At 40.8% G+C, this 288,358-nt stretch overlaps 4 protein-coding genes, 1 long non-coding RNA gene and 1 pseudogene across 39 annotated transcripts; 5 read left to right on the top strand and 1 right to left on the bottom strand.

The window, feature by feature from the left end:
- The first annotated feature begins 21,376 nt into the window (after window positions 1-21,376).
- On the top strand, window positions 21,377-34,876 carry Gm39612. The gene is made up of 3 exons (XR_872315.1): window positions 21,377-21,581; window positions 32,463-32,624; window positions 34,439-34,876. It is a non-coding gene; the product is annotated as a predicted gene, 39612 (long non-coding RNA).
- Window positions 34,877-69,343: 34,467 nt separating this feature from the next.
- On the top strand, window positions 69,344-103,466 carry Rel (reticuloendotheliosis oncogene). The gene is made up of 10 exons (NM_009044.3): window positions 69,344-69,633; window positions 79,158-79,300; window positions 83,266-83,414; window positions 87,005-87,096; window positions 91,422-91,562; window positions 94,463-94,567; window positions 94,672-94,884; window positions 95,808-95,876; window positions 96,006-96,074; window positions 97,273-103,466. The coding sequence occupies exons 1-10, from the start codon at window positions 69,624-69,626 to the stop codon at window positions 98,046-98,048; spliced, it is 1,767 nt and encodes a 588-aa protein (NP_033070.2). The 5' UTR covers window positions 69,344-69,623; the 3' UTR covers window positions 98,049-103,466.
- A 3,970-nt stretch (window positions 103,467-107,436) lies between these two features.
- Pus10 (pseudouridylate synthase 10) lies at window positions 107,437-181,722 on the bottom strand. Of its 21 annotated transcripts, none has more exons than XR_003949523.1 (18): window positions 174,565-181,721; window positions 172,899-173,025; window positions 167,557-167,805; window positions 166,989-167,075; window positions 140,349-140,383; window positions 137,312-137,423; window positions 133,367-133,428; window positions 132,745-132,952; window positions 131,491-131,555; window positions 129,032-129,117; window positions 127,988-128,113; window positions 122,695-122,751; window positions 121,661-121,737; window positions 121,509-121,564; window positions 120,092-120,209; window positions 114,739-114,881; window positions 111,239-111,377; window positions 107,437-108,992 (listed from the first exon to the last, which is right to left on the bottom strand). XR_003949523.1 is itself a non-coding variant. In XM_006514865.4 (18 exons), exons 1-18 carry the CDS (start codon window positions 175,014-175,016, stop codon window positions 108,954-108,956), a joined length of 2,076 nt encoding a protein of 691 aa, XP_006514928.2. In that variant the 5' UTR covers window positions 175,017-181,718; the 3' UTR covers window positions 107,437-108,953. The 21 variants fall into 21 exon arrangements, 16 of the variants coding, with proteins under 16 accessions (XP_006514928.2, XP_030102254.1, XP_006514925.1 ...); XR_003949522.1 differs by having other exon boundaries at window positions 111,239-111,338; XR_003949521.1 differs by having other exon boundaries at window positions 127,988-128,109; window positions 132,745-132,790; window positions 174,565-181,720.
- Window positions 174,430-193,470, top strand: Pex13 (peroxisomal biogenesis factor 13). 3 transcript variants are annotated; one of them, NM_023651.5, is made up of 4 exons: window positions 174,430-174,566; window positions 184,183-184,877; window positions 189,258-189,383; window positions 190,723-193,030. In NM_023651.5, the coding sequence occupies exons 1-4, from the start codon at window positions 174,469-174,471 to the stop codon at window positions 191,019-191,021; spliced, it is 1,218 nt and encodes a 405-aa protein (NP_076140.2). In that variant the 5' UTR covers window positions 174,430-174,468; the 3' UTR covers window positions 191,022-193,030. The 3 variants fall into 3 exon arrangements, 2 of the variants coding, with proteins under 2 accessions (NP_076140.2, XP_030102219.1); XM_030246359.1 differs by having other exon boundaries at window positions 174,446-174,959; window positions 190,723-193,470; NR_157299.1 differs by lacking the exon at window positions 184,183-184,877.
- A 13,161-nt stretch (window positions 193,471-206,631) lies between these two features.
- 0610010F05Rik (RIKEN cDNA 0610010F05 gene) lies at window positions 206,632-275,364 on the top strand. Of its 12 annotated transcripts, none has more exons than NR_156450.1 (23): window positions 206,682-206,820; window positions 208,979-209,108; window positions 211,282-211,440; window positions 215,191-215,377; window positions 217,784-217,877; window positions 219,846-220,084; window positions 223,117-223,175; window positions 225,057-225,217; window positions 228,265-228,351; window positions 228,456-228,566; window positions 231,189-231,312; window positions 233,547-233,699; window positions 244,787-244,932; window positions 246,788-246,887; window positions 250,330-250,362; window positions 251,579-251,678; window positions 255,702-255,793; window positions 257,187-257,215; window positions 257,373-257,446; window positions 258,629-258,717; window positions 263,491-263,582; window positions 274,118-274,194; window positions 275,177-275,364. NR_156450.1 is itself a non-coding variant. In XM_006514808.4 (23 exons), the coding sequence occupies exons 4-23, from the start codon at window positions 211,291-211,293 to the stop codon at window positions 264,830-264,832; spliced, it is 2,157 nt and encodes a 718-aa protein (XP_006514871.1). In that variant the 5' UTR covers window positions 206,731-206,820; window positions 208,758-208,795; window positions 208,979-209,108; window positions 211,282-211,290; the 3' UTR covers window positions 264,833-267,062. The 12 variants fall into 12 exon arrangements, 11 of the variants coding, with proteins under 11 accessions (XP_006514874.1, XP_006514873.1, XP_017170258.1 ...); XM_006514808.4 differs by lacking the exons at window positions 274,118-274,194; window positions 275,177-275,364 and adding exons at window positions 208,758-208,795; window positions 264,796-267,062 and having other exon boundaries at window positions 206,731-206,820; XM_017314768.2 differs by lacking the exons at window positions 206,682-206,820; window positions 274,118-274,194; window positions 275,177-275,364 and adding exons at window positions 207,233-208,537; window positions 208,758-208,795; window positions 264,796-267,062.
- A 6,106-nt stretch (window positions 275,365-281,470) lies between these two features.
- On the top strand, window positions 281,471-282,255 carry Selenok-ps1 (selenoprotein K, pseudogene 1; annotated as a pseudogene). The gene has a single exon (NR_004857.1). The product of NR_004857.1 is annotated as a selenoprotein K, pseudogene 1 (transcript).
- Window positions 282,256-288,358: the final 6,103 nt, after the last annotated feature.

Raw genomic sequence — 288,358 nt, 5'->3', positions numbered from 1 at the left:
CTCATGATGATGGTAGAGGACATCAAGAAGGACTTTAATAAATCACTTAAAGAAATACAGGAGAACACTGCTAAAGAGTTACAAGTCCTTAAAGAAAAACAGGAAAACACAATCAAACAGGTAGAAGTCCTTACAGAAAAAGAGGAAAAAACATACAAACAGGTGATGGAAATGAACAAAACCATACTAGACCTAAAAAGGGAAGTAGACACAATAAAGAAAACTCAAAGCGAGGCAACACTAGAGATAGAAACCCTAGGAAAGAAATCTGGAACCATAGATTTGAGCATCAGCAACAGAATACAAGAGATGGAAGAGAGAATCTCAGGTGCAGAAGATTCCATAGAGAACATCGGCACAACAATCAAAGAAAATGGAAAATGCAAAAAGATCCTAACTCAAAATATCCAGGAAATCCAGGACACAATAAGAAGACCAAACGTACGGATAATAGGAGTGGATGAGAATGAAGATTTTCAACTCAAAGGTCCAGCAAACATCTTCAACAAAATTATTGAAGAAAACTTCCCAAATCTAAAGAATGAGATGCATATGAACATACAAGAAGCCTACAGAACTCCAAATAGACTGGACCAGAAAAGAAATTCCTCCCGACACATAATAATCAGAACATCAAATGCACTAAATAAAGATAGAATACTAAAAGCAGTAAGGGAAAAAGGTCAAGTAACATATAAAGGCAAGCCTATCAGAATTACACCAGATTTTTCACCAGAGACTATGAAAGCCAGAAGAGCCTGGACAGATGTTATACAGACACTAAGAGAACACAAACTGCAGCCCAGGCTACTATACCCAGCCAAACTCTCAATTATCATAGAGGGAGAAACCAAAGTATTCCACGACAAAACCAAATTCACGCATTATCTCTCCACGAATCCAGCCCTTCAAAGGATAATAACAGAAAAAAACCAATACAAGAACGGGAACAACGCCCTAGAAAAAACAAGAAGGTAATCCCTCAACAAACCTAAAAGAAGACAGCCACAAGAACAGAATGCCACCTTTAACAACTAAAATAACAGGAAGCAACAATTACTTTTCCTTAATATCTCTTAACATCAATGGTCTCAACTCGCCAATAAAAAGACATAGACTAACAAACTGGCTACACAAACAAGACCCAACATTTTGCTGCTTACAGGAAACTCATCTCAGAGAAAAAGATAGACACTACCTCAGAATGAAAGGCTGGAAAACAATTTTCCAAGCAAATGGTATGAAGAAACAAGCAGGAGTAGCCATCCTAATATCTGATAAGATTGACTTCCAACCCAAAGTCATCAAAAAAGACAAGGAGGGACACTTCATTCTCATCAAAGGTAAAATCCTCCAAGAGGAACTCTCAATTCTGAATATCTATGCTCCAAATACAAGAGCAGCCACATTCACTAAAGAAACTTTAGTAAAGCTCAAAGCACACATTGCTCCTCACACAATAATAGTGGGAGACTTCAACACACCACTTTCACCAATGGACAGATCATGGAAACAGAAACTAAACAGGGACACACTGAAACTAACAGAAGTGATGAAACAAATGGATCTGACAGATATCTACAGAACATTTTATCCTAAAACAAAAGGATATACCTTCTTCTCAGCACCTCATGGTACCTTCTCCAAAATTGACCACATAATAGGTCACAAATCAGGCCTCAACAGATTCAAAAATATTGAAATTGTCCCATGTATCCTATCAGATCACCATGCACTAAGGCTGATCTTCAATAACAAAATAAATAACAGAAAGCCAACATTCACATGGAAACTGAACAACACTCTTCTCAATGATACCTTGGTCAAGGAAGGAATAAAGAAAGAAATTAAAGACTTTTTAGAGTTTAATGAAAATGAAGCCACAACGTACCCAAACCTTTGGGACACAATGAAAGCATTTCTAAGAGGGAAACTCATAGCTATGAGTGCCTTCAAGAAAAAACGGGAGAGAGCACATACTAGCAGCTTGACAACACATCTAAAAGCTCTAGAAAAAAAGGAAGCAAATTCACCCAAGAGGAGTAGACGGCAGGAAATAATCAAACTCAGGGGTGAAATCAACCAAGTGGAAACAAGAAGAACTATTCAAAGAATTAACCAAACGAGGAGTTGGTTCTTTGAGAAAATCAACAAGATAGATAAACCCTTAGCTAGACTCACTAAAGGGCACAGGGACAAAATCCTAATTAACAAAATCAGAAATGAAAAGGGAGACATAACAACAGATCCTGAAGAAATCCAAAACACCATCAGATCCTTCTACAAAAGGCTATACTCAACAAAACTGGAAAACCTGGACGAAATGGACAAATTTCTGGACAGATACCAGGTACCAAAGTTGAATCAGGATCAAGTTGACCTTCTAAACAGTCCCATATCCCCTAAAGAAATAGAAGCAGTTATTAATAGTCTCCCAGCCAAAAAAAGCCCAGGACCAGACGGGTTTAGTGCAGAGTTCTATCAGACCTTCAATGAAGATCTAACTCCAGTTCTGCACAAACTTTTTCACAAGATAGAAGTAGAAGGTATTCTACCCAACTCATTTTATGAAGCCACTATTACTCTGATACCTAAACCACAGAAAGATCCAACAAAGATAGAGAACTTCAGACCAATTTCTCTTATGAACATCGATGCAAAAATTCTTAATAAAATTCTCGCTAACCGAATCCAAGAACACATTAAAGCAATCATCCATCCTGACCAAGTAGGTTTTATTCCAGGGATGCAGGGATGGTTTAATATACGAAAATCCATCAATGTAATCCATTATATAAACAAACTCAAAGACAAAAACCACATGATCATCTCGTTAGATGCAGAAAAAGCATTTGACAAGATCCAACACCCATTCATGATAAAAGTTCTGGAAAGATCAGGAATTCAAGGCCAATACCTAAACATGATAAAAGCAATCTACAGCAAACCAGTAGCCAACATCAAAGTAAATGGAGAGAAGCTGGAAGCAATCCCACTAAAATCAGGGACTAGACAAGGCTGCCCACTTTCTCCCTACCTTTTCAACATAGTACTTGAAGTATTAGCCAGAGCAATTCGACAACAAAAGGAGATCAAGGGGATACAAATTGGAAAAGAGGAAGTCAAAATATCACTTTTTGCAGATGATATGATAGTATATATAAGTGACCCTAAAAATTCCAACAGAGAACTCCTAAACCTGATAAACAGCTTCGGTGAAGTAGCTGGATATAAAATTAACTCAAACAAGTCAATGGCCTTTCTCTACACAAAGAATAAACAGGCTGAGAAAGAAATTAGGGAAACAACACCCTTCTCAATAGTCACAAATAATATAAAATATCTTGGCGTGACTCTAACTAAGGAGGTGAAAGATCTGTATGATAAAAACTTCAAATCTCTGAAGAAAGAAATTAAAGAAGATCTCAGAAGATGGAAAGATCTCCCATGCTCATGGATTGGCAGGATCAACATTGTAAAAATGGCTATCTTGCCAAAAGCAATCTACAGATTCAATGCAATCCCCATTAAAATTCCATCTCAATTCTTCAACGAATTAGAAGGAGCAATTTGCAAATTCATCTGGAATAACAAAAAACCGAGGATAGCAAAAACTCTTCTCAAGGATAAAAGAACCTCTGGTGGAATCACCATGCCTGACCTAAAGCTTTACTACAGAGCAATTGTGATAAAAACTGCATGGTACTGGTATAGAGACAGACAAGTGGACCAATGGAATAGAATTGAAGACCCAGAAATGAACCCACACACCTATGGTCACTTGATCTTCGACAAGGGAGCCAAAACCATCCAGTGGAAGAAAGACAGCATTTTCAACAATTGGTGCTGGCACAACTGGTTGTTATCATGTAGAAGAATGCGAATCGATCCATACTTATCTCCTTGTACTAAGGTCAAATCTAAGTGGATCAAGGAACTTCACATAAAACCAGAGACACTGAAACTTATAGAGGAGAAAGTGGGGAAAAGCCTTGAAGATATGGGCACAGGGGAAAAATTCCTGAACAGAACAGCAATGGCTTGTGCTGTAAGATCGAGAATTGACAAATGGGACCTAATGAAACTCCAAAGTTTCTGCAAGGCAAAAGACACTGTCTATAAGACAAAAAGACCACCAACAGACTGGGAAAGGATCTTTACCTATCCTAAATCAGATAGGGGACTAATATCCAACATATATAAAGAACTCAAGAAGGTGGACCTCAGAAAATCAAATAACCCCCTTAAAAAATGGGGCTCAGAACTGAACAAAGAATTCTCACCTGAGGAATACCGAATGGCAGAGAAGCACCTGAAAAAATGTTCAACATCCTTAATCATCAGGGAAATGCAAATCAAAACAACCCTGAGATTCCACCTCACACCAGTGAGAATGGCTAAGATCAAAAATTCAGGTGACAGCAGATGCTGGCGAGGATGTGGAGAAAGAGGAACACTCCTCCATTGTTGGTGGGATTGCAGGCTTGTACAACCACTCTGGAAATCAGTCTGGCGGTTCCTCAGAAAATTGGACATAGTACTACCGGAGGATCCAGCAATACCTCTCCTGGGCATATATCCAGAAGAAGCCCCAACTGGTAAGAAGGACACATGCTCCACTATGTTCATAGCAGCCTTATTTATAATAGCCAGAAACTGGAAAGAACCCAGATGCCCCTCAACAGAGGAATGGATACAGAAAATGTGGTACATCTACACAATGGAGTACTACTCAGCTATTAAAAAGAATGAATTTATGAAATTCCTAGCCAAATGGATGGACCTGGAGAGCATCATCCTGAGTGAGGTAACACAATCACAAAGGAACTCACACAATATGTACTCACTGATAAGTGGATACTAGCCCAAAACCTAGGATACCCACGATATAAGATACAATTTCCTAAACACATGAAACTCAAGAAAAATGAAGACTGAAGTGTGGACACTATGCCCCTCCTTAGAAGTGGGAACAAAACACCCATGGAAGGAGTTACAGAAACAAAGTATGGAGCTGAGATGAAAGGATGGACCATGTAGAGACTGCCATATCCAGGGATCCACCCCATAATCAGCTTCCAAATGCTGACACCATTGCATACACTAGCAAGATTTTACTGAAAGGACCCAGATGTAGCTGTCTCTTGTGAGACTATGCCGGGGCCTAGCAAACACAGAAGTGGATGCTCACAGTCAGCTAATGGATGGATCACAGGGCTCCCAATGGAGGAGCTAGAGAAAGTACCCAAGGAGCTAAAGGGATCTTCAACCCTATAGGTGGAACAACATTATGAACTAACCAGTACCCCTGAGCTCTTGACTCTAGCTGCATATGTATCAAAAGATGGCCTAGTCGGCCATCACTGGAAAGAGAGGCCCATTGGACACGCAGACTTTGTGTGCCCCGGTACAGGGGAACGCCAGGGCCAAAGGGGGGGAGTGGGTGGGTAGGGGAGTGGGGGTGGGTGGGTAAGGGGGACTTTTGGTATAGCATTGGAAATGTAAATGAGCTAAATACCTAATTAAAAAAAAAAAAAAAGAAAAGAAAAAAAAAAAAAAAAAAAAAAGACCCTCACCCTAGTTGCCTGGAAGTCAGCTTTCCACTAGCAACCTTTGAATGAAGATGTAGAACTCTCAGCTCTGCCTGTGCCATGCCTGCCTGGATGCTGCCATGTTCCCGCCTTGATGATAATGGACTGAACCTCTGAACCTGTAAACCAGCCCCAATTAAATGTTGTTTTTTTTGTAAGACTTGCCGTGGTCATGGTGTCTGTTCACAGCAGTAAAACCCTAACTAAGACAATCACTGTCATATTATTTATCATGTCCACATTCCAAGCACAAGGAAGAGCAAAGAGGCAAAGATGGAGAAACTCTATATGCATTAGCCTTTTTCTAAAGGACTTTCCCCAAGAGCTTGGCTTAATTACTTCTGTTTACATTTCATTGTCTATCCATGGCTGCAAGGGATGCTGGGAAACATATTCCATTCAACTGCACACGTAACATGGGTGTTCCATTACCAAGAAGGAAGGACATTTCAAGTTTGTTTGTGATAACCAAAATGACCTGGTGTGGTGGCTAACATCTGCAGTCCCAACACTCTGGAGGCTGAAGCTGGAGGGTCAACTACAAGTGTGGGATCAGCCTGGGGTACAGAGTAAATTCTGGGCCATCTGGGCTATAGCATGAGATCCTGTCCAATAAATGGGGTAGGAAGTAAAAACAAGAATAGACCCCAGGTAGGCATTTCTAGTTTGAGAGACTGAGACAAGTCTGAATGGAAGAATAAATTTGGAAACTCTCAAGTCAGAGGTAAGGAGTGAAGCTGTAAACGCAGACAATTCTAAGTGAGAAATTAGCTCCTGGACGGAGACTCAAGCAGCTCTTACAACTGTTGTGTAGGTCGGGGACTGAGCCTACTGTAGAGACAGTAAGGGGAGAGATAGGACTGGGGGGTGAGGCTGAGAGACCACCCACCATCCTAGAGAGAGATCCTCATTATATGAGCCTTCCAGCCAAGAAAGCTTCTCAAGTCATTTTGAATCAGTCTCTCGGAGTTTTTACTATACAGCCATCCATCCATAGCTACAAAATTCTCAACCACGCAATCATCCAAGCTCAGATCAAATGTATTTGGCAAAATCTGCCCATACTAGATATGTACAGACGTCTTTCTTGTCATGACTCACTAAATAATATAGTATAGCAGCCACTTATATACACTTACATTAGGTCTTATAAGTCAAAAAGATATAGCATAGATGAGAGGCTATGCAGAGTATAAATATTACATCATTGTATATAAGAGCCTTGAACATCCATAGACTGTGGAGTATAGGAAGTAATATCATCCATTGTGCTTGTGAAAGAAGAAAACTGCCTCCTGGGTGTAGGGAAAGATCAATGCTTACATTAAGTGGATGGGCCCACTTTTGAGTGAGCCTTTAATGCAATCTCTGAAAGGCAGACCTTTCCATGTCCGAATGAGCTTGTAGAGTGAGAATCACCAAGCAGGCTCAGGATGACACATGCCTGCCCAAGTTGGGTTCATCTAGTAGTATACACCTCAGTTCCATCTTCCACTCAGTGACTCTCCCAATGACCACCCCACCCCCCCACCCCCCCCACCCCCCGTCCCAGCCAGAGACCAATCATGGGCTTTCTGGCAACTGTTATAAGTAGATCAGTAGTAACAGAGAGACAAACAAGGATAAAGGCCCATTGCTAACTTCTCCACTTCTGACCGCAATTTGTGCCTAAAGGGCAGGGACAACCTGTGTCCAAATAAAAAAGGGTTAATCATTTTATAAGTGACATTCCTGAATCCTCACAATGGTGAGTCAACTGAATATCAACACAGGAATACGTCCACAAGCTGGACATATACACCCAGCTTTCAGTTGCCCAAGAGGAATTATATCCAGCAAGGTGAGAGGAGTTTTAAATATTAGGGAAAGAGCTGATGGAGCTATTGGCTATCTTTGGATGGAAAACCAAGTAAGGAGAGGTAGCTGATAAATAGTATGTGATTTCCAAACAAGTGACAAGTTTCTTAGATGTATACACAAGAATAAGAAAATACGAGGTCTGGGATTTTAGTGTCCAGGGGATCCGGGGCTCAGCCTCCAGAACACAGGACTGCACTTCAGCATATCTCCAAATGGCTCATAATATATAATAGAATGTAAATGCATTACATACTGTTGTTATGTATTGTTCAGTCAATAATAATGGCAAAATGTCTGCACATATTCAGTACAGCTGTAATATCTGTCTGTCTTAGTCAGGGTTTCTATTCCTGCACAAACATCATGACCAAGAAGCAGTTGGGGAGGGAAGGGTTTATTCGGCTTATACTTTCCACATTGCTGTTAATCACCAAAGGAAGTCAGGACTGGAACTCAGGCAAGTCAGGAAACAGGAGCTGATGCAGAGGCCATGGAGGGATGTTACTTACTGGCTTGCTTCCCCTGGCTTGCTCAGCCTGCTCTCTTATAGAACCAAAACTACCAGCCCAGAGATGGCACCATCCACAAGGGGACCTCCCCCCTTGATCACTAATTGAGAAAAAATGCCTTGCAGCTGGACATCGTGGAGGCATTTCCCCAATTGAAACTCCTTTCTCTGAGATAACTCCAGCCTGTGTCAAGTTGACACAAAACTAGACAGTACACTGTCCAAATATTTTTTTACCTAGAATGGGTTGAATCCATAGAAAAGGGATTTTAAAAATTCATAGATTTATCCAATCTGGTGTGTGTGTTTGTGTGTGTGTTCTCTAAACAATCAACTCTACTAGTTTTGAGTATAAACATGTTTCCATCCATGTTACCACAAGATGTTTGGAAATGGGCATTTTAACCTAGCCAGTCTCAGCAGATAAGGTAGTATTTTGTTCAACTGGAAAGACAGCAGAAACGTGAACATTTGATTCAGGAAGACTAACACATGGTCTTTCTCAAATTTAAAATTTTTATTCTAGAAAGAATCCATTGTTTCTCATTGATTCAAGATTTCACTGAACTTGGGGAAATCACCCCTGAGAGAATGTCCAGTAATGAGAAGTCACCAGCATGTCCCATGCTTGAGCAAGTTGTCCACACACTTCACCTCTTTGAAGTCTCTACTTGCATATTTTATAGGATCAAGCCCCATTCCACAACACATATACATGTGAGATCTGTCCTTTGCTCTAAGACAGTCTCTGCCTCACATCAGGCTGAGCACCTTTGAATAAGCCATGACTCCCTGGGCCACCTTGAGTAATTTCTCTTATGTCATTAGTGATTGAAAGGAGGACCTTCTAATGTGTAGATTTCCAGAGCTAAGTCATTCCTGATTAAAAAAAAAGGGGGGGGGGTAGTGATTTCCACAAATCTTTACAGGCAAAATAAGACACCAGAGTATATGACTGATTGGTGCCTTTCATATTATCTGTACTCCTTGACGGGACATAGTCTCAATCCTCCAAAAGTTTCCCTCCACATCATCTTGTCAGTCAGTAGTCCCTCAAAGATCATTGCTACCTGCTCCTGCATTTTAATGATTGTCCCTCTGAAAAGAAAAATTCTTTTTTCAAAATCGGATTAATAGAAGATAGCAGGTAGAGGAATAGAAGGTATCCTGTAGTTTGCATTTCCACCCAGACTTCCCATGGAATCTTACAATGGTGCTTCCATCTTATGCTCAGGGGCTGCAGACATTAAGGAGGGGAGATTTTGAAAAGCATAATGGCAGACAATATTATATTTGCTGTGGGTACAGGTTGAGATGGATCTTACTCCATAGTAGCTGAATACTAATTTTCTATTAGATATTTTCTATATTTACATTTCAAATGTTATCCCCTTTCCTAGTTTCCCCTCCAAAAATCCCCAATCCCTTCCCACCTCCCCCTGCTCCACAACCCACCCACGTCCATTCCTGGTCCTGGTATCCCCTATACTGGGGCATAGAGCCTTCACAGGACCAAGGGCCTCTCCTCCCATTGACGAACAACTAGGCTATCCTCTGCTACATGTATGGCTAGAGCCACAAGTTCCTCCATGTGTTTTCTTTGATTGGTAGTATAGTTCTAAGGAGCTCTGGGGGTATTGGTAAGTTCATATTAATGTTCCTCCTATGGGGCTTCAGACCCCTAAAGCTCCCTGGGTACTTTGTCTGGCTCTTTCATTGGGGACCTTATGTTCCATCCAATGGATGACTGTGAGCATCCACTTCTGTATTTGCCAGGCACTGGCAGAGCCTCGCAGGAGACAGCTATTTCAGATTCCAGTCAGCTCTTGTTGGCATCTGGGTTTGGTGGTTGTTTATGGGGTGGATCCCCAAGTAAGTCAATCTCTGGTTGTTCCTTCAAGCTCTGCTTTGAACTTTGTCTCTGTAACTCCTTCCATGGGTATTTTGTTCCCCATTCTAAGGAGGAACGAAGTATCCACACTTTGGTCTTCCTTCTTCTTGAGTTTCATGTGTTTTGCAAATTGTATCTAGGGTATTCTAAGTTTCTGGGCTAATATCAACTCATCAGTGAGTGCGTATCATGTGTGTTCTGTTGTGATTGGGTTACCTCACTCAGGATGATATCCTCCAGATCCATCCATTTGCCTAAGAATTTCATAAATTCATAAATTCATTGGTTTTAATAGCTTAGTAATACTCCATTGTATAAATGTACCACATTTTCTGTATCTATTCTTCTGTTGAGGGACAACTGGGTTCTTTCCAGCTTCTGGCTATTATAAATAAGGCTGCTATGAACATAGTGGAGCATGTGTCTTTGTTACAAGTTGGAACATCTTCTGAGTATATTCCCAGAAGAGGTATTGCTGGATCTTCTGATAGTACTATGTCCAACTTTCTGAGGAACTGCCAGACTGATTTCCAGAGTGGTTGTACCAGCTTGCAATACCAATGAAGGAGTGTTCCTCTTTCTCCTCATCCTCGACAGCATCTGCTGTCACCTGAATTTTTGATCTTAGCCATTCTGACTTGTGTGAGGTGGAATCTCAGATTTGTTTTGATTTGCATTTCCCTGATGATTAAGGATGTTGGACATTTTTTAGGTGCTTCTCAGCCATTTAATATTCCTCAGTTGAGAATTCTTTGTTCAGCTCTATACCCAATTTTTAAAAAGGGTTGTTTAATTTTCTGGAGTCCAGCTTCTTGAGTTCTTTGTATATATTGGATATTAGTCCCCCTATAGGATTTAGGATTGGTAAAGATCCTTTCCCAATCTTTTTGTCTTATTGACAGTGTCTTTTGCCTTACAGAAGCTTTGCAGTTTTATGAGGTCCCATTTGTTGATTCTCGATATTACAGCACAAGCCATTGCTGTTATGTTCAGGAATTTTTCCCCTGTGCCCATATCTTCGAGGCTCTTCCCCACTTTCTCCTCTATAAATTTCAGTGTCTCTGGTTTTATGTGGAGTTTCTTGATCCACTTAGACTTGAGCTTTGTACAAGGAGATAAGAATGGATCAATTCACATTCTTCTACATGATAACCATCAGTTGTACCAGCATCATTTGTTGAAAATGCTGTCTCTTTTCCACTGGATGGTTTTAGCTCCTTTGTCAAAGATCAAGTGACCATAGGTGTGTGTGTTCATTTCCGTGTCTTCAATTCTATTCCATTGAACTGCCTGTCTGTCATTGTACCAGTACCATGCAGTTTTTTGGTTGTTTTTGTTTTTGTTTTATCACAATTGCTCTGTAGTACAGCTTTAGGTCACCGATGGTGATTCCACCAAAGGTTCTTTTATGTTGACAATAGATTTTGCTATCATAGTTTTTTTTGTTATTCCGATGAATTTGCAAATTGCCCTTTCTAACTCTGTGAAGAATTGAGCTTGAATTTAGATAGGGATTGCATTGAATCTGTAGATTGCTTTTGGCAAGAGATTTTTACTATATTAATCCTGCCTATCCATGAGCACGGGAGGTCTTTCCATCTTCTGAGATCTTCTTCGATTTCATTCTTCAGAGCCTTGAAGTTCTTTTTTTGTTTTTGTTTTTTTTGAGACAGGGTTTCTCTGTATAGCTCTGGCTGTCCTGGAACTCACTCTGTAGACCAGGCTGGCCTTGAACTCAGAAATTCACCTGCCTCTGCCTCCAAAGTGCTGGGATTAAAGGTGTGCGCCACCACGCCCAGCTTGGAGCCTTGAAGTTCTTATCACAGATCTTTCACTTGCTTAGTTAGAGTCACACCAAGGCATTTTATATTATTTGTGATTATTCTGAAGGGTGTTGTTTCCCTAATTTCTTTCTCATCCTGTTTATTCTTTGTGTAGAGAAAGGCCACTAATTTGTTTGAGTTAATTTTATATCCAGCTACTTCACTGAAGTTGTTCATCAGGTTTAGGAGTTCTTTGGTGGAATTTTTGGGGACTCATATATACTATCATATTATCTGCAAGTAGTAATATTTTGACTTCTTCCTTTCCAATTTGTATCTCTTTGATCTCCTTTTGTCTAATTGCTCTAGCTAGGACTTCGAGTACTATATTGAATAGGTAGGGAGAAAATGGGCAGCTTTGTCTAGACCCTGATTTTAGTGGGATTGCTCCAAGTTTCTCTCCATTTAGTTTGATGTTGGCTACTGGTTTGCTGTATATTGCTTTTATTAAGTTTAGGTATAGGCCTTGAATTCCTGATCTTTCCAAGACTTTTATCATGAATAGATGTTGGGTTTTGTCAAATGCTTTCTCAGCATCTAAAGAGATGATCATGTGGTTTTTGTCTTTGAGTTTTTCTATACAGTAGATTACGTTGATGGTTTCCTTATATTAAACCATCCCTGCAACATGATGGATGATCGTTTTGATGTGTTCTTAGATTTGGTTTGCGAGAATTCTATTGAGTATTTTTGCATTGATATTCATAAGGGAAATTGGTCTGAAGTTCTCTTTCTTTGTTGGGTCTTTATGTGGCTCAAGTATCAGAGTAATTCTCGCTTCATAGAATGAATTGGGTAGAGTACCTTCTGTTTCTATTTTGTGGAATAGTTTGAGGAGTATTATAATTTGAAGGTCTGATAGAACTCTGCACTAAAGTCCTCTTTGAAGGTCTGATAGAACTCTGCACTAAACCCATCTGGTCCTGGGCTATTAATGACTGCTTCTATTTCTTTAGTGGATATGGGTCTGTTTATGTTGTTAATCTGATCCAGATCTAACTTTGGTACCTGGTATCGGTCTAGAAAATTGTCCATTTCATCCAGGTTTTCCAGTTTTGTTGAGTATAGACTTTTGTAGTAGGATCTAATGATACTTTGGATTTCCTCAGGTTTTGTTTTTATGTCTCCCTTTTCATTTCTGATTTTTTTTTTAAATTAGTATACTGTCCCTGTGCCCTCTAGTTAGTCTGGCTAAGGGTTTATCTATCTTGATTTTCTAAAAAAGAAAAAAAAAAACAGCTCCTGATTTGGTTGATTCTTTGTATAGTTCTTTTTGTTTCTACTTGGTTGATTTCAGCCCTGGGTTTGATTATTTCACTCCTCTTGGGTGAATTTGCTTCCTTTTGTTCTAGATCTTTTAGGTGTGCTGTCAAGCTGCTAGTGTGTGCTCTCTCTAGTTTCTTTTTGGCAGCACTCAGAACTATGACTTTTCCTCTTGGAACTGCTTTCATTGTGTTTCATAAGTTTGGGTATGTTGTGGCTTCATTTTCATTAAACTCCAAAAAGTCTTTAATTTCTTTCTTTAATTCTTCCTTGACAAAGTTATCATTGAGTAGAGTGTTGTTCAGCTTCCACATCAACATTGGCTTTCTATTATTTAAGTTGTTATTGAAGATCAGCCTTAGTTCGTGGTGGTCTGATAGGATGCATGGGATAATTTCAATATTTTTGTATCTGTTGAGGCCTGTTTTGTGACCAATTATATGGTCAATTTTAGAGAAGGTACCATGAGATGCCGAGAAGAATCCTTTTGTTTTAGGATAAAATGTTCTGTAGACATCTGTTAAATCCATTTGTTTCATAACTTCTGTTAGTTTTACTATGCCTCTGCTTAGTTTCTGTTTCCAGAATCACTCCATTGATGAGAGTGGGGTGTTAAAGTCTTCCACTATTATTGTGTGTGGTGCAATGTGTGCTTTGAGCTTTACTAAAGTTTCTTTAATGAATGTGACTGCCCTTGCATTTGGAGCATAGGTATTCAGAATTGAGAGTTCATCTTGGAAGATTTTACCTTTGATGAGTATGAAGTGCCCCTCCTTGTCTCTTTTGATAACTGGGTTGGAAGTCGATTTTATTCAACATTAGAATGGCTACTCCAGCTTGTTTCTTCGGACCGTTTGCTTGGAAAATTGTTTTCTAGCCTTTTACTCTGAGGTAGTGTCTGTCTTTGTCCCTGAGGTAGGTTTCCTGTATGCAGCAAAATGTTGGGTCCTGTTTATGTAGCTGGTCTGTTGGTCTATGTCTTGTTATTGGGGAATTGAGTCCATTGATATTAAGAGATATTAAGGAAAAGTAATTGTTACTTCCTGTTATTTTTGTTGTTAGAGTTGGGATTCTGTTCTTGTGGCTATCTTCTTTTAGGTTTGTTGAAGAATTACTTTCTTGCTTTTTCTAGGGTGTAATTTCCATCCTTGTTTTGGAGTTTTCCCTTTATTACCCTTTGAAGAGCTGGATTCATGGAACGATATTGTGTGAATTTGGTTTTGTCATGGAATACTTTGGTTTCTCCATCTATGGTAATTGACAGTTTTGCTGGGTATGGTAGCCTGGACTAGCATTTGTGTTCTCCTAGGGTCTGTATAACATCTGTCCAGGATCTTCTGGCTTTCATAGTCTCTGGTGAGAAGTCAGGTGTAATTCTGAAAGGTCTGCCATTATATGTTAATTGACCTTTTCCCCTTACTGCTTTTAATATTCTATCCTTATTTAGTGCATTTGTTGTTCTGATTATTATGTGTTGGGAGGAATTTCTTATCTGGTCCAGTCTATTTGGAGTTCTGTAGGCTTCTTGTATGTTCATAGGCATCTCTCTCTTTAGGTTAGGGAAATTTTCTTGTATAATTTTGTTGAAGATATTTACTGGCCCTTTAAGTTGAAAGTCTTCATTCTCATCTATACTTATTATCCTTAGGTTGTTCTTCTCATTGTGTCCTGGATTCCCTGGATGTTTTGAGTTAGGTTCTTTTTGCATTTTGCATTTTCTTTGATTGTTGTGACCATGTTTTCTATGGCATCTTCTGTACCTGAGATTCTCTCTTCCATCTCTTGTATTCTGTTATTGATGCTCGCATCTATGGTTCCTGATTTCTTTCCTAGGATTTCCATCTCCAGAGCTATCTCCCACTGTGATTTCTTTATTGTTTTTACTTCCATTTTTAGATCCTGGATGGTTTTGTTCAATTCTTTCACCTGTTTGGTAGTGTTTTCCTATAACTCGTTAAGGGATTTTTGTGTTTCCTCTTTAAGGGCTTCTAGCTGCTTACCTGTGTTTTCCTGTATTTCTTTAAGGGAGTTATTTATTTCCTTCTTAAAGTCCTCCATCATCATCATGAGAAGTGACTTTAGATTCATATCTTGTGTTCTTGTGTGATGGTGTATCCAGGATTTGCTATGGTGGGAGAGTTTGGTTCTGATGATGCCAAGTAACCTTGGTATTTGTTGCTTCTGTTCATATACTTGCCTCCTGCCATCTGATTATCTCAAGTGCTTACTGCCCTCAATATATCTGATTGGAGCCTGTCCTTCCTATAATCCAGGTTGATTCAGGACTCCCCAGAGTCCAGCTTTCTCTGGGATCCTGTGATTCTGGGATCCTGTGAACCTGAGATTCTGGGTGTGTCAGAGTTCTTGGCAATCAAGCTACCTCTGAGACACTGAGACCCTGGTGTGACCAAGCTCCTGGTATCCTGGCATCCTAAGATCCTGGGCGTGTTACAGCGCCTGAAAATGGTGTCTCCTCTGGTATGTTCGAAACCAAGGTGTAACAGCACCTATCAGAAGGAACCTGAGCCACTGGTCAGGCAGGGCTCCCTTGTCCTTGCTCCTGCTGTCACAGGCCCATCACAATTGGTTTGGAATAGATGTTGTGTTCCACTCACCAGTGATCCTAAGATCCTGTACATGCTAGGGCACCTCCAGCATGGAGAGTCCTCTGGGGACCGTGGGAATCATCCACTGAGTTCATGCCCAAGATGGCCCAGAGCTGGCGCCGACCTGAAGGAGCTGAATACTAATTAATCAACTGATTATTATCATTTACAGTTATCTATAATCTACTAACAGAGAAAATGGCAATTCTTTACTAATTATCTGTTGCTAGACCTCTTGGCACTTCAATTGCAATATCTCTAAGTGAAGATAATAATGGCCACACACACACTTGGTGATGTAGTTCAGTTATAGAACACTTGTGTGGTTTGCACAAAGCACTGAGTTTGATTTCCTGCAGGGAAGAAAATGACACTGGCTTTATGTAATTATTCATTATGAGAGTAATTTCTCTCCATCCTCTTCCTCTCTGCTTTCCCACCCTTAGACCTCAGCTTTCTCTAATGTGGAACCGCCTCTTCTTGCACTTGGATTATACCTTAAATGATACTTTTCTAGAACCATCTCAGTCCTGGTATCACAAGATAAAGGTCTGTACCTGTGTTCCTGCCATACCTTAATTGTCTTATCCAGCTTTTATCACACAGAATTGTAGATACCAGAGCATAGAGTTTGTGTCTATTGTCCAATTGCAGGGTTCAGTTTTTTTTTTTTTTTTTTTTTTTAAAGATTTATTTATTATTATATGTAAGTACACTGTAGCTGTCTTCAGACACTCCAGAAGAGGGCGCCAGATCTTGTTACGGATGGTTATGAGCCACCATGTGGTTGCTGGGATTTGAACTCTGGACCTTCGGAAGAGCAGTCGGGTGCTCTTACCCACTGAGCCATCTCACCAGCCCCAGGGTTCAGTTTTGATAAACATTGATCGAATTAAAGAATGAGTTGATGAATGGAAGACATAGCTTACTAATGCCAACTGGATCAATGGTGGAAATTCCTTCAACCATATCAGTGGGGCAGGTATGAAACTATACTTACCCTCAAAAGGATATCTGCCTTTAGAAACATAGGTATTGGGCCCAACTGTTACATACTTCTCTTTTAAAAATAATGACATTTAATGACAACAGCTCAAAAACTAGTTTCTTTTTAACTGCATTTCTATATATACAGTAGTAACATGTATCAGGATAATAATACCAAGAAGTTTCTTTAGGTGTCTTTTCTCCTTCTTCTCCTTCTCCTCCTTCTCCTTCTGATTTAGCCGAGCACAAACAGGAAGGGGAAACAGGAACTGAATCCCCTAGCACATAGTCATGTGCTTCTGTTTCTCAGAGCCTTGGTTACAGTGAAGAGGTAAATGACATTTAGATATAAAGCTAGTGACTTCAAATCTCAGTCCCTGGTGAAATAGGGTATTTCCATGAGGTGATCACTGCTCTAAATATGTCAATAATTGTCGTCCTTCTGCTGAACAGAGAGCTCCAGCACAAAGGACTTTCCCTAGGAGTCCTGGCTCAGCCATTTCCCCGCCCCTGGGTAGTGTTTAATGCATGGTATTTGTGAGATGCTCAAAATTAACTTGTCCTCTGCAAGGCATCATTCCAAGGCATAATGGAAGAGAGTCATGATATCCATCCAGAGGGACCAAGGCACACAGACAAATCTCACCAGAGGCATAGAGTTATATAAGAGAGCTAGACCACATTCACCAAAGATGACTGGACATGCCAAGAACCAGCAGAGAATGAAAGAGGTGGGCAGAGTGGAGTTCTCTTCAGTGCAACAGGGGAGCCAAGGAAAATGAGGCAGGAGATTGTCAGTGATGGAGGGTAGGGAGAATTCATTTGTAAGAAGGAAAAGAGGCAAAAGGATAGGGTTAATGTGTATGTCAGGAGGTGGAGGGTTGCCAAAAGAAGAAACAAATCAGGATGGAGGGGTAAACTTAGGGAAGATAGAAGTTTTCTTTCCTCCAAGGGTATAGACAGATTTTAGGAGGAGAAGTGTCAGGAGTTCCTCTTGGAGATGGACATGCTGGGACAACTGTCCACACTTAGGCTTGGAGGAAGTTAGAGGCTTTGTGGGGCTCTGGCTTCAGCATCTGTAGAACACAGTTGATGGTACTGGCCTAGAAAATGAAGTGTATATATCACACTGGACTGGTGCTTATGGCTGTAACATCATTGATAGCAATGAGAATTACTATTGTTACTAAGGAAAGCAAAAACCAAGGGATCTACAGGAGGTAAATGGGGAGAAGATGGTTTAGGGCCTGGAGGATGCTGGCTACCAAAGGACTGTGAAGGAGAGAATCAGAAGGTGACTAGAGGGGAAGCTAAGAACAATGAAAAAGACTAGCTAGGGCCAGAGAGCAGGGAAGGTGGGGCCCACCATTCCATCAACAGCTTATCAGTACTCAAACCTCTGAAGGGAATGGTTGATTGCTTTAGTTCTAGAGACACTGATGGAGGACCCTGTTATTCAAAGACTGCTGCCAAGCATAGGGGCATATTACTCATGAAGGAAGAGCCAGCTACATGATGATCGATGGTTTATATGGGATTCTCCAGTGCAGAATACCTTGAGACTGCCATCATGCCCTGCCTGCTGATCCTTTCACTTGATGACTTGCGTGGTCAGCTGATCTGCAGTGAAAGGGGGTATCTTAGAACGGAGACACTCAACCTCAGTGCTTTGGCACAGAAGCCAAATAATCACTTGCTGGAAGGGCCTGTCCTGGATATTATGGGCTATTTAACAGCATCTCTGACCTTTGTATACTAAATGCCAATAACAGACCTAACACTCTCATCTAGCTATGACCCTTGACACTGCTCCAAGTTAGAGTCACTAATCTGGAAGGACAGTATAATCCTCAGTGAGAAACAGACAGTGTCTACATTTCATCAGTACTTTTCACCCTTCTGTGACCATGTCCCCTCCTGCTAGCTCTCCAAGGACCTGCTTCCTCATTACCAAACCCCACAGTTTCATCACCTAACAGGCAAAGCAGATCAAAAGGGTTGCAAAAATCTTGAAGATAGAGAAGCAGAGATGGAGAGGTATTTCATCTAAGAGCGGCTCCCAGTTCATGTTGCCTAAAATCTACGAAACTTTGGAAGCCATTCTGGTGACTAATAATGCAGAATTATAAATATGAAACTAGTAAGGCCCTCTGGAGGCTATGGAGGGGCTGAGACTAAGCGAGGTTCATATGATTTCCCACAATCTTGCTTATTATATATTCCTCTTGTGAGCCTGGCTCTTAGTGCATTTGTCCAGCCATACCTCAACTCTCCTGCCTGGATAATCCCACAAGTGGCAGCCAACCCTGGTTGGTTTCTCCTATCAGCAGCAACTTAAGACTCTAGCCCTTTTGTTTCTTTTTCACACAGGTTGTTGAAGATGAAACCATACCTCTTTCTGGAAAAGACATAAAGCAGGCCTCAGACTATAAAAGAAACCATCTCATCTGAATTTCTCAGGCCATTTGGAAAATGAAATTGTTGAACTTGTTAAAATAGCCCTTCTTCGTGTTCTTGTGACTTACTAAAAATGACCACAAACATATTCTATCATTCCATTTTGGTTTTGGGCAGAGTTTCTTCTGAACTCAGTTTCACTGAGAACTTTAATGGCATTTTTCCCTCACTTCCTTTTTTCTCTCTGACGCCTTCTGAACTGAGGCTAAGGGACATGTCACTATCTGCCTAACAGCTTCTCTTTTTGACAGGAACAGTTAAGACTCAGTGACTGAATAATGACAATTAATGATAATTAATGATAATTAATCATGCTTTCCTTTCAAAGCTCTATAATCATTAATGTGTCAAATTCTGTGGTGAGTGTAACATATTCAAGACTTAGGCAAGACAGCAGTAAATAAGATCCTCTTTACATCCCAAGGAGGCTTTTCTGTGGGAAGGAAAGACAGACCCACACATATAAATAACAAGAATCACTGTGATGGTGACAATGATCATTACCATGTCATTACACTGTGAGCACTTACAGACTTGAACTCACCAACTATGATTCAGACTGTGTTCTGAAATGACAGATCACATACAATGTCATTCAAGATCATTGGATGCCACACCATGCCAGTGTGGGCACAGCCAAGGTGTCATGAGCAGATCGCATTTGAACTGAGCCTTTAGGATCACTATGCTTCAAATAGTCTGAGGTGAATTACAGTACATGCACTGATATTATTATTTTATTTTGTTATTTTGTGTGTGTGTGTGTTTGTCTCTGTCTCTCTGTGCCTGTGTGTCTATCTGCATGCACACACATGCACAGCATGTGCATACACATACACATGTAGAGGTCAGAGGACAGATTTCAGGACTCAAGTTCTCTCCTTCCATGTTGTTTTGAGTGTTGTTTCTCTTGTTTCTGCCAAGCTACATATTCCTGGCTAGCTGACCTGTTATCTAAGTAACTCTCCTGTCTCCATCTCCAATTTTGCCATAAGAGTATTAGGATTACAGGTTGTAGAGATGGCTCAGTGGTTAAGAGCACTGACTGCTCTTCCAGAGGTCCTGAGTTCGATTCCCAGCAACCACATGGTGGCTCACAACCATCTGCAATGGGATCCAATCCCTTCTTGTGTGTCTGAAGACAGCTACAGTGTACTCATATACATAGAATAAATACATCATTAAGATAAAAGAAAAGAAATTTTTAAAAAGTATTGAGATTAAAGATTTATACCACAGCATCCAGTTTTGGCTTGTTTGTATGTTGGTGGTGGTGGTGGTGGTAGAGGTAGTGGTAGTTGTGGTTTTGTGTGTATGTGTGTGTTTGGTTTGGGTTTTTGGAAACATGGATTCCAGGGACCAGGCTCTGGCCATCAGGCTTACACACAGAGGGATCAGGCTCAGGCCATCAGGCTAACACACAGAGTGAAACCTTTACTCGTGGAGCCATCTTGCCAGTGTCACAAGCATTTCCTTCTTATTAGTTCTGATCAGGTTCAGGACCTGAGCTTGGCTTACTGACTATCTCAAGTTAAAGGAATTTGAGAGGGTAACAGAATCAGGCAGATGACTCTCACCTGCCCTGAAGCAGGTCCTATTCTCTCAACACAGACTGACCTCTTCACACCCAAAGGAAGGAAACAGTTTTATTTTTGCAGATGCAGGTAAGGCCGGGCGTGGTGGCGCACGCCTTTAATCCCAGCACTCGGGAGGCAGAGGCAGGCCAATTTCTGAGTTCGAGGCCAGCCTGGTCTACAAAGTGAGCTCCAGGACAGCCAGGGCTATACAGAGAAACCCTGTCTCGAAAAAACCAAAAAAAAAAAAAAAAAAAAAAAAAATTGAGACACACATGAGCTTTTTAGTTCCTCCAGTTCACTATGCCATTTATCCAATTACATTTTTTCCTTACTGTCCATTCTCCAGTTAGGAAAAAATGGCTTAGAACATCCCTCATGAACATGAATAGTGGTTCTTCTTGGGCTTTGTATAAAGGCTGGGAGCCATAGAATTTAAGATGAAACAAACCAAGATGGGTCTTCTGAGAAGGTAGGTAGCAAGCTAAAACAGAAAAGAGATCCATTGCCTTAGATAATGAAGATAAGAGTAGCTAACAGTTTTTGACATTTTTCTCTGTACACTAAACTAAGGTTTAATGCACATTATCTTACTGGGTATCTTACTGGGCAAAAGAGTTGGTATTTGAGGTATAGTGCAGAAGCCAGCTCTGTGTGTGTGCTGAGAGGGAGTGTCATGTCTTCTACAGACTGCTGTGGTTGGCAGAAATACCTGCATGTGCAGCCAAAGTGTCTTGCAGGAAACACCCTTATATCTGGACAAGTAGTCACTAGAGACCAGAGTTCTGCCTCACACAACCTACAGGAAACAACCAAGAGAATGTGAGGGGAGGTGCTAACCGTTGTCTCTCTCAACCACAGAAGAGCCTGCACATGAGGCAGTGTATCAGCCCTGGAACATAGCAGAGCCCCTGGACACCTGGGACTTATTCCTGAGCAACAGATAAACATTATCTGGAGAGACATCTGGACAAAGGCATTTCTAAAGTGTCCCCAGGCAGAATGAGAACAACTGGTCAAGGTTTGATCTGGGACAATATGAAGGGGAGACAAAACACAAAGTAAACAAAACAAGTGTCCCTTAAGTTTGGATATGTTGTGCCCTTGTTTTCATTGAATTCTAGAAAGTCTTTAATTTCTTTCCTTCTTTCTTTCTTTCTTTCTTTCTTTCTTTCTTTCTTTCTTTCTTTCTTTCTTTCTTTCTTTCTTTCTTCCCTGATCAGTAATCATTGAATAAAGAGTTGCTCAGTTTCCATGAGTATGTAAGCTTTCTGTTGTTTCTATTGTTGTTAAAGTCCAGATTTAATCCACAGTGATCTTATAAGATTCATGGGGGTTATTTCAATATTTTGTATCTGTTGAGGTTTGCTTTATGACTAATTATATGGTCAATTTTGGAGAAGGTTCTGTGAAGAGGAGCTGAGAAGAAGGTATATTCTTTTGTGCTTGGGTGAAATGTTCTGTAGATATGTTAAGTCCACTTGAGTCATAATCTATATTAGTTTTATTATTTCTCTGTTTAGCTTTTGTCTCAATTACTTGTCCATTGGTGAGAGTAGGGTGTTGAGGTCTCACACTGTTAATGTGTAGGGTTCAATGTGTGATTTAAGCTTAAATAATGTTTGTTTTATGAATGTGTGTGCCCTTGCATTTAGGGCATTATGTTCAGAATTGAGATTTCCTCTTAGTGGATTTTTCCTTTGATGAGTATGAAGTGTCCTTCCATGTCTCTTTTGATTACTTTCAGTTGAAAGTCTATTTTATTAGATATTAGAATGGCTTGCTTCTTGGGTCCATTTATTTGGAAAAGCTTTTTACAGACCTTTATATTGAGATAATGACTATCTTTGTTGCTGAGATGTGTTTCTTGTTTACAGCAGAATGAATTCTGTTTACTCATCCATTCTGTTAGCCTGTGTCTTTTTATTAGAGGACTCAGTCCATTGATATTGAGAGATATTAATGATCAATGATTACTTCCTGTTATTTTGATGTTGATGGTGTTTGAGTGTGTGTGTTTACATTTCTCTTCTATTGGTTTTAATGGTGTGAAATTATTTATTTCTTCTGTTTTCTTGAGTGTAGTTAGCCTCATTGGGTTGGAGTTTTCCTTCTAGAATACTGTGTAGGGCTGGGTCAGTGTAAAGATGTTGTTTGAATGTGGTTTTATCATGGAATATCTTGGTTTCTCCATCTATGGTGATTAAAAAGTTTGCTGGATATAGTAGTTTGGGCTGACAGCTGTGGTCTCTTAGGGTCTGTATGACCTCTCCTCAGGCCCTTCTAGCTTCTAAAGTATCAGGTGAGAAGTCTGGTGTAATTCTGATAGGCCTGCCTTTATATGTTACTCGGCCTTTTCACCTTGCTGCTTTTATAATTCTTTCTTTGTTCTGTATATTTAGTGTTTTGATTATTGTGTGGGATGGGGAACTTCTTTTCTGGTCCAACCTGTTTGGTGTTCTGTAGACTTCTTGCCTGTTTCTAGACATCTTTCTTTCACTTAGGGAATTTTTCTTCTATTATTTTGATGAAGCTATTTTCTGGGACTTTGATCTGGGAATTTCCTCCTCCTCCTCCCCCTCCCCCCCCTCCTCCTCCTTTCCCTTCTCCTCCTCTGTTATCATCGTTGTCATTGTCATCATCATCACTCTCGTCATTGTTGTCATCATCTTCTGTTCCTATTATTCTTTTTTTTGTGTTTTTCTTTCTTTCTTTTTTTATTTATTAATTTATTTTTTTACACTCCATATTTTATCCCTCCCCATCCACCACCCGACTGTTCCATATCCCATACTTCCTCCCCACCCCCTACCTCACCTGGCCTCTAAACTCCAGTCTCTTGAGGGTTATGTGCATTTTCTCTGAATGAACACAGACCTGGCAGACCTCTACTGTATGTGTTTTGGGGGTTTCATATCAGCTGGTGTATGCTGTCTGTTTGGTGGTCCAGTGTTTGAGAGATCTCAGGAGTCCAGATTAATTGAGATTGCTGGTTCCCCTACAGAATTGCCCTTCTCCTCAGCTTCTTTCAGCCTTTCCTAATTCAACAACAGTGGTCAGCTGCTTCTGTCCATTGGTTGGGTGCAAATATCTGCATCTGACTCTGTCAGCTGCTTGTTGAGTCTTCCAGAATGCAGTCATGCTAGGTCCCTTTCTATGAGTGCTCCATAGCCTCAGTAATAGTGTCAGGCCTTGGGACCTCCCCTTGAGCTGGATCCCACTTTGAGCCTGTCACTGGACCTTCTTTCCTCAGGATCCTCTCCTTTTCTATCTCTGTTATTCTTTCAGACAGGAACAATTATGGGTCAGAGTTGTGACTGTAGGATGGCAACCCCATCCCTCACTTGATGTCCTGTCTTCCCACTGGAGGTGGGCTCTATAAGTTCCCTCTCCTTACTGTAGGGCATTTCATCTATGGTTCCTCCCTTTAAGTCCTGAGAATCTCTCACTTCCGGGGGTCTCCCCAACCTCCTATCTCCTGAGATTTCCTGTTTCCATTTTTTTCTGCTAGCCCTCAGAGCTTCAGTCCTTTTCCCTCACCCAATACCAGATAAGGTTCCCCTCTCCCCCTCTCCCTCCCACTCCTCTCCCAATCCACTTTCCCTCCCAGCTCCTTCCCTCTCTCCCCTCTTGTGATTGTTTTCTTCTCTCTCCCAAGTGGGACTGAGGCATCCTCACTTTGGCACTTCAGTATGTTGACCTTTTTGAGTTCTGTAGACCTTTTTGAGACTGTATCTTGGATATTCTGTATTTTTTTTTTTTTTTGCTAATATCCTCTTTTTAGTGAGTACATACTATGCATGTCCTTTTGGGTCTGGGTTACCTCACTCAGGATGATATTTTCTAGTTTCATCCATTTGCCTACAAAATTCAGGATGACCTCATTTGTAATAGCTGAGTAGTATTCCATTGTGTAAATGAACCACATTTTCTGTATCCATTCTTCTGACGTGGGACATCTAGGTTGTTTCCAGCTTTGGCTATCACAAATAAGGCCGGTATGAACATAGTGGAACACATGCCCCTCTGGCATGGTGGGGCACCTTTTGGGTATATTCCCAAGAGTGGTATAGCTGGATCTTCAGGTATATCTATTTCCAGTTTTCTGAGGAATCTCCAGATTGATTTCTAGAGTGGTTGTACCAGTTTGCAATCCCACCAGCAGTGGAGGAGTGTTTCTCTTTCTCCACATCCTCTCCAACATGTGTTGCCACCTGAGGTTTTGATCTCAGCCATTCTGATTGGTATAAGGTGGAATCTCAGGGTCATTTTGATTTGCATTTCCCTGATCACTAAGGACTTTGAACATTTCTTTAGGTGCTTCTCAGCCATTCGAGATTCCTCAGTTGTGAATTCTCTGTTTAGTTCTATGCCCCATTTTTTGATTGGGTTGTCTGGTTTTTTGGTGATTAACTTCTTGAGTTCTTTATATATTTTGGATATCAGCCCTCTATCAGATGTGGGGTTAGTGAAGGTTTTTTTTTTTTTTTCCAATCTGTAGGTTGCTGATTTGTCTTATTGACTATGTCCTTTGCCTTACAGAAGTTTTCCAGTTTCATGAGGTTCCATTTATCTATTATTGATCTTAGAGCATGAGCTGTTGGAGTTCTGTTTAGGAAATTTCCCCTGTGCCAATGAGTTCAAACCTCTTTCCCACTTTCTATTCTATTAGATTCAGTGTATCTGGTTTTATGTTAAGGTCCTTGATCCACTTGGACTTGAGCTTTGTACAAGGTGACAGATATGGGTCTATTTTCATTCTTCTACATACAAACAGCCAGTTAGACCAGCACCATTTATTAAGATGCTTTCTTTTTTCCACTGTATATTTTTGGTGTCTTTGTCAACAATCAAGTAAGTGTGTGTGTGTGTGTGTGTGTGTGTGTGTGTTTCTGGGTCTTCAATTCTATTCCATTGATCAACATGTCTGTCTCTGTTCCAGTACCATGCAGTTTTTATCACTATTGTTCTGTCATAAAGCTTGAGGTCAGGAATGGTGATTCCTCCAGCTGTTCTTTTATTGTTAAGAATTGTTCTCACTATTCTGGGTTTTTTGACTTTCCAGATGACTTTGAGAATTGCTCTTTCCATGTCTTTGAAGAATTGTGTTGAGATTTTTATGGGGATTGCATTCAATCTATAGATTGCCTTTGGTGGGATGGCCATTTTTACTATGTTAATTCTACCTATCCATGAGCATGGGTGATCTCTCCATTTTCTGAGATCTTCTTTGATTTCTTTCTTGAGAGACTTGAAGTTATTGTCATATAGGTCTTTCACTTGTTCAGTTAGAGTTACTCCAAGATATTTTATATTATTTGTGGCTATTGTAAAGGGAGTTGTTTCCCTAATTTCTTTCTCAGCCTGTTTATCATTTTTATAAAGGAAAGCTACTGATTATTTGAGTTAATTTCATATCTGTCCACTTTGCTAAAGCTGTTTATCATCTGGAGTAGTTCTCTGGTAGAATTTTGGGGTCCCTGATGTATACTATCATATCACCTGCAAATAGTGATGCCTTTATTTCTTCTTTATCAATTTGTATCCCCTTGATCTCTTTTAGTTGTTTTATTATTATTCTAGCTAACACTTTGAATACTATATTGAATAGATATGGGGAGAATGGGCATCCTTGTCTTGTCCCCTATTTCAGTGAGATTGCTTCAAGTATGTCTGCATTTAATTTGATATTGGCTGTTGGTTTGGAGTAAATTGCTTTTATTATGTTTAGGTATGGGCTTTGAATTCTTGATATCTCCAATACTTTTAACACGAAGTGTTCCTATTATTCTTAGGTATGGTCTTTTCATAGTGTCCCAAATTTCCTGGATGTTTTATGCCATGAAATTTTTAGATTTTGCATTTTCTTCTATCATATCTTCTAAACCAGAGATTCTCTCTTCCTTCTCCTGTATTCTGTTGGTGATGCTAATGTATGTAGTTCCTGTTCTCTTTCCTAGGTTTTCCATCTCCAGGATTACCTCAGTTTGTGTTTTCTGCTTCCATTTCCCTTTTCAGATCTTGGACAGTTTCATTCATATCCTTCACCTGTTAAATTATGTTTTTTCTGTATTTATATTTATTTCCTTCCTCTTTTAATGCTTCTACCTGTTTGAATGTATTTTTCTGTATTTCCTTAAGGGATTTATTCATGTCCTCTTTAAAGGGCTCTACCATCTTTATAAGAATGGATTTAAGATCTTCTTGTGCTTCAGTTTCATTAGAATATCCAGGGTTTGTTGTAGCAGGATAGTGGGACTCTGGTGGTGACATATTGTCCTGGATCTTGTTGATTATGTTTTTTTTTTTAGATTTATTTATTGATTATATGTAAGTACACTGTAGCTGTCTTCAGACACTCCAGAAGAGAGAGTCAGATCTCGTTACGGATGGTTGTGAGCCACCATGTGATTGCTGGGATTTGAACTCCGGACCTTCGGAAGAGCAGTCGGGTGCTCTTACCCACTGAGCCATCTCACCGGCCCTTGATTATGTTCTTAAGCTGTCCTTTAGACATCTGGTTTTCCCTGGTATTGACTGAGTGATCCTGATGGCAGCAGGACTTCTCAGGAAGGGGTTTGGGGGAAGGAGCCATGGGCCAGACAATGAAGGTCAGAGTATCCTACTCAATTGGCTGTGCCTCAGGTAGACCCTGCTTTGCAGGCTGTATCCTAATGAGACCCAGCTGAGGTGGTAGGCAGATCTAACTAGGATGGTAGTCAGGCAGGGTTCCAAGTTGGTTAATTTTCAGGCTCCCAAAGATTTCCACAGGGAGGCAGGATGCTCTCAGGGTCCTGCAAGTCTATGTTGAGCTCAGGAGCAAGGACAGATCTAGATAACAGTTCAGAGGACCACACACCACACCACTCACTTCTGCAGGCTGTCACAGACTGAGAAACAGAATTTATAGAAGAAGAAAACAATTTTGGTTTTTCCCTTTGCTTCTGAAAGTAATATTTAACAGATGGCCATGGTGGCCCCAGGAATCCCTTCCAAATGCTTACTATGCCTTCATGAAAATACAGAGGTAAATAGCAAGTGGGTACTTGGAGAGAGGGCACGCAAGGAAAGGGGAGCAAGTAGACAAGAAAATGAAGGTCAAGAAACCCCCTGGAATACAAGAGCCATAGAAACAAGATTTGCCCTAGTCCCTTTGGGCTCAAGCAAGTCCTGAAGCAGGTTCTTTGACTGACTCTGTTCTTTGGGTCCTATGATCATAGTTTCCTCAAACCCAAAAAGTCCTCTGCCTGGTTGATCACTGTGAGCTTCTTTAAACTTTAAACAGTGCAGTCATTCAAAACTTTCATCACTGGAGCTGGACATGTGGCACAGGGTGCCTTCATAGCAAGTAGCAAGCCCTGTATTCAATCCTCAGTACAACCTAAGCCACAATGCTTATACACACCTGCAACCCCAACACTGAGATGGAGGCAGGAAGATCATGAATTCACCCTCAACTACAAAGAAAGTTCAAGACTAGCCTAGGTGGCATGAGGTCCTGTCTCTAAAAGAGGTGTGTATGTGAGGGGAGGCACAAAGCCCTATGTTTGACCTCAAGTAAATGGGTTTATGGTGATAGAAGCATACTATCCTATCACTGGGAGGCAAGAGGTCAAGGTCACCCTGGGTGACATAATGAATTTGAGACCAGCCCAAGATACATGAATCCCTCAAAAAAAGAGAGAGAGATCGGATAGCTCCATGAGTAAAGTGTTTGCCATTCAAGCAAGAGGACCTGTATTCCACAACAGAACACATGTGAAAAAGCCAGGCATGGTGGTGCACACTTGAACTCTTAGAACTAGAGAAGTAGAGACAGAAAGATCCCTAGGGCTTGCTGGCCAGCCAGTCTAGCCTACTCCACAAGCCCTAGGCAAGTGGAAGACCCTAACTCAAATACACAAAGTTGTGACTGAAGAGATGGCTGTGTAAAAAAAAGAGGACCCAAGCCTTGTTAATAAGTGCCCATATGAAAGCTAGATATGGCTATACACATCTGTAGCCCCAGAATAAGAGGCAGAGGCTGGAAGATCATGTGAGCTTGCCATACAGCTAGCTTAGTCCAAATAATGAGCTTAAGGTATACACACACACACACACACACACACACACACACACACTTACACGTACACTAGGGGTTGGGAGGATAAGGTACTTGGCCCTTCAGGAACCAAAGCCAATGTTGACCTCTGACCTATATACATGACCTACACACACATTTCATCATTTAATAATGTCTTAAAAGGAATATTGCATCTTTTTTCTCCAAGATGCCTATTGATCAATGCTGGTCATAAATGCTGAAGTAGAAAGAGAAGCTCATCAAGATGCTAAGCCTTCATTTTCCAAAGGAGCAGAGGGCTTCAGTCTTCTTGGGAAAGACTGACACCTAGCTAGCTCACTCCAGTTATTTTATTCAAACATTATATAAGGTTAATTGGGACTGGGAAAGGTTACAACTACCAAAGTTATCTTGCCCTTGCTGCCTGAGAGAGCCAACAAAGTAAGAACTCCAGGTTGGCCAGAGGTGTCTTGGACCAAGGTTGGTGTAGCTGCAAGCTCTCGTGTAGCACCAACTGCAGATTCTCAAAGAAACAACATTTCTTCTTAGGGTTAGGGTTAGGGTTCAAACAGTCTTAAAACAAGTTCTCAGCCTCAACTGATTAACCCAAACATAGCAAAGGCTTTGCTGAAACATTTCACTCAAAGGAAGACACAAAAGCTTTACTATACAAATCACTAAAGAAGACAGAGAAACACTCAGACAGTCCACCAGTCTCCAGAGTATAATCTGGGGGAAGTTGAAAGTAGGCTATCAGGAAGCAAAAGAACGCTAAACAGATGAGGTGGGAGGAGCCAGGTCTAGACAAGATCAACATTAGCAGAGGGAAAAACTAGGAAAACCTCTCTTCCTTCATTCTGGGTGCTTACACTAAGTACTAAATGCAGCAGTCAGTAGGAAGTGAGAGCCGGGGCTTGCAGCATGAGACCCTCTGTGAACCACTCTTTGGAAAGTCAGACCAGGCATCACAAGGACCAACAGAATATGGAGAGACTGCAGAAAAGCAGCTTTGAATCAGACTCACAAAGCACTAAGTAGGTGGAAATCGTGATGGAAACAAAGACTGCAGAACCCTGACACAGGCTCCAAGCCTCTGCAGCAATTCCCAAAGTACTGAGTGCTTCTTGGGGTCTGTGCTGGAGTTCCCCTACAGACTGTGCCCTGAGCATCTGAGGCCCCACCCGTAAAGCACAGCTCAGACTACCCTGGTATAGGTAACCTGATAAGAATAGAGCTGTTCACCCATGGAAGGAGTTACAGAGACAAAGTTTGGAGCTGAGAAGAAGGGATGGACCATCTAGAGACTGCCACACCCGGGGATCCATCCCATAGTCAGCCTCCAAATGCAGACACCATTGCATACGCCAGCAAGATTTTGCTGAAAGGACCCTGATATAGCTGTCTCCTGTGAGGCTATGCCAGTGCCTGGCAAACACAGAAGTGGATGCTCACAGTCAGCTATCGGATGGAACACAGGGTCCCCAATGGAGGAGCTAGAGAAAGTACCCAAGGAGCTGAAGGGGTCTGCAACCCTATAGGTGGAACAACAATATGAACTAACCAGTACCCCCAGAGCTCGTGTCTCTAGCTGCATATGTATCAGAAGATGGCCTAGTCTGCCATCATTGGGAAGAGAGGCCCCTTGGTCTTGCAAACTTTATATGCCCCAGTACAGGGGAACACCGGGGCCAAGAAGTGGGGGTGGGTGGGTAGGGGAGCAGTGGGGAGAGGGTTTGGGGGGACTTCGGAATAGCATTTGAAATGTAAGTGAAGAAAATACCTAATAAAAAAATTGAAAGAAAAAAAAAAAAGAATAGAGCTGTCTACCACAGAAGACCGTGCAGCAGAAAAACAGGTTTTTAGGCATGGGGGAGGAGCATGAGAGATCCAATAATTAAGCCAGTGGGTTTTCACATCTTATATCTCCACCCACCTCTTACCCTATGCATTTATTCCTTCTTTATTTACTTTTTAAGGCCTAGAACTAAAGGAAGAGAGGGAGGGAGGGAGGGAGGGAGGGAGGGAGGGAGGGAGGGAGGGAGGGAGGGAGGGAGGGAGGGAGGGAGAAAGGAAGGGAGGGAGGGAGGGAGGGAGGGAGGGAGGGAGGAAGGGAGGAAGGAAGGAAGGAAGGAAGGAAGGAAGGAAGGAAGGAAGGAAGGAAGGAAGGAAGGAAGGAAGGAAGGAAGGAAGGAAGGAAGATCTTTTAAGGAAATAAAATAGCAAAAATTCCCAGATTCCTTACACTTTCATATCAGAATGCTGGCATTCGGATAATCTTTCCTGACCTGTATCTACCTCTCCTCTCCCTCCATGGCTCCCTGACATATCACAGGGCTCTTCTGAACATGCAATGTAGACAGTGTGTAGCTTCAGGTTCACAGCTGTCCCTTGGCCACCCTGGCTTTGAGTGCACACACGGGAGCACAGGATACTCTCCAAAGAACCTACATAATAGATGCAAGAGGAGGGCAGCATGGGACTCAGATTCAGAACATGATCTTAAAGGGTGGGGGTGGGACACTGGGTGAGGGCATGTACACTGGCCCCTAAGAACACCTCACACCATGGAAAAAGATACAGTAGGAACACAGGACCCTCTAAAGGGCAGAGCTCAAGGCAGGGCTCTTCTTGTCTGGGCCTAAGTGCAATGTTTGCCACTGCTAGAGGGTGAAATAAGAGGGTAGAGACGTTCCAAAAGGAGAGAAGGAAAGATTATGTGGACAACATCAGGTGATGCCTGTGCCAAGTCCTGCACAGCCAGAAGTCCAGCCCAGCAGTGAGAAAAGAAGCCTTGGGGCTGAGTTGAGTGGAACTTCACTAAAAGCAAGCCTACCTGATAAGTAAGCCTGCTTCCTGTACACATTTTACTTAGCATGGCATATGCTTGCTCAATGAAACCTTTAACTCTGCAGTTCATGGTACTGTCTGTCGTGTCATTTCATTTGCCATCTGATAGGTTATTTCTCTGCTGGTGGAATGAGCCAATTCAAGACAGAATTTAATATATTAGAGGCATGTTTATTGGAAAGTTGCTCTCAGTAGTTGAGTTCACTGGCCTCAGGAAAGGAGGCCACAGACGTTGCCATGGTGGGGATGGGGTGGGGGTGGAGAAAAAGGGGGTGCATGCAGAAGAGAAGAGGAGAAGGAGGAGGAGAAGGAGGAGAGGGAGAGAGAGGGAGAGAGGAAGAGGAAGAGAGGGAGAGAGAGAGAGAGACCCATTTCTATCCATTTCTATTTCTTGTTCTTCATCCTCAGTTTCTATGGTCAACAGTTGTAATATTTCCTTACATACACGACACAGGGCCAGCCGGGTCCTCTCTCTTCATATCTGGGCATAATAATCCTCTGTGAACCAAGAGACCATTCCTATGCAGAGTTCTATTATGTCTCTTTGAAGCAATCCTGTGCCTACCATGTTGAGGACAGGATCTAGCTGGTTCTGTCCTAGGTTTCACAGGACAATTAGACCACATTATAAGTAAGTTCCATGGGCCATGTAAATAGGCTTATATAAAAATCACCCCATCTTGGACCCCTTACAAGGGAAACACAAATCTCTTTAAAAGTTGTTTTTATCTATAAGTCTCTGTCATGTTTGTGATGTTGTTCAAAGCTTATTGTACCCTAATGTTCTATGTATCTGCATAAATATTTTATGGTAGATAAAGTAATGTATCTGTACTAATTTTTCTCAGACAAAAATCTGTGCTTCTGGCTACCACATATGTTGTAAATTTTTTAAAGAAATATTTAGGTTTACTTATTTTGTTGTCTTACATGCATGAGTGTTTTGCCTACATGTGTATATGGGTACTACATGCATGTTTGTTGTCCTCCAAGGTCATAAGAGGTACTGGATTTCCTAGGACTGGAATTGCAGATGATCGTGAGCTACCAATGAGGATGGTGGTACTTGAACCTGGGTCCTCTGGAAGAGCAGACTCACTCTTAGCTGCTCAGCCACCTCTCCAAGTCCCATACGCTGGTTCTTTCATATTGCAGGTATTTCTTCCCATCATTTTCCAATAATAAAAAGCATTATTAATTTGTCATCTCAGCACTCATTGGAATCAGAAAACATGGGGAGATTGTCATTAACTTAAAAAAAATTTTTTGCTGTTTTTTCTTTTTCAACAGGTTCTTTCTATGTAGCCCTGGCTGTCTCATAACTTACTCTATAGACCAGGCTAGCCCTAAACTCATCAATCCACCTGACTCTGCCTCCAGAGTGCTGGGATTAAAGGTGTGCGTCACTACTGCCTGGCTAAAATTGTCTTTGTTTATATTCATGTATATTTTATTTTCTGAAACAGGATCTTACTACATAGCCCTAGCAAGCTTAGAATTTCCCTATGTAGACCAGGCTAGCCTAGAACTTGCACCCATTCTCCTGCTCTGCCTCTTGAGCACTTTAATGATAGTCAGGTGTCACAATCCCCAGCTTTACGATAGTGCAAGTATTTTTATTTATTGGATTAATGTTACAGAAAGCAAAAATCATTACATAGGAAAGCAAATGCAAAGAGATCAAGTCCTTAAAAGAATTATCCATTAATTTCTTCCAAGTCCACTTATTTTGGTTTTTCCAGAAATGTGTGCATGAAATAAATGGGTAAGAAACTAGTAAAAATTGTTGTATTGATTTGTGGGTAGAGTACTTACTTAGTATGGACCAGGCTCTGGGGTATCTGCAGACTATTAAAAGCTAAGGTAGTATTAGCACGGGGAAGCTTATCATTAAGAAAGTCACTGTGTGCTTTCTTATAAAGCCTGTCTGGAGGCCATTGGAGGGTATGGACCCAGGATAAGAAGAGAAAGGCAAAACCACAGGGCCCAGGGCTACTCCGCTAGCCTGAGACCATAGCTGCTACCTTTGACACACACACACACCCATGAACTGAAGAGACAAGTTCCTTCCTGGTTTGGTGGCACCCACACTTGGGAAGCAGAGGCAGGAGGATCTCTATGGGTTCAAGTCCAGTCTGGTTTACATTGTGAGTTCCAGGACAGCCAGGGCTACATAAAGAGACTTGTCAAATAACAGCAACAAGAACAACAATATAAAACCCCATCCTGCTTCTAGGAAGCTTAGGAGCTAGACCCATCAAAGTGAGAGTTCGGGCCTTGGGGTTCTGGCCATTTTCACCAGAATAGGATCTAGACTCTTGGTCAATATATGGTAAAATAATCAGGGGCTGCCAAAAAAACAAACATACAAAAAACCAACCAACCAACCAACAAAACCAAAGCAACTTCAGAAGCACAGAAGAAAAACTCTTTCTGCCCTTTAGATCCAGGAACCTTCAGCTTTGCAGATGACTGTGATCTACTGTGTACCCTCTCTCCCACCTTTGGTATATCACAGTGTTTCCTGTGTAGAGCTTCCTGAACTCAGGCTGTGTCTCTGCGCAGCTCTCAGTGACCTGCTCTAGTCACCAACGGAGCTCCATACCCTGGGCACGTGGCCTGGGCTCCATCCCCTGCCACAGACACCATCAGTCCTTCTCATAGGATTTCAGCCCTTCAGTAGCTGACTCTCTGCCCTGCCAGTGACTTCCCTGAAGCCCAGCCCCCTCTCCTATCCTTCAATAAGATCATCAGGAGTTGCAGGTAGCTAAATCTAAGCAACAAGGTTGTTCCTCCATAATGGTCCACTCAGGCGACTTGCCCCTGCCTGCTCTGAGTACTTTCCCACTGGCCACTGTGACACCATAGGCTGAGAGCTCTCCTCCTACCCTATGGCCTTTCTTTCACTTCCTCCTTGAAACCACGTCACTCAAGCCACAGCCCTGACTTTTCCTCTCTTTCCTTTCTAGGTGGTCCTGATCTCAACAATCGTTCCCACAGCAGGAGGTGGTGATGTCTCTGCCTTCACACCTGCCCCACATCTGTCCTGACAATTCTCTTCCAGTCATTTGCCACTCTTCTCTGACAGCAAAGCACTTGAACTGACTGGGAGGTTGGGGGGCCACATTAGCTTCAGGGAACCCACACACACTTCTGGGTCTGGCCACTAGACTAGCTCCGCCTCTGTTGGTGGGGTACACAGCTAGGGTGGGGAGATTTGACTTGGAGAGGGGAGTTACTAGCACACCCAAGGGTAGCTGCACACTCCCAGCTGTATTTTCCAATTCATTTCTATCAGTAATAAGTTTGATTTATGGATTACTCATGGTGTTTTCACTCTATCTTTCCATTGATTCCAAATTAGCAAAGGGCAGAGGGTTTAGACCTCAACCATTCCATGCAGCCCAAACCCCACACAGAGCCCACAAACCAGGAGTGCATGAGGAACAGGCAGAAGGACACAGCTTTGGAGACCTGACATATACCAAGAAAGATAGATGTTTCTGGGTGTCTATACATCTAAACACAGAACATTTAAATGAGACTTGTGTTATAGTTTTGGCAAACCCAGGCCTCTGCAACCTTAATCTATACAAGATGCACAGACGTTAGCAATAGACAGATCTAAGCCAAATATGGGGATAAGTCATCAGACCACTTAAAGTGTCCATGAACAACTTCCTTAGGCACTCTAAGTTGGGATAAATTTTTGCTGTTCCTACCATGTTTCCAGGCAGGAAAAGGAAAAGCAAACTCTGTGTCGGTTAGAGCTGTGGGTCTCTAATTCTAATATGCACAAAAATGACTACTAATTAACATGCTGTTTTCTGGGCTTCTATTTTATTCAGTAATACTTTTTTATTTCGAACAAATTCCCAGGTACTGCTGGTACTGTAGGTCTGAAGGCCACTTGAGAACCATAGGGCTAGCTAGCATTTCCAGCCTCAGGCACACCAAACCAACTGCCTCATATTTCCTTCTGTTTGCATTATGCTGAACTCAGTCTGGTTTTAAAGCCAAGAAGAAAACCATGGAGGAGTCAACCTGGTTCCATAGGACTCACTTACAAACACCTAGAATTACCCTCAAACCCAGCACTTAGATGGAACCATTAAAAGATCTACCTTTTAAGCCTAGTCATAATTTTGATCAGAAACTCGGAGTTCAGCTGCAGAGTGCAGGAAACTTGATTTTCCAGGCCGCAGGCCGTTCTTTCAACTTCATGAAATAGTGAATGCAAACACTGTAAGAGAATAGGAATACACCAGGAGCATGCCGTCTCTAGGAATCAAGGAGCAGGTGGATGGCTGTAAAAACTTTGAGTTTGGGGTCAGAATGAGTGGTTGGAGAAAGAGAAATAAACATGTAAGGCTGATAATGGTGAGAGGAGGCCAGAAGATGGAATCTGGGGTTCAACAAAGGATACACCTTGCTTGTTCGTAGCTAGTGCTAATTCTGATTGGCTGATCCTGGGTCTTACTGACACTAGAGAGAACTGTTTATTTAAGGGAAAGGTGGCAGCACCCGCTAGAATCCCAGCACTTAGGAGGTAGGAGGATCATGAGTTCAATGCATTCCTGGAGACAGGGTGAGCCCTGTGCTGGCTGGACTGCATTAGACCCTGTCCTCAAGTATTCCAGGTCTGAGAAGCCCTTTCCTGTAGTGGGAAGCAGTTAATGGGGAGATGGCCAATGGATCAGAGTGCTGAGAAGGAGAGGCTCACCCTGAATAGACAGCTATGGTCAGACCTTTACCACTGAGACTCAGGGAACACCTTGGAAGAAAAGGCACAAAAAATGTAAGAGCCAGAGGAAGGAGGCAGTCCTGTCTTCTAGCCATGGCTTTCCATGCTCCGGTGGGTAGCCCTGAACCAATAAGCACTAACCAGATTTATTTATTTTTGAAAAGAGACTGAAAGTTGGAAGGAGAGCATTCTGAGGGCACATGGGGGGAGTTTGAGAGGAAAAATCAGGTATAGATGTTATCGTATTTCACTGTTGTATGGAATTCTCAAAAATAAAAAAAATATATATGTATTTAAAGGAAGGAAGGAAGGAAGGAAGGAAGGAAGGAAGGAAGGGATAGAGTGTAAACAGAGGCCAGCCTGGTTCAATATGAAAGGAGATAGGCAAGATACTTTGGCCCAACCACTCTTAAATACAGGATTAACAACCCTTCAGTTTCTGTTACTGTATATCAAAAAAGTCTGAAGGAGAAGATATTTCAGAAAATAGACTAGAATCATCTATCCGTCCCCTCCACCCTCAACCACGGAGTACAGTTCCAGGAAGCTTTTGAGAGGTGCCCTTTGCAAAGGTCAGATGAGAAGCAAACAGTAGGCTAAACTGGGGACTCATGTTTACAGGCTGTGGGAATTATACCATGCAGTCATGCAGCTGTGGAGAGACTGGGACGGGAGCATGATCTGGAAGGATGAGCAAAGAGTGTACGACATTCTGGCACAGGTTTACTTTCTGCGGCAGGGGAGGGCTGTCCATCATCACTGGAATGCTGACATTACGGATACCGACCTCTAGGGAACTGACTAGAGAAACTCTGAAGAGGTATTTTCAGGTCTGGGAAGGTGAGATGGGCTTCATACAACCAGTGGTAAGTAGAGCCCAGGCCTGGTTAGATATTGCCTAGTGGGACATCGATACCTAAGAAGGGGAAAGAATAGGATCTGCCTCGGTGAGCATGTTTTTGGCAGATTCAAAATGTCCTGCTTCCATGTTGCTCACTGTGATAGACCAGACCCTACCCTACAGGATGTACTGAGTCAGTCAGGAAAACAATCATGGAGACTCTAAAGCAAAATGAAATAAGGAGGAAAACACTGGTCAGTGTGACAAGCAGTGTCAGCTAACGCATGATAAGGAAGGAAATAATGAACTGAAGGAGAAAGTGCTTGTCTCGGAGAAAAAGATGGGCAATGACAGAGGCACATAGAAGACCCATGGGATGCTCCACTACCCCAGGGTCCGAAAAACTTCTGCTGCCTGCCACAGAGTTTTAATACCAAGCAGAGGAAGACAATGACTGTATATCCACCAGTAAAATACTTCCATTGACAAACACACCAACAGCTTTCCATACAGCAGGCGTAAGGGATGTATAGTTGATTCCAGTCTGTATAGAAATGTTCCAGGTGTGTAGAGGGCAGGAGGTCTGTGTGTTCACTAGAAAACCCAGGAATGTTAAACACCCAGGGTTATCTCCCCAACAGAGGAGATGTATATCTGTTTTCTACCCAGAAGGCTGGGAGTGGGTGTAGTTAATAGCTTGGTGACCTGTGCTATGTATAGGGCGAGGTCACATCTGAATCCTCCAGACAGCTGTTTATCCCAGATTCTTCCTCCATTGACCTTTATCTAAAGCACAGTTTCTCAGTCAACAGAACCTATCCCTAGATGGATGACCTACCTCTATAATGACCTTTACCACACTAGCTCCTCCCCTAGGCCCATAAGCTATAGAATCCATTCTTTTAGGGAAAGTCACCTATACTTTACAAGAGTTTCTGGGTAGTCTCACCTTAAGCTTTATTGTGATAGTTGTTATCAGAAAACCTTTTTGCAAAGTCATACTATATTTAAATAGGCCTAGAATAAACTGCTCCGGGTCAGACTCTAAAAGTTTGAACCAACACTGGCTACTGAGTCGTGCTGAGCTGGATTTCCTTCTTCTTTCATGTAGCTCATTACTCTGCTGGCATTTGCAGGAGCTGCCACAAAGGTGCTGGGAGTACAGATGTGAATAAGATAACAAACGTCTGTCTTCCGGGAGCCATTGACTGAGTGTATTGTTTGGCCTGGGTGCAGCCAAGAACCTCAATGCCTTGCCCAATGGGAGTGGCAAAGTCTTCCCCAGGTGATGCTTACAGGAACTGTTGACAGTTTGTACAGAAAATGTTCCTCCATGGCTTTCTCTTCCCCCATTCCTCGGTGTTTACGGATCACTTCTATTTACGTCTACCAAGATCAGCTGAACCTGTCTCCTTGTTCATCTGTGTATAATAAGCCTGCCTGCCTCCTTGTTATCTATATGAAATAATCCTACCTCCCTGTTCAGCTGTATGCAACATCCCTGCCTCTCTGTTCAACTGCATATAAGGAACACACTGAGCCTCCAGAGTCCACACTGTCCAAGCCCAGCTTCTCTGTATGTGTGTGTGTGTCCCTTTGTCATTACCCACTGCCCTAGCTAGGCCAGTCCCTGGACTGGGCATAGATCTGGCATCTGCCCTCAGAAGTTAGCTAGCAACTAAATTTCAAAAATATCCTGAGTTTTATCTTCAGATTAAAGTGAGAAAGCTGATTTTGGAGACAGCTACCCAAGACCAAAGAAATCTGAGGCAAGAAAGAATGCTTTCAGGGCTCACAAGAGATAAGAAATAATTCAGGTTCTGAAATAATTAAGAGGTTCTGAAAGCGTAGCTTTGGCTGCTTGAAACCTTCCATTGTGAATACATTTATACCAGATAAAGTGCAAACATTACATCTCCCTCTCTCTGTCTCTGTGTCTGTGTCTCTATTTCTCTCTCTCTCTCTCTCTCTCTCTCTCTCTCTCTCTCTCATACACACACACACACACTCTCCCATAACACACACACTACACACATACACTCATACATACCACACACACACACACATACCACTCACACACACATACCACTCACACACACATACCACTCACACACTACACACTCACACATACCACACACACACATACATGCCACCTAGAATGCCAGTGTGGCAGCATACCATTTCAACAACTCCTCACAAGAGGATGTGGGCTGTGTCCTGGGTGCTATGATTTAAATATGGTCCCATTTTTCTTTTTTTTTTTTTCTTTTTTTTTTGGCAATGCTAGGGCTCAAACCCATGGCCTCTGGTGCTGACCAGGCAAGTTCTCCACCATAAAACTACATCCATACTACATCTCCAGCTCATAAAAATAAAAGGAAAAAAAGGAGAAGAAGGAGGAGAAGAGGAAGAGGAAGAGGAAGAGGAAGGGGAAGAGGAAAAGGAAGAAGCCGGGCAGTGGGGATGCATATCTTTAATCCTAGCACTCAGGAGGCAGAGGCATCTGTGTGAGTTTGAGCCTGGTCTACAAAGCAAGTTCTAGGACAGCCAGGGCTACACAGAGAAGTCCTTACTTGAAAAACAAAAACAAAACTAAAAGAAAAGTAGAGAAAAGGAGAGAGAGAAAAGGAAAGAAAAAGAATGCCTTTCTATTCTTTGACAATGTCATATAAGTAAACAATGCATGTGCACTCCCATTTCTTCTCCCCTCCCATTCTTTGTCTTGTTTTGTTTGTAAACATTGGACTGTGATTGGCTTGATCTTGTGCAGGCGAGCACAGCTGCTGTGAGCTCATGGCTGCAGTGGCCAAGTTATGTCCAGAGGATGGCGTTTCCCAGCACTCCCTCCCAGCCTCCAGTTCCTACATACTTTCTGCCTGTCTTGTGAGAGAGATGCTCCTTGGGCCCTAGGGACAGGCTAAATGAGATAGAGATATCTCATTTAGGGCTAAGCACTCAAGAGTCACTTTTTTGAGAATTGGCGCTCTCTGTATGAACTTCTGACTACTGCAAAAAAAGCTACTCTAAAGGTTGGAAATGGCACTAGTCCCTGTTCACAAGCATATATATATATATATATATATATATATATATGGAAGGGAGTCTGACAACATGGCCACTTAGTAGAACCCTCCCTCTCCAGGTTTGTGATCTCCTGAGCCATGGCTTTTAACCAGGCTCATATTAGCAGGCATGAATCCCTCCTGTGGAGCAGGCTTTAAAACCAACCCAACAGTGGTTGGTTGCCTCTATAACCTTCCAGCCACTGTTGTCCCAGTAGTTTGCCTGAGAGGTGGGTGTTGTAGAATTTGGAGTTCACCATCAATGGCTTTTCTTCCCTAGCACCCTGGATAGCACTTCCTGATCCTCTGAGAGCTAGAAGGAAGTTTCCAGGTGACTTCAGACTTGAGTTCTCTCTGTTCTGAAACCAAAGTGTATTGTCTTCAGCAATACAGTCTTGCTCTATAGTTATTTTTAGCTGGTCATAAAGAGCAATGGGAAGGGCCTACATTGTTTTGGGAGCCTCTGGGACAGACCCAAATTCCCAGGGCAGTATTCCACACCTAGCACTAAGGTTTCCTTCCATTTAATAACTCACGTCTTCTTGTGGCAGTCCTATCCACCCATACAGAATACCTATCCTTTAAGTCTTTTTTTTTTAACTGTACTTTTAGTTAGCTTATAAAGTTGCAGGTTACAAAGGGTTTTTTCAAACATCTTTAGTTTTGGTTAACTGGCCCCCTACACTCCTCCTTTCTCTGTCCTCCTGTCCTCATCCCTGTTTAAACCTTTAATTTCTAGGACCCCTTCCCCCAACCTTCATATCATATGTATTTGAACTATCCCTTGACCTCTTAAGACAGTGTCTCCTACCTTTTCATTTCTAGTTTCTTGAACTCTACAAACACTCCAAATTAAACACATTCTGTTCCATCAGTATATTTATTTATTTGCCAGTGCCATACTGTTTTTATTACTCTGTCTCTGTGATATAACTTGTCCTTAGATTTGGTGATACCTACTGCAGTGTCCTTTTTGCTCAAGATGGCTTTGCCTACTGATCAATAACTAGATCAAAGCGCTATCACACATGTAGCTGTTATAAACCAAGAGCTTTCTGCAAGCTTGTTCTTTCTCAGCAGCTGATGTCTGTACTGTACTGGGACTCTGTGGAGATCCAATGCCATCAACAAGGTCCTCAATGATAGAACCCCTCACCTTTGGACTTCCTAGTCTCTTGGGCTACAAGAAATGTGGAGTTTGTTTTCTTTATGAGTTTTTCAGTTTGTGTTAACCAGTTATAATAACATGAAAACAGATGAAAATATGAGGAATTACAAGTGAAGGTATTTCAGGTACCACAGAATGGAGAAGCTGGGAGTCTCCAGAAAGCTCTGAAGCACCACTGAAAACTACCCAGAGAGGAGAGACTGGGAAGTTGGCTCAGTCAGTAAAATGCTTCCCATACAAGTGACCTGAGTCTGGATTCAGAGTCCTCACCTAAAAGCCTTGGCATGGCAAGTCTAATTCCAGTGCTGGTCAGGCAGAAACAGATGGTTGCCTGGAGCTCTCTATACAGTCAGTTCCAACCAAAGAATGAATCCTAAGTTCAGTTAAATTCTGACTCACTCAACAAATCCATAGATAGATAGATAGATAGATAGATAGATAGATAGATAGATAGATAGATAGATAGATAGATAGGGGAGCAGTCAAGGAAGACACTCAATACCATCTTCTGCCTCTATACAACAGACATGCACATACATAGACACACACACACACACACACACACACACACACACACACACACACATGAAAGGAGAAGAAAGGAAATATTGTAGCTGGATTTACAATCCTATTACTTAGAAGACTAAGGTAGGAAGATTGAATGATTTTAAGGCCAAACTATACTACAGAGTAAACCTTATTCAAAGAGAGGCTGGAGAGTTGGCTCAGTGGTTAGGAGTACTTGTTCTTTAGAGGAGCAAGGTTTGATTCCAGCACCACAAGGTGACGTATAACTGTCTAAATCCAGTCTTAGGGGATCTGTTGTCTTTTTCTGGCCTCTGTGGGTACTGCACACATGTGGCACACATACATATATGCTAATAAAATACTCATATACATAAAATAATAAATATTTTTTCAAAAAGACAGTAAGAGGAGGTTTCTTAGTTTTGCAAGAAGCTAAAACACTCTCAATTTCCAGATGAGATATGGTAAATCTAGATAATAATTAGCTTTTGTTTTTGTTTTTGTTTTGTTTTTTGTTTTTGTTTTTCAAGACAGGGTTTCTCTGTGTAGCCCTGGCTGTCCTGGAACTCACTTTGTAGACCAGGCTGGCCTCAAACTCAGAAATCCACCTGCCTCTGCCTCCCGAGTGCTGGGATTAAAGGTGTGTGCCACCATCATCTGGCAATAATTAGCTTTGTATATTAAATAATTCCATCAGCAAAGTATAAAGTTTATGAGTCAAAAATTATGGAAACTAACATAGTCTTAAAGGCTTAAGGCAGGGATGCTACCCACATTTTCTAATTCTTTTATGTATTTTCTGTTGGTTTTTTTTTCTCCTTTCTGATACTGATAGGACCATTAGTAATACCAATTCTGTGTATACATTCTGAGACTCTCAGGGCTTAATTTTAGATGGTGGAGTGGGCATTTATATGATATTTAGCTGTTCACCAACTAAATTTCCCAGTTCTTAGGTAGGAGTTGGAGTCCATCTTTTTTTTTATAGAAACAGAAAATGAACCAGATATGGTACTACATGCCTATATCCTCAGTATGGGGGAAGTGGAGGCAGAAGGATTGGGAATTTAAAGCCAGTCTCAGCTACATGAGATCCTGCCTCAAAAACACAAACAACAACTTCAAAAGAAACCTAACATCCCCAGTTCCTTAGCTTCCCTTGCAGTTGTGTGACCAAGGCTCAGGTAACGAGATGTACATCTTGATCTTTGAATCAGGAGTTAGTGAAGTTCAATCAGGAGTTAGCATAGTTGAAGTTCAGTAGAAAATCTTCATGATGATGTGTATAGGTACACGCTCAATTGCCAACAACAGATTCTCTGAACTAGTTCATAGGTCATACCACCTCAAAGTCACAATTTCCGGTCATCTGTGTAATTCCCCTGACTACCCAACAGGCATGTACAAATTCCTTTTTTACTTAAATCAGGAATTGTTGGTTTCTGTGGCTTATAACCTAGAATCACAGCCAACATAACTGGTTTAACTGCTTGTTAATTGGCAGATTTACACTTGTTTTCAAATTTTCTTGGGCGTGTAACTGGCATTAAGCTTTGGGCAGGAAAGATGGAAAGGCTGCCAACTAGACAGAGAAATGCTTCTCTGTTACCTAAAGTGACTATTTTATACTTGGTTAATCTTTTATATTTACTTAGCTATAGATTTTTTAAAAATCATATTGCCCATCTGAATACTTACGAAGAAAAAATATAAGCAAAATAATAAACTACAACATGCCTGTCAAGCCACTGGTGCAATGGTTATGGGGTAGCCAACTGCTTTCTGATGAGATTGAAGATGTACTCCATAGGAGGGAGTTTATATCTGGTACTATAGACAGAATCAAAGCCCAAAAGCTGAAGAAGTTATAGGCCCTAGAGGCAAAGCTACTATTTTTACTTTGCTAAATTATCACATTGTCAAATGTCTTTTTTTTTTTAATCAAAGGCAGTTAATGCAAGAAACTCATGGCTGGTCAACGTGCTGCAAATAAGTGACTACTTAGTAATCATCCCTAAATGAGATGTCATTTCACTCCCTCCAAGGCTCAGAGAATATCGGTGAATTAGGAATGGAAAGAACATAAGAGTGGGACAATGAGTAGAACGTCATGAAACACTGTCTTCTGGGCATAACATGCCTGTTACATTCATGAATTCATAGTAGCTGCAGTTGCCTGTAAAGCCAAGCCGGTCAGCATTGGATCATGGGAGGGGGAGGGGCTTGTGTGGCCCTACCACCACTGAAGAACTATTGACTATTGATGGATGGATGCTGGGAAAGAGTCACTGTCTTCAACAGTGTAAGCACTGGTAAGTTTTCTGTGCCCTAGTACATAGATCCTCATCCGTGCCCACATAGATAAACTCAAACAAAAAGACATGAAAGTGGGACAGAGACTTGGGTAGGAATGATTTTTTTACATGTATGTATGTATGTATGTATGTAAGTATGTATGTATGTATGTATATGTGTGTGTGTGTGTGTGTGTGTGTGTGTGTGTTTGTGTGTGTGTGCATGTGAGTAAGTGGAGCTGGGTAAGTATGAGCTGAAGGTATTAGAGACATGTACAAAATTACCAAAGAATACTTTAAAAAAAATTTTTTTGAAGTGCAAGACTTCCTGAGTTTGAGGCCAACCTGGTCTACATACTGAGACCCTCACTTTAAAAAAAATAATTGAGGGTCAGAAAGATGACACTGTGAATAAGGTGCTTGCCACCAACCCTAATGACCTGAGTTTGATCTCTGAGACCCACATAGTGGAAGAAGAAGACCAACTTCCTCCAAGTTGTCCCCTAACATTCCTCACATTCCTGCGCATGTGTGTGCATGCACACACACACAAACACACACACACACACAAATATACATACATACATGTAAAAAAAAAAAAAAGAGGCTGGAGAGATGGGTCAGTAGTTAAGAGTCCTGACTGCTCTTCCAGAGGTCCTAAGTTCAATTCCCAGCAACCACATGGTGGCTCACAACCTTCTGATGACCTCTTCTGGTATGTCTGAAGACAGCTATGGTGTACTCATATAAATAAATAAATAAATCTTTTAAAGATAAAGAGGTCTAATTCACATACCATAGCAATTTCATAGTTTTTAGTGCATTCACAAAGTTGTTCAACATAACTGTTCCAGAACATTTCCATCAACCTCCAAAAGAAACCTTGTATCTATCAGCAGCTACTCTCCCGCTGTAGGCCCAACCCCTGCAATCATAAGCCTATTTCTTGTCTCTATGATTGAACTTAACTCAGAACAAACTGTTCATCTCAGACTGTGCCAACCCTTCTAATATTAAAGACATTAGGGTGTCACCCCTCTTCTATCTGAAGACGTTCTTCAATGCTGCTGGGATCCAGTCTGCAAACTTTGATACACATACACAAGCAATGCCAACACCATCAGCTTATCCATTGACTGAGAAGACTATAACTTGTGCCTCAGTTTCAGAAAAGTTATAATGTGAATGAAAACAAATCCACCTCTTAATAACAGTGAATACTGTAACAGAGGGGGTTATTGGGAGCATTACTATTTCATTGCTATTTATAAGGTATTTATATGTTCAGATGATCTCATTGTGTAACTTCTGGTGAGAGAGTTGGAGAATATAGCTGAAGAAATACAAAACTAGGATGAGGATGATAAAAGCTGCCATCTCAAGGTTTGGGGCAATTAGAAATTTAGTTGTAGAATCATTCTGCTCCTGTTTCAAAGCCTTTTTGGAGCAAAGACTAAACAACCCATCAGTGACTAAAAGGAGCTCAAAAGAAGAAGAGCTGGAGGCGAACTCACAAAGTGAGAGCAGTTTGGCCTCAGCCCTCACGTGAAGACAGTCAGTGTCCAGACTGCTGATTCTCTTCTGTGGGCCGTTCTCCATCCCTCCCTTCCCTCTCTGTGTTGGGCAGCTGACAGTTCCAGATATTCTTCCTGGTCAGTAGACTCCTCTGGCTTCTGGCGTGCTGAATATTTCAGGGATTTTGAAGATGGAGAAAGCAAACAGGCATTTATCTGCCCTCACACAATTCACCACTTGCCATCGCTCAGCCCAGGGAGGACCAGTTTTGACACAGGCTTCTTTCTTCCTTCCTGGTAGGCAACACCTCTGTCTTGACTGCAGTTCTGGTAAGAGTTCCCACCCCTTGTCCCTCCCTCCTAGAACTTCCCAGTACCTGATTCCTGGATGCATCTCCCTCCCTTGTTGGTAGCTTTAATGTTGTCCACACCTTTGCAAAGCATCCCTTTGTAAATTCTGCTATGATTCCTGGACTTTAAGTGCACTTTTAACTTCCTGTTGAGGGCTCCCTCTTCCCTCTAGGAGTGACTCACAGCAGCCTGGGCCTCTCCTTCCTCCGTGAACCTCAGTCCTGCCACAGATACTATTGCTCCCTGTGTGTTGCACTCAAACTGCCCCAGGGTCTGTTTTGCCATAAAAAGGAAGGTTTAAAGTTTGGACCAGTAAGTGAAGTTCAGAGAAAGATAATAATAAATAATAATAATAATAATAATAATAATAATAATAATAATAAATAATAATAATAAATAATAGTAATGCCCAACCTGGCCTACAGATCAAAGTGATGGCTTAAAATCTGATATCCCATTGACAGAATTGAGAACCCGATTCCCAAGATCAGTATCTATTTCTCAGCTGGCATGGAATCCAGAAGGCAAGGGCCGTTACTTATTGGCCCCCTTAAATCCAAATGACTCTCTTCAAATTTAGACTGCTGGTTTCAGACAACCATCTTGCCATTTCAAAGCTTTTCAAATTGAACATGTGCAAATCAAACTCACAATTTTCCTCTTCCTGTCCTCAAACCTGGGTCATTTCCAACGTTCCCTGTTTCATTTCACTCTGCCACTCTTTCTTCATCCTATCTCCTTCATCCTTCTGGGACATAATTTTCAAATATTTTATATCTTATCAGTGGACATTATCAGGGATCCATTTGCTTTTCTTCATCACCATGCCTACAACCTTGTAAGCCACCATCAATTCTTGACAAAACAATCGTGACTGTGTATTACTTGCCTCAGTAATATGGCGGAAGAACTGACAATGGAAGCTTAAGGAGGGAACTGTCAATCTTTGTTCTCAGGTCATCATGGTGGTGGGGACAGTTTGTGGCAGTCGCCTGAAGCAGCTGGCCACAGTACATCCACAGTCAGGAAGGAAAAGTAACAAAGCGATTGGACTCATCTCACTTCTCACACCAATTACCCTTATCCAGATAATCCCCAAGGCTGTGCCCAGAGGTTTGTCTTATTGATTCTGTGTCCTGTAAGGTTGACAATAGTAGCAGTCATAATAATCTTTAGACATAAGACCTCACCTCCTCTCTAAACCATTTGCCATTCAGATCTGGGATAGGCTTCACTGTCCACTTGACTAGATGTGGAATCACTAAGAGATAAAACTCTGGGCAGGTCTGTGGGGTCATTTCTTCAGAGGTTTAGCTGAGAAGGAAAGACTCACCGCGAATGTGGACAACATCATCCCATGATCTGGGGTCCTGAACAGAACAAAGAGAGGAGGTGGAGGAAGCAACCTGAATACCAACATTCATCCCGTTTCCTGACTGCATATGCAGTGTGACACCTGCCTCACATTTCTGCCACCATCCCTTTTCCACGACAGACTACACTCTCAAACAGAACAAAGCAACAAATTCAGAAGAGTTGGTGGGACATCTCAAGCCACCCTGTAAGATTGCAAGGACTTCTGTATGTCTCCTGTTCTTTCCAGTGGCTTTGGCCTTTTCTTTTCTATGGCCCTCCCTTAAGACTCGGTGATGGAAAGCAGAATTTGCAATTTTTAGTAGGCTATCACTGGAGCCTTGACTCTCAGTGACTATTCTTGTCATTTCCTTCTGAAGTCAGGAACAGATTAAGGATCTGTCCCTGAAAAAGACATTTACCTTTTGAGGAAGAGGGAAAGTTCATTTTGTAGGGCATCCTTCAGGGGCTCTCAGAAGGAGTTGGGGGTCTTTACTGGGCCTCTCTGATCAAGAGTTTTCAGCTATTAGTCATTTTCCCTGACATCTAATTAAAATTGTTTGGCTAAATTGCTTGTAGCCAAGTTAATTGCTTCCTCCATAAGATTTGGGATCAAATTCATTCCAATTAGAGAGGATATGCTTGAGAGGTGATTAATAATCAAAGTGGAATTTGAATGATTTGGGAATTCCCTTTTGTTTAGGAGAATTGGGATTACCATGTCCTATCCCATTCTAGAACCTTGGTAAGTGAAAACCAAGTTTCCTGGATGATAGAGATCAAGGTCCAAATGTCTTTCTTCCTTTCTCTCTCTCTCTTTCTTTCTTCCTTCCTTCCTTCTTTTCTTTCTTTCTTTTTCTTTCTTTCTTTCTTTCTTTCTTTCTTTCTTTCTTTCTTTCTTTCTTTCTTTCTTTCTTCCTTCCTTTCTTTCTTTCTTTCTTTCTTTCTTTCTTCTTCTTCCTCTTCTTCCTCTTCTTCTTCTTCTTCTTCTTCTTCTTCTTCTTCTTCTTCTTCTTCTTCTTCTTCTTCTTCTTCTTCTTCTTCTTCTTCTCCTGCTCCTCCTCCTCCTCCTCCTCCTCCTCCTTCTTCTTCTTTTTCTTCTTCTCTTCTTCCTCTTCCTCCTCCTCTTCCTCCTCCACCTCCTCCTCCTCCTTCCTCCCCCCCTCTCCATGTGTGTGCATGTGCATGCATATGTATGCCTGCACTTGAACCCACAAGAGTGTGAATATGTGTGGACACAGGTATGTGACGGTCAGAGGCCAACCTCAGGTATGATTCCACAGGGTCTTTCATTGACCTGGAGCTCACCAAGTAGGATAGGGTGGCTGACCTGTAAGCCAAAGATTCACCTTTCTCTATCTCCCCAGCACTGAGATTACAAATGCATACCACCATGCTCAGATATTGTATGTGGTTCTGGTGGGGCAGGGTCAAACTTGCATCTTCATGCTTGCACAGCAAGCACGTTACCAGCTAAACTATCTCCCTAAGCCCCCAGCCTCTCTCTGTTAACTCCTGCATTTAACACCTATGGTACAAATATCTTTTTATAGACTCCAACTCTGCTTCATACTGGTTTCTCCTGAAATTACTTTCTGTGTTAAAGCCAATCCTGGTTTTGCCTGAATAGAGGTCCACAAGGGAGAAGCAGTTCCTCTCCCCCTGTTGCTTCAGACTCCACCATTTGAAGCCAGGGTTCTAATAGCAGCAGCAGCAGCAGCAGCAACCATGGGATAGACATGCTCACCACCAAGAAGTGAAGCCAACCAAAGAAGCATCACTATTCTGTCCTTAGCTATGTCTAGACTGCTGCCAGAGGGTGCTGCTGATACGTCCTCACACACTAGACTGGCCCAGACATATATTTCTTAGTTGATATCAGATCCAATCAAGTTGACCATCAGGGTTAACCATCAGGATGGTCCTTTCAGAAGATGAGCCTAATTTTAAAATTTGTTCACTTCTCAAAATTGAAGAACTCTTTGATGATATCCTTGGCCTCAATAAAGCCCTGCTATCTTCACCCTCCTCCCATTTGTCTAATCTATAGCTAAGGGTCATGCAGTAGTTTCAATCTTAAGGGTGGGGCAGTTGTGATGTTTCTCTTTTCTTCTATGTGGTGTTTCAAACTCCAAAGACAGGCAATCTTGTATGTGTACATTTGTTTTAGTTTGGTGGGTGGAGTTAGATTTGGAAGAGCATTGTTGAGAGATAATCTCATGTTCAAGGTGTTAGTCAACTAAGAACCACCCACATTCCAGAACCAGGTGCCTCCCTGCCTTCAGTGACTGCACCAATGTCCTGTCATCACTAAGAGCCAGTACAACATTTCCAGGAATGAGTTTTTACCTATGCACATGTTCCATAGCCCTTATAAAGCCCACCATCATAACCTAGTCTGCCGCTGTTCAGGGGCAGTCATTCTGTGTCCCTCTTCCCCAGTGCACTTCTTGCATGAGGTCTATCCTGTGGTGTGGTTGCATGAGGTCTATCCTGTGGTGTGGTTGCATGAGGTCTATCCTGTGGTGTGGTTGTTCTGGCATTCCTTAACCTCCAATTGACAAGACACTCTTTTGCAGCAAATCCTTCATTAGTGGATTGGCACAGACAGGCTTGCTGATGTTTATGCTCCTCTCCAGGGTCTGAGCCATATTAGGACCCTACTCCATTGACGCCACACTTGACAGATTCACCTTCATGGACTGCTCTGGCCTTTATCTATCACCAGCTAAAGTAATTCCTCTCAGTCGGTGTAAATACTTTCTTAAGTTCAAGAAACTGACCGATGAGCATTGGGAATCCCCTATAGTACTCTTGGAGGGGGACATAGGCCAGGAACAATCTTTAAGACCACAGATAACACTCTTCAAATGACCCCACTCCCACCCTTTCTCTTAGGTGGAACTTCATTCCTAAACTTGGTTTTTCACTTTTTAGTGTCACTCAAAAGCCCTGGTATTAGGCACTGAGTCTCCTCAGGCTATTAGTCCCTGGACCCTGTTGAATGTAGTGATAACCCACTGAAAGACCAATAGCCCCATCATTGCTAAAGGACAACGCTGCGCGTTTCCATCATCTCTGTGGTCACATATTTCCCCTATGTACGTGCTTCCATCTCGATAGAGAGTCCGCCATTGTGGCCTGATCACTTGAGCTCTCGCTCTCTCTCGCTCTCTCTCTCTCTCTCCGTGTCTCTCTGTCTGTCTTTCCATCTCCATTTTTGTGCCCCCTCTAATAAATCTCTTGTGTGAGGACTGTTGCATGGTGTGATTGTTGTGTTCCTTGGCCCTGATCACCAAGACACTCTTTCACCTCAAAATCCTTTCAGGCATCCTCCCCTCCTCACTAGCAGTTGGATTTCATGAGCCTGTGCTTTTCTGCCTAAGAGAGCAATCAATAAGAACCCCCACATTTGTTCAAATTTCAGCCAGATTCATATCAGCTTGATGTCTGATTTACATGTAGGTAGGAACAACTGGCCATTCCAAGAATATAAACTTATGGACTCTGTCTTAGTCAGGGTTTCTATTCCTGGACAAAATATCATGACCACGAAGCAAATTGGAGAGGAAAAGGTTTATTCGGCTTACACTTCCATACTGCTGTTCATCACCAAAGAAAGTCAGGACTGGAACTCAAGCAGGTCAGAAAGCAGGAGCTGATGCAGAAGCCATGGAGGGATGTTCTTTACTGGCTTGCTTCCACTGGCTTGCTCAGCCTTCTCTCTTATAGAACCCAAGACTACCAGCCCAGGGATGGTCCCACCCACAAGGGGACCGCCCCTCTTGATCACTAATTGAGAAAATGCCTTACAGCTGAATCTCATGGAGGCATTTCCCCAACTGAAGCTCCTTTCTCTGTGATAACTCCAGCCTGTGTCAAGTTGACACACAAAACCAGTCAGTATAGACTCCACTATTTAGCATTTAATTCTTAATAAGCTTGTTTGCTTGCCTGTCTTCTACTGACTCACTAGTCAGTCATGCTTAACAATCATGAAACAATAAATTCAACTCCAACCCAAGAAACTGGTAACACAAAGGTAGAGAAAAATTATTTACAATTTTGCTAAGTCTGTGTGGGGGTCTAATGTCTTCTTTGTCATGCATATGGTAATCTTACAAATTCTAGAAAGCCAGGAGACAAAAACTAAAAGGCAAAGATCTAAGCGTGAGGCATGTTAAAGGTTGTCTCCATTATCTGTTTGGAGAGGCAGGTTTACTTTGTTTTTTGGGGTTTTTTTTCTAATTTTTAAAATTATGAGTATATGGGTATCTGTGTATGTATATATGCACATGAGTATGGGTGTCTTGGAGGGCAGAAGAGGGCATCAAATCCCCTGAAACTGGAGTTACATGTGGTGATGAGCTGACCAATACTGGGAACCAAACTTGGACCCAAGAGTAGTACATGCTCTTAACCTCAGGCCTTCTCTCCACCCCTACAGGCAGTTTGATTTTCATTCCCAGTCGAGAAAAATGAGGTATTCAAGATCACACATTTTGAAAGAGAGAACTAGGTTTTATGGGATCTACAACTTCTACCCATTCAGAAGTCTGGTGGAGCCTTTGGTGTCTTCTCTTTGGAGGTCTGCTTTTGGCTCCCATTCCCTCATTCTTGTTCAGCACACTAATTTTGCAAGGTACAAAGATGTCTTAATCTTTTAGTCAAAAGAAGAGGCATAGTGTCTCTGTTTATAATATGTTTTCTCTGGCTACAGCTTCATGACGGGGTCATATTACAGTACCCATATGCTGTACAATTTGTCCACTTAAGTTGAAGAGTGAAATACTTTTGTTATTTGATATTTTTAAACATAGTGTTATATAACCCAACCTGGCTTCATTATGCAGTCAAGGATGACTGAGCTCCTGGCACATTTTCAAGTGCAGAGATTATAGACAGGTACCAACGCATCCAGCCTACTTCAGTGGTTTTAAAGACTATTTGTCCCATCCAGCAGGACCTAGTTATTCCGTGGGTCGAGGAGGACCAAGGCCTGCAAGAGAAGCGGGCGGTGAAAGGGGAGTGAGACCAAGCAAAGAGTTGTCAAGGTCTGTTTAATGAAGGGTAGGAGCCTGATTATAAGCACACAGTGAGAGAAAATAGGGAGGGGTTGAGGGGGCATAATAAATACAGAGAAAGGGATGGACATCTGGGGCGAATGCTGATTACAGGCTTCTCGTAGCTTATCTTGGAATGTCGGTCCCCTAACAGTTCCAGGTGGCCTTCAAACATTCTGCAGTTTATCTTGGAGTGCTATAAACAGTCCCAGGCACCAAACGGAGACATGGAGGAGGAGGTGAAGCTGCCTTAATCTAAGCAGTTCTAGGCGCCAAGTGAAGGAGGGAATGAAGCTGGCAGTCTCAGGCGCCAGGTGGAGGCAATGAAGGAGGGGGTGACATAATTCCCTTCAAAGGGTCAGCTGGATCTTTAGGGTGAGAGTTACTGGTGGGACCTAGTTTCCCACAGTTTGGTCTCTCACAACTATTGAGCATCTTTTCTCTTATCTAAACTGGTTGGGGTCAGAAGGGTTTGGGATTTGAGATATTCTGGATTTGATAATGAGGCATCATTATCAAGTGATATGATGGGATATCAAATGGAATGGGACTGAGTTCTAAACACAAAATTCACATACGTCTCACCGCAGCTTATATAATACACAACTGAAGGTCATTTTATCCAATATTTTCACTATGCCAGTATTTTGACTTTGATCCATTATGTCAGGGGCAGATTTCTCACTTGTGGCAACATATTGGCTACTGTGTGGCCTTTCACCCTGTGATCATATTCACAGGAATGATGATATTCTAACGAGACATGCCTGCTCCTCCCTTTGGCCATCAGACTATTGAAATGGACCCTAATAACTCCCAGTCTCAAGCTGGGAGAAGAAAAAGACTGAAGGTTGGGGCCAGGTAGATGGGAAGCTTCTCTTCTAGAAACAGACTTTATACAATTCTGACATGTCAGCCCCCCAACAGGAGAGGCTGCAGCCCAGTGATGATGGGCAGGACTATATCTTTCCTAGGATGGCTTAGTTATGAATATCTCAAACCTCACATTAGGACCCCAGACATGGACTATTGGGAGGCGGGGCTGGTCACTGATTTTCTCTGTTCTTTTTTTCAACATGGTGACATCTGGGGAAAAATGTTTATACACACACACACACACACACACACACACACACACACACACAGAGTTTTTCACTATTTGTTTATTTATCTGGTCTACTAAAGACAAGTGGTTGAAGTTTGTTAGGGGCTCTGCCAAGGCCCTAGCAACCCAAAAATACCAGACAGAGAACACTGACAGACGAATAAGGAGATTTTCATCCAAACCTAGCTTGTTAGTCAGTATATTAATTGGAAATGCTGACAGGAGCACAGGTGACTCAAAAGCTCAACTGGGAAGTCCCACCTCCAATATGGTTGTTGACTCATAAGCAGATACACACAGAAGACTCCTATCCCCTGCCCGGTCAGACATCTGTGGAGGATGTGGAGGTCAACCTTGTGAAGGAAAAAAGTAGGATGGAAAGTGAGGTGCCACCGACTCATGCAACTCCTGGAAGAGTCCTGATCTGTCTGTCCTACAGCATTAGATCCAAGATGGCTCCCAGAACACGGGTGAGACAGCAAAATAAAACCAAAGCCAGGTCAGTGGCTGCTTCCCCTGGCTGCTTCCCCCTGTCTTCCCCTAACAGGTGACTTGTTATCCCCCATCTATCTGCCCCGTGTCCCCATTCCCTCACCCCACCCCTTTTTTTCTGAATTACCTCATCAGGCAGGGCTCTCATTGGGGCACAGTGACAGTGTGGTGAAATATGATTGGCCAAGGATATAGGGGCTTGGGATTGGCTCAAACACTGTATATATTGGGATTTGCTATGTGCTGCTCAGTAAAGTCAGATGTACACCCTGATGTTGGTCTCTGGAGTCTGATTCCTGGGATTCATCATGTGACTCCACCATCTCTCACCCCCATCCTAGGTCCTGTTCCCACACACATCTACTGCCCGTGTGCCCAAATCATCCTTACTACCTACCAAAAATCATGTGCAGCTGAGGCAGGAGGTAGTGATTGGAATCTCATGTAAGTATCTTACAACTGTCCTTCCAGGAGAGAAATGTTAACACACACATTACCATTGCCATAGATCAGCTATCAGCAATAGTATTCTGTTCATTTGGTTGCCATGACTGTGGCCAAGATCTTCTGTAGAACTCTATTGCAACTCTGCTTTGTAACTATGAGAGGCATGTTACACATGAAGGAAATAGCCATATCAGCATTCAAAAGACTAATTGGATGCTTTTGGATTTTAGACTTTTGGGGTTGGGATTCTCAATTTGTTCATTTAGCTTTGTAACCTTCATCACAATCCATTTTAGAATATTCTCAGCACCCCATAAAGGAAAGCCATACTCATTACATTCACCAGTAGTCAATCCCTAGGTGTCCCAATCCCTAGGCAAATACTCATCTATTTTTTTCTGGTCGTAATTAATTTGCTACTCCAAACATATGAACATGTGAGCATTTTCCATGCCACTTTTCTGTGTATGTTTTGGCTGATCTTAATTCTCTTTTCTTTTTTCCTGTTATGTTTGTTGTAGGGTGTATGTATGTGCATGGGAGGCACAGATGACTTGTAGGTATCATCTCTCTTCCTCCACCATGTGAATCCCAAGAATAGATCTCAGAACATCAGGTTTGGTGTCAGGTGCCCTCTCGCCACTGGGATATCTCACCAGCCACTTAATTTTCTTTAACCTTCTTTCAATACTTTAAAACAAAAACAATATCCAGAGTTTAAGCCCTGTGATGCTTTGATTTGTCTGACATCCATCTTACTCATCTTGAAATTCAGCTCATAGATATGGCCCCACTGATAGTTTCATTTCAGAGACATCAAATGCTTGACTATCGTGAGACTATTAAACTTGTACCCAGTTCATAGGGGTCCTAAACTTCCCAGTTTGTAACTTTTGATTTGCTGAGTTGTAACACGTCAAGAACCACCCAAAATATCTGACGCAATTTGTTAAATGGTATGAAATAGAAAGGTAAAGTAATAAAAAGAGAATTATCTGTAACAATTTCCCCCTGAGAAATGTGGCATACTATTGAAATATTCATTCTAGCTATCATTTTTCTAGAACAAAGACCTCTTTTTGGAACTACTTGGCCTCATCAATTAATTATTTGCTTTCATTATCAAAACAGGGCCACTGACTGGAAACTACCAGTTTTCCTTGCTTATTATAGCAATTAGTTATAATGACTTCTAGTGAGCCCTTGGGTTCTTTCCCTACTTGCTAAAGAACTATAGGATTTAAATCACCTCTCTATTGCTGCACAAAAAACTACCCTAAGTTTTAAGTTCTGGCTTAAAACAACAATAACCATCATGATGTTATATCATGTAATACCGTATGCCTTTAATGGATCAGGAATTTAGGAAGAGCTCTAGCAGACCATTTGGCTTATGCTCTGCAGTAATTGCTTTTCTTGTTACTAAGCAAACACCTAACAAGAAGGGATAAAGGGATGAAGGATTTCTTTGGGCTCGTGGTCTTTGGGCTCGTAGTCTATAGATCATCATGGCAGGGAAGGCACAGTGGTTGGGACAGCTCAAGTCTGTTCCTTACTACTTCCTCACTTTTCAAGGGAACAGGAGCAGAGGGAGGTAAAGAAGCAAGACCAAGCTGTACGTCTTAAGCTCTGCCCTCCCGAGACCCACCTTTTCCACATAGCCCTCACCACCTGAAGGTTCTACAGTCCCTAAAACAGCATCACCAGCCTTGGAGCAAAGGTTCAAGCACATGAACTTTGTGGAGACATTTTACATCCGAATCAATTACTAATTTAAAAGGATTTGCCATGGTGGCGCACGCCTTTAATCCCAGCACTCGGGAGGCAGAGGCAGGTGGATTTCTGAGTTCGAAGCCAGCCTGGTCTACAAAGTGAGTTCCAGGACAGCCAGGGCTACACAGAGAAACCCTGTCTCGAAAAACCAAACCAAAAAAAAAAAAAAAGATTTGCATGCAGTCAGACATGACTATGCAGGGAAAAGCAAGCACTTAGAAGAGTGGTTGTCATGGCTAAGCGACTCTTTCTCCGTGCATGAATCTCTCCATATGGGCCTTCTACAAGGGTTGGTTGTGTTTCCTCACAGCATGGCTGAAGTAGAATAGGAATAAAAAGGAGCCCCTCACCCCAGAGTTTGGTTGAAGCCTCTCACTGGCTAAGCAAGACTTCCAGCACAATTTACATTGGCAATGAAGGCTATTGACATAAAGATAATATTTACATGCAGATAGTTCATGTCATGGTGGCAATGAACTAGGCTTAATCATGAATGTCTGTGACCAGGGCTCAGGCCTCATTCCCCTCACAGACATTTGGGGAATCTTAACTAAGATGATTGGTTAACAGAGAAGCTAGTTTACTGTTGTGCCTCTCTGTGTTCTAGGCTGTCACCTGAAATTGCTCAAGAGTCACCCCGTGAGCCCATTCAGCTTCTTTAGCAGTCCTTTAATTGTTTTATAATATGAATTCAGCTTCCTGGGCACTGAAACTGCAAGGACGATTTCTGCATTCTAAAACAGTGCAACCTGCGTTGTCATTCCTTTGGAGCAGTGGTGGTGAAGACCCGGCCCTCTTTCTATTTCCATTGACCAGCAGTGCAGTAGGAAGAAACGTGACTAGCATGGTGCATATGGCAGACTGGCCTATTTAGAAAAAGTGAACTTAAAATTTTGTTCTGAGAAGGCTTCTGTAATCTGAAACTTTTTTCCTTATTTCTGTTTAAAACTATATCAAATCATTCTACAATCATATTATTTAATATATAAATTTATTGCTATACATGAAATAAAGTATGTTTTTAGATATTTAATAAGGATTAATAGCTTCAAACAAAATGGTATTATTGTGAATTTCTTATCTAGGCCCACACTATGTTCTTGGTGACTTACTTTCTTCTAGAGTGCCTTCTTTTATTCCTGATACACACGATCTATATAAAATGTCATTTGAACTGAGCATGGCAGCACTTGCCTTTAATCCCAGCACTTGGGAGGCAGCAGTTGGTGATTTCAATGCCATCTAAATCTACATAGTGAGTGCCTGGCCAGCCAGAACTACAGAGTGAAACTCTATCTCAATAAAGAATAAATTATAATAACTTTTAATAAATTCCAACTCTGTTTCATTTTAGATTCTCCCAAAATGATTTTCTGTGTCAGTCCCAAGGATCTGATTTTACACGAGTTGACACCCACAGCGATGACGGGAAATGCCTAACGCTGCTGCAAGTGACAGTATGTGTCTCTATCCCTGCTGCCAGGACAGACCGCCAGGGAAAGCCTGTATGTCCTAGCCTGAACAGTTGCACGGCATGGCTTCTGTCATACTTTAAATGGTCGAAAGTCAATATGATTTGGCCCAGCTTCAAAGAAAGAAGCCGCAAGATTCTCCTCTTCACTGGAAGATGGTCAAGGCAGTTGCAGAAATATTTTAAGATTGCCTGCTCCTCTAGCTCTGCTGGCTGCATTCCTTGGCTTGTGTAATAATTACTCCTCATTTTTCCCCACTCCCATGATCCCCTTTAAATGTTTGAAAATTTAAGATTTCAAGTATTGTACTTGGTTCTTATGCGTTCTTGGACCGGGCCTAAATGTTTCCTGCTGTGCTGTGCTACTCTGTGCTTCCTGTTTGGTTAACATTTTATTTCCTGTGCTCTGTCAAAAGGCTTGGTCAAAGTTGTAAACTCCCATTATGACGTAGGAGCTATGTTCTATATTCAAATCTGCCAGCAGTCTTGGGGAAAAGTAGGAGTATAGTAACTATTAAATGTAATACAGAAAATGAAATTTAAGTTCTGCCCCTTTTATTGGCATTGTTTTGTTTTGCTTTGGTTTGGTTTGTTGACACTTGGTAACGTAAATTGGCCTGGAACATTGTGGATCCTACCTAGGCTGGCCTTGAACTTGTGGCAATTCTCTTGCTTCAGCTTCCCACTTGCCGAAATTACAGGTGTTAGACACCACACTGGGCCTCTCTTTATATTGACAGAATTTGTCATGTGTGGTGGATGAGACATGCCTACAATCCCAGTCTTTTGGATATGGGCATATGAGGATCAAGAGTTCAAGGCCAGCCTCAGTTACATAGCAAGTCTAAACCAGCTTGTGCTGAGATTCTATCTTTAAAAGAAAATAGAAAGAATTTAATGGCCATTTTAAAGAAATATATGTTTTAGAGGACACTATTTCAGGTCTCAATCTGCTTACTTGCTCTAGCTTTTAGCTAGACCACCGAGGATACAACACACTCTGACCTCCACACACATGCCATGACACATACATGCATGTAAAATAATAAACCTAATATAAAAACCCTCAGAATCTTCCCATATTTTTCTTCTCTGAAGTCTCAAGCATGTTGGTTTTATCTTTAACTAGTGATCTTAAAATGACGTTTATAGTTTGTCATATCAGATACAGTAAAGTCCAATGAATTATGAGTAGAAAAAAAACCAACCTCTTAGTCTATGTATTATAACAGAATATGTAAGACTATGACATTATATAAGAACAGAACATTGTTTTCTCCAGATAGATGGATGGATGCATGGATGCATAGATTGGTGGGTGGAAAGATAGATGGATAGATGGCTCATCAAGTCGTTTGTGCTACCCATATGTTCATGCCGTGAGGCCACCTCACCTGCCTCATGGCCAACTCCTTCTCTGGGCTCTTCTCCCCGGAACAAAAGCCTAGCCTTTTGTTCTATCTCCTCTACCCAGTCATTAGCTATTCAGACTTTTATTAACCAATCAGAGATAATTGGTGAGCATTCCTTATAGCACACTGATACAGGTGATTCTTTAATATTCATGACAATGCCTGTGTCCATACTGTAACTAGATCTCAGGGCACAGAAATCAGCATCCAAATACACAGAGCACAAGACCGGCTTCCAACATCTGCCCCTTTTAGTCCAAAAAAAGACTCCTTTTTCATATTAATAAACCATAGACAATAACAACAGTTATTAAACTATCAGGTAAGAATTGTATTCATAATTGTTCTGGTTTAAGCATTCAAGAGATAGATGGAAAGGTGGAAGCACTAGAAGACTCGATGGTCATGCATTACAAGCAGCAGCCCAATGGGCTGGAGCGCCAGAAGAAGACATTTGAGCCACAGTCTCTAGAAACTGTTCTCAGGATGAACTTAGAAAAGCTTTGAGCACAAGCAGTGCTGACTGAGGTGTATATACCAAAGTGTCATACGCTATTTGACAGAAGGAAGGTCTTCTGTACTAAATAAAACAGGAGAGAAGAGACCATGCTCCACTGCCTTATGCCCATTCAGGTCTAACCACTTTAACTGGAATGGCATATCCATGATCCCGCTAGAAAGCAGACACTAATGCTGGGACATAATCTCTCTCCATACTTAGAACAATGTTTAGCATGAAGTGTGTACTGAATCATGAATTGATTCAACAAACATTTATAGCTTGACTTTTATTTATATATTCATAATCCCATGACAACTTACAGAATTAATATGACTATGACAAACATGTATTCATTTTATTCAGTAAATCTAGAGATATAAAAGTACACTTTTATCAATTGTACTATTAGTTCAAGCAAGCACCAAATAACACTGAAGGTGTACCTAAACACAACATGGGTATTCCCCATACCTAAGAGGAGGCAGGAGGATTGAGACTTTGAGGTCAGCCTGAGATATACAATGAGACATTGGCTCAAATAAATAAATAAATACATAAATAAATATATTTACTATGAAAATGAAAATACTACCTGGAATATGAAAAAATAAAATTCAGTGTTAGATAAAAGTTATACTTGTCTTCAAGTTACATTAGATATCTAAATATAGGTCTTTCTTTTTTAGTCAATAATTTACAAAGCCCAGATTCCAGTTCATATTTTTCCATTCTCCCAATCTTCTAACTCCATGGTCATTCAGAATCTTTAACCTGAGAGGATATGGCAGTCTCAGAATGTTCCCAGTTTCCTAGAACAGCTGCTTTCCACCCAGTCCTATTTCTGAGCTCAGTATAAAATCCCTGTAGCACAATGGCAAAATGCAAAACAAAAAAATATGTGCATCCTACATCCGCCATTTAGCGAGACACCCCCTTGCTTGATGCTTCCTCACTACTGAGGTTGTCAGGAAGTGTAAACATTTCCCTAGAAACTGGAGGGAAAAAGAAAAAGTCCACTTGTGTTAAAGATTCTATGTCCAGTTAGAGTGTTACAGAAGAGACAGATTATCTTGGGCTATTTTTATTCTTCTTAAATATATATAAAATTAGCCGGGCAGTGGTGGAGCACAAAGTTAATTCCAGCACTCAGGAGGCAGAGGCAGGCAGATCAGAGTTCAAGGCCAGCCTGGTCTACAGAATGCGTTCTGGGACAGCCAAGGTTACACAGAGAAACCCTGACTGGATAAACAAATGTATATATAATTCATTTTCCACGCCTGTGTCCAACCTAATATCCTCATAACTGTCTAAAACTTTAAAATGCAGTTTTAACAGACTTCTAATCTAAGAAGACCCTCAGATAGCACCTGAGGCTTGCACCTCCCACTCTGTAACCAACAGACCAGATACAGATGAAGTACCTAAGGGTGTTCCGTGTCCTCACTTGTGAGATATGAGCTGGAATGAGTGGAGTCAGGAGTTCAGGTATGGCGGCACATCCTGCCCCACAAGTTCAACATTGGTTTGGGCCATAATGAGTTCAAAGGTTAGTTACAGCAAGTCTCTGTCCAGGGAGGTCTGACAGATGGATCCCACGTGACCTCAGATGTCATTCCTGTTACAGAAATGAAGTCACCCTGTGTCACACTTACAAGCGCTGCTATATGCACAAAACTGGCTTCGTCCTCTAGGCCTTACCTAGGATAAGCGTACAGACCGAAAGCCAGAAGTTTCTGGATGGTTTACGACCTGCCTTTAGGAGTTCTCATGTACTCAAATTTAGTTTCTCTGGGACTTCACTAACCCAATGTTTCAGTTCCTTTTAGCCTAGCTGAGTGGGGCCGCTTTCTCAAAGCTGTTTCTCACCTTGGGGACTGTCCCTCTTTCCTGCAGCTGACTTTACAAAGGGTGTGCACGCCCTCCTTGTTGGACAGGAGAGGTTACAGACAAAGCTGATGGCAGGGTTCAGGTGATGCCACTGTCTGAATTATCACTAATTTTTGAAGTAGTCATACATATTTCTTGCTGTACCCAGAGCATCTCAGACTTGCACTTGTATCCAGTTCCTACCCCCAGTTCTCTAAATCCATTCAGTCAGGAAGGTGGACAGCTTCTCCTCGATCCTTTCCTGAATATTTTCATTCCGTTTAAGTTTGACTTCATATGCTGGCTGGCCGAGGCTTATTTGCTTCACCACAGTGACTTCTACATCAAGTGTTTCTGCTTCCCACCTGGTTTTCCTCAGACGCAGCCTCTGTTACAGCGCTCCCTGGTTTAAGAGCTTGTCACATTTCTCTCTGGATACAACCTGTACAGTGGATCTCAGTCCCATATAACCGAAGGTATGGGTTGGGCCAACATAAATTTGGCAACAGTCAAAAGTTTCTGAACTTTTAGAATCTTCTGAACTACATGAAATTAATTCAAATTAAACCTCATAAAGACTCTGCTATGTTTCCGAGGAACTCACCAGCTTTGGATCACAGGAACTCCCTGCAGCCTTGTGTCTGGAACACACATGTGCTAGCCACAAACACATGCCATCACACAACGCCAGGCCAGTATCTGCAGCCGAAACGGTTCGTACTTTACCTGTGCTTTGATTGTGTGGATGAGTTTTCTGTCCTTATAGAACATTATAGCACCTAATAGCATTCCTCAGCATTTATGCATATAGTTAGTCTGTCTGTCTTTCTTTCTTTCTTTCTTTCTTTCTTTCTTTCTTTCTTTCTTTCTTCTTCCTTCCTTCCTTCCTTCCTTCCTTCCTTCCTTCCTTCCCTCCTCCTCCTCCTCCTCCTCCTCCTCCTCCTCCTTCTTCTTCATCTTCTTCTTCTTCTTTTTTAATATTTGAGCTGCTAATTTGAGTTTCATTTAAAGATCATTAAAGTAATTTTGATCTTGTTTAGGATCAGAATTTCTAACAATTTCTAAAACAGACCCACACACGCTTCTGGTATTTTGCATCACATATTTATAAGGCAGCATTTTCAGCATTCAGTGTTCTGCCTGCATGCATGCCTTCAGGCCAGAAGAGGGCATCAAATCCCATTGCAGAGGGTTGCGAGCCACCATGTGGTTGCTGGGAATTGAACTCAGGACCTCTGGAAGAGCAGTCAGTACTCTTAACCACTGAGCCATCTCTCCAGCCCAAGAATTATTCTAAAATAATTTCTAAAATAGTTTCTCTGAGATTTGCTATTAATAAATGGTTTGTAAACCTCTTTGTGTGTGTGTACACACATACATATATATACATATGTATATATATAATAAAAATATAATAAATACATTACTCAAAAAAAGAGCACCTCCCTCGTGAAACAAAATACTCCATTGTCAATAGATTTTTTCCCTATTTCCTTTTTTTCCTAATCTAATATATACCCATATTAGTCAATATTAGCTACTTTACCAAACATAGTAGTTCAATAAAGGGGAGTTTTAAAAAATCTCTACCTTTTTTTTTTAACTGTCTGCTCTACACAATCACTCGGGCTCCTTCTGTCTCTTTTCTCAGCCATCTCTAGAAGCCTGCTCAGCAAAGGGGATGGAATTACAATATAGGATCAACAGCTTGTAGTAGGATCGACAGGTTAGCTTAACATAAAACAAAAGTGCTTTCTACAAGCCTCTGGCTGAGGGCAGGTGAAACATATCTCTGATGAAGAAACGCTGAATGCTTACGTGGCCATGCAGAGACCATGATGGTGAAGGCAGCTCTCCCAGAGGGAGGCTTAGTTGTTGACCCTGTGACCTCTCCAGATATGGGAAACTCAACTGCATAGCTGTTACAGTGAGGAACTGTATTCAAACTCTCCTCTGTTAAATAAAATTAAAAGAAAAGGAAAAGGTGAGAGACCAAGTGCAGCAGAGCAACTAAGTTACAAGTAGACATTTTGGTGAGAAGAGGTATTAAGATGAGGTCTCACTATATAGCCCAGGCTGGCCTCAAATTCACTGTGGAACCCCATCTGACTTCACCTTATGGCAGTCCTGCCTTAGCCTCTCAAGCAACAACATCTCTGGCTAGCTGCCATCAAACCGAAGAGGTGGAATTATAACCAAGTTTCAGAATAAACTCCAGTATAGACCTTCATAGGCTCAGAACTGTAGTGTTAACTCCTGAAAACAAATGAGTGTGTGTGTGTGGGGGGGGGGGTCACAGCTAGGACAAGGTGATTATTTACAATACTGACATTTCCAATCCATAGACATGGCATGTCTCTAGAAAGGAGTATTCTGGGCAGAGGGAGAAGAACGAAAGCAGATAAATAAGAAACCATCTTGTTTATACATCTCAGGGTCTATAGAGCAGTTCAAAATGTATAAAATATAAGATATAGATTGTAAGAAATGAGGCATGGCCTCCTGGAAGCAGCCAGACTATGGAAGAGTTTGGAAGCCATGTATTTGAACCCAAGGACGGTTTTAAATTGCAAATTTGGTGTGGCTTGATGTGTATCCCCACAGGTAACTGGGGCAGCAATATATTCGAATATATTTTTAAAGGGGACAGAATTAAAAAACACTTAGAACACTCCAGTAGTTTAGAAGAAACCTAACAAAGATGTCCCAATGATGATGGCAGTCAAAATAAAGAAGAGGCATAGCTGTTGGCATAACTCAGTGGCAGCCTTAGCATGCTTATGGTCCATATGTGCCCTAGGATAGCTATGGGGCAACCCAACACAAAACCATGAACACTTAAAACAGCATGAGCAGATTGTTTTTGCAAGTTTTTTTTTTTCAATCTACCTATGCTTTTCCCAAATGTGAACTTTATAGGTGACAGTGTATCATAACAATGTCAAAAGACTGTACATTTCTCCAAGCCTTAAATTTAACCCCTAGCAACAGAAGAAGAAGAAGGATTCATCACAATAGACTATATGGTGAATGGATACTGGAAGGTAGGCTGAGGTGATAGGAGGGCCAGTCATGGCTCTCAGTCTGCAGAGATATCTCAGCAAGTAAAGTGCTTGCTGAACAAGCATGAGGAGCAGAGTTTGGACCCTCAAGAGAAGCCAGATGCAAGTCTGTAATTCCAGAGTGCCTTACTTCAGCTAGAGTAAAGGGTACAGAGCCAAAACAAAGAGGCCATCTTCCATCCCACACTTACACAGGTGGTTCTCAACATGTAGATTGTAACTCCTGAGGGTGGGGGTGGGAGGTCGGGGGTCAAATGCTCCTTTTACAGAGGTCACATATCAGATATACTGTACATCAGATATACTGTACCATGATTCATAACTAGCAAATTACAATTATGAAGTAGTAATGAAAATAATTTTATAGTTGGGGTCACCACAACCTGAGAAACTGTATTAAGTGTCACAGCATTAGGAAGGTTGAGAACCACTGCTTTAATAAAGTCTTTTAGAAACAAGTGAGTAGTCAATGCTCTTTAGCAAAGGCAACGCCTACATTCCTTCCTTGGTACAGCAGAGGTATCCTGTTCTAGCACCATCTGCACACTAAAGCTCCACCCTGGTACCATTCACTTCCTTTACTACCTAGTCCTGACTTTACCCTGCACGATGAATGGCCTGGGAACCCAACTGCCATGCCAGAGACTGAAGTGCTCACTGATAGTTGTGTTTGTTTGCTCCTTCTGCATTTTCAGTCTTACTCTGTAGCCCACATTGGCCTGAAACTTGTAACAATCCTGTTCCAGTCTCCTAAGTGCTAGGATTATAGCTATGAGCCAATAAGCTTGCTTCTCATTTTCCTTTAGCAATTTCTGTTTCCCAATCTCTTTGGAGGCTAAGGCAGTATATGCTGTCCTGGTGTGCAGTAATAGTAAGGCAGACTGTGCCTGGCGCACATTCATCTTTCACTTGTCCTCCTTTTCCCTCCCTTGGTAAGGCAGCCTTAAAGGTGTTAGACATTTGTTATAGGCACGTGTGGCAGAAACATGGACAGACATATTTGTCTTTCTATAATCTCAGAATGTACTGAGTAAAAATAAATCCACAACCTACATCAGTTTTGTTGGCTAGAGTTTCCCAAATCTCCAGCAGACAGTTGGGAATCAGTTCTTTTAACTGTAATTATTAGCATTAATTCTCAGACCCACAGTATATACATGTTGTGTGTATATATGCACATATGTAACAGGATAAATGATGTCTAAGAGAGGCTACAGAATTCTGAGGCTTTCCTGAAGTCAAAGAAAGAAAGCAGATACAAGCAACAGGAAGAGTCTGCATGCATTGGACTAGAAGTCTTACAAACTGCAGGCATGGACCGGTTCACATCAAATACCAGTCCAAGTGACAGGACATTTCCAGGGTCAGTTTGATGTGAGCCAAGTGTCACCTGCCGGAGTCTCTTTGCTTATGCTGGAGACTGAGGCAAGGGCAAAAGGAGTGCTTGATATAACAATTATCCTATATGAGGCTTATGATAGGTAGCGGGGACAATTGTCATACCTGTCATGTTTTGGTCTTGGGGCACTACTTCTTTTCTAGTCCCAGGTCAGGGGATGGATTACATGTAACATGTCAGTTCATGTGTGCTGTGCTTCTGATTACCATTTGATATATTTAGCTCTTGGTTTATGTTTCACACTGTGCTGGCAGATAATGATTGTTTGCTTGTGCAAGCAAGATATAGACTCATTCTTTCTTGGCACTCATACTCAAAACAGAGTAACTCTGGTCATGGTTGTTGCTTTGTAAAATGGAATAACTCAAGGCAAGTATGGTGGTTTGAATGAGAACACTCCCATGGGCTCATATAGTTTAACTTGGTCTAAAGTAGGTGGAACTATTTGGGAAGGATTAGGAGGTGTGTCACTGTGGGTAGGCTCTGATGTTTCAAAAGCCATTCCCTGTCAGCTTTCTGACTTGTGGTTGTTGTCTCAAGATGTAAGCTCCCAGCTAGTGCTCCAGTGCTCTGGCTTTCATGCTCCCCACCAAGATGGCCATGAACTAACCCTCTGAAACCATGAGCCCTCAAATTAAATGCGTTCTTTTACAAATTGCCTTGGTCATTCCTTTGTTTTATGACTGTAATAGAAAAGTTACTGAGGTCACTAGGCATAGCCTAAAAGGTGATATTCCACATCATAGACCTGGTCAGAGCAGTCCCAGCCCATTCTCTCAGCATTAGTATGCAGTATGCAAGGTGCCTGGATCACCCCTGAAAGGGAGCCAGAGGTTGTTACTGATAGCCCGCGCACACTATAAGTCCACACCCTGCATCAGCTAATACTCCATTTCTGTTTTCTTTGACACTCTTCTAAAAGTTTATACCTACCACATCCATCATTCTCTCCTCAACCTGCTTCAATTTGGCTTTTATAATGATCCTTTTAAAGGCACACTTCTCAAGTCACAAATGTCCTCCATTCTTTATCTATTTCATAGACAGGGTCTCCCAAAATAGCCTAGGCTATTCTTGAACTTCAGAATGTCTGGCATGAGCCTGCCTAGTCCTGGGATTACTGGAAAGAGCTATGCCACCCAATTTAATGACCTCCATTTTGCCATACTCATTTAGAGTTCATTCAGAAAAGAATCCTCAACTGTTTCACTTCTAGCAGCTGGCCCTGCCATCAAACATGCCTGTCACCATGTCTTCTGTACAAACACTTGTCTAAATCACCTTTCTAAAATTTCCATCATGGCAACAGTGCCCCACCCTCACCCCTAGGTAGCATATACTAACAGTGTACCATACCAGCCAGGGTAAGTCTTCAAATGTACTGCATCAACTGCATGACTAAAGTTTCCAGTAGCAACCACTGACTCAGCTCAAACATGGCCTCTACAGAATGTCCTTCTAGAGAGCCCAGTTGGTTTCTACTACCCCCACTACCTTATTTTCTTTATAGAAATGCAGTGACATCAAGACTTATGCATGCTTGTGTTTTGAGACAGACTCCCTCATAGCTCAGGCTGGCTTTATAAACTCATTATATAGTGGAGGATGACCTAGAACCCCTGCTGGTCCTACCTCCACCTCCCAAATGCTGGGATTACAGACATGCCACCCAGTACTAAAATTACCACGTGTTAGTCTCTGTAAACCCCAATGACAAGCAGCCTTATCAGGTGTACAGTGACACCTTCCCCTAGCACAAGGTCTAAAAATATCCATGAGAATTTCAACCTCCTATTTACTTTTTCTTTGAATAAAGACAGTAAGTAGAAACTATGTCATTCAGATATGGTTGAGTTAAAAGCTGAAGTATGCCTGCATTCATGTGTGTGTGTGTATTGGTGTGTTCAGTGTTTTGTGGCTCATCCTATCTTCAAAGTTATGATTCTGTGGTCTTGACCTCTGGAGCGCTGAACATAGTTCACCCTGCTAATTGTTTTATTTTATTTTATATCTTTGTGACTTGTTTATGATTGTGTTTAACTAAAAACACAACTGCTATTTATACTCTTTGAGAAGACAATTTGGAACTAGCAGATTTTAATTATTTCCTTCACTTTGGGGGAGTTGTATAACAGGATGAATTTTTTATGACAGGATAGTATATATTTTAATTATCCAACCCCCCCCCCCCCACACACACACACACACTTTGGCGTTCTTTGAAGCGCATGTAGAGGTAAGAGGACAACTTTTGGAAGTTGATTCTGTCCTTCCATGGATCAAACTCAATTTGTCAGGCTTGGTAGCAAGCGCAATTATTCTCTAAGCTATCTTGTTGGCCATGCAAGATGATATTCTCTATTTCCCCTCCATTACTTGTTTTAGTCAGTAAATGACTGGAGAACGTAAGAGGTGGAGCCAGATAACCCTGAGTTATTTCTGTTGTTGAGACAGTCCACCTACCTCAGCCTCCCGCGTGCTGGGAGTGCAGTGCGCTAAACGGGGCTGGATAATCTTAAGCTTAAATCGTGCAATTCCTTTCTAGAACTCTAAAGTATGGACAAGCTACTCAGCTTCTCCAAACCCCAATCAACCCTAATACTCGTGTATACAATGACATGCTAATACATCATAGACTAAGAGAACAGGTGCGTATTAGCAACTGAAGGCAAACAAGATTCCGCCTGACCTGTCAAAGCACCAAAGTTCGGTCCAGGCCTCAGGCCGTGGGTATCTCGGCCAATCTCTGGACGTCGTGTACATTTATACAGAATGGGGTTAGCGGCCTCGCAGTGCAGCTGAAAAACTTTGGTAGGTAAAAGACGTAATGTAGATATAGAGGGAAAATAAGGCTGCGGGGGTCCCCGTATGCAAATCTGCGCCTTACTGCCGAACGCGGGCGCTGGCGCTTCCGCACTTCCCCTCCAGAGCACCCGGACAACTCTCTGGCGCGGGGGCGGAGATTTGCATGTGCGAAATCGGGAAGAGGGGGAACCACCGGTCGAAAACCCCGGGCGGGCCTCGGGCGGCCAAGGAGCGCGCCCGGTGCACCGCCCGGCCCGCCTCCGGCCGCTCGGCCAGCATGACGTCACGAACACGCCCCTCGGCTTTAAGCGGCGCTCTCAAGGACTCTGGAGGAGGGGGATTTCTCAGGGACCGACGGCTTCTCACGCGCGGAGTCGTCGCTGCGCGCCCTCACGGAGCTCCCGGCGCGAGCGTGCAGGCTGTGGTGGCTCTGGAGGAAGTAAGCGCACTGGCCCGCGCGGGGTCGCGCGCCCGCCGCGAGGCTCCGCCCCCCGCCCCGGGTAGGCGGTGGCGCGAGTGACGTAAGCAGCGGGAAATCCCCCCCCCTCCCCCCACGTTCCGCCGGGCGGTCCGCCCCGCCCCCTGCCCCTGCCGCGGCATCCTGGCAAGGCGACGCCAGGACACTAGTGACCGGAGCGCGAAGATTCGGGGGTGGGAAGGTGTGAGCCGCAAACCCAGAGGAGCCGGGAAAGAAGAGGAGGCCCGGGGGTGGTCCGAGGACAGGCGTCCCGGCTGCGGAGGCTGCTCAGCCTCCTCACTGGTTGGCTGACTGACGGGCTAGCTGGCTGACTGCCTGCCTGACCGACTGCCTGGCTGACTGACTCACTGACTGACTGACTGGCTGCCTTGCAGCCTCGGGCCGGACGCTGGAAGCTGCAGCGAGCGGCGCGCGGAGCCGAGCCATGGCCTCGAGTGAGTACCGGGGCGAGCACTCGCGGGTCACGGGGAGGAGCTGTCGGGGGCTCCGTTTGGGGTTAGGACGGTCTGCCTTTCAAGTCTTCTCATCTGGCAAATTGTCAGCCGTTTGAAAAGTTGCCCGCTCCGGGGTTTGCGTGTGAAATCAAAGCGGCGCACTGTAATCTGATCTTCTCCTAATAGCCAGAACCTTCGAAATTCCCAACGGTGTGCTTTTAGGATCACAGGGGGTAATCTCAGTAAAGGAGAGCAGAGAAGCCTCGCGTTTAAAGACTCAGTGGTATGGAGACCCAGTTTTACATTTTTGAACAAAAAAGAGGAACCTCCGGACCTCAGACGAGCTTTCTTTTTTTAAGTCCAATCGTGCTAGCGGCTGACACTGGTACAGAATGTGGCGTGGCTGTGAAAGTCCTCAGTGGCGTTTTAATTCGTTCCAAGCGAAAACACTACCCCCGCCCCCACGAGCTAAAGATGTTGCTTGTCTAATTTACCGTGTAGAGACCTCGATCCCTTCAACCCCCAACCCCAAACCTGCACGCGCGTTTTGTTAGCAGCAAGAGGACGAGATTTGATTATACTTTAAAGTAACTGGTAGGGTTGAAAATGTCATCGTTTAATGTCAGTGTTTTATCTGCCACTAGTAAGTTTTGGATCATCTGCTTTGAGGGGGACATTTATAAGAAACAGTTTACAGGACAGGGGAGTTTAGTATGACAGTCGTACTATATGTAAAGCAAGCACTTGAAGCAGCTGAGATGGTGGTGGGAGCTAAAAATGACACCTTCTGTCTGTAGCAGGACGCTGACCCTTATCTTCCCAGTGACCCTCAGTAGAAGGCAGCCGACGTCTGGCAGAGAAGAGGAAGTAGAAAGCTTAGTGAACTCTTTAAGAGTTGAGCAGAACAATATCATAACTCCTGCTGTAAAGGAAACTGGGGTGTTTCACATGACACTTGATTTCAGTTTGTCTGTGGTTTTCATGAGAAAACAAGTGTAGTTTAAAATATTTCAACTTTCTCTTTACCCATTTAAATGAAGCCAGGCTTTCAGATGCTCTAGTAAATTTGTAAATTTAACTCATGTTCTGATTAGAAGCACAAAAAGGCTTTAAGTATTTAATTCATTGGTAATCAGAAAGAGATTTTTGTATGACATTTGTAAAGAGTGGCAAGCTTTGTTAAAACAGTTCTGTCCTTGTCTACCTAATAGAATCTTATTATATAGTGTATGAATGCAATACTTGAATTTTTTTCAACAGAAAAGTCATTTATTAAAGAACTGTAAGACAGATATGATTTTAAAATGTAATACAATTGCAATTTGCCTAAGGACATATATTTTGTGCTGTTATAGAAATGATTCCAAAAGTTAAAGTGGGGAACTTTTTAAAAGAAATGGCAAGTTTTAAGGATTTAGAAGTTGGGTTGGGCTTGCCCAGCTTCTGTGAAGCCCTGGGTTCAGTTCTCAGTACTGTCAGAGAAAAAAAAAAAATCCCAACAAACATAGAAAACAAATCTGCAAGTTGTAGTATCATTATCTTCTTGCTTTTTGATCTTTTATCAAGGGTTGCACTAAATGAGACTACTTAAAATACACCATGTCATTTAAATTGTAATTCTGCTATTTGAAGTTTCTAGGCAAAAATATAGTTTAAAGGAGTCTGGGTACCTTATATCAGTTATAAAGACCAAATAGAGAAAAATTATGAAATAAATTTAAAATTCCCATTCCCTTTGAAATACTAATTTAAAAGCAACAAAACTGTTTAACTTATGATTATGTAATTTAGATCCTTTTTTTTGCAATATAGTACTGAAACCTAGGAAAGTATTCATATTGATTACCAAGCATTGAGATCATTTGTTCATTCCTCTCCGATGTCATATGTAAATAGGTATGTGTAATTGAATAGGTGGTGCTTATAAATGTAAAGTGTCGTAGATAATAATCTCCTGGGCAGAATTATATAAATGTTGTGAAAAGACAGGATTTTATATGATGATACTAATTATTGTTCAGGTAAATTAGCAAGTTAAGACTTCCTAGCTAGCCATTAAGCTGTTTTTCATTGCCTTTTAAACAATACTGTGCTTTGTTCTAGCTTTTTGATAAGATTAATTATAGCAGGCAACATGGAAAAAAATGTTCCTGATCAAAGATCTGCATATTTAAGCAGTCATTATTCAAACAATTGTATTCTATTTAAGTTAGCTGTCTTGTGTCCATATCTAAAAATTTTCACTATTTCCTAAAAAGAACAAAGTGGAGGGAGGTGCACAGTTGCCTTGTAAGATACATACTATTTTACTAATGATTAAGATTGTCTTTGGTGAAATGTACTTTAAAATTTAGAAAGTTTGTATTTAGTCACATTTTTTTTCTTTAACATGATTCTGCTGTGTCACATAACAGGAAGTATAGGAAGGAATTATTTTTGTGGACCTTACTACTCACCAACTTTTTGTATGAATTTCAAGATAACCTTTCCCCCCCCCCAATAAAAGTGAACATAGCTGTGTGACAACTTACACTTTAATAATAGAGCTGGAAGTTAGGAGTGGCCAGCTAAAACAAATGACTTCCTTTTTTAAGAAGGAAGACTGTTCACAAATACAGATGTTTCAGAAACGCAGCACATGAAAAAGAGATAAAGGTGTTGTAATAGTAGGTGATGTAACAACAAGAATGAATGGAGAAAATGGTGGATACAGGGTATATGTGGTCTCTTTCTCAATTTTTTTGTTTCAATTTTCTCCCATATGGGTTCTCTGCATGATTGTGTTTATGGGCACATGAGCTGAATATTGCAGAGGAAGATATATTTTCAAAAAAAGTGTTCCTTTGAAATTTGTACTTAATTGGATCTCTTGTATTTTTAAGTCTGAAATCTTTTTTTTTTTAAAGATTTATTTATTTATTATATGTAAGTACACTGTAGCTGTCTTCAGACACTCCAGAAGAGGGAGTCAGATCTCATTACGGATGATTGTGAGCCACCATGTGGTTGCTGGGATTTGAACTTGGGACCTTTGGAAGAGCAGTCGGGTGCTCTTACCCACTGAGCCATCTCACCAGCCCATCTGAAATCTTAATAGAGATGATTTGGCCCTGCCATGAATTTTTTATTTGAGGAAAGACTTTTAAACATTACTTTTGTATTCTAGTAGGTAAAAACCTCTCAGGACTGGTTTTTAGTTTGTTGTTTGTTTTGTTTTTCCCGTATCCACAGCAGTGATATCTTACTGCAAACCGTTTACACGGCTTTGGTTGGCCTTGTGATGAATACTCAGCAGAAAGTTCTGGATGGAGATGATATTTGGAAGTGTATGATTATTAGCTGCTTGCTCCTTTGCGTTCCAGGCAAAAGCTGTTTCCCTAGGATTTCATGAGAAAGAAGCACACTAGTCAGCTCTTCTCAACCATGCTTACTATGACTGCCATTTCTGTGCTGCCTTGTAAATAACAAGGCTCAGATATGTTTTATATAAAGGGAAATCAAAGGCCATCTTTTGAATGTTTTCTTTGTTTCAGTTGAATGAGGTTGGTTGGTTGGTTGGTTGGTTGGTTGGGTGACTGGGAGAGTGACAACTTGCCAGACATTTTTTGCCTGTCTTATCCATAATTATGTCTATGCTTGGATCCGAGCATTGGGTTACTTCCCTGAACACTTTGCATTGTTGTTTTTACTTCTTCATGTCTTAGGCAGTTGGTCTTCAGAGTATTCAGATTAATTTGGGATGTTTCTGCAGAAATCTGTCTGCACTTTATTCTTGAAGTGTTTCATTTCTCCTCAGATCTCTGTGAGGTTAGATAGTGGTTTGGCTTCTGATATACAGCCCCAGAACAAACTCTGTTCTAGGGACTTTGAATCTAAATATTCACCTTATATTCTTAAGATAGTTGTATTTGTTTTAGGTTATAGGTTATGGCCATATCTGTTATTGAGGTTTTATGCTTAACAACTTTTTTCTTGTTACATAAATTTAAAAGTTGATTTTATTTTGAAACTTGGTTGTAATTACACCTCTGCAGTTTAAAGACACCTATGACTTTTATTCTTTAAAAAAATAATCTCATGGAAGAGTTTCACGCTATCATTCTTTCCCTAGCTCTTCTGTGGCTATGGACCCAGAAGACATACATCCATTTGGTAGTCAGATTTGTTAGTTCCTTGGATTATGACTGCCTCACTGCTATATTATTAAAAATTGTTACTGTACTGTGTATATATGTGTTTATGACAGGCATAGTGGTCCATTCCTTCAATCCCAGCACTTGGAGGCAGAGGCAGGCAGAGCTCTGAATTCAAGGCCATTCTGCTTTATAAAGCAAGTTACAGGCCATCCAGACCATACAATGAGGCTGTCTCAAAAAAAAAAAACAATAATAATAATCCTTTTCCTCAAAATTTTATATTATTTTGAAGTTTTAGCATCTCTAAAATGAACAGCAGTTCTCTTTATGAAGAGTAAAGTTAAGAGAATCTGTGAGAAATACCTATGTGTGTGTTTTAATTGGTATTATAATTAATTATATGTAACATATTCTCATTGTGTACTTAATTATGGCTTCTCATTCTAGCAATAGTATTTTTGTTGATATACCTATTTTATATATAATTGTGGCAATTGATCTATTTTTAATGTTTCTAATGTGAAAGAAATTTCTAATTCCTTTTTAATCTTAAAATCTAATTTTTAATTTTTTTAATCTTAAAACTCATACTTGAGATTTTAAATAGGCTCAGTGTTTTCAAATAGCATTCTCTTGCACCTAAATGCAAATGAAATCATAACTATAGTGCAAGCATTTTAGTTATAATTCAAAACTTATTCTAGTAGATATTAGCAATTCAAAATTTATAAAAATATATTTAAAAAATATGGAGACCAATCCAGACTTTACACTTGTCCTGGTTAAAGAAAAATACCTTAATTAAATTGTTTAGAAACAACTTTGAAAACATTTCTGTGCTTTTAAAACTCATAGTGACTTTCTGTAACCTTAGGTAAGAGTATTTGTTTTCCCTAAGGTTCCTTGGTTTATAATTTTTCCTTCGTACTCTCCATAGAGGACTACAGTTTTTAATTTTTCATCTTCAAGAGGAATGGCATTGTAAAACAGTACCAAGGAAGAACATGATTGGATCATTCTACTGACACATGATACCAATGATTTCCTAGCTAGGAGGGCTACAGTTAAATCAGAATATGAACACATATGAGGAAGCATGAAGGTGTAGTTGTTCTGGTACCTACAAAGTACTGGGTTTTTTTTTCCAGTTATTGAGGAATATAATAAGGAGGGACTGATAATCATTAATATAGTCCTTTAATTTTTGAATCACTGACACAAAAGAGCTTTGGAATTTTAATTTTCACACAGATATTAATTTAGGACATTAATAAGTAATACAATTTCTGCCATTCAGTAACTTGAAGAAGTAAAACATGTAGTTTCATTTCAATAACAAAGCTGGGTATGGTGGTAGAAATCTGTAGTCGTGGTATTTGGAAGATCGGAAGTTCAAGGAAAGCCTCAAGCTACACATTGAGTGAGGCCTGCGTAGATTACTTGAGAGCCTGTCTCAAAAAAGGATGTAGCTCAATTGATAGAGTAGCTGCCCAGCCTTGAGGAGCCCTGATTGGACCCAGCATTGTACAAAGTCTGTGGTAGTGGAGCCTATAATTTCAACACTAGGAAAGTGGAGGCCAGAGGCTTAGAAGTTCAAGATCAGCCTAGGCTACAAAACAAGTTAGAGGTTAGCCCTAGATAGATAAGACACTGTCTCAAAACATAAAGAACACAATAGTTAATTTTCCCTAAACTAATGGTTTTTTTGGGGGGGGGGTTGGTTTTGTTTTGTTTTGTTTTGCTTTGTTTGGAATAATTGCTCTTAAAAATTACCTTGATTGTTTGTTTACAGGACGGAAAAGTTATTCCCAATAGGGAATGTAGACTATAAATTCTGAAATTTGTTTTTGAGTGAGACTTGTTATCAATGAAGAGTTCCTTTTTATTGTTGGTATATTTTTGATTTTTTGTTTTTTGAGACAGGGTTTCTCTGTGTATCCCTGGCTGTCCTGGAACTCTCTGTAGTCCAGGCTGGCCTCAAAAATCAGAGATCCACCTGCCTCTGCCTTCCCAGTGCCAGGACTAAAGTTGTGCCCAACTATTTCCTGGCTCAATGGAGAATTTCTACAAGAAGAAAAATAAATATAAATGCATGAAATTACATGACAATATTTAGGTAATTCTTATTACTTTAAGAAATTTTAAAAATACTTAGTCTTAGGTCCTTTGTATTTCATAGTTTTATAAATACACTCACTGGTTTAAAGAAATGTGTAACTTGCTTTGAATAACCCTGCAATGTTTTTTATATTTCTCCTTTAAAAAAAATCCAGCTATCATTAATGATATCATTAATTATCAATTTCTCACCAGAACACCTTTTAAGTAGTGGGCTGGGATTTATTTGACCATTTAGTTCAACCATATAAGTTCTTTAAGATGCCACTGAAAAAAATCATGTTGAATTTAACACATTTGAAGAGAAAGGTACATTCTCTTAAGTAGTCCTACAAGAATGCATAGGCATATAAGATATTTAAAATTACGATGTAATTTTTACATATACAGTGATACACACATTGTAAAATATTCATTTGCCTTATATTTCCAGTAATTACTATGGACTTTGTTGGATTAAAGTAGTTTTCTCTTTTGTGTGTGTGTGTGTGTGTGTGTGTGTGTGTGTGTGTGTGTTTGTTGTTTATTTGTGTTCTTTTGTTTTGTTTCTGGTGGTACTGAGTTTGTACCCAGATCCTTCAGCCTGCTTTCTGTCATTTGAATAAGCAAATGAGTGATAGATTCAAATGCAAGAGGTCTAAATCAGAATGAATAAAATTAAAGGTAGCAGCAATAATTTATTGAAAAACCACATGGCCACAATTGATTCTCCCCTTTGCCCCCACCCCCTGTGTGTCTCTCTCACAGGGACCTAGTACTCACTCATTAGGCTAGTCTGGCAAGCCAGTGACTGCCAAGGTTCCTCCTATCTCCTCTCCAGCACTGGCTTACAGGGATATGCTACCATGCCTGGCTGTTTTTATGGATGCTGGGGCTTGAACTCAGGATCTTGTACTTGAATGTCACGCATTTTTCTGACTGGGCTGTTTTCCCAGACTCTTACCACTAGTGGTTTATTTCTCTTTGATGTTTAGATACCAAAATATGTCAGTTTTGTTTTTTGAAATAATCTTTTTTCTTTATAACAGCTATATTTCAGACATATCCACATTTTTGCTCATATGACAATACTCTCCACTTACCTATAGTCTGATTTTTTTCAGTTCATTTATTTGTAATCAACTGTAGTCCAAAATGTTAAAAGAAAAATTTCATAAAGTTTTAAATAACTTGTTTTAGTCATTTGTTGTAATTCTATTATATTGTTGTTAACCTCTTATATGTGTGTATGTATGTATGTGTGTGTATGTATGTATGTGTGTGTGTGTTTATAGGATAAAATGTATGTGCATGTATGTAAGTCGTCTTAAACTGATTCTTTTCTTTTCTTTTTTTTTTTTTAGTCTAACCACTACCATCAGAATTCTTTCTCTAGAAAGCTAATCTGAGCCTTTGATTTCCTGAATAAAAGCATTGATTGCTTTTCACATATACAACAAAATCCATATTACTGGATGTGCTTGGACTTTTGGTTCTCTTTCTAAGAGTGGTAGTGCACTCTACTTCCATTGGTGGTTGATGTCATGGACAATTACTTCCCTTTTTCTAAAATGTCTTTCCACTCTTGTTTTGTTACATTTTCCCTCTCTTAAACTGTTAGATTCCTCTTTTGTTCTTATTATAACTTTCTGCAGAATTTTGTTAGTATTTCCCCCTTCTGTACACTAACATCATTGCGATGACTAGTATAGTCATTGCTTGCTGTTGGGTATAGGGTCCTTCCGAGTAGCAGCTGTGATAGTGAGGGTGTCACTTTCTTCAAGAGAGCAACATCTGAAGTAATAGTAGTACCATTTACTGATTACCACTTGTATGTGTGATACTTGGAAGAATTTAACACATATTTTACAGAGCATATTAATAATAAGATATTATTAAACACAGGGTCTTGCTAGACTCTTGCTGGATCTTATTTTGTTTTGATAGTAGAACTCAGGAGGCAAAAAAATCACTGCAAGTTCATGGTCAATTGGGTCTACATATACATAGTAAATTCTACAAGGAAAAGAAAAGTGCCCAGTTTGGAATAGACCATGTCCCATGCTATACTAAAAAACTCATTGTTTCACCATTTCTGAAGCTTGTTTACATTCTACAGGATAAGCCTTAGTGAAATGGGTTTATGGTTTGGGGAATTTATACTCCTGAAGTAAAATCACATGGTTACCTGCCTTAACATGAAAACACAGTTATTTTATGGACCTTCTATTTCCATGACTTGGCTAAAGGGTGAAGATGCATATATTTTTAAAGTTTTATTGACATATACTTAAAACTCATTATAATATAATAATTATATATAAACTTTTTTTTTAGTTTTTTTTTTTTTTTGATATGAGATCTCATTATGTAGCCCTGCTGGCCTGGAACTTGCTATATAGTTAAGACTGGTCTTGAACTCACAGAGATCAGCCTACCTCTATTAAGGCCTGGCCCTCCATACTTGGAAATACCATCCTTCAAACTTTCTCATCTACCAAGTTTAGACAAATAGTGATCACCTTTTTTTTCATTATAGATTAGCTTACATTTCTGGAGTTTCATGTAAATGGATCATATAGTATGTGCTTCTTTTACTCAACACACTTACTTTGGTAGTTATATTTATAGTGTTTTATCCTAAGGGTACGTATGTTGAATTACATTTGTTATGGAAGGTAAATGACTTTGTTATCTCCACATTATGTGTTACATTTTGGAGAAGATTTAGATGGGACCGATTTGAAAGTTCAGTTGAGCTTAAAGTCAGTATACTGTTTTAGTATATTGTGTACAGATCCTTTGATAATCCAGACTCGCCTATGCAAGGACGTAAGTCCACTTTAATTTTTAATGAGTGTTCTTTCATGCAGTGATTGTCTAATTTAAAATAAAGCAGTTAAGTACATTTTACTCAGTTTTGGAATATAATGTACTTCTGAATACTATTTTCTTCACCTTTCTTGGGAAATGTTGGAAGAAAAACTTTATAATTGCCCTCATGTGGACAGGTAACTCTAAGAGTTGTTATCTCACAACTTAATACACTCATTAGGTATAGATATTAAGCAATAAAGAACTCACCAGTTATGTGTTAATACTACATAGGAATTTAGTTTGTATAAGGAAATGTTATCTTCATCATTTAATCTTTGAAGATTACATTTTAACTTTGTTATTTAATGTTGGGAAGGAAAAAGATCTTTGTTTTTTTTAAAAAAAAATATATCCATTAATGTCTATTATATTACTATTCTAATCTCATTGCACTGTTCTTTTTAAAATTTTCAGGTGGATATAATCCATACGTAGAAATAATTGAACAGCCAAGGCAGAGGGGAATGCGGTTTAGATACAAGTGTGAAGGGCGATCAGCAGGTAGCATCCCAGGGGAGCGCAGCACAGACAACAACCGGACATACCCGTCTGTCCAGGTAATGGCCTTTCTTCAGTATCTCACTTTTAAGGGTTCAGTTTGTTTTACTGTTTTCTAGACAGGGTTTCTCTGTGTGGTCCTGGCTGTCCTGGAACTCATTCTGTATAGACAAGACTGGTCAGAGATCTCCCTGCCTCTGCCTCCCAAGTTAAGGGTGTGCATTACCACCACCTGGCAGAAGACTCAGTTTAACAGTCTTTTGCAACCCCCTTTCTTCTTTGCATTTGCTCTCCAATAGCTAGATGTGTAGGGTTATCTCTTAAAGGAATCTTTCCTGCTTTTAAAGTTCATGTAGTAATATAACTGCAGTGATTCACAGTGCTTACTGTACACTGACAGCTTTGGATCGGATCCCTCTTGTAACACAAAGCATTTAATGAGGAAAAAGCATTCTGTACGTATACTGGTCAAGGGAATTATTGTATAAGTTAAAGATGGATTTGGAACATTTTTTGACCTTTTAGTATAGAGGGTATTAATAACTTTCCCCTTCTTTTTTTCATACCTTTATGCTTACCTCCCAAACTCTGAGTTATTAACATCATTTAAAGTATCGTTCCTTTTCTGTGTGTGTAAAGTGCTCTTTTGTGTGTGTGAATGTGGACACTCGGGTACCTTAGTGTCCATGTGGGAGTCAGGACAGCATTCGGCAGGTTGGCGTCTTATTCTTGTGTTTTGAGACAGGGTGTCTTTGCTGTTTTTCCACTCTATCTATACACCTGGTCCACTAGTTTCCAGGGTTCTTCTCTTTCTGACGCTCATCTCCTGATAGGAGTGCTGCTACTACAGGCTCAAGCTACTGGTCTCTTTATCTTTATTGACAGTACTAGGGATTGAACCTAGAATATTAGGAATGATAAACAAGTGTTCTACCACTGTTATATATCCCTAGCCTGTGAAAACAGTGTTTTTGGTTGAAAGTGAATTTAGCAAATATACCATTTTTATAATGTATGTTTATATTTGATATTTATAAATTACATTTCCTTTTAATTTTTATAATCTATTTATTCATTTATTCATGTTTAGTGTTTTCAAACAAAATTGTTAGCCCCAAACTTGTAGTGATCTTGCCTCTTGCCTCTGTTTCTTCATACTGGAATTACAGACATGTGCAATCATGCCTAGCTAATTTTTATCGTTTAAGTGCCAATTAAAATCCTTAATAGCGAGTTGGTCTGGTAGTACATGACAAGCATTGGGAAGCATAAACAGGTAGATATTGAGTTGTGGACTACTTACCTATATAAGAAGTTCCAGGCCAGACTGGGCTATTTAAACAAGACCTTGTCTCTACAAACAAATGAAAACAAAGTTAATAGAAGTCAGGGGCAGTGTCACCCATCAAAATCTCATCTACTTGGGAGGCTGTGGTGGGTAGATGCCTTGGGCCTAGAAACTTGTATGGATAAAAGGAAGACTATCTCAAAATGGAGTTTGAAATGTCCTTAATTTTTCACCAATAGATCTGAAATTACTGTTTTGTAACTAGCTTATTATTTACAGTTTATTTTATTGAGCCTAAGAAGAATTACAAAATTGCCAAGTTATATATAGATTCCCAAATTTCTGTTTTTATATTTTTAACTGATACAGATGCTTAAATTGTACATTTTAATGGGATGTCATGTAATATATAATACATGTATACATCATGTAATGCTTCAATCAAGTTAAACATACTTAGCTCCTCAAACATTTATCATTCCTTGTGGAAACATTCAAAGTCCTCCTAGTTTTTTGAAATATATAGTGTATTTGTACAATAATATGCCTAAAGGCTTTTGTCCTATCTACTGTACGAACTTAATTTTAAGAAAATATTTTATATATGCACACACATACATATATATATATGTATATGAATGTGTGAGTATGTGTGTACATGTGTGTGCACGCATAGGCCCATGGAGGCCAGAAGAGAGTATCAGATCCCTTGAAGCTGGAGTTACAGGCAATTGTGAACTGTGTACCATGAATTCTGCGGTCTGAACTCTGGTCCTCTGGAAGATCAGCAAGTGCTTTTAGCTGCTGAGCTATCACTCCAGGCCCATAACTTCATGTTTTTAAATCACACTATTTGCAATAATATTGCTTTGAATTATCTAAATTCTTTCTAAGTGTTCAAAGACATACAATGAAAAGTTAATTTAAAATTCTTTTTTTCCAACATTGTGAGTCATTTTTGGCTTCTCTTAAAAAAATTGTGTTCCTAAAGCATTCCAGAGCAGTGTGTCTTAACTCCTTACTCCCCTACTCCAGTTCATCCTGGTAGACCTGGAAGTAACACATGCAGCTCAGAGCACAGTTTGCTGCTGTCTACAGGGTGCAGCCAGACACACAACCAGTTCTGGAGATGGTTCTTCAGATAAATTTTGAGGAGATGTTTCAGATACTTTTGAAAGAAGGTGCCTCTGAAGAGGCAGGTCTTGCTCTCACTCCTTTGATGGTCACACCCTCCACCAAGATCCCAGCTTTCCCTTCACCTGTGGCGTGGGTACAGTCAGGGATGAATTTCAAAACCTGCTTCTATTTTTACTTCCTTTACCACAAAGTTTTTTGTTGGCTATGTGGTCTTAGAGGACTCAGGCTTTTTTTTTTTTTTTTTTTTTGACACTTCTCTCTCTCTCTCTCTGTCTCTCTGTCTCTCTCTCTGTCTCTCTCTCTCTCTCTCTCTCTGTGTGTGTGTGTGTGTGTGTGTGTGTGTGTGTGTGTGTGTGTGTTCTCTCCTTATGCTACTGTGAGATACAGAGATTGAAGTTGTTAGTGGCAAATGCCTTTACCTGCCGCACCATCTTACCAGCCCTTAGTTCTTCTTAAATCATCTTACTTTATTCATCAAAATTATATGTACAGTTTGTATTTTTTCTGTCCCAACAAGTCTTTGCTGTAGTAATATATAATCAGGGGTTTCTACTCTGCCTTGGATCATTTAGTTCCCAAATTAAAAACTTAAAACCTTTATATTTATGTTAAGCCTTTAAAGCACTAGAGCTGGGCAGATATCTACCCTCTAAGTTATTAGTATCTACTTTCTGAGTTACAACTTGACATGCTATGCCTGGGCCACTCTTACTGCAATTGGCCAGCCCTTATGGCCATGCTTTCATGATTCACCTACCCCATGGTATCTTTTCCTCTCTCCACCTTCTCCTTCTTCCCTCATGGTCTCCTGCCTCAGTCCCCACGCCCAGGAACCAAAACTTTACCCATCTCTCTTCTGCCCAGCTCTAGGCTATCTGCATCTTTATTGACCAATCAGGGATAAGTTGGGGGTCAAGGTTATATTTGGTGTACATGAGGATCTTCCATCTCCTGAAGCAACCAGGGCCAGTTTTTAGCATTACAATACATAGCAACAGACCAAACCTCAACAGTTTTAAGTTAAGGAGCAAGTTTTGTACAAAAAAGGCTGGTAAATATAAGAACTATTTATTTTGGATTTTTGAGGCAGGGTCTCTTTGTGTTGCCCTGGCTGTCCTGGAACTCACTCTGTAGACCAGGCTGGCCTTGAACTCACAGAGATCTGTCTGCCTCTGCCTCCCAAACTCTGGGATTAAAAGTGCACCATAATGCCTGGCCTGCTTACCTGCTTTAAAAGGAAAATAAACAGATGATAAAGCTAGATAAAATAAGGGCAGAAAGAAACATTTTAGGAATTGAAAGATAAGTTTTCCCAGCTGATATATTCTCTGAAAACTTTAATCTCAAGTAAACTGCTGACTATTTGAATTTTATTGCATGCTGACTACATTATATAAATTGAACTTAAATTAATGGATCAATTCTTTTTATTTGTTTGCTTTTTAAAAGGGGCATTATTGTAGGTAGCCCTGGCTGGCCTTGAACTTGTGCTGATCCTGCTCAGCCTTCCAAATGCTGGGGCTATAGGCATATGCTACAATACCTACCTATTGTTAACAAGATATACATACAGACTGTATATTTAATTTCCCTTTTCAGATTATGAACTACTATGGAAAAGGAAAAATAAGAATTACATTAGTAACAAAGAATGATCCATATAAGCCTCATCCTCATGATTTAGTTGGAAAAGATTGCAGAGATGGATACTATGAAGCAGAATTTGGACCAGAACGCAGACCTTTGTTGTAAGTATACAGTGACAGAAACCTTCAGCAATAGGACAAAGATATAATTTTAGTTTATAGCAAAATAATTCTGTATTTAACTTACTGTAACATGTACATTACATTTTAATTACACTTTGTTACCTGTGGGGAGGACACACGTGCTTGGGGTGCATGTGGAGGTCAGAGTTGGCTCAGCTGGTGGAGTCGGTTCTCTTCTCCACCACGTGGACCCTGAGGATTAAACTCAGGTTGCCAGACACCTTTACCCACTGAGCCATCTCACCAACCTGATATTAAAATTTTTGTTCTTACCACTTGCATTCATCCTTTATTAATAGGTACGCACATGATAGTTAGTAGAAATTCTTCCTAATGGCACCTAGACTGGGCTCAAACTTACTATGTAGAATGTCTTTGTACTTACCTTCCTGCCTCCAACTCCCAAGTCCTGACATTAGAGGTAACACCACCCTGTCTGGCTCAGTAGGAGTATTTTTTATGTTATTATTTTGTTTTCCTTTGTTGTTCTTTTGTTTTTTTCAAAACAATTTCTCTGTGTAGCCCTCACTGTCTTGGAACTTGCTCTGTACACCAGGCTGGCCTCAAACTCAACCTGCCTCTGCCTCCCCAGTGCTGGGACTAAAGGCGTGCCCTACCTCTGCCTGGCTTCCCCCCCCCCCCTTAAGACAGAGTTTCCTGTAGGCTAGGGTTGCCTTCCAGAGGATTCAGATACTGAGATTAGAGGTGTGAGATCATAGCCTTAAGACCCTGCCTCCAGTTTATGAGGATTGAACGTAAGACTTTATACATGTTAGGCTAGAAATCTGCCAACATATCCACCACTTCTTATTTTTTAACTTTTGACTGTTTTGAGACAGAATCTCACTGTGTAGCTCAGCTTAGCTTCCAACGTGTAGTGATCCTCCTTCCTCAGCCTCCAGAGCACCGGGGTTATAAGTAAGCATGCATTACCATGTCTGGATAGGTATACCTCTTTATATTGTTGAAAGTAAGAAAACATATGTTGTGATTAATCTCTTCGTTCTGTATGTTCTACAAAATAATTGTGACTATCCTGTAATACACAGACATAATCTCCAAAAAGTTCTTCTTATTAATAGTAATGACACAAAACACAAAAAGCCCTAGAAGTACACACTTGACAAGAAATCTTAACGCCTGCATGTCTTGATCTTCCAGCAGTGTTTCAAACTTTCAGTCAGTCATTTGTGTCTTGAATACTCTTTCTTGATTTCTGTGAAGACAAACTTGTTGTAACCTGTAGTTTTCTGGCTGTTGTTCGATGGCCCCTGGTTTTTATCTTTTGTCCCACTCTAGTGATATATATATATATATTAGTTGTTGGGGTTTTTGTTTGTTTGTTCGTTTTTGAAACAGGGTTTCCTCTGTATAGCCCTAGATGTCCTGGAACTTACTCTTTAGACCAAGTTGGTCTTGAACTCAGAGATCTACCTGCCTTTGCCTCCCAAGTACTAGGTCTAAAGGTGTATGCCTCCACTGTCCAGCTTAGTGCCTCTGATCTTATACTGCAGTCAGGAGAGTGTTCCTTCAGTCTCTGTTCACAGTGTTCTTTCAGAGAGATGTGATTTACTTAGTTCACAAGACTTGAGCTAGCAGGGTTGTTGTTTGTTTGTTTGTTTTTAAATTCTAGTAGTATCATAGGCCTTGTAAGCCCTTTGGACTCTTATGTCCTACTCAGTGGCAGGAAAACATCCACAAAAGATATGTGAGTGAATGAACATGCATGTGTTCCAATACAAACTTTATTTGCAAAATGAGCAGTATGCTGAATTTGGCCCATGATTTAGAGTTTGCCAACCGTCCATTCCAGACACTAAGTTCCATGAAGAGAGGAAAATGTATCTCCATTCCCTTTGGGAGTTTTAGTGCACAATTGGAACTCCAGAACGTGTTGAATGACTATGAAAAAGTACATTGAGTGAATGATCAGACGCCCCATGATTCTTAGCTTCCTTAAGTCAGTGCTTTCGCCTCTTTCCCTTCTTTCCTTTCTTTAGTACTGGGCTGATTCCAGGGTATGATGTGCTAGACAGGTACCACACTACTGAGCTAACCCTCTGTGCATACCCGATGAGGTTATTCAGATGAAAGAAAACCAAGTCGTGTATGTTAGGGTGAAGAATTATTTTGTTGCAGGATTTCAAGAAAGGATTAAGAATTGACAATTTATTTTTTGTTATTGGAGGAGGAGGAGGAAGGAAGTGGCAAAGTTATTTTAGGTGCTAATGAAGTCACAGGTGTGAGTGCCAAGCATGAAGCATGAACATACAGTAATAGGAACATGGAGTAAGGCAAACCAGGCAGCCTCTGGCTGCAAGTGCCAAGTGAAGTTTGAAGAAACAGTGATGTTCTTATCATTTGAGTTTTGCTTCCTTATTCACACCCACCCATCTCAGATGATGTCATGGTTTTTCCATGTGGGAACAAGTATGACTGGATGGTGGTAGGGGAGTTCCCCCATCATCATTTGTATTACACATATGCAAATGAGTAATATTTGTAGCTATTGAGAAGTTTTCCATAAATGACCCTTTGAAACTGTTGCTAAATATTGTTAGTATTAACCCTCTCTAATAAAAATACTTCATTTCCTATATTGTAATCATATAACATGGCATAAAGTGTATTCTGTTGTCAATGAAAAAAATTGAGGCCAGGCTAAAGTACACAGCAAGACCTTGTACAGCTGTGTTTTCATATATTTCATGGTACATTTTTTAGTGATGAGCTAGGCAGGCATCATAACTGAGCAGAGGGAATCAAATATAAGAAGGCTAGCCCGGTTCCTCATCAGAGTGGATAACTGTGTGTAAGTGGGGTTACAGGTGCTCAGCTCTAACAGATTGTCTCTGTGCCCAAGGAGTGCTAGCAAACCTCTGAAATGTTCATGAAACCAGAAGAGCTGATGCTCAGCTCTGATCACCTCACTCTTAAGTTTGGTAATGTATATATATAATTTTTAAAATGCACTAGCCACTTCTATACATTTTTTAAAAATACATAGGTTAACACTGCTATAAGTTTAGCAAAACATACCTGCATATTTCAGGGTCCAGCTGTCTTTGTACCTTTTGATACACCAATTTTAGTAAATTGATCATGAGTTTGTTTGGAAGGTGAAACTTTGCTTCTTGATGGTTTTGTTTGTTTTACTTGTAATGTTTATCTACCTTGGTATATTTGACTAAGCCTATTGGCAAAATGTAATTATAAAATAGTATATTTGACAGTTATATAATACTCTATATACTTTTTTAGTTTGGGACAGGTTTTCCCATAATCCAGGGTAGCCTAAAAGTTGCTAGGTAACCAAGGTACCACTTGCCTCCATCTCCTAGTGCTAGAATTAAAGGCATGTCACCATGTGCTCTATTTTTCTATTAACAATTCTCTTAGGCAGGCCTATGTTTGTTTCTCTTGTATCTTCTTTATTATCACAGTCAGAAACAGGATCTGTGACCTAGAGGTTGGTGTGGCAGAGAGCTGACTTTCTGAGTATGTTTGATTTTTGTCATACTTTTGTTTAACTATGATGTGATTTTGAAAGTTTCATTTTTTGCTTTTAGTTTTCAAAATTTGGGTATTCGGTGTGTAAAGAAAAAGGAAGTGAAAGAAGCTATTATTTTAAGGATTAGTGCAGGAATCAATCCTTTCAATGGTAAGTGCTTTGTTATAATTTCTACTATTTGTATTATCAGTGGACTGTGATTTCTATTTATAGTATAATTCTACTTGTTGACTTGTATTTAAGTGGAAGCCTCCCCTCCCTTGTTGTTTATTTTGACGTGAGGTCTTTATATGTAGCTCTGGCTGCTCTGTTACTCACTACGTACTCCAGATTGGCCATGAACTCCTAGCAATCCATCCTCATTGGCCCCCAGGTTCTGGGATTGTAGATGTGAGCCACCATGCTCAGCTAAAACAGAAAACCCCAAAACTGAAACCTTCTCCAAGTGTTTTTGATTCTTTCAATATGCTTCTTCTTTATGCCAGTCTACCAACCATCAGGATCACCCTTCTTTCTGAGTGTTGGATGGACACTATGTTATAAAGTATTTTCCTCCTTTACCACCACTGTTATTTAATAGTGATCTCATACAGCCCAGCCAGCTTGAATTGCTGCTTTGCTGAGGCCGGCCTTGGGCTCTTGATCTTCACCTTCTAAGTTGTCATTACAGGCAAGAGCTCCATACCTGGCCACTCAAAATATTTTTTAGACTTCTCTTGATTTTTTGTATGAATGTTTTGCTTGCATGTATGTATGTGTACCACAAATATAGCTGGAGGTCAGATCTCTCAGAACTTGAGTTGCAAATGTATGTCACATCTGCAAGATGTGACTTGGAATTAAACCCAGGTCCTCTGCAAGAACAACAAGTACTCTTAGGTACTAAGGCATCTCTTCAGCCCTTCAAAATATTTTTGTAGTCTGTTTTTGTATTGGTAAAATAAATCTTACTGTTTAGTACATTTTATTGTGAATAGCACTTACTAAGTGGTTTGTTTTTATTTTATTGTTTTGGGGACAAAGCCTTACCACATTAAAAAAGGCTAATTTCAGATGCCTTGTCCTCCTATCTCAAGTCTCCCTCCTGCTGGGGTTATAGACACATACCACCATTTATAGTTTAAGCATTTGATGTTTGTTGTTGTTTTTGTTTCTGTTTCTGCTTTTGAGACAGGGTCTCATGTATTCTGCACTGGTCTCAAACTCACTATGTAGCCAAGAATGACCTTGAATTTTCTGATCCCCTGCTCCACCTCCCAGTACTGGGATCCTTCACATTCATCATAACACTTGGCTTATGAATCATTGGAGATTAAACTCAAGGTTTTGTGTGTGCTAAAGAAGCACTCTGCCAAATGAGCTGCTTCCTTGGCCTTTATGACACTCTTGGCTATGGCATCTGGTACCTTTAGCATTCTATATTGTTAAGTAGGTAAATGATTCCTAAGTGTATGCAGTTATTCTATGTACCTATTTTAGTAGTTTTGTTTGCCTAGGCATGGTAGAACACACGTGTAATTCAAGCTACTTGAGATTGCATCCTTAAACTTACTGTGTAGCTACGGGTAACCTTGAATTCTGTTTGAGCCTTTAGTCATTTGAAGGAAGGTAATAACCAATTGTATGTATCCTATCTTCAGTGTTTAGTGAAAATACAAAGATGTAGCAGATACACCCATTCTGAGTGCATAAGACTTTGCCTGATAGGATAGAAGTGGCACTTGTAGGTGACAGTCATGTAAGATTAAAACCTAAGTACAGGGGGCTGGTGAGATGGCTCAGCGGTTAAGAGCACTGACTGATCTTCCCGGGGTCCTGAGTTCAAATCCCAGCAACCACATGGTGGCTCACAACCATCTGTAATGAGATCTGAAGACAGCTAAAGTGTACTTACATATAATAAATAAATAAAATCTTAAAAAAAAAAAAACCCTAAGTACAGATCTGGTGCTGCGCTGACTGAGAGAGAAGGGATATTTTTTGTATTCCAGGATAAAGTTTAGGCTTTATAGAAAATTAGTTCCGGGTAGGGAATATGACCAAGTAAGTGAAGTAAGCATGAAGATCTGAGTTCAATCTCAGCATCCCTTTGACAAGAGCTAGGTATTCTCAACACCAGGGAGGTAGCTCCAGGTGGAGTTCTGGAGCTGGCAAGGCTCAGTGGGAGACCCTGTCTCAAAAATACTTAGTGCTGATACTTAGTGCTGATCTCTACGTCCTCACGTATGCTTATCTGTACATACTGTATACACACACAAAGCAGTTATTAATTGAATTTTCAGCTTTTACTCTGATCCAGATATCCCTTGTGATTCCTGGTTGTCAGTAGTTTTTAACCATGTCGTACAGAGATGGGAATAATATTGATAAAATAAAAACTGGTTTTCTACATACTGAAAAAATTCAAAGCAAAATATCCCAAATTATAATCTTTTGTGAAAATAGAATTTCTTGTCTTTGATAGAATCATGGGATGCTAAATACATTTATATTTTAGTTTATTAGCCATTTTATTTTTCTTTAATAAATCATTTTACTACTTTAAACTCTTATACTTGAATAAATCCACCCAGATACAGTCTTTCATGTAACCTCAAGGCAAAGAAACATTTCCCCCACTCCCAAATTGTCTTTGATCTTTCTCAATCATTTCTTTCCTTCCAGCTCTTGCCCCAGTCAACAGCTCATCTCCTTTTTGTCAGCACACCTAATTTTTCTAGGGTTTTATAGAAATGGAAGTATTCTTTTATATTCTATATTCTTTCCTGCCTGGCTCCACTTGGTCTTACTGGTTTTGCAGTGTATATTGTTGGAAAATATAACCATAGTTTGTTCTTTATTGCTGAGTATTTGTTCATTGTATGACTATACTACAACTTGTTTCTATTAACAGAAATTTATTTGTAAACTGTCAGGAGCACCTAGCCATTCATTGTTTTTGTCTGTCTGTCTTTCTGTCTGTCTGTTTTGTTTTAATATTGATTACTCACTTTGAAATGAAGACACTGAAACCTTGAGCTCTTAAATTTATATTGCTATTAAATGAGACTTTCAGTAGTCCTGCACTCTTACTGCCTGTCCTGGTCCCAGCAACTGTGCTACTGTGATACAGGTGCTGCCCTCTTAGCATTTTGAACCTCATATTTTCCCCTTGAACATGGTATGAGGGTGCGTACCTAGGTATGGAGGCAAAAGGACTGCCTCAGATGTTTGCCTCCAACATTTTCTGCCTCCCTTTTTTGAACTGGGGTTCTCATCTGCGGGCTTAGATGGCGACCAGTACCCTGCTTCTGCCTTCCTGGCACTGAGAATATTATCAGGAGCCTGACTACTACTGCACCTGGCTTCATTGCATGGGTTGGAGGGTTGAGCTCATACTTGCAAGGAAAGTACTTTACCGACTGAATCATCTCTCTCAGCCCCATTTTGACCTTTCTAGTTGTACAAGTATGTTTTCATAGACTCAAATGTTAGGCTTAAGAATGCTGATACTGGAATAAATTTCAGTGTTAGCATAACTCCTGAGACTATTTGACTGGCTTTGTGTGAGATATGTTTTTTTAAATAAGTTATCACCTGTAAGACTGGGGAATTTAGCTAATTATTTTTCATATTTAATCTTTTAATTTTAATACTAGTGTCCTTTCCAAGTAAATTTTTCATGTAATTTAATGAATTTTATGTTTTTAAAATATGGCATATATTAGTAACAATTTATTGCTATAGGCTTAAAATATTTCAAAACGCAGCAATATTTTGTTTTAGAAATGGGCTTCTTTTCAAATATCAATGCAAAGAGACTATTGTACTATATTCTGTGGCAAGTTTTTGTATTTTTTTTTCAGAACTGTAAAAATGCCCTGGTGTGCAGTTTGTTTTTAAGCTGACTTGACTTACACATAAAGTTATATCATCTGATATCTTTTTCACATTGCATCTCTAAAATGCTGGTGCAATATGTTAATAAGTTAATATGACCCTCTGCTTCAAATTTCCATGCTATTATTTAGCTGTAAAATTTATTATTTAGACAAATAATGTCATCTCCTTAAAATCAATGTCTTACCTATAAGAACAGGGATGATGGTGATTTTTGCTAGATTTAGAACGTAATTACAGACTGGGCCAAGTGTTATGTTAAATGAAGTATGCATGTTTCCCATTGTCTATAACTTGTATCCATATTTAAGATTTTTGATTTTGGTGGTCAGTTTATGATTCTGCCCTTAAGTTCCTAGTCCCTGGTATAGTCTCTCTCTGAGCATGGCTACAGTCTGTTATATACTGTTAAATAGTAACTGTACAATAATGAAAACTGTTCTTGAGATTGAACCCCATCTTAGTTTTCTGCAGACGTAGGTGCGGGTTAAGGTTATTGGATGTTGTGGGCAGAGAGAAAGACAGCAGGATTTTGGTAATAATAAAGTATTAGTATTATGTGTTCTACATTCTAAATCTGAGATTGTACTGTTCAGTCCCTGAACAGCAGCTGCTGGACATTGAAGACTGCGACCTCAATGTGGTGAGGCTGTGTTTTCAAGTTTTCCTTCCTGATGAACATGGTAACTTCACAACTGCTCTGCCTCCCATTGTTTCTAACCCAATTTATGACAACCGTAAGTGCTTTAATTTTCTTATGTCTGTACTTTTAGCTTGTTTCATTTCCTTAACTGCTGAAAAGTTTAAAGGATTTTTGCAATTTGAAAAGGAGTATGTTAGGTGGGATTGGTGGTTTGTGCATATAATTCTAGCAACCAGAAGGCTGAGGCAGGAGGATAAAGTTTGAAGGCATAATGGACTACACATTGAGACCTTGTCTCAAGAAACAAGAAGAAGCCAGGGGTGGCGGTGCATGTCTTTAATCCCAGTACTCAGAGATAGAGATAGGCAGATCCCTGTGGGTTCAAGGCCATCCTTGTCTACCCTGTGATTTCCAGGATTACATAAAAAGATCCTGTCTCAGACAAAAAACAAACAAATAAACAAAGCACTGTTCATTATAGAAAAAAAAACCCTCAAGCATATATACATATATAAGAAAGAAGAGCAAATCACCATTAGTCTCCTCCTAAATGGCCACTGTCCTCAAGCATACACTGTAGTCCCTTTGAATAAGCACAGACACCACCATCTTCCTCATCAACCCCATTCACCCACTAAGTTTGGCAACTTAAAAAAAAAGATCAATGATATTTTAAAAAAAAACAACTTTTTTTCAAGCCAGTAGTGGTAGTGCATGCCTATAATAATAGCACTTGGGAAGTCCAAGCAGGCAGATCAGGAGTTAAGTTTTCCTTTACCATGTTTAAAAATGGGAATTCAAGACCCTACTGTGTCACATGGGATCCTTCCTCAATAGATAGAGACAGAAAATCCCAGAACTTTTCTCTTTGCAATGTATCTTGAACCTTTTTCAATCACTTTTTCTTTTCTTTTTTCTTTTTAAACACTGCTGGCATTTAACCAGGACATTGTACAGAGCTATACCCCAAACCCCACTTAGGTTTCCAGTAGCTGAATATTTATCTCCTTCCTTCCTTCCTTCCTTCCTTCCTTCCTTCCTTCCTTCCTTCCTTCCTTCTTCCTTCCTTCTTCTTCCTTTCTTTGTGTTGCTTTATACTTTTTTCTTTTTCTTTTTTCTCAAGAAAGGGTTTCTCTGTGTATCAGTCCTGGTTGTCCTAAACTCACTGTAGATCAGGCTGGCCTTGAACCACAGAGATCCACCTGCCTCTACTTTTGCCTCTGCCTCCCAAGTGCTGGTATTAAAGGCCAGTGTCACCTTGTTCAGAAGCATATTTTTTTATATGTCTATATATTAATTTTAAGAAATCATTAATATGGAGTATAAAAAATAAAAAAGATGACTTTTAAGAATCATATTTAAGAATATATTTGGTTTGTTTCCTTTTGTAAGCAAATTATACCAAAGTAGATATATTTATGTGTGCATTTAAAGACAACTCTCTATGGATCATGTATCTGCCTGTTTATATGTGTGTGGTCAGAAGACAACTTACAGGACTTGGCTGTGCTCTTTCATCATGTGTTTCCCTGAGATCAAACTCAAGTTGTCAGGCTTTGCTGCCTTAACTATGTCACTGGCTCCTGAATGTTTATCTCTTATGCAAATATTTCTGACATTTATTTTTAAAAGAATAACTTTTGACAGATACCTACATCAAAGGATATAGAAGTTTATTTGAAAAGATTTTAAAACTTTCCTCCAAAATATTTTGTGTATATACACACACATTCACCAGTAGTATATGCCACACCTGATTTGCATGTAGAATACTGGACCATAGGAGTATAGAGGTAGATTATTCTTAACAGAGAGCCTTGGGTACCTTTAAGAACTATCATAATAATATTCGGAAGATAAATGAGAACTGCATTGCCCTAGGGATATAGCCAGTGATATAAAATGACTCATTTATTCACAGTGTGCCTTTACCAAGAAACAGGAGGAAGAGGCAAGAACTGCTCAAGTTAAAAGGCCAACTAGCCTGGTGTACATAGCCATAAGTAACAAAGAGACTGTCTCAAAAGAGGTAGGAGTTGAGGGCTAGCAAGCACCTGAAGTTGTCCTCTGACCTCTTCCACACATATGCTGTGACATATGCTCACCTGGGCCTACATATAACCACACTCAGACATACTATAGTTATAATACATACATAACCACACTCAGACATACCTCAGCATAGCTATAATACACACATAACTACACTCAGACATACCTCAGCATAGCTATAATACACACATAACTACACTCAGACATACCACAACATAGCTATAATACACACAAAAAACATTTAGTTTCCTTTATCTATACATTAAAATTTTATCTATTCTCTAAATTATTTTCCTGAAATTCTTCCCCTTGTACTTGTACTGGCTAGTTTTATGTCAACTGACACAAACTAGAGTCATCAGAGAGGGAACCTCAATTGAGAAATTCTCCTTGGAAGATCTGGATATAGGAAAACCTGTGGGGCATGTTCTTAATTAGTGACTCACAGGGGAGGGCCAAGTCCATGGTGGGTAGGGCCGCCCCTGGGCTGGTAGTTCTGGGTTCTGTAAGAAAGCAGGCTGAGCAAGCCATGAAGAGCACTCCACTAAACAGCACCCATCCAGGGCCTCTGGATCGGTTCCGGCCTCCAGATTCCTGCCCTCACTGCTCGTTTTCTCTTTTGATTTATTTGTTTTATTTATATCAGTACACAGTTGCTCTTTTCAGACATGCCAAAAAAAAAAAAAAATCATCCCGTTACAGATGATTGTAAACCATCATGTGGTCACTGGGAATTGAACTCAGGACCTATGGAAGAGCATCTGAACCCTCTCTCCCATCCACCCTCACTGCTTCTGATGATGCACTGTTACATGGAACTATGAGGGAAATAACCCTTTTCTCCTCAGGCGACTTTTGGTCATGGTGTTTCATCACAACAACTAACATTAACTAAGACAATGCCGAGACCCAATGTTTTTTTTTTTAATCCTTTGCATTTAGGTGCCCCAAATACTGCAGAATTAAGGATCTGCCGTGTGAACAAGAACTGTGGAAGTGTCAGGGGAGGAGATGAAATATTTCTGCTTTGTGACAAAGTTCAGAAAGGTATTTATCAGCTTTGTTTAATTGAATTAGTAGTACATATTTGATTAATATATGTATTGTACCGTTTCCCCATTGTTATTATTCTTTGGCATCTTATTCACTAGATGATATAGAAGTTCGTTTTGTGTTGAATGACTGGGAAGCCAGAGGTGTTTTTTCACAAGCTGATGTACACCGCCAAGTAGCCATTGTTTTCAAGACTCCTCCGTATTGCAAAGCTATACTGGAGCCTGTGACAGTGAAAATGCAGCTGCGGAGGCCTTCTGACCAGGAAGTTAGTGAGTCTATGGATTTCAGATACCTGCCAGATGAAAAAGGTATGGCAAGTTGGGAGTAATGTGTATACGTGTGTGTGTGTGTGTGTGTGTGTGTGTGTGTGCTCACTAGAAACAGCTATGTAGCTACAGATGGATCTTAGCTGAGTGTGGGGATTACAGCAGTGTGCCTTGTGCTGTCCCTGCTGCCTTTTTAAATGTGCTGCTAGGAATTGGACTTAGACTTTTATGTACACTAGCAAGTGATGAGCTGACCAAGTGACAGTCTCTGCTGAAGGACAGATCGTCTAAAGCTGATCATGCTTGTAATATTGTAAAATAAACATTCGAGTGCAGTTTTATATCTTCAGAATCTGTATTTTTTTTCCCCTAGAAGTTTTCACTTGTGTGTTTTGGTTTGGTTTGGGTTTTTTTTTTTTCTCCTACTCTTTGCATTTCTTAAGAGTTTGAATAATTTTAGAGTTCTTTTTTTTTTTTTTTTTTTTTTTTTGGTTTTCCGAGACAGGGTTTCTCTGTGTAGCCCTGGCTGTCCTGGAACTCACTCTGTAGACCAGGCTGGCCTCGAACTCAGAAATCCACCTGCCTCCCGAGTGCTGTTCTCAAACTGTTAGATTATATTTTCCATCTATATATGTATTTTTGAATTTATTTTCTGTACTTTTTATACCCTTTTATAGGTGGGAAATTTGGTAATCATAAAGTTGTATCTATTTTGGTCCAATGTGTTAGTTCATGTTGACTTACAGTTATTTTTAGGATGAAAAATTATTATTTTAAGCTTTTTAAAATTAAGAGTAAAGTGTCCTTTATAACTGGTACTGGATGTATTGTACAGTAGCATACTTCCAGCCTGTACTGTTCGCATGTATTTTAAGCATTGCCACACTCTGATAAGGCGCTTGTTCCTGGTGCAGGAAGGAAGAATCCCATGACTTACCGCTTTCCCACTTTTCTTTCTTAATCAGATGCATATGGCAATAAATCAAAGAAACAAAAAACAACTCTGATTTTTCAGAAACTGCTGCAAGATTGTGGTAAGAATATTTTGGATTGAGTTATAGTTAAGTAAATGTGTCTTATTTGCTTTATTCTGTTTTTAAATTTTTTAAGTGATAAGCTGTTTTTCAAATTACACTTAATAATAGAAAAACTTATCATACCAGGTCACTTTACTGAGAAACCAAGAACTGCCCCTCTGGGATCAACTGGAGAAGGAAGATTCATCAAAAAAGGTATTTTATCCACTTTTTAGGAATAACTGCTTTTTAAGTCTCTTTCTTTCCTACAATCCCGCACACTCTCACTATTGAGTGCAGCTAGGCTGTACCTCTGCAGGTTGTGTTGGAACTAATTATATTTGAGGGATTTTATTGTTCAAGAAATTACATTTTGTCCACACACTGGTGCTTTTGCTTTTTTTTTTTTTTTTTTTTTTTTTTTTTTGGTTTTTCGAGACAGGGTTTCTTTGTGTAGCCCTGGCTGTCCTAGAACTCACTCTGTAGACCAGGCTGGCCTCAAACTCAGAAATCCGCCTGTCTCTGCCTCCCGAGTGCTGGGATTAAAGGCGTGTGCAACCACTGCCTGGCTCATTGGTGCTTTTACTAATTTGACTGTTACCATGTAAGAAATGGCATGGATGTGGTAGGCACCTGTTTATAGCTGCTTACACTTTGAACAAGGCTGTGGCCCTTGGGGTCATGTACTGTCTCTCAGGGCCACTTTAAAAGGGGTAGGACCACAGGCATGCTGACCACCTGCTGTCATGCCCAGACCTAGAGTCCCCTCTCTCTTCTGCTACAGCAACAGAGCTGGACAGTTCCCACAGAGATTGCTTCCCACATAAACCTTAAAACTGTCTGGCCTTTTAGAGAGGATATTTTGCAATCCCCTAACAAACTCTCTGTCTTGTACCCTTACATTGGTGCTTTATCCTGGTTTCTGTAGGGCTTGTGTAATATGTACATAAATGCGGGCACTGTCCCTCAGTTGTCTGTGGTGGGGAATTTTGTGAGACCTTAGGTCATGTCTTAAGTGATAAAAGCTATGTGCAGTTGTCAGTCCTCTCCTTCTTCCCATTCTCCCTAAAAGCAGAGACTAGAAGATCATTTTGGCCACTAGGTACCTGTTTGTTGAAATTCTAATATTTAAAAATGTGCCTATATGGCACAAGAAGCTGGATTTTCATATTTAACTGGAAGAAAATTACACATGCCAAAATAACTTTGAAAAACATTTTCATATATTTATATGGAAATTTGCATGTTACAGACTTTAGTTTTGAATTCAAGTAATAATTTTATGCTTTAATTTATTTGATATGTGTCAGTGCCCTAGAAAGTTTTTAGTATGTTTTTATAATTTCAATTCAGAAATAATGCTTTATATCAATTTATTCATCTTACTCTATAAAATATATTTTTTCCTCTACAGAATCAAACTTATTTTCTCATGGTACAGTTTTACCAGAAATGCCCAGGTCTTCAGGAGTTCCAGGGCAAGCTGAACCTTACTATTCTTCATGCGGGTCCATCTCGAGTGGATTGCCACATCACCCACCAGCCATACCCTCAGTGGCCCATCAGCCTACAAGCTGGCCACCAGTGACTCACCCCACCTCACACCCAGTCAGTACAAATACCCTGAGTACTTTCTCAGCGGGAACACTTTCCTCTAATTCACAAGGTATCCTTCCATTCCTAGAAGGGCCTGGTGTCAGCGACTTGAGTGCATCTAATTCGTGCCTTTATAATCCTGATGACCTAGCTAGAATGGAAACGCCATCCATGTCACCAACTGACTTATACAGTATCTCTGATGTCAACATGCTATCTACTCGGCCTCTGAGTGTGATGGCACCCAGCACTGATGGCATGGGGGACACTGACAACCCAAGACTTGTGAGCATCAATCTTGAAAACCCCTCATGTAATGCCAGGCTAGGCCCAAGAGACCTGAGACAACTACATCAGATGTCTCCTGCCAGTCTGTCCGCGGGCACCAGCTCCAGTTCTGTTTTTGTTTCACAGTCAGATGCATTTGATAGATCAAACTTCAGTTGTGTAGATAATGGCCTGATGAATGAGCCTGGACTATCAGATGACGCAAATAATCCTACCTTTGTTCAGAGCAGTCACTATTCAAGTGTTAACACTCTGCAAAGTGAGCAACTGAGTGATCCCTTCACATATGGTTTTTTTAAAATATAAGTTGTAGGACTTAAATAAGTATATAGAATATTAAGAGAAAGTTCAGAAGTCAAAACTTTAAAAGCCGCTACTGTTTCTTACTTTGAAAGATATGCCTAAAGTCCACGTGCTTGCTGTGAGTTGTTTTCTGTATTTCCCCAAGACAAACTATGTATCTTTGCTAATGTATTAGTTAAATGAGATGATATTTGCTTTCAAGCAGATTTAAGGTGAAAAACGTGTAATGGCTATGCCATTGGGAAATAAACTCATTATTATTGTTGAGGCCCATAGGCCAAAGTGACCCCTAAGGGGTTTTCTGAGGTTTCTTGGTATTTTTAGGGTGTGTGTGTGTTAAAGTAAGCTTTCAAGGCATGGAAGTTTTTTTTTTTTTCTATTTTCTATTATTTAGGCTTTTATCTTTAAAGTTACATGTGAAATTAGCTTGATATCTGTATTTTCAAGAAAAGTTTTCTTGAGCCTTTTCTTTTTAGATGTTCTCATTCCGTTTGATCTCCTAAAGCCTGTCTGCTTCACTATAAAGAATCTAACCAGGTATTTTGGGCTCATGTCAGTAATTTCCCTACTTGAGATCGTAAGTTCAAAACCTGCCTGAACTACATAGTAAGTTAAATACCAGCTTGAACAGCTTATGGAAATCTTGTCTCAGAAATAGAAAAGACCAAGGGTGTGACTCAGTGGAGGAGCTTGCGTAACATTTGCTAGGCCCTGTGTTCAGCCCTATGAAGAAGAAAACAAAATAACAAGTTCGTTTTAGCTCAGTATATCCATACAGAGTTTTGAACTTCTCTCCCAGCCTTGTGTCTCCTTCAGCCTTCCCTGCTCTGTATATTGTCACGCCATGCTTCCCGTTGCTAAGCACCTTGGTGCGCCTTTATTCTTCCTTTACCTCCCACATCTGTCTATTCCATCGTCAAACCCAGAAGGCCATTTCCTCAGTATGCATCCGAAGCCCACCGTCTCCTTTGAACTTTTGTGTGAGACAGGCTGGCCTCAACCTGCTATGTAGCCAACGATGAACTCAGCCTTCAGTTCTCCTGCTCTGCCTCGGGAGTGCTGGGATTACTAGTGTGCACCCCCCCCCCACACACACACAGAGGTTTGTGTGGTGCTAGAGACAAAAACAGGTCTTTCCTGGGAGAAGTATTCTCACAGTTGAGCTATCTGCTCAGCTCAGACCAACCACAAGCATTTTGTATTAGTAAAACTGATAAACCCAGACGCAGCTATTAGAGAGCTCAACAGATGGTACTCACACAGTGACTTATTTCACAGTTTTTCCTCTAAGTTGAACTAAGGTCTGTCTACATCTGCATTTAGAGTATTTTCAATTGACGTTTTATTTTCCAGTGCCTCTTACTGATCACATCATTCAGTTTATACCTTACAATGCATTTAGCAACATGTTTTTCCTTTCTCTATGGCTGCGTTTGTATTTCACATGGTTTTGAAAGAATTGGCCTTCTTTTCCAGATTCTGCTTGTGCACAGCGTCTCTCCTCCTGTCCCCATGTCACCAGTTAGTTCTTGCTTCCTTTGCATAAACAGAGTAAGTATCTTCTTGAGCTTAAAAGGAAAGGTTAAAAAATTTCCCCTCTAAATACCAAGAGCCCTTCCCCCACAGTGCCCTGTCCTCCACATTTTGCCTCTTCCATCTTCTCACCTCTCGCTCGCTCCTTCACCTTCCATCTCTGTCTTTAGTTTTCCCAGTTCCTTGTCTTCCTGTCAGCCTTTACCCTCCTTGTCTGTGCTGTCCATAGCCTGGCACCTCCTGAAGGACAGGATCCTGTGGGACGGGGCTGTGTTGTCTGCACTCTCCTCAGCACCGCAGCTTCTCCTGCTGTGGGATGCTCTTGGTAAGCAGCTGCCTTCCCTCAGCTCTGCTTCCCTCATGGCATTACTGCTGTCACGGGGATAATTTAATAGAGACCTCAAAGTCATATCTGATTGTCCTCCAGTCATATATTGTCCTTTTGAGTCTGCCTACTCAGTGTCCTGTGTCTGCCCATTCTGTTACTGGAAATCTTTATTCTTTTTCTTCAGTGAATATCTTTTCCATATGTTTAAGGTTTTTTTTTTTTTGATACCTTATTCCTCTTAGACGTTGTAGTTGGAACATGTTGAATTTATTCCCACAGGTGTCTATAGATGTAACCTATTCTGCCTGTGCTCCCAACACTTAGCTTTTAACAGCAGGCTTCTCTGCAAGGCTTGGTCCTGCTGCTACAGCTGAGAGGTGCAGCTCTGCCTCTCTCTGCTCCTATATTACAGACCTTCAGCGGATGGTAGTCAGTTAAGTGCTTCTCACTTATCTCTGGGACTCTAGCATTTGACGTACACTCTGGCCTAACTGGTGCTGTATAAATAGTAGCTATTTATTAGAAAAGGGGGATAATTATAAAATCATATTTGAGGATATAGTTTTTAATGGGAAAGGTGCTTCACCCTGCAGGAAAAGTAATGATGCCAAGATAACCTGTCCTGTGAGACATACTTCTCTTCTGGTCGACTGCTGCTCTTCCTCCTCCTCTTCTTCCCCCTCCTCCTTCTTCTTCCTCTTTCCTCCTCCTTCAAAAAACTATACAGACACTGGCACATGCTTCATGGTAGAGCATGGCCCTGTGTTTGATACCCAGAATTGCAACAACAACAACAAAATTATAAAACAAAAGTATAAAAACTACCCTGAGGCTCTTTGATACCCAAAGCTGTTCTCTTGGAAATCGTAGTACCACCAGTATAGTATCAGGTAGAAATCCTGCCTCTGTATGGAAGGTTATATCCTACATACCCCAGCGGTACCCCTTGACAGTTTACCATGCATAGACATGTAAGTAGCCTGTATTCATAACATTTTTGTAACTGTATATTGTACAATGTACCCTGTTCCATGTAGAAAATAAGAGGGGAATGGTATTCAACTTTTGTTCTCAAAGATATGTTTCTTTTCTTATGAAGAATCACATATATAGTCAACCACAGAAACATGGACAAACTTTAAGGTATAATTTGAAGAATTTTTGATTATATTAAAACAATGCAACCACTATGCTTGGGACCCCAGAAGTTCTCCGCACCTCCAAACCACTGTTCTGATTTTTGAGAGCCTGCTGACTTCCTATCCTTTTCTTTTGCTAATTAGTTCTCCATTTGGAAAACCTTAGTGTAGAGTAAGTCAGTTTGTTTTACTATGCTGTGTCGTGTTTCCACAGTCTCAGAAAAACTATATTTTTGTGGAGAGACTTAAAATTGGTGATCCAGGTTGTCTAATTGTACCATATCAAGTTTTAATCATAAGTTGGAATATTGAAAGTTTACCATAAGCTGTCAGACAGCATGCAACAAGATAAAGAAGAGAGACTGATTTTAGTCAGTTAGCCTAAATGGACCTGCTGGTCTTCAGAAACTCAGGCAGAAAATCACAAGTTTAAGGCCTGCACAGTCTGCAGAGTGACTTCAAGGGAACAACTTTGTGAGCTCCTATCTCAAAATATAAAGTGGAAAAAAGGGCGTCCTGAGCTATAGTTCAGTGATAGAGCACCTAGCATGTACAGCTAAAGACTCGGTGCCTAACTCCAAAGAACTAAAAACCTGGCCTTCCTACTTCCTAGGGTGTGGTTTGTGCTAAGAAATGTCTGAATAGAAACACCGAGTTAAAGATTGTGTTTCTCATGGGCCCTGATTAGTCTATTATCCAAACATTCTTAACCACTTGATACCCAGAGAGAAAAATCACAGGGTGGATAAACACTTTGGGAGACCTATGAGAAAAGCAGGTTTCTCTTTAGACAAACGTCTTTAAGTTGCCCCATATGGACCTGGCTCTCTCCGAGGACACTTTCTTATCAAGGGAAGTCAGTTACTGGCTTTACTTTTGGTATTTTGTGACTTGATTTCTTTGTGTAAGTTGAGAGTCTTTGGGAGTACTTTAACTCCTGTGACGTTGCCACTGCAGGGTTTCAGGTCTGTTCAGAGGTTGGATGTGCACGGAAGAGGATAGAATGCTTTTGTGTCTAGGAATGGAAAGCCCACGCTATTCTTGGAAGCCCAGCAGTGGGCCATAGGCATGAAGGTGCCACCCAAGTCTATCCAGTTTCATCCCTTGAATATTTAAGCCGAACATCATGGCAGAATTTAAACCTCAAGGTCAACAGTGGATGAGATCAAATCTCAAAAGTGATCAGGTCTGATTGTTTTCATGTCTGTAGAAAGGCCGAAACCCACGCATGTCCTCATCATCTTTTGTCTTTTTGGTTGGCTTTGGGGAGGTTGGGTTTGGTTTGGTTTGGTTTGGTTTGGTTTGGTTTGGTTTGGTTTGGTTTGGTTTGGTTTGGTTTTTTTCCCAAACAGGGTTTCTCCGTGTTGCCCTGGCTGTCCTGGAACTCATGGAAGTCTGCTTCTGCCTCCCAGACTTTATTTATTTTTTTTAGCTTTCAGAACTTTAAAGAATCACAAACAAGCCAGGTGGCACTAACACACTCCTTTAAAACCAGCACCCAGGGGGCAGAGGCAGGCAGATTTCTGTTAGTTTGGGCTGGACACTTACTCTGTAGTAAGTGTCAGGCCAGATGGGGATACACAGAGAAAACTTGTCTCAAAAAACAACAAACCCAAAAACAAACCAATACAACAACAAAAGAATCACAAACAAAATAAAAAGAAATGTTGACTCCTCAACAAATTGAGTTTTTAGCAGCTTTATAATTTTTGGTAAAATACCAAATTTACCTATGGTAATTTTTTTCTAAGCTTCTTTAGCCAAAATGTAACTTCTCATGAGCTGGAGTAAAGTAAGGCTGAGGCATCTTGGGATAACTATGACTTCACTGCTCTTAGTGAAGCAGCCATAGTGATATATCCTGTAGCTCCAATACTTGGAAGGATGAGGCAGGAGGGATGCTTGAGGGAGACCTCAGCTAGTCAGTCACCAGAGAACTTTAAAACACTATTGGCTATGGTTAATAGACCCCTACAAAACAGGGGAATCTTTGCTGTTGTTTTGACCTTAAATTGAATATTGACCTGCCTCTCCCTTCTGAGTACTAGGATTGTAGGCATATGTCACCACACCTCACCTAATGTAAAATATTTAGATTTCAGAGAGGAGGGGAGCATCATGCTGGGATTGAACCCAGGGTCTCATACAAGTTATGGTTGGTGTTAGCTCTCTACCACTAAGTTGTCTGCATTTCAAACTGATTTTATATGCTTGATGATGAATGAATTTCAAGGCTCTGATGAAATTATTTTTTTTTAAGTTCTCAAGATACTGGTACTTAAGAAGTTAAGCTTTGTATCAAGATGAAATATTTTTTTAATGTCAAGATGCCTTTTATTATATAGCATATTGTGTTACTTTTGTAATATCTTTGTATACTGTGATTTTTGTTGATGTAATAAATAGACCATTTTCTAAAAATGCTTGTTACAGTTTTGCTGTTTGCTTACGAAATATCAGATTTCTTTTTTTTTTTGTTTTTTGTTTTTTACTTTTTCATTATAAGGGGTAGCTATTTGGGATTGTTTAGGAATAGTAGGCATTTTTATAAAATGTTCTCAGGATACAGTCTATCTGTAACTACCCTTTGAAATAGTAGTCTCAAGAAGTACTTGAAATGCCCTTTCAAGGAGTCTTGGGTTGGTTAGATGGTTAGTTGGTTGGTTTTTGAGATAGGATTTCACTGGGGTTTTGGGCATGAACCACCATGCTGTTTTAACAAGGCACTGAGCATGGAATCTAGGGACTCATGCATGCTAAGCAAGCATTCTGCTGCCTGAGCTACATCTTCAGTCCTTGCAGGCTTTGGTCTTTATTATTTTGGAACAGGGTCAAGCTGGCCTAGATCTTGCTGCATACTTCAAATTCATGGTCTTCCCACCTCTGCCATCTGAGTCCTAGGATTTCAGGTTGAGTCACCATTCCTGCCTCTCCAACTTCATTCTGGTTTAAGCTCACTTCAATTGCTTGGTTTTTCTTCTGATTCCATACATATCTTTGATGGGTCTGCTAAAAATATCATTGGAATTATGATTGCTTTTGTCATATTAACCCATCCTTGAAGTAATCCCACATGGTCACAGTGAGCTACCTTTTGAGTATGCTGTTCAGTTTGCCTTGATAGCATCTTAAATTTTTTCATGTATGTTCATCAGGGGTACTGGCCTGAGTTTTGTCTTAATGATGTCTTTGTTGGATTCTGCCATCAGAATTTGGCAGCAATTCCTCTCTGCTTGCTTTAGAAGTCTTGCTGCCAAGCCTGATGACCCAATTTACATCCCCAGAAACCACATGGTATTCAAGAACTAAACTTACTCCCACAAATTATCCTGACTTCCTTACAAATGCTGTATCACATATGGACATGCACATGATAAATATAAGAAATTTATTCTAGAAAAAATACCATTTTCCACAAATGGAACCTGATCTTTTTAGAGAAACTGCCTATTTTGTGGCTAGTGTAGAGGAAATACAAAGCCTGGGATATTTTTATTTTACAAGAATATGCTCAAAGAACGATGGAGATAATGTTAGAAGGGCATAGGAATGAGCTTGAGAATTCTCACTGCTCAGAGTAATATATAGAAATAATATCAGTGGCAAATTACCAAGTCATTGAATAAAATGAGAATCTATTGGTGACAGTGCTGCTTTGTCTTGGTTCAGTCCCTAACACCACAAAACAACAAAAAACAAAACAAAAAAAACACAACCCAGGCTTCAGTCCACATCCATAAAGTAAGGAAATGAGAGAAGGCCCTCTCTCTCAGTGGGATGCCATTCAATACATGTGAAAAGAATGACACACATTAGCAGTTATACTTAGAATCAGTAGTAACTGAGTCAGGTAGAGATCTTTGGTGGATTCCAATCAAATGAGTGAAAATCTGGTCTATCTGCAAGGCACTGAGTAGAGAGGGAAAGGACAGTAAGACTGGAAGAGTTTGATAGACAACACCCACCCCTCAGGGACTAGAAAGTTTGGCAAGATGCAAGGAGGAAGCATCTCCTCCGTGGTGTCCTCACATCTTAAATCTAGTACCAGGCAAACTGGAGCTGAGCATAGCCCACTAAATAACTGGGCTGAAGCTGTGCAACCGCTTCATGAAGCTTAGCATACACCGACTACAAAGCAGGAGGGCTCGGTCATGAAGCCAGTGACAGACAAACTGATGGACAACCTCAGCGATGTCTTCCGACTAGATAATGGTGGTCTGTCAGAGCTCACTTCCTGGTATGGTGGGTGGCCTGTGATTTACAAGATGTCTTCTAGGAATTATGCACTATGTATGTATTTGAAATGGTGAGGTGGTGCTGACTCAGCACCTCTGTGGGAAAGTTCCTTTGTACTTTTTAGTTAAGTTTTGAATCATTTTGAAAGGAAAAAAAAATTAAGATATGAAAGTAATTCTTTTTTCATAATAATAAAACACAGATTCTGCCAGCTAGTTTTTATGTTAACTTTATACAGGCTAGGCTATCTGGGAAGAGGGAATCTTGCTTACTGATTGATGTGGGAGGGCCCGGCCCACTGTGGTTAGAGCCACATGGTCAGGGCTCATGGCCCTGGATGCTATGCAAGAGCAGACTGAGCAAGCCATATAGAGCAAGCCAGTGAGTAGCACTGCTCCGTGCCTTCTGCTTGAGTTCCTGCCCTGACTTCTGTCAGTGATGGAAGTGTAAGAGAAATAAACCCTTTCTTCCTCATGTCCATTTTAAAACCAGTCAGAAAAGCTTACATCTGGACTGGGGGTTGTGGCTCCTGAGTATAATCCAGACACTTTGAGAGGCAGAGGAAGGAGAATCATAAATTCAAGTCTAGTCCAAGCTACAAAGTGAAACCCTCTCTCTTGTGGCCTCCCTCACAAAGCTACTTCACTCAGTTCCTTCTCAAGTGGAGATTTAAAAATAAGACTCAGGAGTAGAAATAGTAGATGAGCTGGCTGATGAGGACTGCTGAGACATAACCTTCTCAACAACATCACTTGACTGTAGCAATCATGACCTCATGGTAACTGAAGATGCTTGAGTGGGTAGGGAGAGATCACGGGGCTCTGTGTCTCCCCAAGAACTACTAGCTGTTGATAGATGCTTGAAGAGGCATCATCTTAAATGTTGCTTCTGTTTGCGAGTTCACTAATGTTTTACATCCCTGCCCACAAAGGTAGTTAATACTGTAAGACCCCCGAAGCTGGGCCTCTGCTCAAGTCCCGGGATGAGCTGGCCAGCACCCCAGTGTCCTGAGAGAAAACCACACCTGATGCAAACTGCAAGAGCCATGCAGGGCAGGGGAGTTCAACCCAGAGCGGTGACAGTAGGGGGCTTTTAACAGCTAGCTGAGGAATTGGGAGGAGTTGGGGAGAGAGTTCTCTTCAGCATGTCCTTGGTGAAATTTACAAGGCGGGAGTGGGGAGTGAGTTCTTTCTGAATTTTTATCTCCGTGTCCTCGGCACTGGAACGCAGGCATCTCTGGTTGTAAAGTATAGAAACAAAAAGGCTTTTTGCTGGCTATAGAGAACAACGAGCTTCTTTCTGGCTGTATTTTTAGAGATCAGGGAAAACAAGCTTGGGGGACGTCCAGGGGCTTTACCTTCCAGGGAGAAACGCTCTAAGTTGGGGGTCTCACAATACCAGTGGGTCACAAAACAAAGGCATTACAGTACGAAGAGGTCTTGTAGGGAGGCCTTTTGTTGGGGGTGTTGGGGGATAAAGTAGGGGTCAATGTGCTAGTACAGGCCATGAATCCCAAGTGCCTTGGAGGAAGGCAGAAACTTGTGAGCTCTAGGACAACCAGGACTACAGAGAGAAACCCTGTCTTGGAAACAATACAGAAAAAGGACTGGGTAAGTGTGACCACTGTGTTATATTCATGTATGAGACTGGCAAAAATAAATTTAAAAACAAAGAATACAGCCCCAAGTGAAAGAGAATGCTTGTTGTCTTTTAGGAAATAGAAATTTAACTTGTTAAGTTACTTCATCTAACTTGCAAAGGTAACCAGTTATCTTACTAGGAAGATTCTCCTTTATCAAGTCTTTTTTTCCTTGCTTTCTCTCGCTCTCCAGAGTTGGGTGGTTTTTTCCCTTCTGAAAATAAGCTACAGCTTATATCTGCAACACAGATAAGAAGAGAGAGCTCATTCTGCAGATGACATAAACATTGCTTCTAAGTTAAACAAAGCATAGAGAAGAGGATACACTGTAAGCCAAGTGACACAAACCCACAAGACTTCCTAGCCCTGTGTCCTCACTCCCAAAGACATTGTCTATAGCTACTGTTTACCTTTCAACAGGAAATAATTCAAGGAATGCTTTGTTGGAAGTTCCTGACCTTCATGTTTTGGGTCCAGTACATTCAAAACTGAGCTAAAAAAAAAACAATGCTCAAAGACTTTTCCCAAATTATTTAATCTTTTAGCAAAATTTCATCAGAAGCTGAGAAACATTACATAGAAGTCTTTAACTTTTCACTTTTCATCAGTTAGTTTCTGTTATCTCCTTTTCAATTTTCTGACAATGAAAAACCCTTTGCTATTATTCACACATGATGAAACAAGGTTTCAAAGGAGCAGGCTGCCCTTTCATCGCAATCAAAAACATCTTCCTGATATAATACATCTTTCAGAGTCAGTATGAATTGTGTGCAAAGATGAGAAACGTGAATAATCAAATGCTATTCAAATCAATGCATCAAAAAAAGTCAAGAAGTTGCACTAGCTGATGAAAATTTTACTTAAGTCAAAATTTTATTGAGCTTCCCTTCTGGTATTTTTGATGATTAATTCTTCTGGTTCAATATGTTTAAGATTTCTCTTCACCATGCCATTACAATTGACAATTATGAGATCATATAAGACATACCATTAGCCATTTCTTGGGGGCGTCACTTGATATCCAAGTTCCAGAAGCCAACCTCCTGGCTTTGTAAGCCTAACTGTCCTTCTTAGGACACTGTCACCCACAGGAGATGCAGGTGCTCCTGACAAGGGTTTTTAGAAAGGCTCCTGGAGACACAACATCAGCTCCAGACCTGTTATAAGAGTAACTAGGTGTGTCATTTAACTTTTGTTTCCTTGTTTATGTAATCAGATGTTAGATAGACCACTTGAAATTAGAAAACATTTGAAATTGGAAAATAATTGAAACACCAAAATATGTTTGTATTTGTTTAGCATTATCGAATTTTCAAATTTGTAACTCTGGGACAAAAGTTACTGAAGGCACTTGTTTCTCTTTACATAAAAGACAAAAGAGGTAGGCAGTGTCTAGAGTACGCCTCCAGGGGTAAGGTGTCACTTGCTTTGCAGGAGACACATACTGACAATTTTCGATTGTCAAAATAGTCACTTGAGGTCATAAGGACTATGACAAATTGTTCCTTAAAGTACTTCTATTGATAATAGAAGCTTGTTTGAGAGTAACTGGAAAATATTAGAATCAGATTTACATTTGACATATTGGAATATTATAGGACACTCTTCTACATGAGTCTAGTTGTAACATTTATTCAGATGATCTGAAAGCTTTAGCAAGTTACTTTGAAGGTATCATCCCCTGCAGGAGATTATGCTAGAAGTCCCAGCTCTCCTGACTGACAGGGCCTCCCATTACATCTCTCTCTAAGTAACAGACTTTAGAAGGAAAATGGTTTCATTCCTTCTATTTTGGTTTTGTGGTCATGAGACAGGGAATGAGAAAACATAAGACATTCTTAGAACAACACAACACAACACAAAATATGCGTACAAATAGATCCTGAGATGTTACAGTGAACTTTAGGAACAGATCAACATGATCCAAGTGGTTTTGAAGACACCGTTATGGTGGGTAAACAGTCATTTTCCAGGATATGCTGCCTGTATGTCCACATCATGCCAGGAAAGCCTTTTGTGTTCACACGTGGGAGCTAGTCATCCAGAGCAGGCGGCCAGTCAACATCTACAGACTAAAAGGAGGAAACAAATCAGTACAACAGGAATTCGGGCAAGCATTTCTGGGGCAGTTTTACCGTAATGCAAGAGAATTACATTTGCTAAGAGCAGCAACACTGAGGGCCATTTCTGAACTAACGAAGATACAATTACTATTAGACCTCTCTACTCCTAAGAGAAGAAACTGAAAAACTGTAATGTCAGTTATGAGTAAAGTAGAAACAAATTCAAAGTTGGGTAGCCACACTATTTTTCCTCAGAAGTCTCAACAACGGTTGCTCTGACTGTCCTTCATTCTACCACCCTCCTATTTAACACAGCAAAACTGTAGGGCCACATGCTGAGAAATGTGTTTTTAGGTGACTCCATCACTGGGCAAATACCATGGTGTACTACAGTACAATGTCAACAGGTGACACTTAATGGAATCACTGTTGGCCAGAATGGCACATGGCTCAAGCAGTGTGTGATTAAATGTAAGGCAGATGAATACAGAAAATTAGCAGAACCAGAAAAGCACCAAGTATCTTCTGATCTCAGAATTCTTCAAGCCAGGTGTCATGAAATGTGCCTGAAATCTTTTTAAAATATTTATTTATTATTATACATAAGTACACTGTAGCTGTCTTCAGACACCAGAAGAGGGCATCAGATCTTATTACAGGTGGTTGTGAGCCACCATGTGGTTGCTGGGATTTGAACTCAGGACCTTTGGAAGAGCAGTCAGTGCTCTTATCTGCTGAGCCATCTCGCCAGCCCATGTGCCTGGAATCTTAGCACTTCAGAGATAGAGGCAGGAGGATCGAGTTCACAGCCTACCTGGGCTCCATAAGACCCTGTCCCACAACATAAAAATAAAGAAATAAATCATATTACTTTCCACTGCAACTCACCCTCACTGTGTTCTTGTAGATTATAGTCACAGCAAGCAATCTATTCCGGCCCACACAATCACATTCCAGACACACCAAAACACACAGACTCACATTCTGGGCAGGCCAAACACGCCCTATCTTGGTTTCTCTGTGGGACCTTAAGATAAAGCTTTGCTAGGTGCAGTGGTGAACATCTGTACTCACAGCACCGGGGAGCCTGAACCACAAGGCAAATTCCAAGCCAGCTTGGGCCACATTAAGACCAAACAAAAGCAAAAGCTTGATTTGGTTTACTGAAACTCATGCATTCGTTAGCCCATGGGTGACTTCACACTCCAGATTCCCTAACAGCAAAAAAACAAAAAAACCACTGCACAGGTACACACAGCAAAAAGTTTTCATAAATCCCAAGATGTGTATGTATATATATGTATGTATGTATGTATGCATGTATGCATGTATGTGTGTGTATGTGTTTGTGCATGCTCATTCATACATACATGTCCCCATGCCAAAACACATGAAATGAGGGTGGAGTCTCTACTTCTACCACGTGGATTCCAGGGACTGAATTTAGTGGAACCTTGGCAGCAACTGCCATTACTGAGATGAGCCCAGCCCTAAAATCCACCATCCAACTCAATTTTTGAGAGCAGCTATCTCTAAATTGCCCTGGCTGTCCTGGAACTGTGTAGACCAGGGTGGTCTTGAGCTCAGAGATCTACCAGCCTCTGCTTCTCAAGTGCTGGGATTAGAGATGTGCACCCCCCCACACACACACACAACCCCCACCCTACCCAGCTCTAAAATTCTGTATTACACATAACCCTAGCATTCAGAAGGATGTGTGAGGCACAGTTACAACTTTATTTCTTTCTTTTCTTTAAGGGTTTAACCTGATGCCATAGGTAAATCAGTTAACAACAGTACCTAATATCAATTAGTAACTTAGCTACATAATCTACAAGTATCGCAAATGGGATCCTGGTTTGTTATTTGTTTTAATAAAATTCCAGAGCTAATTCTTTCCAGTATAGAGAAATGCTAGAGAAATGCTCAATGGTTAAGAGTATCGGCTGCTCCTTCAGAGTACTTGCATGCCATCCCCAGCACCCACATGGTGGCTTGTGACCATCTATAACTCTGGTTCTAGGGGACCCAGCACTTCCTTCTCAACTCTGGGAGCACCAGGAATACATGTGGTGTACAGACACATGCAGACAAAATACTCACAGACAAAAAGAAAATAAATCTAAGACACAAAACACCCTTCATATAAAAAATACCCATGAAGACAGGTGGTGCTACTTGGTTTGTTGTCAGAAGACCTAATGTATCTGCGTGTGACTTACAGGTAGTGTGCATTTCCCCATAAAATACTTTACCTCCACATCCAGCTCAAGAATGTCTGCAGTCACGTTCATCAAAGAGCCAAGGTTTGGTTTGGTTCTCCCAAAGTCTCCATGTACAAATTCTTTAATGTAGCTAGGTCTCTTTAAGGAAAAGATTATGCAATACCAACTACTTTGGCAAGTAGAAGGGAAAATAAATAGAATTTAAAAATGTTACAAAAGAGAGGTCATTTCTAAACTCTGACTTGAGATGTGTATTAAAAAGTAAGCTATGGCAAACTGGTTCCCACCAGCCTGGATGCCAACATACAACCAGACCTATTTACATCAACCTACCAAAGGCCATGGCTTTGATTTGTTTGAGTCAAGGTGTCATGTAGCCCAGACTACGGAAACTTGATCTCAATCCTCCTGCTTCCACCTTCCAAGTGAGGAATTGGAAACACTGGCAACGTCACCCCAAGCCCCAAGCTTTGGGTTTTTCCTAATTAGCACATCTTAAAATGCCAAAGTTTGAGTATACATTAAGCTAGCTATATAATTACATTATTGTTTGTTTTTGAGACAGCATCTCACCGTGTAGACCTAGCCTGGAGCTCACTATATAGACCAGGCTGACCTCAACATCACAGAGATTTGCCTACCTCTGCCTCCTTAGTGCTCGGGGTTAAAGGCTCATGCCACCATGCCAAATCCAATACTTTACTTTTTAAACTTGTGTGTGTGTGTGTGTGTGTGTTATCTAGTCCCATCTGTCAATAATGGTAACTGGTATCTACCAAGTGATGTTTCCACAGGGCCACACAGTAAGTATCCTCAGTGAGGGGTAACCCTGGAATATATTAGGATTAAGATGGAAGAGAAAATTAAGTAATATTTTTTAGCTTTTTCTTTTTTTAGACCAAAACTTTTTTCTAACCTTGAACTCACAGAGATTGGACTGCTTCTGCCTCTAGAGTGTTGGGATTAAAGGCTCACACCACCACCACCTGTCTAAAAAATAATAATGCTTATTATTTATGATACATGTGTGTCTTTTGAGTATATGGAATTTATGTATGGGTGGTGTTACAGGCCAGAAAAGGGAATGGGAGCCCCAGCCCCACGCTGGAGTTACAGGCAGTATATGTTTGTTTTGCTTTCTGTTTCTTCTGTGTTTACACTTCTGGGTGTTTTGCCTTGGAACCACTGAGTAGTTGAGGCTGTCTTGAGCTTACAGCAGCCCTGAGTGCTAGGGTTACAGTGCAGACCATCAGAGCCTGTCTAAGTTCTTTTGGGGGGCTGTTTTCTTCACATAGGTCTATCCATTATGAAGGCAATGGTTAAATCTGGAAGTTGATATTAAGATTAGCATTCTATAGGACTCTACTGTAGCCTGAACTCTATCTGAAAAGTACACCTTTTCTCTATGGTTCACTAAAAAAAACAGGAACCAAAAAGCAGCATTATGCTGCCTTAGTGAGAGCACAGTGGAGTAGGAAGCAGTCGATAGTGTTTGTACAGGAAGATGGCGGCATCCTCCAGGGAGCTGAGAAGCAGCAGCACAGGCTGCCTTACTTCTCCTCCTCCACTGTCTGTTTTCCTCAAACAATTACCTAGGAACGTTTCTTCCTTAATTCCTAATTTCTCTTCAATTGCCATTCTTTTTCTCCAGTTTTCTTCAGAGAAAGCTAGTAACAATAAAGAAAGCAGCAGACCAAAAAGCTCCAGAAAAAGCAGTTGAAAGGTCTGGCCCTTGTTCCTGCTGGAGGCGCTGAGCCACCAGACTAACAGTGCAAATGGGCTCAGTGCAGCAAGACCCGCACACTTCAAAGGAAGCACCACGAGGTAGCTAGACGCTCACCTGGTTTTCTGGGCTAACATAGTAAGTGCATGTGTGTAGCTGTTTCCATAAATGTCCTAACAGGCTTGAAAAGGTCTGAGTTTCTCCAAAGACACAGCATTTCTTCTTGGTATGTAAAACTAAAGACAGGAATTGTTTTACTTTGCTTTTATAATCTGAGGTAGGCTGTGAAGCTCAGTGGTACGATATATACTTATTATTATGAATGAGCCCTGGGCTCAATCCCCAATACCAAAGTGAAAATAAATTTTAAATTGGTATTTATTTTAATTCCATCTACAATAGCCAAATGTGCTCCAGACAATAAAGATAAAACACGCTGCTCACCACAGTCTACACAAACCACCCTGGATTCAAACTACAAGACTTAAAAGCTATTTGGAGTAGATAAGTTCTTCCTCCAGTGCAGCTGGGTCAATCCAGCCACTCTAGGGTAATACAGAGGAAGAGGGAAGGAGTGTGTGAGAAGGAGAGGCACGCTACTTATAGCAGTACAGGGATGAGAGCTTCTGGTGGCTAGCCCAGACTCCTCCCAGGTTGGAGGTTTGTGTTGTATACAGAACAGGCATCATACCAGTTAGAAGACATTTATCATTTCATGCTACTGGATCTCTCTCTCCTCTCTCTTCCTCCACCCCCCTTCATACATACCAAAACCAGGCATGGTGAGACATGCCCGTTATCCCAGCACTTGGAAGGCAGAGGCAGAATCTTGAGACCAGGGACAGTCTAGGATTCACAGTGAGACATAGTCTTGTAAGAGAGTAAATATTAAACTAAGCCTAAAAAACTGATATACTCCAACTAACAACTCAGTTCTGACCCCAGTACCACAAGTCAGAATACATTATACACAAATACCAGCTTTGACATGTAGCTTTTTAGAACTCCAAGTACCAATCTTTTCTACTTAAAACATAGTCAATAGTTGAAACACTAACACCAAAATATTATTGTTTAAGTAAGCAATATGTAGTGTTTCTTTTCCTTTTTCTCACAAGGCCAGTATATTAGCTATGATCAATATGTCAGGAAGTACTGGATACAACCATGTGTCTGTCTGTATTTCTGTTGTATTTCTGAGAGGCAGAAACAGAATATAGCTTAAGCTTCTATAATGAGCCTGCCTAGGCAACACCGTGAGAGCTTGTCTCAACTTTAAAGAAAGTAAAATGCCATGGTCTCCTTCTATCACCTGTCTAACCAGTTGGGCAAACCCTGGAAGACTTAGAGGACCAAATAGGGTTATGAACATGTGACTTGTAAAACATGTAAGGACAAGAAATGAATCAAAAGTACTTCCTAAGTATATATCATATGTTACACAATGGTGAGACACTGAAACACAACCGTAGACATTAAATTGATGGCTACTTTATGGTTTAAAACTCTGCATTGAACAACAAATAGGAAAACAGACATCAAACAAAAATATTGATTCTACTCCAAAATATTGAATTAATACACTCAAGTCCATTTCAAAATATCCCAGACCACCTGAGGTGGCACAGGCCTGTAATCCCGGCACTTGAGAGGTAGAGGCAGGAAGATCAGGAGTTCAGGACGAGCCTGGAAAAGAACACATTTCAAACAAACAAAACCTCCCAGATCAACTGGTCCATTAACTATCCTGCAGCATTAACTATCCTGATCCCATTCTGGTTAGGCCTCTGCAGAGGCAGAAGGATACGTTCCAGCTTGGGTCTTCAAATGCAGACGAAAATGATGCTCATCCAGGTAGTGTGTCTTCATAGAGTGAATGGCCCGAGTTCTCACAGCCAAAGGCCTTCGGTGAAGGACTCGGAGAGGTGTTTTCTGGTCAATCTTTAAGTCCTAGAGGAAGACACGATGCAATTGCAGAGTCAGACCTGAGTGCTGCCTTTGCCTCCTGAAGCTCACCACAGCAGTTCCCACGGGCTTTTGTTTTGTTTCTTTTTTTGGAGTAGGTGGGAATGGCTAATATCAGAACCAGCTATATCTCCTTAGGCTCTAACTCAATGGGACTTCTCATAGCCTAGTTCCTAATTACTTCTTTTCTGAATATTACTACTACCCACACTATAAGAGGGGGGCTCAGAAGGGAATGACAGTGAGGGCGCTCCTGCCTGGAAACTTAACAGATCAGTCAGGATTCTGGCATAGGACTTTGCTAGAAGATACCATTGTTCAGCTTTGTCTTCTAATGCCACACAGAGGAATCTGGGCTGGAGGAGAAGTGGCAGGGACACAATGGGACCTGAGTGTCACCTGTGCGTACGGGAAGTGTGCACATCTTACGGACAGTATACTATTTTGTGGTTTGTTGTACAACAGACGGTATCTGGAAAGGTGCATCACCGTTTATCAAAATGTTTCAGCTCAGAAGCGTAACTTAAGTCTGTACAGTGACTCACACTCTTCCAGTACTTCTTAGCCCAGACTAACAAATATAATATCTGCATATACCTTAGCAATATCTGCATATACCTTAGCAATATCTGCATATACCTTAGCAATATCTGCATATACCTTAGCAATATCTGCATATACCTTAGCAATATCTGCATATACCTTAGCAATATCTGCATATACCTTAGCAATATCTGCATATACCTTAGCAATATCTGCATATACCTTAGCAATATCTGCATATACCTTAGCAATATCTGCATATACCTTAGCAATTCAGATGGTTTTCAGCAATACAGGGTGCTTTTCCTTATAATTACATCAAATTAGAGATTTCCCCTCATGTTAGATGATATAAATTAAGAAATAGGGATTCATACTCTAAAAGATCAACTACTTTAAGCTTTTAAAAATAGGTTTTAGGCAAACTAGAAAAGTCAGTTCTTAAGAACTCTGAATTCTGTGCAGTCTCTTGCTGTAACAGCTCCTCCTGACTTGCATGACCGTGTGCAGCCACTGCTCTGCTAAGAAAGAAAAGTCTACATTCCCTTCCAGACACCACAGACAAGAGCAAGTTCCAACAAAGACCACGCTTGAAGGGCATGGAGATCCACAACAGCAACGTCAACAGCCCCTCCCCATGATTCTGATGATTATAATTTTTATGAGATGAGTTGTCTCTAAGAGGCTTGACTTTTCTCTAGCCAAAAAGACAAATATGCTCAAGACTGAACTGTGTGAGTAGTTATAATGATGGATAGAGGAATATTAAAAAAACAGAAACAGCCAGCCTTTAAGTTAGCTAATACTGTCTGGCATGGTGGCACATCCTTTAATCCCAGCACTCTAGAGGTAGACACAGATGGATCTTGGTGAGTTTGAGGCCAACCTGGTCTTATATTATGACAGCCAGAGCTGCACAGTGAGTCCCTGTCTAAAAATAATAACAAAAATTAATAATAAATAGCTAGTGAGAGCTCTTCTCTCCCTGCTTGTTACTCCCCTCAGGACTGATTGAGAGGCCAGTCACCAGAGCCACTCTCAACACAGCATCATCAGCTCTCAGGCCATGTGTCCTTGGTTTGCTTTTCAGTCCACAAAAGGAAACCATTACACCCACCTTAACACTGGCCTCCCACACACAGACTCCCACCCCCACCACACACACACACACACACACACACACACACACACACACACACACACACACACACACACACACTGTTTCTTCCTTAGACAAAGGATGACCTTTAAAAGGAGGAGAGCAGCAGTGAACCTACAGTGGCCCTTTTCTCAGAACAGAGAACTAAGTCAGCTTTATTGTTATAGCAATGGGAATTCTCTAAGATGATAAAAGTGTTGCTAGAAACCACCTGACCCACAGTGTACCTGGGAGTGGCCTCTGACTTCTGCCTCTATAAAATCACCTTTCTGTGTTATTTTTCTAACTAGACCTATGGTAACCCCCCAAATATGCCTTGTTTTGTTTTGTTTTTGCAGTGCTGGGAATCACACCCAGGGCCTTGCACCAGGCAGACACCCCATCACTGAGCTACACCCCCAGCCCCTGAATCTGTTTTTACTGGATTTATTTTTCATTGAGCCTCAATGTCAGCCCCTAAACCTATTGTTTGCAAGATATTTTTTTTTAGCAACATTCTAAATAATTCCTACATCTATGATTTTGATGGGTTTTTGGGTTGTTTGTTTGTTTGTTCTGTTTTGTTTTCCTTATAGACAGGAACTGACTATAGACCAGGCTGGCCCCAAACTCAGAGATCCGTCTGCCTCTGACTCCTGAGTGCTGGGATTAAAGATGTGTACCATTACACCCAACTGATTTATAAATCTATGAAGGAATATATGATTTACAGAGTATTGAATCTGTATTCTTAAAGGTATGTCTGTGTTATATCTCCTCATCTGTGGTTGGAGATAGGGCTTATTTGGTACAGTGCTTCACGGCACCAGTGATGTGTTTATTAAAAGATAAAGAGCTATAAGAATATGTTCTATGGGGTGTGGTGAGGTGTGGGGGAAGGGGGCTCCTCAGCAGGCCCATGCTGAGGCATCCCTTCCCCCTGAGGGACCAGCCACACGATGGTATAGTATAGAATAGTGTTTGTTTAGGGCATGGGGAGGGGAGTTAAGACGGTAGTAGAGGCAGAGAAAGGCAGAGAGGGAGAGCAGAGAAGTGGAGGCCTGCCATGGCCATGTGGAGAGAATGGGGAGGGGAATGGGAGGGAGGAGGAGCAAGGGAACAAGAGGCAAGAGAGAGGCAAGAGTAAGAGGAGGGGGCAAGTAGTCCCTTTTATTGTGGGTCAGGCCTATCTGGCTGTTGCCAGGTAACTGTGGGGTGGAGCTTAGACAGAATGCTAACAGTGCTTGCACAGCATGTGTGATGCCCCTGGGTTCACTCTCTAGCACAGTATAAAAACCAGGCATTTGTGTGACCCAGCACTCAGGTGGACTCAGGGAAAGGAGAAGTTCAACAACATCCTTGGCCACACTGTGAGCTCAGTCTGGGCTACTCGTGATAGCCTCATTACACATCAATAACTTCAACTCAAACCCAAACAAACGAACAAAAACCCCAATGTTTTTAAAGGCCCTAGGCAGCAGGGGCAAAGCACAAGGCCTGTGGAGGGACCAGGTGTCCCTGGGTGGACAAACAATGTAGGCTTTCCCTGTAGCCTTCAAGGCCGCTGCTCCTCATGAGTCAGATTCAGGCAGTTTATGTCCAGATGAACTCTAGCCCAGGTTAAATGAATACATAACTCTGCTTCTGGTCTTGGTTTTTTTTGTTTTTGTTTTTTTGAGACAGGGTTTCTCTGTATAGTCCTGGCTGTCCTGGAACTCACTCTGTAGACCAAGCTGGCCTCGAACTCAGAAATCCGCCTGCCTCTGCCTCCCGAGTGCTGGGATTAAAGGCCAAGATGCTTGTTATCCAACCAGAGACTTTGGCTTGTTTGCTTGGTCTCCTCAGCCCAGGTTGGTCCTGAACTCACACCCTTTATGTGCTGTGTCACTTCATCCAGCCAATGTCATTTCCTTCCCAGTTTGATACTGTTGAGTCAGGAAGCTACCTGTCATGCCCACCCTTACACAGGAGTCATGTTGCCTTCCATGTCTGAAATGCCTTCCATCTCTGCTTCAATATGCAGCTCCTCCCTCCCCACGAGACTCACTGTCCGCTTTAATGGTTTAAGGGAACAGCGTGACTCTGCCCTGGAGGTGGAGCAGCATTCCAAATGATTCTTGGTCATCTCTAGTTTTTTCAACCATCTGTTCAGATCCTTTATCCTTTTTCTTTTTTAATCTATTGGGTACCTTACTCTGCATGACTAACGATAAATCCTATTTTTGGAAACTTTTGCCATATTGTTTTCTCCATAGCTGTGTGTGTGTGTGCACGCGCGCTCACGCACTCAGCATATTTGGGTGTGCTGGAATCACAAGGCCTCCCTCTAGGTGTTCTTACAGCTTTCCCCTTAGCATTTAGGACAACACTTTTCCTATGTTAATAACAACCACTTTAAATAATTTGGTTCTTTTAGGTAGGGCCTAGCTGGATAGCTGATGCTGGCTTATACCTGTGACCTCCTGCCTTGATCTTCTGGACCACCATACCCAGCTTTTACCACATGATTCTAAAGATCTCAGGAGTAAAACTCTATTATACAGATAAACTCTCTGCATGTGTGTGTGTTTGTATACATATATTTGTATATGAAACAAATGTCATTCATTTAGTAGCTCATCTAGATTGCTACAAAATACTGCCCATTTAAATAATATCAGATAACTGTGCTCATTTATGCTAATTCAGACCTTGCATTGAAATTTCCACTCTCTTCCCTCCCTCCTCCCTTCCCCTTCCCCCACCCTACATGTATAGGATAGAAGGCCCTTGGGGGTCCTGCTCTGTTAGTTTTCACCTCACTCCTCTCAGATGGGTTCTCTCACTGAACTTGGAGCTAGGCTGGCAGTCAGCAAGTGTCGGCAATCCTCCTGCCTCTGCCTCCCACAGCTCTGGGGTTTTAAACATACATGGCCATGGCTGGCTTTAACGCAAGGGCTGAGATCCACTGTCAGGTTCTTATGCTTGCACTGTAAAAGTACTCTTAGCCACTGTGAGATACCTTGCTGGTCCTTCCCAGCGCCATGCTTCCAGAATGCACATGCCTCACACAGTTCCTGCATGTACTCATTCATATGTGATTTTAGGACCAATGTCTAGTAACACATTTTGTTTTATATTTAAATTTTATAGATAGCCAAATATAGTAGCATTACTGAGTATTTTCTATGTAGTTGGTACCACTTGAAATGCATTGTATAACTAATTTATTTTTTCTAAATTAATTTTACAGATGAAAGCATACAGAGGTTAAGGAATTTGTCCAGAGTTACATAATTAAGAATGTACCTAGGAGGGGCTGGAGAGATGGCTCAGGGGTTAAAAGCAACGCTGACTCCAAAGAGTTAGACCACCATCCCATCACTGGGCAGTGAGTGGGAAAGCCAGGTGCTGAACATAGGTCACGCTGACCCAAAAGCCCAAGCCCTATGGTGTGCTGGGAATAAACTAGAAGACAATGAGCTTTTTCATATGCAGAAGAAAAGAAAAACAAGCAAAGAACTGCATGTTGTACCTTTAAGTCGTCCAGGAACCCAATGTCCTTCTTCTGGATAGCTCTATTCGTCCATATCAAGGCACTGTAGGTCTTAGTCTTTTCTTCCTCACCTTCCTTCATATGCCCTATTGCCTCCCTAAACAAAACAACAAAAGAACTTTTGTGTCAACACATACAATACTCCATATCTCCCTATCATACTGCACCAGGTGGGTGTGTAGGCTCCCCTTATCTCTTTGCCTGTTGTCAACCTCAGACCAAAGGTATTACATTCAAAAACTTGAAATGGGGCAATCGGTGCTTAACTATTTTTTATTGTATACTGCTATAATTGTCCTGTTTTATTATTAGCTATTATTCTTTTATGCTTTACTTTTTAAACCATTTATTTTTATTTTACATGTATGTGTGAGTGTTTGCATGTAGGTATGCCACATGAATGCCTGGTGTCCTATGAGGCCAGAAAAGGGAGTCAGATCCCCTGCAGCTGGAGTTACAGGTAAGTAGTTGTGAGTTACTTTGTGTGTGTGTGTGTGTGTGTGTGTGTGTGTGCACGCGAGTGTGTGTGCTGGGAACTGAACCCAGGTCCTTGGCAAGGGCAGCAAGTGCTCTCTCTGCTTCTGACTTGTGCTCAATTTTTTTAAATCAACCCTTTTCATCAATTGTGTACAGGAAAAACACACTATTTATAGACTCAGTAATATCTATAGTCTCAGGTGTTCAAACAAGTCTTGGAACTTCCAAGTATCAGAAGGGATGATTTCACATTGTGTTTTTCTATAGATATACAAATAGTATCTACTACTACTACCCTTTTTGTTTTTTAACGTAAGAGTATTATATAACCCAGGCTGGCCTCAAATTCACTACTTGGCTAAGGATAGCCCTGAATTCAAACCTTCCTGCCTTAACTTAGCAGTTAGTAGAATTACAGGTCTATATTACCACTAGCTACCTCTCTGCTTTGTAAAAAACACTACTACAACCATCTGCATGTGGTCTTTGATTGATACATACTTTCATTTCTATTGCTGATGTGATATCTAGAAGTGGAACAGCTAGGTCATATGATCATTGTATGTTTGAGCTTAGGAGAGACTGTCGAAGTGGCCACACTTTCAACCCTAGCAACACACAAGGCAGTTCCTCTATGTCTTTGCCAGCACTTGATACTTTCATTTTTTGGTGACAGCCATCCTCCTGGGTGTGGCTTGAACTTGCACAGCCCTTGTGCAAGATGCTAGGCATTGTTTCATGTTCATAGACTACTCATACATCCTCCTTTGAGAAAGGTCTACTTAATCATTTTCCCATTTAATTGGGTTGCTAGATTTTTATTTTCCTTAATAACGCTATGTAATTCCCTTACAAACATATGATCTTTGGAAACTTTTGAAAGAATACTTTTTGAACTCTCTAGCACATCCATCCTTACCTGGTGACAAGCTGCAAGTCACGGACTTGGATTTTGTCAGATGATTTATTAATTGTCTGCAGTATCGGAGAAAGAAAAACAATTACCGACTCAGTCCCGCTCAGTCGGAGCTCTGCACAAACACAGGCCTGGCGGAGCCGTGCAGCCCTTACCTGCTGGAGCTCCTTCATTTCTTGTGAGGTGAAATGCACTCGATGAGGATTCAGAAGTTCAACTGCAAAGGGCCTTCCTGGCAGCGCACACCCCGGCAGGAAACAGAAGCGTGATGACAGTTACCACCGGGCAAACGCGGGAGGTGTGAGAAGCAGGCTGAGCTCCAGGACTGAGAGCTTAGTGCAGTGTAGGGGTCTGAGATATACGAGTATGAGAGTAATAGGGCTTCTGGGGGCTGGAGCAAGGAGGCTGCTAAACCCATCCAGGCAGTGTGTAAAAAGGACTGCCTTCCCCAGAGGGCCTCACATAGGCTTGTGCTAATTACAAAACAAGACTTCAATAGCCACTAATTAAGTTGGACACACTGATGGAACTATCATCATAGAGAGCACTGCTCAGACACACCGAGGTGAGATCCATTCTCCCAGCCACTCTTCTAGTGACCCAGAACAACTGTGATCCTGTGAGGAGAAGGAACTGCAAATGTCTAACAGTTCAAAACGATGTCTCATCATCTTTCTTATAACTCAACAAGATAAAATAGGAAAGAAATGAAAGCTGCAACAGTTATTTTTAAATAAAGACAGATATTTTGAAAACTGGTCATCCCTGAGAGAGAGAGAGAGAGAGAGAGAGAGAGAGAGAGAGAGAGAGAGTGAGTGTGTGTATTTCTCTCTAAAGTTTGAGACAGGTTTTCTTTAGGTAGCCCTGACTGTCCTCCAACTAGATCTGCCTGCCTCTGTCTCCCAAGTGCTGGGATTAAAATTGCGCACCTGAGAAGTTCTTAAACGGAGTAACTAATAACTTGGAGGGAAAAAAATTACCTTCTTAAGGCACACACAATCATTACAACTTGCAGGCTTCCAGTAAGGAAGTCTCCAAGGAAATGACTGTTCAGACAAACACAGCAGTTTGCCAAGGCAGCTGCATGATGCACAAAGGTCCCCCATCTGTAGAACCTAGTCTTCCCTTGGCTTTAAGTGGCTGCAGTAAGCAAATGGGTTCTAACCAAGTGGTGCTGATGCCATCTTACCATTTCCTAATGTTCTCACGTCTACGTCTTCTCGTCCCGAGGATGAGAAATTAAAACCTGTAATAGAAAAAGATGAGAATCACAGAAGCTCTGCAATTCTTTATTCCAACCTGTGGTAGAACTCATCCCAGCAATCCATAGGAGGTAACCTCAAGGGCTAATGACCACCTCATCTCTAATCTCAATCTTGGCTAAAATAGACATAGTAATAATAAATACTACTCATCATATGCCACAAGCTGGGGTAAAAATATACACACATCACTTAATTCTTATTATAACTTCATGAAACATTAAATAAATGGACATTAAGCTTTGTAGATTTAGGCAATATTCCCAGTGTCAAACAATCCAATGGCAGAGCTACATATTTCTGATGTCAAAGCCAGAGTTTAGCTAGCATCTGTACCCCATCTCATGGAAAGCCAAAGCTGGGAGGAAGGCCCCACCTCCCTGGCCACTGGCTCTTGGCAAAAACTTTGTCTTTTTTCTTTCAAGTAAGCAACCCAACAAGAGCAATCATGCTGAAATTAAACTCTATGGAAAGAAATTGAGAAAAAGGTCTGACCTTTAAATAGCAAATTAATTATATAACAAACCCACCATGGAGCCATGTTCAAACCAATGCACAATCCAAGATGAACTTATCATCACAGACCAAACACTAAAAATGTCAAACAGGGAAGACAGTTTTACACCTCTACATAACAAAGCTCATAGATACGGATCAAATAGAAGACTTCACCTCCACAGCAGCCATTACTCCAGACACTTTAACCAGTGGTCATGGGTGTTCATTTTCCTTCTGAGGAAGGTGAAGCAGACAGGTCATGCCAAAAGTCACATCAGATTAACAAATGCAGATCTGGTAGTAAGACTGGTGGATCCGGCATACTGACACTTGAACCAATTAACCACCAGGTCATACTGGAACCAACAAGGCAGAAGCAGAAGATTGGATGGAGGACTGAGAGGGGCTGGGAGGCACTGGGAGCCCTGAGCTGTCTCTACACTGATGAACAAACATGGGAGACCATCAGAGTCCAGCCTCACAAAGGCACTGCTGCGTCCCCCCAGGACGTCTGCTGTGGCAATGCACTGTGCTTGATGTCACAGAGACAAAGGTAAACCAGGTGGACTCGTCCACACCCTCAGAGAGTTGCCACTGATGGAAAGTACGATGTGACACAGGGTAGACACAGGGTAGGAAACAAATGTAAGACCATCCCTGCACACACATTCCTACAAGCACAGTTCCATGGTCTTCTCCATGTTCTATTTACTGTTGTATTACATGTGTATATGTCTGTGTGAGATGCTGTGGGTACAGGCATGCGCCACAGTGTTCCTGTGGAAGTCAGAGGACAGAGTTAGCTCTCTCCTTGAACCAAGGGAGCTGTGGACCAGACTCAGACCATCAGTCTCAGCACGCATGCCTGCAGCCACTGAGTCATGCAACCAGCTCCCTTTAGAAAAGGTTTCAAACTTAAAATCTAAGAAAACAGATTGAATCCTAGATAGAACCTGGAAGTCATTTATGGAGAAAACCTCAAGACTGTCTTAAGTGTGTGATGAGGAGCAGCTGGGGGAAAGGCTTTCGTACGAGAGAATACATGCTTAAAATGGACTTTTCTAAACTTGAATTATGCCTTGCCTTGTCTCCTCTAATTCTACATGTGTTTAAGGCATCTCCTCAAAGGAAAGGTCATGTCAAAAGCAAAATGAAGAGCAAGGATTATCACGGCTCACTAAGTGGTAGTCCAGCTATGTGGTGGCTTTCAGACTCAGGCCAGATGGCTGAAGGCTTGAAGACCCCAGGAAGCCAAGACACAGGGCATAGACCACAGGGAATTGGTCCAACAACCATTTTATTCAGCAAATAAGGTAGTAAATGTAGTAATAGGGAAAAACTTCCTCGATTCATTGACTTTGAGAATGTGTCAACACTTAATACTTATTACCTACAGAATTAGCAGGTACATAACAGCATGGGCTAGTTCAAAGCAACTGAGAGACAAGTTTGTCTGCCCTCATTAAAAGACAGATGGCTGTGTATGAAGCAAGGCTGCTCCATCCAACACTGGTTTGTTGCATACACTGTCAAACTCAAGGAAATAACCGTTAAAGCTCATTTTCCCAGAGCCCTCAGATATGAACCACTGATCAGAAGTTACAATTCACCTAGCTGAGAAATAATGGCTGGCAAATGATGGTTATCAATCAGGGATTCTGAACAAGCTTATAACTGCCCACCACTACCACACACACAGGAGTCAGTCAGCATCCAGGTCCAGACAACTGAGCTCGTATCAATTTTTCAGTGAATACACTGAACATACAATTTAGTTTTGTTTATATGTTTGTTTTTGTTTGTTTGATTTTTGAGACAGGGATCGTGTACCCCTGGTTGTCTTGGAACTCGCTATGTAGATTAGACTGGCCTTGAACTCACAGACATCCACCTGTCTCTGCCTCCCAGAGCACTGGGATTAACTGTCACCATCACCCAGCCTGTTTTTGTCTTTTTTTTTTTTTTTGAGGTTTTTGTTGTTTTTGAGACTGGGTCCCACTGGCTGTCCTGGAACCCATAGAGATCAGACTGGCTCTGCTTCCTGAGTGCTGTGCTGAAAGTTATGTGCCACCATGCCTGGCCTGTTTTTTATTTGTTCCTTGAGACAGAGTCTCAGAGACCTCAGACTGGCCTCAAACTCATTATTTAGCAAGGATGACCTTAACCTTCTAGGTCTCCTTGGTCTCTAGGACTCCTAGGACACCTTCCAAGTACCAGGCCTGCACCACCATGTCCAACTGAGAATCAATCCCAGGCACAAGTGAACTATATCCTCAGCCTCACGGCTCTGTCTATGTTCAGTTAGGGTACAGTGTTTTCCCTCTTCAAGTGGAAAATGACCAAAAAAAAAAAAAAAAATTACCTTTATGAAAGCCTGAAAGGGGAGTTTCAAAGCCTCCAGCAACCCTGGAACCCTGAAGAAACTAGGGGTTTCTTTGGGACCTAAGTAGTCCAAACTGAAGATTCCAGAATAGAAAGGAAGCCAGGCAGCCCCCCCCCCCAACAATGTGAGCAAGACTTCTTTACTTTTTTCTTTTTGATGCAATGCCATGAACCAAAGTCAGACCTCAGTGCACACTGAGTGATGCCATCAGCTCAAGCTGAGCTTATTTTCAAGTCTTCATAACCCATATCTTGTGAAAAAATAGCAGTTTATAAATATTAAGTAAAAGTTCATAGCAATGCCACAAAGGTGTTTTCCTAAGTCTTCTAGGTCACTTTTCTCCATTCAGAAATGATGCCTGGCAGCTAGGAAGACAGCTAAGCCACGCTAAGTGCTCCCTGTAGAAGCATGAGGACTCTAGCTCGCAGACCCAGCAGCCATGTTAGCACCAGGAGCCCTAGCTGGAGAGATGGCTTTGTGGTAAGAGCACTTGCTGCTCTGAGCAGGACTTGAGTTTGGTTCCTAGCACCCACATAAGATAGCTCACAAACACCTAGAACTCCAGCTCCAGAAGACCCAATGCTCCTAAACCTGTGGGCACACACCCCACATATATACACATATACATAATTTAAAAAGGCTTTAAAGCAGTGAAGGGTGACAACATGCATCTCTAACCCTGGTGCTTGGTGGGTGCGCTGAACATGAGCAGACCCCTGGAGCTCACTGGCTAGCCTGGCTAGCCACCCTGGTGAGCTCCAGGTTCAGTGCCACTTTGTCTCATAAAGTAAGGTGGAAAGCAACTGTGGAAGAAATCTAGATGTGCTGGCCGATTGTGTGTCAACTTGACACAAGCTAGAGTCACCAGAGAAGATGGAGCCTCAGTTGAGAAAATGTCTCTGTGAGATCCAGCTGTAAGGCATTTTTCTCAATTAGTGATCAATACGGGAGGGCCCAGTCCCCCAACTGTGGGTGATGCCATCCCTGGGCTGGTGGTCCTAGGTTCTGTAAGAAAGCAGGCTGAGTAAACCATGTGAAACAAGCCAGTAAGCAACACCTTCCATGGCCTCTGCATCAGCTCCTGCCTCCAGGTTTCAGCCCAACTTGATTCGTGTCCTGCCTTCCTCTGATGGTGGCCTATGATCCAAATAAACCCTTTCCTCCCTAACTTGCTTTTTGGTCATGGTATTTTCATCACAGCAATAGGAACCCTACCAAGACAACAGCCAACACTGACCACTGGCCTCTACATGCGCATCCATACGCGCACATACAAACAGAAGAAAACAATGTATATAAACCTTTAGAAGGTGTGGGGTACAAGAGAGACGGCTTAGCAGTTAGGAATGTGCACTGCTCTTGCAGAGGACCTAAGTCCAGTTCTCAGCACCTATATGATCAACTCACAGCCCTCTAACTGCAGCTCCAGGGGATCCAGTACCATTTAACACTCAGGTGTAAGTGCCAATACATAAGAGTAAAAATTATAAAAGTAAAAAACAAAAGGGAGCTTACTCATATGACAGACAATAAATCATGAGAGATGTGGTCTAAAGCACCTGTTCCTAACAAGTCAAGGGCTGGATGGGACGGCCACTGCTCCACTAGACCTCCGCCTGACTTTAGAGTATGTTCCTAGGTGTTTCTCAGAGAGAAAGGCAGTGCCTAGCTGATCCATGAGAGGCCCCACTCCAAAGCCTGGCATTGCCTACTGCTTGAAGTTGTTTTTTACAGTTGTTTTTACAACTTTCCTTTTTATCTATTCCTACTATTTAAAATCACAAGACTTGAAGCTGCCTTTGACTTGCAGGCCTGTTGAGACAAGGAAAACATAAGCTTTCCCAGATCTGACTCATCCCACAAACCTGGCTCATTAATACCTAGGAAATGAAAACAAAATGCACTCCATAAAACCTCTGTAAACTGTTGCTCTTGGTCTTTTTCTCCAGTCCTGAACCTTCCTCCCAAGTTACTCTGTAGGTTAAGGCGCTAAGTACTCCTGAACAAGCACTGGACATGAGAGGTGAAACTTCTTCATGTTTCCCCAAAGAAGTTTGCCAAGATTAGCGATTAGTGCATTTGTCTAAAGCAGTCTTGGTTGTTTGGGTTTCCCAGGAGAGAGCAGTCACTGAGAAAGGACAGCTATCCTTGGCTCTGAACTAGAATCCAGCATGGGCTGGAAGCCCTGTGAACATGAACAGTGGCTGTTCAAGGGAAGCCTGGAGACAAGGAGCTCGGGCAGGCATAACTAACCAAATGGAGACATTTTCCTGGAGCCTTCAAGGCATCTTTGTGAGTGACAATGTATTTAACATTAACATGAGCATCTTAATACTTACTCTCTGCTCTGAATACTGCCAGAAGATGATCTGAAATTAATTCTTCCACCGAAGATTCCATTTTCCTTTCTCCATCAATTATCCAAGGAGTTTGTGGTAGATTCCTGGAGTATTTATTATATCTGCCTGCCAAAGAAGTATCAGGTAGTTGAATGGAAGGCTGTGATTAATGTATGAGGATTAAAAAGGGAAGTAACAACTATTTAGTAAGTTTGCTATTCTGAATGCTAGGATATAAAAGGAGGCCCAGGCCTTAACTAAGAAACAGTCTAACTTGGGAAGCCATCACATAAACATGGAGATAATTAAGTAAGATTTAAAGTAACAATAGAATAGTTAGCTTAGAAACAGAGAGACAGTGTATCAAATGACTGAAATAATTTACTAATGTGATTCACTGACTGAAAGAGTTACATGATACTATGAAACATAATGATCATAAAAAGACTGCCTTCCCAGATAACTGGCAATCATTTAAATACCATGGTCACTGTTGATGATGTATTACAGAGAATTAATTTTGTGAAAATTTTAAGAACTTCTAAGTTAAAAAAAAAACAAAACTCCCCAACCTCCTAACAAATTGTGACTCACTGCCTTATGAATAAGCTATAAAAAAAAAAAAAAGCAGCCACCAGAGGCAATCAAAAGTAAAAAAGCAATTTCATTTAAGCTTTTAGCTTTTATTTATTTATTTTTATTTATTTATTTATTTTTGCTTTTAGGTTTTATTATAAAGCAACTATAACTTTTGAAACAAAGCAAAAAACCTGTTTGCTATATACCAATTAGGAAAGTCAATACATTTTCTTTTTCTCTACATAAAGCTAAGTGTTTAGACACAGGCAGGATAGTGAAGTTAGTTTTGTTAAGTTTGTTTTCCATGTTCCTAACTGCCCTCTGCCTTCCTAGTTTTCTCTTGCATAGCTTCTCTTGCTTAGTCTCAGGCCTCTCTATATCGATAAGACCAGAATGGAGGAGTAGACAGTGGACATGTTCAGGAAGGAGGCTCACAGGGTGTGTCTATTCAGATGAAATACTCACCAGCGACAAAAACAGCACCATGAGTGCACTCAACTTCAAGGACAGTGCATACAGTCTTCGGTGAGTTTGGAGGACAAGGAAATTGCCTGAAAAACAAAATAAATTTTATGAACTCTAATACTTGAGACACAAGTCAACAAAACTGAGCTGCTTCAGCCTGGACTAAGAAACTTAGAACTCAAGGAGGGCACCTCTCCCTACCTTAGAGTTTTGGAGCAAAAAGGGTTCTTCAGGCCTCTACTACTTTTCAAATTTTACTGTCTTGTTTTAAAGATGAAAAGATATATTTATTTTTATGTACATGGATATTTTTCCTGGATGTGTGTGTGTGAACCACATGTGTGGAATGCCTGTGAAGGCCAGAAATGGTTGCTGGATCCTAGAATGAACAGCCAGCATGCTAAATCTCAGAGGCATCTTCCAGTCCCCATGTCTGCTTATGTTGCGAAAGGGCTTCAAAAGGTTGGTCTGGAACTCACTGTGTTGCACAGTTTGGCCATAATCCATTTGACCTAGGCTCCTGAGGACTAGATAACAGGCATAAGCTATGATTTCAGCTACTGAATACCGCTTCTTTTTAAGATTTTAAATCTTAAGATTTAAGATTTTTACTACTGCTGGGCGGTGGTGGTGCACACCTTTTATCCCGGCACTTGGGAGGCAGAGGCAGGCAGATTTCTGAGTTCGAGGCCAGCCTGGTCTCCAAGTGAGTTCCAGGACAGCGAGGGCTATACAGAGAAATCCTGTCTCGAAAAACCAAAAAAGATTTTTACTACTTTATGTGTATAACTCTTTTGCCTGCATGTACATCTATGTACCCCATGTGTGCCCGGTGTCTGAGGAGGCAGTGAACTCCATATGGATGCTGAAAATCAAACCCGTGTCCTTAACAAGTGCTCTTAACTACTGAGACAACACTCCATCCCTTCGAACACACAGCAGTGGCACCAAGCAAATTAGGGCTTTTATGTTGCCCTACACAGTCAGGGGATCTTATCTTCCCCAGTGGTAATTTCTAACAGCCTGTAGATTTCTGGGGAAAACCCACATATACAATGCAGAAGCCCCTCCAGGCTCTTCAACCATTTTGTTCTATCTGGTCACTTGCTGCTGGCTTGAATAAACCTCCATTGCTTGGGTAAAGCTGTCTGTGGTGGGTAAGTGTTACCACTTGTATGTGTGGGGGTGGGGGGGGGGCGTCTGCCCTACCTGTGGGGAGTCCTCCTCCACTTTCCCTCCTTCTTCCTTCTCATTTCAACTGTGACTCTGGTAAGTCTTGAAAAAGGGACAAGCTGGGGTGCTATTCTCTTAGCTAGTGCACTTTAATCTCAGAAGAGGAAGTAACAATTTATCCTCGGTCCATCCTTTAGGAATTCCCAAAACACCAACTGGAGGCTACCTGTAAATAATTAAATTCTGATTTAGCCCCAAACAGGGGGCTTGGAACTTTTCTATGATTTCCCAAGGTACCTTAACAATAAAATCATTTAGAAACCCAAGAACTGGTATTTATATAAAGTATTTTTTTAATCTTAATTTTCTGTGTATGAGTGTTTTGCCTGCATGCATGTCTGTGCATCACATGCCTGCCTAGTGTCCTCGGAGGCCAGACGAGAACATCAGATTCTCTGGATTGTGTTAGAGTTGTGAGCTGTTATGTGAGTGCTGAAACCAGATCAAGTCCATCTCTCTAGCCTCTAGATAGAGTACCCGTTACTTTTTAAAATCTAGTGAGAATATTTCCATTGTGAGACTTATTTTTTAGTTCATAAACAATAAGAAGCTCTATCATAATTTTTGCTTGATTATTTATTCAAGAATCTTCTAGAAGGAAGGCTACAGTAAGTTTTTTTAAGGCACTGATAGTTAAAATATAGTTTACTGCATTTCTATATGTTAAAATTTTATATTTTTGAAAAGGGTAATGATGTCAAAAGAAGAAGCTGAGATCGCTAAGATTCCAAGTGTGGAGTAAAGAACAGAGCTGAAGCCAGGCTCCCTGACTCTCCAGCCAGTGCTCTCTGTTCCAGTGAGCTCACTCCCAAGCCTCCTCTTGTCTCCTTTAGACATGGCCACGCTACAGAGTATCAGATTTGAGATGGAACAGGAAAAGCACTAGGCCTACGGGCCAGTAAATTACTCAGGCAATGCAACTCCTGTTCTGGAAATCAATGTCCTCCTCTCAAAATCAAAAGTCTGGGTTTTGGTACCAGGATTGGACCCAGGCTCAACCCTGCTAGGTAAGTACTGTGCATGGAGCCACACTCTGGCTCCTCTCTGTAAGACATGGAAGTCAGACGACTCACGTGTAATGTGATGAACATTTACTAAATGCTGCACATGCTGGTGCTATGCGAGGGACTGCGATGCACACAGCCTGAGTGACAGCCAGGCAAGCGAGCACCACTGATTCCCCACTGTTTCTAAACATGTGCAGTGCTCCTTACGTCTATACTTACCCGAGGAAGTCTTCTTCTTTTATCTTACTCAAAGCTTTCAAAACTGCCATTCTGGTAAATACCGACTATATGGGGTGAAATGAAAAAGACATCAACTAAACAAGAGCTGAAATACACTGAGTGGATGAATTATATCATCTTACATATTTAAAATCAAGAAATACTTAAGAATCCCAAGAAAGCAAGTCAAACTTAGGTGCTCTTAATGTACCTGGCATGCCTCTCCAGGCCTCTTCTTCAGACTATGTCCTTAACGAAAGCAGCCAGGGCAGATCAAGACATCAGGAAGAAAGACTCAATGGATACTTGTGTTCAGCTCACTGGCTCCTTTTTGTACAGTACTGTGAGCCAAAACTTTTCTCTCCAAATATTCTATCAGGGTATTTTACACAGCAAAGGTAAAGTAACAAAGGTAGGATCAATACTGAGCCCAGCCCACTGCTGTGTGATGAGCCTGGCCCTGTGGTCCTTAAGCCTCTGGAACTGACTTACGGGAGGAATGTGGAAGAGTTGGGAACCTTGAGTGAGAGAAGCTCTTGATGATCTAAGAAGAGCCTACTGGGCCATTCTTGTGGAAGCTGGAAAGATAAGGATGCTGAGGAGAATTCAGGAATGTGTACAGGCCTGGTTCATTTGGTGTCAGGTGGAACAAAGCTTCCATGAGGACGACTAGGGGCTACTCGTGGGACAACTGTTAAAGAGATGAAGAGAACCTCCTGCCCAGCACTGGAGCAACAGGAAAGGTGTCTTGAGGGCAAACCGCACACACTTTAGGTTCCATCTTGTGAAGAGTCAAATTCATTTGAAGGAAGTAAGCCTAAATCAAAGGGGTTCTTGGCTCCTTGAAGGTAAATGCCAACTGAAGTGTTTCCCCAGGGTCAGTACAAAGAAGATGATACAACTGCGGGCCAAAGGAGCCAGACTACATCCTGAGCTGGCAGCAGAACTTAGCAGCACATCCACAGGGCACTGTGTTTTAGGTACCGAAGACACAAGATTTGTGTGTGTGTGTGTATGTGTGTGTGTGTGTGTGTGTGTGTGTGTTGGGGGGGGTTATGGAGCCCTGCTGTGTGGTTCAGAGAAGAGCGGAGGCTGGGTAATGTATGGCATGATTGGAGTTCTGCAAAGAGGTCCTGAGCTACAAGTTCCAGACCAAACAGGTTTATATGGTGAGTTCCAGGTAACCCTGCATAAGGCTGTCTCAAAAATTCCAGAAGAAAACAAATAAATACATAAGGTAAAAAGTAAAAGTACCTGTTTATTTTTAGCTGGTTTGAAACAATCTCGGCAAACTTCACCTCTGAAATAAAATTCAAGTTAAGATAAAAATCTAGCCAGGTGGTGGTGACATATGCCTTTCATCCCAGCACTTGTGAGGCAGAAGGCAAATGTAACTCTGAATTTGAGGCCAGCCTGGTCTACATAGTGAGTTCCAGGACAGCCAGAGCAACATTGTGAGACACTGTTTCAAAAAGAAGAAAAAAAGGAGGAGGAAGAAGAAGAGCAGGAGGGAAAAAAAGAGAGAAAGGGGGGGAGAGAAAAGAGAGGAGGAAGAGGGGGTAGAGAAGAAGAAAGGAAGGGGGAGAGTCAGAGGAAGAGAAAAAGAAGAACATTTAATGAAATTATATTAGGTGGACATAATTAAATACATCCTATATACCTATATTTATATATTTTTATATACTATATAAATATAATGTATACATTTTTGAGTTGTATTGGTTTCTCTGAGGAATCTCTACAAAGGGGCACATTTTAAATCTAAGACATGACAAGTTCTAAAGTAGTCACAAAAAATAGAAACAATACTATCTTCATGAAAAAGAAAAACTCTAACAATTTTACATAATTGACACTTTTTTACGGGGCAACTTACAGGAAATGGCAATCTTCAGCTGTTTCTGGATGAGCAAAGACCACGCTCACTTCGAACAAGCTCTACAAATGACAAAGACGGGTTTTAAATGAGCAAAAAGAAACTAACAGCTACTGATTTATGAATGGAAATAGAAGTCAACTCCTAAAGGTTGGCTCAGAAAGCTACAAGGAACCTAGAATACTAGAACTCTCAAACCTGCCTGTCTGCTTTAGAAGGGAGGCACTTCTAAACCCAGTAACCAATGAGACTAGCAAAACTGTTTTCCCTTCTTTCCATCCAAACCTCCCCAAATACCCCTCCCCCAAATAAGTTTTTAAGTCAAATCAGCTTGTGTCAGTGTCAGACAAATGCGTACATTAGAATGAAGATGGATAAAAATTCAGGAGCTGGGGTGCTGAAGAGATGGCTCAGTGGTTAAGAGCACCAACTGCTCTTCTGAAGGTCCTGAATTCAAATCCCAGCAACCATATGGTGGCTCACAACCATCTGTAACAAGATCTGACTCCCTCTTCTAGAGTGTCTGAAGACAGCTACAGTGTATTTACATATAATAAATAAATAAATCTTTTAAAAAAAAATTCAGGAGCTGGAAGGAGATAACTAAAAATCGAAGAGACATTCCAGGTCCCTGAACAATTGCTAGCAGGACAGACATTTTGTTTAAATCTTTAAGAAGTCTGGATGAAGCCTCTGTGTGTGTGTGTGTGTGTGTGTGTGTGTGTGTGCGCGCATGCATGCATATGTCCATGTGTATGTGGAGACGAGAGGCTAGCCTGATCTTCTGAGATGGAGTTAGACCAGGCTGGCCAGCACACTCTTGGGATCCACCTCTGCTCGGCTTTTATGCAGCCTTGGCAATCTTCACTCTGGTCCAAATGTTTGTGTGACAAACACCAACTGAGCTATCTCCCCAGCCTTCAAGTCTATTCTTGAAATATTCAAATTTGACTTTTAAAAAAGTATTTTTAGCCGGGTGTGGTGGCACACATCTTTAATCCCAGCACTCGGGAGGCAGAGGCAGGTGGATTTCTGAGTTTGAGGCCAGCCTGGTCTACAAAGTGAGCTCCAGGACAGCCAGGGCTACACAGAGAAACCCTGTCTCAAAAAACAAACCAGCAAAAAAAAAGTATTTTTAATTTTTGTTTTTTCAAAAGTGATATTTCCCCATTATACGATAATCAAATACAAGATGGTTTTCCAATCCCATTCCACCAGGGTGAAACCATAAGCTATTTGGTATGATTCTCACTAGCCACTTCTAATTAGATGTTTTGGAAAACTGTCTTATTAATCTTACTTCATGGATAACTTTCAGTTATAAGGACTGTGAGACATTAAGTTATAGAAAATATTCATGTAATTTTTAAAAATGTCTGCAGCAAGAATTTTTGTATGTGAATAATTTCATGCTCTACACATCTTACCTCTGCAGAGACTATTCAAACTTTGATACTGAAGCAAAAGCTATAAATGTCACAAGGCAGTAACTGTCTTTTTATTGAGTTCTCAAGACACTAAGCTCACTAGGTCTTTACCAAGCCTAGTCTCTAGAACCGCAATGACAAACGGTTTCTGTTTTGTTCCGTATCCTAATCTACATAACAAAAAATGAACCAAGTATTTTCTAGTAAAGAAGACTGAAACCTACTCACACATTATTAGGTCTTTTGTCTCCCACTTTCTGTTCTTTGACTCAGTATGTAAAATTTAAAATTATCTGCTTCAAAACTGAAATTTGAGGTAAGAACAGTTTATTAATGACTTCTCTAATTTCCAAAGTGCTTTCATTATTTTGTTTCCCTCTCAGACCATCTGTGGGGTAGTTTTACTCTATTCTTCCTGTATTCCACTTAAAGAGCTGATCCTGCTGGTCGCAGCACTTGAGAGGGGGAGGCAAAAGGGTCAGGAGTTCTCGGTTACACAGTAAGTTCGAGTCCCACCTGAGTGATAAGACCCTGTCTCAAAAAGCAATAAAAACTTAAAAGGATTACTTTTACAATGACATAGAGCATACACATCTTTTAGAATGGTTTCCAAACCTGGCTAGCCTTAGAAGATGGTGTTGTGACTTTACTTGAGTAGGAATATTTCTAATACTCGGGGAATCCCCTTCATGCAAAATGAGCAGTGACCCTGGACTAGGGAAGCCTAACGTCTCGTAAGCTGGGCACCTGCCCTGTTTTCACACAGGGTAAACCTGGTCAGCTCTCCCAGGACTGAGGCTAGACTCTCTCTAGAACTGGAACAGTGGCCAGGCGTCCCAGATTCAAAGGCCTAGAAACAGAGACTTGAAGTAACTCAGGTATTATGGAATAAACCCACTTCACTGTAGTTGAAAACCAAATGTCAATGTATTTCAAAGCAAGTTAAGCACAGATAAACCATCAAATAGTCTAGAATTAATTCAGTATTTGCTTAGGTTTTTTTTTAAATCCTGTGCATGTACATGTGAACATATGCTTGTGCATATGTGTATGTATGCATGAGTGTATTTTGTATGTGTAGTGTGTGAGTGTGTGCATCTGTCTGTCTGTCTGTAGGTCAGAGGATAACCTGTGGTAAATGATTCTCTCCTGTCACCAAGTGGGAGTCAAGAACTGGTCAGGTATATCCAGAAGATGTCCCAACCGGTAAGAAGGACACATGCTCCACTATGTTCATAGCAGCCTTATTTATAATAGCCAGAAGCTGGAAAGAACCCAGATGCCCCTCAACAGAGGAATGGATACAAAAAATGTGGTACATTTACACAATGGAGTACTACTCAGCTATTAAAAAAAATGAATTTATGAAATTCCTAGGCAAATGGTTGGACCTGGAGGGCATCATCCTGAGTGAGGTAACACATTCACAAAGGAACTCAAATGAAATGTACTCACTGATAAGTGGATATTAACCCAGAAACTTAGTATAGCGAGATATAAGGTACAATATGCAAAACATATGAAACTGAAGAAGAACGAAGACCAAAGTGTGGACACTTTGCTCCTTCTTAGAATTGGAAACGATCACCCATGGAAGGAGTTACAGAGACAAAGTTTGGAGCTGAGACAAAAGGATGGACCATCTAGAGACTGCCATATCCAGGGAACCATCCCATAATTAGCCTCCAAACGATGACACCATTGCATACACTAGCAAGCGTTTGTTGCAAGGACCGTGATATAGCTGTCTCTTGTGAGACTAGGCCAGGGCCTAGCAAACACAGAAGTGGATGCTCACAGTCAACTATTGGATGGATCACAGGGCCCCCAATGGAGGAGCTAGAGAAAGTATCCAAGGAGCTAAAGAGATCTGCAACCCTATAGGTGGATCAACATTATGAACTAACCAGTACCCCGGAGCTCCTGACTCTAGCTGCATATGTATCAAAAGATGGCCTAGTCAGCCATCACTGGAAAGAGAGGCCCATTGGTCAGGCAAACTTTATATGCCCCAGTACATGGGAACACCAGGGCCAAAAAATGGGAATGGGTGGGTAGGGGAGTGGGGGGGGGGGGACCTTTTGGGATAGCATTGGAAATGTAATTGAGGAAAATACGTAATAAAAAAAAAAAAAGAACTGGTCAGGTCATGAGGCGTCATGGCAAGCACCTTTACCCACGGAGCCATCTTCCTGGCTCCCTGCTCAGGTTTTAATAGACTGATTGCTTTGTATCAGTAAATCTGTCCTTCCAGCTAAACTACAAGTACATGCCAAGTAAAGATTCAGTTCTAGAATTTTAAGGTTAATGTGTTCCCAGTATTTGTTATCTTTCTAAGTGTCCTGGATCACAAATAAGAGGCCTTAACATCAATTTAGAGAGTTCTAAATGAACATTTAAAACCTTCAGAGACCTTCAGAGACAGAGTTATATAAGCTTCTGGTAACCAGGTATCCAGCATTAATGAGGTGAAGCAATGACCCAGAGGTCACTAGTGCCACTGGCCATTGTCTGATACCTTTCCATCAGTGGGAACGCCCAGCTCCTCTGAAAACAGGGGGTGAGTTATCCACTTGTAGGCTTCTTTCAGCTGGACTACATCATTTCTTCCCAGGGACAGACTCTGCTTTCTGAATAATATAAGAATTCATTAAAAACTTCATTGATCACGTAAAGAGAAAAGTATATGCAATTGTTTTAAAAGAACGAGTACCTACTATGTGTCAGGCACTGTTGTATACAGTAGATAAAAAATTAAATAAACCCAACAAAAATTCCTCACTTCATAGGCCTGTACTTTAGAGACAGCAAAGAACTGGCATTTTTAGTGGCACGTGAGCCTAATTTTGAAGATTCAATGAAAAAAAAAAGCACACTAATATATTTTCCTGAGTTGGAATTCCAAGATTTATACATTCTGGAAAGGTCAAATAAAGTTAATGTTTACAGCTTGGAATCACAAAACTAATGCAATGTTATATCCATGCTACGAACATTTGTATCTCCTCCCTTGCTAACAATGGGGCTTATTTATGGGTATCAAAGTAAAAGCTGCAGTCTCCCCAAAGCCCCCACTGCCTAGGAAGAAACATTCTATCTTCAAGTATCAACATTCTGAAATGTTCACCTGTGTAATATGAGTTAAATAATGATCTCACATTTCCCTAAAATCTATTCATGACCCAATACATCTGGATAAATGCCCATTATGAGGGCTAGCTTTAGTATGCAACCTACAATTGTTAATAAAAAGGATCTGAGGAAGTAAAACAGAGTATAGCATTACTAAAACTGATCTACTACCTCAAGTTATTATTACTCAACTAACAAGCCTATATCATTCAAGTAAAGAAAATACCAAACACCATGATGGCCAGTCACAGGACTTCTTGTGACAACAGATAGGGCAGAGTCCAATCATGAGTAATCTCTTTTATTTGTTTTTGTTGTCGTTATTGTTTGGAGACAGGATTTCTCTATGTAGCCCTGGCTGTCCTGGAACTCAGGTACACCACGCTGACCTTGAACTCAGAGCTCTGCCTGGTTCTGCCGCCCAAGTGCTGGGACTAAAGGTGAGTGCTAGCACACTTGGCCCTGAGTCATCCATCTTACTGTCTGATCTTCACTGATGGAGTTATTACCTAAAACAATACCCCTTACAATTAGCAAGACCAGCAGAAACTACTAACTGCAGGCCAGAAATAGTCAGTCAGGTAGTAGTTACAATGAATTGATCTGGGAGAGATTGTGTGGGTACTAGGAATCAAACTAGGATCCTCTGGAAGAGTAGCAAGTGTTCTCAACTATGGAGCCATCTCTCCAGCCCCAAGAAGATATATTTTAAAGGATAAAAAGTAGAAACAGGGGGCTGGTGAGATGGCTCAGTGGTTCAGAGCACCGACTGCTCTTCCAAAGGTCCTGAGTTCAAATCCCAGCAACCACATGGTGGCTCACAACCATCCGTAATGAAATCTGATGCCCACTTCTGGAGTGTCTGAAGACAGCTACAGTGTACTTACATATAATAAATAAATAAATAAATAAATAAATAAATAAAAGTTTTTTTAAAAGGTAGAAACAGAAAAATAAACTATTTTAAAATTGTTTATAAACCTGAGAATCTAAAGAGCTACAGCAAAAGCTAATCCTGTTAAAACATTGTTTTCTATAAACTTAAAAAAAAATTGTTATACCTAAATTTTTAGGCTTTGAAACTTACAAACATAAAACCTCATTAAGCCCGCAGTCTTTGATAAATATGTGATTATTGTTCCTTTAAAAATGGAAGATTCAGACATAAAATACAAAATAAACAACAACAACAAAAAATACAGGTTAACTATTCTTTTTCTATAAACCTCAGAACCACAGATAAGCTTCTAATATAGAAAGCTGTTTTCTTCTGGGTTTTTCTCACTGAAGTTCACAGGAACCTCCAATAATCAAACAGCCCCTCTTTAAGTCACAGAATGTTTATGTAAAAACAAAACAAAACTCTGAAGAATTAACAGGGTTTTTTTTAATGCAGCTGGCAACCAAATCCTGATTTGAACATGTAAGATTCTGTTTACATAACTTGATGTGTGGTTTTCTTCACTACAGAAATAACTCATAACTACATCGTATAGTCCTGAGAAAGGTATGTATTATATATTGTATTTAATACCATATTACATCCCTTAAATCCAAAGATCTAGATTCCAAACCCTGTAAGAGATGTATGCCAATGTATTATGTATAAGCTCACAGTTGCTCTGACTGTGAGACCCCGACTTAGAGCCTTTCTCCCTGGAAGGTAAAGCCCATGGACGTCCCCCAAGCTTGTTTTCCCTGATCTCTATATGAATACAGCCAGAAAGAAGCTCTTTGTTCTCTATAGCCAGCGAAAAGCCTTTTTGTTTCTGAGCCTTACAGCCAGAGATGAGATAATTGTAATTTTACCAAGGACATCCAGAAGAGAAGAACTCTCCTCCCAACTCCCCCCAATTCCTCAGCTGTTAAAAGCCCCTACTGCTACCGCTGGGGGTCAAACGCCCCTGCCCTGCATGGCTTGAGGAGTTTGTCCTCAGCTAGCTGATAATAAAACCTCTTGCAGTTTGCATCAGGTGTGGTTTTGAGGTCATTGGGGTGCCGGCCAGCTCATCCCGGGACTTGAGCAGAGGCCCAGCTTCCGGGGTCTTACATGACCTAAGCAGAATTTTACTTTTCATGGTTTATCATCTAGTTTTATTTATAACTTAGCTTCAAGTACAAATCTAAAATTTATTATCTTAAGATAGCCTCCCAAACTACATTCAAAAAATGCCTAATGCTGTAAATATTTATCTACAGTCACATCAACTGAGTCGGTCTGGGCAGTGTAAGGCACTTGGTTCTTGCTGTGTAAGGAAGCAAACTTGTCATGGTACATAAAGAAAGTATCTCATGTGCCAATGTCTCTATAGCTACTGAGTCTACTCGAAAAGATGAGGGAGCAGTAGCATAGTAAAAGTAATCTAAGAACTAGGTAGCTTGTATTTAAATGACGGTAAAAACTCCCTACTTCAATTACTTACCCCATTTCCTGTTTTACCAGCAACCATGCAGCATGCTGTAGGCAAGTCAGTCACACCCAGAAAAAAGAGAAAAGGGAAAGTATTCAGTAACAATGAAGCTCCAACATCCTTAGCAAAGGGCTTAAACAATTTGCTAATTAAGCTTCCTCTTATTAGATGCTGAACCAGTATTTACTGCAGTGGCCTCAGGCTCCGTTCAAATAAAAACACATAGACTTCACTTTGCAGTGCTGACTTGCTGTGGACTAGGAATTGAAAGTAGCAAGGCCTTGTGTATACACCAATAAACCTAGCACTTGGGAGAGGCAGAAAGATCAGAAGTTCAAGGCCAGCCTTGGCTACCTAGCAAGTTTGAGGCAAACCTGATCAACATAAGACCCTATCTAAAAAAAAAAAAAAAAAAAAAAAAAAAAAAAAAAAAAAAAAAAAAAAAACCAGCCCAAAGTGATTGCACACACATACTACTTCTAAAACATAGAACTGAAGAATCTCCTTTTCATTTTTTTATAGCTCTATCTGGCTCATGATATATTTATATGCTCAGGAGTTAATGTAGTATTTCTGCCTGCAACTCTCTGAAATACAACAAAAACAAAGACAAACTTACCCAAATGAAATAATAGGTATACAATAAAATATATGATAAAATAAATATAGTAAAATTGCACTAATTATAGAATCTAATATGGGTTGACATTTCAACTTTTTTCATGCACTTAAAAATTCTGCAATGTTAGGGAAAACTTATTCTGGGAAAGAATAATTAAAACTTGCAAACCTTTGGAGGCAGCTCAGAGACTATAAACACAGGCTGTTCTTCCAGAGGACCTGAGTATGGTTCCCAGCATTCACACAGGCGCTCACGGCCTCACTCACTCCTCTCTGGCCCTGATGGGTTCAGGTGCATACAGACAGGCAGGCTACTACTTAGTAAGCACACACTTAATACACGTCAGCCAGTACAGCGACACTGAGTGCTGAGCCCTAGCTAGACCACTGAGGAAAGGCTGTGGTTGTTACAATACAAACCCCCCTTATAGTTGCAGGATTCCATTCATTCCTTTGCACCCCCCATACTGCTATGGTAATTCTAGAGTCTCCCTCAGTGGCCAATATGAGCTATAGAAAACTCGTTGGGCACAATCTCATCGTCCTTTCTCTTCATTTTTGTTGTTTTGAGACAGGTTCTCATTGTGTAACCCTAGCTGGCCTGGAACTCACCATGCAGACTATGCTGGCCTTGAACTCAAGAGATCTACCTGCACTGCCTCCAAAGTGTTGGGACTAGATGTGTGCACCACAACACCTGGCTCCTCTCTACTTTTTAGTGACCTTTCTGTCTCTTCTTTTGAGTTACTTCCTCATGAAGGCATCAGTTTATCTTATCACATCATGATTATAAAGTGGCTGAAAACTGGAGGTTGCTTAGGGAAACCAGATAACCATGGGCAGTACAAAATTAAATCAAAAGCCTTCAGTACTTTGCTAACAAGTTTTTCCTTCCTAATCCTCTGTAGACTCCCTGCTCAAGCAAGCTGCAGGTTGGAAAAAACTAATCACACAGCAGTAGATAAAAGGCTGAATCCCCAAGAAGTCAATATTATTCAATTATCCAATTTTTACCACATGTTAATTATGCCCCAGACCTGTTTCTGCCTAGGAAAAGAAGCATGTCTCTCCTTTTCAGCTCACCAAGAAAACTTTAATAAACGTTCTACTCTTTAGACAGCTGGGGGAAAAAAGATCCTTTCTCTAGAGTAGTCAATAAATTCTTCTACCCCAACAGAATCAAATGGCATTAAAGTTAACAAGTTTAATCAAGTTTGATACTAGAGGCAATATGTTACCTCCTAAAAGTTCAGGAGCCACAAAGTTTAATCCTAGACTTAGCTTAACATTAGCTGAGAATTCATTCTACCTAGGCAAATCCTAGGAAAGTTGACCAACAGCTTGCTGAGGTGTTGTGTTTGCTGGTAACACAGCCTGGATGCTACTGAACGCTCTTATAAATACAAAGGAGAGAGTGAGTTGGGGACTAGAACCCATCTCTTGCTGCTTTCTGACTAGACACATCATGACCAGCCACCTGCTGTGCATGCTGCCACTTCTTCCTGGCCACAAACCTCTGGGAACCCTGAGCCAAAATAACCCCCTTCCAAGCCCTCAGCTAAGACTCGTAACTAAGACAGACAATAAGACTAGAAATTACGACAAACAAAACTGGAGAACTGGGTATCTTTCCAGTGTCAAATCAGGACATGAACCTGAAGACTAAAACCAAAACGTAGAAAGAGCCACGTTCATACGCACAGCAGTATACAAAAGCAACATTGGTCCTCAAGTCTACACAACTCATCAGGCATCATATGACATATTCACATTTCTTATGTGACAGTGTAGGAAGATGATGGAGAACCACTTGTGCCGACATTTATCACACATAGGGAAATTTAACACAAGGAAGTCCTGAGTTTCAGGGTCTGAGGGAGAGGAAAGGAAGGTCTGGCTTGGAAATAATCAAGATACACCATATACATGTATGAAATTTCAAAGAATAAATGAAAAATATTATTAAAAAGATAGTCATATCCTGGAAACATGAAGAGAAAATGACCAGCCCACTCTTTATTTCTTATTTCCTACCTGGTCCCTATAGACATCTAGGTCTGTAACAAAGATGTCTGGAGAGAACAAAAGCTGCGTATCTTAAGTCATGGGCTTCAACACTTTGTCACTGGTGGGGTACCTCCTTGTAGTAAGATCTCACTGACGTGCAGAAAGATAGACAAGTCTTTGTCTAGGAGCAAACTCATAAAATAAAAAGAAAGGCAGTGAAATGACAAGACACATGGGGGATGCAGGTGATAACATCACTGGGTTATATCTGAGGACAGGGGACCCCCTGTCACACATGCTGAATTTTGAGGAACTGGTTCCAAGAACTGCCTGGGTAACCAATGGAGAAAGTATATCCTATGGTGCAAAGCCAGAGGGTGCTAGGAAGGCTCTGGGAGTTCTAACAAGGCTAAGATGGGTGGCAAGGGAGGCAAAGGAAGAGTCAGGAACTTAGTTTACAGGACCACTGTCCCCACACATAGGGACACAGTAAGATTCCATGCTAAGGCAAACTCAAAAGCATTTCATGTAAATGGGGCAGGATGAGCTTATCTGTCCCCAGAAACATTCACTGGGATTGAAGGATGAAGGAAGACATGAACTAAGCAAGCCAAAGACACTTGGTAATGAACCAGTGATTCGAGCAAGGAATAACGTGTTATAGCACAGCTGCTGAAGAATGGGCACAGAGGTGACTTTGAGAAGTAAGGAACGGGGCTGGAAAGATGGTTCGGCAGCTGGGAGCACTGGATGCTCTTCTAAAGGACCCATGCTCAATTCCCAACACCCACAGTTTACAACCCTTTGTAACTCCAGTTTCCCGAGGTCCCATGTCCTCTTCTGGCTGGTTGTGGGCACTGCATGCACACAGTGCACATACATACACATATGCAACACACACATATGCAACACACACATATGCACTTAAAAAAAAAAAGTTAAAGAGGTAAGAAAGTCATAGACTAGCAGGACTTCCACACCAGCAGGCATTTGGAAGTTTCTAAATACTAGCAATGTCATTGAAACCTTGAAGCCCACATCTCTTCAATTTATTTACAACAAAGATGGTATACATATGGACTTCTCTCAGTAGGGAATGCTAACAGTTATGTGGGCAGTTAGGGGCATCAAAACACCTTTTTTTCATAGCTAATGTCCCAACAAACAAACACACACATACACACAGACAGACAGACAGACAGACAGAAAGAGACAGAGAGACACAGAGAGCTCCTCTGTTGTTTTTCTCTGAGGGATTGAGAAAAAGAAAATGAAACAAGACACTAAGACTTCCTTTTCTCTAGGTTCCCCCACTATGTTGCAATAAAACTGGAGAGTGTTAAAAGGCTTTTGTGAACTAGGAAAGACAGGGAAAGCAAGGACAGATCAACACAGACAAAATAAATCTGCAGGGCCCAATTAAGTTACAGGTCTATTTACAATTTACTAGAATGGCTATGCTGTGAGTTTTAAGGCTTTCCACTGTGCCTTCCAAAACTTCTGTTTTCTTTGCTCTCAAAGATTTGACTGGGAACTAGGAAATTCCATGAGTGGGGTGGAAGAAAAGGTAGGGAGGGTGATTCAAATAGGCAGAATGCCTGTGAAGAAAACTATTCATGAGCTATAACTTAGCAACTGAATCCAGGTAATTCTAGAATTGAAAACATTAGTGAAGCAAGGACCATCTGCTGCCAACAGGTATAGCTGGGAGTTGCAAATATATTTTCCTTTGAGCTTGGTGTTGGAATACCTACCCTTACAAAACTCAGTGACTCAATCTTAGTCCTACAGGTTTCCAAGCCCCCACAGCACTGTTCCACAAATTCACTCGACCATCATAAGACAAGACTGGCCTATAACAGGCAGCAACTTCTTTGGAGAAGTTCCTAACTTTTCCAGCCCGTGACTAGAGAATCCCATGCCTTCCTACAGGCCACCATCAAAAGACATGGACAAGAACACCAACATACATGCTAATAGCAATGGAAGGAGAATTCTCATGGGGCTTCAACCCTAGACAAAGAGCTACAGGTTACTAAGAAATGCTGTAAGAGGAAATTCTCTTCCCCAGGGGTGATCCTCCCAAGTGGCTTTGTAATACCAAGTGGTCTACTCTAATCATATGCACACAAGTCATTATACACATGGGTAGCAACAATTAGAGGAAAAGAGGCCAGAAGCTAAGAGTCTGAGAGAAGCAAGGTGGAGGTATATAGAATCATATCAACATTAGAGGGAAGAGAAAATGACAGAATTGATTTCAAATGAATACTAGCTCATCTAGAGCACCAGTACAAACAGGAAAAAAACAGCCCCAAGGAACCAAACCAAGTAGGCCAGGATTTCCAGCTGCAGCTCAGCTCATGAGCATCCAGGGACAAACAATAAATGAGTAAAAACAGAGACGACTGCATTTGCAATACAGAAGATGAATACATGAACTCACAAAAAAAGGTAAGTTGTTACACTGTCCTGACTAGTTTTATGTCAACTTGGCACAAACAAGAGTCATCTGAAAGGAGAGAACCTTAGTTGAGAAAAATACCTCATAGGATCCAGCTGTAGGAGCCTGGCAAATAATAGTACAACCATTAATCCCAGCACTTGGGAGGCAGAGGCAGGTGGATCTCTGTGAGTTCTGGCCAGGCTCGTCTACAGAGTCAGTTCGAGGACTGCCAAGGCTACACAGAGAAACCAACCAACCAACCAAACAAACAAACAAATAATAATAATAATAATAATATAAAAAAATAAAATCTAGTTGTAGTATATTTCCTTAATTAGTGATTGATGAGGGAGGGCTCAGCCCATTATGTGTGGAACCATCCCTGGACTGGTGGTCCTGGGTTCTACAAGAAAGTAGCCTGAGCAAGCCATGGAAAGCAATCCAGTAAGCAGCAGCCCACCGTGGCCTACATCAGCTCCTACCTCCAGACTCCTACCCTGTCTGGGTTCCTGTCCTGAGCTCCTTCCATGATGGACAGCAGATTCAGAAGCATAGGCCTAACAAACCCTTTCCTCCCCAACCTGCTTTTGCTCATGGTGTTTCACCATAGCAACAGAAACCCAAATCAGACACACACCTAGACCAGGGTTCTCCAAAAATTTGATTACATGACCTGTCACATTCGGAAAAGCTTCTGAGGATTCCAAATACCCTGCTTATGCTAGCTGTACCTGTCATTATTTATCATATCATAAAGTGAAAGTACACATTTAAAAAATGTCTCATTCGTTTAAATCACTAACAAATACAACAAACTCATTGCCTGTCAACATAACACCCTGCAAAAATGTATCTCAAACACAATTATTTAGTAAGGAATAATTTAACTGTATACTTAAGACAGTCAACTCAACTAGCAGTATTATAGGACTGAGATATCAAAAGATAAACAACACATGTGAATACTGGAGCATATGTGAGTATGTGTGTGTGCACACAAACATGCATACAACTTTCCTAATAACCAAATAAAAAAATGTTACAGGAAATATAGAACCCACTAAACTTTCAACTAAGATTTAAAACATATACATTCACAAATACCTAAGATTAAATATTACATAATTGAGAGACATAAGTTGAAAAATTAGAGAAAAATTTTCCCTAAACCAAAGTTTTATAAAAACTATAAATTTATACTTGCTGAATTGACCACAAACAAAAGTAAATGACAAATGATAGGCTGAAAACATAGAGCAGGCAAAGCCTAGCAATGCCACGCCCAGGCAGCTCTTACTGCTCAATTTTTAAAATATCAAATGCAAAGATTAAAATGTGGGAAAAGAAACCCAAATAGTTCCCAGTACTTGGCAGGGAGAGTCAGGAGGGTCAGGAGTTCAAGGTCAGAGCCACTGGGCTCTATAGCAAGTTGAAGGGAAGCCTGGATTGCATGGGAACCTGCTTAAAAAGAAAAAACTGGCTCAGAGGTTAAGAACAATTGATTGTTCTTGGAGAAGTTCAACTCAGAGTCAACAGAGTAGGTCACAACCTTTAGAAACTCTGCTCCTAGGGAACCCAAACCCCTTTTCTGACCGCCCCAGGTACAGACATGCATTTGGTGCACAAACGCACATGCAGGCAAAACACTCACATAAGACACTAAAATAAATAAAAATGTAAAAATAAAGTAAAATCAGAAAATGGAGAGCTCTCCCATGCTCATGGATTGGCAGAATTAACATAGTAAAAATGGTCATGCAATCAAAGGCAATCTACAGACTCAATGCAATCCCCGTCAAAATCCCAACAAAAACATGCAAAGAGCAATTCTCAAATTCATCTGGAAAGGCAAAAAACTCAGAATAACAAAAATAATTCTTAACAATAAAAGAACAGCTGGGGGAACCACCATCCGTGACCTCAAGCTGTACTACAGAACAACAGTGATAAAACCTGCATGGTATTGGTACAGAGACAGACATGTTGATCAAACTTATGGACACTTGATCTTTGACAAAGAAGCCAAAAATATACAATGGAAAAAGGAAAGCATCTTAATAAATGGTGCTGGTCTAACTGGCTGTCTGTGTGTAGAAAAATGAAAATAGACCCATATTTGTCACTCTGCACAAAGGTCAAGTCCAAGTGGAACAAGGACCTCAACATAAAGCCAGATACACTGAATCTAATAGAATAGAAAGTGGGAAAGAGCCTTGAACTCATTGGCACAGGGGGAAATTTCCTAAACAGAACTCCAATGGCTCAAGCTCTAAGATCAAGAATTGATAAATGGGACCTCATGAAACTGGAAAGCTTCTGTAAGACAAAGGACATAGTCAATAAGACAAATCGGCAACCTACAGATTGGGGGAAAAAAAAACTTCACTAATCCCACATCTGATAGAGGGCTAATAACCAAAATATATAAAGAACTCAAGAAGCTAATCACCAAAAAACCAAACAACCCAATCAAAAAATGGCGCATAGAACTAAACTGAGAACTCATAACAGGGGAATCTCAAATGGCCGAGAAGCACCTAAAAAAATGTTCAAAGTCCTTAATGATCAGAGAAATGTGAATCAAAACGACCCTGAGATTCCACCTTACACCAATCAGAATGGCTAAGATCAAAACCTCAGGTGACAACACATGTTGGAGAGGGTGACAACACATGTTGGAGAGGGTGTGGAGAAAGGAACACTTCTCCATTGCTTGTGGGATTGCAAACTGGTACAACCACTCTGGAAATCAATCCAGAGGTTCCTCAGAAAATTGGAAATAGATCTACCTGAAGACCCAGCTATACCATTCTTGGGAATATACCCAAAAGATGCCCCACTATGCCACAGGGGCACATGTTCCACTATGTTCATAGCGGCCTTATTTGTGATAGCCAGAAGTTGGAAACAACCCAGATGTCCCACGACAGAAGAATGGATACAGAAAATGTGGTTCATTTACACAATGGAATACTACTCAGCTATTAAGAACGAGGACATCCTGAGTTTTGCAGACAAATGGATGAAACTAGAAAATATCATCCTGAGTGAGGTAACTCAGACCCAAAGGACATGCATGGTATGTTCTCACTAATAAGCAGATATTAGCCAATAATAATGATGATGATAATAATAATAATTACACAATACCCAAGATACAGCCCACAGAAATCAAAAAGGTCAACAAGCTGAAGGGCCCAAGTGAGGACGCCTCAGTCCCACTTGGGAGGGAGAAGAAAGCAATCACAAGTGGGGAGGGAAGGAGAAACCTGAGGGAAAGTAGGGGTAGGAGGAGAACCTGATCTGGTATTGAGTGAGGAAAAAGGACTGGAGTACTGAGGGCCAGCAGAAAGAATGGAAACAGGCAACCTGCGGAGGCAGGAGGGTGGGGGAACCCTCCAGAATACACCAGAGACCTGGGAGGTGAAAGACTCTGAGGACTCAAAGGGAGGGACCTTAGATGAAATGACCAACAGTAGGGAGAGGGAACTTATAGAGCCCACCTCCAGCAGGAAGACAGGACATCAAGTATGGGATGGGGTTGCCATCCCGCAGTCAAAACTCTGACCCATAAGTGTTCCTGTCTGAAAGAATTACAGGGATGGAAATAGACAGAAGCCTAAGGAAAAGAAGGTCCAGCAACAGGCCCAAAGTGGGATCCAGCTCAGGGGGAAGTCCCAAGGCCTGGCACTATTACTGAGGCTGTGGAGCGCTCACAAAAAAGGGACCTAGCATGACTATACTCCCAACAAGCAGACGAAAGAAATCAGGTGCAGATGTTTGCACCCAACCAATGGACAGAAGCTTCTGACCCCTGTGGTTGAATTAGGGAAGGCTGAAAGAAGCTGAGAAGAAGGGCGACCCTGTAGGAGGACCAGCAGTCTCAATTAATCTGGACCCCTGATATCTTTCAAACACTGGACAACCAACCAAGCAGCATACACCAGCTGATTTGAGGTCCCCAACACATATACAGCAGAGAACTGCCAGGTCTTTATTCAATCAGAGATGATGAACCTAACCCTCAAGAGACTGGAGGCCCCAGGGAGTTTAGAGATCAGGTGGGGTTGGGGATAGGGGGTGGGAACATCCTCATGGAGACAAGGGTGTGGGGAGGAGGTATGGGATGTGGAACACTGGGAGGGTGGGTTGGGGGGCGGGGAATAAAATCTGGAGTATAACTTAAATAAAGAAGAACAAAATAAAATAAAAAAGAAAGCAAAGCTAAAAAATTAAAATACCTAGTGAAAATATTTAAAAAATTGGTTAAAAATCAAATAAGAATAAATTAAAACAAGATAACTTCTGCAAGTTGGTTAGAAAGTATTTTAAATTACAACAGTCCTAGGCTGTTAGAGGCATGACGCTGTGCACACACCTGTAAACTGTTCCTTCTTTAGGAGATCAGTTTGTAAGCATTTACCATATTCAAGATGTGAGTTTCCTTTGGTCCAGCATTTCTCATTGTAAACATCTTTCTGACAAGAACAGATAGATAGCTGCTGGTGCAATTACCCTCACTACGGATTTCACTGGTCATCAAACCTGAAGGAGCGCCAGGCAGTGGTGGCACACACCTTTGATCCCAGCACTTGGGAGGCAGGGGCAGGCAGATTTCTAAGTTCGAGGCCAGCCTGGTCTACAGAGTGAATTCCAGGACAGCCAGGGCTACACAGAGAAACCCTGTCTTGAAAAAACAAAAACAAAAAACCAACCAAAGAAACAAACAAACAACAAAAACAAACAAAAAACAAAACTGAAGGAGATCTAAGTGCCAGTTAATTGGTTAAATGAACTATTTAAGGCAATATAATTGAACCATATATGAGCTCTGTATTGAAGAGTCCATTACATATTGTTGCAATTTTATAGAGCATGAATGCCACATTAAAGTGCAAAGTAAAATACAGCATACATGTGCTCTATGCATGTAGCAAAAGTGTAGAAAGTACACTACAATGCCGCTCTAGGGAACTGGAAGCAGGAAAGAGGAGCATTAACTTCATATACTTCCGGGTCATTTCACTTTCCAATACAACATGCACCTTACAAAGAAAAAGTCGTGTAATGTCATGACTGTTCCTAGAAATTTCAGTCAATCCCCAAGCTCGAAAGTTGCTTTGTATAACAACACATCTCAGTTCATCACCAAATTCATTTATTAAACACAGACTAAGTGACGGATCAGAAACTAAATGCTACACAGTATATTTGCTTGAAAACTACTAGAACCCTGTTATTGACTACAGCAGAAAGAGTATTTGCCTTAGTTTTCTTCTTTAAACTTTTATTAGTGTTTATTCACTGTACAAAATATTTCATAAGTTTTGTTCATCTATTGGAAGAACATTTGTTTATTTACTTATTTACTTATCTATTTTATTAATTCATTCTTTTTTTATTTACTTATTTATTCATAGGGTCTCTCTATGTAGTCATGGCTGTCCTGGAACTTGTTATGTAAACCAAGCGGCCCTTTCAGATTCCTTTTATGCTCTTCCAAAAAAGCCTGGCTTTCTCTAGCATATCTTCTCTTCAAGAAACAAAGTAGACTCAGAGGAAGTCTGTCAGTAAAGGTTAAAACAGGGGGGTAGGACGGGGATGCAGCGGGCTGGTTAAGTGCCAGCACCACACAGACCAGGCATGGTAGCACTCATCTATGCAGCTGCAATCCCAGAGCTTGGGACGTGGACAGAAGCAGGAGTGTGAGTGGTTCCAGGTCATCCTCTGCTGCTTAGCACACTCAAGGCCAACCTGTGTCTAAATAAGTAGATAACAGCTTTAAAGGACTCTAAAAACCAACAGGCTCTCAAGACATTTTTAAAGAGCATGTAATTAGCATGTTAAGTACAAATTTGTTTTTATCTGTTTATTAAAAGCCACCACCCAAAGGCACTTTCAGGCTAGAATCTGAATAACTGGAGCACATCAGTTACATACTTATTCCATGTACTTAAAGACAGAAAGTTCTACTATTTTAAAATAATCTATGTCTTACTTTCTTCAGTTCAATCCTTTGTAAACTTCTTCCCCATCTGCACGAGTGGCTCAAGCTGTGATACCAGAATCACCTGGGAGATGTAAAATGCACCAAACCTCCTACACAGCAATCTCGTTATTAAAGAAAGGTAGTTCTCCAAATTAGTTAGGTTACACGGCAAGCTACTGATATCTGCATTCTCTAAATGTATTAAGGGGACATACTACAAATGTCTAACAAAGCATTTTCTACATACACATAAAGCTTTCCCTGTGCTCTGAGGTTTACTGTACCATCCACCCACTTGCTTTCCAGAGCTTTGCCCATGGAGGCCCAGCACTGGGACCAGAAGGAGACCAGAACGTATTCTGGGAAACATAAGATTCTAAGACAGCTGGAACTGTCTTAGAACTGGAACTGGGTTCAAGTTCTCTTTTCCATTTTACAGCAAGTGACACAAGAAAATTAAGCAACTTATGGAAAATGTGCCCCCTTGTATAACTGAAAAATCAAAATGAAATAATCAACAAAAATGTTCATTGTTTTTATAACACAATGGCCTAAAGCTCTGTACAGTAATTTAAAAATAGAGATGTTTTATTTCTTCTTCCTCCTCTTCTTCCTCTTTCTCTTCTTTTTCTTCTACTTCCTCCTCCTCCTGTGAAACTAGAAACTGAATCTAGGACCTGGCACCTACTAGGCCAAGCACTCCATACTGAGCTACAGTCCCCGTTCTTTTTGTATCCTGAGTCAAAGTTTCACTAACTTACTCAGACTGTCTTTGAACTCATAACTGTCCTGCCTCACCTTCCTAAGTAGCTAAGATTATAGTCCAGTATGGCAAAAGCTGCCTCTAATTTGGTTTAGTTTTGTTTTTCTTTTTTTTTTTCAAACAGGTATCTGCTATGCAGCCCTGGCTGGCCTGTGGCTCTCCATGCAGTCCTGGCTGGGCTGTGACTCTCCATGCAGTCCTGCGACACTACAGCTTCAGTTTAGTGCTGGGATCCTGGAATGTGCCAATCCATCCAGTCTTCTGAGAAGCTTTTGAACATTTTAACGAAGAGGAATTCTTGGAGCCTTCCTCGTCTCTCCCAAATGTTTAATTCTAGCGTTAGGCAAAACTTTAAAGCATAATATAATGAATATTTGAGTGGAACAGAGTTTGTAGTGGGCTGACTTCAAGCTATTAATGCTTGGCAACTGATGTGCGGGTCAAAAAAGGCAAATAAGCAAGGCAAATCTAATCACACCTATCAACAAAGTCTAACTGTAGGACATACCAGCTTTTACGGGGAAAGGGGGACTCTTAACAAGAGAGGGCAAAGGGAGGGAAAAGGAGAAAACAGTGATAAAAACCACTGTGGATGTTTGAAAAAGCCATAACCGTAATTTTATGTGTTTAAATGCATATGTACATACACATGCATGTATATAAATGGATAAACAGTTTAAGCAAGGTTGATGTTCCCCTACAAGTGTCACAGACTAACAAAAACCCCCATGCTTGGCATGGGAAATCCCTCCAAGTTGTTGGTCAGTGGAGCCTAAGAGACTCTCCACAACAAGATAGACTACTCTCTCTCCTTTGGTTGCCTTCCAGAACTTGAAAACCCTATTGTGAAGACACCACACAGTTTAGAAGCAGGACTTGGAGGAGTCAAGCTAGAACTGACCTGGAAGATTCCCTGAGGACTAGCTTTCATGCCAAGGGAAACAGCAATCAATAGTCTCACATAGCTATAAAACCTATGAACCACAACAGTGACAAACATAGCAAGAGATCTCTGGTGGTGCAAAGCAGTGGTACCACAGGTGACCCACACTGGTCAAAATGCAGAGGAGTGGCCATGAGGTGCCCAGCCCCTGCTGGTACCCTGACAATACGACCCTACACCTGAGTTCAGGGAACATCACTGAAGAAGGAGTGGAAAATTATAAGAGGCCAAGAACCAGGATTCCTGCTGCTAGATAATGTCTGCTAGATATGAAAGGGATGCTGCACTCACAGAACCTCAATACTAGGATTGACTCAAAACCTACATAAGGACACCACCAGTCCACACGCTAACGCAATAAAGGATTACCAGCCACAATATAAGAGCTGCAAGGGAACAATGGCTGAGAGGGAGGGAAGACCAGTCTCTCTGGGACGAGCCCCAGTAGGTTATTTAATCTCAAGTGGTCAGCCTTAGACACGTGTACAGTAGAACATTACTAATGGGTGCTCCCCTACCCCTACTCCCTATGTGTTCACACAGATGTACATATGAAAGTTAGCTCTTTCTTTCCCCCACAGACTCTGGGAAATCATGCATGAATGCAAGCATGTGTGTCATAATAATAATTACAGGAAGAGGTCATGAACTTAAAAGGGAGACAGAGAAGAGGCTGAGGGGGTAGAAGAAAGGCCAGAAACAACATAAATACTATACAAATGTAAGAAATTCTCAACAACAACTTAGAGTTCTTCCTTTTTAAAAGATCCTGGGGAGCAAAGGCAGAACTCTGAGTTCTTTATTAGGACACCTTGACATAACATGTGCAGAAAAGGTAAAAGGAGGTAGGGAAGGGAGAAGCGAACAGGGCTTAAAACCAAGTGATGGGGGAAAAAACCCAGATTCCTAAGAATAATTTGGTGACAAACTGTCTAAATGCTAGATCTAATGACAGAGGCTGGCTGTATGGGAAACTTCGATCAAATTTCTGAAGAATAGAAAGCAAAATAATTAAACAAAGACATTTAGGAGAGATGACTCAGAGGGAAAGAGATTTTGCTGTTCTTGCAAAGGACATAAGTTCAGTTCCCAGCACCCACATGGTGGCTCACAACCTTCTTAACTCCAGTTCCAGGGGACCTGACACCCTCTTCTGACCTCTGTGGTACACATGCATATACATATACACTTGGGCACATACACATAATAAAAACACATTTTTTTAAACAATCTTTATAATGTTAGGACTGGTGTGATGGTGCCTTCAGCTGCCATGCAAGGCCGGTGCCTGAGTTCAGGCTCTGAAAGTCACAGAGATGGAAAGCATGAGCCAGCTCTACTTTGGAAGTAAATTCCATTAACTTCCAAACTAATAGAAATTCATTTGTCATATTTTTCTCCATACTACTGAGTCTCCCTCTCATTCCCACATGCACGCCACAGGACACGTGTTCTACATCCTCTCTCTCATATAAAATAAGTAAAATGCTTAAAAAAAAAAAAAACAAAAAACCTTAGTTTTAAAGGGGAGAAGAGGGTGGGAGAAAGAGCAGCCAAAGCAAAGATGACTGGAATACAATGAAACATGTATGAAAACATAAGCAGCTATTCTTAGCTGACTGAGGGAAAAGGCCGACTCTTCTGGTTCAGAGAGGTTATGAAGGGGCTTGAGTGTAGAGTGTTTCCCTAGCACGCATGAAGCACTCAGGAGGTGGAAGCAAGAAGATCAGGAGTTGAAGGCCATCCTCAGCTACAGACACAGTTTGAGGCCAGCCTGGGCTACATGGGACGGTCTCCAAAAAAAGGTGATTAAATATTTATATGAGTTTAATTAATAACAAACTTTCCTTATACTTCTCTCCTACCTAACACTTTCCCATCATACAACCTTATAATATATTGACACTCAAGTGTCTAGATTGTATATAAATTCCATTAACTTCCAAACTAATAGAAATTCATTTGTCATATTTTTCTCCATACTACTCATAAAAGTATTTGTGAAAACACTTGTAAAACAACAGCAAACAAATAAACAAAAAGAAATAAGGAAAAAGAGAACAAAAGAAGAAAGAACAGAAGAAAGCACGCACACACTCTCGCAAGCATGCACAAACACACGCGCGCACACACGCACACACACACGCGCACACACACGCACACGCACACACAGGAACCAGCTAGAGTTGACAGCACAGATGAGGTAGAGAAGGTAGAGCACAAAGGGCCTGGGAGGTAGATTACCTGTCAGGAGTAATGGGTTCTGAACTCTCTGGTGGCAGGATGACTATGGTAAGAAATAATATATATTTCAGAATAGATAGAAGGGGGCATTTTTAAAAATGTTTGTGCCAGAAAGAAGTGCTAAATATTTAAAACAATGTATTGATTATCCTGATTTGATTATTACACAATGTAGAAATACATAAAAACATCATATCTGCCCTGTAAGTATAGACAAGCATGTGTCAAATCAAAATAAATTGAAAAGAGGAAAATTATAACCACAGCACTACATATCAATATTCTCAGAAAGAGAAAAGATTTTATTTGTCAAACAAGAGCACAGACTTATTTTTCTAAAATACATACACTCAAAAGGTGGCAAAAACTAGAAAATAGGGGGAAAAAAACTTAAAGCATTATGTATTTTTTAAAAAGTCTCATAAATTATGTTAAGCAAAAGGCATGGCATACAGGGCATTATGGCTGTTTTATGTGAGGCTTAGATCAAGCTCCAAATGCTAATCCTAACAGCAATCTCCTCACACACCCAAAGGACAGTGCAGGAAGCTGCTACTGCAGGGACAACGAGCACTTATTCAAAACTAGAAGAAAACATTCTATTCCACAGCAGATCCAACCAGTCAGTTCCCACCAAGTAATCCCTGTTTTCTTTCTATAAGGCAATCACTTAAAATGGGAGAAAATGAGAGGGCTCATTGCCTAAGGGGGTGGACTAACTGTGCAGAGCACTCAATCCCACCTCAGGCAAGTTAAAGCTGCTTGTAACTCCAGCTTCAGGGGATCCGACCTCCAGCCTCTACAGAAACCCACACTTGTGTGCACATATGCATGATTAACAAAGTAAGAATAGGGCCAGTCATGGTGGCACAGGCCTTTAATCCCAACACACAACAGGTAGCGAGACAGGAATATCTCTGAGTTCTAGGCCAGCAAGGGCTACACAGTAAGACCGTGCATCAAGCCAAACAAATAAATAAAGATCTTTAAGATGTGAGAAAGGGACTGGAGAGATAGTTCAGTGGTCAGGTGTATATGGCTGGTCTTCCAGAGGACCTGTGTTCAATTCCCAGTGGCAGCTCACAACTCCAGTTGTGACTCCAGTCCCTATGACGTCCATAGGCACCATAGCAGGCACATGTGGATGCCAGGGGTCAGCCTGGGCACTGCTCCTCAGAAGCTTCCCACTTGTTCCTTTGAGACACACTCTCTAGTTGAGACCTGGGACTCGGTAATTAGACTAAGCTGACTGGCCAGCAGGCTCTGGAAACCCTCTTGTCTCCTCCACCTCCCCAGTGCTGATATGACAAGCTCACTTTATCCAGTGCTCCTGGCTTGGCGTTTGGGTACCAGAGATCTTTTTACATGGCCATGGGGATCGAACTCAGGGCCACAAACTTGAGGGGCAAGCACTTTATTGACTGAGCCATCTCCCACATCTTTAAATTATTTCTCTTGTTAAGATATTACAAGAGCCCTTGTTTTGTTTAAAAACAGACAGAGAGCTAAGGATTCTTTCTCTAACTTTAAAGATATCACAGTTTTTGGAGAAAGTACCAAAGGAGGTGCATCTGCCCTAGAAACAACCCGTGTTTAAAATCTTACCAAATCACAGCGTGGGCAGTATGGCAAGTGGCAATTACAAGCATTCTCTTTGGGATAGGCTAGTTCAGAGTTCAGAGTTCAAATCCTAACTCTACTATTCATCAGTAATGCAATCTTCAGTTTCAATTTCATCACAGAAAAATGAAGACAAAAGCCCAGCCTTCTTTGAGCGCTGTGATGTCTGAGTGAGATTGCCTATACAAATACTCAATAAACAGCAGTGCCTTACATTCATAAGTTTATCTTGCTAAAAAGACATAGTTTATCTCCTAAAAAACATAGTACTCATGTAGCTGTGTTCTATGTGACCTATGCTTTACTGTCACTATGTATGACTCAGATACAATTGTGACAGAATTACTAAATCTAAAGCAAAGCGATATTATTCAAAACAAAATTAAAAAAAAATAAAAGATGGTTGACATGACATTTCTGTCATTCAAATCAGAAATAGGAAGAGCCTAAATTAGAAGTTCCTTTTTTTCTGAAACTTAGTGCACGAGGCTACAGTCCTAAAAGTTAATGTACCCGAAAACCATATCATAAGGCTCTCCACAGCTGGCAAGTGGCCGTGTGCTAATGTGGTACCTCCAACAGAGACACGTTTAAGGGATTTGCTTCTTCATGCTTTCCTTTAAATTCTATACACCGCTGATTCCAACTATAAGTTCTAAAGATGCTGTGTGATGAATCACAGGTATAGAAACATGCAAATCAAAACAGGAGACTTCACTGTTTTTAATGCAGCCTATGCATACATTCACACAGTGAAAAACCATAGCAACCAACCTCTTCCTTCTTGCTCTTTCTCCACCTATACCAGCTGGAGGCAGGCCAGTAAAAAAGGCAAGCTAGAAAATAAATATATGTCTTTAATCATTTAAAGCACATGCTTGACTATGCTTTCAACTGCATTCCTGGATCCAATATACAGTACATTTCCATGGTGGTCCGGCCCTACTTAACCACTGCTGGAATTAGTACAAAGTATAATACATGTGTAAGAAAACACCCTAGTGAAGCCTAGGGCTCTGTATACTTAACATGAATTATAAAAACAATGTGAGTAGTTAAGAAAGTTATTCTGTAACTAAAATGATCAGGTAAAGTCAAATACACAAAATTTACAGGTTGAAGAGATAACATGGCTTTACAAAGTGTTATGAAAAGAGCAGGAAAACACATTCAAATTCCCATAAACATAAGATGGGACGTCATTTGATCTCTATGAGCTCAGGGCTTTCTTTTTCAAATGAAGATGTGATGGCTAGGCAAGTGGTCACCATCCTTAAGGATGGAAAAAACTTACCTTTTTGCCGATGCACACACTAGGGCTACATTAAACTTGAAGAGGGCCACTGAAAAAGTTCAACAGGTACAGGCACTTGTCTCTAAACATAATGGCCAGAATTCAATCCCCAGGGCCCACATGGTAGGAGAGAGCCAACTCCCAGAAGTTGCCTTCTGACCAGTACATATGCACTATGTCATGCACACATGTACACTCATACATGATGAATAAATAAATAAATGTATGTCATACGAATTTTAAAACAATTGGCAGATGGCTTGGAGGGTAAACGTTTACTGTGCAAGCCTGGCAAAGTGGGATGGATCCCTGGAGCCTATATAAAGGCAGGAGAAAACTGATGTTACAGTTGTCCTCAGACCTCCACACACTGTGGCATGGGCTCCCTCCCCCAATACAGAACACACACATACACAGGAACACTGAGAATTTTCAAATCATTTAAAGAGTGACCATCGAAGGTCACTTTTTATGTGCTAAGGTCAGGAACTCACAGACTTTCTTGCAGTCATTCTCAAAAGGTAAGAACGGGTTTGCACCTGGAGAGGTGTTCTCTCCAGGGCTGTGATAAATCACAACAATGTACACATAACTATCATCCTTTAAATTCAATGCCAGGAAAAGCTAGGGAGCCCTGTTCTACGTGACTAGGAAGGTGTCTTCAAGCCCTATGAGTCCATGACTCTTATTTGTGTGTGCATGGGCATTGTGCATGCCATGGTGTGCATGCTGAGGTCAGAAGACAATTTGTGAGCACTGGTTCTCTCTTTTCCACCATGTGGGTCCAAGGAACTGAGCTCGGAGCTTTGGACTTGGGGACTCGTGTTAACTTGATGAGTCACCTCACTGGCTTTTCCATGTCTCTTAAAAGTGCAAAATTGCATATGCTGGAAACCTCTTGGAGTCACATCTTACAGAAAGATGGATTTGGATGGCTGCATAAACATACTTGTGTGCTATGAAGGTTTTTAAAGTTGTAGCCTGGGGACTGGAAAGATGGTCCAGTGGGCAAGAGCACTTGCTGTTCAAGCAGGAAAAAAGAGTTCAAATCCCAGGCTCCTAATTAGGAGGCCAACTGTGCTGCATATGAATGGGTAGCCCCAGTCCTGAGGAGAGGGGGGAGACAGGAGGCTTGTTGGTGCTTGCTGGTTGTTATCTAGCTTCAGATTCAATGAGAGGCTGTCTCAAAGCTATAGGGCAGGGAGTTAATGGTAAGACACTCAAAACCCTCCTCTGGAGTGCACTCACAGGCTGTGTGCAACTGCACATCACACATAGCCAGCCGCTGCCCGCAAGGCCGAGGAAGTGCCTGTCAGCAAAAACGCTTGCCACCAAAAGCATGAAGACGTGAGTTTGATCCCCAGTACTCATGCAAAAAAGCCAGGCCTGTTAACTTACAGTGGTGACAAGTAGGTTCCTGGAGCTCTGCCTAGCCAGCCAGCTTAGTCATATTGGCAAGCCCAGGTCAGTGAGAGATCTGTCTCAAGCTCCAGAAGAATTCCAAGTTGACCTCTGGTTCCTGCACACGCTAAGGCAAACTTTAAACCTGCCTTTCTAAGTTCAGAAAGCACAGCAGAACAAAGGAGATCTTTAGTGTGTTGTATATCTAGGAGGGGTGTCTGCCATACAAATTTTAAGTTGAAAAAGCATGGAAAATAAAGAGAAAGGAGAAAATCTAACCGCTGAATCAGAAGACAGCCAGCTCAGGCCTACACACACATTACTATCTTAAACAAGTGGCTCTCTATAGTTGCAGTTGATCTGAGAACTAAACACAACAGAAACCACAATCGCTTAGAAGAAGTAAGGACATTAGCAGAGAGGGAGACTTTACCTAAGAATACAATTCAGATAAAGCCAAGGATCTGTAAATGCATGCAAACTTTGAGTATGTGCTTCTAGCTCTCCTGTTCTTCACTTGCTTTAATATAGGGTATCACTGCATAGCCTGCATAGCCTTGAACTCACGATCCTCTAAGCCTCCTGAGTGCTGGATTACAAGAATTACACCATGCCAAGTGAGTCTGTGCTTGCTTAGGACAAAGGAATTCATTATTTTCTTCAGATCCTAAATGAGATCAACGGATCCAAATTGGTAAGACCACAAATTAAAAAAAAAAAAAAAAAAAAAAAACATTTAAAATATTAATTTATGAAATTTTTTTAAAATATAATTTCTTAAATTAAAGAAAAAGTGCTGCTGCAGAATTGGTAATTTTATTCTTACCTAATTCAGACTATTTAATGCAAAGCATGGAAACAAAAAATATATTTTGAGCCAGGTGTGGTGGCGCACGCCTTTAATCTCAGCACTAGGGAGGCAGAGGCAGGCAGATTTCTGAGTTCAAGGCCAGCCTGGTCTACAAAGTGAGTTCCAGGACAGCCAGGGCTGTACAGAGAAACCCTGTTTCAGGGAAAAAAAAAAAAAAAAGAAAAGAAAAGAAAGAAATATATTTTGATCTGACAAACAAAACTCCATATCATACTGAACATTGAGAAACAGGGTGCTTCATATGATCAGAGTAACATTTATGATGCAATATAACTCATTTAAGGTCACTAGGGTGAACAAAGGGGTCATCATATACTAGCCATAAGATGGAAATGAACTAAACTGATGGTACAATATCGCCCTCTGCTGGACTCAGCTGATACAAGATAAACCTCAAAGAATGAGCAAGACTTCCCAATTTGGTCTGGGGCATCCTTGATAATCCTTGTCACACAGTGGCTTTACAGAAGCCACTCCTGAGAGCAGAGCAGTGGCTGTGGCAGCAGAGTCCACCTGGATCACATCACAGGAAGGAACCCGAACAGTGCCGCAGGCCCAGGACACACAGTCATGACTGAGGAGGTCACAGGCTACAATGGGGAGCTGTCACTGTTTCATTAAACAGATATGTGTCTCTCAAACTGATTTCCAAACATTTGTGTCTATGCCCAGACTGCTGCTCTCAGCTTCACTAATGGGAGGAAATGTTCCCTTTGCAATGGGAGAGGGTTACTGCATAAACTCACCAGTTAAATTTCTGAGAATAAGTGTCTATTGTGTGGTATAGTACCCAAGGCTCAGCCAGACACAGAAGATTGTAACCAAACACTTACATTGCCCCTCCCCTCCAAAGTCCCAGGAACATCACAGCAGAAGGGGCAGGAGAGTGTAAAAGTCAGCAGAAAGGGAAGCATGCTGTGTAGCCATTTCCTCTGGGTTGAAAAGTATCCTCTCATAAAGGGGTAGGACACTCATGAAGCTCCTGGAACTACAGGAGGGCTGGCAAACATCTCAGCAGCTGAAGGGATTTGGGGCCAGGCCAGACAGCTGATCTCCAGTACTCACATATTCTAAGGAAAGAACGAACTACTGTAAGCTGTCCTCTGACCTCCACAGGCACACTGGGACGCATCACACACACACACACACACACACACACACACGGACACGGACACGGACACGGACACGGACACTCGCACACAAATATTTTAAAAGAAACAGTAACTTCACAGGACTCCAGGAAGCTCATAAAAGTTACAAGACTAATGAGGTTCCCCACCAGAGATTGGATGAAGAGCACACAAGCCAGGAAGACAAGAGGCTCTTAGGCAAAGAAGCTGGGCACAGGCTGTACTGGTATTGTATGAAGCACCTCTCACAGGTCATCCTGTTTGTGGAGGTGGCTTTTCAGGAACATTGCTGCCTGAGTCGCTTACAATAAACCCAATAAACTTCCAGGCTTACCAAGCTCACAGACTGGAATCATGAATTTGTCATTGTCTTCTTTATCTGAAGTGAAAGGATGTAGACTCCCATGTGAAGTAATGCAACAGCATTAAAATAGAAGGGCTTCTTAACTCCCTGCTGGGCTTTAAGAAGATCATCTACCAAGGGAGGATGCTTGAATCTCACTTAGAAGAGGAAATAAAATAGTCACAATAGGCAGATGGAGGGAAGGGTCTGGGAGGGAGAGGGGATGAGGAAGGGAATGGGATCAAGTACAGGGAGGAACATGTGGGGTGGGGAGTGGCCAAAAGGCCATGAGAATAAATGGAAATCTGCAAATGATGGAGGCGGGGGTCATCTCCAGGATGTGACAAAGACCTGGGATAAGGGAGGCTCCCAAGAATCAATGGGGGTGACCTTAGCTGTGACTCACAGAATTGGTGGAATGGAACCTGAAGAGGCCACCTCCTGTAGCTGGGTAGGAACCTCAATGGAGGGATAGGGACACCAACCCACTAACCCCAAATTTATCCTGTCTTTAAGAAATGCAGGGACGGGGGATATAGCAGAGACTTTGGGAATGGCCAACTAATAACTGACCCAACTAGAGACTCATTCTAGGGGCAATCACCAATCCCTGACACTATTAATGATACTCTGTTATGTTTGCAGACAGGAGCTTAGCATGGCTGTCCTCTGAGAGGCTCTACCCAGCAGCTGATTCAAACAGATGCAGACACCTACAACCAAATAGTGGATGGAGCTTGGAGACTCTTATGGAAGAATCAGGAGGAAGGATTGGGGTCCCAAAGGGGATAGGAACTCCACAGGAGGACCAACAGTCAACTGACAGGGATGGACCCTTGGGGCTCTCTGAGTCTGAACCACCAACCAAAGAGCTATATGGGCTGGACCTAGGCAACTTGCACATATAGAGCAGACATGTAGCTTGGTCTTCATATGGGTACTGAACAACTGGAGTGGGACTATCCCAAAAGCTGTTGCCTGTCTGTGCAATGTTTTTCTGGCTGGGCTGCCTTGTGTGGCCTCAGTGGGAAAGAAGCCCTGCAGAGATTTGACGTGCCAGGGTGGGGGGATACTCAGGAGGAATACTATCCTCTCAGAAGAGAAGGGGTGCAGGGAGGGGAGGATTGTGGGATGGAGGGGATCAGCAGGGGGAGGGGGCAGTGAGTGGGATGTAAAGTAAGTGAGTGAGTGAGTGAATGAATGAATCAATAAATAAATAAATGGAAAAAGAAGATGATCTTTCTTTCATGTACCTCAGCTTGGTGGCTTTCTGTCCTTGGTTTAATCTGTGTCAAAAAATATATCCATTCTGGTAAATTCTTTGGGATGAGAATTATATCCATCTTGAGCCTACCTTCTGAACATAAACTAACTTGTCTTTGTTCCTTCTAATGCACAAACCTCCACGTAAGCATGGCATTCCAAGAACAGGAGCACTAATGGAAGACAACTGTCACCTTTTCATCCAGGTGGGCCGAAAGCCAAACATTAGCCACCCTGTATCTGACCCCGTTATCCAATTGGCTTACTGTCTCTTTAAGCAACTCTAACTACCACTCCAGAGGCATCTCTGCAAATACATTACGTCATTCCTTTACTTGGCAACTGCTTTTTAAACTCAGGCATAAAAACTCATGTTTATTCTTATTAACTTATTCTTAAACTCATGTTTATTCTCATTAGCTCATGTTTATTCGTCCTTTTAGACTGCTCTTGTTCATAAGCTCTACTGTGAATTAACTGCAATAGCCAACATGCCTGCTGCACTCTCAACCCTGTGTCATGTAGCCCCTAGTGAGGTTCACATACATCTTCACTAGCATAAACTATGGACAGAAGAGAGAGGAGAGAGCCCTGAAGCACATCAGGAGCCTCCCTGCAGTTCAGTGATGGTGTGTTCAATGTGCAGGTGCCCATCAAAGGACCTCTGTGTCCTACTTTTGGAGACTAGGATTTGGGAAGACAGAAAGTGAAGATGCAGCATCTATTCTAACGTCTTCCCTCAATGGAGTTTCACGAGGCTGAACACTGTCCAGCTTGGGATTAGTCATCCATTCACTCTTTTCGGATACAGACAGTCCAGCACAATCCAGTCAGTTGTAGTTAGGCCCTGCCATGTTCCGGCCACTTTCAGGAAAGCATTTTGAGAGACTGGCCATGCAGGGGGCTGCGAGGCACTGCCAAGCTCTACCAGCTCACTCCATGCTTCAGACATACTCTGCTCGCAGCAAACTTGTCCTTCCTCGAGCTTAGTGCCCACGGCTCACCCTGGAGCTCCTGGTCCAGAATCTCACTGTGCTTTGCGGCTGAGCTTGCCAGCTGCTAATTTTCAGAATTAACTTACTTACTTTTGGGAAAGGCGCACTTTGTCTCCAATCGCTTGGAAAATATGCTGCCTTTTAACATCCCTGAGGATAATGAGCAGGTGCAGGCTGTTTTAACTCTATCTTGAAATATAATTTTTTTTTAGTTTCATGAAATGATTTATTTTATTTTATTTTTAGTAATTGCCAGTAAATATTCTTCAAGGTGGGTAGCAGGAACCCAAACATAATTATGTCCTATTCCATACCTACTATTGCTTTCAAAGAGTCAATTTCATGTCACTTCAAAGCCAACACATCTCCCTTTGAACTGGGTGACTTTGTACAAGAAAAAGAGAGAGCAGCAGGAGGCATAGTAGGGTATACAATATGATATTCTAGTCCCTCTTTCTCCTACATCTCCCCCACATCATGGGGTCTCAGACTGTGACATGGCCAAATCTATGGGGATTCGTATGGAGGCAACCTTCTGCTCATATGTCTAACATGAGATGCTTTTGAAGGGAAGGAGGGAAGATTACCAAAATGCATTTTGGTTCTGCCTGAAGGCGCCAGCCTCTGTTGTTTACAAAAGATGCTATGTAGATGATACACGAGTTCAGTCTGAAATATAACTATTCACGAACCCAGAGGACTGAGCCCATTTAGGAAAGCGTCACTTTGTGGAGCCAGAACTTTCACTCTTCTCAGAATGACTGTTCTACGTGTTTGTTTGTTTGTTTGTTTTTGAGAACGATCACATTTTCCCTGACAGAAAGGCCAAAAGCAAAGCAAGACGTTCAGAACCCACCTTTCTCTCCATCTATCATCAGTGTGCATCATTCCAAGAAGGCCTGTCTCCTGCTTCATTTGTTTCCTGTCCCTTAGCAATTCTTTACTCTCTTAGTAGTTCACTGTAGGGTCTAGTTTTTTTGTTGCAATTCTAACAGAGCTGAGCCTCCCTCTTATATTTGTACTAATATGACTCTATTTTGGCTTATATTTTTTGTAACTGATCTTAAGTTTGTGAAATAAAACTTGATTGTTCAATCTGGGCAACACTTAACAAGGAGTTCATCGGGCCACTCATTACAATACTTTAAGCTTTTCAAAATGAAAATTTTTAAATGCACATTCCTCCTCCGATGCCCTCTCTCTAACTTAAGATGAATTCAGGATCCTCTTGTCTTTGGCATAGACCGAATTCCTCATTTTTACTCTTTTAAAACTATTTAATGAGACAGGTTTTTCCTATATAGTCCAGGCTGACCTCACAGCAACCATCCTGTCTAGTTTCCCAAGTGCTGAACTTATAACTGTGAATCATCATATCGGCTTCCCAATTTGGGGGGCAGGGGAGAGAAGGTTTCAAGACAGAGTTTCTCTGTGTGGCCCTGGCTGTCCTAGACTCGCTCTGTAGATCAGGCTGGCCTCAAACTAACAGAGATCCTCCTGCCTCTGCCTCCCAAGTACTGAGATTAAAGGGATACACTACCACCGTAAGGACCATGCCCCCCAATCCTTTATGGGGATTTTTCTCTAAACTTCCTTTTATTGGTTATAATAATTTGGTTTGAACTAAATTTGCTTTCCCTGAACTTCCTAAAACTTATAACATACCTCTTAGGCAGATGCTTATGCCAGTTTTTTTTGCATTGTTTGAAATTCACCTGTCCAAAGTTTACAGCCCTTCTCCCCACTTGCAAGAATGGATATATTTTTTAATTCTTCATTTTGAGCAGGCAGGATGGTTTAGCAGGTACAGGAACCTGTTGCCAAGAATGATGACTGAGTTCAATGCCTCAGGCCCACATGGCAGAAAGACAGAACCAGTTACTGCAAGTTGTCCTGACTTCTACACAGGTACACACACACACACACACACACACACACACACACACACACACACACACACACACGGATATATATACACACAACTAAAACAAAATAAAAATGTAAAAAAAAACCCCAAAAACCCTTAAGAGTATTAATTCCTCAACATGCAGTCTTTGTAACAATGGCACTGGTGAGTTTGCTGTTTAGAATGCAAATTCCTAAGCCCTACCTGACCAAATACATACAAATCTTTGGGATGGTGCTTGGGAAACTTCAGGCTAGGCTCAAATACCTGGCAATCCTCCTGCCCCAGCTTCTGGATAATGGAATTACAGGCAGGAGCCACCTTACCTACCTATGAATAAACCTTTTACATGCTAAAAGTTTAGGAACCAGTATCTAGGAGAAGACACTTCAAATAAAAAGTTCTCAAATTATGTCCTTTTAGCTCAATGTGATTTTTGTATATGTAGCCTTTTAGACTGTGGGTGACAACCACACCTGGTATCACATAGCAGAAGGTAGAGGGGTCACGAGAAAAAACTAATAATGATAAAAGGTTTCTGAATGTGCAACAACCAAAATTAATTCAAAACCACCTGTGCAATGAATCCGAGGCATGTCTAGCCACTCTTGCTCATGTCCCATCATGCAACACTGCAGCAATATTCCCAGGATGGCCTCAAATTCCTTGCCACCCCGCTTCCACACCCAGTACTGAGGTTAAAAGTGGGAGCCTCTGTACCAAGTTTACATTCCCATTTTTGTTTGGTGTGTTTTAGAAATTAGAAACTCCTAGCTTACATTTTACACGTGCTCTGAAGTGGGCAAATGACCTTACCTCTCTTACAGACAGCTGCGGTGGAAAGGAGACAGATAAAACCACGCTGGTGAATTCAAACCCAGAGGCTTCAACCTTTTGGCACACCTAAAAGAGTATTACAGATAGGTAAACTCCCAAGAATTCCTGAAAATGTGACTCTAATAATAAAATCTCTCCCAGGACACTGCACAGCTTCCCAGCATTCAGTTCAGAGCTAGGGCTGAGGCTCAGTGGGTCTGCACTGGCCTAGCATGTACCAGACCATCTCTAGCTCTGCCCAAAACAAAGGTAACTAAAAAACTTCCACATCTGAGTAGTGAGCTTGTCATAAACATCATGAGATTAAATATTTGTTGACTCTGACCCTGCACAACTGGCAGTTTCAGGTCAACACGGTAGGTGTTTTTATTAATTTTGCAGTATGATACAATTTCAGAATAGTTGGCCTTTTTAAATTAAGAGATGTTAGTGACCACCTGGAATAAAGCAAGCAGGCATGAATGTTAGGGATGGTGTGACGAAGACCTCTAAGCTTTACTGTTGACCCCATCTATCAGCAGAGCTCTGCTGAGGAATGGATGTTTACCTTCGTAATAAACCCCTTCTCACAGAATTCCTGAAGAATTCCTAAGCAAACATTGCACACTCTCAGCTTTGAAGGCTTCTCAGCCATGCTTTCATCTTCAGTAACAGAGACTCCCTCCTTTCCATCTTCACTCAAATTATCAATCCCATCTTCATGTAGACGAATTTTCTTCAATGGTGGGTTTGGAGCTTCTAAAATTAATTCAGGTTTTTCCGGTTCTAGAAATTTTTGTAGCTCATTGAGCAACTCCTGAAAAGAAGCAATAACATTTTAAAGTGTCATTGAGGGCCTCACAATGAAGCATGAAAGTCAGCCAAGTGGGAGGACTTTCGTTTGTTTGTTTAACTAGAAGTGAATGATCTTCGCAACACAACTAATAGCCAGATTTGTAATTTTGTTGAAGATGCCTTTCTCCTTAAGGTTAGGGTTTTAGCTTCACTGATTTATGAAATTCTTTTGGAAAAGCATTTACATATGTAACAGGCATTTGATTAGTGCATGGATTAAGTACATTAATAAAAAGTTCAGAGTCACTAGTAACGGATGTTACTGGTTTTGCAGAAGAGACTGCCTGCCTCTGAGCACTGGAATTAAAGGCATGTACTGCCCTGCTTTGCATGTCATGGATCCCAGCCCTCTAGATCCCACAGAACAGGCTCAGGCAAAGGTAGCAGATAGCTTATGAGTTCAACCCACCCAGGGCTACATAATGAGGCACTGTCTCAAAACTAGGTATAGAGGAGACTAATAGCAGGGACTCACACATCACTGGTTTATATCAATTCAGGAATAACCAAGTGACTACAGTATTGGCTTTCTAGGAATTCTAAGATATGAACTTGTGGCAATGCATTGTGATAGAAACACCTCTTAAATTCTAAGAGACTGGAACCTTTGCTGGTCCTCACAGCCAAAGTTAACAATAGACCTCGAAGTCACTTAAGACTACTGTGAACTCAGACTCTCTGTTTAACCTGCCTTTAAGAGAACAATGCAACAACCAACCTTGCTTGCCTTGGAATTAATGTATAGCTATAATTTTAAATTGTGTACTCTACCAAGCCTATGACCCAAGAGTAATGCATGTGTATTATGATAATACACATGTCTCAAAACAAGGTGTAGAGAAGACTAATAGCAGGGACTCACACGTCACTGGTTTATATCAATTCAGGAGTAACCAAGTGACTACAGCATTTTTTTTTCTAGGAATTCTGAGATATGAACTTGCCTGATGCATGAAGCCTTGGATTCCATCTCAAACAGCAAAAAAATAAAAGAGACAGATAGACACAAACACCCCCCCGGGGGGGGGGGCTGGGGGGAATATAAGCTGGAAAGAGCAAAAATGCTAAAACCAGCCTTATAAAATAAATATCCACCATAAATGCTAAAAGCAGCATTCAGCAATTGGCTGATAGGGTTTGCTATCTGGGTCAGTTGGAGTCATACTTAACTCCTGTAAAACTATGAACTATTTCTGTTAAGTACTCCTCATTCCTTGTCCATGTGATTGCTCTGCTGTTCTATAAGAGATTGGGCTGGAGAGATGGCTCAGTGGTTAAGAGCATGGACTGTTCTTCCAGAGGGCCACAGCAGGTAGCTCACAACAGTCTGTACTCCAGCTCCAGAGGCTCCGATGTCTATAGCCTCCGTTGGTACCCACTCACATGGCATATGTCACATACAGATGATTAAAAATAAAATTTAAAAATAAATAAAAACTAAAAAAGAACAAAGTCTTTGTCAGGGGGACAGACTGACCGACACAGGGATGACTTTACAAGACAGCCTTCAGGTGGGCACAGATTCAGACTCCCAGCCCAGAGAGACAGAAAATGACAGGCAACACAGTGAGAGCAAAGTAGAGAACTGGAATCTGGCACCCTCTTGGTTAAATGACACCAAGGAGAAGTGCCTTGATTTCTGTCCTTAATAGAACACCAGTGCATTACTGGTGACTCTGAATTTATTATTAATGCATTTAACCCTCATGCTGATCAAATGCCTATTACATATGTGCATGTTTTTCCAGAATTTCACAAATCATTGAAGCTAAAAACCCTAATCTTAAGGAAAAAGTCTCCATCAACAGATTTATAAGTCTGGTTTGTAGTTCTATTGGGAAGGTCATTAAACTACTAACTTCAAAAACAAAAGAAAAATTTAATTCTAATTATGGAAACATAAAAATACAACCTGGCATGGAGATGTGGCTCAGTGGCAGAATCCTGCTTAACATACATGACGCTTTGGGTTCCATCTCAAACAGCAAAGAAGCAAAAGAACCAGACAGAGACACAGACATACAGAGAGACACACACACACACTCTTTTGACTTGTAATATTCTTTGTGAATAAACAAAATAGTCAAAGGCTTTTTAAAAATGTTTTAAGCTTTGTTTTGCTTGTATATAGCTATATAAGATAGTGTATACATATATGTGTTCATGTATTATACATGTGTGTGCTTAAGTGTAGCTATATAAGATATATGTACATGTGTGTGTTCTTGTATAACTATATAAGATAGTACATACATGTGTGTGCTCGAGAATGAGCACACACATGTACATACTATCTTATATAGCTATACACAAGTACACACATGTACATACTATCTTATACACACGGAGGGGGGAGTACAAGCTGATTTTTATTCTTGCTAAGTTATTTAACAAGCTCATAAGCATAGTGTGAGTTAATGTGAAATCTTATCATTTAGAGGTTGCGTAAGTGAAGATAATTTTTGAGACAATTTACCAACATACATAGATTTGGTAGTATTAAAATTTGGGGTTATAAATACTTTCTATTTATATGAATTAAGCAAAGGAAGCCCTGGTCTGCATCTTGTCTAATTTCTGTCATCCCGGGTATTTGAACATAAAAACAAGCCTCCACTTGCAAAGGCTGCTGCTTTTTCCTCTTCACTCTGTTTTCCTTATGCTTCCACTACATCAGGCTGGTTTGACTGTTCGTCGTTGGATAGAATTTAGTTAGGCTATACTAACTCAAGAACATTTTTTTCAGTCAAACATTAAATTCATTGTTGATGTGTTAGCATTCCAATTTCAAAGTATATTACGACCCACACAAATGTTGATTGCTAACATCTGTAACATTAGTATAAGATAGTATGTACATGTGTGAGCTCATGTATAGCTATATGATAGCAAAACAGCTTAAAACATTTCAAAAAGCCTTTGAATATTTTGTTTACAATATTTATTCACAAAGAATATAACAAGTCAAAATTGCTGCCAGTTTTATATAAAATATATTTTGAATCCAGTATATATAGTGTGTGTGTGTGCAAAGAGCATATAAGAAAGGTTACACAAAGCTAAATATAAGCTGAGCATTTACACACACAGCAACTGCCACTGCCTATGAGCCATTACTGGTTTCCAATTACTTTCACATACTTAATAATTGATAGCATCCCTTAAAATCCCGTGAGGTAGAAGGTGTCACCATATCCATGTACACAGTAGTAAACTGAAGCTGAACAGTGGTGGAACTGAGATTCAAATCCACGTCTTCTAGCTCCAAATTCTAGGCTTTGGATTCAGACATACTGTTTAATTCCTAGCTTCCTCATTTAAAAGCTGTTTAACTTTGGGCAGGGCTGCTTAACCTCTCTGTGTTTCAGTCGCTTCATCTGAAAATAGAGACAATCATCTCATGTACTTACAAACGATTAAGTGAAAGCTTAACGTGGAGCAACACTAGATGCACACTAGGCACTATTTTTATTTTGTTACTATGTTAATAGTAGAAACAACACAATGACAGAAAAACAATACTGACTGTGGCATAGTTTATTAGCAACTTTTAAAATAAAAAATTGAGTGTGTATGAGTGTATATATTTATACATATAAGTATTTGCCTTTAAAAAGAATGTCACTGTTAGTATCAACCATATGTCAAGTAAGTTATTCTATTCAACAGTTCAGCTCTCTCTGTATTACTGTGAATATGAAAGACTCTATCTAGCGTTTCTTATGGTACTAGTATCAGGAATAATGATTCAATAAGCACTTGTTTTTAAAGGCTTCCCACAGAGCCAGGTATCATACAATACTCCTGACAACAACAGACTGTACAGCTGTGGCTAATGGGCCCTTAAGATTACACTGCCTAGTAAGACTGCAGCCATCTTAAGTATATTCCAGAATGTTCTCACAAGCAAAACGTCCTCTAAGGACACATTTCTCAGAACGTATTCCCTTCACTGAGTGGATCAAGTGGCAGGCTGGGGACATGAATCAATGACAGAACACTGGCAGTGTGAAGCCCTGGGTTCTATCCAGCACCTGAAGAATACATACATACATGTAAACAGTAATACACAGCAAAGGACTGGTATGCAGGCAAGCAATAAAGTCTGTTAGGTAAGAGCACTTGTCAGACAAGTCTAACAACCTGTTTGATTTCCCAGAGTCTATGGAGGAAGGAGAGAACTTATTACAAACATACACACACACAAGCACTCACAACATATGCATAAATTATATGAACACTCACATCATACTCATATATATATTCATAAAAATAATAGAGAGAAACTTAATTTAAAAAAACATAACTGAACTCATTTTCTGTTTAAAAGAAGAAATCAGGACTATGAATTGTCCTGTTGCTTTGCATTAATGTATGTAAGAAGCAATATCTAGTGGTATTGTGTTTAGATGCCCTTTATAAAATGTCTTCACAAATATTAAATGTAGCAAAAAAAAAAAAAAAATCCCACCATAGACCTCTCTCTGCACTAACTGTTAAATGATAGTTACCTGAAAATAGTTATATTCCTACATCAAGTTTTTAAGGTAATTGCAGTTTCAAAATTACCTTTGTAGGAATAATTTTATTAATCTTCCTTCTTTTTTTTGATATTTTTTTAATTAGGTATTTTCCTCGTTTACATTTCCCATGCTATCCCAAAAGTTCCCCCATACCCACCCCCCCAATCCCCTACCCACCCACTTCCCCTTTTTGGCCCTGGCGTTCCCCTGTACTGGGGCATATAAAGTTTGCAAGTCCAAAGGGCCTCTCTTTCCAGTGATGGCTGACTAGGCCATCTTTTGATACATAGGCAGCTAGAGACAAGAGCTCCGGGGTACTGGTTAGTTCATATTGTTGTTCCACATATAGGGTTGCAGTTCCCTTTAGCTCCTTGGGTACTTTCTCTAGCTCCTCCATTGGGGGCCGTGTGACCCATCCAATAGCTGATAATCTTCCTTTTTTAGTGGAATTATATGTTACTCACAGGACTCAAAGCTAGTGACATTCATTCCAAACTATAAAAAAACATTCTTTAATTTAAAAAGAATATACCTTGGATGGGTGTTTGTAAGGTGCGGGAAGATCCACACCACAGAATCTTAAGATGCATCTTGGACAGGTGCCAGAACTGAACAACAGCTGTGCCACGTGCTTGTTCTCCTCAGTCAGTGGAAGCATACTAGAAGAAACTAAAATGAGCACTTTCAGTATTCTACAGCTACGTGCTGTATTTATGTCCTTAAAAAGAAAAGCTTTCATTTGAAAAATTCTATTTTGTACCCTTCAAATACTGCTTGTCATATCTATATTCTAAAATATGAACTTGACTAAGTGAGTATGTGGATTACAGGGGAGAGGAACAAAGAAAGACAAGCTTGCTCTGGACATGACATTAAAAACTTTCCGATTCCGGGACTTGGGACCACTCAGGGTTGCCTGTGTAAACCTTTCAAGGAAGTACTTACAATATGGGAATATACTCTATTAAAGAAAAAAAAATCAAGAAACTCCATGTGGCCAAGTATTTATTTCAGTTTCATAATCCCGTCTATCAGTTCACTTAACCTATTAATTTAATGTTAAGTAAAGAGTCTATGAGGAGTTGGAAATAATTATGTAAAAATGCATCTTCTTGCCAGGTGTAAGCGCTCACGCTTATAATTTCAGTACACAAGAAACAAGAAGATCTCCATGAGTTCAAAGCTAACCTAGGCTAAATAGAGAATCAAAGCCAGCGGGGGAGAGGGGGGTAGCTGAAACAGTCTTGAGTTTCACACCATAAGATCTTTTTTAATGCATTTCCTCCTGCACAGGCATAGTTCGTCCTCTGGCATGGGAGTAGGGGAAAGGTAAGGGGAAAGCTCTGTTCTGGCCAAACAAGCCCTTAACTCTATGTGCTGAGGTTCTAGAAACTTACCACTCACTCCACCTGACTAACAAACAAAAGGGACTGCAGCTACGCCTCTTCGACACCCAGTCCCTAACCCCTCACCTCGTACTTCCTAGGCCTTACCTTCTCCCAAGATGCCGCAGCCGAGTCTTAACCCTTTTCGGCCCTGGGTGGGAACGGGGAAGAGTAAAGACAGCGCACCTACTGCGCTCAGCCGTTGTGTTCCCCAAGAAAACCAGAGCTTTACAACGAAAGTACCAGGCCCCTCACGAGAGGAATGCAGGAACCCCCTCGTCTTACACGGTGACCTGTAAGGCTGTCCGCCTGGCAGCCTGCACTCCCCCTAGCTCTACGAACGAAAGACTGCGAGGGGCTTTACTGCTAGCCTTAAAGGGTCGGCCGGCAAAGGAGCCTCCGACGGACTCGGCACCTAGGTCGTAGTAGCTGCTGCCAGAAACGTCGATGAGCCCCTACTCAAATTTGAAACCCAGACTAGGGAAAAGAAAGAGGGACGTCCCGCTCTCCCGACTCCCGACCCCCTCCCACACCCCAGCAAATTAGCTGTTCCCTTCCTCCTTCCTCCAGCTTCGCCTGACCACACGCCTTGGCCTGACGTCAGGCGTGGGCGGGGCGGAGGGCTCGGTGTTCTGCCTGTCGTGCCTGGCAAGCGAGGCGCTCCTTCACCCAGCCGTCGCAGTCGCTTCCCTGAGCCGGAGCGGAGCTGGCGGAGAGATGGCCTCCCAGCCGCCGCCGCCCCCCAAACCCTGGGAGTCTCGCAGAATTCCCGGGGCCGGCCCCGGGCCGGGCTCCGGCCCCGGCCCCACTTACCAGTGAGTGTGAGGTGTTTGGGCCGCGACTTTGGAGGCCAGAGCGGGGACTTGGCAGGAGGCGGTTGAAGCCGTTATTGGGGGGAGGCGTCGCTTCCCGCTGCCGGCCCGGGGCGAGTGCAGAGCGGGTCTGGAGTCTGCTGGCTGTACGACCGCCCGTTCTTCCCCCGGGCGCCCCGCCGGCCCCACGGATGCAGGAGCTAGAAAGAAAAGCGGCGCTTCCCTGCCTTTTCGCTTTTGCGGGACATGGGGGGGCGGGACAGCCTGACCCGCTTCAAAGCGACGAGCTTGGGTCTGCTGCCGAGCGCGACGTTGGCCCAGCCAGGACAAGGATAGAGAGCAAAAGTCATGGAAAAGCTTTACAGCCTCTCCAGAAGTTGGTTGAACGACCCAAAGGTCACGTTTACGCAACATGGAATCCAAGCTCTTACCCTTGGCTTTCTTTTCTAGCATAACTTAACGTTTAGGTTGAGGGTTGAAAGAATTCTAAGACAGGAATTCGAGGTCTGTGGGTAGCCTTTGTGTACAAAATTGTGTGTGTGACTGTCGTCTAAGGCCTATAAAGTTTTTATTTGCTTTGATTTAAATCAGTAACAAATGGGTCTGCAACTTTTAAAAATTTAAAACAGAATTAGAGTTTCAGGAACCTGTGTTTTCTTTGGATAAATAGATACCTTAATCCAGGCGACATGATTTCAGAGCAAGTTTGTACGTTTTCCTGGCGCGTAAAAATCTCTGTACGTTGGAGTACTTTTCTCTTATTGGAAAATCTGGTGCTCTTTTAAAAGTACTAAAACACTTGGGCACAGTAACTAATAGATACAATTAGAGTGATAAGCTGTATTTTTCGTGTTAAAGCAACACTTATTGGTGATACTTTCATTAGAATGTTTCTAAGTGTGTTCTTTGCTATCCCGTTAAACTTCTCTGAACATTACTTAGCCTTCTGGGTTTGTTGTTGTTTTGTTGTATGTGCCTTAAATTTTATGATTGTTTTCTGTACCTGTTTATATTTGTTTTACTAATGGTATGCAATTATGGGTTATTCCATTAATGTTGAACTTATCTTGCATTTTTAAATGAACCTACTTAGCTTCCTTTTTTTAATATACTGTCCTGGATTCTGTATTATTTTAAGATTTATGTTCCTATGTGATATTGGATTCCTTTTTTAAATTATACTTTTGTCTTTATATCAGTTTTTTAATGAGAAAATTTTGCACTGAAAATTTTTTTATTGAAAAGTTAACATTTTATTTCTTTAGGTAGATGATTTTTCTCTTTAAGATTTTATTGGGGCTGGCTGGAAAGATGACTCAGCAGTTAAGAGCACTGACTGCTCTTCCAGAGGTCTGGAGTTCAATTCCCAGCAACAGCATGGTGGCTCACAACCATGAGTTGTGATCCAAGAAGGCATGAGATCCAATGCCTTCTTCTGGTGTGTCTGAAGATAGCTATATATTGAAAATAAAATAAATAAACCAAAAAAAAGAAAAAAAAGATTTTATATAATACCTAGGTCCTCTGTGATATAACTATACACGTATAATCTGTATTTTTCCATCCATTTCAGTACCTACAGTATGCAGTACTCAAAGTATTTAAGAAATCACTTATTCATTTCTCTTTTTTTTTCTGTCTTTTATTCCTTTCTTTCTGTGTGTCTTTCTTTCTTTCTTCCTAGACAGATGTCTTGCCAGAGAGACAGGGTAGCCTTGAGCTCCCAGTGGTCTTTCTACCTAAACTTCCGCAGTGTTGGGACTTACAGGCAATCGCCTTCTGAATTTTTCTTAACTCACCAAAGTTTTTAACATAATTATACCTTTAAATATTGTTTGAACACTCATCTTCAAACCAGTGGTTCTCAATCTTCCTAATGCTACAACCCTTTAATACAGTTTTTCATGTTATGGTGACCTCAATCATAAAATTATTTTTGTTGCTACTTCATAAATATAATTTTGCTACTGTTAGGAATCATAATGTAAATATTTTTGGAGATAAAAGGTTGCCAAGAGGGTTATGACCACAGGCTAAGAACCTCTAAACATTGTATCTGGTACAAGAAGCATTATCTAATGTGCTTTGAACTGTAAAAATGCCTACTGTTGTTAGCAAGGAATCTAGAGATCATCTGTCTTAACATCAAGAGACCTAATTTTGTTCCTGGCTTTTTGCTTTTGGTAGCTTTTTGATAATTTCAGTCATTTCTTATTCTTGCCTAAAAATGTCCCCACCCTGAACCACTGCCAGCTGCTTTCACTATTTTTCTGATTGTTTGACGTAGGTTGGTTGGTTGGTTGTTTTTCAGCATTGAACTACTTTAGGCTTCTATATGCATTTTTATTCTGAGTAGGAGTTGTAGGAATACTTAGGTCTGACTTTGGTATCTTTCATGAATTTCAGAAATTTTTCAGCTTTTTTTTTTTTTGTCTTAAAATATTGCTTGTTTGTTGTCTCTTTATACTCCCCTCTTTTTAATTTTTGTCCTTTTTTTTTCTTTTTCCTTTTCTTTGTTTTTTTTCTTTTCCTTTTCCTTTTTCTTTTTCTTTTGTATCTTTGACACAGTCTAGCTAGATTGCCCAGGTTGACTTCGTACTCAAGATCCTCTTTTCTCAGCCTCCCAGGTTACAGGCATGAATGACAATACTACCTGGCTAAGGTGCAGGGCCGGGAGAGGGGGGCGGTTAGTACGCTCACAGATCTGTGTCTAGAGGCCAAAGGTCAACCTCAGGCGTCCTCCCCTGTCACTGTCTACCTTACACCTTAAATTTTGAGGTAGGGTCTCACTGAACCTGGGACTAGCCTAGACTGGACTGTTTGCAGGCGAGACCCTGGGAACCTCCTGTTTCCTCATCTCTGGAGTATAGAAACATGTCTCCATGAAAGTGCTGAGGATCCAAACTCAGTCCTTACACAACAAGGACTTCGCCTTCTCAGCCAACTCCTTAGCCCTAAGCCTTGATTTGTTTTTTTTAATATAACCTGTATCTAATTAAACCAGCCATTGAGTTCATAGATTGAAAGGTTTTTGTTTTCTTTGGAATTTCCTTTCAGTCTGATTTTATGTCTTCTATGACTTGCTGAGAAATCCTTGTCTTTACATTTAAAATCTGTTTCATTTTCTGGATTTCTCTGTAGCTATGGAGCTCTGTATTGTTAATGTTCTTTTAAAGAAACATATAGTGTTGTCATCATGGAGGCCCAGTTTCGTTGTAGAGAGCTGAACCTTATGTAGGTGATTAAGATGATTCGAAACCTGTGAGCTGTCTTCCTCTGGAGACTGACTTCTCACTGTCAGAGCAACGGCAATATAGGGTACTTTAATCCAGTCAAGGATTGGGCTTATTTGAAGCATATTTTTTTGTTTAGCCCAAAGCTGGTCTATTTCCTCTCAATCTGTTCTCCCTAATAGCATGTAGTCCTTTAAGATCCCAATCTGAACTTGCTCCAGGCATTGTGCTAAATGGCCTAAGCAGCTGTGCCTGCGACCATCTCTTCCTGGATCAGCTGCTGTCCCTAGACAACTCTGGATGTCTTCTTCTTTCATCACCTTGATTTTAAATTTTCTCAGTACCTTGTTCTCTAATGCTTTAAGCAAAATCTTTTTCTTTTGTGACCCAGCAGCAGCAGCAGCAGCAGCAGGTCTTCCAGTTAGTTATTTCTGATTGGAGAGTTCTTGTGTTTATGAAGTCCACCCTTAGCATGCAGTTCTTAGGTCTCCACTCTCCTCAGCATACAACTGTTTTTTTGTTTTTTGTTTTTCCCTAGTATTATACTTACAAGGCATTCCCTAATGCTGCGGCATCATGTCTGAGATTTCTAATACATTACTTCACATTACATGTTTTTATTTCATGTTTGATTTGCCTTTTTGAGACAAGGTCTTACTATGTATATGTAGCCTTGGTAGGCCTGGAACTTGGTATGTAGTCCTGGCTAGCCTCAAACTCACAGGGATGCACCAGTCTTTGCCTTATCCCCAAGTGTTAATATCAAAGGTATGCACCACCATGCCCAGCTCATTTGATTTTCTTAAAACTAGATAATATCACTGATGATTTTAAATATCTAGGAATCTTGGTATTAGGCTATTCATTTTTTCATTTTTTTTAGTACTGATTTTGTTAACCTGACATCCTAATTTTTCTTTAATACTTCATGTTCATGGCTTCTATAAAATTAGGAATTTTAGAATTTTACTTTTCTCTTTCTGCATAGTAGTCTCCTTGCTTCTATCTGTGTGCACCCATAGCACCCAATCCTGCATTTACATCTAACAAGAATCAGGTGTAAAAACAGTGGATTAAACCAAAAACATTACATATTAACTGTGGAAGTTAATTTGTTTTCTAGCTTGAAGTGTGTCAGTGGCCAATCCCTTTCTTAGGTCTGTAACTGTATTTTTAAATATAATATCTTGTGTTTATTCTTTGACATTTTCATTCATATAAACAATGCATCTTGATCATATTATACACCCCCCACTCCCCCACGCACCTCCAGCATGCCACCCCCCGCCCCATCTTTCCACATCTTTTTGTAGTGTACTGAGTACTACCTATTGGAATGTTGACTTACGATATTGTTGGCTTGATCTTGTACAAGTGTTTTGCATGTTACATAGCTGTAGTGAGCTCATGAGTTAGGATGGCCTTGTTCTGTCTAGAAGACAGTGTTCACAGCACTCCTCCCATCCTTTGGCTCTCATATTTTTTTCCACCCCCGCTTTTCTGGTGTGTCCTAAGTTGTAGAGCAAGGGTTGATAGAGATGTCCCATTAGGGCTAAGCAGTCAATAGTCACTCATTCACACTTTGACCAGTTAAGAGTCTCTGCTCTTAACTGCAGAGACAAGCTTAAGCTTCTCTAGCCATGGTTAGGATAGCCCTATGTGTGTAAACACAAATATTTAAAAGGTAGTTTACAACATGCCAATTTAGCAAAACCAATTAGTATCAGATATGCCTCCTTGCCCCAACCCCCACCCCCAGGGCCTTTGATCTGACTAATCATGGGGTTTTTAACCAGATTTATAGTACCAGACATGAATGAATTCCTTCCTGTAGAACAGGCCTTAAATCCAATCCAAAAGTAGTTCGTTACTCTTTGCCATTATTCATCATTGGGTGTATCTTACCTGGCAGGATAGTATTGTAGCATGTAAGGTTCACTACTGGGTGACACAGTGATGTTTTTGTTTTTGTTTTTGTTTTCCCACAGCAGCCTGCATAACACCTCCTTACACAGAAACTAGCTAGCCAGCAGGGAGGAGGTTTTAAAACCAGTTTCAGCTTGATTTCTATATATTCTACAACCAAAGTATGCTGCTCTTTAGCAATAGTATTTTACTGTCTAGTTCTGAAAGGCAACCAAGAATAGTAGCAATAAACTGTGTTGTTTTAGGAAGGTCTATAGCTTGCTTTAGGAAAAAAAAAAGTTCACAGCATATTTTGTAGTAGGCACCAAGGTCCTGACTCTTAGCCTCAATGAGCACTTGAGTTCATTTGAGTAGAACCTTCTTCTTGTTATTTCTAATTTCCTGACTCACCTTGTGATTCTTGACACAGAAGTGAATGAGCCTGTAAAGTCAGCCTTCATCAAAGTATGCTTTTGTTTGTGTCTTGTTCCCTCAGTGTATTTATCTTGTATCAAATCTAAATATATCAGCTTTTCTCCTATGCTTTTACTTTGTAGCAGAACTCCTTTGTCAGAGCCTGAATGTGCTATTGTTAGTTAGACCTTTTCAAATTTTGTTCCTTTTTTAAATGTTGGATTTAGCTTTTTTTTTTAAAGTAAAAGTTCTGTAACTTGTTTATAATGTTAAAGATTTCCCTGACATTAGATATTATGATTTTGCAGTTAGACATGATGTATGTGATATAAACAAGGATCAAGTGTAAGTGAGGGTCCATGCATCCACACTACCTGTGTGGAGATCAGTGTACTACTTTTGGGGGTCAGTTTTCTTCTCCCATTGTGGTTCTAGGGATCAAACTGATGTCGTCACCAGGCGTCCAAGGCAACATGTTTTATGCACTGAGCTCTCTTGCCAACCCTGATTATTGTACTTTAGAATATAATGGGAAGAAAAAGTCAAATGCAGTGTATAAACTAAATATATAATTTTTTTTCAAAAACCACTTTTAAAAGCTATTTTGAGGGAGTTAGACAGATAGATGCTCAATACTTGCTACTTTTGCAGAGGACCCAGGCTTGGTGCCCAGTACCCACATAGCAGGTCATAACCCTCTGTAACTCCAGTTTCAAGGGCTCCAGCACCCTCTTCTGGCCTCCACAGCTACCAAATGCATGTAATACACATACAAACATGGAGGCAAAAATATTTATCCACAGAAAGTAAAAACAAAATGTTTTTTTAAAAAGGACATTTTGACTCTTCCAATTCAGTAACAAAGATAAATACTAAAAAGACCATGATAAGAAGCCCATTTAGTTGTGAGGAAAGTGAGCTGGTGAGGTAGCTTTGTGGGTAAAAATGCCTATCAGCAAGCCTGATGACTACAGCCACATCCTGGACCCTCACGTGTCCTCTGACCTCCATATGCACTCCATAGCATGTGCCTGTTCCCCATATGCATGCACAAAACAAGTAAATGAGGGACGTATAAAGCTGTTTCTTATGATAAGACTGTAAGAGGCCAAAAGGACATAAAGAGTATTTAATAGTATTACACGTCAGAGAAACGCAAATCGAAACTATAGCAAAACTGGATAGCAGCAAATGCTAATCCCAGCACTTAGGAGGTGGAAGCAGGAAGATCAGAAGTTCAAAGTCACTCTTGGTTTTGTAACAAGTCTAAGGCCGGCCGGGGCTACATGAGACCGGTGTTAAAAGAACCACGGTGAGCATTAGCCACCCTGACCATTAAGTCGACTATTGTTTAGATGCCATTAACAAGAAAGAATGTGGGCAAGCTGTAATCTTCAAACTCTGCTGGTGGGAATATTTGTAAAGTGGTATGGTTGCTTTGGAAACTAGTCTGACAGTTTCTGCAAAGATTAAATGTAATATTTAGTGTACAGCCCATCAATTCACAATAGGAGTAGACTTGAGATACAAAAATGTCTATATAATTAAGTCTTCACTAGTGACATTATTCAAAACAACCAAAGCCAGAGCATTGAAACAGACCAATATCACCCTAAATTTTATATATATATATATATATATATATATATATATATATATATGTATGAATATGAGAATGACTATCCTTTGTCTATGAAGAGTAATAAACATTACAAAATCTGAAACTTCTTGAATACTGACATAATGCCAGGTAAAATTTTACATCTGACATCAGGTAATAAGTTGAGGTTAAAATGAAAACATATACCTGTAATTCAAGCACTTGGGAGGTGAAACACAGGGTTCGTGAATTTGAAGCTAGCCTGGACTACATAGTCCTAAAACAGCCTGTGGTAAATAGAGAGACCTTGTCTCTAAATAGATAAATAGAAATAGATATACCCAATTGAGAGGAATGCCATTGAGTTCAAGGCCATCCTGAGCTGCATAACCAGGTCTAGGCTATCCAGAGCTGTGTTGCAAGAATTCATCTCAGAAACAGACAAAAATTGCAAGCATACTAAAACTTTTGTATGAAATTACCATCAGGTTATTTGTGTAAAAGTGTACAAAATACAAGTGTAATTCATGTTTCACTTGAATGCCATCCCCACATGACCTCATTATCTGTACACCGTGTTCCAGAATCTCAAGTCTGAGACACTTCTGCTCTGAGGCATTTGGGGAAGAAGTGCTCACATGAACTGACTCATTCTCCAGTAGGGTGAGCCTTGGAAATATGCTGAAGTGACAACAAGCTACAAATCACACGTGCTATGGCACTCTGCCACAGACCTTCTTTTTAGATCTCACATTTGCAAAATTGCCTACCCACCAAAATTCATTTATAACCTCAAAATCAGTACTTTGTCATTTGTGTGCATGTATAGGACAGAGAAAGACCTGTAATGTCAGCTGAAATGTAACAAAGCAGTGTTGAAGATTATTTCAGTCCTAACGACTGTGCACTCATGTCCATTATATAGTCTGTTTAGTTCTGGGGTTTTCACATTAATACATGGATCTCCCCGTTTAAAATGGCTCCCAAGTTAGTTCTGTCTAATAATCCAAACTACAAGGTGGCCGTGAAGCTTTACTAAAGAAAAGGTGTAAGTATTAGATCTGTTCAGTCATGAGTTATTGCACTGAGATGCTATTAATACATCAGCAATAGATCCTTAATAGCAATGCACATAAAGCAAGTATATGTACTAATTGGTTGATGAAAATATGACTTGAAAGACAGACATGGTGACAGATGCATTTAATCCCTGTTCTAGAGAGACCAACTACACAGTAATAAGGTTATAGGCCAGAGTAGGCTGTCTCAAACAAAGTGATCTAAAGCATACAGGAGCCTAACTACATTACTCCCGGGAATAATGATTAGGTACTGGTAAACTTCATAGATGTTTTAAGATATCTCAACAACAAAATCAACTACATATGAAATATCTGGACTAGATAAGGTCATAGAGACAGAGTAAGTTTGTGTTTACCAATGGTTAGAGGTGGGAGGGAAACAGAAAGTGACTGCTAGTGAATACAGGCTATTTTAAACTACTTAATATAGTCTGACTAGCAGTTTGTTTCATTATGGCGTCCTCATATAAGTCCTTATGCTCTGTTAGGATTTATCCTAATTCTCACTGCCCTCCCTGTGAACTCTGCATGTCTTTCAGGAGTAATGAAAGTATTCCAACTAGGAAAATAAAAACAATTGAGCTTTATATTAAGTGGGTAAACTGATGGTAACTGAATTTTACTTCAAAGCTCTTTAACATTTCTGGGAAATGGATTAGTTTTTTATATTAATTGCATTATTGATTGTATGAAACTTTTTAGCTTTCAGTGACAGGGTAGTAACTGAAATGTTTTTTCTTGGGAAATGCCTTCTGAGATACTTAGGGGATAATGTATCAAGTTTAGAAGTTAAATTCAAATGTTTCAAGAATTTGTGGATCAAAGTGAGAGAAAAAATAAGCTAAGATCATGGTAGCTATTGAATCTACATAAAAATATGTATGTATTCTGCCAATTTTTTTTTCTGTTTAAATTTTTTTTTAAATGCCCAGTGGAAGAAACTAACACATCATTGAGGAAATATCATCTGTCCTTCTGTCATGGGCTTGCTTAGTCGTCTTTACTATGCTGGTTGTAATAGCAAGCAAGGAATACGCCTGGACACTAGATGCATGTAAACATGACACAACAGAAAAGCATTAAAGCCTTGGAGGTGCACATGGAGGTCAGAAGAGGGCCACTGATGCCCTGTAAGTTCGTATTGAAGTTATAGGCAGTTGTGAGCTGCCTGCCATGTGGGTGTTGGAAAGCAAACCCAGGTCCTCTGGAAGAGCATCTAGTGCCATCTCTTCAGCACCTGCCATACCAACTTCTAAAGTCAATTAAAGAGAAATAGAAATTCTTTCTAAAATAAAATACATAGCCATAATTAAAACTTACTTATTGGACAAAAGATTTTGTGCATAAGTAACTTGGGTTTTTGTGTGTGTGTGTGTGTGTTTTAGATCTGCTGATTTGGGCCCTACTTTATTGACAAGACCTGGACAACCAACACTTACAAGAGTGCCCCCGCCTATTCTTCCCAGGCCATCCCAGCAGACAGGGAGCAACAATGTAAACACTTTCAGACCTGCTTACAGTTCATTTTCTTCTGGATATGGAGCCTACGGAAATTCATTTTATGGAAGCTATAGCCCTTATAGTTATGGATACAATGGTTTGGGCTTTAACCGCCTCCGTGTAGATGATCTTCCTCCCAGTAGGTTTGTTCAGCAAGCTGAAGAAAGCAGCAGAGGTGCATTTCAGTCCATTGAAAGTATTGTGCATGCATTTGCCTCTGTCAGCATGATGATGGATGCTACCTTTTCAGCCGTCTATAACAGTTTCAGGGCTGTATTGGATGTAGCAAATCACTTTTCCCGGCTAAAAATACACTTTACAAAGGTTTTTTCAGCCTTTGCATTAGTTAGGACTATAAGATATCTTTATAGACGGTTACAGTGGATGATGGGTTTAAGAAGAGGCTCTGAGAATGAGGACCTGTGGGCAGAAAGTGAAGGAACTGTGGCCTGCCTTAGTGCTGAGGACCAGGCAACTAACTCAGCAAAATCTTGGCCAATATTCCTGTTCTTTGCTGTTATCCTTGGCGGTCCTTATCTCATCTGGAAACTTCTATCTACACACAATGATGAAGTAACAGGTAAGAATAATTAAAAATGATTTTAAAACCACGTAACAATTGAAAACTTCAAGAATGGATATGTTAAATTAGCATTCCTTATATTCGTTTGCATTTACTATTTTAATATAATTATCCTTTTAGTTAAGAGCTTCAAAACTAGAAAAAGAATATTTATGTAACAAAGTAAGGCTTGCTTATTAATTTATTCAATTTAATAGTACACATTAACCTGGTGCTGAACTTGGTGCTATAGAATATATAAAGATACAAGCACAATCCCTATGTTTCTAAAATATTGAAAGAGTCATTACAACAATATTCAGGCAATTTTAATAAGGCAAAGATGGTATAGTAAGGCAGAACCAGAAGCAGATCTGGGGCTAACATTCTAGAATAGTGAAACCACTATTTTTAGCCATGTTAACTAGGAAGAAATGGCATGTGAGTTAGCTTTTGATAGCTTTTATTACTGTAGGGATGTAGCTTACTGGCATACATGAAACCTAGGGTTCAAGCTCCAGTACCACCAAAAAAGGGGGGTGGGGCGGATGGAATCATCACACAAATACAAGCAGCAGGTAGAACAGCTTGGACAGAAATACATGGGCAGAAAACGAGAGCTGGCCAACAGTTATCTTTGTACACAGAGTAGAGGATAGTGAGAATTAGACTGAGAGCTAATGGTAAGAGAAAGATGTTAACTGCTGTTGTGAAACTGAATTTTCATTATTGGTATTTTTTTATTGGTAGTTTTTGTATTAAATATTTGTAACATAAATAGTTTTCTAAAGAGTTCAGACTGGGAATTAGAGGTATAGCTCATTGTTAAAGTGTTTTCTTGCTTCCCATGTATATGTAAGACCCTGTGTCTGATGCCTAGCATACAGGGGTGGTGAAGTTGGGGGGTGAGTGGGGGTGGGAAGGGGGTAGGAAGGGAGAGAGAGTGCAATAAAGGGTTGGACTATGCTGAGTATCTAGTCACCTGTTTGGCACATTTAAAAAAAAAGGCTTAATACTAATTTGAAGAGTTCAGCTGGACTTGATAAAAGAGATTGAAGGTTAAACCAGGGTATGTGAAAAGGACAAACAGTAGATTCGGTTGCTGATTAGATGTGGTTTATAAAAACAAGGAAAGTGCCATCGGCTTTTAAACAAGCTACTATGGATATTTTATTAAGTAACAAGTATTACCTGAATGCCCAATACACGTCAGTTACAGCTCTAGAAGACAGGGATATAAAGCACGCCTTTGTGGCAATCTACTGGGAGGCAATAAACAAAATATGTAGTGAGTCAGAAAATAATGAGTACTGCAGAAAAGAAAAAATGATCAGGATGTTGGGGAGTCCTAGAGGAAAGAAGAGAAAGAGGTACCTGTATAGTGCCACAGATATTCAAGGAAGAATTCCTGAAAGAGGAGTAAAGCCCTCCAAGCTACTGGAGAAACGTTTAAAATTGTAAAACTTCAGAGGTATTTCAGTGGCAATACGCCTAATGTGATGGATAATTAGCAAGGAGGTCACTGTGGTTGTGGCAGTATTAGAGTGCAGGAAGTGGAAGGGAAGAGAACCTTTTGTGCGTCTGTTGAGTTGCTCCACCTACCATTGAGATGTAAAGGGTAAATTAAGTCAGAAAATTTGTGTGTGAGTGGGTGGGGTAAGCAACAAATAGAGAGGAAAATTGTGTAGTTGTGCCTTGGTTTTAATGCACCTGCTGGCTAAATGAAAGCCTTAATGTGCTTACAGTAGTCTTCCTCTGAACTGCATTCTTAGAGGCTTTGTTGTTTAAGAAATTAGATCTCTGGGAGCTATGGTGGCACACACCTTTTAATTCCAGTACTCTATAGTTAGAGTCAGGCAGAACTATGTAGCTAGTTCTGGATCAGCCAGGAATATATATTACAGTCCTGTCTCAAAAAAAAAAAAAAAAAAAAACAAGGAAAAAAGTAAAAGGACATTAGAGCCTATGGTGTTTTTAGGCCAAAGGAAAGTGTAAAACGACATGGTTATGCCCGTGCCACGTCATCTCAGCATTGAGAGGTGGAAATAGGGGGATTGATAGAAGTTCAAGGCCTGCTGGACATATATAGCAAGTTCCACACCAGCTAGTTCTATAAAGTAAGATTCAGTCTCAAAAAAGAACATTAGAAAAAAAAGGAAGAAGTAGGTAGAGACAGATTAGAGATTGGTGTCGGGATTCAGTAACGAAGCCTTTTATAGTAAAGAGGAGAAAAGGTGACACACAGAACTAGGTCAAAAGAAGAGGATTTTTTTTTATCTGCGGTGTGAAAAAAAATGAATAAATAACGGAGTTGGATGGGCAATAGAACATTGAGGATATTGGTTCCTATAACTCAGTTCTCTGCTGCTTAGGTGTGTGCTAACCTACAGTTCTGGCTGCTGATGGCTTGCAGGTTGAGACTACTATTTATGCTTTTCAGTAATCAGAAAAAAAGAGTAGTTTTAAAATCAGAAGAGAGGCTAGAGAAATAGCTCAGTCAGTAAAATTCCTGTTGCAGAAACAAGAGGACTTGCTTGAGTTTGGATCACCAGTACCCATGTAAGAGCAGAGCCTTGCATGTGTGACTCGAGAACTCAGATGGCCAGAAGACAGCTAGATCCCTGGATCTAACCCCAGCCAGCCTATTCAGTCTGTTAGCTCCAACTTCAGTAAGAAACTTTGTGTCAAAAACAAAATAGTTGGTGTGGATAGATGGCTCAGCAGTTAAGTGCACCAACTGTACTTCCAGAGGTCCTGAGTTCAACTCCCAGCAACCACATGGTGACTCACAGTCATCTGTAATTGGATTTGATGCCCTCTTCTGGTGTGAATGAAGAGAGCAATGGAGTACTCATATACATAAAATAAATAAATCTTTAAAAAAAATAGTGATAGTGGAAAATACTCAGCATCAACCTATGACCTACACACACATACACAAACACACATTCACACATGTGTGTGCTCATTTACATGAACACATTTTTTTAAATTGGATTTTTGACATGTGGAGATTATAGGAAATTCAGATGTTTATAAATTTTATTCAAACAAAGCCATACTTAGACATTGCTGTGGCTGATTTTGTATTGAAACAGCAAAGTAGCTTATTGAAGAAAGTGTGTCATTGGGAGTGGGCTTTGAGGTTTCAAAAGCCCAAGCCAGTCCCAGTGCTCTCCCTTCCTGCTAACTTTGGATCTAGATGTAGAATTCTGAGCTGCCATGTCTGCCTGCAGGCTGCCAGGCTCCCCACCATGAGGATAATGGATTGAACTGAAACTGTAAGCCAGCCCCAGTTAAATGCTTTCCTTTATAAGAATTGCTGTGGTCATGGTGTCTCTTCACAGCGCAATAGAACACGGACTGAGACAGTATTTTTTGGTGGTGGTGGTTGTGCTTGGAATTAGACCTAGACCCTTAAGCATGCTAGGCTAGTGCTTTCCTTCTGAGCAAAGTCAGTCTTAGTTAGGATTTCATTGCTGTGAAAACCATGACCAAGACAACTCTTTAATTAGAGCTGGCTTACAGTTTCACAGGTTCAGTCCATTATCATCATAGTGGGAACATGGCAGCATTCAGACAGGCATGGGGCTGGAGGAGCTGAGAGTTCTACATCTCAATCTGAAGGCCACCAGGAGAAGATTCACATCCTCATGCAGCTAGAAAGAAGCTTTCTTGTGCAGTGGGTAGAGACCTCCAAAGCCCACTCCCACAGTAACACACCTCCAGCAAGGCCACATCTCCTAACATCATTCCCTATGGACCCAGCATATTTAGACACCACAGTCACAGTTTCATAAAGAAGTTATACGTAGCACACTAAAACTGAAAAGGAGGAGTTATACTGAAAAGACACAGTACAATGAATTTTGGTAAAGTACTATGCTCCTTCTGCAGTGGCACAATAGCTGTGTTAAATGATTATAGCTTCGAGACTGAACAGAAGTCACAGAAATCAACACTTAGAAAACTAAAAATTGCCTACTGCACCCACAAAATTAAAGGGAATAAAAACTACAACCAAAGTTTCATTTACTAGCCATTGAAGGAAATCTTAATTGATGATAATTACTACAACAGCCAAAGAAATTTATCCACAGTCTCTAAGACTGTTAGCCTATCGGATTTCTGAGTTCGAGACCAGCCTAGTCTACAAAGTGAGTTCCAGGGCTATACAGAGAAACCCTGTTTTGGGGGGGGGGGGTAAGAGAGGGTAAGAAAAGGGAAAAGGTTGTCAGGGATATGATAGTATGATAGTTCCTACAATAGTAAGCTTGCCCATCCACAGTGTTCCTTCTGAAGGAAGTTACTTAGGAAGGGAGACCTGTCCACTTGGCAAGTGGATTTATGCAGCTCATTTTGCAAACTTTATTAACCAACCACTGATTTTGTTTATAGACAACACCAACTGGGCAAGTGGTGAGGATGACCACGTAGTTGCAAGAGCAGAGTACGATTTTGTTGCCGTGTCTGATGAAGAAATTTCTTTCCGTGCTGGTGATATGCTAAATTTAGCCCTCAAAGGTAACAAATCACAAATAAGTTGTAATTATCTTGAGTTTTTAATAATTGTAAAGGTACTATTTGAAACTGAAACAAAGGACCCTGCTCACTGGCTAACATGCAGATGGTTACCTGAGTTTTGCTTTTGTCTTTTTTTTTTTCCAGATGAGATTGAGATGGGGTCTCACTGTGTAGCCCAGGCTGGCTTCAAACTTATGGCAGCCCTCCCTTAGCCTTCCAAATGCTAGGATCACAAGTGTTAACCTCCACTGACCCCATTACCCTCTTGTCCCCTCCCACCCTTGCTGACCCCCTTGCTCTTCCCACTATTATGAGTCCCTGTGTCAAAACACAGTAAAGTCAGAGAAAATACCCCAGAGTGTTAGAACAACACTTCCCTGTATAATCTCTTCTAAATTCAAACCCTTGACTTCCAAGCTCTGTTAATCCCAGTACAATATACAATACTTAAAGTATTTTCTCAGATTCTAATTTAAAATCTGAAAGACATTTCAAGGCAGGACTATTAAGTAAGTATAACATATACTTATAATACTGTATTTTTACTATATGTTATATTTTATTTACGATAAATTTAAGAATGAAACTGAAGCTAGATACATATCTATTGTCCCTACTACTTAGGAGGCAAAAGCAGGAGGATTGCCAACTTGGGTAACTGAGATTCCATCTCTTTACTTTAAAAGAAAAATGGATCTAGACCACTAATTAAGTGTGCTAGTATTTGCTTTTGAGTGTGTGTGCACATACTATTCCTTAACATAATCTCACTGTGAGACTGATTTTTTTAAATTAAATATTCTCTTTATTTACATTTCAAATGTTATCCCCTTTCCTGGTTTCCCCTTCGAAAACCCTCATCCCCTTCTCCCTCCCCCACTCAGCAATCCACCCACTCCTGCTTCCTGGCCTTGGCATTCCCCTACACTGGGGCATCAAGCCTTCACAGGACCAAGGACCTCTCCTTCCATTGATGATCGACAAGGCCATCCTCTGCTGCATATGCGGCTGCAGCTGTGGGTCCCTCCATGTGTACTCTTTGGTTGGTGGTTTAGTCCCTGGGAGCTCTGGGAGTACTGGTTGGTTCATATTGTTGTTCCTCCTATAGGGCTGCAAACCCCTTCAGCTCCTTGGGTCCTTTCTCTAGTTTCTCCATTGGGGACCCTGTGCTCAGTCCAATGGTTGGCTGAGAGCATCCACCTCTGTATTTGTCAGGCACTGGTGGAGCTCCTCGGGAGACAGCTTTATCAGAAGGCTCTGATTTTGCTTAACATACATTATCATTAATATTCTGTTGGATTCCAAAATGTACTTAAAAGCTGTCTTTCTCTTTCTTCAGAACAACAACCCAAAGTGCGTGGTTGGCTTCTGGCTAGTCTTGACGGTCAAACAACAGGACTTATACCTGCAAATTATGTCAAAATTCTTGGTAAAAGAAGAGGCAGAAAAACAATAGAATCGAGTACAATGCTCAAGCAACAACAGTCTTTTACCAACCCAACATTAATTAAAGGAGTCACTACCACCAATCCTTTGGATGAACAGGAAGCTGCCTTTGAATCTGTTTTTGTTGAAACTAATAAGGTTTCCAGTGCACCTGATTCTACAGGGAAAAATGGAGACAAACAAGATCTTTGATGTGTTTCATGTTTGTGGGCAGGTGAACAATATTTTAGAGTATTTTAAAAAATCATTTCTTACAGAGAAATTAATTTGCAGTTGAATGAAAGCATTTGCTCGTGGCTGTGCCGAGTGTTCTGCTGCTAGAAGTTATGTAGTCACACGCTAGCTGCTAGTCAAGTGATCTGTCTACACTTGACTGTCTTGTGGACCACGAGGACATTTGTTTCACCTAGTTTTTAAGATTATGGAGATAGTTGTCAGCTCCATCTTATCTCAGTCCCTAGGCTTATTGGAACAGTAAATTTGATGAACAGTAGAACACACAAGCTGCCTCAGAAGGGATCATTAACGCTTCTTAAAGTTCTGAGTTAGTTGACTTGAAGTCTTCAAAAATTGAGTGATAACATCTACTTATAAGAACAGACAAAAGGCTAATTTTTTTAACCTTATAAATAAACTAAATAATAAAAATTTTCTCATCTGTATTATGTCCAGTGTTGAATTTACTTTAGGTGATGTGTTTTTACCAGCAAATAATTGATAGTATTATCTTTTATTGTATTTATAAAAGTGTGTTCTTAAGAGGTCACTGGAGCACTGTGAAGAAGATGGTTCTGACTGACAGCTTCTTAACCTCCTTACAGTGTCACAGATCTCATCCTGAGCGAGTCACAATATATAGCTAGATCTCATCCTGAGCGAGTCACAATATATGGATTTTTGTTCTTTTCCTCCAACTAAGGCAGGAGTCCTTTAAGATTATACTTAATGATATAATCAATTCTGGCAGTAATGATTTTTAATCCTGAATTTTCTGCTTCTATATAAGATAATTACTTTTGTAAATTCCAAAATCAGGTTATACATTAAATATTTGAAATATGTCTGTCGGGGTTGGGGATTTAGCTCAGTGGTAGAGCGCTTGCTTGCAAGGCCCTGGGTTCGGTCCTCAGCTCTGGAAAGAAAAACACAAAATAACAAAAGGACCAAAAAAACCCAAGGTAACTGAAATATGTCTGTCACATTGGATAGATTTCTTGTGGTTTTCACTACTGAGACTATAATTTGCTTGCTATTTCAAATACGATGACTTTTTGTTTGGTTGTTTTTTTTTGCTTAATAGTGAATTTTATGTGTTTCCCCATAGAATTGGAAGCTTTATACGCTTGCTGTGAATATACTACAGATTAGAACTGTCAGAAATAAATCACAGAATTCATTTATAGACACTACTAACAGCTGTGGGTTTTGATAAAAAGTGATTTGGGTTTTGCTTCTTTCATATAGATAGGTTTATCAAATAAATAATTCTGGAGGAGTTCATATTAAACCATGTCTAACCCAATATCTGCTCAGAACAGAAGCACTAAAGACTTCCTAGGAAGCCCTTTTTTGAAATGACAATATAATAAGTAATGTATCTTTTCATCTTAAGATAGAGAGAAGCATTTACGGTACTCATTTATCTTTTAGGCTGATTTTTCTGACATTCAGTAGTAACTTTTCAGTTGAGAAAGGGGGTTGAATAATCTACCACTGAGGCATGGCCCTGACTCTCAAAGGTTTTAACAAATATTTACTTCTGACTTGAGATGCCTGAACTTTTCTCATGTCTAAATGTTACTCCAGACATCTAGACTAAGCACTAGGAGTAAAGTAGAAATAAAATGTTGAGTCAGCACTATTTAGGTTTGGGGTGTTGTTTTGTTTTAGAAGATGAGCTTTAAAATAGGATTTGTGACTAATATTTCAGTTGTATAGGAAAGAGCTTAGACAAATAAATGATAAAACTTTCTTTTAGGGTCTTTATTGTTTGGCTGTCTATGCTAGATTATATAGTATTAACCTAATAACTACCTGTGTCCATTCTTTTTTATTTGTTTGTTTGTTTGTTTGTTTGTTTGTTTCAAGACAGGGTTTCTCTGTATAGGCCTGGCTGTCCTGGAACTCACTTTGTAGACCAGACTGGCTTCGAACTCAGAAATCTGCCTCCCAAGTGCTGGGATTAAAGGCATGCGCCACCACCGCTCGGCCTGTGTCCATTCTTTATTAAAGTCTTAGAAAAACAGTTGTAGGACTAGAGTGGCAGAAAGTTTTGTGGTTTAGAGTAAATGAATAGATTGGTCACAGCTCCAATATAATTTTAGGGACTTCCTGAAGTAGCATTACATCACAGGAAACTACACTTTCAATTAAATAATTCATAAGCTACAGTAAGAAACTAGATATCAGAAGCTTTAATTGTATTTTGTCAGCTTGGGAAGAAAAAGATTAAAGGACTATAAATGCATTTTCATGTTCTACATCTTACTCAAGTCTTAGCCAATTATTCATTTACCTGAGTGCAGCGGCTCTTTATTTTATGCTGTCTTTACTGGAAAAAGAAATGAAATACAGTTAAATTTGTATTTTTAATAGGTTGTGAAAATACTTTACTGGAGAATTAAAAATATTTGAAACTTAATTTCTTTTTTTAAGATTATAGCTGCAACAGAACCATAACATATACTCCACACAAAGCACAGTACAATGTGAATGCATGCATGTTCCTCTCTCTGCTAATAACAAGAAGAGTGTTTCTTTTAGTGTTCACATGTACTGTTAGTTAAAACGCATTAAGTGGTAAAGGGGTGTTTATAAGAAGAACCAAAGAACTCTTCTAACAAATAGATGTCATGTTCTAAATGTGATAAGTGAGTTATTAATGGTATGTGATTTTCTTTGGTTTGTAACACTATGACTTTACCGTATTTTCACGTGTACATTTCACAGAAGATTCTACGTTATAGCTGGAGGAAAAGTACTTTATCAAAGATGCTACACAAAACAAAGTACAGCCTGAATGCGTGTGTATTTCTCCTGTGCTAAGAACCAGAAGAGTGTTTCTTTTCACTTGTACACTCTGATTAAACACGTTAGGCGATATCACTGTGTTTAAGAAGAAAACAAGACTGTTTCTCACAACAGACGTCATGGTCTAAATGCAGTAAGTAAGATCAAACATCCTGATATTTTCTTTACAACGCTGGCGTTACTTTACTGTATTTCACCAGCACATTTCACAGAAGTCTGTACAATGCATTATAGTTGCAACAGAAATACTTTACCATAGATGCTTCACAAAGTACAACATGACTGCCTGAGTGTTCCTCTCTGTGCTGTTATGAAGAGTGTTTCTTTTATTGTTCAATTGTAGTTTAAACTCAGTAGATGGTAAAGACTTGTTTTTCAAAAGAAAACTGGGGAGTTTCTCAAAGAAACGTGTCCTAAGTATGATAATTAAGTTCTTAATCACATGTGATTTTTCTGTAGTCTGCAACACTGTATGTCATTTGTTTATTTTCTTTTATTTCCATCATCTTCCTTTTTTCTTTTCTTTTTTATTAGATATTTTCTTTTTTTTACATTTTAAATGTTATCCCCTTTCCTAGTTTCCCCTCCAAAAATCCCCTATCCTCTACCCACTCCCCCTGCTCCCCAACCCACCCACTCCCACTTCCTGGCCCAGGCATTCCCTATCCTGGGGCATAGAACCTACACAAGACCAAGGGCCCGTCTCCCATTGATAACCGACTAGGCCATCCTCAGCTACATATGCAGCTAGAGAGCCATGGGTCCCTCAGTATGTTTTCTTTGATTGGTGGTTTAGTCCCAGGGACCTCTGGGGTTACTGGCTAGTTCGCATTGTTGTTCTTCCTAGGGACCTACAAATCCCTTCAGCTCCTTGGGTACTTTCTCTGGCTCCTTCATTGGGGACCTTGTGCTCCATCTAATGGATGACTGTGAGCATCGACTTCTGTATTTGTCAGGCACTGGCAGAGCCTCTCAGCTATGTCAGGCTTCTGTCAGCAAGCTCTTGTTGGCATCGGCAATAGTGTCTGGATTTGGTGGTTGTTGATGGGATGGATCCCCAGGTGGGCAGTTTCTAGATGTCATCTGAACTTTGTCTCTGTAGCTCCTTCCATGGGTATTTTGTTGCCCTTTCTAAGAAGGAACGAAGTATACACACTTTGGTCTTCCTTCTTCTTGAGTTTCATGTGTTTTGCAAATTGTATCTTGGGTATTCTGAGCTTCTGGGATAATATCCACTTCTCAGTGAGTGCATATCATGGGTATTCTTTTGAGATTGGGTTACCTCACGTAGAATGATGTCTTCCAGATCCACCCATTTGTCTAAGAATTTCATGGATTCATTGTTTTTAATAGCTGAGTAGTACTCCATTGTGTAAATGTACCATATTTTCTGTATCCATTCCTCTGTTGAGGGACATCGGGGTTCTTTCCAGCTTCTGGCTATTATAAATAAGGCTGCTATGAACATAGTGGAGCATGTGTCCTTTTTACAAGTTGGAACATCTTCTGGATATATGCCCAGGAGAGGTATTGTGGGATCCTCCGGTAGTACTATGTCCAATTTTCTGAGGAACCGCCAGACTGACTTCCAGAGTGGTTGTACAAGCTTGCAATCCCACTAACAATGGGGGAGTGTTCCTCTTTCTCCACATCCTCTCCAGCATCGGCTGTCACCTGAAACTTTGATGTTAGCCATTCTGACTGGTGTGAGGTGGAATCTCAGGGTGGTTTTGATTTGCATTTCCCTGATAATTAAGAATGTTGAACATTTTTTCAGGTGCTTCTCAGCCATTTGGTATTCCTCAGTTGAGAATTCTTTGTTTAGCTCTGTACCCCATCTTTTAATAGAGTTATTTGACTTTCTGGAGTCCAACTTCTTGGGTTCTTTATATATATTGGATATTAGTCCCCTATCTGATTTAGGATTGGTAAAGATTCTCTCCCAATCTGTTTGTGGCCTTTTTGTCTTATTGACAGTGTCTTGCCTTACAGAAGCTTTGCAGTTTTATGAGGTCCCATTTGTTGATTCTCAATCTTACAGCACAAGCCATTGCTGTATGTTCAGGAATTTTTCCCCTGTGCCCATATCTTCAAGGCTCTTCCCCACTTTCTCCTCTATAAGTTTCAGTGTCTCTGGTTTTATGTGGAGTTCCTTGATCCACTTAGACTTGAGCTTTGTATAAGGAGATAAGGATGAACCAATTCGCATTCTTCTACATGCTAACTGCCAGTTGATCCAGTATCATTTGTTGAAAATGCTGTCTTCTTTCCAATGGATGGTTAGCTCCTTTGTCAAAGATCAAGTGACCATTGGTGTGTGGGATCATTTCTGGGTCTTCAATTCTATTCCATTGATCAACCTACCTGCCCCTGTACCAGTACCATGCAGTTTTTTTTATCACAGTTGCTCTGTAGTACAGCTTGAGGTTAGGAATAGTGATTCCACCAGAGGCTCTTTTATCATTGAGAATAGTTTTTTCTATCCTAGGTTTTTTGTTATTCCAGATGAATTTGCAAATTGCCCTTTCTTATATTTTTGGATGTGAGTCTAGCCTTTAACGGCTGAGCCATCTCTCCAGCCTGCAAATTGCCCTTCCTAGCTCTGTGAAGAATTGAGTTGGAATTTTGATGGGGAATGCATTGAATCTGTAGATTGCTTTCTGCAAGATAGCCATTTTGACTATGTTAATCCTGCCAATCCATGAGCATGGGAGATCTTTCCATCTTCTGAGATACTCGATTTCTCTTCAGAGACTTGAAGTTCTTATCATACAGATCTTTCATTTCCTTAGTTAGAGTCACACCAAGGTATTTTATATTATTTGTGACTATTGTGAAGGGTGTTGTTTCCCTAAATTCTTTCTCAGCCTGTTTATCTTCTGTGTAGAGAACAGCCACTGATTTGTTTGAGTTAATTTTATATTCAGCTACTGCACTGAAGCTGTTTATCAGGTTTAGGAGTTCTCTGGTGAAATTTTTAGGGACACTTATATATACTATCATATCTGCAAATAGTGATATTTTGACTTCTTCCTTTCCAATTTGTATTCCTTTGAATCTCCCTTTGTTGTTGAATTGCTCTGTCTAGGACTTCAAGTACTATATTGAATAGGTAGGGAGAGAGTGGGCAGCCTTGTCTAGTCCCTGATTTTAGTGGGATTGCTCCAAGTTTATCTCCATTTAGTTTGATGTTGGCTACTGGTTTGCTGTATGTTGCTTTTATTATGTTTGGATATGGGCCTTGAATTTCTGATCTTTCTAAGACTTTTATCATGTAGGGGTGTTGGATTTTTCAAATGCTTTCTCAGCATCTAATGAGATGATCAAGTGGTTTTTGTCTTTGAGTTTGTTTATATAGTGATTATGTTTCTGGATTTCCACATATTGAACCATCCCTGCATTCCTGGGATGAAGCCTACTTAATAATGGTGGATGATCATTTTGATGTGTTCTTGGATTTGGTTTGCAATAATTTTATTGAGTATTTTTGCATCAACAATCATAAGGGAATTTGGTCTGAAGTTCTTGTTATTGGGTCATTGTGTGGTTTAAGTATCAGAGTAATTGTGGTTTCATAGAACGAATTGGGTAGAGTGCCTTCTATTTCTATTTTGTGGAATAGTTTGAGAACTATTGGAATTAGGTCCTCTTTGGAGGTATGATAGAACTCTGCACTAAACCTATCAGGTCCTGGGCTTTTTTTGGTTGGGAGACAATTAATGACTCTATTTCTTCAGGGGATCTGGGACTGTTTAGATCATTAATCTGATCCTGATTTAACTTTGGTGCCTGGTATCTGTCTAGAAAATTGTCCATTTCATTCAGGTTTTCCAATTGTGTTGAGTATAGGATTTTGTAGTAGGATCTGATGATTTTTTGGATTTCCTTAGATTCTGTTGTTGTTATGTCTCCCTTTTCATTTCTGATTTTGTTAATTTGGATACTGTCCCTGTGCCCTCTAGTTAGTCTGGCTAAGGATTTATCTATCTTGTTGATTTTCTTTTTTTGTTGTTGTTGTTTTTGTTTGTTTGTTTTTCGAGACAGTGTTTCTCTGTATATCCCTGGCTGTCCTGGAACTCACTTTGTAGCCCAGGCTGAAAAAATCAGCTCCTGGTTTGGTTGATTCTTTGTATAGTTCTTTTTGTTTCTATTTGGTTGATTTCAGCCCTGAGTTTGATTATTTCCATCTACTCCTCTTGGGTGTATTTACTTCTTTTTGTTTTAGAGCTTTCAGGTGTGCTGTCAAGCTGTTAGTGAAAGCTCTCTCCAGATTCTTTTTGGAGGCACTCAGAGCTATGAGTTTTTCTCTTAGAACTGCTTTCGTTGTATCCCATAAGTTTTGGTATGATGTGTCCTCATTTTCATTAAGATTCAAAAAAGTCTTTAATTTCTTTCTTTATTTATTCCTTAACCAAGTTATCATTGAGTAGAACATTGTTCAGCTTCCACGTATATGTGTGCTTTCCATTGTTTTTGTTGGTATTTAAGACCAGCCTTAGTCCGTGGTGATCTGATAGGGTGTATGGGATCATTTCAGTCTTCTTGTATCTGTTGAGGCCTGTCTTGTAACCAGTTTTGGAGAAGTTACATGGAGTGCTGAGAAGAAGGTATATTCTTTTGCTTTAGGATGAAATTTCTATAAATATCTGTTAGATCCATTTGGTTCATAACTTCTGCTATTTTCACTGTGTCTGTATTTAGTTTGTGTTTCCATGATCTGTCCATTGATGAAAATGGAGCGTGGGAGCACTATTATTGTGTGAGGTGCAATCTGTGCTTTGAACTTTAGTAAAGTTTTTTTTGTTGTTGTTTGTTTGTTTGTTTGTTTTAAATGAATGTGGGTGCCCTTGTATTTGGAACATAGATTTTTCAGAATTGAGTGTCCTTCTTGGTCTTTGACCAATATGAAGTGTTCTTCCTTATCTTTTTTGATAACTTTTGGTTGAAAGTTGATTTTATTCGATATTAGAATGACTACTTCAGCAAGTTTTTCCTTGGTACCATTTGCTTGGAAAATTGTTTTCCAGCCCTTTATTCTGAGGTAGTGTCTGCCTTTGTCACTGAGGTGTGTTTCCTGTATGCAGCAAAATGCTGGGTCCTGTTTATGTATCCAGTCTGTTAGTCTATGTCTTTTTATTGGGGGAATTGAGTACATTGATGTTAAGGGATATTAAGGAAAAGTGATTGTTACTTCCTGTTATTTTTGTTGTTAGAGGTGGAATCATATTTGTGTGGCTATCTGCTTTTGGGTTTGTTGAAAGATTACTTCCTTCTTTTTTCTGTGTGTAGTTTCCCTCCTTGTGTTGGTGTTTTCCATCTGTTATCCTTTATAGGACTAGATTTATGAAAAGATATTATGTAAATTTGGTTTTGTCATGGAATAGCTTGCTAATTGAGTTTTGTTGGATATAGTAGCCTGGGCTGGCATTTGTGTTCTCTTAGTTCTGTATGACATCTGCCCAGTACCTTCTAGATTTCATAGTCTCTGATGAGAAATCTGGTGTAATTCTGATAGGTCTGCCTTTATATGTTACTTGACCTTTTTCCCTTACTGCTTTTAATATTCTTTCGTTGTTTTGTGCATTTGGTGTTTTATTATGTGACAGGAGGAATTTCTTTTCTGGTCCTGTCTATTTGGAGTTCTGTAGGCTTCTGTATATTTGTGGGCATCTCTTTCTTTAGGTTAGGGAAGTTTTCTTCTATAATTTTGTTGAAGATATTTACTGGCCCTTTGAGTTGGGAATCTTCTCTCTCTTCTATACCTATTATCCTTAGGTTTGGTCTTCTCATTGTGTCCTGGATTTCCTGGATGTTTTGGGTTAGGAACATTTTTGCTTTTTGCATTTTCTTTGACTGTTGTGTCAATGTTTTCTATGGTATCTTCTGCACCTGAGATTATCTCTTCCATCTCTTGTATTCTGTTGGTGATGCTTGCATCTATGACTCCTAATCTCTTTCCTAGGTTTTCTAACTCCAGGGTTGTCTTAGTTAGGGTTTTACTGCTGTGAACAGACACCATGACCAAGGCAAGTCTTATTAAAAACAACATTTAATTGGGGCTAGTTTACAAGGTTCAGTCCATAATCATCAAGGTGGGAGGGAACATGGCAGTATCCAAGCAGGCATGGCACAGGCAGAGCTGAGGGTTCTACATTTTCATCCAAAGGCTGCTGGTGGAAGACTGACTTCCAGGTAACTGGGGTGAGAGTCTTAAACCCACACCCACAGTGACACACCTATTCCAACCAGGCCACACCTCCAGATGGTGCCACTCCCTGGTCTAAGAATATACAAACTATCATAGGGGTTGTCTCCTTTTGTGGTTTCTTTATTATTTCTATTTCCATTTTTCGAACTTGGATGGTTTTGTTCATTTCCTTAGCCTGTTTGATTGTGTTTCTGTAATTCTTTAAGGGATTTTTGTGTTTCCTCTTTAAGGGCTTCTAGCTATTTACCTCTGTTCTCCAGTATTTCTTTAAGGGAGTTATTTATGTACTTCTTAAAGTCCTCTATCACCATCATGAAAAGTGATTTTAGATCCAAATCTTGCTTTTCCAGTGTGATGGTATATCCAGGACTTGCTGTGGTGGAAGAATTGGGTTCTGGTGATGCCAATTAACCTTGGTTTCTGTTGCATATGTTCTCATGCTTGCCTCCCACCATCTGATTATCTCTAGTGCTACCTTCCCTCCCTATCTGACTGGGGCCTGTCCTTCCTGTGATCCTGGTTGTGTCAGAACTCCTCAGAGTTCAGCTGTCTATGATCCTATAATTCTGGGATTCTGAGTATGTCAGCTCCTGGGAGTCAATCTCTGGCATCCTGAGATTCTGATGTGACCAAGCTCCTGGGATCCTGGGATCTTATGATCCTGGGCGTGTTAGAGTGCCTGGGAATGGAGCTTCCTCTGTGTGTCATGAGACTGGCTGCAGAGTTTGCTCCCAAGGTCTGCTCAGACCATCTTAGACCGGAAGCATCCTGTGCCATTCATCAGATGATTTCCTGGGTGCCTAGGTACCACTGATCCTAGTTACTTCAAGTTTTGGGGTAGATGTTGTGTCATCCTCACCTCTGATCCTATGACCCTGGTCATGTTAGAGTGCTTGGGAGTGGAGCTTCCTCTGGGTGTTGTGGGACTGGCTGCAGAGATTGAGCCCAAGGTCTCGTGTTATCCTATTTAAAAGACCTGGATTAGAAATTAATTTTCCCTACTTCAAATTAAGTAAAACTTCCCTCACAGGTTTAACACTCATTTGGGAGTTTTAGTTCCAGATGTAGTCAAGTTAACACCAAAAGTAGCCATTATGGGCATTGTTTTAGTTAGGGTTATTTTCATTGTCTTAGGTTACTTTCTGCCCTCAGACCTACATGCCCACGGGTAATCCCAGCCACAGTGTACTGGGGACCATCCCACACTGGGTATTAATTAAGAAAATACTCAAGCCTGGTGGCGCTGGCACACACCTTTAAGCCCCTTGAGGTGTGAACAGCTAGCCCTGACCCCAGACTTCTCCATGTCCTTTTTCCAGCCTCTCAAAGTGGGAGAGTGGTCAGGGCTGTCCTCACAGAACAAGGAAAAGGAAAAAAAAAAAAAAAAAGCCCAAGATCAGGCCACCCTGCATGACTCCAGCCCCCAAGAAACCCTATATAAATCCTTCCTCCTGCTTAGTTTGTTGCTGCTTCTCATCCACACCAGCAGCTACATCTTGTGTCTTTGCTAACAAATCTCTTGTGTGAGATTTGTTGGGTGTTGTGACATTATGGTATTTCTTGGCTTCTGACTGCCAGGATACCTTTCCCCTCAGAGCTGCAAAACCTCCACTGGGGAGATGGAATACTTAGATTTGGGAGGCAGAGGCAAGTATATCTCTGAGTTCAAGACCAGCCTGGTCTATAGAGCAACTCCCAGGTAGAAAATCCCTGCCCCCCCCCCCCAAAAAAAAAGTGTTAAGAAAAAGAAAAAAGGAAGGAAGAAAGAGGAAGGAAGGGAGGGAAGGAAGACAGAAAGAAAAAGACAATACAGGCCTACCTTATCTGTTTGTTTGCTTATTTGTTTTCCAAGTCAGGGTTTCTCTGTATAGCCCTGGTTGTCCTGGAATTCACTTAATACACCAAGCTGACTTCAAACTCACATAGACTGTCTCTGCCTTTCTCTGCCTCTCTACCTCTCTCTGCCTCTCTATACCTCTATGCCGATGGCTCCCCAGTGCTGGGACTAAAGATGTGCACCACCATGCCCTGATCTTATTAAGGCATTTTTCTGCACGAGGCCAGCACTGGAGTGATCTTTTTTTGTTGAGGGTTCCTCTTGAGGCAGTGGAGAGGGAAGAGCATTAGTGAAGGTTAAGACTTTTGTCTTAAAAGATATGAGGGTGAGACTTCTGTCTTACAAGATATTTAGGGTTGCTGTATAATAATTAAAAGTTTACTTATCTAAGTCTAATTTACTTTGCTACTGTAGCTGATGTGCCTTCTGTGTTCCTCTGAGGCCAGAAACTGCAGTCTCTGGCACTTAGCACCTCATCCTAAAACAGCAAAGGGTTAAGGATTTCTTCTATCTCAGCAAGAACTGTGGGGCTCGAACTTCCAGCCTGCTAGTTGAAGTTGCAGGAAGAAAAGGGGACACTTTGAAAAGTGATTTTAGCATTTATTTCCAACTAGTAAAAAGTTTCCTATGAAAGCTCACTAAGAAAAAGGGGGGAAAACTGAAAGATCCTAAGCAGGGCAAGGAAAATTTCCCTGTCCCTCTCTTTATCCTCAGCACTTATACATCTTTCAGAATACATGATCACATGGTAAAAGGTTCATCACAAGTTAACACATAAAATCAAATCATAAATCGAAATAGAAGTTTACAACAGTGAATGTTTACGTACATATCCATTAGGAGTAACTAGCTAAACATTCATCCCCTATCTCAGCTCCACAGGTTCATTGAGAGTTAAAAACCATAGCTAAGTTATTAGTGAAGTTTTGTCAATATTTTGTCTTCTGTGTTAGCACCTATAATAAATCACTAGTTCCCTTTTTTATGACCTTTGGCTAATGGTTTTACAACCTGTTGGAATGTGCTCTGAGTAGTAGAAAGTCTGCTTACTATCAGAAGCAATTTACATGGGAGACTGACAGAGTTCTCATTGCAGTTTTGAATATCAGAAAAGGACCTAAAAGAAGTCCTACTATAAAAGAGCTTGATAAATACTGATATAACTTTAGGAGTTCTTATAGTATCATAAAGAATTGAGAAGTCATCTATTTGTCTACATAGTATCACTAAAAGACAGTACATCTTCGAAGATCTTCTGAGATCTGCTCAAAGGGGTGGGCTAATACCTAGTGATTCTTCTATATGTTTAATAATAACAGGAAAAGCATACTAATAGCAGGAATCTTTCCTAAAATGATTTTCTCCTTGTTCTTGTCTATGGGAGCAAATCTGTCGTGGATTATTTAAATCTGAGGCAGACCATCTCAAGAAGTTCACCTGCTAGTTATTAGCTTATCCTATGATAGCTCCTGACATCTCTCAATTGAGGCTCCCTCTACTCCAATGACTCTAGCTGTGTCAAGTTGACATACAACTAGCCAGAACTGGCATATATCCAAAGGACACTATCCCACCATAGAGACACCTGCTTAGCCATGTTCATTGCTGCTCTATTCATAACAGGCAAAAAATTGGAAATAACCTAGATGTCCCCCCAACAGAATGGATAAAGAAAATGTTAAAGAAAATTTATATGATGAGATATCAGTCATTAACAAATAAAATCATGAGCTTCTAGGTGTGTGCAAAGGGATGCAACTAGAAAAAAATCATCCTGAGTATCCCAGATCCAGAAAGACATCACTTATATTAGCCGTTAAGTCATTGATAACCCAGCTAGAAGCCGTAAATCACAGAGGTTAGGTATAGAGTAAGGAACTAGGAGGGACATATGGATTATTAGAAAAGGGAAACAGAATAGATAGTTATGGATGGATGAGGGGGGCTGGAATGGGAGGCTCTAGAGGGAAAGGGAAGGGGAGAGAGGACAAGGAAAGGAACACCAAGAGAGACAGCCAAAATTAAGGGCCGTTTGAATAGTAGAAAATCTAATACAGCAGAACTTCCTAAAATATACACAAACATGAAGGTGATCTAAATCAAATTGCCAAATAATGGGAGACAGAGCCCCAACTGGCCATCTCTTTGTCACCAAATGAAGCTTCCAGGCCTGGGATTGAGCTACATCTAATTGAGTTGTTGAACAAATGTGTCCCATGAGAATCCCCAAACAACTCAGGCTATTGTCAGGACTATAGGTTGCTCTCCACAAACTGGCAGCAAGGCCCTACTATTGAAGACAACACATACACAACTCATTGAACATGGAGAAGTCAAGCTGGTGCCCACATAGAGCCTTCACCCCTGTGTGCTAGTTCCTTTAGTACAGAAAGGTACTCAACGTGATACCAAAAGAGAAACATAAACACCAACTCAGCCACAAACCCTCTGACTGACAAGGGTGTCCTGCCCAGAAGATATGCTATTTTAATGGTAGCACAAAGCTTGTGGGCATAGCCATCCAGTGTCTGATTTGCCTTGAAGCCCACTCTATAAGACAAAATTCATACCCCACACTGCTTAGTTGACCAAGAAACTGAGACCAGAGACCTAGGGTTAAACTAACTACAGAGAGAGAGAGTGAGAGGGAGGGAGGGAGGGAGGGAGAGAGAGAGAGAGAGAGAGAGAGAGAGAGAGAGAGAGAGAGAGAGAGAGAGAGAGACACCTATGAACACTCAGCCCTAAATGGTATGTATGTCTCCATCAAATTCCTCCCCTGGGAGGGAGGGAGGGAGGGAGGGAGAGAGAGAGAGAGAGAGAGAGAGAGAGGGAGAGAGAGAGAGAGAGAGAGAGAGAGACCTCTGAACACTCAGCCCTAAATGGTATGTATGTCTCCATCAAATTCCTCCCCTCAGAGGACAGGGCACCCATGGAAGAGAAAAGAGTGTAAGCAGCAGAGGGTACGGAGGACACCAAGAAAACAAGGCCCTCTAAACCAACATGGCCAAGCACACAAGAACTTGAGAGACTGAAGCAGCATGCACAGGGCTGCAACAGGCCCTCTGCACATATATTATGGCTTTCAGTTTAGTGTTTTTATGGGATTGCTGTGTGAGCAAGCTGGTCTCTGTCTCTTGTGCTTTCTCTTGTCTCTTTTTCTTCTGTTTGTCCAATTCTGGTGTGTTAATTTTTGTTTTATCTTGTATTTTATTTTATTGTTTAAAAAAAAGAGTAGCCGGGCATGGTGGCGCACACCTTTAATCTCACCACTCGGGAGGCAGAGGCAGGTGGATTTCTGAGTTCGAGGCCAGCCTGGTCTACAGAGTGAGTTCCAGGACAGCCAGGGCTATAAAGAGAAACCCTGTCTCGAAAAACCAAAAAAAAAAAAAAGAAAAGAAAAGAAAAAGTAATTGTATAACCTTCGTAGTGTGCCATGTTGATTAAAGTAGATAACAGATGCATACCTGGCATATATAAATGTTCCATGGATGATAGGCTTCCTTTACTGCATGCATTAATTTGACAAATGAGCCCTTCACAAGTCTGGTTACAAAAACCTGGGCATCACGAAGCATTCATAAAGCAGAAACCGTGGCTTATCTGCTGCCACACTTATCTGACTTGGAGGTCGAAAGCTCTATGTGCAGCCACTGAAGTTCAAGCTGAATGTGAACACATGTTCTCCTGAGAGCAAGACAGGGACCATTCGCTCCCAGCAGGAAGCCTGAGCCTGCGAAATGATCCAAGTGCTTCTCTCACCGTGCTACTCGGAGCTTCGCTGAGGTCTGAGGCCCATTATCAAATGTGGAAGCCTCATTCCTTGGGCATAATTTGGACTCTACCTGCACATTGAGACCACCTCCCCCCAGTGGGAAGGGAGATCTATTTGAGTGGTAGGAGGAAAGCCTTGGCAGATAAGGCGATTGAAGAGAAAACAATAAACAACAACAAAAAACAAACAAACGTTCAACTTCCTCTGGGAAACAAAAAAGAAATGAAGATTTGATCGAAACCATAACATTGAGAGTTACTTATATTCTTTTTGATATACAGCTTACACTGAATACATTGCTCGTTCTCACTGTCTCTGTCTCTGTCTCTGTCTCTCTCTCTCTCTGTCTCTCTCTCTCTCTCTCTCTCTCTCTCTGTCTCTGTCTCTCTCTGCTTGCAAACAGGTTTATTAGTGGACACTGTTTTAGTTTAATCTTGCCAGAACCATGGAGTGATTGCCAACGAAAACTCACATCTGGCCACTAATACATTTCCATCAGTGCTCTAAGACTGAACATCAATCAGCCTTCCAAGTTTAACACTGGAACATTTGCCACACTATATCTGAGAAGTCGCCAGCTTTTCAGTTTACAGTATGTTTCTAAGTCCCAGCCAACGCCCTATCCAATCATATATTTTTTCTGTTGAACCTAAGCAGCTTATAGCAAAATGAGTGACAGGGAAAGATTTATTCTTTTCATTCGAGCTCCCTTTATCTCCCACGTTCAAGATCAAGCGCTGAGGACCTAGTCGCTAAGAGACATGACGCTAAGAGAGTGGGGACGCTGCACTGCGACAGGCCAGAGAGGACGAGCCAGAGAGGGCAGGGTGAAGAGCAGGCTCTGTGCAGCGGTGGGCTGCACTCTGGCACCGCCCGCACCCGCCCACCCGCAGGATCTCGTCGCTCATTGGATGCTCTGCTGCGGCGCTAGCTTGCGATTGGCCCGGGCGCGTCGATCAGGCCCCGCCCCTCGGCGCTCTTGCTGGGCGGCTGGCTAGCGGGCGCAGGCGGGTGCGGCCGCGGCTCGTGAGGCCGCCTCAGCCTGGCGTGTGCGCCGGGTCGCGCCGTTCTGGGCGCGAGCGCGGGCGGTGCTGGCCGCTGCAGGTGACACCGGCGCGGTGAGGGCCGCCGCGGCCCTGTGGAGGTGAGAGAGACGCTGAGAGGCTGGGGCACCCACTCGGAAGCTGGAGTGGGGCGAGGGCCGGGAGCGCCGCTGCCCATCCGGGCGGGCGGACTGGCGGGCGGGCGGGCGGTGCGGGGCCCCGCTGCCCGGAAGCCCGCGGACGCCCGGGCGCTGCCTGCGGCCCCGTCCCGCCGCCGCCCTCGCCTACGCTCTTGGCGACGGAGCCCAGCTTCGGTCGCCGGACTCCGGCCCTCACAGTCCCCGCCAGGCTGCTTTCCGATGCCTTTGTCTGCTCCTCTCCAGCCCGCGCCTCGAGTCGGTGTCCACGCCGCGGAATCCCGGTCCCGAGGACGCGCCGCGCAGGGAGCCTCGGACCCGGGCTTGGAAAGGCTACTTACCCGGGTGGGCAGTGATGTCCGGTCTTTCAGAATCAGAGCCAACCGGCTGGGTCACACGTGTGGATGAGAGTCAGGAAGTCTGTTGTAGATCAGGACTAACAGCCTCCCTCTGCTGTGCCAGAGGCCTTCCACCTGTCCCTGTGACCACCCCCCACCTCCACTCCCTCCTCTGCCTAGGGAAAGATCAAGAGCCCCCTTTTCATTGAAAAATGAAAAGCAGATGCTTGTCCATATGAATAAGCCAAAATAAGGAATAGGTTATGTTCTTTAAAGGTGTAAAATGTTAAAACAATAGAATTTTTATATTTTAGTAAATAATGTTATTTATTTACTAAATATATTATACCTTAAACACTTTTAAAGTATGGTGTCATGCATGAGAGGATAATTTTGAGTTTTAGATATTTTCTTTTGGTCATAGTTTTTTATACGTTTATACCTTTCTCCAGAATGAGATGCATGTGCCAGCTGTTCTAAGACTGTATGTTATTCATACCCTAAAGGAAACATTCTCAGAGATTAGTTTAACTAGAATACACAGTAGTTTTTTTCCCTTGATTGGAAAGATTCAATTGTGTCAACAGAAAAAAAATTCACACCCAAGTTACTTAAATCATCCATTACCACGAATAAATGAGTATTATATTTGAAATATACAAGTTTTTAAGAATTTGATGGAGACATCTTTCTTGTTATTTTAATTAAGTGCTGGGAACTTAGCTCATTTGTGGAGTACACTGCCACCACCACCACCAAAAACAGAAAATAAATTTTAATTAAATATCTGAAAGTTAAAAGTGAAAAAGCAGCACACAAGGGGTCTTTGTCTTGAGTTCTACTTTAAACTGTTTAGTCGCCTTTTCTCCTTTCCAGTGCTGGTTGTCCAACCCAGGGCCTCGCACATCTCCATTCCCATCCTAAACGTCTTCCTAAGGTCCAAACAAATTATAATTAAACACCGCTTTCCAAATCATTTGTCCTCAGGAAAAGGAATGCACACATTACCCATGTAAGCAGAGAACAACATTTTGTTCACTGAAGATTAAGATTCCACATTATTTAATGTGTGTACTTAAATATTCATATAAATTGTAAATCTTCAGCTTGGAGTGGGTTCCAAAAGATACATTGTTTCTTTAAGGCTTTGAGACTTTATTAAGTCAGCAAACATTTTTTGGCACTATCTGTTTTGCTGGGGTTTTTTTTTGTTTGTTTGTTTGTTTTTTTTTGAGGAATCAAAGAGCTGAGTGTGTCTGAACACACTTGAAATCCCTGTGCTCTAAGACGGGAAGATCATGAGTTAGAAGCCAGCCTGGACTACAAAGCCAGACCTACCCCAGGTGGATAAAAATGAAATTCTGTTCTGGGCAGTGCTTTCTAAGGGATTCAACAAAATTCTTGAAAAATTTTATGTCAGTAACAGCCAAAATAGGATAAGGAAAAACAATTGCCATAATAAATTGTGGTGCACATTTTGCATGCCAGACACTGTGCTGGGTACTTTATGGTATTGTTTAATTCTCACAATAATCTTAAAAGTAGTTATTATTTTCCTTATAGCAAGCCCAAGATTGCACTGCTAGAAATGGAGCAGCTTGGTAAGTATTCATAGCCTGTTTTATTGGCAGCATACTTCATGCTATGCTTTGTTATCTTTATGAATCTGTTTAAGAATCTCAGAAGTGCTACTGCTACAGACATCCAGTCCTCACTGTGTCAGGTGATTTTCTTACCAAGGATCACAGAAAGAGAGCACCTATGGTTTGACTTTTGTTTTGCAGATGAGGAAACTGAGACACGGATTATCTGAATTAGACAATATCTTAATGGTAGAACCAAGATATAAAGTTGGACAGTTTGACTTCAGAATCTATACTTGTAACTCGTACATTGTACTGGGCCTTCAGTAAGGTACATCTCAGAAAGCTATAACTTTACAATGCTTAATTTTTTGTGTGTTTCTTTTGTATTTTAGATTTATTCGCTTTTATTTTATGTGTGCCTTGTGTTTGCTTGCTTGCATGTATCTGGATGTACCATATATTTGTCTAGTGCCTATGAAGGCCAAAAGAGGGCATTATAGCCCTGTAACTGGAGTTATAGACAGTTGTAAGAAACCACTTGGTTGCTGGGACCCAAACCCAGGTCCTGTGTGATAACATCAAGTGCTCTTAACTGTTGCTTTTTAATGTTTATGCAGACACATAGGATTGTATTGTTTTAGCTGACATTTGATGCCCTATGACCCTGTTTATATAAACAGCCACCTAGTGGTAATGACTGCTTCTACATTTCTACTCAGTGTGCTATTTTAAATGTCCCAATCCTAGGAAGTATCTTTTGTCTTTACATATCATGTCTCATTTCTCTGGGAGGTGCTTTTATTATCTTCACAAGGTGATCCTTTTTGTTCTCTCTGTACTGTCTGTCATAGGCTTTTAATGTGGCTTGTGATGATGCTAAAACTCAAACCAGACCTTCAGACTCTGGGCACACTGCTCTTGGTCGGTTAGTCATCTTTGCCCTACGTTATGCCACACTTTTCCACAGAGCATCTCCTATTTTCAAGTGGCATTCCCAAGCTAGAAACTAAGACAGCTAAACTAAGAAAACATGACTAGCCATAAACCTTTACCAGTGTTTTCTTCTTTAATTCTGTGTTCCAACTTCGGCTGCAGTGCCTGACACATAATGGAGTATTCGTAAATGCGTGGGTAAAATAGTATGTCTTAAATCCATTGACATAAAGAGCTTCCTGAAATATTTTAGCTTTGGGTGGATGGGTAGTTTCTTTTTCTTTCCTTTCTTTGTATAATTTCCCCAGCCTGCCTCATGGGCCAAAGCTTTCAGGGTTGTGAAATTAAAACATAATTGGCTTTCTGTTAGAGTCTGTCCTTTCCATCCTAGACCACCATCTCCACCTCTCTACTTCTCCTTAGAGAATGAAGAGAACATAGATTGGAAAGTGAACCCTTACTCTGCATCTTATTAGATCTATGGCATTGTGCAAATTACTTAACTCCTCCAAACCTGTTTCCTTATGTTGTAAAATCAGGACAAGCTCTGCTTTCATAGCGATCACAGGCTCCTGTGCCTCTCCATGGCTGCCTCCATTTTGGCTCTTAAGGTTTTTTTCCAGTACCCATTTTCTGCCAGATCAGTCAGGTCAGTTTCACATTGCTTCAGAAAATAGTGTTGAAAAAGAACTTTCCAGAGAGAAGTTGTTTCAAACATACAAAAATAACAGCGCTATAATAGATAGACAGCATTATAACAACCACAGATCTATTAACTGCTGTGTTAAGTTGCTAGGCTATTTCATTTTATTATGTCTACAAGTTCAGCAGGCTCAGCCACGGTCCATTATTTGTGCCATGAGCAGTCACTCAAGGAGAAACGAGGAGGGGATTATGTAGGAACAGAATGAGATTATACTACTTTCAGCAAGCTTCGTATTTTGATTTTTTTCGTGGTTTGATGCTATTATCTATGAATAGTCAGTATATAAACTGCATGCTTAGTGACTTTTTCAGAAAATAAAGTACACTCAACTTTTCCTGAACATTTTATTTGGAAAAAAATTTAACACATAGCAGAGACAAAGTTTGGGGTTTTTTTTGTTTGTTTGTTTTTAATAAAAACCCAAATACCTGTCACCTGGAGTTTGCCACTAAGATTCTGCCTTTTAAGCCAGGCAGTGGTGGCGCACGCCTTTAAGCCCAGCACTCAGGAGGCAGAGGCAGGTGGATTTCTGAATTTGAGGCCAGCCTGGTCTACAGAGTGAGTTCCAGGACAGCCAGGGCTACATAGAGAAACCCCATCTTGAAACAAACAAACAAAAGATTCTGCCTTTTTACTACATATTTAATTCATTCTTATATGTACCCATCTTTCAAGTCATAATATTCAAAGCTTTTATGTTTGAAGCGATTTTAGATGAGTATTTGGTGTTTGCTTTATACCAGTTTTATTTTTTTTTTCTTTATATAGTGGCAGGTAACTTTTAGGAATGGACTAGTCCACAATGTTCTGGAAACATCTGAATTTCAGATGTAATAATACTGTGTGTTTTCCCTATTTCTAGCTCTAAAAGATGAGTCGTGGATATCCAGAAAACAATAATTTTCTGAATAATAATAACCAAATGGTATTGGATATGATTCTTTATCCATTGATTGGAATCCCTCAGACCATCAACTGGGAAACTGTGGCAAGGCTTGTGCCTGGATTAACGCCCAAAGAGGTGAGTAACAGTCTCTGGGCCCCTCCTGGAGTACAGACGGCAGCAGCAACACCCAAAGAGGTGAGTAACAGTCTCTGGGCTCCTCCTGGAGTACAGACGGCAGCAGCAGCACCGGAAAGCGGATGCTCCCACCCCGCCCGGTGAGATGGAAAGAAACATCGAAGTAAAAAAAAGTATATCTATCTTATTTTGTGTTAGTGTTTTACTTCATTGATTTCTGTGCACCACGTTCTTATAGTGCTAAAGGAGACCAGAGGAGAGCATTATATCTTCTGTAACATTAATATAATCCTAACACTCAGGAGTTTGAGGCCAGCCTAGTCTACAGAGCAAGTTCCAGGACAGCCAGATAAATAAATAATTTTTTATAGACAAACAAATAATATAAGAACACAGGCTGGCCTTGAACTCAGATCTACCTGCCTCTGCCTCCCCAGCTCTGGGATTAAAGGCGTGCCACCATCATCCTGTTGTGATGAACATTTAAAGCATTTTTTGGTATAGATTAAATTATAAGGAGAAAAGCAAATGGACTCTGAAATACGGATAGCCTAGTCATCCTGATAACATAATTGACTTTATTAATTTTATACTCAGAATCAAACTTTAAGGATTCTTATAGGAGAAGCATAGTCTTTTCCTACACTCACGGACACTAGTTTGAGATTTAGAAGCCAGTTTTTGTCATGCTTTGGGTTTGGTGGGTTATTGAATATAACTTACTTAATTCTGTTTTATGTGCATTAGTGTGAGGGAGTCAGACTCTCCTAGAACTGGAGTCACAGACAGTGATGAGCTGCCATGTGGGTGCCGGGAATTGAACCTGGATCCAATGGAAGAGCAGCCAGTGCTCTTAACCACTAACCCATCTCTCCAGCCCCTGATATTTGTGGGGTTTTTTATATGAAATTTACAGCTCAGGGTGAAGTATCTTCTGCCTTAACCTCCAAAATGTTGGGATTATAAGAGTGCACCACTATACCTGGAACTCACTATGAAATCCAAGCTGGCCTGGAACTCAAAGATTCTCCTGCCTCAGCCTCTGGAGTACTGGAATTACAGTATCCAATAATTCCACTGATGGTTTCATTTTTACTTATTTACTCTCAGTGTTGGGTTTTCTTGTTCTGTTTTTTTTTTTTTTTCTCTTCAGTTTAGGACTTCTAGTTTGTCTTAATGTCACTGAAGTAAAAATCATGGTAAAACATTCCATCTTTTACAGTCCAGACACAGACAAAAAACAACAAAAACTATTTATGTAAAAAATGGTTTAGTACATGAGATGAAACAGAATTCAAATATGAACTTAAAACGTAACAAGAAAGGCCATCTCTATCATTTATCTCCTTGAAAAGTGTATATGAATATCAAGTCAAACTTAGCAGGGAAAATCTGTGTTAACATGTTGCCTAGATGGACTCCAAGTAGACCACAGGACTACTGTCTTGAAATGGCCTCAGGAGGTTCTGCCATCTAATGGGTAACAGTGAAAACATTTGTTTCAAATGGAAGAGGGTAGACAAGGACAGAACAGCTGCCCAGGGGAGAGTCAGATTTCTTTTTCTTTTTCTTTTTCTTTTCTTTTCTTTCTTTCTTTCTTTTTTTTTTTTTTTTTTTTTTTTTTTTTTTTTTTTTTTGGTAGCCTATCACCCCTGCCTTCTAGGAAAACTCTGTGGCCTCCCCTTCACCATTAGGCATTGTCTAGTCCAAGATAGTTTTATTTCTGTCAATTTTGCTTCCTTCGGGGGCCTCCTTGGCAGCTTTGGCATCTTCATAGGTAGAGTGCTTCCCTAGTATGTCTGAGGCCCTGGGATCAGTCCTTAGTACAACAATAGCCTGAGATATGCAATAGAAGAAAAGAAAATATAGTGTTACAAGTCAGATCCCCCTGGATTTGCTTTCCAGTAAAAGTTGGAATTAGATTTTATTGAGGCTAGGGGTATTGCTTAGTAGCTCAGCTAGTACTGTCATCAGACAGTGGGTTCAGTTCCTAATCCCAGGTTAGGGTGAATTCTATGGCCATACCACTCAGAACATACCCAGTCTCATTTGATCTCTAAAGCTAAGCAAGGTCAGGCCTGGTTAATACTTAGATGATGACAGAATTAGGGATTATTCCTGATGGAAACACATAATACAAAAATAAAAGCCAGAAGCCAAGTATTTTATTTACTAATATTGTCAACTGATAACAGATATATACCAAAGGGAAATATAGCTGATAAAGATAATCTTTACTCTTCTTCAAGAGCATATGTACATGATTCCTTTGAGTTAAGTATTTTTTACTTTGTTATTTTAATATTTTATGTCTGGGATGTTTTGTCTGCATGTGTTTGTACCATGTACCTGGTGCCCTTGGAGGCCCTGGAACTGGAATTAATAGATGGTTATGAGCTATGTGGGTTATAGGAATTGAACCTGGGTTTTTTGAAAGAGCATCCAGTGATCTTAACATTTAGCTATCTCTCTAGCCCTGAGTTAACACATTTCTAAAAACAACTTCTACTCTGACTTTTTTTAAATTAGATATTTTCTTCATTTACATTTCAAATGCTATCCCAAAAGTCCCCCAGACCCTCCCCCACCCCGACTCCCCTACCCACCCACTCCCACTTCTTAGCCCTGACATTCCCCCGTACTGAGGTATATAAAGTTTGCAAGACCAAGGGGCCTTTCTTCCCAATGATGGCCGACTAGGCCATCTTCTGCTACATATGCAACTAGAGACACGAGCTCTGGGGGTACTGGTTAGTTCATATTGTTGTTTCACCTATAGGGTTGCAGACCCCTTCAGCTCCTTGGGTAATTTCTCTAGCTCCTCCATTGGGAGCCCTGTGATCCATCCAATAGCTGACTGTGAGCATCCACTTCTGTGTTTGCTAGGCCCCGGCATAGCCTCACAAGAGACAGCTATATCAGGGTCCTTTCAGCAAAATCTTGCTGGTGTATGCAATGGTGTCAGCGTTTGGAGGCTGATTATGGGATGGATCCCCGGGTATGGCAGTCTCTACATGGTCCATCCATACTCTGACTTTTAAAGGAGGAAAAATTAAGTTGCAGAATTTTACATATTAAAACATACAAATTTTGTTCACGTCCCCCCATCAAAAAAATATAGGAGAGTAACTTTAGGTACTGGGGAGATCGTTCATGATTCAGTTACAGCATTCATCCAGAGGCTCATAACCACCTACAATCCCACTGCCAGGGGTGCAGCACCTTCTCCTGGCTTCTGTGGGCATCAAGCATTTACATGGTGCACATACATACATGCAGGCAAAACACTAGCACATTTTAAGTAAAATAAATAAATCTAAAATAATTTAAAATGAATTATGTTAAAATAGAAGTCAAAAAATATCTTTTCCATTATTTTTACTATGCTTAACTATAGTTATATAACCCTAATGATATTGAAGTTGATTATTCGAAACTATGAATAATACATCTTCTTTCCTATCAGGTCACTCAACAATATATCATTAGATTTTATTGACTGAAGATTATCATTCATGATTACTTAATGGTTACTCTTATAGTATTACTCAATGATAATAACATGTATTAAGATAGTAAACTTGTATAAAATCATTATGTGCTTTTTAAATTTTTTGATTAGCACAGGAAGTACCAGTGTTGCATTTTTATACAAAATGGTTTTGTTTTATTGGTTGTTTGGTTGTTATTGTTGTTTTGTTTGTTTTGTCTTTATCTAACCTCCATTTTTGCCATTTTATATCATTGAAGTGTGTGAAAAGGTTTGATGAGCTAAAGAGCTGTGGAAGTTCACCTGTTGACAACCAGTATAACCCTTTAATGGCTACTGGAGAGGGTCCTGTTGAAACTTTAGCCACTTACATTAAATCTTCACTTCTGGACACACAAGGAGATTTTCAAGAGACTCCTGTTGATCAAGATACAGTTTCTAAAGCAGGTAAGGTTATAAAATATAATGTAGTACTTGTCCTTATTAAAATTCTACATTTTGTAAGTTCTAGTCAACCTTCCTTTCTTTGTTTAAAGACTAATTCAAACACTTGTGTAAAAATCTGTTAGTATTTTATCTTTGTAAATCTTAAAATTTCCCATTGTCTTTGTTGTTTTTCAAAAACCTTAACTTTAAATATATAGGTTAAGTAATTTTTCCATAACTAAATTTTAACCACACTAAAATCACTTACTTCAGTTTGTCATCCTAGTTTTTCACATATTGTTTTGTTGCTAGGATTTTGTCTTTTGAGAAAGGGCGTCATGTATCTCAGGCTGGACTTGAACTCACTACGTAGTTGAGAATGACCTTAGACTTATGAGTTTCCTGTCTCTATCTCCCAAGTACTGAGAGGTGCTTATATCATCACACCCAGCTTATGCAGTGCTGGTATAATCTCACTCATGCTGGATACGTCTTTTACCACTGAACTATATTCCTAGTCTTCATTTATTTATTTTAAATGAATTTAACGTAGCTGTTTCATAGCAAATGTATATTTCATTTTCTCTCCTTTGCTCATTGTTTATTTGTATTTTTCCACCTAAAAGAGTAGAAGACTTTTCTTCTCCCAGAACTAAATCAGAGTCAATTTGTAAGTCCAGCTGTACTTAGACCTGTTTTTTACTTTTACGTGTGTGTGTGTGTGTGTTTCTGACAAAGTTCCATGTAGCCCAGACTGGCCTCAAACCTGTTCTATATCTGAGGATGATCTTGAGTGCTAGTATAAAAACATGTACCACCATAGCCACTTAAAAATTTTTATTTTGTTTATTTAGAGATAGGATCTCTCTATGTAGCCTTAGCTGTCCCCAAAATTACTATGTAAACCAAGCTGGTTTAGAACTCACTGAGATCGACCCTACCACTGCTTCCCAACTGCTGGGATTATAGGAATATGCTACCAGGCCAGACAACTTCAAGACAAAGCAAAACCAGTAGAGATCTTGCTCATCTTTTACGTCATCTTTTTCTTACAGCCAGTCTTATGCACTTAACAGAAATTCAAGTGACACAGTGACAGGGTTGAAGATACATTTTCTGGAACTAGGTTTGGAAGTCACAGGCTTTAGAAGCCCACAGAATGAGTTACTTTCATTTCAGCAGCTGTCAGAATGTTGAAATAGAAATTTAAGCACACATGCTCCACTATGTTCATAGCAGCCTTATTTATAATAGCCAGAAGCTGGAAAGAACCCAGATGTCCCTCAACAGAGGAATGGATACAGAAAATGTGGTACATTTACACACTGGAGTACTATTCAGCTATTAAAAACAATAAATTTATGAAATTCTTAGGCAAATGGATGGATCTGGAGACTATCATTCTGAGTGAGGAAACCCAATCACAAAAGAACTCACATGATACGCACTCACTGATAAGTGGATATTAGCCCAGAAACTTAGAATACCATAGATACAATTTGCAAAACATATGAAACTCAAGAAGAAGAAAGACCAAAGTGTGGATACTTCGCTCCTTCTTAGAATGGGGAACAAAATACCCATGGAAAGAGTTACAGAGACAGTTTGGATCTGAGACAGAAGGAAGGACCATCCAGAGACTGCTACACCTGGGGGTCCATCCCATAGCCACCAAACGCAGACACTATTGCATATGCCAGCAAGATTTTGCTGACAGGACCCTGATAAAGCTGTCTCTTGTGAGGCTATGCCAGTGCAGAAGAAGTGGATGCTCACAGTCATCTATTGGATGGAACACGGGGCCCCCCATGGAGGAGCTAGAGAAAGTACCCAAGGAGCTGAAGGGGTCTGTAACCCTGTAGGAAGAACAACAATATGAACTAACCAGTACCCCAGAGCTCATGTCTCTAGTTGCATATGTAGCAGAGGATGGCCTAGGCGGCCATCACTGGGAGGAAAGCCCGTTGGTATTGCAAACTTTATATGCCTCAATACAGGGGAATGCCAGGGCCAGGAAGCAGGAGTGGGTGGGTTGGCGAGCAGGGCAGGGGGAGGGTATAGGGGACTTTCGGGATAGCATTTGAAATGTAAATGAAAATATCTAATAAAAAATTAAAAAAAGAAAGAAACTTACTTGGGGAAGAAGAGGCTATGCTGTGCTTTTGAACCCTCGACTTAGTTTGGAATACTACATCACAATCTTTTGAAAATGTTCACTATAACATTAGCAGTTCATGATTCATTTTCTATGTTTCTTCCATTTGCCTTTAAAATATTAACATTAAAGCAAGAATGCCACCTGACAAATACCTCCTTAACTGCCTTGGAAACTGCATTTACCATGTTACCATGCTGTAAGTAAAACCCATTCTCAGCTAGAAATGCTAACCCATCCCCCCTTTTTTTGTATGTGTTTCTGTATTTAAGGAAGACATAGTATAGCTACCACAAGGAATTGCTCTTCAGAAAGTGAAAACTGTACTGCTCGTAATGCTGGAGAAGAGACTGGAGAATCTGAAGGGTAGGAGGCTAGTTGTTTGTTGGATGAGATTTAATACTGATACTACCTCTAACTGTGAAAGTGCATGGTTGGTGCTAATGTACAGCAGTTACCATACTGTAGGGGTTTACATTACACAATTGCTGAGCCTCCGGAGTCAGAATCATCCCTGTGTGAACAAAAATAATACCTAACACATTACTTGCTTGTGTTATTTATACATTTTGGGGGGTTTTCATCAAAAATTAATTGACATGTTTAAAAAAATTAGAAATAACATCTAGTAACACAGAACATTGAAAAGTAAATTTCAATGCCCAAAGAAAAATCTTTTAAGTAATCAGTTCTTGAAGTTTATTAATGAGATTAGATGTTTATTTTAGAACCATTTTAATATAATTGCTACACAGATATTTAAAAATAAGAATGTATTTCAGTATGCTTCAGCTTTTGATATTTTGAATTGTTGTGTATATTTCTTGTAGGACAAGTTGCATGCACAGTAAATGATTACTTGTTTTGGCAAACAGTACACCATATAATAAATATCCTTCCTGTATCTCTAGTCTTGGTAGATTTATAATAGCAGCTTTATCAATATGACATATTAATTAGTTTACATAGGACAAAATTCATCTACCTAGCTACTTTTCTTCCTCCCCACTCTCCCTTTCTTGCTGCTGTGGAGTCTTAAGCCTGGGTACTGTCTATGCTAGCGAAGCCCTCAGCCACTGAGCAGTATCTGCAGCCCTTTACAATTCATTCCGAGTCTGAGAGTGCCACTGTGTGCTGTGTCCCACCACCAGTTAGATCCCAGGGATTAAACTGAGGCCATCAGCCTTGGCAGCAAGCATCTTCCCACTGAGCTGTCTTGTTGGCCTGGTTTTAGCTATAATATTTTTTCTCATATCTCAATTGTATGTAAAAACTGATTTTGTATTTGGAATTTCTAAAATTGAATTAAGTACAAAGTAATTCCCATTTGTAGTGCTTATTTCTTCCTATTTCCTTTTTGTAGACATGAAGACAGTGCATCAGGGTCTTTGTTTTTATTTATATATATGACAGTGCCTTTTTTTTTTGAGACAGGTTCTTTCTGTCCTGGAACTTTCCAGGTTGTCTAGGCTGCATGTGGCCAGGTCCTGATCTCTCCAGCTCTGCAGTTACAAAGTGTGACGTCGCACTGTGCTTTTGAAAGTGGGCCCTGGGAATTGAGTTCCATGTACTTTACCAACTTAGCTATACCCCTACCCCTACTTTTTTTCCTTTTAGTTGACTTTTGCATTTTGGATACAGGATGTCACTCTGTAGCCCAGGATGGCCTGGTACTCACTATGTAATGCAGACTGGCTTCCAACTCATGGCAATCTGTCCATCACTTTAGATTCCCATGCCTAGGATTATGCATATGAGTTGCCATACCCAGAAAAATGTATCACTTTTAAAGAAGGTAAACTCAAGGAGTATCTAATTTTTGAAGCAAACTTTCAGATGTATTATCTAAACTTACAAAATCTGTACTCATTAATATGTATTTCATGAATGCCTGGACCCAAACTCTACTGATGCTAAAAGTAGCTAAGTGATACTGGTTTTTAATTTGATTTAAATTTGAATCATTTTAGATATTTTTTTCTTTTTCAAAGGTGTAAAGATGTTAGTCATTACACAAGAATTAAAGTCTATTATTTACCCACTCTATGGGAATTAAACTTGAATAATAAAATTTAAGCTGTCTAAACTATTAGTCCTTTAGTAACAACATTTTTAATTACTTTATTAAGTGGGTAGCTTGCTAAAATTAACCACAATCTGAGGAACAATTAGATAGACAAGAAAGGGGAAATCCTGAATATCAAACCCTGTAAAATAGACTTTTGTGGTCCAACTCTTCAAATCCCTTGTTGTCTAACCTCCACTAAATGTCAGTGCTCTTGCCTCTTCTCACGTTCTAACAATCTCATTTCTGTGTAACATTTTCTTATGAAGGCCAAACATGGTGATCCATGTATGTGATGAAGCAAAAAGCTTGAAAGAAGATTTTATTTGCCCACGAGATCTTTTGATATCAGAAATGAAGTACTTTGCTGAATATTTATCCATGGATGCGCAGCGCTGGGAAGAAGTGGACATTTCAGTTCATTGCGATGTTCACATTTTCAACTGGCTGATAAAATATGTTAAACGGAACACTAAGGAGAGTAAAGATTGTGAGATTCCCGCTTTAGGTAAAAAATTATAATCTGTTGCTTATGTCATCTGGTGGCTGCTTCAGGCCTAAACTGAGATGTAGGAGTTTATTTGAATATTAATATTTATTCTCATAATACAGAAACTAATGCTTTATACATCCTAGGAAGGATTCTAGAGACTCTTAAAAAGGCCTACAAGGTTAACAAAATTCTCACAAGGTTTGTTTGGAATGTAAAAAGGCAGTGGTGTACAAACAAGATTATTGAGCTTTGTAGCCCAGATCAAAGCAGGACTGCAAACTGTATTCTCATTTTCTCCATACCATGCACTCATAGTTAAAAAAGGAACGGGGAAAAAATGTAGGTTCACTTGTTCTTGATGAGGCAGTAAAAATGACTTTATTAAGCCTCAGCCGCTGAGTATTCATCCTTTCTGGACTCTGGTAGTTGTCCTCAGGACTTCTGGTATATACCAGTACATGACTGTCTAAAGGGAAATCATTTGTACAGTTATGAGCTAAACCAGCTGACATTTAAAAGTAGAAAAACATGCTAACTTGAAAAAACAACTTTCATAAATTATGATTATTCAGACAGGTGCCTGACACTTTTTATATAAATAAGCTAGTCATGTAAAGGAAAATAGTCGATAGTATGTGATTAGTGATAAACGGCCAAATTCTCAAGTGATATTAGAGTTTTGGAAAATTTACCTGCTCCAGTGTTACTGATAGCTTCTCCATATACAAAGCCTTTTCTGTTGAAATACTGCTACTCTTACTAACACACTGACTTTTAAGTACCTCTTTCCAATGAAGTGTCTGAATATTCAGAACACACGTAATTCAGTAGCCAGCCTTTTCCAAATGGGAGTTGTGCAGTGGCTAAAAAAGAAACTCTGTAAAGGGTTGATGACTTCCTCACAATGAGAGCCGAGCTGAGCAAAGTAGCAGTTTACTGATAGGATTCAGATTCTGTTACACTCAACCCTCAAGACAATACTACTTAGCACGTTTTAGCTTAACAGCACACAAACGGAATGCAGAAGAAGCTGATATGAAGCCAGACATGGTGGTTCATGCTTATAATTCCAGCCTGAGCTAAAGAGTAAGAGTCTATCTCAGAAAGAACCACGAAACAGATATGAGAATTCTGCAGTCAGTTGAGTTAGACATTGAAGAGAGTCACAGGGAAGTCGTTGAGTGCCACTCACTGTGTCTTTCTCATTTTGAAGATATTTTTCACAAAAATATGTTTACAAGTATTAGGATTATTGTATTTTAAAATAGACGTCTAAAAATTTCTCTTCTTACATAATTTCTAATATGGTAGATACTGATACATATGACCACATAAACAAGCTGTTTAGGAGTCTCTGTTTTTAAGATTGTAAAGAAGTCCTGAAACTAAAAATTTGAGAAACAGTATTCTTACTGATAATAAGATAACTGTTAAGGAACATGTACATATGATGATGTCACAATGAAACCCATTATTTTACATGTTATAATATTAGTTGAAAAAAGAATAATAAGTAATCTTTCAATGAGCATAGATTTATATAAGAAATAATACAATCTATGTACTAGGCAATATCAGAGTATTTTCAAACACATAATAGAGGTTAGGAGTATGGCTCAGTGGTAAAGTGTTCACCCAGCATTCATGAGGACTTGGGTTCAATTCTTAGCACTGGAAGCAAACAACAACAACAACAACAACAAACTCCTATTAATATACTTATGGTATTGAAAAGATTTATAAAATTTTATGATATTATAGTGACAAAAGTAGTGGGAAAGATTTCTAAATAAAAATGTTTTAAATAAAAATTCTAATTCTAAGATTAAGTCAATTTTTCAGCCAAGCTGGAGAGATGGCTCTGTGGTTAAGAGCGTTGTCTGCTCTATGACAGGGGACATAGCTTAGATTCCCAGTATGGTGGCTTGCAACCATCTGTAACTCCAGTTTTAGGAGATCCTGTGCCCTTTTCTGTATTCCTCAGGTACTGCATGTATACAGTGCAGGCATGTATACATGCAAAATACCCACATAGAAAAATAAATAAATGTTTTTTTTAAACATTTTAAATTGTCTTTTAAAAAATTCAAGCCAAAGACCAGATTTCAATGTGTGTGTGTATATATATATATATATATATATATATATATATATATACACACATATATATATATGTATGTATGTATGTATGTATGTATATGTATACACATACCTCTTTTGTGGTGAATAGTAGCCTGTTGTGAAAAAAGTAAGATTATACACACACACACCAAAATTTGTTTACTGCAGCATATTCATGTGTATATAGTAAAAGTCAAAGAAATAGTCACTGCTATAAACATATATTTTTTTCCAGAAGCAGTCTTTATCTTAACCAAGAAAGGTACGAGGATGCTTACTTAAATCTCCTATAGTTAAGCCACTGGTTCTTGATTGGATGGTGTATCCTCAAGAACAGTTTCTCAAGAAGCTTTCTCACCAGCCTGAGACCCTTTAACTAGAACTGTTACTTGGGAAATGTTGGAATTACTTACCATTGTTCTGCTACAAAGGGTTTAGAATGATTTCAGTACCAGAATGATGGAAAATGGCTGGGTTTTTTCTTCATAAATATATTTCATAGAGATGATATATTTATCTTCTTCCCCTATCTGTGTGACCCACTTAGTGTGGCAGTAACTTGTAACTTGAGCTTTTTGTCAGTAAATTTTTTTATTACATTTCAGAGTCTTTTACATTTTAACATTTATTTGCCAGCACTGAATGCCTTTTAGAAATAACTTCCCTAGTTAATGATCTCACTGATCATTGTTAACTTTTCTCACTGTGACCTTGGCATGTACTTAATGTGAATCTAATTCAAGAACAGTTTGCCAAGTCTCTCTATATCCTATGATTTAACATTGAATCTTCTCTCTCTTGTAACCAAGTTAACTGATATAAACAAGGAATATCAATTTTTATTAAAGTAACATACTCTTTTAAGATGAAAAGAGAAGACTGAGTTAAATATCAAAAGGAAATTTCATGCTCTTTCTTTTTTTTAGAGCCAGGGAATGTCATTTCAATCCTTATTTCATCAGAGTTCTTGAAGATGGATTCACTAGTAAGTATTCATTTTAAACATTTAAGCCCCTTTATTGACCTAATGCTTTTGCCCCCTTTAAATGTATAGAAAGCAAAATAGTTGTTAGAATATAGAATAGAATCGTTGTAACGATACTTTGTTCTGGGAGAAAGGGTTAAGGCTACTAGGTATCGCTTTGTCTGTTATGTCTATAATTGGAGCAACCATTGTATAATTTGAGACTAAACAATAAATTTTATCCCAAGATTTTTGTTCTAACACTAACAAAATGAAAATTAATTGGAATATATTGTTTTAAGCTTTTTGTTGTTGTTGTTTGCTTGTTTGTTTGTTTTCGAGATAGGTTTGTATGTGTGTGTTTTTGTGTTTGTGTGTAGCCCTGGCTGTCCTGGATCTCACGCTATAGACCAGGCTGGCCTTCACCTCAAAGATCTGCTTGTCTCTGCCTCCCAAGTGCTGGGATTAAAGCCATGTGCCACCACTGCCCGGCTTTATAGGCATGTTTTATTCTGTCTTTCATTTATAGTTCAATAAACCAAAAACAAATATCCAATTACTAAACAGTATAGTTTTGTGTTTACATCATAGCTCATAACTATTGCTTAAGAATGGCTGATAAAATATAAAACTATTATATATACATATACATATATATATATCAAGCTACAATATTAAATATATTTATTTTTTATTTATAAATATCTGGGTCAGCGTGAGATGCATAGTCAAACTTGATGTCATAAAAACAAAACAAAAGGACTGGAGAGATGGCTTAGTGGTTAAGAGCACCAACTGCTCTTCCGAAGGTCCTGAGTTCAAATCCCAGCAACCACATGGTGTCTCACAACCATCCATAATGAGTTCTGACATCCTCTTCTGGTGCATCTGAAGACAGCTACAGCGTACTTAGATATAATAATAAATAAATCTTTAAAAAAGTAAAAAAACCAAAAACAAAAAAATCTTTAGAATTCAAATGGTTTCATATGTTTCATGATTGATATTTTCTAGTTATTATTTAAATAAATGTTTGGCATTTGTTCCTGATAAAACTATATAGAGCTGAATACTACTTTGCTGTGTTGGCAGATGAGCTTATTGGTTTGTTTGGAGTTTACTGGGTACTGTATTCCTTATCCTCCTCAGGGAGCTGGTTATATTGGCTTCAAGCAAGGAGTACAAGAAATAAAATTTAGAGTCCTTAAATGTTGAGATTGGAAGCCTAAGCCCTAAAAGATTATTTTTATGCTGTTAGCACAGTATTTGACAAAATACAAGACTACCCTCTCTACTCTTAGTCTAAATAAATCCGCCTCAGGTTAGAAAAGAAGAAAATGAGAGATCAGATAAAACAGACTGAGAAAATACTTAAATGGCTGAAATTTTAACTCTCTTACCTAGAAGAATGAGACTTAATAACTAGGTTTAACTATAAGAAGACATTTGAGGGGCCAGAAAGACAGCTCAATGATTAAGAGCACTGACTGCTCTTCCAAGAACCTGAGTTCAAGTCCCAGCACTCAACAACTGTATAATTACAAGATATCCTCACACATACACATGCAGGTAAAATATCAGTGTCCATAAAATGAAAATAGAGTAAAAAAATGGAAATCATTTGAGTATAGCTGTAGTATACAGATTAAGATTTATACCTTCTACAGTCATTCAAAGTACATTATTGTTTTAAGTAAAATGAATTAGAAATAATTTAGCTATGTGTGTTTTTAAATTTTACCTATTTAACAGTCTACATCAACAAAATTGGCAAAACCCAGTTACTGGCTCTCTCTATATATATGGGTTAGACTTTCCATTAGTTTTGTTTGGAAGGTATTACTCTGTCGATATCATTTGTATTAGTATTTTCAAAATAATTTTTTTATTTTGTGTTTTCAGGTTGAACAATGTATTCAATATTGCCATAAAAATATGAATGCCATAGTAGCTGCTCCATGCAACATGAACTGTATCAATGCAAACCTTCTTACACGCATAGCTGATCTGTTCACACACAATGAAATTGATGACTTAAAAGACAAAAAAGATAAGTTTAGGAGGTAATTCTGTAAACTTTAATTTTAAACTATTATATTTTATTAAGTCTATTTATACTTAATTTTAGTGAAATTTCTCTTTTACAAAACTATGAACAATATATTTCTATTTTACTTTTATATAAACCAAAAGCTTATGGTAAATATTAATGATTAAAATTTTTTATTACATTTGATTTTAGTGTGAGTGTGATGTGTAGTGTGTGATGTGTGGGGTGTGTGTGTGTGTGTGTGTGTGTGTGTGTGGTGTGTGATGTGTAGTGTGTATGTGCGTGCAAGAGCACATGTGGATGTCAGGAAACCACTTACCAGTTTTCTCCTTCCACAATGTGCATTCCTACGGTCAAATTCAGGAAGTCAGGGTTGGTGGCAGTTACCTTTATCTGCTGAACCACTTTGGTAGCTCGTTTGTATAATGAACATATGAATATATGGTGGTAATGAGCTGTGTTAAGATTAAGACGTCATTATAAGGCGGCAAAGTGGAGGATATGAGACCTGTAATAACCATGTCTGCAGGGGCCATTGAAGTCAGAGCAAGGAGCATATACCTTATGCTAGATTTGGACATAAGCAGAGTTGTTTTTGTTTGTTTGTCTTGTTTTGTTAAGGTCTGTTTTTAAGAGATTTAGGTTGCTGTGTGGAAAACATGAGGTAAAGGCAGGAGAAGCAAGGAGATGTGTCAAGAGGCAAAGGTAGCAGCTTGGTGGAAACCTATGGGTTTGGATTAGGGTAGATTCATTGAAGCAGCCGCTGAGTTCAATTACATAATGTAAAAGATTTGACTGATTTGTGAAGGGATAGTGAAAGAAAAGAGAGGATGCAGGATACTTACTAAGTTTTCAACCTGAGCAGCCAGTAATGCAGAAAGGAAAGACCGGGAGGAGAAAGAGGAAATAAAGGAAGAAGAGGAGGAGCAGGAATGGGAGGAAGAGAAAGATGCAGTGAGGTAAACCAAGAGGCAACTTTAGCTCTTACGGAATTAGTGTACTTCTTGAACATCTGGGTGGAATGGCAGGTGACCAGTCAGATATGTTCATCTAGAATTTAAGTGAAGGTCAGCGTTGTTGTTAACATAGAGATTTAAGAATAGGTGAGGTTTGAAATAGTGAGTCTGGGTGAGATTTCCAGCAGAAGACCAGTCAGTACTTTTTGTGGCATGTTTAATAAATATCTGCCTCCCTAAGGTAAGACAGATATCTCCTGTTTCTATTCTTCACTCTGAATTAATTTTTTTGTATAGGATGAAGTAGAAAGTGAAGGCTCATTTTCAAATACATTTCTAGTTGATGGAACATCATATATTTGAAAGACCTTTATTGAGCAAATTACAGTGTCATCACCCCTAGTCAGGTGACTGGATAAGATCTGTTTCTGTGTCCATTTCATTCATAACAGAATATTAACTTATTCATTCTTCAGTTAATCGTACTGACTCTAAAAGATTTACTTTTTATTATTTTTATTTGTGTCTTTTCCTCTGCCTGGAGGATGCACATGAGTCCAAATACCTGTGGAAGTTAGGGGCATTCGATCCCCCTGGAGCTGTGATAAAGCTCTCATAAATTGCCCAGCATGCATGCTAGAACCAAACTCAGGTCCTTTGTAAGAAGAGTATACACTCTTAACTGCTAAGCCATCTCTCCAACTCAGTAGCATCTAGTCTAAAGTAAGGCAGTGTTACAGTAATTTCAGTATTTAGTAAGCCAAACTCTCCAGATTTATCCTCAAGGTTACTACCTCGTCATTTTGGGTTCCTTGCATTGCCCCACAGATCTTATAATTGACTTGCTCATTTTCTATTTTTCACACACATGCAAACCACTTGGAACTAGAAATTAATAATAAACCTATACATCAGTTTGGATTGATTTTAGACTCTTTTTGAAAAAGTGCATGTATGTTGTGCATACTTGTTGTGTGCCAATGCCTACAGAAACCAAAAGATGGCATCACATCCCCTGCCCCAAGTTACAGGAGCCACCAGAGCCACCCAGAGAGGACACTGGCATCTGAAGTGGGGTCAGATGAGCATGCGCAGGATGCACCGTCTCTCCAGCCACGGTTTTAGAATCTTAATGACACCAAATCTTATGGTTAGCGAACACAATATAACTTTCTACATACTTATCCCTAGGTATTTAATCTCCAACTGCTATTATAAATGCTATTCTAATTTATTTTCTGTTACCAAGAGGGTATTAACAAAGGCTACTCATTAGTTAAAGGTTTGTTTGACAGAAAAGTAGCAATCAGGGCACTTTAAAAAGCCAGTAGACTAGAAAGGAAGGTAAGGTCAAAGTGAGTTCTGAAAGGGGAACGTGACTGACAAGCGTGGAGCACAGCTCATGCACAGAGGAGGAGACAGGCTCCCTGGGTATAGAAGGTGTCCAGATGTTTGCTCTGAATGGTTGCTTAGAAAAAGAAAGAGATTGGCAGATTGTTAGGGTAAATGGGCTCATGAGAGGAGTTTTTTAAAGATGGTACTAGATTTTTTTAATGTGCTAATCAGGATGGTCCATTAAAAGAAAGAGAAATTGATAATTAAGAGAATTACCTAAGAATTCAGCCCTTAAGGGAATGATAAGTAATGAAATTACCTAAGAACATACTTGAAAATGGGAATGGAATTCAAAATTCATATGTGGCCTTTAAGACCAACAAAAGTTATACAAAGGGAAATGGTAACAGGAAGGACACGTGTAGGAGACTTGAAGCTCAGTTATATTATGCTTACTAAGTAGTTACCATTTATTTCTTAATACTGTACCTAGCATTATTTGAAAACACAATGTAAACTTATGAGCTTATAATTATTAACCATATTTCATTACTTCTATTTGATTTTTGTTTGATGTACCATTAAGGTTAGTAGGTGCACCTGGCACTGTGTAACACACACACACACACACACACACACACACACACACACACATACACGGAAGGAAAAGAGGAAGAAAGAATGGAAGAGAGGGAAGAAGGGAGGGGGACCACTAGCTTTAAGATACTAAATGTAGACATTTAATTTATTGGTCATTTGTCTTTAATAGTAAACTGTTTTGTAAGAAGATTGAAAGACTCTTTGATCCTGAATACTCCAATCCAGATTCTAGAAACAATGCAGCAACACTCTATCGGTAACATGTTTTTCTTGGTATGCTATATCATATAGCTATATTACTTGCTACACTAAATTCTTTTCTTGAGTGTTTTTTTTTTTAGCATTTCCTTTTTGTTATAGATGCTGTTTGTGTAAGAAACTTTTAACCAGAGAAACAGAAAGAAGAATTCCTTGCATCCCTGGAAAAATCAATGTGGACCGACATGGAAATATTATCTACATCCACATAAGGTGCGGTAAAGATTAAATACAGTTTTTGTGTATGAATTTAAAAAGTATTTATAGAAACATAACTTAATTTTCTGGCTTATAGAGACAAAGTCTTGTTTGCTATATAATCTGAACTAACTTTGAACTTAATGTCTTCCTACCTCCAAGTGTCAGAATTAAATGCAGGCACCACCACACACATACTGTATAACTACTTCTATAAGCAATAGGACAGCATCTGAGCTTAATTCTAACTTTGACTTAGAAAAATGTGCTTTCAAAACAAAGTTATTGTAAAAGCAACATTGTATTTACTAGGTGAGTTTCATAATGTCCTAAAACTTCAAAGTGTTACAAATTACTATATATTAGTCTTAAAATATTCTGGCCAGTACCATTGAAGTGATTTATCACTAACATTTTCTTATCCAGAGGACTGGGGTTCAATCCTGAGCACACATGCGGCAGCTAACAACTTTCTGCAACTCATGGTCTAGGGAATACGACACGTCACACAGAGGTGCAGGCTGAACACCAATGGACATACAAATGAAAATAAATCATTTTTAAAAGATAAACTTTAAAAAAAGATTAAAAAACAAATACAAGACAACCCTTAATTTGATGTTAGAATTAATACCATAGTTAACTTTAAAATATTTCATATTTCTCTCAATAAGTAATTGCTGAATTTTCACTACTTATAGGCACATGGAACCATTCATATATATATGAATTTTGACAGCAATAACTATTATTAGTAGTATGTGGAAAAAGTAAATTGACATTAACTTCAACATCTATTTTTGGTGTTCTACTAATTCTTCTACAAGACAACAGTTGATACAAACATTTTATAAACTGTCTTTTAGTCAGTTAAGAGCACTAACTGCTCTTCCAGAGGACCCAGGTTCAATTCCTAGCACCCACATGGCACCTTACAACCCTCTGTTAACTCCAGTTCTAGAACATCTGATGCCCTCTTCTAACCTCTTTGGGCACTACACAAATCTGGTACATAGACATACATGCAGACAAAATACTTATGCATAAAATAAAAAGTAAAGGAAACAATATGTTTTAAATAAACAAATTGTCTTTAAAGCGAGGCATAGTGTGTCTCAGTGCCTATAATTTCAGCGTTGGGAAGAGTTATTCCTGGTTCAAGGCAAACGTGGGCTATAGAGTGCAATCCTATCTTAACTTTAAAAAAATTAAGACAGATGTGCCTATGTAGCTTGTATAACATATTTACACATCATTATTTACTGAACTATACACAAAAATAACAAAAGTTTCAAATGGAATCTTAGAAAGAAGCAGGATGTGGTAGCCCACCCCTGTGATTCCAGCATTCCATAGGCTCAGGCATTGGAATCTTATTTTTTGAGGGCCCACTGAGCTGTGTAGCAAATTCCAGGCCAACCTGGACTATCTCGTAAGAATCTGACATACATACATACATACATACATACATACATACATACATCTCGTAAGAATCTGACATACATACATACATACATACATACGTACATACATACATATCTATAAATAGATAACCTGACTCAGATAAACACTGCAATTATATATGACCATGGAAAGTGTGGTTTATAGCTTTGCTCAACGTTAAAATGTATACAAAGAAGACCTACAGTATTACAGAAATACAGAATTTAATAATACTATATTGCTCAAAACTAGAAAACACTGTTTAAAAAGAATGTAATAAGCCATCAAATAATTGAAGTATTTAGAAGCACTAATACTAACAACACACCCTGCAACATGTAAAGGCCTCAGAGTTCATGAAATGACTTGTCAGGCAAAGGTGCCTGTCACTAAGCCTAATTCCCTGAATTTAACCCCTGGAACTCCCATGGCGTATAACTGTGGCCTTTCCCACATGCACCCAAGTTCACAAAATAATGACTCTGAGAGTGAATTATTATGAACAATTGCCTAGGCCAAAATCTTTGGCTCGTTTCTGCTAGCTTGTAACTCAATTTCCCATTTGTTCTATTTTATGAGTACTTCTCTTCAGTTTCATGCTACCTCAGAGTTCAGGGCAAATCTCTCACACCTGACTCTATCCCAGAAATGCTGTCTCTGTACCAGAACTCCCACCCCCTATTTTCTGCCTAAGCTAATAGGCCAACAGCATTTTATTGACAGATGATGTTTCCATACACTGTGCAAGAGAGTCTCTTTACAATGGTAAAAGAGCAAACTGATTCCCACAGATTGTCCTGTGGCCTATGTATGTGCTTCTGCACACAAACACAGTGTGGCACATGCATGCGTGTAAACTCGCATTCATATACAATAAACAGTTTTTAAAAATAGAGTGAAATGATGTAAAGGTCTTGTTTAACAAGCATCTCATGATTCTTAACTACTGGCCAGGTCAAACTACTTAATTAATAATATTTCAGTTCAACAAAATAAGAATATATTCAACCTTTTCATACTTTCTTCTGTTACCCACAAAGTTAATGTCCAAATGAAATTGAACCTGTTTTTCTGTGTAGTCCATACCACACATATCACTTGAAGAATATTCATGAAAATGAGCCACAAATGCCAAAACATTTGGTTAAAAGAGATTGTATTTCTCACTTGTAATAATTGAGGCTTTCTCTTCAGAGATAAAACCTGGGATGTACATGAATATTTGAATAGTCTTTTTGAAGAATTAAAATCTTGGAGAGATGTTTATTGGCGTTTGTGGGGCACAGTCAACTGGCTGACTTGTTCAAGGTGTTACCAGGTGAGGTTTTGAAGAACTTAGTGGTGAAAATGGTACTGCATTGTTTGTATCTGCCTTTAGTTCTTTTGCCATTTTTCCCTTTCTTCTTTTTTATGCTTATTGCTGAAACAAGTATTTTCAGGAAAGCAGCAGAGTCTTTGTTATCTAATCCATTTTTTCCAAGTGTGTGTGTGTGTGTGTGTGTGTGTGTTTATTGCTCTTATTTCCAGCCAAACTATTTCTCAGTTGGGCCATAAATTCCCTTAGAAATTTATGATCATCTTTGGATCTTCTGTTGTTTTGATTTTTGAGACGAGGTGTCCGTGTAGCCTGTGCTGGCCTTGAGCTTATGACCCTCTGTGTCAGCCACCCTAGTGCTGCTATTACAGGTGTGTATCACCACACATAGCAGCTTAGTGACAATTGCATTTTCTAAAATACTTTGTTCTCTGCCTGACCCCCATACTAGCATGGACTCTAAGGTTGGACCCCAGGCTGTACCACTGACCTGTATTCCCAGCCTTTTTCATGGTCTTAATAATTTGAATTTTTAGCAAAAGCACAAGTATGTTAGTTCTTGAAAGAACTTATAACTTCTTACAGATTCACAGTCATTCCTAATTAATCTTACATAAATACAAAGTTTTCTACATAAAAATCATATGAACACCCCCCCTTTAGATTTTTTACTCCCTTGATTTTCAGTAAAAAGAAGGAAGAACAGTTTATCATAACCATCAAAGTTTGGAATGCCAGACTGTATGTAAATCCTACTCACTATGTTCCTTGTGTTCCAAATTTTTTTAACACTAGATTTATTGAAGTACATCTTATAGAAAGAACTGTTAACTTATTTTGTGAGGTTGCCGCATACATTGATGTTACTACCATGGGGGTGTAGAGCATTTCCAGTATTGGGTCCCTGTGCTCTTTTTTAAAACCAGCTCCTTCTTGATAGCTGACAGTCACTGTTAAACATGTCCGTAGTTTCTCTCTTTCCTGAAAGTCATATGGATAGAATCATACAGTATTAACTACTTGAGTGGAGAGTCTTTTAGTCAATAGAATGAATTTGAAATTTAAGTATGTTGCATGAACCTATTTGTTTCCTTTTATTGGTTAAGTAGCCTTCTGTTGTATGAGTTATACAGTATGTTTAACAATTCTCCAGCTGACAGACATCTGTAGTGATTCTAGTTTGGAGTCATTGTGAAGCCACTGCTATAAATATTTCCATACAGGTTTTCACATAAGCATGCCTACAATTAGAACAGTAGGATAATAAACTCGGTTACCGGGGCTGGCGAGATGGCTCAGTGGTTAAGAGCACCGACTGCTCTTCCGAAGGTCCCGATTTCAAATCCCAGCAACCACATGGTGGCTCACAACCATCGGTAACGAAACCTGATGCCCTCTTCTGGAGTGTCCGAAGACAGCTACAGTGTACTTACATATAATAAATAAATCTTTAAAAAAAAAAAAAAAAAAAAAAAAAAAAAAAAAACTCGGTTACCACTCTGTGAAGGTCCTGGCTCCCTTTGCACTCCTTAGCTGTCTGTGTGTGAGCATTGTAGTTGTTACATGTCTTGTTAGCATGTTTTGATATTTGTCTTTGTTGTTAAACTAATTGTTAATTTTGATTTTGCCTTTAAGTTTTTTATGAACTTATATGTGTATTTAAAACCTATCCCATAACCATACCATAGCAAGTTATTGTCTTCAATGACTGGAAGGTAGGCCTCAGTTTTTATTAATACTGATTCTAAATATTTACCATCACAAAAGTCAAGGAATAACCAAGTGAAATGAAATTATTTTATATTTCACCAGGATTCTTAAAATTATTGGTCAGTTTTAATTAGCTGTTTATACTAAAATCAGTTTTACTCATTTTTAGTACAGCAGGTTTGGTTTTGTTCTTTGTAAACTTTTTGGGGTATAATTCTATGCCATAAGATTCATTGTTATATAGTTCATTAATTTTAGTGAATTCCCACAGTTGGTACCACTTACTGCACACCATCCAGTTTCAGCATTTCCCTGTCACCTCAGAAAGAGCCTCACGCGCATGTACCCCCACAAACTGTTCTCGCCTCAAACCCTGGCAAGTGCTCATTATTTGGAACCTCTATAAAAGAGCTGTTTCTGTACATTTCATAGAATGAAATATGCAGTACACACTCTTCAGAAAAGCATTTTGAAATGTATTTCATTGTGGGGATAATTGTTGATTTTTATATGTTTCTTTTACACAGGCTTTTCTCTGTATTGAGTTCTCACATTGTCAGTATCACTCAGAAGTGGTAGTTTATTCTAGCACAGTAAATTCACTAAACACTGTGGGCACTGGAATTTATCCCTGCTGTAACCAGAAGGTTCTTCGATTTGATCCTACTCAGCTCACAAAGGTAAGTTGTTTATTTGCTTGTTTTAATCTTTGACTCTTTGTAAGTTTCATGTCTATACATATGTTGGTTATACCCACACACCACTGTCTCCCTTTAGCTCCTCCTAGTACCTAATACCTCCCTCACACCTTCATGGTTTTTATTGTTATTAATTACCCTCTGAACCTAGTTATTTCTGCCAGAGGAGCTAAAGGTAGGTTTTAATAATTCTGACTACATCCACATAGGAAACTACAGAGGGCACACACAGAAGTAAAGAGAGACAGAGAAATCTCCACCACTTCCTACTTGGTTAATAGTTTGCTTTCAAGCCTTTTTATTTTTAATCACTCTGATGATTTCACGGATATGTAAATCCACTCATCCCTCCACACTCTCTTTTTTTATTCTCAATGATAAAAGAACCTCTGGTGGAATCACCATGCCTGACCTCAAGCTTTGCTACAGAGCAATTGTGATAAAAACTGCATGGTACTTGTACAATGACAGACAGGCAGATCAATGGAATAGAATTTAAAATCCAGAAATGAACCCATACACCTATGGCCACTTGATCTTTGACAAAGGAGCTAAAACTATCCAGTGGAAAGAAGACAGCATTTTCAACAAATGGTGCTGGCACAACTGGTGGTTAGCATGTAGAAGAATGCAAATTGATCCATTCTTATCTCCTTGTACAAAGCTCAAGTCTAAGTGGATCAAGGAACTCCACATAAAACCAGAGACACTGAAACTTATAGAGGAGAAAATGGGAAAGAGCCTTGAAGATATGGGCACAGGGGAAAAATTCCTGAACAGAACAGCAATGGCTTGTGCTGTAAGATCAAGAATTGACAAATGGGACCTCATAAAATTGCAAAGCTTCTGTATGGCGAAGGGCACTGTAAATAAGACAAAAGGGCAATCAACAGATTGGGAAAAGACATTTACCAATCCTAAATCCAATAGGGGCTAATATCTAATATATATAAAGAACTTAAGAAGTTGGACTCCAGAAAACCAAATAACCCTGTTAAAAAATGGGGTACAGAGCTAAACAAAGAATTCTCAACTAAGGAATACCGAATGGCTGAGAAGAACGTAAAAATATATATATATGTTCAACATCCTTAATCACCAGGGAAATGCAAATCAAAACAAACCTGAGATTCCACCTCACACCTGTCAGAATGTCTAAGATCAAAAACTCAAGTGACAGCAGATGCTGGTGAGGATGAGGAGAAAGAGGAACATTCCTCCATTGTTGGTGGAACTGCAAGCTGGTGCAACCACTCTGGAAATCAGTCTGGCGATTCCTCAGAAAATTGGACATAGTTCTACCGTAAGATCCAGCAATACCACTCATGGACATATACCCAGAAGATGCTCCAACTTGTAATAAGGATACATGTTCTGCTATGTTCATAGCAGCTTTATTTATAATAGCAAGAAGCTAGAAAGAACCCAGATGTCCCTCAACAGAGGAATGGATACAGAAAATGTGGTACATTTACACAATGGAGTATTACTCAGCTATTAAAAACAATGAATTCATGAAATTCTTAGTCAAATGGATTGATCTGAAGGATATCACCCTGAGTGAGGTTACCCAATCACAAAAGAACACCCATGATATGCACTCACTGATAAGTGGATATTAGCTCAGAAGCTCAGAATTCCCAAGACACAATTTGCAAAACACATGAAACTCAAGAGGAAGGAAGAACAAAGTGTGTATACTTCTATCCTTCTTAGAATGGGGAACAAAATAACCATGGAAGGAGCTGCAGAGACAAAGTTCATAGCAGAGACTGAAGGAATAACATCCAGAAACTGCCCACCTGGGGTAACATCCCATAAACAACCACCAAACCCAGACACTATTGTGGATGCCAACAAGAGCTTGCTGACAGGAACCTGATATAGCTGTCTCCTGAGAGGCTCAGCCAGTGCCTGACAAATACAGAAGTGGATGCTCACAGTCATCCATTAGATGGAGTACAGGGTCCCCAATGAAGGAGCTAGAGAAAGTACTGAAGGATCTGAAGGTGTTTGCAACCCCCTAGGAGGAACAACAAAGAGAACTAACCAGTACCCCCGGAGTCCCCTGGGACTAAACCACCAATCAAAGAAAACAATACTGAGGAACTCCTGGCTCTAGCTGCATATGTAGCAGAGGATGGCCTAGTCGGTCATCAATGGGAGGAGAGGCCCTTGATCCTATGAAGTTTCTATGCTCCAGTGTAGAGGAATGCCTGGGCCAGGAAGTGGGAGTGGGTGGGTTGGGGAGCAGGGGGAGTGGATAGAGGATAGGGGATTTTCAGAGGGGAAACTAGGAAAGGGGATAACATTTGAAATGTAAATAAAGAAAATATCCAATAAAAAAATGAAAAAAAATTACTTCCCAACAACTACATGAAGGCTCACAACCATCTGTACAGATAGTGTACCTCACATACATAAAATAAATCTTAAAAAAAAAAAAAAAGACTCTTGGAGTTTCCTAACAGGCACTCAAAATTCTCCTTACATGACTCCATTCTTGGACCTTGCTCTGAAAGTATGGATCTCCCAATTCAGGGAGAACACTCAACAGACACATGTTCTCTGCATTCACCTTAGTGTACTGCAAACAGAAGTTTGGTTGGTCAAAGCTAAAAGCAACATAGTCCTGAGCCAGCTCCAGCCTGCTCCCTACTTCCATGGTCTCTGCTTCCATGTGCTCCAGATCTTTTCCTCTCCTCTCCTCTCCTCTCCTCTCCTCTCCTCTCCTCTCCTCTCCTCTCCTCTCCTCTATTCTCTTTTCTTTTCCTTTCTTTTCTCTACTTTTCTCCTTTTCCTTTCTTTCCAAGAATTATGTGAGTCAGGCATATTGACTCACACCTGTAATACTAGCATTCAGGAGGCTAAAGTGGGAAGGTTTCAACGATTTCAGGACCAACCTGAACTTCATGGTGAATTTCAGTCTAGCCTGGGCTATAGAACAGGACCCTACCTTCAGAAACAAATACATTTTAGGCACAAATTATTGGTAGGGTTTTTTGGTTGGTTAGTTGGCTTTGGTGTTGGATATGTTATACTCCACGCTACTCTTCTTTTTTTTAAAGATTTATTTAGGTATGTGTAAGCATGTTTTGCCTGCATATATGTCTGTGCACCATGCGTGTCCTGGTACCCGTGAAGGTCACAAGAGGGCATCAGATCTGAAACTGAGTTGTGGATGGTCTTAAACCACCATTTGGCTTCTGAGAACTGAACTTTGATTTTTTTTTTCTTGGATATTTTATTTACATTTCAAATGTTATTCCCTTTCCTGGTTTCCCCTCAAGAAACCCCCTCTCCCTCCTTCTATGAGGGTGCTCACCCACCTGCTCACCTACTCTTGCCTCCCTACCCTGGCATTCCCCTACACTGGGGCATTGAGCCTTCCCCAGACCAAGGGCCTATTCTTCCATTGATATCCGACAAGGCCATCCTCTGCTACATTTGCAGCTTGGAGCCATGAGTCCTTCCTTGTATACTCTTTGGTTGGTGATTGAGTTCCTGGAAGCTCTGGGGGCTCTGGTTAGTTGATACTGTTGTTCTTCCTATGGGTTGCAAACCCCTTCAGCTCCTTCAATCCTTTCTCTAACTCCTCCTTGGGGACCCTATGCTCAGTCCAATGGTTGGCTGCAAGGATCTGCCTCTGTATTTGCCAGGTTCTGAAAGAGCCTCTCAGGAGACAGCTATATCAGGCTCCTGTCAGCACGTACTTCTTGACATCCACAATAGTGTCTGGGTTTGGTGTCTGTATATGGGATGGGTCCCCAGGTGGGGCAGTCTCTGGATGGCCTTTCTTTCTCTCAGGATGATATTTACTAATCCTATCCATTTGCCTGTGAATTTCATGAATTCATTGTTTTTAATAGCTGAGTAGTACTCCATTGTGTAAATGTACCACATTTTCTGTATCCCTTCCTCTGTTGAAGGATATCTGGGTTCTTTTCAGCTTCTGTCTATTATAAATATGGCTGCTATGAACATAATGGAGCACTGTGTCCTTGTTATATGTTGGAGCATTCAAGTCTCTGAAGACAGAAATCAAAGATCTCAGAAGGTGGAAAGATTCCCCCATGGGTTGGCAGGATTAATATAGTAAAAATGGCCATCTTGCTGAAAACAATCTACAGATTCAATCAAAATTCCAACTCAATTCTTCATAGAGTTGGAAAGAGCAATTTGCAAATTAATTTGGATTAAAACAACAACAACCCAGAATATCGAAAACTATTCTCAACCATAAAAGAACTTCTAGGGGAATCACGATCCCTGACCTCAAGCTGTATTACAGAGCATTAGTGATAAAAAAACTGCATGGTATTGGTACAGAGGCAGGCAGGTAGATCAGTGGAACAGAATTGATGACCCAGAAATGAACCCACATACCTATGGTCACTTGATCTTTGACAAAGGAACTATAACCATCAAGTGGGAAAAAGACAGAATTTTCAACAGATGGTGCTGGTTCAACTGGTGGTCAGTAGGTAGAAGAATGCAAATTGACCCATTCTTATCTCCTTTACAAAGCTCAACTCCAAGTGGATCAAGGACCTCCACATAAAACCAGATACAGTGAATCTAATAGAAGAGAAAGTGGGGAAGAGCCTCTAACACATGGGCACAGTGGAAAATTTCCTGAACAGAACACCAATGGCTTATGCTCTAAGATCCAAGAATCGAGAAATGGGACCTCATAAAATTGCAAAGCTTAGGGCTGGAGAGATGGCTCAGCGGTTAATAGTACTAACTGCTCTTCCAAAGGCTAATAGCACTGACTGCTCTTCCAAAGGTCCTGAGTTCAAGTCCTAGCAACTACATGGTGGCTCACAATCATCTGTAATGAGATCTTTAACCCTCTTCTGGTGCATCTGAAGGCAGCTACAGTGTACTTACATATAATAAAAAATAAATCTTTGGGCCAGAGCAAGCAGAGGTCTTGAGTTCAATTCCAGCAACCACATGATTTCTCACAACCATCTGTACAGCTAAAGTGTACTCATATACATAAAATAAATAAATATTTTCTTAAAATTGCAAAGCTTCTGTAAGGCAAAGGACACTGTCAATAGGACAAAATGGCAACCAACAGATTGGGAAAAGATCTTTACCAACCCTACATCCGATAGAGGGCTAATATCCAATATATACCAAGAATTCAAGACGTTAGACTCCAGAGAATAACCAAATAACCCTATTAAAAAATGGGGTACAGAGCTAAACAAAGAATTCTCAACTGAGGAAAAAGCAAATGCCTGAGAAGCACCTAAAGAAATGTTCAACATCCTTAATCATTAGGGAAATGCAAATCAAAACAACCCTGAGATTAGAAACACCAATTAGAATGGCTAAGTTAAAAAACTCAGGTGACAGCAGATACTGGCAAGGATGTGAAGAAAGGAACACTTCTCCATTGCTGGTAGGATTGCAAGCTGGAATAACCACTTTGGAAATCAGTCTGGCAGTTCCTTAAAAAATTGGACATAGTACTACCTGTGGACCCAGCTGTACCATTCCTGAACTTGGATCTTTTGCAAGAGAAACCACTGCTCTTAACAGCTGAGCCATCATCTCTCCAGCCCCCTTTTAAACACAGGTTCTCATATATTCCAGAATGCCTCCAACTTGCTAGGTAGCTGTCTTAGTCAGGGTTTCTATTCCTGCACAAACATCATGACCAAGAAGCAAGTTGGAGAGGAAAGAGTTTATTCAGCTTACACTTCCATACTGCTGTTCATCACCAGAGGAAGTCAGGACTGGAACTCAAGCAGGTCAGAAAGAAAGAGCTGATGCAGAGGCCATGGTGGGATGTTCCTTACTGGCTTGCTTCCCCTGGCTTGCTCAGCCTGCTTTCTTATAGAACCAAGACTACCAGCCCAGAGATGGTCCCACCCACAAGGGGCCTTTCCCCCTTGATCACTAATTGAGAAAATGCTTTACAGTTGTATCTCATGGAGGCATTTCCTCAACTGAAGCTCCTTTTTCTGTGATAACTCCAGCTGTGTCAAGTTGACACAAAACTAGCCAGTACAATTGACCCCTTGTCAACTTGACACACAAACACATCACTAGTAAGCCTAAACCCTTAATTTCTTATTCATCCCCAAGATCTAAACAACTTTAAAAGTCCCACAATCTTTACATATTAAAAGTCAATCCCTTTAAATAAAATGTCCAATATCTTTTAAAATCCAAAGTCTTTTTTACAATTAAAAGTCTTTTAACTGTGGCCTTCACTAAAATAGTTTATTTCTTCAAGAGGGAAAATATCAGGGTACAGTCACAAGCAAAAGCAAAAATCAATCTCTAACCATCCAATGTCTGGGATCCAACTCACAATCTTCTGGGCTCCTCCAAGGGCTTGTGACACTTCTCCAGCCAGGCCCTTTGTAGCACACACGTTGTCCTCTAGGCTCCCAGATGCCTGTATTCCACTGCTGCTGCTCTTGGTGGTCTTCTCATGTTACTGGCATCTCCAAAACACTGCATGACCCCTTCAGTCCTGGACCATCAATTGCAACTGAGGCTGCACCTTCATCAATGGCCTTCCATGGCCTCTCACAGTGCCGAGCCTCAGCTGCTCTGCGTGCCTCTTCATGCCTTCAAAACCAGTACCACCTGGGTGACCCTTACACATTACCAAGTCCCACTGTAGCATGAGGTACAACCTTGACTATCTCTGGAACACAGCCTCTTTGTGCTTTCAGAAAACACTTCCCCTGAAGATGTCACCTCAATGATGCTGGTCTCTTCTTCTTCTTCTTTTTTTTTTTTTTTTTTTTTTTTGAGATTTTTTTTTTAATTAGGTATTTTCCTCGTTTACATTTTCAATGCTATCCCAAAGGTCCCCCATACCCACCCCCCCAATCCCCTACCCACCCACTGCCCCTTTTTGGCCCTGGCGTTCCCCTGTACTGGGGCATATAAAGTTTGCAAGTCCAATGGGCCTCTCTTTGCAGTGATGACCACTAGGCCATCTTTTGATACATATGCAGCTAATCTCCACTAATTTCTTAGCTCCAGCTAACCAGCATCAACAGTCCCAGTAATGCAAAGGTTTTGCTTTAGTAGTTCTGGTATCTTGTTAATCACAGCTGATTCTTCAGCCCCAGCTAACCAGAACCACACAATCTTCACAATCCAAAATAGCAATGGCCCTGAAAAGAGTCTTTAATTTTCCCTCTGAAATTTTACAAGCCAGACCTCCATCTTCTGCACTGTTCTCAACATTATCTTCCTAGCTCCTACACAACATCTGACAGAGCTCTTAACAACGAGTGGATCTTCAAGCCCAAAGTTCCAAAGTCCTTTCACAGTCCTCCCCCAAACATGGTCAGGTTGTCACAGGAATACCCCACTCCTGGTACCAATTTGTCTTAGTCAGGGTTTCTATTCCTGCACAAACATCATGACCAAGAAGCAAGTTGGGGAGGAAAGAGTTTATTCAGCTTACACTTCTATAATGCTGTTCATCACCAGAGGAAGTCAGGCCTGGAACTCAAGCAGGTCAGAAAGCAGGAGCTGATGCAGAGGCCATGGAGGGATGTTCCTTACTGGCTTGCTTCCCCTGGCTTGCTCAGCCTGCTTTCTTATAGAACCAAGACTACCAGCCCAGAGATGGTCCCACCCACAAGGGGCCTTTCCCCCTTGATCACTAATTGAGAAAATGCCTTACAGTTGTATCTCATGGAGGCATTTCCTCAACTGAAGCTCCTTTTTCTGTGATAACTCCAGCTGTGTCAAGTTGACACAAACTAGCCAGTACAGTAAATGATCTTGAATGTGTGATCTGTTTGCTTCTGTTACCAGAGTGCTGGGATTACAGGCTTGTGCCAGCACCCTTGGTTTATATAATACTGAGGGAAGAATCCAAGTTTTCTGTGTATACTAGACAAGCGTTCTATCAACTGAGCTACATCCCCTGTCCAAAAAGGGGTTTTTTATTTGTTTTTTATAGTACTATGACTTGACTTAGAGTTCACACATGCTAGGCAGGTACTCTGCCACTAAACTGTATTCTTACCCCTTACAGTATTCTTTAATTTTCCTTTTCATGCAGTAGCTTACTTGGGTTATCTTTTTGTGTCATTTTATTTGACATATACCATAATATATTTAATCATTCTCCTAGGGAAGAACATTTACGTTGTTTCCAAATTGGTGCTATTTCAGTATCACAGTGAATATCCTAACATATAAACCTTGATGTGATATCTGAGTATTACTATATATTAGACTCCTTGATCATTAACATTTTTAAAATGTTAGAGGGATGGGGCCCTATTGCCATGGCACACTTGTCAATTCAGATGACAATTTGGCAGCAGTCAGTGCTCTCTTTCATCATGTGGCTACCAGGAATCAAACTCAAGTCATCAGGCTTTGCAGCAAGTACCTTTACCTGTTTGACACATATATAATCTTATCAGGCAAATCACTATTTTTTTTAATGTTGTGAACATTGGGATTTTAAATTTCATGAGAGGATGAAAGGAATCTAATATGCACTAAGATTAAGCCATGCACAGATGTGAGAGTCATCTGGCTGTGAAGTGTCACCTCATTGATCACCATGGTTGATTCAGATGACCTCGTTGACTAAATAAGTTTCCCTTCCTCGCCACAGCTCCATGTCTGTCCTAAAGCTGTACCTTAAGGTGCACAAGTGCACCAGGGATGGTGGGTCACACCTTTAATCTCAGCACTCAGGAGGCAGAGGCACTCATATCTCTGAGTTTGAGAGGCCACCCTAGTCTACATAGTGAATTCCAAGACAGCTAGGTCTGCATAAGAAGACCCTCTCTTAGGGAAAGAAAAGATAAATAGTCATACAGTGGAATACTGTACATTAAAGCAAATATTACAATTAATGTGGAAACATTGTTTAATTATAAATACATAAAGCTAAAGAAAACAAGGCAAAACTAAACTCTAGTGTCTAGGCATATACCTACAAGAGGCAAAAGAATAAAAGAAAGAAGTGACTATCAGAATTGGAATATGTGGCAGAGGGTCATCTTTTGAGAAAAAGGAAGCAGTTACATAAGATGGAAGGGAAGCAGGAAGCGTTACAGGCATATTGTTTCATTTTTTAAATGATTATTACATTCTTGAGGACACACGTGCCACAGAGTATCTGTGGAGGTCAGAGGACAGCTTGCAGGAATGGGTTCTCTCTTTCCACCAGGTGATCCCAGGGGTCAGAGTCATCAGGCAGTGACTTGAGTACTCTCCACCTCAGTGTTGTTTCTTGTTAATTATAGGCGTATGTCTGAGTTTATATATGAACATGTACATGCAGGGACACAGAGGCCAGAGGTGTTGGATCATCTGGAGCTGGAGTTTTATACATGGTTCTGAGCTTCCTGATGTGTGTGCTAGTAGTTGAACTCTGTTCCTCTGTGTGGTGGTTTGAATAGGTGTGGTCCCCATAGATTCATGTGTGTAAACGCTTGGCCATCTGGAGTGGTACTGTTAGGAGGTGTGGCCTTGTTGTAGGAAGTGTGTCACTGTGGAGGCAGGCTTTGAGTTCTCGTACATATGCTCAAGCTCTGCCCAATATGGAACACAATTCCTTTTTTGCTGCCTGCAGATCAAGATGTAGAGCTCTCTGCTCCTCTAGCACCATGGTCTGTACACTGCCATGCTTCCTGCCATGATAGTAGACTAAACTTCTGAAACTGTAAGGCAGACCCAGTTAAATGTTGTCATTTTTAAGAGTCGTCATAGTCATGGTGTCTCTTCACAGCAGTGAAATCCTAAGACATTTTGCCAGAACAGTACACATGCCTTAACCACCCAACCACATATCTAGACCCCCAATGTTGTTGCTTTTTGTTGTTGTTTTGTTTTTTCTTTAAGACAGGGTTATCCCATGTAGCCCTGGCTTTCCTGGAACTTGCTCTATTGACCAGACTGACCTCAAACTCACAGAAGTCCACCTGCCTCTGTCTGGCCAATGTTGTTTCTTAATGTGGATGTTGATCATCTCAGGTATTTGTTCAGATGTATGCTTATGTTTCCACTTCTTTTCTGTATTTTTCTTCTTTAGGGAAAAAGTATAAAATATGTTGACTAAAAAGAGATAAATATGACCTATAATGTTTTTATTCTTAAGAATTTAATATAGGTATATAATATGATCATATCAACCTTTACTTCTCCCCTCCAGCTCTCCTCATATGTCCTCAACATGTTCCCCTCCTAAGTTCATGGGTTTTTTTTCTTCCTTTTTTGGATAAACCTCCCAGTTCAGTTAGTATTCCCCATACATGCATGAGTGTATAGCCACCCAGTGGAGCATGGGACTCCTACCAGTGGCCACATTCTTCAAGATGAGTGATTCCCCCTCCCCTAGGAATTATCAACCGCCAGTAGCTCTTCAGTAAGAGGTGGAGCCTGAGATCATCTACCCTGTCTGTGGCACAATTTAGATTGGCTTACTCTCACAAAGTGTCTTTGTCAGTGTTCTGCTGTGAACACACACCATGACCAAGGCAACTCTTATAAAGGAAAGCAGTTAATTGAGCTGGCTTACAGTTTCAGAGGTTCAGTCCATTATCATCATAGCAGGAACATGGTGCTGGAGAAGGAGCTGAGTGTTCTACATCTGGATCTGTAGGCAGCAGTGTGTGTGTGGTGGGGGTAGGAGGGACTGACTGACTGACTGACTGACTGACTGGGCCTGGTTTTGGCTTTTGAAACCTCAAAGCTCACCCCTAGTGACATACTTTCTTTAACAAGGCCATACCTCCTAAAGCTTCCCAAGTAGTACCATTTCCTGATAACTGAGCATTCAAACATATGAGCCTATGGGGGCCATTCTTATTCAACCGCTAAGCACAATGTGAGTTCCTGAGTGCAGTATTCATGCCGTGCCCAGAAAACAGCACCTCACAGTACTTTTTCTCCCTGTCTTACATTTCCCCCCCCTTTTCTTACTATTCCCTGAGCTTTGGTGTGTATATGTGGCATGTTAATATGGGTGTCCCATTTATGAGTGACCACTGCATCTCTTTAAAGATTGTCTTTATAATGAACCTACCTCTAACAGCGTCTCTTATGTCTGACAGGGCTGTAAGGTGAGGGACCACATGGTGGTTCTTCATGATCAAGGAGAAAATGATGATTCGCCTTCTTGCCCACCTGCTAAAATACTGGATGATCTGCACAAGCACAAAGACGTCATTGCTGTGCCTTTTTTAAAAGATGCAGTTAGGTGAGGAAAAAGAACACTAGCTTTTCAGCTTTATTCAGTGCTTTCCATTTCATGATCCACTGTCTCCAAGTGTTTTCTCATATCAATATTGGCAGTCCTCAGATAGTTACAATTTCAGAGCTGGACTGGGGAATATAGCTTGGTTTATCATGTATCAATAGCTGTTTATCATGTACAAAGACCTGATTTGATCCCAGCATTAATTAGGGTTTCTATTTCTGTGATGAAACAACATGAGCCAAAACAAACTGGGGAGGAAAGGATTTATTTATTTGGCTCACACTTCTACATTGTAGTCCATCACTGAAGAAAGCCAAGACAGGAACTCAAGCAGGGCAAGAATCTGCAGGCGGGAGCTGATGCAGAGGCTTTGGAAGAATGCTGCTTACTGGCTCATTCATCATGGCTTGCTCAGCCTTCTTTCTCACAGAGCACAGGACCACCAGCCCAGGGATGGCTGTACACACAATGGGCTGGGCCCTCCCCCATTAATCACTAGGAAAATGTCCTCAGGGCTTGGCTGCAGCAGATCTTATGAAGGCATTTTTTTTTTTTTTAAATTGAGGTTCCCTCCTCTCAGATGACTTTAGCTTGTGTTAAGGTGACATAAAAGTATCAGCACAGAGGGTGAGGTGGGAGGGAAAGAAAGTCTCACTGAAATCATGATGCTTTACACCCAAAACAAACAGATTTATCTGACAGATAAAATATAAAAATACAGGAAGTCCAAGGTGTGGAAAAACTTAACAAAAAGAACTTAGAAACTAAAAATTTTGAGATCTTGTTTTTCGAGACAGGGTTTCTCTGTATAGCTCTGGCTGTCCTGGAACTCACTTTGTAGACCAGGCTGGCCTCGAACTCAGAAATCTGCCTGCCTCTGCCTCCCGAGTGCTGGGATTAAAGCTGTGCGCTACCACACCCGACAAATTTTGAGATCTTAAACCCAATTTTTGAAAATGTTGATTTCTTTCCCCACTTTTCTTAGCCCCACCACCACCAACCTGGTCTCACACCATCATCATGGGGATTAGACCTCCGGCCTCAAGCACACTGAACAAGCCTTCCACCAGTGAGCTATCTCAGAGCCAAGAACTTGTTAAATACTTGATTGACACAAATGGGGAAGATTTGCAGCTGGATCATTGGAACTCTTAAGTTCAGTCGTTTTGTGATCACTTTTGTGGGTTTGTACCTGCAACAAGCTAGAGGACTCTATAAAGAGGCTTCAGCATGCCTTTAATCCCAGCACTTGGGAGACAGAGGCAGGCGGATTTCTGAGTTTGAGGCCAGCCTGGTCTACAGAGTGAGTTCGAAGATAGCCAGGGCTACACAGAGAAACCCTGTCTCGAAAAACAAAACAAAACAAAAAAGAGGCTTCAGAGAGCCAGAGTAGTACACCAGCCTTTTTCCATCTACTACCCGGCATTTAAAGGGATTTTCTAATGTAACAGTGTGCCTCTTATGGGAGATCTGCCAGGGTAAGTAATTACCAAACATATTAAAAGTATAAATATTGCCAGCCATAGGAAGAAATGAGAGCAACATAAGAGGCAGAGGCAACTAATCTCAGAGTGAGTTCCAGGATGGCCAGGGCTACACAGACCCTTTCTCAAAACAAAACAAAACAACAACAAAACAAGCTATAAGAAATATTTGCAGTAGCAAAGTAGTCCACGTGTATAAGAGCACTGTTTGTGCAGTGCCTAGGGAAGCCAGAAAGAGTGTCGCATTTCCCTAACTGCAGGTGGCTGTAAGGCATAGGGTCTCCTCCACAAGAGTAGCAAGCGCTTTAGCCCCTCCTGTAAATTGTTAAGAAATTGACTGTCTCTCTGTAAAAATGTCTTTTTCATTTAAGTGATCCTGGGGTTGGCTCCTGTGATGAAAAAGGCCTGGAATATGAAATTTTACTGGAACCAAATACACCGTGGGGCTCCAAAACTGGGGAGCTCAATGCTGTGAGTAACTTTTCAATATAATGTATATTTGAAACCATTGATGACATTTTATCTTTATAACATACTAGATACCTAATATGTTTACATTGAAATTGAACTGAATATCCAATCATAGTACAATAGTATGCTGAGTGAATAAAATTGTAAAGAGTGATAAGTAATATAATATATGACTTCAATAAATTAATAACTGATAAAGTTTTATATATATATAACTTGGGCTGGCAAAATGGCTCAGCAGTTAAGACTTCCAAAGTTCCTGAGTTCAAATCCCAGCAACCACATCAACCACATGGTGGCTCACAACCATTCGTGAGATCTACCCTCTAGGCCTTCTATTATAGACAAATAATGAATTGAGAAATGAAGAAAATGTAAGTCCATATTTTGTTCCCTTCTTGTTCTATAATATTTTGGTATGGAATGTGTTTCATTTTTCTTTTTTTTTTTTTTAGATTTATTTTTTTAATTTATTTTTTACACTCCATATTCCATTCCTGCCCCCCCCCCCCATCCACCATCTGACTGTTCCATATCCCACACCTCCTCCCCACCCCACCCTGTCTCCACGTGGATGCCCTCACCTCCACCCGACCTGACCTCTAAACTCCCTGGGGCCTCCAGTCCCTTGAGGGTTAGGTACATCATTTCTGAATGAACACAGACCTGACAGTCCTCTACTGTATGTGTGTTGGGGTCTCATATCAGCTGGTGTATGATGTCTGTTTGGTCGTCCAGTGTTTGAGAGATCTCGGGGGTCCAGATTAATTGAGACTGCTGGACCTCCTGCAGGATCACCCTTCTCCTCAGCTTCTTTCAGACTTCCCTAATTCAACAACAGGGGTCAGCTGCTTCTGTCCATTGGTTGGGTGCAAATATCTTCACCTGACTCTGTCAGCAGCTTGTTGGGTCTTTCAGAATGCAGTCATGATAGATCCCTTTCTGTGAGAGCTCCATAGCCTCAGTAATAGTGTCAGGCCTTGGGGCCTCCCCTTGAGCTGGATCCCACTTTGGGCCTGTTGCTGGACCTTCTTTTTCTCAGGCTCCTCTCCATTTCCATCCCTGTCATTCTTTCAGACAGGAACATTATGGGTCAGAGACGTGACTGTGGGATGGGAAGCCCATCCCTCATTTGATGTCCTGTCTTCCTGCTGGAGGTGGGCTGGGGGCAGCGGGGGGGGGGGGGGACTGATCTGGTATTGGGTGAGGGAAAAGGACTGAAGCCCTGAGGGCCAGCAGAAAAAAATGTAAACAGGCAACCTTAGGAAATAGGAGGTTGGGGGGCCCCCCCCATAATGCACCAGAGACCTGGGAGGTGAGAGACTCCCAGAACTCAAAGGACCTTAGATGAAAGGCCCGACAGTAGGGAGAGGGAACTTATAGAGCGTTTCATGAGAAAGTGAAGAACTCTGACAGCTACACAAATACAAGATGATGAATAGTAATTTAGGAATCACATGTGCACTATATAATTCATAATAAATACAAATATGAAGGTGTTACAGAAATAAAGGGTACAGGTGAGAAAGAGGAGCCATGGTGGAGGAAGGAGGAGGAGAGAGAAGACAGGACAGAGAGAGAGAAAGAGAGAGAGAGAGAGAGAGAGAGAGAGAGAGAGAGAGGATGGAAAGCAAGGAGAGGAGAGAAGGAGAGGGAGGTAGGAAAGAAGAAAAGACAAAGAGTCTCACCTGCTGTCTTATACCTAATGGAAGAGCACAGGGAAAACAGGGCAGCTCTGAGAAGATGCATTCTCAGCGAGGCAGAGCGGGGAGAGAGAGGAGTGGACTAATGGAGAAAGAAGAGAAAGAGAAAGCCCGGGGAGAGAGAGTGAGAGGAGAGAGGGAACACAGATAGAAGAGAAAACAAAGGAGGAGAAAGAGCAGGAGGGAGCAAGAGGGAAGTGGGCACAGTGGTCATTTTGTGCACTGCTGTAAGCACAGAAACAGCTTCCCAGTCATATCCATTGAAGGACAGGATTGCCCTCAGTGATGTGCAGTCTTAACACTCAACATGGCAGAGGGGGAATCAAAGAGAGAGATGGAGGGGGAGAGAAGGGAGAGAAAGTGAGAGACAGGACAGAGAAAGAGAAAAAAGGAGAGAAAGAATGAGGAGATGTAGGAAGACAAGAGGAGAGTGAGGAGAGACAGTGGGGGCAGGGGGGCAACCTAGAAGGGGATAACCAGGTCCTCCATTTATACACAACTATCAGAGCACAGAGCCCACTAGAGGACCCTGCTGGTCCCAGAACAGGAGAGGGGGAGGGGAGAGAGGTGAGCTAGAGATGAGAGTGGAGTGGAGAGATACCTTGAGGAGAGTGAAAGGAAAAATGGAGTGTGAGAAAGGTGGAAGCAGGAGAGAGAGAGCAGAGAGTAGGGGAGAGATGGAGAGGAAAAATGGAGAGGAGAGAAAACAGAGAGGAAAGCATGGTAAGAGAGACAGAGACACGAGAGAATGGAGAAAGAACAGAGACGGGGAAAACAAGCAGAGAGTAAACAGAGGGATGAGAGGTGAGGTACAGAGGAGACAGGAGAAAAAGAAGAGGAGAAAGCATAAAGAGAGCAGAGTGAAGGGACGGGAGACACAGAAGAAAGAAGGGAGAGAGGACAAGAAGAAAAGAGAAGAGACCGTTAAGGGGGACAGTGAAGAGATAGAATGGGGAACAGAAGACAGGGCAAAAGTGAGAAATTTCACACACTAATGTAAGAGCACACAGACCAGGTCCCGATTAGAGGTGCAGATCTCAGGGAGACAGGTGCTCAGCCTTCAACACAGCTCTGCCATTTCCAGCTTCGTGACCAACCAACGCCCATGCAATACATTTATTATATGCATTTATACACATACACGTATGTATAATTTGAAGCCTAGGTTCTGCATATACAATAAAACATGTACTATTTGTCTTTGTAAGCTTGGTTTATTTCACTTAGCATAGTGATTTCCAGTTGCATGCACTCTTTTCCCTAAGGCTCCATCCTATTCCGTGTGTGTGCCATATGTTATTCATCCAGCCATTTGTTGATAAACATCTAGTCTGGATTTGTTTCCTGGCCTTTGTGAATAGTACAATAAGCACAAATATGTGACTATCTTGTGATGTGTCAAGTTGGAACTGGTTGGGCGTGAACACAGCATGCTTCCGTTGGGTCATGTGGGAATTCTAGTTTCAGTTTGTTGAGAAACCTCCTTCCATAGTGGCTGCCCTGTGTAAGCTCCTGCCAGCAGTAGGAGCTTCTTTTTCTATAGACCCACTGGCATTGGTATTTGTTTCCTTAATGCTAGCTAGTTTAGGCAGGGATTTTAAAAGACTGACATATTAGACTAAGGTATCATTCTCAGCCTAAGTTTAAAATTAGTTAAACCTGAAAATGTAACTTGTAACCATGTGAAAATATGGAGTTGCCATGCAGGATTGTTAACCTACTGTTCCTCTGCCTTTTAGTTCTTGTCACTGAAAAACTGGACTCTGCAGTTGGTAAGTGAACCACTGGATTCAATTTCTGTGGACATCTTACTTCTGCATTGATGTTTGATAATGAAATCTTAGCATCTTATTTTACAAACAGTGGTTAAATGTTTGTCTTCTTGTCAGCCTTTCCAGTTTTGCACTTGTGAAGAAAATGTCCTAGTTATTTAAGAAAAACATACACCCTAGTGTGGTGACTCAGGCCTGTAATCCCACAATTAGAAGGCTGAGGGAAGATTCTGGTTAAAGAAAAAGATGCATATGTGCCACCAGTGTCGGGGTGCCCTTGAAGCTGGAGTTGCCAGCCAATGTGATCCACCTGCCCTGAGTCCTAGAACATGAACTGTAGTCCTTTTGCAAGAGCAGCAAATGGTCTTATTCACTGAGCCATCATTCTAGGCCCTGGTTTAAAGACTCTTTAAAGTCACTGTTAAGTCACTTTTAGGGGCTGTAATATGGCATAGCAGTTAAGGGTGCATGCCCCCAAGCCTGAAGGCCTGAGTGTAATCCCTGGAACCCGCAAGGCGGAGAGGACAGACTCCAGGAAGTTTTCTCTGAGCTCTTCTCACCTATGTCCACATACTAAATTATCAAGCATATAAATGTGGCCAAATCACATTTGAGTCTAATAATAAGTACCCTGGAGGGGCATTTTGTTTTACTTTGTTTTGTTTTTTCTATTTGGCTTCTCAGATAATTTCATGTTGCCCAGGCTGGCCTGGATTTGTGTGTAACTGAGAATGACTCTGAGCTCCTGATCCTCCTGCCTCTACCTTCCCAGTGCTGGGACCACCAACATGTAGAACTGGATTGTGTGTGTCTGTTCTGTTTGTTTGTTTGCTTGTTTTGTTTTTGAGGAGTATTCTCCAGTGTATAGAACAGACTAGCCTCAAGTTTACCATACTTCTGTTTTGGTCTCCCAGTATTTTATTAGTTCATTTTTAAGTATTTATTTTCCTTTGTCTGTGTGTCTGTGTGTGCACATGGCCTCTGAGGACCCACAGAGGCCAGAGGCCTTGGATACTGTGGAGTTCAGGTTATGGGTGGTTGTGACTAAGGTACTTGATGTGGATGCTGGCAATCCACCAGTGTCCTTCAGGAAAGTAGTGCACACGCGTAACTGCTGAGCCACATCTCCAGCCCCGCTTTATTAAATGTGTTCTTAGGAGTCTGTGTGTGACGGTAATGTGGGATTTGTAAGAGATGGATCTTTCTCTGCACTTAGAAACAACAGTCGCTGTTCTCAGAAGAGGAAGAGTATACCACGGGGTCTGAGGTCACTGAAGATGAAGTCGGTGATGAAGAAGAAATTGCCAAGAAACAAAGTAATTAAAATCAACCCTCACAGTATGGAGAGCTATATTCTGAACCTTTTAATGCAAACATGGGGGATTGGCTTTATATGTTTAGTAAGGTTACACAAGAAAAAGGAACGAAAATGAAGATCCATTAATATTCCCTAACCCAGGCTGGCCTGATGGTTCATCAGGTAAAGGTGCTTGCTGCCAAGCCATACCTAGAACCCACATGGTAGACAGAACTAACTCTTCTTACAAGTTGTCACTCTGGCTTCCACACATGCATGTGTGCTACGGTGCTCACATGCTCACACAAACACAGAGAAAATAAACCCTGGTGCTCTGTGTGTACAGTATTTACTCTGGGGCGTGGGGGAATGATGATTGAGCAGTTAAGAGAGCGTGCTGCTCTTCTAGAGGACCCAAGTTTGAGCCCCACTACCCACATCCAGTGGCTTATAACTCCTTGTCTTTAGTCACTAAGTTTTAATACTAACTAGTGGTTTCTATGAATACATTTCTCAGTTAAGAAAGATCATACCTATTTCTACATTGCTAGGTTTTTGTAGTGAATGAATGTTGTAATTTAGAAAATGCTTTTTTTAATTTAAGATCATACAGAATTTTCCCTTTGTAATATCAGTCAGTCTAATACTGATTGACTTTTCAAGTGTTAAACTCATTTGTTAAGGAAGTATTGTGTTTATGTTTGATACCATTTGACATGCTAATAAATGACTAAGAAGTTTTTGTTGCTGTCCATTGGAACATTTTCAGCACTCTTAGGAATCTTTTTCTGAGTTTTGATTTCACATAGTCCTAGATGAGAAAGTGTATTGTTTACTCTTTCGGTAGGGAAGGAGATGGGGCTAGGGACTGACTTAGAGGTCTCAGGCTCCCGAGCAGTGCTCATCACTGAGCTGCAATCAGCCTGGGTAGCTCTTGTCCATAATGGCATGTTGCAGATTTTCCTTCATAAGTCATGATAAAATTCAGCAATGAAGCTGTTTGGCCCTGGAAATTTTTACATAGGTGGTTTTAAATTATGAATTTGATTTCTTTATTGTAATGTTGCTCAAGTTTTCAATTTTTTATGTGTTTTATTAATGAATATTGTTGAAGAAATTGTATCTATCTCACCTAATTCACTGGCATAAAGTTGTTCTTTCCTTTGCATCTGAAGGACAATGCTGGCTTCTTTGGTTGTGGAATTAGTAACTTCTCTTCTTTCCTTGGTTAGTTTAGAGTTGTACTGCTAACAATTTCAAAGAAACAGATTTGTGTGTCATATATTTCTCTATAGCTTGTCTTACATTTGCTCTCATAGTATTCCCTTCTCTATAATTACTCGGAACTGAGTCTGCCTGGGTAAAGATGGGGGAGGTTACAGCATCCTGAGCACGTCACATCCATGCAGTAGGAATTTAGGCTCTGCAGCAGGTGTCTTTCTTGTGTTTCTTCTCCTCTCCTGGAGAGCGGCTGAGGGTCAGTCTTCTCAAAAGGCATGTTCTCTCAGGGACGTCATCATTGCCAGAAAGGTACTTTTTCATTCTTAAAGTAGAAGCTTGGATTATTGGTATGGTTGAGTGGTAAGGACATTTATTGTTTCTGCTGCTTTCAGTCAGGGTCTCCTATAGCCCAGAGTGGCCTTGACCTGCCGATCCTCCTGCCTCTGCCTCTCTGCCTCTCTGCCTCTCTGCCTCTCTGCCTTTCTGCCTCTCTCTGCCTCTCTCTCTGCCTCTCTCTCTGCCTCTCTCTCTGCCTCTCTGCCTCTCTGCCTCTGCCTCTGCCTCTGGACTGCTGGAATTGCAGGTGTGTGCTATCATGTCCAACTAGATTGTTAGTTTCTTCTTACTTTTAAAGAAGGCTGGGGATATTTAAAAAATGTTTTACCTTAAGTACTACTGCTATACACTTCACAAATTTTGACTTTTTTTCATACATACACAGGGGTTGGAGTGTGTGTGTGTGTGGTTGGAGTGTGTGTTTTGCTTTGAGACAAGGTCTCATAAATCCCCAGATAGTTTATAATTTACTATGTAGCCAAAACCCTTAAACTTCTGATCCTCCTTTTCTACCTCCTTTGTGCATGGCAGGCAAGCATCCCACCACGTGAGCTATTCCCTAAGCCTGTGTTGTTATTGTATGGGGCCTTTGTGTAATCTATGATGCCCTGTATCTTAAAATGTAAGCCCAAGGCAGTCTCACCTCAGCCACCAATGTGCTAGGATTATAAGTGTGCACCACCATGCTCAATGTGCTAGGACTGTAGGTGTGCACCACCATGCTCAGCTTTGTTTATAGTCAGTCAGGCTTTTTCTAATTTTCTTCACCACTTACAAGGATGTTGTTTGATTTGCAAGTGCTTGCACGTTTCTAGACACTACTTGAGTTACACATTTGTTCATTTCTGATGTTCTCCGTGCACACTCACTGATTCTTCTGCTAGTTCCCAATGTCTCCTGAGCTTATGCAGAGAGCCTCTGTGTTAATTGTGCTTTCTGCTCTCTGTCTCTCACTTTATGTTTACTAAAGAACACCTTTTTTTTTTCTTAAATAGAGACTAACTAGTCCTTGGGTGATGCTGCCTACCTCTACCTTCAGGCTGGGTCTTCTCTCCGCAGTGAAGTCTCGTCTACTCTCACAGACACACAGGCAGAGGAGTGTGGGTACTAAGTCACTTGGTGTCCACAGCCAAGTTGACAAGGAAGATTAGCTGTCACAGCCAAGAATCTGAACAGTTTTCATTCAGATACCAGGGCTCAATTCTTAGTGTTTCCTTGCATTATAAGTTCTCCATGGATCTTTAGTTGTTCTTCCAGATCCAAATCTGCCCTCTGACACTTTCACTCAGTAGTCTGAAGCTTGAGATACGTGCATCTTGGAGAATGAACTCAGTCAGAGTCACAGAAACCCCTAACATCTGACCAGCAACAACAGTTCTGTCTGGCAAGCATAGGCAGCCTGTTACGGGGATAGGCTTTCTCACACTGGCATAGTTTAACACTCAGCTAAGTATTTAGAGTTATGCCCATATTCCCTTATACTAACAGCTTATTTATTGCTTTGGACTGTGTCGTTTTGTCCCAGGGTTGGTCCAGGTTGGTTCTTCCCTGTGGGAAGTATTTTTAGATAAGAGGACATTCATATTTCTAATCTCACAAAGTTCTCAGTATGAATTGCCTAACTCTATGCCTAGCTTTGATTGTTTTCCAGTACTTTCTGATAGTTTTGATACCATTTTTGTTGTTTTCATATCAATTAACGTAGAAGGTATTGCCATGTCCTGTTCCGTACCATCACATATGTCTCATTATGTCTTCTAGCCAATGTATAACTCTTGATCTATTATTATCTTGCCTACTTACTGTGGTATCCTCAGGGTCATTGTATGTCCTCACATCTCTCTATGTAGGTTTCCCATGAGCAGTAGTGACAAGAGCAAAATGTGAAAGTAGTGCACAAAGAACTGTTTGAGAGTGCTGCCTCGTGCATTCTTCTTGCCTTTATACTTTGTTTTTAGAGTATTGTCCCTTCCCTTCCAGATTCCACTTCTCTCTCGGCCAGAATAGACTCAGGATATTGACTTCAGAAGACTACATTCCAGAGTATAATTTGTCCCAGGCTGCTTCCCAAACCATTCCTACCTTGCCTCCTTCCTGAACAAAATTAATTTGAAAGCTTTTTTGTGTCCTGATGCTGTCCCTCATTATTAAATTACATTTTTTCCAAGAACTTGATTCCACTGTCAAATTAGATAAATAAATATGTAGTTTTCCCTGACATTTTGATCTAGCACACAAAGCAGTGTGCCCTCATCTCATTCCTCAAAGCTTTTCAAGTACAAAGGAGAGATAAGATTAGAACAAGCCCTGTGCAGCAGCTTCATTCTGACTTCCTGTGTATGTGGGGCTTGTGTAGACATCGCTGGCCTTCCCCCTCCTCCTCCTCCTCTCTCTTTTAGAAAAATTGGTTATGTGTCTATTTTATTGAAAGTAGCAATGGCAGGGTATGGGACTCTTGTTTCTAATATTGTCCTTTGTTTATCAGGGAAAAAGGAGAAGCCAAAGAAATTTACTAAGCCGCCAAAAAAACAACTGTCCTCACCCTGTTCTCAAAAGAAAGAGAAGACACTGGAGAAGGTAATTGTGTGATTTTAAAGTCCTTATAGGAAGTGAGCAAGCAAGTATAGCCAAGACAGTGCAAATAGAGTAATGAATGACATAGTGGATTCGAGCAGTGTTAGTGGATGAGACTCTGGAAGATGTGGGACCTTTGGAAAAGGAAGGGGTGAAACAAAGTATAGGCATGCTACGCCATCCTCCATATAATGAGATGGGACATGTACATGGATTTCCTTCCTCATGCATGAGCCACGTAGTCCATGGAGAGCTGCACATGCAATTGGTAAGGTTGATTGTTCCTGAGAACGTGATGCGGAAAGGACTTTCACAGACTTTGCATTATGTGTGCTAGTTAACCTTTTAACATTTAACCAGTAGTACACATTTATAAAAAGTGAAGAGACTTTTTAAATTGAAGTTAATTCTACTCTATTACCTATAAAATTCACTCTTATTTCCCCGTGCCATTGAAGTGATAAACTGTGAGAGCTGGAAGAGCAGCAGTAGCAGCAGGAGCCTGAGGAGAGCCCTGAGCTCCAGAGAGTACTAAAGGCCGGTTCTAATAAGATCTGCATGGGGCTGGAGACAGGCTGCAAGAGTTACACTGGCTGCTAGCCGAAGGACCCAGGTTCTGTTTCCAGTACCCACATGGCAGCTCACAGCTGTCTGTAATTCCAGATCCAGGGGATCCAACACCATCACGCAGACAGACATGGAGGCAGAACACCAATGTACATAAAATTAAATAAAAATAAAATTAAAAACAAAGATAAGATCCACAGTTACATTGGATGGGTTGCACATTCCTCTTAGTTAAGTACTACAGATGTATGAATAGATAAATTTTTTGAGATTGCATAAGCTTAATATATATTATATATATAAGCTTGTTAATATGATAAGCTTATTAATGCAATCTTTATTAGGATTATATAATATTATAATCTCATATAATATATATTAATCTTTATATATATTGCATAAGCTTTGCATAAATTCAACAGATAAAGATTCAAAGTCTATTTTTTCTCTTTGACGAAGTTTTTTAACTTCACTAAAGTTAAAAAGATTGTCTCACTATTATAGGTCTTTTTTTTGCTGCAAGACTTTATTTATTTATTTGTTTGTTTATTTATTTAATTGGAGTCTTACTATGTAGCCCTGGCTAGCTTGAAACTCTCCATGTAGACCAGGCTGACCTTGTCATGGAGCCCTGCCTGCCTCTGTTGGGATAACACAGGCACCACACCATTCCTAGCTGCTGCTGCAAGGTTTAAATGAAGTAACAGTTCTAGATGTTCTTGGAATGTGTCTTGAGCTCAATAAATGTAACTTGTTCTTATAATTAAGTAGAATGCTAATTAATAAATATACTCTAATTAGACATTAATATTATCTTCTCTTTTTTCAGTCAACTTCTAGAGATGTGTCTCCTTTTGTGTGAGTATTTGTCCTTGATCCAATTGGAAATCTATTCTTTGTTTTTGTTTGCTTATTTTGTTGGTGGGGGGTTGTTTGTTTGTTTTTGACACATGATCTGTATTGGAAATGCAGTACATCAGCATCAATGTTTATTTTTGTTCGATTTATCCAATAGTGTGAGTATGCAGAAGAATAAATGGGATGCCTCAAGATCCTTGAGATTCAACCAAGATGCACAAAGAGAAGATGGTAAATATTATTATCTGAGTAACATACAAGTTAGGAGAATAACAGTGAGTATATGGAGTGGTGAGGGAAGGTACCATTAGAGCCAGAAGAGGGTGTCAGATATCTTGAGGCTGGACTTAGAACAGCTATGAGCTGCCTGATATGGGCCTGATATGGGTGCTGGGAACCAAACTTGGGCCCCCTTCAAGAAGAATTTATGCTTTTAACCACTAAACCATATCTCTAGCCCCAAGAATTGTCTTTCATAAAGCATGCTGAATGCTTTTGAAGGTTCCAAAATAAGGCCCCACGTATGCACGTTCTCTAGACACCAATCATAGTTCATCACCAGACTGTCCAGGGGTAATGTGTTATTTATGCATCTGTGACTTTAAGATCTCTTAGACTTTGCTTCTTACATATTTTACTGTGAAAATTGGTATATATGTTTTAGTCTGTATCTTAGCCTTGTGTTCTTACAACAAAATATTCAAAGCTGAGTATTTTATAAAGAAAAGTTTATTAAGCATAGAGTTTTGCAATAGCAGTGTCTCCTTGGCTGTGGTGTAAAACTTCTGGCTACAATCCTAGCCGAGCAGAGAGCATCCTAGGGAGCATGTGTAGTAGGAAACAGTCACATGACAAACAGGAATTAAACAGGCACAAAGTAACAGCACTGATTCCTGCTAGGACTGGCGGCCCGTGAGCTAGCCACTTCCCACCATGCGCCCCGTGAGCTAGCCTCTTCCCACCATGCGCCCCGTGAGCTAGCCACACTTCCCACCATGCGCCCCGTGAGCTAGCCACTTCCCACCATGCCCCAGCTCTTAAAGGCTCCAGCACCCTCAGTGTTACTGTAGTAGGGACCAGACTTACAGCACACCATCCTTTGGGAGACACACTCAGACCACATCCAGCGATCTGAAAGGCAGTACAGCTCTCTGTATATTAGCTATTTGCTACATGCTACCTTAAATTATTAACAGAAATATAGAATTATATACCTGAAAAAAAATAGCAAAGGATATTTTCAAAAACATTTGTGATTATAGTCATTCTTTTTTTTTTTTTTTTTTTTTTTTTTGGTTTTTTTTTCAAGACAGGGTTTCTCTATAGCCCTGGCAGTCCTGGAATATAGTCATTCTTAAAAAGTGAAAACTATGTTATTTTCATGAAAAGTAATGTTCTATCTTTTACCTTCAGATCAGCGGCGGATGTCTGAAATTACAGGGCATCTAATAAAAATGAGATTGGGTGATCTGGACCGAGTCAAGGCAAAGGAATCAAAGGAAGTAAGAATTGTTTACCAGTATGCTATACTTACATAAAAATGTCCTTCCTAGTTTTATTTCATCATGAAATATAAATAAGATAATAATTAACTATTGTCTTACTTAGGGCTTCTATTGTTGTGTAGGGATACCATAACCATGGCAAATCTCATAAAGGAAAATGTTTAATTGGGGCAGGCTGACAATTCAGAGGTTTAGTCCATTATCATCATGGCAAGAAGTATAGTGGGAAGTATGGTAGTGTGCAGGCAGACATGGTAAGGCAGGTGAGAGTTCTACATCCTGATTCACAGGCTTGAACATCTGAAAACTTCAAAGGCCACCCCCAGTGACACACTTTATCCAACAAGGTATAACTCCTTATAGTGCCACATTCCCTCTGGGCCTACTGGGGACATTTTCTTTCTTTTTTTTAAGATTTATTTACTATTTTTATGTATATGAGTACACTGTAGCTGTACAGATGGTTGTGAGCCATCATATGGTTGCTGGGAATTGAACTCAGGACCACTGCTTACTCCGATCCTGCTCACTCCGGCCCAAGGATTTATTTATTATTATACATAAGTACACTGTAGCTGTCTTCAGACACACCAGAAGAGGGCGTCAGATCTCATTAGGGATGGTTGTGAGCCACCATGTGGTTGTGGGATTTGAACTCAGGACCTTCAGAAGAGCAGTCTTAACCGCTGAGCCATCTCTCCAGCCCCCTATTGAGGACATTTTCACTCAAACCCACAACTATTACACTGTACTTAAATAAAGTGTTCCTTCCTTGTTTTATTTCTAGCATGAAAAATATAAAGATGTTTTTAAAAGGATGTTAAAGGAGTGTCCTAGATATTTTTATAGTCAATGCCAGTTAGTCAAAAATCACATACAAGTGAATTTCTCCTATTATCTGTGGTCCATAGGTTTTCTGTATCACACATGAAAAATATATTGTCCTTAAAGTATAATGTCACACTGTCTTAGGGTTTCTATTCCCGCACAAACATCATGACCAAGAAGCAAGTTGGGGAGGAAAGGGTTTATTCAGCTTACACTTTCCACATTGCTGTTGATCACCAAAGGATGTCAGGACTGGAACTCAAGCAGGTCAGGAAGCAGGAGCTGATGCAGAGGCCATGGAGGAATGTTCTTTACTGGCTTGCTTTCCCTGACTTGGTCAGCCTGCTCTCTTATAGAACCAAGACTACCAGCCCAGAGATGGTCCCACCCACAAGGGGCCCTTCCCCCTTGATCACTAATTGAGAAAATGCCTTCCAGTTGGATCTCATGGAGGCATTTTCCCCAACTGAAGCTCCTTTCTCTGTGATAACTCCAGCTATGTCATGTTGACATAAAACTAGCCAGTACACACACCCAGGGTGGGTTAGCTGTGCATTATTGGCCAAGTGACTGGAAAGTGCTGGATTTGGTCATCTTTTATATAATATTACCTAGATGTCAGGCTATAATAAAATGTCATTTTGCTGAAAGTCAGACCTACACACTACTTGTACTCTCTTAGTAATTACTGTCAGTAAGTATATATTATATCAGCATTCTGTATTACTAGTATCTGTACTGTAAATGGACCGTGACTTCACCCTAATCCTGTTGTGTAGATTTTTACTTCCTTATTGGGATGTAAAAATTGGTAGAGTGCATGCGCAGAATGCACAGAGCCCTGAGTTCAATTTCCAACAATAAAAGTTAAATGAAATAAATGGGAGGACATAAAAGAAAATCTCAGTTACCTGCTGTAACCTTCAATTAGATAAAACTTGCTTAGCTAAAAGGCCTGTAAACTTGTGCACTTATATGCACACATGCACGTGTGCATCAGTAAATTAATTATGCAAAAAACTTTTAATATCTTAGCTTCAGTACTAAAGCATGATCCACAAAAGAATAATTAAACAAAATTCTCCAAAATGAAAATTTTTTCTTTAAAACCACTGTAAAGAGAACTAGAAGACAACTGGTCTAAGTGATAGGCTATCCAGAGCTATATAGTAACATCTGTGTCAAAAATGAAAAGGAGAAAGGATTAGTAGACAGTTCATATATAGTAATATATTACATAATATACATTATTTACACATTAAAACATTTGTCTGATAAAGGATTTCTGGAAAGGGAGGGAGAATGTTGTAATTATAATCTCAAAAAAAGCTCAATAATAAAATAATCCAATAAAAATAAATAGGCAAGCTGGGCATGGTGGCTCACGCCTTTAATCCCAGTACTCAAGAGACAGAGGCGGGTGGATCTCTATGAGTTCCAGGCCTGCCTGACCTACATAGTAAGTTCCAAGCCAGCCAGAGTGACATGTGAGTCCCTGTATCAAAGTTAAATAACAGAAGCTGGAGAGATGCCACAGTACCTACAGGCACTGGCTGCTCTTCCCGGAGACCCATGTTCAATTCCCAGTACCCACATGGCTGCTCACAACCCTCTGTCTCTACAATCCCAGGAAATCCAGGCCCCCTTCTTGTTTCCAAGGGCACTACATACCTGGAACACAGGTATGCAGGCAAAACACCCATACATACAAAATAATAGAATAATTTAAGATAATAGTGCGTATATAGACAAGGCAAAGGATTAGCTGAGCCTCTTGAAGAAAGGGCTGTGGGTAACAAGTAGGCAGAACAACTGGAGCATCCTTGGTCATTAGAAAAATGCGAGCTAACATCTCAGTGAGGCCTGGCATTTTCATATAGGTGCTTGTGAAGATGCTAAGCAAATGGAATTCTGCTGTTCAGTTTGTACAAAAGCAAAGGAGTGGCCATTGTATAACATAGTGTGATAATTTCACATAAATGCTATGCATTGATGATATGATGCATTCATAACTATGAAAAACTAGAAAGGCCCCAAAATGATGTCCTTTACCTGGTAAATGTGACAAGAAAATTCTGAGACTGCCTGGATTTAAAAGGGCTAGAAAAGAGATAGAAGAGACTTTAACTCAAAACAGTGTATATTGTGCACTCCTATAGTCTCAGCACTCAGGAGGATGAGGTTGGATGACTGCCACAGTTGAATACTTTTCTTTTTATTAATTTATGTATCCACCTTTATATTCTGATTGCAGGCCCACCTCCTCCCAGTCCCCCTCTCACGTACACAGCCCCTTTCCCATTTCTGCCCTCCCCTTCTCCTCTGAGAGGGTAGAGCCCCCCTGGGTATCACCACACCCTGACACATCAAGTCACTGCAGAGCCAGCTGTATCTTTTCCTACTGAGAACAGACAAACTAGACCAGTTAGGAGAACAGAATCCACAGGCAGGCAACAGACTCAGTGACTGCCCATTCCACTTGTTGGGGGACCCGCATGAAGACCAGGCTACTCATCTGCTACATACGTGCAGGGAGCCTAGGTTCATCCCATGCTTGCTCTTTGATTGGTGTTTTAATCTCTGTGAGCCCCAATGGGTCCAGGTTAGTTGACCCTGTTGGTCTTCTTGTAGAGTCTCTAGCCCCTTTCGGTCCCTTAGTCCTTCCCCCAACTCGTCTACAAGACTCCTCAAGCTCCATCTACTATTTGGCTGTGGGTCTCTGTATCTCTTTTCATCAGCTGCTGGGTGGAACCTCTTAGAGGACAGTTATGCTAGGCTTCTGTCTGCAAGCATAACAGAGTATCAATAGTGGGTTGATGTTTTTTTGGGTGGGTTGGTGTCCTTATCCCTCCACTAGGAGTCCTGCTGCTACAGGAGATGGCCACTTCAGGCTCCATACCTCCTACTGGTCTCATCTAGAGTCACCCTTATTGTCTCCTGGGGCCTCCCCCCATATGCAAAAGATGCTCCACCATCCCACAAGGACACTTGCTCAACTGTGTTCAATTGAATACTTCTAATCTCCAGATTCAATGGGCACTGACCTCAGTAGCCTTACTAATAATGAGCTGTGCCCCAGGACCTGCCCTTTCTTTTTTTGCTAATTTCTATAACAGTTCACTAAACCCTTTTCTTTCAAAGAACACTCAGGCTTAAGAGTATTTGGGTGCTAGGGGTATAATCCAGTTTATAGACTGCTCACCCAGCATGCTAAAAGGCCCTGTATTTGATTCCCAGTTCTACATAAAGCAGGTGTGGTGCTACAATCCCTGCACTCAAAAGGTGGAGACAGAAGGATCACAAGTTCAAGGTCATCTTTGGCTACTTAGTCATTTCAAACTCAACCTAGTCTACATAAGACCCTCCTAAAGGGGAAAGGGAAGTTTGGGGCTTAGCAAATAAACTACACATATTTTTAAAAATTAAGAAAGAATAGTCAGAGAAATCACACAAGGGCTAAGAGCAGCGAACTCAGAGTCCAGCCCCAGACAAGAGCCAGCTGTGTTCCTGTGCGTGCCTAGAACCTAGCACCCCAGAGAGTGGAGACCTCAGAACAATGCTAGAGAACTACTAACACCTTTCTCTAGCCTCCACAGAAGCAAAGCACACAGCCTCATTGCACACATATATCCTAACATGGACAAACCTGTACATTATGCAAAGTTCTACCTACTGTATGTGTGTCGTGTTGTGGAAAATGCTAAACCATATGAAGAGAAAAGCAGCCGAGCGCCAATGGATGTGTTAGATGGTTGGCCTCAGACAGACTGGGGATGTTTTTAGGTATAATAAGACTGGTCTGTGTGTTTATTGCTGAAGTTTATACAATTGTATAATTTGTCAAAAAGAAAACAAAACTATGTTCTAAATTTGGAAGTATGTCATCTTATGTGTTAGACTTTATTTCCTTGAAGGTAACTTAGTTTTCCTTTTGTTTTACAGTTTGCAGGAGGTATTTATTCTAGGCTTGAAGCACAAGTCAGAGCCTCAGTACCTGTCACTGCCCGGCAGAACAGCTCAGACAAAAACCAAAGGTAAATCAGCAGGAAACCGCAGAGTAAATCGTGTGAACACTAAAAGCACGCAGTTTGAATTCAGTTTCTTATTTCAGCAAAGTCAGAACCAGTTTTAACTGAAAACATTTTTAAAAGGTAATGGGCACAAACTTTCATGAACATAGAAGGTTTAGTATTTTTTTAACTTTTCTGTTTATTTGGCCAGCTCCATTGGAGTCAGCTGACACAGTGAACACGGCAGGGGCTGTAGCACTCAGCCTAGAGTTTCCTAGTGCTTTCCTAGCACACCCAGTGCCCTGGGTTTGATCTTAACCCCAGACAGTAATAATAATGAACTAGTAATAACAGTACTGAGCGGAACTATTCACTCACGAGTACGGATTGGCAACATTGCCAGACTAGTGTTTATGGGAATCCCTAAATGTCTCCTGTTCCACGTTTATTCTCACTTTCATCCCCACCCACCCCCGTCTCCTCTCTCTATTCTCTCTCTTAGATAGAAATAGGCAGAGTGTGTTGCAGAGGGCAGTATATTGTCAAGCTGTGAAAGTGGTTACTGGCCATTGTTTATCTGCATTTTAAGTGGGCTTTGATGTTTTCTAAAGTCTCTTGAACAATCAACTTTCCTAAGCCTTTATTCTGCCCAAGTGGTTGACAGACCTGGTTAGCTCAACCCGTTTACAAAGAAGGCAATAGGATGTCTTATTCTTTATTAGAAACCTTCCTGAGTATGATAGCATCTTACTTCTCATAATAAAATTGACTGGTAGGTCTTGTGCCATTTGCTACCACAACTTTTCTGTTAGAACGTAAGTTACAGAGATGTGGGCACAAGTGTGAGAGATGCTAATGTGCCTGGTCCGTAATTCTGCAATCTACAAGCTCAGAAATGACGTCTTTTCAGACATCTGTGCCCAGTTCCTCCTGAACTGCTGTGATGATTGCTGTGCTCTTCTCATACTCTAAATGTCCGCTTCTTCCCTGAAGCAACATTGTCCATTCATTCATTACAGGTCTGCTCTTGACATACTTTATTCTCTCCCCCAAAAAATTATTTTTAAAAAATCTGAATTTCAAACTGCATCTCACTCCAGGGGTTTTAGAAGATTCATGATGAGCGACACAAAGTTTCACTGAATGTTGATGTTGTCATACAGACAGACAAAGGCAGCAACAAAATCCTGTTGTTCTAGAAGCAAATCTGACTTTGTTTTCTGTTTAAAAAACCTAGGTCTAAAAGTCGTTTTGGTCAAGGGCGTCCTGCATAAAGCACCCTAAACATAAAAAGAGAGGAGGTACACTCTGGACATCTGAAATGCCCACTTCCTGAAGATCTTCAGTGACTGATAGGTGCTCTATGAGTCATTCCTGCAGACCACATAAATCATGCTACAGTGACTGCTAGGTGTTCTATTAGTTATCCCTGCAAACCACAAAAATCATGCTTACACAAATATATAGTTAGGTTTTGTTAAAATCTTAACTATATATATGAATTTTTTATATAAATTTCTCTTTGTATAATTCTAGGCTGTGTAGGAGATAATTGCAAACTTCACATAGTTAGGATTTCTAATATTTGTTGCCTTTTATTTATTTGACAAAGAAGAGGCCTAACTTGACAAGTAACTAAGTTGGTATGACCCTAAGAAATTAACAGAATGACTGGTAGTGTTACTATGCATGGGCACTGATCGTTGTATGTTTTGGGGCTGTTGAATCTTAGGCATAGCATTGAGAAATGAATTGTGTATGATGAACTGTCCAGTGATGTTAAATTTAGTTTGCATGGATATTAAGGAGTGACAGATCTCGAAGCTGTATTAATAGAATTTCAAGGTGAGGTTATTTCAATACCATGCTGGTCAAGAAGGGTTGATCTTTTTCAGTAGTATTACGTGGGAGGTACAATGTTATTGAACTTCTGTTTCTTTCAGTTTTTCATGCTTATCTGTAAATCATTTGAGCCTAAAATCCAATCCTTGCCTCGCTTCTGGATGAAGCTAGTGGCACTCTGAGTGGTGAGTCATTTCAGTTCTGTGGCACGGTCAGACCCATCCATTCTCTAAGTCTGCTTGAGCTCCCTCACAGCATGATTGCTAGGTACGAAGAGAGGTCTTAAAGTTCCCAGGTAGAGGAGACGGCTGGGAACTTCAGATATTCACATAAAACTGTTTTATAGATCATGTTTTAATTTTTTTCTAACAAGGTAGATAGCATACTCAGGGAAATTTTGTTCCAGACTGTAAGCATGTACTAAGTTATGTGTTTGGAAATTGTTTATAGGTCTCTGAGAACCGTGAGATGCACACTGTTTCTATGTTTAGTTTTTCTCTGCTTTGTGATTGATGTCTTCAAATTATTCAGATAATAAATCTTGATGATGTAAGGGAACAGCAATTGTAAAAGAAAAATTCATGTCTTACACCTAGTTTACACAAAAAGAAATTATAATTTTTAGTATCTTTTAGTTGCTATATGAAGCTCTTAATTATTTGGTAATTATGCTTTTAATATCTATTTGGAAATTTTATTCTGGTGTACAAATGCCTTTCAGTTATCTGATACTTTGGAAATAGCTTATATCATATTTATTTTCAAGAAAGTATTTCTTTGTATGTGATATGTAAATCCCACGAGTACCAGCCTTATAGTTGGCTCCTGGATTCTCTGATAGAAGGATTTGGATTTATATGTGTAAGCAATCTATGATCATTGTAATTAGAAGGGAATATGCTCTTTTGATTTTCACAGATGGTAGAAGTGCTCATTGCTTCTCCCCAGAGGGGGCTGCTTTACTGATTGATGTTAACAGACTCGAGTAAAATCTGATTCTCTACAGAATGTGCTTTGTATTTTATATCTGTCTGTGATACATGGACAGGCATTTCTTCTGCCAAGTACGTTAAGGTTTTCCTTACATTAATTCTGAGCTCAAACTTATTGAAATAAATGGCAATGACAAAAATTGTGGAGAAAGTCCCTTGATCTGACTTGTTCTGCTGTCTGAGGAGACTGGAGTGCTCTGTATTCTACATAATTCCCTGGAAAATTAGCTGTGAAAATTGGTGAAAACCTTAGGTTTTAAGATTATTTGAGTGTGGCAGCACACCCCATCACTCTGGAAACTGAAGTAGGAAAATCCTCCATTCAAGACCCCGCCTCAGAACATTTAGCAAATCATTTAAGGGTTGAAATACTACAGCGAACAGGCGTATAGTATAGCTCAATAGTAGTCCTGCAGCACACCAGGCGTATAGCTCAATAATAGTACACTTGCCTCGGGTGCACAGTAGCCTGGCTTTGATCCCCGCTAGCACCGTATGAGTGGAAATGCCACAGGGAAGCTGCACAGGTGCCCAGCACATATGTGCTACCTTTCTACCTTTCTCTGCAGCGCTCAGGCAGGAGCTCTGAGGTGTTTCATTGCTCTGCTACCTGAGGCTGGAACTGTCATATTTTTTGCTGATGGCAAACTTAAATAAACATTTAAAAGGCTTTTGTCTCCAAACTTGGCAGTGATTCTTCAGCCAACCTCTTGGTATCCTTGAGTAACTCCCAGGCCAGAGGCACTGGGTTACCTAGCCAGTCCAATTCTAATGGGCTAGCATTCGCAATCTACCTCACAGCTGGTCTGTATGGGAAATGAATTCTGGAATAATGTTATAGAATTATTGGGAGTGAATAAATTAGTAGGTGTAGATAATTAATACAGTACTTTCTGGCTTATAGTAATTTATCCATAAATATCATGTATTGTTGCATATGTTATTATTTGTTTGGAAGGTAGCTTCAAATTTTGTAAGGTGAAAGTCTATTGTACCTCTTCCTATAATTTGAATTACAGAGAGAGAGAGAAGGAGGGAGGGAGGGAGGGAGGGAGAGAGAGAGAGAGAGAGAGAGAGAGAGAGAGAGAGAGAGAGATCATTACTTAGCTGTTTTGTCAGAACCATCCCCTAGACCTTCTGCCTGCCTACCTCCCACAGTGCCCACTGTCTGGTTATCATCTTCTGGAGGATCAGGGTCCTTGTTCTTGTTCTGCAGGTGATGTCTGACCACCTGGCTTGTCCACAACAAAAATCTGATTCCATCACTTTAGCCAGAATCCTCTTCCCCTAAATATTTACTCTTAGTTTCCATTCAGTAATTCTATACTGCTCTTGGCTAAATTCTGTTTGTCAGAGTGTATTCAGAGTTGAGCCCAGTTGCTCCATTACAGTGCTCCATTGCACTGGTCCCTGTACCTGCCCCTGCAGTCCTCAGTAGTCTCTTTCTTTGTGCTTTTACAGTGTTACTGAATGTTTTCCTGTGACAGTGTGTATGTGTTTCCTGTGACAGTTTGTGTTTCCTGTGACAGTGTGTATGTGTTTCCTGTGACAGTTTGTGTTTCCTGTGACAGTGTGTATGTGTTTCCTGTGACAGTTTGTGTTTCCTGTGACAGTGTGTATGTGTTTCCTGTGACAGTTTGTGTTTCCTGTGACAGTGTGTATGTGTTTGGGCCCTGGAAGGATCACCTGAGTCTGTTTCTCTCCATCTCACTATGCCTACCCGTCATAGCTTTTACAGAAGTGCTACAAATGCTCTGACTCCCCTGGCTGTCATTCCTACTTTGTATCATCTGTTACAGAGCAGCTCTGGTGACTTAACATATGAGTGGCTTGTATTCATACTTCAGTGTTCACAAACTACCACACTGCTTTACTCTAATCCACCTGCTACCCCAGGATAAACCCAGTCTCACAGCCTAGAGGAATGTGTTTCCACTGTCCCACTGTCCAGCTGTCCCACTATCCACAAGGCTCTTTCATATAAACCACATTTTGGGTTAGAAGTTACTTTCTCATCATAGGATCCTTTCTACTGCCCAATATAAAATCAGTCCTGACTCATCATAGGCTGTTTGTGTAGGTATCTGACATGGCTCTGATACAGTGCTTACTTGTTGGTTTGCATGTCTCATTACAAACAGACCCAGTTTTCTTGACCACCTTAGGTGTCCCAAGCCATCAAATGATTAGAGGATGACACCAAGCTCTGTTTCCCTGGAGTTCAACTGCAGGCTGTCTCTCTGAGGCCTGTATAGTCCCAGCATGGCAGGAGCAAGGTCATTTGTATCTGCTACATTCTCCTCACCTCACGGTGAGTTCTCAAAACCGATCTGACTCTCACTTACAGGGAGATACACCAGTCCAGTTCATTGTGAGCTGACACCAAGGGCACTCGGTTGAAACCTACTCAGCTTCAACTGCAAGTGAGTGGCATTTTAAATAAGCACCATCATGTCTCCGTGACCTCTCACTGGCACATGACACTGCAGTGCTTGGACAGTGGCAGGCACTGTAGCATTCTGTTGGCTACAGTGAGATTGCAGGTGTCTTCTATCTCACCAGTGATTATTTCTGTAGTTTCCCTCTTCAGCCATTCTCCATCTTGTTCCTTCAAGATGGAGTCTCTCATCCACCTGGAGCTTCCCGTTTTTCTGCCAGGTTGATGGCTAGAAAGCACCAGCATTAGGGTTATAGGCGCACACACAGTCATACTCACACAGCCACACTCACACCGACAGACACACCCACACAGACACACTCACACAGACATATTCATACTCTTATAGCCATGTTCACACAGCCATGTTCACACAGCCATACTCACACAGCTATACTCACACAGACAGACATACCTACACAGACACACTCACACATACAGCCATACTCAAACAGCCATACTCACACAGTCACATAGCCACACTCACACAGCCACAGTCACACAGCCATTCTCACAGAGCCATACTCAGACCTTTCTGTGTGTGCCAAGGGTCCTATTGCACTTAACCCACTCCACCATCTTTGCTGACCCACCAGTGTTGAGTCTCATGCAATCATTTTCCATCCTTATATTTCATCTACCTTTTCCTCTGCTTTTTCTGTATGAAAATAACATTATAGGATTTGGGAGATGGCTCAGTAGATGTTTGGTGCACAAGAAAAACGACCAGAGTCTAATCCCCAGAATCCGTGTTAAAAAACCATGTATGATGTCTTGTGCTTGTAATCTCAGCAACTGGGGAGGCAGAGAAAGGCAGATTCCTGTGGTACAATAACCAGTCAATCTAACCTTCCAGTGAGAGACTTTGTCTTGAAAAACAGTATGGATAGAACCTCATTTGCACACGTGTGCAACAAACACATTATAATACATTCATAGTTAAAATAGTAGTACATAGAGAATATGAAGAATGAGCAGAGTCTCAGAGATGTTCTCATTGATCTCAAGTGGGTGCACGTCATGAATGTGGGAGAAGAAACATGAAAGGGGCAAAGCAGCTGAAAACTCAGCGCATCTAAGAAGTTCCACAAACACCAGTACTTCAGTGCATTTACAAATGCCTACTTGTGATGACAGTGCTCAGACACAAAGCCCTGAGAAAGATGACTCATCACCCACAGGAACCCCGCTCAGAGCCACTTACCAGAGCAGTGTGGGGCGGGATAGTACTCAGAGTAGACCCTGTCAACACATGCATTCAGCAAGTTGTCTTGGAAAATAACAGAGAAAAGGAATATGGGTGTGTGCGCATGCACGTGCGTGTGCATGCACACATGCTTCACCTCCATGCACAAGGCAGTATTCTAACCTTTTTTGTGGATAAACAGGCCCATAGATGGAAGCTTGTCTAAGGGCAATGACACACACAAAATGATTCTGCCAGCTTCCTTGGGGACACTTACTAACCATCAATAACTACATGTAGCACACTTGAGTATACTGCCAAACACATAGTAAGCACTCAGAAAAGGCACTCTGCCTGGAAGATTTGGTGTTGGATCATGCTGTTTGCCCACCTGGACTATGGTGCTTTTGTTCAAGGCCATCCTGACTTTTACCTCCCCCTTAATCTGCCTTCCTCTCTGTTCTCTGAATTGTTGTGTACCCGAGACATTCACATGGGTTAGCAGTCTGCGGCTGTGTTGGAATTGTTCCGTACATGTAAGAACCATCTGAAACATGGCAGTTTGAATGTTAGTTATTTTGAAGTTATTTGAAATGCTGTTCTTACCTAAGATGAATATATTCTCTCAGTTAAAAAATTAACAAAATTAACTCTTCACTAAGAATTTTTTTACATCAGGAATAAATGTGTGAAAGAAATCTTTGTGTGTATCGCTTTAGCCACAGGCATTGATAATGTGTGGAATTGTACACTTAGGGAAAGAAGCTGACTACCTTGTCAATATTAGACTTTGTTTGTTTGTTTGTTTGTTTGTTTTAATGCTCTATTTTGTCTGATAAGTAAGTGTTATACTCCTCTGGAGTGGCTCTGGAGCTGGGGGCGGGGGAGGCAATGGTGTATTAAAGGTCCCCCACGTGACTCTTGTGTAAGTGAATTAGAAAGTAGACATGGTGATCTTTAAATGGCCAGCACTAACCCTTCCCTACTAATGTGGTCAGGCACATAAAGGAGTCAGGAAAGCATAGACTCTGACCACAGAGCTTCACCATGAGAGATTGTGGGTTAGGTTGTGCACATATCTCAGTCTTCAGGGTCAGCTTTGCATAAGTGCACATGGGTGCACTCTCTGTGAGAGGCAGAGTACTGTGAGAAGAAAGAGGCACTGAGACAAAAAGTGCTAACACAGAAAAGTCTAGGAGGAAAAGAAGCCAAACATGGGAGGCTACTTACAAGATTAATTTTACATTTTATGCCTCCAAAAGCCGGAATTGCCCATTATGAGACCTGTGGATTTGCATATGTTTTATTTTCCAAGGCTCTAGAAGTACTTGGACTCTAATTGTCCTGATACCCTAAAGGATAGACATGTTTAAGTGCTCCAAACGAGTCAAAATAAGCAGACAGATCAAGGCAACCAAAAAATTAAATATGTCTCCTTTCAGCAAATATTTTTATTGACTTAGGAAAGCCGCAGTCTATAATGTATAAGAGTAAGTTTCAGATAACCTAGTTTGCTAAACTGCACACTGAGCCATGAGACTACCCAACTTACCTCCTCATTCTTCCTGCCAAGGTGGGCAAATATGGGGTAGACGTATAGCAGTCTATCAACAGGGATGGGGCAGGATAGCTAGACAGGGCAGGATAGCATACAGGTGCCCACTATAGTGCCCAACAGCACAGTGTTAGACATGTCATTAGGAATAAAACACTCCACACAGCCCCATTGTCTCACAGATAACACTGTACTTCACCTTCCTTTCGCAGAAGTGAACATTCCATTGAATTATATAGTCACCATGCCGGTGGATGTCATTATGCCCATATTTTACACCCACACATAGTGAAGCGTATAAACTTCATGTAATGACCTCCTGATGTACATATCCTTACATAGGTTTTAGATCCTAAATAATATCTTTTAGAGTAATATATTTTGATCAGGTATATTTGAAACTGATTTATAGCTATTCAACAGTATTCTAGTTTATAAATCTCCTAAAATACATTTATCTGATCCCCGTCAGTAAATGTTGACATTATATTTCAAGCTTGTTTTTTGGTTTTATTCTTCCTATGCAGTGTCTTTCTATGTGGCTTAGGCTGGCCTCAAGCTTGCCACATAACCCAGGTTGAACTAATAATCCTCCTGCCTCAGGCTCTGAAATGCTGGGATTACAGACATGTGTCACCACACCTATCTTCAATTTTTCCCCCTTACCATTCCAGTATTTCTCCTCTGATGTTCCATCAGTATCCCCTGAACATTGCTTTTGTGTGTATATCGGTTGATGGACATGTCCATTTTCAATCTGTTAAGTTTACCTCCAGAATTGTTCCAGCATGGGAACTCTGTGTTCTGCTTGGCCACTGACAGCTACTTCAGTCAGGACAGTGCTGTTGTAGTGATAGCCCCAAATCCCTGTGGCTTGGTTCAGAAGTTGTTCTTTGTTCATAAAGGGACTTGGCTGATGGAGGTTCCATCTGACACTTGATTTTATAAGGCAGGGAAGAGACTTAACAGGCTCACGTGTGGCCAGGAATTTCTCTGCATAGAAATGATATGCATTCACATTTAGTGGACCCAAACAAGTCACTATCAGCCTTGAGTTCATAGTGTTCCCATCCTACCCTTAGGATCTTAATGTCTGCAAGAGCTGACAAACTACAATATCCATTAGTCCAGAGATAGTGAAGTTGTGTCAACATTTTTGTTTTGTTAGGGAGCTTAGTTACTGTTACATGTGCACTGATCATTTGTGTTTCCTCTTCCCATTCTTATGTTTTCTTTTGTTTTTCTAGACAGGATTTCTCTCTGTAGCCCTGGCTGTCCTGAAATTTGCTTTGTAGACCAGACGACCTCAGAACTCACCAAGATCCACCTGCCTCTGCCTCCCAATTGCTGGGATCAAAGGCGTGTGCCATGGGCTCTTCTTCCCATTCCTAATCCATTTGTATGCTCGTGGCAATACCATGAGCTTTTTCTAAAGATCAGAAGGACAGTTCTCTTAGTACTAGCAGCCAAGATCCAAGATGACTTCATGAGGTCTAGCAAGGACCTCCTGGTTGTATCATGCAGGAGAACATGGAGGCAAGCTCAGCCAGTGCTCTGTAAAGTCTTCTAGACTTGAAAGCTGGACATATAGCACATACATGTAATCAGCATTCAGGCAGGAGGATTGCAGTTTTGAAGCCAGCCAGGGCTACACAGTAAGGCTACCTAAACAAAAAGAAAATTTTTTTTTTGCTTTAAGGTGTTTATTACAATAAACAGAGAGGCAGAGAGAGGGAGAAGAGTAGAGAAGTAGAGGCTGGCCATGGCCACATAGAGAGAGGGAGAGCAAGAGGGCAAGAGAGAAGCAAGCGGGAAGCAGGAGTAAGAGCCAAAAAAATATTTCTTAATGTTGTCAAAGTGATAGCAACTGAATTTTGGAGGGAAGAGGTGTATTAAAATCATAGTATCTATTTTTCTACTAAGTTTTAAGACTGAATATGTGTGCTTTGTGTGCTTGTATTGCTTATATATATTTTATATTCTGCACACTAATCCTTTATTGGTTGTATGTATTATAAATACCTTCTTTCAGAACATGGTATTGTGTTTAATGCGCCTTTATTCATAGAAGGTTTTTTCCCTTTTTTCCTAGTTTTCCATGTTTTGAGATGGTATGGCTGACCTGGAACCCAGCAGCTCTCCTGTCTTTTTTTCTTTTTAAAACGAGGTCTCACTGTGTAGAGCTGGCTATTCTAGAACTAACTCGGTAGAAAAAGCTGGCCTCAAAGTCAGGGGTCCTTCTGCTTCTACCTCCAAGTGCTGGAATTAAAGGCACGGGCCACTAAACCTGGCAATGTGATCCACCAAACCTAAAGGAAATTCATTTAGAATATAATTATATATGTTAACTTCCCCACCCCCTTTATGCCATCTCTTTAAGAAATCTTTTCAGATCCTTTATTTACTATAATATTTACATTTAGAAGGGTTTTTTTAGACTTACATTTTCACACTTGGGTGAATGCAGTAGGAGGCCCTCACTAGACCTGATGCGATTATCATGGATCTTGGCATTGTGAAAGTAAGGTCTAATTCTTCTGTTTCCAGAATGACTTCGCTCCGTCCGTGACTCCCGTTCACAGTGACTAGCAGTGCTGCCTCTCACATCATCTATCTGTGCATGGGTAGGCTGTGCCAGAGATGATTTCATTGAATTAATTTCTGTGTTCCACTCTGTAATAGATTCATTAAGACTTACTTTATTCTGTGTATGAGAGCATGAGTGTGTATGCAGTACCCACAGCATCCAGAAGAGGGCACCTGAGCCACTGGAGCTGGCGTTCTAGACAGTTGTGAGCCCTTGACTTGAGTGAGAGTGCTAGGAAGGAAGCAAACTCCAGGCCCCTCCAGAAGCAAGTGCTCTTAACACTTGTGAAGTAAAACAGTGAGCACTGGCTGGGCGCGGTGGCGCACGCCTTTAATCCCAGCACTCGGGAGGCAGAGGCAGGTGAATTTCTGAGTTTGAGGACAGCCTGGTCTACAAAGTGAGTTCCAGGACAGCCAGGGCTACATAGAGAAACCCTGTCTCAAAAGAACCAAAAAGGAAAAAAAAAAAAAAAAAACAACAACAACAACCAAACAAACAGTGAGCACTATCTTGTTTTGTTTATTTGTGTTATTGACTATAAGATCCCTTTTAGCTTGTAGCCACCTCATATGTTTTATTGTTTATTTTTTAGCAGTGTACATCACTTATTTAATAAAGAGTGTGAACAGACCACAGTAAGAAAACAAACTAGCTAGGGTTCCCAAGAGAGATTTTACTATAAAGGAATTAGCTAAATAAACATTACATAATTTTTAAACTGAAGGGGATATGGAAGTAAAGGCTGGACAAAAGAAAGCAGAATCATTAGAACAGGTTGTGGTGGCGCACGCACGCCTTTAATCCCAGCATGTGGGAGGCAGAGACAGGCAATCTCTCTGAGTTTGAGGCCAGCTTAGTCTACATGAAGTTCCAGAACAGCAGAGAGAAAAACCCTGTCTCAGAAAACAAAAAAGAACAACAACAAAACCAGCAAACAAACAAAAAAGAGTCATTAGGACCTAGAAGCTCAGAGGAGAGACTTCCAGAGGTATGATTCTAATAAATTCCAAATTTTTCAGGCCAGCGTGACGGCTCAGTGGGTAAAGACTCCTATCACCAAGCCTGATGACCTAAGTTCAAAACCTGAGAGCCACATAGTGGAGGACAGAACTGACTCCCGCAAGCTGCCCTTTGACTTTACTTTCATGCCATGCCATAACATTATATATATGTATATAAATAAAAATTAAATTATAATCTTCTGGAATTAAATGAATACATTATAAGTTCATATGGAAAAAAATATCTACTTGGACCTGTTTGATGAAGAGAAACAGACTAGCTCTACTAGGTAAGAATGTATAATGGCTTGTCTGAATCTGACATCTGAGAAGCTGAGATGGGGGTTTTCTACAATGCCAGCCTCAACTACACAGTAAGTTCCAGGGGAGCCTGGGCTATTGTGAAACCCTGCGCAATCTAAACTGTGTGAAGGCGGACGATGGTAGTGAGGCAGGTATTCAATTTCCAGAATCTTTTTTTTAAAGATTTGTTTATTATTATACATAAGTACACTGTAGCTGACTTCAAATGTACCAGAAGAGGGTGTTAGATCCCATTGCGGGTAGTTGTGAGCCACCATGTGGTTGCTGGGATTTGAACTTAGGACCTTCAGAAGAGCAATTGGTGTTCTTACCCACTGAGCCATCTCTCCAGCCCCAATTTCCAGAATCTGAACAGTGAATGACAAAGTCCTTCTGACTTAAAGTCTGAGCAGCAAAGCTCTGCTGTGCAGCTGTCTTGCCGACAGGGAAGGCCACTCTCAGGGTGACTTGTCTGGAGATTTTTCTGAATTCTGGCTCCAGGTCAAGATTAGAAAGAGTGCATGGATGAGGTGTCCCCAGCCTATGAGCTGTCTGGAGACGTGGCTGCTCCATCACCAGAACCCCTCCGTGCAGTTCCCTTAGCTCCTGTGGCATCAGGAAACGTTTCTAGTTGTGGGACATGCTCCCTGGGTTCAATCGCACATAACCTGTGATTATGAACATTAGTGCCATGCTCTAATCAAAGAAAAGTTAGATTCTCCTCGACCGGAAGGCACTAGGGAGCGACAGGGATGTGGGTGAGGAGACAACCCAGGGAGAGAAACTTCATTTCAGGTGGGAAATCGGGACTCCAACCATGCATGAATGTTAGTCAGGGACCATTGGTCCTTTGTTGGGCTGAGTCATTTTTTTTTGGTATAGTTTTGGATATAAGGCAGCCTTCATAACCACGCGCAGTTCCCTGAGGATGGTACTACCTCTCAGAAGCTGGATAGACAGATGCCTGTAGATCTTGTCTTCTACCTTCTTTTTATTTTCTTAAAACAGTTCTGCTCTACTACACATACAAGCCTCTTGGATGGTTTTTAACTTTTAAAATTGTAGAAAACAATTGTGGAAAACAGTTTTAATAAATAAAAATTTGAATATTGATTAAACAAAGTAAAGCACAATATGTATAACTGACAAACCTCAGAGATGAATTAGAAATCCTGTAGACAAGCTCAAGAAAATCATTTGGTATATTGCAAACTTGGCATCTCACATGCCTGGAACCGGCTCTTAGTGAACAGCATTAGGACAGTTGAATATGGAATTTGAAAAAAGATTGGGGTTATACCAGACTCCATATATTAGGATAAAGTCTACATAATCAGAGAACTATACATGACGGATGACAAAGTGGAAGGTAACTGTGCTAGGTTCACTGCATAAGACTAAGATAAACAGGCATGGTGAAGTACGTGGATACATGCTCGAATTTGACTTGCACTACTAACAAGAAACAAGCCTGGATATGCAGTAATACTGAAAGCAGGGAGCAGCAGCCAGAGGTGGGAAAGCTAACAGATACATAGGTAAGGCCATATGAACACGGATTACACCCAGCATTATAGCATCAGTATTTGCTGAGGCTCATTACCCACTTAAACAAGTTGAGTCTGAAAAAGGCATTCTGTCTTCTAAAAGAATGGTGATTGTCATAACTGGTATATTCCTACAGCGTTCTCAGGAAGACACAAATGAGGTAAACTTAACAACCATGCCTTATCTGTGAATACAATCCAGTAGAAAAATACTGGGAGGAAAGCAATGTATCAGTGTTCCATCTGCAGCTGCAGTGGCTCTATAAGTCAGTGGATCGTGTGCAGAACTCACGTCCCTGAGCTTGGCTCCTCAGAACTCATTCAGAGACAGGTATGACAGACAGCACACATTCGTAATCCCAGCACCACATAGGAAATACTTGAAGCAAAACTCCTTGGGAGTTTGCAGACTAGCTAACCTGATGCACACAGCTACAAACAAGAGACTGTTTCAAGGAAAATGGAAGATCATACCATGGTTACCAAAGCAAGGTTATGATCTCCACATGGACACCAGGGCACACTGACCCCTGCACTTGCATTCATATGCACACACACATCATATACATTTTCTGTAAGGTGTGTTTTTATGAATGTCTTGCCTGCATGTTTGTGTCTGCACTGCATACATGTCTGGTTCCTGCAGAGGTCAAAAGAGGGTGCTGAGTGTCCTGGAACTGGAAAGTCTTGAGCTTCCATGTTGGTGCTGGGAACCAAATCCAGGTCATCTGCAAGAACAGCCAGTGCTCTAAACCTCTGATATCTTGCCCCAGCCCTGAAACAAAAATTAGAAAGATAATCAAGGGACATCAATGGGAAGTAGGTGACAATGTAGTGAGTGGTTTAAAGCAGACAGAGGAAACAGTCTAAGTGTTGAATTGTGTGTCTAGTTAAACCACCAAATACGTGAGGAGAAGCGGGAGGAAATGCTTACCATCCTTTATGCATCTCCCACTCTTCAGAGATGAAGGAAACACATGACTAGACAAAATGAGCTATGGATCTGGGGAAGCCAGATCTGAACTGTTCTGAGAATCAAGAGGAAGGCTGGAGAGATGGCTCAGCAGTTAGGAGCACTAACTGCTCTTCCAGAGGACCTGGGTTCAATCCCCAGTAACCATGTGTAATGCTCACAACCATCTGTAATGGGATCTGATGCCCTCTTCTCATGTGTCCAAAGACAGCGACAGTGTACTCATACAAAGAAAATAAATAAATAAATCTTTTTAAAATATTTTTTAAAAAGACTAGAAGATGTTGCATTGGTTACAAGTGGATTTTGACTTATCAGATACCCAAAGGTTATGAAATAGATTTATAAATCCCTATTTTAATTTTTATCTGTACTTAAACAGAGAAGTATTTTAAGAAATCTTTAAAAATGGCTTTATTTCCCCAGATTTTTGCCAGCAGTACTCCAATTTTGTTCAGATGCTAAGGATCCAATTTTCTTACCTGAAGCTGGCCCTTGCCTAGCCTATAAGAGGTGGTATTTGATTTGTGTGTGCTAGTGGCAGTGAGCAAACTCCCATGTGCTAATTCATTTAAAAGTATGCATGGATTGTGGACAGTAGTGAGGGGTGATGAGGGTCTGTCTGCTGAAGTGCCAGCAGATGGTAACATCCCTGGCGTCTTCAATCAGGTGTACTTTTCTTCCCCTGGAGCCTTTAAAATCTGGCTTGTAGCATCTGAACCTTACAACCTTCTGGAAGCACTGTCATTTTTAATTTTATTTTTGCTTCAATGCAGTGGTATTTCGCCTGCATGTATGTGTGTTCGAGGGTGTTGAATTCCCTGGAACTAGAGTTACAGACAGTTGTGAGCTGCCACGTGAGTGCTGGGAATTGAACCCAGGTCCACTACAAGAGTAGCCAGTACTCTTAACCACTGAGCCATCCCTCCAGCCCTTAAATCTCATTATTTTGATGCTTAAATTATCCTAGATTTAGACAGTAGGCACACGACTCCATTTTTGGGTTTTGGTTTGTGTGGTTTGAGCAATTCCAGACAAGCTAGCATGAGATGCTCCGAGCTCAGCCCGTTTTGCCTGTTTCTCTCTGGAATCAACTCCCCACAGAACACTAGTTCCTTGGAAACAGGTTCCCAACTAGGCTAGTTTCTATTTGATGTTTCAGTTTCCCAGCCCACTCTGTAGATTCAAAGAGGAGAGGTAAGTGTGTAGTATTAACTTCTCTAGTTCTCAAAACAGTTCACCTATACCATATACCAGTGATATGTGCTGCTGACAATTCTGAGCTCAGTTCCATCTGAAAGGATTCATTCAAATTCTCTATTTTATAGTTGTTACCTTTCTCTTAGTCAGTGAGAAATTTGGCTATAATTATCTGAAATGCAGCGATATATCTGCTAAAGGCCTGAATGGGTCAGTCTTCTGTCCCTACCATGCTGGCCCTGCCATTATCTCTAGAGCTGTCCTCATGACAGAGCATCATAACCCACCGGCCTTGATTACTCCTGGTGACACATCTTATATGAGGTGCCATCATATCTCGTCTGTTGATTTTGTGCTATCAGTTGATTCTGAAGATGAAGGGGCAGTAAACAGTCACTGTCAACTAAAGAGTGACTATTGACTTAGCTTTCATATTGACATAGCAATATTTTTTAAAATATCTACTCCAAAATGCTATTAGATTAAAAGAAGTAGGTTTTAAATATCTTGAGCTAAACACTGTGGTATTTACATAAAGACACACAGAAGAACACCACAGCATAAAATGAACCCACATTTATACACACAAGTGATTTCTGACACAGGTGTCAGGACAATTCAGTGCTGAAAGGATGGCATTTTTACCAAATGGTGCTGAGAAGTCCTTATGTCCACATGTCAAAGAATGAACTCAAATCATTTACCTAGTGCCATATACAAAAGTTTGCTCAGGTCTTTGCATGTCAGTAGACATCTGTACTCAGGAAGAATACAGAACTGTGAGTTTGAGGTGGGACTGGCAGTTTAAATCAGTCTGAGCTACACAGTAAGCTGCTATTTCAAAAAATAAAAACAAAAATTGACTCAAAATCACCAAAGACTTAAATATAGGGTCTAAAACTATAAAACTGTGAGTTAGCATTATTTTAAACAATGTATCAATTTTTTCTAATGAATCTTTTTTTGTTGTTTTGTTCTGTTTTGTGTTTTCGAGACAGGGTTTCTCTGTGTAGCCCTGGCTGTCCTGGAACTCACTTTGTAGACCAGGCTGGCCTTGAACTCAGAAATCCGCCTGCCTCTGCCTCTGCCTCTGCCTCTGCCTCTGCCTCTGCCTCTGCCTTCCAAATGCTAGGATTAAAGGCGTGTGCTACCACTGCCCGGCCAAATGAATCTTTTAAGCCTGATATTCTTTACAGACCTTGAAAGTTGAATTCTCAACTTCATATGGAAAAACAAAAAACCCAAGATAGCTAAAACAATCCTTTACAATAAAAACTTCTGGAGGTATCACCATCCCTGATTTCAAGCTGTACTGCAAAGCAATAGTAATAACAGTGTGTGGTATTAGTGTAGAAACAGACAGGTTGATCAATGGAATCAAATCAAAAACCCTGAAATAAGCCCACACATCTATAGACACTTGATTTATTTTAAAAGAAAAAGAAGCCAAAACCATACAATGGAAAAAAGAAAGCATCTTCAACAAATGATCTGGTCTAACTGGATGTCTGCATGTACAAGAATGCAGACAGGTCCATATTTATCATCCTACACAAAACACAAACCCAACAGTTTTATGACCTCAACATAAAACTGGACCCACTAAATCTAATAGAAAAGAAGAGTGGGAAACTGCCTTGAATACATTGGTACAGTAAACAACTTCCTGAACAGAACACCAGTAGCTCAGGCACTAAGATCAACAATTGATAAATAGGACCTCATGAAACTGAAAAGCTTCTCTAAGGTAGAGGACACTGTCTATAGGAAAAACAGCAGCCTACAGAGATATTCTCCAACCCTACGTCTGACAGAGGGCTCATATCCAAAATATATAAAGAACTCAAGAAATTATACAGCAATAAACCAAAATAACCCAATTTAAAAATGGAGCACAGAGCTAATCAGAGAATTCTCAACAGAGGAATCTCTAATGACCAAGAAGTGCTTAAAGAAATGTTAAAAGTTTATAGTCATCGAGGAAATGCAAATCAAAACAACTCTAAGATTCCACCTTACACAGTCAGAATGGCTAAGATCAAAATCTGAAGCTATAGCCCCTGCTGGTAAGGATGTGGAGCAAGGGGAACACTCCTTCATCATTGGTGGGAGTTCAAACTTGTACAACCACTTGGAAATCAATCTGGTGGTTTCTCTGAAAATTGGCAATAGTTTTTTCTCAATACCTGGCATATATGCAAAAAATGTTCTATCATATCATGCGTGTTCCACTATGTTCATAGCAGCCTTATTCATAATAGCCAGAAGCTGGAAAACATGCCTTTCAACCAAAGAACGGATAAGGAAAACGTGATTCGAAAAAGGGCGGGGTGGCAAGCTAGGTACGGCAACAACAGGGGCTCCAGTCTTTTCTGTCGCTAGGAAGCTGGGCAACTGCAGGGAAGATGGTTTACATCTCGAATGGTTAAGTGTTGGACAGCCAGAATCAGTCCCCATGGAGATTTTCATAACAGATTTCTTCTGGGGAATAGCAGAATTCGTGGTTTTCTTTTTCAAAACTCTGCTTCAGCAAGATGTGAAGAAAAGAAGAGGCTACAGGAGCTCCTCTGGTTCCAGATATGATGGTGGAAGAGAGCCACCAGGAAACCCTCCACGAAGAATGGGTTGGATCAGTCACCTTTGTGGCCCCAGCCCTCCTCCAATGGCTGGTGGATGAGGAAGGTAAATGTCTGCTCTGAGAAGCAGACAACTAGACATACACACGTGAAGAAGGAAGCCATTAAGAGGTGAAGATTGACTCATGCAGGAGAAGATGGTGTCTGTCCAAACAAGGACTGCTCTGTGTCCTCACAGATGACTAAGGTCATGCTGGGAATTCCCTCTGCAGGATCTGGCCTGACTGATACGCAGTTCTGTAAATGTATATGTGGATCTCCTTATCTTTTTTGTATAGTTTACTAAAGTATTAACATAGTTTAAAGAAGAAAATATTTTTAGGTTGCAAAACTTGATTCTTCATCTTTATATGATCATACCCAAAATCTTTGATATGGAAGAAATAAAGGCCAGGTATTTAGTCCTAAAAAAAGAAAAGAAAAGAAAAGAAAAGAAAAGAAAAGAAAAGAAAAGAAAAGGAATGTGATTCATTTACACAGTGGAATACTATTCAGCTATTAAAAACAAGCACATCATGAAATTTGAATGCAAATAGATGGAACTAAAAAATATCATCCTGAGTGAGGTAGCCCAGACCCAAAAGGACACACATGGTAAGTGCTCACTTATAAGTGGATACTAACCATAAAGTACCTACTCTACAATCCACAGACCCAAAGAAGCTGCATACCAAGCAGGGCCCAAGGGAGAATGCTTGACTCTCTCACTCAGAAGGGGAAATAAAACGGTGGAAGTGGGAAGGGAACTGCATAGGAGAGAGGAATGGAGGGGGAGGATAGGGTCTAGGGAGAGCTGAGGAGAGAGGGCCAGGAGAGTAAACAGAAATTGGCTGTAGGAGGCGGGGCATCTCTAGGACATGCCGGAGACCTTGCATGGGGGAGGCTTCGGGGAGTCTATGAGGGTGACTCTAGCCAAGACTCCTAGCAGTGGAGGATGTGGAGCCGAAAGTGTCCACCTGCTGTAGCCAAGCAGGACTCCTAGTGAAAGCCACCCACAAAAAAAAAAAAAAAAAAAAAAAAAAAAAAAAAAAAAAATTGTCCTGCCTACAAGAAGTGCAGAGACAAAAATGTTGCAGAGACTAAGGGAATGGCCAGCCAATGACTGGCCCAACTTGAGACCCATCCCATGGGAGAGAGAGCCAACCCTGACATTATCATTAATGATGCTCTGTTATGCTTGCAAACTCTGTTATACTTAGCATATCTGTCTTCTGAGAGGCTCCACCTGGCAGCTGATGGAGACCCAAAGCCAAACATTAGATGGAGCTCGAGAGTCTTGTTAAGAGCTGGGGCAAGGATTGAGGGATCCAAAGGGGACAGGGACTCCACAGGAAGACCACCAGAGTCAACTGACCTGAACCCATCGGGGCTTCTAGAGACTGAACGAGTTATCAAAGAGCAAGCATGGGCTGGACCTAACCCGCCTCTGCCCCTCACACACACATGTAGCTGATGTGTAGCATGGTCTTCATGTGGATCCTCTAACAGCTGGAGCTGAAGCTGACTGTTACCTGCCTGGATCCTGTTCCCCTGACTGCGCTGCCTTGTCTGGCCTCGGTGGGGGAGAATGTGCCTGGTCCTGCAGTGCTCTGATGTGCCAGGGTGGGTTGGTACCCAGGGAGGACATGTCCCTTCTTAGAGGAAAAGGGGGGGGGCTGTGTGGGGAATGGGAGGAAGAGGACTGCAATCGGATGTAAAGTGAATAAGTAAATTAATGGGAAAAAAATAAAACACAAGTTCAAAGTTTTAAAAAAAATTATGAAAGTCTTGAAAAAAATAAAGCTTCATATAACTATTTGACAATAATTTTTGAATATGACAATTTAAAAAATGGGCAAATTGGGCTCCATGAGAATTTTTTTGTTAATGTGCATTAAGAGACTCTTAGCCAGATATGGTAGCTTATGCTTATAACCCCAGCAGTCCAGAGGGGAAGTAGAAGGACCACAAGTTCAAAGCTATCCTGGGCTATATAGCAAGACCCTGTTTCAAAATCAAAATAAATGTGAGGGGGGGGGTGTTGCTGGAAAGATGGCTCAGGGGTTAAGAGGTCCTGAGTTCAATTCCCCTCAACCACATTGTTGCTCACAACCATTTGTAATGGTATCTGATGCCCCCTTCTGGTGTGTCTGTAAACATCTACTATATATATGTTTATATATATCCCTCATGTACACACTCACATGCCTCTCATCCCTGATGGGTAAAGGCCTTCCAAGTGAAGTCTGTTAGTGGAGCATCTACATCCCTGTGAATACTCTCTCACCTATACTCTATAATAGTTACCCAATAAAGTCTTTGGTTTCCTTATTTTTTAAATATAGAACAGAGTTTATTCGGGACATGGGGAGGGAAGTTAAGAGGGTAGTAGAGGCAGAAAGGCAGAGAGAGGGAGAGAGAGAGAAGGGGGAAGAAGAAGAGGAGGAGAAGAGAAGAGAAAAAGAAGAGAAGAGAAAAGAGAGGAGGGGAGAGGAGGGGAGGGGAGGGGAGGGGAGAGGAGAAGAGAAGAGAAGAGAAGAGAAGAGAAGAGAAGAGAAGAGAAGAGAAGAGAAGAGAAGAGAAGAGAAGAGAAGAGAAGAGGGGTAGAGACCAGCCAATGAGCATGTGGAGAGAGGGGGTAGGGAATGGGGAGAGAGGAGGGGAAGAGGCAAGAGGACAGAATGAGAGCAAGAAGGCAAGAGAGAGAGCCAAGTCTTTTGTTCCAAAGAGTGAATATTGGTGGAAATACATGGAAGGACCTAAGAAGGAGAAGTCATTGTTACTTATGTCTCATATTTGGAAAGGATCTTAATGACACCTAAGTATTGGGATTACAGTTGTGTCCCACCACATCTAGCTTAAAATCCAAAAGAATAAAAATTTTAAGACAGTTTCATGCATTCCAGGCAGCTTAGAGTTTCTTATGTATTTGTAGCTGAGGCTGGTCTTAACCCATGATCCACTTGTCTGCATTTTCCAAGTGCTGGAATTACAGGTATGTGCCCCCCCTTTCCCTCTCTCCATCCCTCCCTCTCTGTCTCTGTGTGTCTCTTTCCTCTCCTCTCTCTCTCTCTCTCTCTCTCTCTCTCTCTCTCTCTCTCCCTCTCTCTCTCTCTCTCACACACACACACACACGAATAATGTCCATTAGTCCTATTTAAACAGTTATTTTAGTCAGTGTTCTATTGCTGTGAAAAGAGACTATGATCACAGCAACTCTAATGAAAGAAACCACTTAATTGGAGCTTGCTTACAGTTTCAGAGCTTTAATCCATTATTGTGGAGGGAAGCATGGCAGCGTTCAGGTAGACATGGTGCTAAAGAAGGAGCTAAGAATTCTACACCTAGATCTGAAGGTGTCAGGAAGAGAGAGTGTGCCTGGCGTGAGGTAACCCAATCACAAAAGAACTCACATGATATGCATTCACTGATAAGTGGATATTAGCCCAGAAACTTAGAATACCCAAGATACAATTTGCAAAACATGAAAATCAAGAAGAAGGAAGACCAAAGTGTGGATACTTTGTTGCTCCTTATAATGGGGAACAAAACATCCATGGAAGGAGTTACAGAGACAAAGTGTAGAGCAGAGACTGAAGGAATGACCATCCAGAGCCTGCCCCACCTGGGGATCTATCTCATAAACAACCACCAAAACTGACAGTAGTGCGGATGCCAACAAGAGCTTGCTGACAGGAGATATAGCTGTCTCCTGAGAGGATCTGCCAGTGCCTGGCAAATACAGAAGTGGATGCTCACAGTCAGCTATTGGATGGAACACAGGGCCCCCAATGGAGGAGTACCCAAGGAGCTGAAAGGGTCTGTAACCCTATAGGAGGAACAGCAATGTGAACTAACCAGCAACCCCTGAGCTGTGTCTCTAGCTGCATATGTAGCAGAGGGTGGCCTAGTCACCATCAATGGGAGGAGAAGCCCTTGGTCTTGCAAAGATTATATGCCCCAGTACAGGGGAATGCCAGGGCCAGGAAGTGGGAGTGTGTGAGTTGGGGAGCAGAACAGGGGGAGGGTATAGGGGACTTTGGGGATAGCATTTGAAATGTAAATGAAGAAAATATCTAATAAAAATTGTTTAAAAAATAAGAAAAAAGAAAAATAAGCCGGGCGTGGTGGCGCACGCCTTTAATCCCAGCATTCGGGAGGCAGAGGCAGGCGGATTTCTGAGTTCAAGGCCAGCCTGGTCTACAAAGTGAGTTCCAGGACAGCCAGGGCTATATAGAGAAACCCTGTCTCGAAAAGGAGAGAGAGAGAGAGAGAGAGAGAGAGAGAGAGAGAGAGAGAGAGAGAGAGAGAGAGAGAGAGAGAGATTTAGGAAGGAAGGAAGGAAGGAAGGAACCCCAAAGCCTACCCCCAGTGACACACTTCCTCTAATAAGGCCATCTCCTAATCCTTTCAAGTTGTGCCACTCCCTGGTAATCAAGCATTCAAATCTAAGAGCCTATGAGGGCCATTTTTATCCAAACCACCACATTCCACTACCTGGTCCCCATAGGCCTGTAGACAAAACATAATGCAAAATGCATCAGTCCAACTTCAAAAGTCCTCACAATCTATCACATTCTCAGCACTGTTCAAAAGTCCAGAGCTCAACGTCTCTTGTGAGACTCATAGCAGTCTCTTAACTATAATCTCCTATAAATCAAAATTCAAAAAGAAGATTGTTGTGGAAATTTTAAATTCCAAACCGGGGTATCTACCCTGCCTTTGATTATTCAGTTCCCAGATAAAAGACACAAATTTTATTATTACAGTAAGCCTTAAAAAGCACAAGAGCTGAGCAAATATCTATCCTCTATGCTATTATGTCTATTTCCCAGCCAATAATCCCATTATATAACTTACCAAAAAATTGTTTTGTCTGGGCTGCTCTTAACTCCAATTAGCCCACCCACACAGCCATTATTTGATGACTCAGCTAGCCCATGGTGGCTTCTCCTCCTCCATTCCTTTCTCTTCCCCTTGTGGTCCTCCTCCAACCCCCAGTCCAGGAATCTGAAACCCTGCCTGTGTCTCTTCTACCCAGCTATTAACTGTCAACATCTTTATTTACCAAGAAGAAATACCTTGGGAGGCAAGGTCACATAGCGTCACATGGGTCCATGTGGACTCTCTCTTCTCTGGAGCACTCAGATCTTGGGGGCCCACACTTAGCATTACAATACACAGCAAAAGACCAAACCTCAACAGAAAATCACATACTTAGAACTTATAATGGCACAGGATATAAATGGGAGTATAGTGAGGAGATACTGGACAAACTCAAGAACAACTAGCAGAGAAAACTCCTAACTCTCCAACTCCATTTACTCCAAGTCAAAGCACTCTTCAAATCTCCAGCTCCTTTGAGCTGTGTTGACTGTAGGACACTTCCCTGTCTTGTGCTGGTTCAACACCATGCAGCTTTCCTTGCAAGTATCCAGTGACTGGCATCTCTAATGTCTTGGGATCTCCAAGGAAATCCAGGCTTCACTTTCACAGCTTCACAAAATGGCCTCTCTAGGCCTCCATGCAGGAACACTCCTGACACAAGGCTGGCTTAGTGGCTTTCCTTAGTTGTGGAGGGAGATTCCATAACTCCCTTCTTGTGTCCATGACTCTAAAGCCGAGCCATGTGGATGAAGCTGCCCAGCTGCGCTGCTTGCTGGGGCTGGACTATGGCTCCTGTAGTGGCTATTCCTGGTTGTCAACTTGACAATATTTGGAATGAACTACAATCCGGAATTGGAAGGCTCACCAGTGACCCTTATCTGGAGGCTTGGAGATCCTTATCTGGATCTTGGTTTGAAGATCTTGAGCCATAGTGGCTATGGATTCCAGAAGATTGAATCTCCGAGTTAAGGAACACACCTTTAATCTGGGCTATGCCTTTCATCTGGGATTAAAGGTGTGGTGGAACACACCTTTAATCTGGGCTACACCTTTTGCTGGAGACAATATAAGGACATTGGAAGAAGGGAGTCTAGCTCTTGCTCTTGCTCCTTCGCCTGCTTGCCGTGTGAGACTGAGTAACTGCTAGATCCTTGGATTTCCATTCACAGCTGCGACTGAACAATTGTAAGGAATTGGGCTGCCGACTGTAAGTTATCAATAAATTCCTTTACTAACTAGAGACTATCCGTAAGTTCTGTGACTCTAGAGAACCCTGACTAATACAGAAGTTGGTACCAGGAGTGGTTCTAGAGTAACAGAAGTACAAGGATGAATCTTTTAAAATTCTGGAATTGGCTTGTTGATCCACCAGCACTTTCAACTATTGAAACCTCTCCAGATTCTCTCCCTCCTGGGAGCTCAGAGAATTTTGAAGACCCATGGTTGAAACTATATTCCGAACTTAAAGAAGCTAATGCCCTTGATTTTCTTAATGAATTAGGTGATTCAGTGCACAAAGCTTTCTACAAGATGGGGAAAAAATCGAAAAATGATTTTACTGGCTGGCTGCTCTTAGTATCTGTGGAAAAAATGATGAATGAAAGGAAGGAGTTGTGTGATAAAATCGAAAGGCTCCAGACACAAGTAAACGATCTAAAAGTTGCTAAGTGTGTCC

This window comes from Mus musculus, chromosome 11, assembly GCF_000001635.26.
Source record: "Mus musculus strain C57BL/6J chromosome 11, GRCm38.p6 C57BL/6J".
Lineage (NCBI taxonomy): Eukaryota > Metazoa > Chordata > Mammalia > Rodentia > Muridae > Mus > Mus musculus.
The sequence above is the reverse complement of the archived record's forward strand: the minus strand, read 5'-3'. Positions and strand labels throughout refer to the sequence as shown.

Coding starts and splice junctions, on each gene's coding strand:
- Rel (NM_009044.3), top strand. Junction 79,301..83,265: donor GGACATACCCGTCTGTCCAG/GTAATGGCCTTT, acceptor TTCCCTTTTCAG/ATTATGAACTACTATGGAAA. Junction 91,563..94,462: donor TAACCCAATTTATGACAACC/GTAAGTGCTTTA, acceptor CTTTGCATTTAG/GTGCCCCAAATACTGCAGAA.
- Pex13 (NM_023651.5), top strand. CDS start 174,469: ATGGCCTCCCAGCCGCCGCCGCCCCCCAAACCCTGGGAGTCTCGCAGA. Junction 184,878..189,257: donor ACACAATGATGAAGTAACAG/GTAAGAATAATT, acceptor TTTTGTTTATAG/ACAACACCAACTGGGCAAGT. Junction 189,384..190,722: donor GCTAAATTTAGCCCTCAAAG/GTAACAAATCAC, acceptor CTCTTTCTTCAG/AACAACAACCCAAAGTGCGT.
- Pus10 (XM_006514865.4), bottom strand. CDS start 175,016: ATGCTAGAAAAGAAAGCCAAGGGTAAGAGCTTGGATTCCATGTTGCGT. Junction 167,806..172,898: donor CTTACAAACACCCATCCAAG/GTATATTCTTTT, acceptor GCTTCTTTTCAG/GAGTTGCTCAATGAGCTACA. Junction 108,993..111,238: donor TTCTTGAGCTGGATGTGGAG/GTAAAGTATTTT, acceptor TCCTCCTTTTAG/TCTGTAGATGTTGACTGGCC.
- 0610010F05Rik (NM_027860.3), top strand. CDS start 211,291: ATGAGTCGTGGATATCCAGAAAACAATAATTTTCTGAATAATAATAAC. Junction 233,700..244,786: donor ATCCTACTCAGCTCACAAAG/GTAAGTTGTTTA, acceptor TATGTCTGACAG/GGCTGTAAGGTGAGGGACCA. Junction 255,794..257,186: donor AAGAGAAGACACTGGAGAAG/GTAATTGTGTGA, acceptor CTCTTTTTTCAG/TCAACTTCTAGAGATGTGTC.